This window comes from Sciurus vulgaris, assembly GCF_902686455.1.
Source record: "Sciurus vulgaris genome assembly, chromosome: 3".
Lineage (NCBI taxonomy): Eukaryota > Metazoa > Chordata > Mammalia > Rodentia > Sciuridae > Sciurus > Sciurus vulgaris.
The window spans coordinates 49889709-50121739 of NC_136463.1; the positions used below are offsets into that span (position 1 = coordinate 49889709).

At 37.2% G+C, this 232031-nt stretch overlaps 1 protein-coding gene across 6 annotated transcripts; it reads right to left on the reverse strand.

The window, feature by feature from the left end:
* Positions 1-101801: 101801 nt before the first annotated feature.
* MAP2K4 (mitogen-activated protein kinase kinase 4) lies at positions 101802-227740 on the reverse strand. Of its 6 annotated transcripts, XM_079135309.1 has the most exons (12): positions 227556-227740; positions 214604-214636; positions 195899-196001; positions 168845-169019; positions 153767-153886; positions 148791-148910; positions 146031-146082; positions 144380-144507; positions 116596-116673; positions 114831-114979; positions 105808-105853; positions 101802-104427 (listed from the first exon to the last, which is right to left on the reverse strand). In XM_079135309.1, the coding sequence occupies exons 1-12, from the start codon at positions 227668-227670 to the stop codon at positions 104314-104316; spliced, it is 1233 nt and encodes a 410-aa protein (XP_078991435.1). In that variant the 5' UTR covers positions 227671-227740; the 3' UTR covers positions 101802-104313. The 6 variants fall into 6 exon arrangements, with proteins under 6 accessions (XP_078991435.1, XP_078991436.1, XP_078991440.1 ...); XM_079135310.1 differs by lacking the exon at positions 214604-214636 and having other exon boundaries at positions 227556-227739; XM_079135314.1 differs by lacking the exons at positions 195899-196001; positions 214604-214636 and having other exon boundaries at positions 227556-227738.
* Positions 227741-232031: the final 4291 nt, after the last annotated feature.

Genomic DNA, 232031 nt, shown 5'->3' on the forward strand with positions numbered 1-232031 from the left:
CAAAATAGCAATATACTATTTTCTTATAAATTTCCAAGAAAATGGAATTTCATAATTTCCATTGTTTTCTCCTTAGGGTCAAACAACTTTCAAAACTCTGCTTCAGATGTCATACTTTCTTCTTTTGTTACAATGGAGTTGAAAGATAGACACCACCTTATGCATAAAAAACTCTTTTAATATGTGTAGAAATTATTCCCCCAAATATACAATTTAAGGCTGAAAGCAACTATATGGACCATTTAGTTAATCTGCTTCATTACCCAGATGAACAAACTAAGCCCCAGAAAGAGAAAGAATCTTCCTCAGAATCAGGTTCCTGTGTGAGCTGCCTGCCTTTAGACTCCTCTCCTCAGGAGAAATTGTCCCCATTCTTCTCATATTTTGCCACCATTCTCGCCTTCATCCCCTCCATCATTTTTTCTAGGTTTCCTTGACCTCCCTGCAAAGGCCAAGTGTTCCCATGGACCAAAAGCATCAGTTGGGACCTGGCCATTGGAACACCACCCTCCACACAGCTGTGGAAATTCTTCCTCCCTGGAGCACATTCCTTGGCAGGTCTGCAAGGCGGGGAAGCTTCAAGGTGAAAGTCTCCTTCCCTCTCTTCTAGCAGACACATGAAGGGGGAGTCAAGAAGGGATTTTTCTTGTATTCATGATCCTCTTTCCAGTTAACTGAAACAATGGAAACTGAGGTCTACTGATGTGAGCAAGACACTGCACAAAGTCCACAGTACCTGAAGCCAGGAAAGAGACAGGGATCCAGTCCACCGGGTCACAGAGTGTACATGTGCAAACTGCATGCAGCTGGAAATCTGCAGCAAAGACACACAGGGTTCCCTGATTGGTGGGCAATCCCTCTTGCTCAGGTCCCAGACTTCTATGGTGGAGCTGCAGAACACATTTCCCTGCCTATCCCATCAAAGGCAGATTCCCATTCTCCCCTCTCTGGCCATGTCTTTGCATGCTAACCTCATCTATTTGTTCCTTTCTGTTTATTGTCTGTCTTCTCCCTCCTTTCACTCTCCCACATTCTCACCACAATTCTCTACAATTGGATCATTATTTCATCTCTGCTTATATCAGTTTTGCTTCCCTCAGAATGGTAATGTGACCACCAGAGCAAAAAACTAGATCTTTATCCTTCCTTTTTCACACCTACAAAGAGCCATTTTCCACAAAAGTACTGACTTTCATGCAACCCAAGCACTCTGCACCAATCCCTGGAGCCAGAGGAAAGCTACCAACTGTGTCTTAGTCTGTATAGGCCACTGTAACAAAATACCATAGGCTGGAGAGTTCTTGAACAATGGATATGTATTGATTACACCCTGGAAACTGGGAAATCCTACAAGGTACCAGAAAATTTGATGTATGGTGAGGGCTTGTTTACTGATTCAAAGATGGCGCCTTTTCCCTGTGTACTGACGTGGTGCAAAGGTGAGGGGGTGTCTCAGGCCCCCTTCACAAGGCCACTAATTCCCTTCATGAGGGCTCCTCTCTCTCTGATTGAATCATCTTTCGAAGGCTTCATCTCTTACTACCATCACCATGGGGGTTAGAGTTTCAGCAACTGAATTCGGGGGACACAAACATTCAGACAAATTGTCTGGCTCGTGCAAATGAGGTGAGATTGCCTGCGTCTACCTACCCCAAGCAGAACTCACTGCAGAGCTTCAAACAGGGAAGCAGGAGCTTCCCCAAAGGAACTTCAGCTGCTTTTTGGAAGGGAGAAGAAGGGAAATGAATACCAAATGTGTAACCAATGAACGTTCACAGCTATCAGCCAACTCCCTCTGCTTTCAAACCATCAGTCCATTCTGGGGTCCCAGCCTGGTGACACACATTTCTGGCTAAACAATTAGTCTACATACACATATATTGTTTTTTAAATTATATAATGTTTTTAAAACAAAAAGATGATTTTAAGAGAGACCTCTGTGACATTCTGAAAACATTATTATGAAACTCTAGTTTAAAGGGGTCTATTCATATGGCCTATAGTCACGAAGAAAAGAACTTTTTCTAAACTTTAAACTATGGCCTCATTAGGGTAAATGGGAAGCATAATCTCATGTCTGAGAGCTTTTTTTTTTTTTTCTTTGTAGCATCCAAATGCTTCTTTGACTTCGAATCATTAAAAAGTTGGTCTTGATTTAGAGAACTACTTTATAGGGAGGAAGACGTTTTTGGCTGCACTCCCGCGTGAACAGGATAGTTCAAGTTGTCTCTGGACAATGTGTTCAGTTGAAAAAAATTTTTAGACTGGCTCATGTGTTTAAGGGGAAAAAAAACCTAAAAATGTGAATTTTATATAGTTTAATGGAGGATGTTAAGTTTTCCAGAGTCAGACAGTTTTAATTTTTTATTTTCTGTAGCTAATTTACAGATTTGTTTCTTTCCTAAATTTGGGTAGAGTGAGTATTAATACAGAAAAAGAAAGTTCTGAGATTTTTTTCCCTGATAATAAAAGTGTATAAAGGTATTGGATTGGGATATAGATATTTAACATTTAATGTATTTGATGCACTTTAAAAGATTTTGATCAATACTTATATATGTAATTGGAATGTTAGGACTGGAAGAACTTTGTAAACTCACTCACCCTTCATTTTGCAGATGAGGAAACTAAAATGCAGAAAGTTGAAACACTTCAGTTCCCTAAAGCTCAGTCCCAAACTCTAAACATGGTCCTCCTCTTCTCAGGGGTTTGTATTCTGAAGGAAATCTTAAATAAGCTAAACAGGGTTCCTGGGATAACCTCTGTTACAGGCTTAAGGTATTGTTTTTCTAAAATGCTAGTGAATTTATAGAAACATGAAAGGATTGATTGGGGGAAGAAGTTTGAACTCCAGGCCTCAGTTAAATTGCATACACTCCACATGAATGTCTTCTAATATTAAATATCTCTCCAACAGCTGTGTCTTTCCCCCTTACAAGCACTGATCCCTGTACTTTAGCAAATGTTTAAAATAGTCATACTGGTCCTGAAGGAAAGTTACTGGCAATCTGAATGTCTGACATGAGAACTTTTTCTCACCCCAGGAGATTTCCCTGGGATTCCCAGCTCTGAGACACAGAAGCAGCCCCGAAGTAGGTGGCCAGAGCACAGCGATCCACAGATGCTGAATCCAGGAGGTCATGGAAGACAGAGTGTGCTGGACAAAAAGAGAAAGGGACACACTATGCATCCTGCTGGGGAGTGGAAGAAGGTCAAGCCTATGACCTTGACTGCCTATTCTGCTGAGGTATGAGGTCTGAAAGGGAGGGTGAGCAGGATCCATCATGGAGACCAGGGGCATAAAGTGAGGTGTGAGTAGAGCGCAATTCAGAGATAAGGCACAGATTCAGATAGGAAGTTGGGAGGTTGAGAGCCTTTGAAGCAGGAAGTTTATATCAAAAAAGTTTTTTGAGAAAATAAGGATATAGACCTATTGAGTAAAGCAGAAGCCAGAGTTACAGAAAAGCAGACACAGAGAAAATGGGTTTCTCATTTTTTTTGTGAGGCTCTCACCTTTGCTTTCACTGCCCATATTATTGGTTGAATTATGCCTACAAAAAAGAAATGTTGAAATCTTAACCCCTAATGCCTCAGCAAGTGACCTGAGGTGAAATGAGGGTGTTGCAGAGGTAATTAGTTAAGATAAGGTCATCTTGGTGTAGAGTGGGTCTTAAATATGACTGGTGTCCCTTATAAGAAGAGGGAAGTTGGACACTAATCCAGTCAAAGAGGAAAAAGACATAAAGACACAGACACAGAGGTATGAGGCCATGTGAAGACCACAGTCATGAACCAAGGATTATTTGGGTATGCCAAAAGCTGAAAGGGACAAAAAGAGAAAATCCTCCCTCAACTTTCCATCACTGTTATAAAATGTCTGAGTATGTCAACTTAATGAGGGAAATTGTTTACTTTGGTTCATGGTTCCAAAGATGTCCATCTGGTTCATTACCCTGTTGCCTTTGGTCCTATAGTGAAGTAGTATATCATGGTGTATAGCACCATGATATACTCCCAGTAAGCTCCAGCTCTTAAAAGTTCCACCATCTGTCAGTAGTTCCACAGAATGGGCACCAATACTTCAAGTACATGGGCTTGTGGGGGACATTCAACATCCAAGCTGTAGCACTCCCCCAGAGGATTCTGAGGCAGCATACCTCTGCCAATACCTTGAATTTGAACTTCTGACCTTTAGAACTTTGAGAAAATACATTTTTCTTAGTTTAAAGCACCCAGTTTGTATTAACACAACCAATTTTCAAGATTTTCTAAGTCCCACCCAATCAAATAAAATAGAAATGAAGACATTTTCAACGAGTTTTAAATTAATTAGTCAATGTCTGCCCACATATCAGTTGTCCCCAGGGGCAGGCTCTGCTTTTACCCGCCGCCCCCCAAACACACACCTCTGCCACCAACTTGGGTGTGATTCTTTTTTAAGATAGGGAAAGAACGGAACTTGCAATATAAATTTTCCTAAAGAGATCTTTCTCATTAATGTCTTCTCTCATCCATTCTTATAATCCTTCCATATTCTCAGCATCAAGGAAAATATATAAGCATTGCAGAACAAGTTCTCAGAAATTACTGATGAATATCTGCATATGGTAGATTTAGCAGTTCAGTGTGAAAATTCCTGTCTGATATATTTTGGTGCTTAAGTAAGACTTTATTTTAAACAATGTTGAAAGATTTAAAAAACAGAGACTTGCAAATGTGATCAAGGAATGATAATCTTCTTAAAGAGATTTGAATCAAATACAATTTCCAGAAATGAGATATCTATGAATTAGAATTGAAAATGGAATTGGTCTGTGATAGAGTAAGATTTGATTTCCCCAGGAAAATGCCTAGCAATAATTCCACAGGTTAAATGGCTATTTGGTTTGTGTCTTCTTTAATTCTGAGATCTATTTCCCTGATGGGCACATTGCAGGTTGGCAGGCAGCTCTCTGCTGCAGGTGGTTATTCAGGCCACAGGTTTCTTCCATCTGTTTCTCAGCTGTCCTCTTGTCAGTTGACCACAGACATAGGTAAGAGGACAGTTTTTGATTGTTTGTTTTTTAATCCATTTTGTTTGTTTGTTTTCGAGATGCAGGGATTGAACCCAGGGCCTTGTATATGCTAGGCAAGCACTCTACCATGGAGCCACATCCTCAGCCATGTTTAATTCATTTTGAACCATTATCTTTATAAAATACAATAAAATTAATTACCAAAAAATGATCAGATGCTTGGATATTATGACAATGTTGAACTGATATAACATCACAAACCAGAGACAATACATGAACTTGGTGTGTTCCACAGACAGTTCTTTAGTAGCATTAGTTCAGCTCACAAGGAAAAAAGTACACAAGAGATGTACTCTCACTTCTACTTGCATTAGTCGTGTGGTCACAACTAGCTGCAGAGGTGCCTGAGAAAAGCCACATAGCTGAATAACCATGTCTTCAACTACAAAATGGATTGTGTATACAGGAAGTTGTCGCCATCAAAGATAGGTTACAATGCATCGTGAACAGAATGTTAGTGAATTGAAGGCTGGAAGCAAAGAAATTATCCAGAAGACCCTCTAAAGAAAAATTCAAATAGAAAGAGATGCTATGGGTCCTGAGATAGTCCAGTAGGCAATGTCTTAGTCTATTCGGGATCCTATAACAAAAATACCATAGACTTGGCGGGTCATAAACAACAGAAATTTATTTCTTAGAGTTCTAGAGACTGGGAGTCCAAGAACAAAGTTCACATAGATTTGATTCTGGGTGAGAACCTACATCAAGGGTCAGAAGCTGTTGACATTTTGTGGTGCCCTTGCATGTTAGACATGGCAAGGGAGCTCTCTGGGATTCCTTTCATAGAGGCACTAATCCCATCCTTGCTCATGATCTAATCACGTCCAAAGGCCCCACCTCCAAGTACCATCATGTTCAACATATGAACAGGATGGGAATAGGAATATTCAGTCTATAGTAGACAGAAGCAAAAGGACAATATTCACATCTAGGACAAGAAATTTCTAGAATTTGAGAAATATTGTTGAGAGAGACTGTTACGCTTTGGGTTATACTATTATGGTTTGGATATGAAGTGTCTCACAAAGACTCATGTGTTGAACACTTGGTCCGCCAGTGCAAACATGCTCATAGGTAGAGATTTTAGGACGTGACTGGCTCATGAGGGCTCTGATCTCATCCATGGATTGACTCATTAGGAATTCATAGCTGAACAGCCAATGGGAGGTGGTAGAAACTGTAGAATATGGAACCTAGCTGGAAGGAGCCAGTCCTTGGAGGCATGCCCTTGAGGAGCATGTCTTGTCCCCAGCCTCTTCTTTGCCCTCTCACTGTTTCCTGGCTGCCATGATCTGAGCTTTCTTTCACTCTGCCCTTCCACCATGATGCTCTGCCTCACTTCCGTCCCAAAACAATGGAGCCAGCCAGTAATGAACTAAACCTCCAAAACCGTGAGCTAAAATAAACCTTTCCTCCTCTAAGTTGTTTTTCTCAGGCGTTCTGTCACAGCAACAAAGAGCTTACTAACACAAATACCAATGCTGATATTACTGAAGGGACATACTTGATCTTCATAGCAACCACATACAAAGGTACTATATTATCACCAATTGACAGATAAGGAAATCCAAGGCACAGAGAGGGTAAGTGTCTTTCCCAGTGTCATACAGATTTTCAGGGTCTCTTTCTGCAATGATATACAACCTCTCAAAACAATCTTTATTGTTATAATGAAAATTACAAAGGCATTGTTTAAAAACACTATGGACATTTTAATTTACATCTGTTTATTCACCTAAAAACTTTCTAAAGTTTGATAGGACTAAATATGACTCAGCTCTAAAGTTCAAATTCACACTACTAGAAAATAACGTAGTCTTGGTGCACATTTCCAAAATCCTTCTCCAGAAATCCAACAAAAATAATAATAATAAGCCAAAGAGTAGAGACGAAAATTTTATTTGCAATGAAACTGAAAAGTAGTTCAAACCTGACACCACAAACTGTGGAAGAATCTGTATCAAATATAACATATTTTCATCCAATTGTCAAAGAAGCCAGGGGACCTGGGTCACATCCATGCTGTTGTCCTCTATGACCACAATGGAGATAAAACCTTCTATTGTCCAAGAGGTGTTTCAAGAGACTCTTCTTGCTCTGCATCCCAGAGAGATGGGCATGTAACAGTGCCTTTCTTCCTGTCCACATTATATGTGCTTTAAAAGAACAGTTCCTCATGGAATATTACTCAGCCTTAAAGAAGAGTGAAATTATGGCATTTGCTGGTAAATGAATGATGTTGGAGAATATAAAGCTAAATGAAATATGCCAAACTCAAAAAACCAAAGGCTGAATGTTTTCTCTGATATGTGGATGCTAATTCACAATAGTGGGGGAGGTGCTAGGGAAGAATAGAGTTACTTTATAGTAGGTAGTGAGGACTGAAGGGAGGGAAAGGGGTGTGGGGGGAGGAAACTTCGTAGAGTGAAACAGACATTATCTCCTTATGTGCATATGACTGCATGACCAATGTCATTCTATAATATGTACAATCAGAGAAATGAGAAATTACACTTCATATTTATATGATTTATCAAAATGTATAAATGCATTCTACTATCATGTACAACTAATTAGAACAAATTAAAAATTAAAAAAAAAAAAGAACAGTTTCTTTCTCTACCCAGCATCATGCAACAGGGAAAGGACAGGACTCCTGGTCCCAAATCCCTTGCTGAGAAGCTTCATAACCTTAGGTAACTTTACCTCTATGACTTTCAGTTTTCTCATCTGGGAAAACTCTGATGTACACCAGCAGTTTTCAGACCTTGCCAAGACTCAAATTTTATCTCCTAAGCCAGATGTGGTGACTCACTTCTCTGATGCCACTTCTTAGGAAGTTGAGACAGGAGGATCACAAGTTCTAGGTCAACCTGGGCAACTTAATGAGCTCAAAATAAAAATAAAATAGGTTGGGCATTTAGCTCAGTGATAGAGCACCCCTGAATTCAATACCCAGTACCAAAAGAAAAAATTTAGTTGAAAAAGATTTTTTTCTCTTTCCGAAACTGGAGACAAGGGACCTGGACTATAGCTTAATGGTAGAGCACTTGCTCAGTATGCATGAGGTCCTGGGTGTGTTCACCAGAACTTCAAAAACAAACAAACGAAAACCTAAGACAGAAATTCAGTATGTACAAAAAGAGCATCAAATCACTGTAAGTGAATGGGAGGAAGTACAGAACTATCCCCAGGCCTCCTGGTCTCATCTGTAGACTGGGAATTAAAACCCTTTATACTCCGCAGGGCAATTGGAAAAACACAGTTTTCTGTGATTTCTGACATCTTTTCCAGGTGTTAAGTTGATGAAAGGTCATGAACCAGAATTAAATATTGATCTTTGCCCTATTCTTTGTGGGGGAAGCATTACAGGGAGAAGAGGAGAATTTTAGGAGACAAAGAAGGAAAAAAGAGAGGGAAAGAGAAGGAAAGGAAGAAGCGGGTGGAGGAGAGGAGGACCCAGGCAGAGGGACAAGGGGAAGCAAAGGGAGAAAGAAGAGACAAGCTAAGCATTCATACAAGAGCTGCAAGTTATTTTTCAGACTTGAGCCCAAACAAATCTGACAGCTGTCTTTACTTAGAGATTAATTAACATGAAGTAACTAAAAGGACATTTATTAACAAGAATTATGTAGCCATATCCCTTTTATGTTCCATCCTATTAAAATGTCTTGCAAAGAAAGAACCATTTGTAGGCCACAGATCTCACCTGGGGACCAGACAAAGGGGAGGGCGAGAACCCCATCTTTCCAAGCCCCAGCAGGTGGGCGGTGACAGCCTTAGCTTAAACCAAACAAACATGGCGGCATGTGGTCTCCTCTCCCTGAAAATTTATATCAGCCCTCTCTGTAAGCAAACTGAGAAGTACCAGCAAACTGCAAACATGGAACAAGAACAAAAAACCTCTTTTGTCTCAAGGGTAACCAAATAAAAAGGGCTTTTTTTTTTTTTCAGGCCATAAGAAAAGAGTTACTCACTCTAAACTCTTAAGCTGACATTTTCATGAGAAAACAAATTTGGACAATTTCATTTACTGCTCGCAAATACTGAATGACCTGGAGAGCTAAATAGCCTTTTCACCGACCTCTCTCCTCTCCCCTGCCCACAGATTTTAACTCACCCTTGCCTTTTCCTCTTCCCTATATATCCCTGGGGGTGCCTATAACATTCTTCTATTTATTTATGTGGGGGTAATTTAGAGTAAGTATTGTGTCTACCTGCCATGTGTTTTTGCTCAATGTCAGTAGCAAAGTAATTCTTACACTTGAACCGTACCAAGGGCTATTAAGACGACAGTGCATTGATGTTGCAGAAAATAACCCATTAATTCAATCTTGGAGAAGCACCCTTCCCAGAATGCACTGGGCTGCAATGGCTGCACAACCCTGCCCCCTACTTGCTGCCCCAACCTACCCCCACTTGCTGCCCCACCAACACCAACACCACCACCACCACCATCACTGGCTTGTCCACGTCACCTGACATGGGTTGAGCTTCCCTTATTCAAAATACTTGAGACCAGAAGTAATGTGGATTTGGGATTTTTTTTTATTTAGAAATATCTGCATATACATAAGTGATAGCTTGGAGATGAGACCCCAAGTCTAAAGAAGAAATTCATTGATGTTTCATATACACATCATACACATAACCTGAAAGTAATTTTAGTGCCCCTGCATTTTGATGGCAACACATAACTGAGAACTTTGCCCTTTGTCACTTAATGTCAGTGCTCAAAAAACTTGAGATTTTGGAGTATTGTAGATCTGGGGTTTTCAGATTAGGGATGCCCAACCTATGCTGTTCTCTGAGTTCTTCAAATGAATTTTACTGCACTGCATCAAATTCAACGTCTTGCTGATTCTAAGATGCACCCTCATTTGATAGAACTTTAAGAAATAAAAATCTCTACCAATGAAATTCTGACACTATGCTTTCCTAACATTCAGAATGGCAGTTTTATACTTATTACACTAATTCTTTTAGGTTTCTTTAGACACAAGACTGAATCATTTATGGCTCTTCAGCCTACATAAAAGTGAAAATACATGCTAACTTCATTGATTGTGGTTATTTCCAAACACTCTTCATGTTGAGAGCCCAGCGGTTCTAGATTGCCTTTCAGCACAGAAGTGTCCTTGTTGACATCCTTTCATGTACTTCCATCCTTGAGACTTCCTGTTGGTGACACTTAGTATCTTACACTCTCTTTCACTCACACATTTACAAGTATAGCTATGATCCTTCAGGAGAAGTAATCAGTGAACTGAAGGAACAAGCATGTGAATTTCAAATGGCATTTACATTCAAACTTATAGCCACATTTGCAGTCAATCAAGTTTCATCCAGATATAGGGAATGGACATAATTATTATTCATTCACTCATTCATTCAAAAAACATTTATTGGACACCCTTAAGTAGTGCATATTGGAGTGTAAGAGATAGATAATAAACAAATATTGATACATGTTATAACATGTATAATAATGAGTTATATCAAAGAAGATAAAGCAGAGGAGAGGGGGGATAGGGCTGTAAATAAACTGATATAGATGTGGCTTCCAGTGAGACTTCTCTGAGAAGATCACATTTGAACTCAAGAGAGCGGAAGACCATGAAGATATCTGATGGAAGAAGTTTCCAGGCAAGATAAGAAGGCAAAGACCTGGACAAGGAAGAGTTGGCATGTTCTCAGGACAACCAGGAGCATCAGGAGCAAGGAAGAGGCCACAAATTATGTGAGACAGAGGGTAGACTTGAACTTGTTCCACTGATCCTGGTGGGTACTGAAGAACCCTTCAACTTAGCCTTGCTGACTTCCTCGAGGGTCTTAGGGATTACATCCCAAATAGTAACCAGAGTGAGCGCCGCTCTCCCCTCTCCACACCGTGGTCTTTTATCTCAATCTACCTACTCACTGCTCCTCTGGGTAAGTATGTGCCTTTAGGCATCTCCTCACAATAAATGTTGAACAAAAGGAAGGTATAGGGCACCATTATTGCAAAATACATATTTTTCCACTTTCCCTTTCAATCATGCCCCATGACTCCCATTTCCCTGTCCCTGGATGAAGCTTCAAGAAGATGTTACAGATGTGTACTCACAGATATTGATGGAAAATGTAGAAATGACACATGTAAAAGGGCGTAAGGGATAGGAGGCCAGTTGTCACCTCTGAAACTGATCTGTCATTGAGGAGACCTCTGGAGATGGTGTTACATCTACAAGAAGAATCTATCTCCAGCCCAGACTGCTTCACAGATGTGCTGTGTTACACATGGGGACCTGTCTCACATTCCCAGTGAAAATCGAAATGCAGTGCAGAGTGCAGGGCAGCCCCAGGTGCAGGTATGGAGGGTGACCACCAGAGCTGTACTTCCTACCACCATGCTTGCTTGCATCCTGGCTCATGTGTCTGTTCAGTTTGCAAACCCTTCTAAACAAACCCAAACTTATATTTCTATATTTAGCAGCCCCGGTTTGATCCTGAGTCTGTCTGGACACTACGTGGCCTGATGCCAGTGATTAAATTAGCCTGTGGGATATCTATTACTGTGAGCTAACCAATGGCCATGTGATGTTTTTAGCAAATGGAATATAATGTTGGTAAAATTGTGCATTTTTATGACGTTGGAAAGTCTTCTCTGGAAGAGTTAAAGTCACGTCTCTTCTTAACCCCACAAATGTCACAAACATCTACAATCAGGCTCTTGATCACCGAGACAGGTAAGACCAGAGTACATCATGTAGGAATTTTCACGTAACAGAACACCCTACTCAGGCAGAGTTGGACATATAAACCTTGAAAATGCAAACCATTTCTTTCTTCATGTCTGAAAAAGTAGAGAAAGCAAGTGGGAGTCCTCACTAAAATGCCTGCAAGTCCTGAGCAGGCAATCACTGCCTGGGAAGCTTTCCTGGTTGCTCCCACACACTCAGCCTCCCCCACCCCCGCCCCACACTAATCTCTCCCCGAGCACACCAGCTCATTCCCACTATATCCAGGCTTTACTCACAGAGCCACTTTGACCTGGATTTTCTCGTCCATGTCTGCCTGCCAAGCCATCCTGAAGCCCCAGCTCAGATGCTATATTTTTCAAAAAGTCTTCTCCCATCATCCTGGGCACTGTTCATCTATGTATGTTCTTCATATAATTTCCATAACAGAAAAAAAAAAAAGTTCTCTTTTAAAATTCTGCATGAAGGAAGTCAGTTCTAGAAAACTATCACAGTTCAGAGGAGCTTAAGGTGACATGACAATTTAATGCACTAGGGTATCCTGCATGGGGTCCCAGAACAGAAAAAGGGGGAGAATTAGGTGAAAACTAAGGGCATCCAAATGAAGTGTGGATTTTACTAAAAAATGTATTAATGATGATTCATTAACTATAATAATGTACTACACCAGTGTAGGATATTAATAATGGGGGAACTGGGTATGGGGCATATAGGATCTGTGCTAGCTTCACAATTTTTCTATAAATCTAAAATTGCTCTAAAAGAAAAGACTTTTTTTTTTTTAATTTTAAAACTCTGCCAGCCAGCTATTAAATTGCTACTGAAAAGTAGAAAAGATCTCCACAGTTAAACCTGGCAAAAAATGAGATCTTCAAATTGTCATTGCCAACCACTTCTGCCTCAGGAGAGGTAAAGAAATCCAGAGCCATAGCAAACATGTTGTTCCCTGTGGGCAGAATCTCCTCGTCCATCTCAGTTCCAAGCTCCTTAGGGGACCCAGATCTATTCAAATACGAATGTTCCTTGACTTATGATAGGGTTATGTCCTGAAAATCCATTGTAAATTGAAAATATAGTAAGTCAAAAATGCATTTAATGCACGTGACTTAAGTTAGTTTTCTGTTATTGTAACCAAATACCTGATAATCAACTTATAAAGAGAAAAGTTTTATTTCAACCCACAGTTTTGTAGTTCCAGTCCATGATTGCTTGGTTCTAATGCTTTGAGCAGCACACCATGGCAGGAATTCATGATGAAGCAAAACTGCCAACCTCATGGCCAGGAAGTCAAAGAGTGACCTTGTAGGCTACAACCAGCAAAGTCATAGAGGCAGGGCTGCCTTGGAAGCTCACATCCTGCCATGGTGTGCCCTGGATGCCAGACATAGGGATGTAGGATTTGCCATTCAGTCTTACTCTGAACCTTTGGGCTAGGAATGCTTACCTCATGCCTGTCCCACCATTGTATCTTGGAAATAATGTAACTTTCTTTTTGATTTTAGAGGGAATCCCTGCTAAGAATTTGTCTTCAATCTCAGAGGAGACTTTGATCTTGGACTCATGAGCAATGCTGGAACACTCAAGACTTTGGAGACTCTTGAGGATACATGATGAATTTTGTTGTGAGATGCATATAAATCTGGGGGGTGCCAGGCAGAATGCTATAGTTTGGATGCTGAATATCCCCTAAACGCCATGTGTCAAAGGCTTGGTCCTATGTTGGTGCTACATGGAACCTTTAATGGGAGGTTCCTTGGTTGTTGAGGGCATACCCTTGAAAGATACTATAAGGCTCTCATTCCTTCTTTCCCTGTTTTGCTTCCCATCCATGAAGTAAGCAGTTTGCTCACCATGAGCTACCCACCATGACATCTAGAGACCCACCAGAGACTTAAAAGCATAGAATCTACTTGATCATAGACTAGAACCTTTAAGAGCATGAGACACAATAAACCTTTTCCATTTCTATGTTACTTATTTAGGAATTTTATTACAGTGATAGAAATCTGACCAGCATAACACCTAACCTGTGGAACATTATAACTTAGCCTAGCCTGCCTTAAACAGGCTCAGAACACTTACATTAGCCCACAGTGGGTGATATCATCTAACACCAAGTCCATTTTATAGGAAAGTGTTGACTACCTTATGTAATTTATTGAATACTGTATTGAAAGTAAAAATATATGGTTGTATGGGTACCCTTTCATATTATCATAAACAAAAAATGTTAATTTGGGACCATCTGTGTGTGAAAATAAAGATACCACACAGAGACAGAGCCTGAAAGATGAATGATATGTGACAAACAGAATATAAAACATCATCTGATACCAAAAAACAAAACATGTCATATGAACCCTTTAGAAAAGTAATATTCTTATATCTATTAAATTTAATAAGACAATTCAATTTCACTCTGGGTCTCAACCTTTAAAAACTAATAGCAGCAGAACATGAGAACATGCCAACAGGATCCTCAGAGGAGCCCGGAGAGGGGAAAACTAAGTGTCCATCAACAGGAAAATGATTGACTAACTGGCACAGGCATATCCCAAAATCCTACTACAGCTGTGTAAAATCAAAGGAGCCCTTTAAACTCAGTTCTGGACTTAGTGATGATAGTTACACAACACCATGATTGTGCTGGAAGACTGACTTATGCACTCTGAAATGGCTAAAATGGTGGATTTTGTGTTATGTGTATTTTTCCTTAAAATAATAATATTGTCCTAGTCTGTTTCAACTGCTATAACAAAATACCACAATTTGGGTGACTTTTAAAGAACAGATATTTATTTCTCATAGTCCTGGAGGCTGGGAACTACAAGGTCAAGTTGCTGGCAGATTGAGTGCCCGGCAAGGGCCCATTTCCTGGCCCATAGATGGCGGCTTCTCCCTGCATCTGCACAGTGGAAGAGGTGAGGGAGTCCTCTGAGGTTCCTGAAGGAGGGCAGTAATCTCATTCACAAAGGCTCTGGACTCACCTCCTAATGGTATCATGTGGAGGGTTGGGTCCAACATAAGAACGTGGGGGCACACAAATATTCAGACCATGGCAACTAATAACTTCTATTCATGTAAGTTTTCACAGTGCTTCTCTGCGGACTACTTTGTAGGAGAGCTTCCTGGTAAAGAAGACGCTTGGTATTAAGGACGGGTCCTTGGGAGGAGAGATGAGTCCCACTTGGAACCCAGGATTTCAGTGGAAGGAAATGAATTTGCCAAGGGGAAAGGAAAGTCATGGGGCAGAGCAACATGGGGAGGATACAGGAAGGGCAAGCCTCAGGGCAGGGGCCTGAGATGAGGGAGCAATCTGTGGAACGGGAATGTTATAGGGAAATTCTAAGTGCTAACACCTCCTCCAGGATGTCATGAACTTTCAGCAAAACATCAAAAATGCCCACTGATGCCCAGTGATGCAAGTTTTCTTGTGGAAGCCAAGGAAGGGGATGAACTATAAGTCAAAATCAAGATGGAATCAAAACTGAACAATCCCCTGGAACTCCAAAGGTGACCTTCAACAGGTGGACTTCTTTACAAGTTGTGTTACTCTGTGCCTCCACTAATCATGGGAACAACTGTTCCCTGAGAACCTGGTTTAGGTCTTGACCATCTTTATGGTCCCACGGTAGTTAAAACAGGCTGAACATTCCTAATCTGAAATCCAAAATGCTTCAAAATCTGAAACAGTGTGAATGCTGACATGATTCCATACCTGACCCCGCATGAGGGGTCACAGTCAAAACTCAGGCACACTAAAAAATACTGTCTCAAATTATCTTCAGGCTACCCATGCAAGGTATATATAAAACAAATGAATTTTATTTGGACTTAATTCCCATTCTCTAGGATATCTCCTTATATATATGCAAAGATTCCAAAATCTGAAAAAATGCAAATTCTGAAACTCTTCTTGTGCTAATCATTTTGGATAAGGAATACTCAACCTATACCATGCTAGGCCCATAGTAGGTTTTCAATAAATATTTATAGCATTGAATTAAATACAAACAAATTTTTTAAACATTCTTTCTAATATAGAGAAAAGTCACCAGCATACTGATATTGACCAAGCTAGCATCCCTCTCCTAAATCCAAAGGGCTTTAAAACCTCTGTCCAATCTTTCCTCGAGCCTCTCTTCATCGGGGGCTTCTCTTTGCCCAGCTCTGTTGACTGAAGTACCAGATCCACAGGCACCTAACATCTAGTACTACACCCTGTGGGAATGATATTCACACCCCAAACCAGGAGGGAGAGAAAACACGATGCCTTTAGTCAGCGCATGATCAATGGATGACTTTCCCGGCCAGAGTCCATGTCGACCCTCATGGCTTCTTATGCACCATTGGTACATGTGCTCTCCATCCTCCTTCTGCCCCCAAAAGAGGCCGCAACCACGTTCATGAGCAGATCACACCCTTACCCTCACACCGCACAGAGCAAGCTCGAAGTCAAGATAACAGTCTGACATCTGCCTAGCTCTGTACTAAATTCTTTCATGGACAGCATTATTTTGACCTCATAATAACCTTAAGAGGTATTATGGAGAAAGTTTTATTAGCCCCCACAGTATGGACCATTAAACTGAAGAACAGAAAGATGCAGGAGCAGTAAGTAAGAGGTTTCCCACTCCAGATCTGAATCACAGGGATAGTTTTAAGGTAAGTCAACCCTTTCGAGAACAAAATCCCCCACACTATTTAACAACATAGTAAGCCTCACTAAATATTGGGGTTTTCTCCATGTTTCCATTGGTGCATTACAGTTGTACATAATGCTGGGATTTGTTGTTATATATTCGTACATGCACACAATATAACAATAAAATTTGGCCAATGTCTTTTCCCAGTATTTTCCCTTTCTTCCCGCCCCCCCATCCCTTTTCTCTACTCTACAGATCTCCCTCACTAAATGTTTTACAATTGATAAAGGGGACATTTCCTTTCCTCCAAAGGAGCACACCATCGAGTTATAATGATAATCAGGCAAACAATCATAATACCTACCATGTTATAAGTATGGAATAATTTTATTCATTGATTCAGTTAATATTTGCTGAGCACTTACTATATGCCAGGAACAGGGGAGAGACAGAGAGGCAAGTGTAGTGTAGAATTCACACAGAAAGAACTTGAACAACTGAACCAAATTCCAGTTTTGTTATTTTAGTTTTGGGACTTAGGCAAATTATCAAAAGTTATAGAACTTCAGTTCCCTCCTCTGTAAAATGAGATAACAGAAGAAATTTCACAGAGTAATTGTGAGGATTCTATTAGTTAATATACGTAAAACATTTCATGATGGTGGTAGGTAGATAGATAATCAATACATGCTAGCTTTTACTACTCGTTTATCACTATTAAGATGTAAAAGGCAGAAATCTGCAGCAAGAGGAAAATTCAGATTTTTTTAAGATTAAAAATTTAAATAAAATCTATAATTTAAAAAATAATTATAGCCACGAACATATATATGACCAATAGGTTTTTAATGAAAGGGCAAAGGAATCTGGGAAATGAGACTCTCTTCAACAAATGATGCTGGGAAAAAAAATTCATATGTTAAAAAAAATGATCCTTACCTCACACTATACACAAAAATAAACTTCCAAAGAATCACAGAGCTAAAAGTAAAATATAAAATTACAGAGTTTTATTGCAAAATTTTTCCTCATGCCCCTTTGCAGTCAATTCTCTCCCTCACCCTAAACCCTGGACAACCAATGATCTGCTTGTTTTCTATTACATTAGTTTTACTTGTTTTTTAGAATGTCATGTGAAATAGAATTAGGCTCTATTTAGTCTTTCATTTCTGACTTCTTTCTTTAGCATAATGCCTTTGAAATTTGTCCATGTTCTTGTACATTTTTAAAGTTTGTTCCTTTTCATGGCTGAATTGTATGCCATGCCGTGGATATAACACAGTCATTCACCTGTTCATATGCTGAAGTCCACTGGGATTGCTTGTAGGTTTTGGCTATCCTGAATAACACTGCTGTCATGTGAGCATTTGAGTTTGGGTCCTTAAGTGAATGTCTGTTTTGTTTTCACCTGATGATGGACCTTTTATTTATTTATATGCAGTGCTGAGCATTGAACCTAGTGTCTCAGGCATGCTACGCAAGCGCTCCACCACTAATCCACAACCCCAGTCCCTTCACCTGTTGATGAGATAGGTGAGTGATTAATTTTGCAAGAACCTGCCAATTTGTTTTCCAAAGTGGACATACAATCTTGCATTTACACAGGCTCTAAGTTAAATTGGGAAGCAAAGGAGGACATGAGAGACCTTGAGCTAGCCCCAGACCTTTTGAGGGGACACCCATGTGGTGCCAGATCAAGGAAAAGGGGCCCTCCACTGAGGGGCCGTGTGTTCACAGGGGGTCTGCGGCATCCCAGGCGATGTCACTGTGGGGCAGGATTGGGGTCTGGAGGGCCCCACCTGTGCAGGGTTGTTGTCCTCTGAGGTGTGGCCTTGGAAGAAACTACCAGTGGAGGATAAAGTTAGGACACATGTGATCAATGCTCCACAGACTTAATCTGCCCTTAGGTGGTGCATAAGATCAGGAGGATAAGCTGGAGTAACCGTCTGTACCCCAGATTCTGCTGCCGTAATCTGCTTTTTTACATCACTGTCCGCGCCGGGGGTGTGCAGAGCTTTTGAACATCAACTTCACCACCCCTGAGTACTTGTAGCAGTTCCCGAGTGGTATCTTTCACATGATACACCCAGGACCTGCCAGTTTTCAGCCCTCTGCTCAGTGAGAGAGGGGCCCACATGACTCACCTTTGCCCCATATCACATAAAGGAGCTCCCTTGTCAGGGTACTACCTACACAGGAGACCTGGCTCTATTGTACCCATGGCTGCTGCTTTCCAGAAGGTCAAAATAGACAGGAGCTGCCCAAATTGCCAGCAGAAGAAGGGAGAATATTTTGGGCAGATTAAAAATGACCATAAATCTTTGACCATCCTGTTAACTAGGGTGGATCTACTTCCTCTGCCCTTGAATCAGGACTGGATCATGACTACTTTGACAAAATGACTACACAAAAGGGTCTCCATTCCAGCCTGTAAACTGTATTGGTAGTTTCTGCCTTGGACTCTTGGAACTTTGACCCACCATGTTGAAATCTACCCTGCTGAAGATACCACATGGAGAGGCCCCAGAGAGCAAGCCTTCCAGCTATACTACAGCATGCCAGAGATGTGAATGAAGCCATTTGGGACCAGACAAGCTCGGCTGAATGCCATCAATGGCCCAGTAGTTGTCGCTTGAGGCAGAAGACTGTCCCAGCCAAGTTTCTTGATCCACAAAACCAAGAGAGCTAATAAAATGGTGGTTGTGTTAAGGCATTTAAGTTTTGCAAAACACTATTAGGCAGCAACAGAAGCAGTAATCCCCCTTATTCATGATCTTACTTTCCAGTTTCAGTTACCTACAGCATCTGAAAATATTCAATGGAAAATGCTATAAAGTAAATATTTCTTAATATTTAAACTACTTAATTATAGCATATTGTTAAAATTGTTCCATTTTATGATTAGTTATTATTCTTAATCTCTTCTTATTCCTAATTTATAAATTAAACTTCATCACAGGTACATATGTATAGAAAAAAGCATTATATACAGGGTTTGGTACTATCTTCAGTTTCAGGCATCCACTGGGGTCTTGGAGTGAATCTCCCATGAATAAGAGAAATGTCTATAATGGAAAAACCTCTCTTCCTGTTTCAGTGTTCTGCTATTTCACTCTAGCACCAAACATCAATTTATGTCCTGACTTCTTAAGATTTGGAGTAGCTGAGATTTATCTCACATCCACAACCCACATTAGAAATCCACACCTTAACTGGGTGCCGTGGCACATGTCTATAATCCCAGCGGCTCAGGGGGCTGAGGCAGGAGGATCAAGATTTCAAAGCCAGCATAAGCAAAAGTGAGATGCTAAGCAACTCAGTGAGACTCTAAATAAAATACAAATTAGTGCTGGGGATGTGGCTCAGTGGTCAAGTGCCCCTGAGTTCAGTGGCTGTTATCAAAAAAGAAAAAGAAAAAGAAATCCACACCTTCCCCTCACCCACTCCACCATGAGGAGACTAGGCTACAAAGTAAGTATAAATAAACACACTCTGTCCTCAGAATTACCCCTTCCCTTCAACAACTGGAAGTCTATTAAAGGCAACAACGAATGTGCCTGACACTTGTACTCACTCAGAATCCATTTTCTCGCTGGAAGGTCCTTATACTCTCAAGCTAAGGCCCCCAACAGAGGACACAGATTCACATTAAGCTGCAACTTTTCCATGCATAATTTTCCATCCCTTAGCAAAGGAGAATTTTCCTAACAAAACCCAAGTATTTGTCTAGATACATTTCCCACCCATCTCTCTTGTAAGAGAAGTGAGACAACTCATAGGTCTCTTTCCTCTCAGGATGTGCCTGGATTTCAAGGACTTTAAAAGGTTCTGTTAGCACAATCCAGACCTAGGGTTTTCAACAGGTTTTGGCACATCAGCTGAACACGTTGGAATATTGTCAGCACAGATTCTGGAGCCGCTCAGGGCTGTGCACGGGGGCAGCAACAGGTCAGATAAGATCTGTTTGGCATTTTACATGTTTCATATTGACAACTGTAAGTCAAATTCACTGCACTTAGGGGTTCAGAGACCAAAAATTTATGAAATTAGAACATGCTAACATTTCCATGGGACTTTTAAATGTATGCCGTACTTATCAAATTAGTGCAGGTACTCAGAGGGAGGCCATCCCCACACAGCACCTACAAGAAGATAATGGACACTCAGAAACAGAAGGAATGATGTCCTTTGTACTAATGCCATGTGGATAGTATAGTGAGTTTTTTTTCTTTTTTTACAGCACTTTTTGTTACTGCTCTGGATAACATGGTAAGGTTGGTATTGTTTCCCTCTGTGTTATAGGAAAGACAATGGGAATGGATAGAAATTTTGGTCAGAGTAATAAATAGCTTTTATGAAGCCAGGTCTGTGCTCTTTGTGACTTGTCTGCCTGCAGTGAATTATTTTGTGCCTGCTCATAATTCATGCCCTCTGCTTTTGGCACTAGCCCCCATTTTCTTTGGGGAAGCCACACCTTTTCATTATGAAGTATTCTTGATGAAATTGTCAGTCAAAATCCCCCCACTCCAAGCTCTGACCAAGAATTCCCCTTCTTAGACTCTGACTCCTGCATCTAGAAAATGCTGGGCAACTGGGTGCCAATTGTACAATCTGCCCTTTCAGACACCTAACAGTTGGAATTCCACCATTTAACAGATTCCAGTTTTGTTGAACTCAGCCAGTGGCATGTCATTGTTTGCAACCAAAGAATCTTCACACCAAGCCCCAGTCAACAGCATAGTCCATTTCAGGATCTTTTACATCAATTTCTAATATGAAGGTTATGTAATATATGTAACATGCTTTCCACTGACCACTAGGTAGCAGACTGTTGGGATACTTCCCATTGTTTCAGAAGTGACAACAGAACCCAAAGCTGGAGACAAAGAGGTAAAAAACATTATATATTCTAAAAGGAATCAACAACAACCAGAAACCCACCTCAGAGCTCACTATGAGGCAATCAATCTGACTTAATTAGTCATCTCATCTGTTTCCTATATTTTGATACTTTCATATCTTGAGGCTCCACTGATCCTGAAGAAAATATCTCTTCCAGGATTAGCTAACGTATAGATACAGCAAGTGACTCACCTGATCATATTTCCAAATGCCTACAACCAAGTCTGAGCCCACAACTCCAACCCCCTTCTCTATCTGGCTTTCACACTCCCGGTCACTATTTCCCTGTCCTAATTACCCCATAAGCCACAATTAGGGACAGTTCCTTTGTCCGAGAGCCTGCTGAAGGAATTCAGACTTGCCAGTCCTAAGCCTGCTTACCCCTGCTTGCCTGCGCCTCTTGCCTGCATTTTTCCCTCACTTCCTCTGCCTCTTGACTGACCCTGGCATTTCCCCCATGTGGCCTTATCCTACAGTTTGTACCTGAAATGTCCCCCAAAGGCCATATGCAGCCTATGGCACTATTGGGAGGTGGTAGGAACTTTAGGAGATGGGGTGCAGGGGAAAGAGGTTAGATCAGTAGGATAATGCCCTGGAAGGGATATTGGGATCCTGGCATTCCATCCTTTCTCTCTGTCTCTTCTCTCTCTGCTTCCCAGTCACCATGAGGTAAGCAATTCTGCTCCACTATGTGCTCCCCACCATGATGCTCTGCCTCACCACAGGTACAAAGCAATTAGTTGCCAGGCAACCATTGACTGAAACCATGAGCCAAAATAAACCTTTGTCTTTTAAAGTCGATCTGTCAGGTATTTTTTCACAGCAAAAGAAATCTGACAGATCCCACATGGTAAGACTTCCTTCTTGATTCCAAGGATCTGTGAGTATGAGAACTTCTTCATGGCAGTCATGTCCCTGTCTGAATGTCTTATCAGACCTCAATAAAAACAAATCAGATATCTTAACTTAAAACAGTGGTCAGGCTCCAGATACTCCCTACCATGTCCCCCCTTTATAAAAAGAGAGTGACATGGAGAAAAGGACACGGGCTTCCATCAGCTTCATGATAAGTAATAGCTCTCCCCTTTCCTCCCAAAGTGCAGAGGTGGGGTTCCAAGATAATCTCTTAGAGTAACAACGAGGTTGCCTGCAGGAAAGAGCGACTAGCATTGCATTCTCCAGTTGGAGATTTCTGTCCTTAGCAGACTGCTAACAGGAGGAAAGAGAACTGGAGGGACATGGGAGTTCAGAGGGGGGTTGTGGAGCAGCCTTCAGTCCACCGCTTGGCATGGCCAGAATGCATAAGTTTCCCATGGGTCAAGCGGACACTGTGGAATGTAGCTGGGCTTGAGCCATCTTTCCGGTACCCCACCAAGAGGGCTGCCTGCCAGGAGAACAGACTTTCATAATGGATCTGACAAAGAATGGACATCAGTCCAGAGTCAGGGAATTGGGCAGCAGGGAGACCCCACAGGGTCTTCCAGAGAATTCAAACAGCACCCCCAAGACAGCCGGCATTGGACATTTGCCACATGGCATAAAGCCCATAACTGGTCCTGCAGTATCCGATAGAGAAGCAGCAGCAGCTAGAGAGAGAGTTGTAAATGTACCTAGCTGCAGAATAGGGCTGGTTGGGACGGTGACAGTGGCGGTGATGGTAGTGGCGGTATTGGTGGGGTGATGGTGACAGGGATGGTGGTGGTGTTGGAGATGAGCATGTGATGCCCTGGGACCTGGGAGTTGTTAATTAGGAGGAGAGACACCAAAGAAGCTTCCGGGAGCTCTCTGGTTTTTTATTTAATGTGCACAGTGTGTTAGTGAAAACTCAACGAGCCTGTAATGATTTGTGGCTATTTCTATGTGTATGTTGTACTCCAGTTTAAAGCTGTACTTTTAAAAATGCAATACTCAATATCCATTCTACCCAGAGACAAGCCCTCTACAACCCAGTTTCCTCACCCATGTCCTGTTGCTTCCTGGGGCTCCTGATCTTCCTGTTTCTTCTCCCTTTTCATCTCTAATACCACCCCCCTTCCAATGCAGAACACATAAATTTGTTTCTGCCAAATGTTTAGGATGTTTATTTTCCCGCAGCTTTGGGGACATTTCTTCATATCTGAGAATTGCTCAGCCCTCACTCAAGACTCAAGCAGGACTCTTTAAGGCAGACCTCTGGAGCTTTCTCTCTGTAAGCACTCTCTTTGCTCATAAATGTGCCCTGAAATATACAGTGGCCTTGATGTTTTCACACTCCCAGCTCTGTCTCCTCAGTCTGAGGAGCCCGTCAGCTCTGCCTGGAGTCTCCACCACAGCCTGGAAGCGCTCTCTGGGCAATGCACTCAGTCAAATCACAGTGCTCAGCTCCTTTGTTTCCCCCTCTCATAAACCCTGTTCTCTGATACCTGATGACCAATGTCCAAAAGCCACAGTCTTTTGTATCTTGTCCTACCTTTGGGTTTTTCCTGATAGAAGGATAAGTCTGGAACTTGTTAGTCCATCAAGGCTATAACGGAAGTCCTTGGATTTCATTTTGACAGCCTTAAGTAGCCAGAAAATCAGGATACCTACTTAAGATTCTTTAAAGAACAAAAAAATGAGATTGGGAATGGGAAAGAAGACACTATTAGGAGCACTATTATTTGCATTCGTTGTGGTTTGAATATAAGGTGTTCCCCCAAAAGCTCCTATGTTAATTGAGAAATGTTTGGAGGTAAAATGATTGGGTTGTGAAAGCTGTAACCTAGTTTGAACAGACTAACTGAATGGTAATTGTAGCCAGGTGGGGCATGGCTGGAGACTGTGGTTCCCTGGGGGCGTGCCCTGGAAGGGTGAATCTCCCGGCAGTTCTTCGCCTTCCTTCTCTCTGTTTCCTGGCTGCCGTGAACTGAGCAGAGCTTCTCCACCTTGGTGTTCTGCTTCACCTAGGACCCAGAACAATGTGGAGTCAACTAATCATGAATTGAACCTCTAAAACCATGCATAAAATATTTTCTCTTTCCTAAATTGTTCTTGCCAGGTGTTTTGATCAGTAAAAAAAAAAAAAAAAAAAAAAGGCAGATGAACACAACATTTGAGATCCACTGAGTTCAGGTCAGTGAATAGACCAGTTCTAAACACTTAGATTTTGTCATTATATCAAAATCAATTCCTAGCCAAGTTATAATATAGTGTCTATTTGTTCTTTATCAACTTGTGATCATGTGGAAAGTCTATCTTAAGTTGTGAATAAAGGGGAAAATGAAAAGTAGTTCTCTAAACTGTGTCAAATACATAGCCACTACCCACAGAAACTGATAAGCTTGGGAACCGTGGTGATACATATGGTGAGCTACTGTCTTTACAAATGGACATTTAATATGGCAGAAAGTGTAAAGATTATAAGACAATGAGGTTTTACTAATCAGTTTCACTAAATAATGGGGTCTTCCCTAAAAATGCTCCCTTTTCTGATTCTGCAAGTAATGCATAAGAATGCTTTAAAAAATTATGTGGACCCATTGCAGTACAGACCCATGCAGCCACGTGGAGCCAGCACATTGACACATACTTAGTAGCTCAGCAGCTCTGTAAATTATGTATCCTTAGCAACTTAGAGGAAACTAATATAATTCTTCCTATAACCATCTACATTTTCTGATTTAAGTAATACTTCTTTAGCACCTACTATATGCCAGGTACCATACTAGGCACTTACACAAATATTATCCAATTGAATTTTCACAGCACAACACAATATATTCTCATTTTATAAAAAAGAAAAACCAAGTTTTATAGAGCTTGTGCTAAGAGGTGGCTTTCTTCTGAGATATTGGGAGTAAAACACACAAACAATCCAAGCTCTCTAATTTGATGGATCAGGACTGCTAGTTGATTAAGAGATCAATGATGGGAGAATCAATTTAAAAAATAAAACATTCTTGCCTTAAATCTTTTTATTTTACCTTAGCATACAAATGTACCTGTCAATCACCAGTCCTTTCATTTGCGTTTATATACTTAATACAAAAAAATTACCACATAGAACAGTTACTAAATTGTTTAGAAGAACTTTTAAACCTTGCTGATTTTTAGTTTTATTTAAATATTGTTGAATAAGTAAACTAATACATAAGCTCCCTGAACAGGGGAAATTTCCTACACTTTTAGGGCTGATGAAAGGTTCCAGAGGGCTCAGCGGAAGCTTTGCCTGGGGAGGACTTCATTTCTCTGCCCTTTTCCAGTGTTCCCTATGCCACTCGCTTGATGCATTTCTTCTGGAAGGCACTGTAGTTAGGATGTTATTGGAACATGTTCACAGCACTGCCGGGCAGGGGAAAAGGATAAGATTTGGAGCCAACCAGTTTGGTACAGCTCATCTGAATGACACCAAATGTCCGTCAGGAGAAGCTTGTGGTTAATCGCCTGCCTTTCTCTTCTGCACTCCACTTTGCAGAGTTTGCTGACGAAGTTGCTTTTCTTTATGTGCTGAAGTCTCTGCCTATCTCTTCCATATCTCAGCACAGCAGTGTGCCCCATTAGTCAACCTGTCTCAGCCAGAGCCAGAGGATGAGATGAGGGCATAATCTGAGAATGTCCCCAAAGGATCACTAGGAATGAACAGATTTTATACAGCATAGATACAATCTTAGGAAACAGCACTTTTTTTAGCTTTGTGTCTTCTGGGTATGCATCTGTATATAACTGGGTACTTCCAATCCGAGGTAGGTATTTACCTTATGAACAGAAATTTAAGATGACTCCAGATGGACCAACACAAATCATAAAAGCAATCGGTGCAAAAGGGAAAATTATATCTGATTTGGGATTGTTGCCAGGAACCCAGAAATTGGGGTCTAAAATTTGTCACACTGTAGTTCAATTCCACAGACATAAAATGTAGTAAAAACTAATCAACAAGCCTGGGTCCTAGACATTGAGAAGAGAATAAATGGCCTTCTGTTAATTAAATTGTCATCCTATAATATAAGATCATAGATAACCTTAATTTAATTTTGCATTTCCCATAATAACTCTTCTTGAAAGAACTCCAATGGACATTGAACATACTCATTTTCACATAGGCGGGTTTGTATGTGTTCCACACAAAGTCAGGGGAAGGGACCTTTCCAAACCCTGAGTCAGCCTATCCTGCTCCATCAGTGTCAAAGATAGAGCCAAACAGACTCTCCAAAAGTTGGCTTCTACAAAAGGGTTCCTCAGGAGTGCAGACAGACACAAGCAGTAAGGCTCCCAGGTCCAAGAACTGCCCTTTTCCACCAACGTCAAACACGTTTCACAGCTGACCTGCCAAGAATGTGGATCCTGCTTCAAGATACACAGTCAGAGACAGCACACAGCAGCCAAAAGAGGGAATCTCCATTTAGCCTGAATTCGAGTCTATCCCCTACAGATGGACAGCGTGTATATGGACTGGCAAGGATCCCAGCCCTTGGCGGCGCTCTGAAAGTTCAGGATTACTTCAGAAGTAGATTGAAGAGATAAAGCAATTCCTCCAAATATGTCTTTGCTTTCCCTGGGGATTTGCAAAGTGCAGTTGATGGAGATTTGCAGGTTCAGTCCCTTTATGAGTAATGTGACCCGGTCAGGTTCTGTGGCAACCATGTATCCGCAGTGGGGTGCACAGGCAAGTCATAAAATCTCCCTGGTGTTAGGATGTTTAAACTCCATCATATTGTGTATTGCCCTTTCTTGGACCATCTTTATGGCCTCTGTGTCTACTGGGACAAAGTAAGGATAGTGCAGCCTATGGAGAAAGCTCCACATCAGGAGTAAGAAAATGGAGGTTCCAGTCCCAGTTTCATCATTGGTTTTCCTTGTGGATATTTCATTTTGACTTGCTTAACCCTAGTTTCATGTTCTCAAAGTGTGAAGAGATGGAGATGACTTTGAACTCTGGTCCCACACAAATTTGAAATCCTTTGATGATTTTCCTTTCCCTGAATATCCAAGAGTACCTATTCCACCAGTCTAGTGGTATAAAATGGTTGTTATTCTTAAGATAAGAGAAACTCGTTGTGGATTGCATAACCAAATCTTGTGTGGCAGTTGGCAGAAATAGTTTGGGCCATGGTGGATGGGCGTGGAAAACACAGTCTGCCATTTCTCCTAGAGATTAAGTTTGCCTCTCCATACCTGAACTAGAGTATCTTCCAAAAAGAGCTTCTAAGAGAAGTCAAGATTTAATGGCCCACCATCTGAACCTACTCTAAGTACCAAAGGATCTGCTCCTGGAATCCAGGGTCCTTTGCTCCAATAAAGTCCAAGCTCATGTTTCAAGATATACCTTGTTATGCCCATTTGTGGGTTTTCATGTTGGACTTCACAAATCCTACCACACTCACAATAGCCAAGTTAGGGAGCCAGCCTATGTGTCCACCAACAGACAAATGGAGAAAGAAAATGAGATATGTATACACAATGGAGTTTTACGTTTACAATCTTCCTCCACAGAGAAAACCACATAAACAGCACGCCAACACCAGAAAAGCAGGATTCCTCGTGGCATGATTGTAGCATAATTTGGTAGATTTTGTTCTCCATGCCCTCTTCCCCTAAATTTCCTTCCACCTCTATATTGGTCTCCCTTTATATTTTTGTGAGATCTTCCTTTTTCTTTCTTTGTTTTTAGTTGTAGATGGACACAATATCTTTATTTATTTATTTTTATGTGGTGCTGAGGATCGAACCCAGTGCCTCACACATGCCAGGCAAGCGCTCTACCACTAAGCTACAGTTTCAGCCCAAGATCCTGCTTTTTCTTAATTCCTTCTCCCAAACCTCTCTTTCTCTTCAGCTGCCACATATGACAGAAAACATTCAACCCTTGACTTTCTGAGACTGGCTAATTTCACTTAGCATGATGTTCTCCAGTTCCATCCATTTACCAGAAAATGACATCATTTCATTCTTCTTTATGACTGAGTAAAACTCCATTGTGTATACATATCCCATTTTCTTTCTCCATTTGTCTGTTGGTGGACACATAGGCTGGCTCCATAACTTGGCTATTGTGAGTTGTGCTGCTATGAACTTCAGTATGCATGTATCGCTATAATACGCTGATTTTAGTTATTTGGAATAAATACCTGGAAGTGAGAGAGCTGGGTCATATGTTGATTCCTGTCATAGTTCTTTAAGGAATCTCCACACTGCTTTCCAAAGTGGTTATACTAATTGGTAAAGGTACAAGTGTACTTTCCCCTATATCCTTGCCAGCAGTTGTTATTTGTGTTCTTGATCATTGCCATTCTCACTGGAGCAAGATGAAATCTCAGTGTAGTTTTGGTTTGTATTTCCCTGATTGCTAAGGATGTTGAACATTTTCATTTATTTTTCATCACTGTGACCGAAAGAGCTGACGAGAACAACATAAAGGAAGAAAATTTTATTTTGGCTCATGGTTTCAGTTCATGGTCTCAGCCAATTCCATATCTCCAGGCTCAAATTAAGATAGAATGTCATGGCAGAAGAGCATGATGGAGGAAAGCAGCTCAGGGCATGGCAAACGGAGAGAGGGGAAAACATATATACCCCAAAGGCATACCTCCAGTGACCTACTTCCTCCAGCCACAGCTCGCTACAGTTACCACCCAGCTAATCCATATCAGTGAATTAATCCACTGATTAGGTTAAGGCTACCATAACCCGACCATTTCACCTGTGAATGTTCCTGCATTGCCTCACACACAAGCTTTTGGGGGAACATCTCACATCTAAATCATAACTACCAGTTTAGCATCTATTAGAAAATCTGTATTAGTATTACTGATGTGTGTGTTCTTTGAATTCTCCTTTGAACTGGTTTTGTCATTTTATTGGTTCTTTCATTAACTAATGATTAGCTAAAATCTTTGATACAAATCAATTTTAGGTTTCCATAACAGTTGGAATTTTTAATTTTCCAAAAATTTTTGGTTTTTGGTTTGCTTCATATTGTTGTTGGATTTGTTTATTTGTTTGTTTAATACAGCCAATCATCTCCAGACCAGTGATCGAAAGAGTACATATTGTGGGGTGGGTGCAGGGGATAGAACCCAGGGCCTTGTGCATGCTAGCAAGCTCCCTACCACTGAGCTATTGCCCCAGCCTTTTCATTTTTATTTTGAGACAGGATCTCACTAAGGTTGGCCTGGAACTTGTGATCCTGCTTCCTCAACCTGCCACGTGGCTGGGATCACAGGTGTACACCACCATGCCCAGCATTCCATCAAGGTGTTTGAAGAGAGGTCACCTTGCCATAAATGGCTGAGTCTTACACACTGAGGAACTGAGCCCCACAGACTAAAGTCCCAGTTTCAGCAAAAATTCTCCTAAAAAACATGCAAAGCTATCAAATATCAAGGGACCACTTTAGTTACTTTATCTAGCACTTGTTACTTTCACAGTAACAAGGTTGGACCAAAAACCAGAGACCCTACCAACAAAGTCCTTGGAAGAGTCAGAAAACTGCGTCATGGAGAGTATGAGGAAGGTGAGGGAACCCCAGTTCTATCTGAGATAGAATATTTAACCCCCGCTCCTCCCAGGTGGGGAGGCTCGGCATTCCTGGAATAGTATTCATACCTGCCACGTTGGTCTTGGGAAGCAAATGGAAAAGATTAACACTGGGGTGAATTGCAGATTGAGAACACGTTTCCTGTTGGAAGCTGGGATCTTTTCAGCCTGACTTTAAGTTCTGTCCTTATAACAATACAGATATTCTTTAGACCTTCCTTCCTTCCAATTTTTCCTCCTTAAAAGGTAATAATAGAATTAATGCATAGCTCTGCAGGTGTGGATTTCAGATGACGCTGCTTGTTTGACGAACAAAACTCTTAACAACACTTCATTTTAATAACGCATGCAGCCAGCACAGCAAGCTCAGACCACAGGAACAATGATTCAGGGTCCTTTGACTGGAATGTAACTGGATACACCGGTCCCTCTCTTCTAGGCATGCAGTGTGATACCTCGCCCCTAAAGAAATTCCCCTATGTTCACCCATGGTGAAAAAGAATCTTTCTCCTGTGGTTTACTCTCGTAAAGTTTGCACTACCTGCCTAAAAGACATAATTTCCACATTAGAATGCAATCACTGTACATTTCCTCTTACAGGTGGTGTATCATGACCCTTCATAGGACCTCCTTCGGCAACATTCCCTAAAGCTTTCTGCCTTGAGGTGTCCATCCCTTCTTCCATTACAGTGGGCTCCCTTATCTCTCATCAAACATCCCCTATTGACCCTAAAACTTTCAAAGATTACTTGAATGTCAAATTAGATATTTTTTTGTATCTTTCTGAGATGTGATTTACAGCTATGTACAAAAAGCTTAAGCTACGATTCCAGTCCGACATGCTTTCCTGCTGTTTCAGAAAACTCTACCAAGTGTTGTACGATGTCCCCTTTGGATGAGTGCCCTTCCCTCGATTGTTTGTTTAAGCCGAGGTGATGAGATTCTTCATCATATATTTTGACAGCTTCCAAGAGTGGAAGTCACTCGCACTGGACTCTGACTGCCCCGCAAGCTCCCCAGGTCAACTCTCATCAATAGGACCAGGCTCTCCTTGCACCCTAAGTGGAAATCCAGCACCAGACCAGTAATAGCAGGATGAAGAAGATGGACAACTTTTCCATTAATACTCCACTCTGTTTAACCTCTGGGCAACATCTAGACTTTGGCATGACTGTCATAAACCCTAGGGACTTAGTCATACTCTTAGGCATTTGACTTAAAAAAAAAATGAGAGGTTGTATAGAGTAATGGTCACAATCTCTAGCCTGGTTCCAAATGCTGTCTTCACCATTTAACAGTTGCATAATGCTGAGCACTCTCCCTAGCCTTTTTTTTAAATCCTCTCCCCACCCCCTTGTTTTGCTTTAGCTTCCACACATCAGAGAAACCATTCAATTTTTGACTTTTTGGATCTGGCTTATTTCACTTAGCATGATAGTCTCCAGTTCCATCCATTTACTGCCAAATACCATAAAGTCATTCTTCTTTATGGCTGAGTAATATTCCATTGTGTATATATACATTTTCTGTATCCATTTGTCTGTTGAAGGGCATCTAGGTGGGTTCCAAAGTTTAGCTATTGTGAATTGAACTGCTATAAACATTGATATGGATGCATCACTCTAGTATGCTGATTTTGAATCCTTTGAATATATACCAAGGAGTGGAATATGGTGATTTCATTCCTCATTTTTTGAGGAATCTCCATTCTGCTTTCCAGAGCAGTTGTACTAATTTGCAGTCCCACCAGCAATGTATGAGTGTACCCTTTTCTCCACATCCTCGCCAACATTAATTGTTAGTTGCATTCTTGATCATTGCCTTTCTGAATAGAATGAGTTGAAATCTCAGGATAGTTTTTTTTTTTTTTTGTGGGGGGATGCTGGGGATTGAACCCAGGGCCTTATGCATACAAGGCAAGCACTCTACCGACTGAGCCATCTCCCCAGCCCCCTTATTTTTTTTTCAGACTGCATTTTGATTCTCTGTACACAAATGGGTTACAATTTTCATTTCTATGGTTGTATAAGATGTAGATTCACACCATTCATGTACTCATGCATGTGCACGGGGTAATGGTGTCTGTCTCAGTCCACCATCTTCATACCCCCGCCCCTCCCCACTCTCATTTCCCTCTACATAATCTAAAGTCCCTCCATTCTTCTCTTACCCCCCACCCCACCCATCCCCATTATGGTTTTAATTTGCATTTCTCTAATTGCTAAACATCTTGAACATTTCTTTTGAGAAATGTCTATTGAATTCCTTTGTCCATCTATTTATTGGGTTATTTGGTGTTTGTTTGTTTTGTTTTTTGTATGTGTGTGTGCTTTAGGTTCTTGAGCTCTTTGTATATCCTGGATATTAATGCCCCTGTCTGAGGAGAGGTAGGTGGCAAAGATTTTTCTTCCATTCTGTAGGCTCTCTTCATGCACTTGATTGCATCCTTTGCTGTGAAGAAGTTTTTTAATTTGATGCCATCCCAGTTATTGATTTTTTATTTACTTCTTGTGCTTTAGGAGTCTTGTTAAGGAAGTCAGTTCCTAAGCCAACACGTTGGAGTTTTGGTCTATATTTTCTTCTAGCAGATACAGGGTCTCTGGTCTAATTCCCAGTCTTTGGTCCACCTGAGTTGAGTTTTCTGCAGGGTGGAGAGATAGTGGTTCGATTTCATTCTGCAACATATGAATTTCTAGTTTTCCCCAGCAAGAGGCTATCTTGTCTCCAACATATATTTTTGGGACTTTTGTCCTAGCATGAGATAACTATATTTATATGGGTTTGTCTCTCTGTCTTCTATTCTATTCTATTAGTTTTCATGCCTGTTTTGGTGCCAGTGGCCATGCTGTTTTTGTTTACTATAGCTCTGTAGTATAATTTAAAGTTGGTACTCTGATGTCTTCTGCTTTGTTTTCTTTGCCAAGGAATGCTTTTAGTTATTCTTAGTCTCTTATTTTTCCAAATGAATTTCATGACAGCTTTTTATATTTCTGTGAAGAATGTCATTGGAATTTTGTTGGGAATTGCACTGAATTTGTATAGCACTTTTGGTAGTTTGGCCATTTGACAATATTAATTCTGCCTATCCAAGAATATGGGAGGTCTTTCCATTATTGATAATTTGTTTCTTTAGTGTTCTACAGTTTTCAGTTTAAAGGTCCTTCAACTCTTTTGTTAGATTGATTCCCAAGTTTTGTTTTGGTTTGGTTTTGAAGCTATTGTGAATTCTCCCTAGACTTTTTGAGCCTCATCCCTCCCATCTGTAAGATGGGACCCAAAACAGTACCAACCTCACAGAATTTCTCAGATGATTGAGTTACTATATGTAAAACTCTTAAACCAGTGCCTGATACATAGTAACTCTTAAAAAAATTTAATTCTCATATAAACCACCATCTCTAAGACTTTCATTTGAAATGACGTTCTTTTAAAGAAACAGGTCAATCCAGAAAGATGTCTTCTTATAGGTCACATCTTAAAACATACAAACCAGTTCCTGATGGAGTGATTAAAAAATAAATCGGTGTAGCTAAACATTACCTGATTGAAGTTTTCACTTTTTAAACCATTTATTTTCAGCAAAACCTTGCTGATAAATTCCACTAGCAGGGCTTATGCTGTAGTAGCTTAAGTGTCTGTATTGAACTTTAAGTGGTCAATTATGCATCTGAGACTGGGAAGGGTGGGGGAGAGGATTGAGAGAGGATGGTTCATGGGTGCAGGGGTGCCACTGGATAGGAGAGATGATTTCTAACATTCATAAGCACAGTAGGGTAACTATGGCTGACAATATTTAACTCTATATTTCAAAATAAGCAGTACCAAGGATCTTGAATGCTCCCCAAACAAAGAAACGGTGACCATCTGTGGTGATAGATAAGCTCGCTATCCTAATTGTACACATGTATTAAAATATTGCACCAGACCCCTTAAATATGTTCCATTACTACATGGTGATTAAAAAAATGATTGAAAAGATTTAAATATTTAAAAATGTATGCCTCTGACATTTTTTGGAAGACTCGTGTTTTTCATGATCACAAATTCTTTGAATAATTTCCTTGATTCTTTAGTCAGTAATATTTTAAACTAGCCTACCCCCAGATATCAGAGGAACCTCCCAGGATCACCCATTCTGGCTTCAAGAATCCAGGGGGCTCCCTGCTACGAGGTAGGCCAAGTCTGGACTCCTAGTTAGCAGGCAAGCCCTCGCTCCAGCAACCTCTTCAGCCTCTCCAGATTCACCCCTTGATTCACGCTCCAGATCCTCCCCTATCCTGGTCCCCTCCCCAACCAGCTTCTCTGTTTATCCCTGCATCAAGGAGGCTTTGCGTGATACCCTTGGCCTCTGACTGTTCCTCTTCCCACTAGCAGCCCTTTGTCCTCTGTCTTGTATCCAAATCAAGCGCAGACCAGGAGTTCTACCACCAGCAGCTGTGGGTTGGATGGAGGCAGCAGGAACAGATGGAAAGCAGATGAGCCACACTTGAGTGTAAAGGGAACAAGAATGAAGCAGCAAGATCCAGGCCACACAGTGAGGGCCTGTGTCCCGAGAGCTGACCAAGAGGAGGACAGAGGAAGCTGCTTAGCACTGAGCTGGGGAACACAAATGAGCTGACCAGGCTCTGTCATTGAGCTGGGGGACTCTGTTTGTCCTTCTCTTGCTGAGAACCAGATGATGAGCAACAGGTCATGCATGGAGGTCAAGAAATCTAAAGGGGCAGAGCTGTGTCCTTTTTAATCCATTAAAATACTCCCATCACCTGCTAATGTTCCTGTTCTGTGTACACGTAGCACCATCTACTTAGCTAATTCATTTTGGTGTACTAGAACATGTTGTATTTTTTTTCCCTCTACTTGACTATGATTTCTTTGGGGAAGGAGATTGTCTTTTTGTTTATTTGGTGGTATTGATGAAAAATCCATTTTAGATGCAGGTGATAAAACAAAATACGATTACAGTGGCTTAAAAGATATATGTCAATTTTCATCACTTAATAAGTCTTAGAATTAGACCAGCTAGTGGAGTTATTCAAACACACATCTTAGAGATCTGGGTTCTTTCTCTCTTTCTTTTCACTACATTTAGCACATTGGCCTTTGTCTGTGTGCTGTGGTTGCAGGGTCACAAAATGACTGCTGTACCTCCAGTCTTCATAACCATGTTCCAGGTCAAAAGTCTTCTCTTCCCCCCATGCTGTTTAAATCAGGAAAGCAAAAGATTTTCCAGAAATTCCATTTGTATCTATTTAGTCAGGACTAGGGATCAGGGCCATTCCTAGACCAATGGCTAAGTCAGGAAGAATGAGACAAGTAGTTTGAAGACCCAGGACAAGACTTCAGTCATGACTCACAACCAACTTTGCCAAACAATAACTCAGAATGTTACCTTTGGGGACAGGAGCCTACCTTCTGGAAGATCAAAGCCCCTGCCACAGCCATGTGTCCAACACAATCGCTGACATTTATAAGTACCTACTAAATGTCAGACGTTCTTAAGCAGTGACACAAAACCTCATTTCATCCTCCCAGCAACCTATGAAGTAGGAACTGTTATTAATCCTATTTAACAGATGAACAACACAACGGTGGATACGGAGAGATGAAACTGGCCAAGGTTATACAACCACTAGGTGACGGATCCCAGAATAGCAACAGGCTGGAGACCACAGAGCCTGTTTCCAGCCACTTCATCCCACTGCTCCTCGCTCCTCTCCTGTGCCCCAAAGGGGCCAGCAAATTTGGTTCAATGAATGAATGAATAACCGGATTAATGGGTGCACTCTCCTCCAGAAGCCTGAACAGCTAGGGTCTTCTAGTGCTGTTTGAAATCTTGCTCTCCATCCATCTTCTTAATGGGGTCAGAGTGTTGTAACATGGACAGGATTTATTTCAGTTCATTGTGCTCTTCAGAAGGGGGGGAAGAATCAGATTTTCTTGCTGGATTTTCTGCATAACAGAAACTAAGGAAAGAAGTCTGCAGAGTCTTGAGCTTTATCGGCAGACTGAAGTAAAACAAACTGTACATACATGTGAATCTGGAGCCAAAAAATGAGCAGAATTCAAAGCACGTCCAGACTCCAGCTGAATCCTTGAAATTCTAGTAGCATGTCTGGGGCCCCATTGGAAAAGGAGGGAGAGGGGCTGTGGGGTCATCACGGATCAGAAAACTGGGTTGTAGTTACTGTCCCAGCACAGGAGAACTCCAAGGTTGCAGCTGCAAGATGCCAGACTTCCAAAGACAATTGAGCAGTTCTGCCAAGCATCTCAATATTTTGTCTACCCGGTGCAAACATCTAGACTGGGAATAAGCTATCGAATTGTTCTGGTTTCATATCGAGATTTGGCACTGCTGCAGATATAGCTATAGCCCTCCTAAGAACTCCCAGAAAGTCCTGAGACTTAGCCTCTAAGTGGAGACCCAGGACAGGTCTATGTAACCATAATTTGGTTTGTTACATAGTTCCAATGTGAGCCTTGTCTGTTGCAGAGTTGCCAGCTTTAGCAAATAAAATTGTAAGATGCCCTGTTCAATCTGAATTACAGATAAACTGCAAATAAATTTTTAGCATAAGTATGTCCCGACTTGATTGAACTGAACATCTTACATTTTACCTGACAGCTCTAATCTTTCAGGACACATTAACCCAGTTATGTTTATGTCACTGTGTTCTATCCCAGCAATAAAGATGGGGCCGATTCTCCTTTCCTTGTCTTCTCAGCCATAGACAAGTGAGAGAAGCATTTTGAGTGGTCAACAAGAGACCAGGAGCTTTTTCCTAGCTCTGCCACTAGCCAATTGTGTGAGCTCAAACAAACCGTGTTCATTGCCTCCTTTATAAAATGGAAACTGAAATTCTGAAAACATATGATTCATCTACCACATCCCTCTGAATTTCATTGTGGGCTCACCAAGGGCATGTGCATGGTCACATTATACCCTCACAACAGACCTAGCACAGTTCACCCTGACAGCCTGAAAAGTCAGTACGGTCTTCTGGGCCCAGACACTATAATCTGCGATGTTATTATTTGCTCCTATTTTGGATGATCAGGAAAATCCAGATCCACATGCCTAAGCTGGGATATATTCCATTCCCACATGTAATACTTGTCTACATGACAATAAAAAGATGAAGTTAATTAGGGAATGAAGCCAGTTCCCCTCTGTGTTAATCAGTTTTCCATCACTAAAACAAAATACCAGAGATAATCAATTTATAAAGAGTAAAGGTTTATTTTAGCTGGAAATTTTAGAGGTTCCAATTCATGACTAGTTGGCCTGTTACTTTGGGCCTTTGTCAATGCAGCACACCATGGCAGGAGGGTGAAGCAGAGCACAATAGCTCACCTCATGGTCAGGCAGCCACAATAAAGGAGAAGAAGAAGCTGGAGTCTACAACCTTCTTGAAGGGCACAGTCCCAATAACCTAAGAACCTCCCAGAAGGTCCCACCTCTCAAAGACTCCACCAACTCCCAGTAACACCACCCTAGGGACCAAGCCTTCAGCACATGGGACACTTAGATTCAAACATTGGCATCCTTTTTGAGCCTTCAAGCACCTGGACTTGGGCAGGGGAGAAGCAGCAATTTCCCAAGTGGGTGGAAAGAGGGGCCAAGGAGATGCCAACCTGGCAACGAGGTAGCAGGACCAGACCACATAGCAAGTGCTTTCACCTGGGAAATTTCAGGGAGCTTTTATGCTTGTCCTGACTGTGCTCCTGACAAGCTGTCACCTCCTCCCCATCACCTCTCACAACTCCAGCTTGTGCCTCTTCACATCTCTCCTCTCCTCTGTCTAGCTCCTGGTGGCTGATAGAATGAAGTGTTAGGAATGTTCTCTCTCTGCAAACGCCTGCAAGCTCTGCCACCCCACTGGCAACCAAACACACTCCTGAGCCTTATGAAGACCCTCAGGAACACCTGGTATTCAGAGAGACCTTAGAGTTTGCAAAACTGAGATTTCAATCCTCACAATGCTTACATGAGCTGGATTCCTGCATGAGGATGGTGAGGTCATTTCTCCATTTATAGATGTGGGGAGGGACACAGGTAGAGAGCAGGAAGGCCACAGATCCCCATGAGGTGATCCATCCTAGACTCGACCTTATTTCTGTTCATTTGCTTACATGACAAGGTCTGACTTAAGCATATGACAATATTCAGTGACTGTGATGGTTAATTTTATGAGTCATTTTGACCAGACTAAAAGATAAAGCAGTATTTCTGACTGTGTTTAGGAGGGTGTTTCAGGAAGAGACTGATATTGAGTCAGTAGACCAAGTGAAGATCTGCTCTCACCAACATGAGTTGGCACCATCTAGATTACTGAGGGTCCAATCAGAACAAAAAGTTGCAGCAAGATGAATTCTGCATGTCTCAGCTGGGCTGTGGAACTTCTGCCTTCAGGGTTGTCAGGCCTTTGGACTCAGATCAGGACATACGCCATCTCCCCACAGCCAATTCTCAGACCTTCCAACTTGGACCAAGTTATCCCACTGGCTGTCATTGATTCTCCAGATGCAGATGGCAGATGGTGGAACTTCTTAGCCTCCATAACCAAGTGATCCAATTCCTAAGATAAATCTCCTCTTGATAGATAGGTAAACGTATAGATCTAGATGATATAGTATAGATTTTAATCTATTTTTCCAGACAATCTGGACTAATACAGTGACTGACATCTATGTAAGGCAAATGACCACACACGAGAAATCATCAAACCAGAGTAGTTAATGCAAATCCAGCCATTACCTGGGGCACATCCCCACAACTGAGCTGGGGAGGAGGTTTTATACAAAGATCCAGATGGGAGCAGAGCTGACTGTGGCTTGGCTTGCTTTCACATTCAAGTGCAGTGAGAACTAGCTAAAACAAACTTAGTGGAGACACTGTTCAAATTACACTCACTCTGGGCAACTGTTTTCTAAAAATAATTTTAACTTCTTGCCGTCCAACTGGAGGCAGGAAAAATACTCAATTATTCAAAGTCCACAATTTTTGTTGGGGAAGTAGGGTGTGGTGAGAAGCATGATTAATTCAGGGAAGCAGAGTATAAAATGCCAAACTGGCCTCATTTGTTTATTAAACACCGATGCAAACACAGGCCACGGCAGATCTTCCAGCTAAGGTTGCAATTCCTTCTGTAGGCAAAGGGCCTTCAAGAAATACGCTGTCCCCTGATAAGGACATGGAGAGAGCTGGGCTGCAGGAGGCCCACCTCCAGGGCCTAGAGATTAACTTAAGAGTTTAAGTGAAGAGGAGCCGGCTATTCTGGGAGTCAGATAACAACAGTATTTTCAATCTTCTTTTAGTCCGGGCAGCAGTTGTTCCTCAGGTTTGAAAATAATCCTAGCTACACAGTGCTTTTTTCTCAATTAGATTTCATCAAGATTTATTGCAGCATTATTCACAATCGTCAAAATGTGGAAGCAACCCAAAAGTCCTTTGATAGAAGAATGGATAAAGAAAAGGTGGTCTACACCTATGGTGGATTATTATTCAACCTTAAAAAAGGAAGAAGAAAAAGAAGGATTACTACCATTTGCAATAACATGGACGAACACAGAAGTACGAGGTTAAGTGAAATAAGTTGGGCCTGGGAAGAAATACTGTGCGATCTCACTTATTTATGGAATCTAAAATAGTCACACTTAGACACAGAGAGTGGAATGGTGGTGGCAGGGGGTAGGGGTTGGAGAAATGGAAGATTATAAAGTTTCAGTCATACAAGATAAATGACTTCTGAAGGTCTGATGTACACCAAGGTGATCATAGTTAACAGTATAATATTAAAATTTGCTAAGAGACATGTTAAATATTCCTAACAAAGTAATCATAATCATAATCATAGGGGCAGGAGTAAACTTTGGGAAATCACATTTATGATTATAACCTTGATGGAGAAGTTGGTTTCCCAGTGTATACTTATCCCCAAACTCACCAAGTTGTGTATATTAACTAAGTACACACACACACACACATATATATATATATATATATATATCAGTCATTCCTCCATAAAGTGGTGTTGAAAAAGAATTCAGAGTTCTGTCCATTTCACTCAAAACCACTGGGGATGGCAAGTGTCTTTTTTCCCATTGTTTCCTCTCACCATTTCTTGGAAAGGAATGGAACCAATATTGCTGAGTGTATTCTGTGAGTCTTGTGGTCAGATACTGGAAGGCGGCTTGGTGTGCATCTTACCATTTCATCCTTAGACTTCCTGCTAAAGAAGCGGGTCCAGGAAGGTTGTGCATTAAGTACAGGACACAACCAGATCCACAGTCCAGGCTCCTTTTGAAGGAGAAGATGTTTGTATGTTTCTCTAGGTCCTGGGCAGAGCATCTCAGTGAAGACATGTCCCACCTGTATGGTGATCCCAGCAGATCTCTGAAACAGAGGAACTGTGGAGGGACAACAGAGGAATGCTTCAGGAGGTGAGAATAGGTCAGCCGTCAGTGAGGAGGGTGCTGCCTTGGCCCTTAGCAGATTGTTGTCTTCCAAGCCTGCACCTTAAAGGTCTCACTCTGTTTCTGTTAGTTCTCTAATTTCTCTAACCTCATTTTGTGCAATTTTTTCCTCCTGTCACTGGACTTAGTTCCTGTTCCTGAAGTAACAATACCAAGTGAATCATTATGTGAGAACACATAGACTTTCAGATCTTTTAGCCTTGAACACTCTTCTCCAGATAGTCCATGACAGGTCACCCCTAGTCCTTCAAACTTCAGATCCATTGTGACCACTTTGATGAGTCTTCAGGAAGTATCCGTATTAAGTTAGCGACACCCCCAGTCCCCTACCTTTCCATCACATGTCTCACTTCCATCCATAGTCTGCTTCTCTAACTGATAGCTGATTATCCACTGTATTGCTTTTTGATCATCTGCCCTTACCCCTCAACTGGAATGTAATCTTCTCTGGAACAGGGAACTGGTTCCCTGTTTTGGTTTGTTTGTTCATTTGTTTGTTTTGTTTTGTTTTTATGCATCATATCCCGAGTTTCTAGGACAATGCATTTGCATTAAAATAGTGCTCAATAATCATTAATGAATTAATTAATTAGTAATGATCACCCAAAAATCTTTGACTACCCCTTTTTTTGTGAAATAAGACATCCCCACAGGCAGCCCTGATAACGCTGACCAAACAGATGAGGTAGCTGTCATCATGGAAAGCAAAGAGCAACTTTCTTATCAAACAATAATGATAAAACAGATAAATGGCAACCGACCGTCCAAGAGAGAGGCATGTGTGGAGCATGGAGGGCAGAAAGGCCGGGGCCAGAAGTGGTATTGGAAGAAAAAGGAAGGATGGCAAAACACATCATGACCAATGGCAACAGACATGGGCTTCAGGAGGCACAGACAAAAGGAAAACTGTCTCTTAGGGCTGGAAAGTAGATCATTAAGGGAAAATAAAAAATGAGAAGAGTGCAGGCTTGAAGGGAAAGTGGGTTTCCCCCACACGACTGCCTGAAAATGCATGCCCAAATCTAAATCTGTGCTAGGCCACCCCGACCAAGGGACCTCTTTCTCACTATTCTCTCTAATATGACCTGTTCCTCTGTGCCCTGAAGACACAGGTCAGGTGTCAATAAGTGTTCTCTTCTGTTTTATATAGAGTAGCAACATAGATGCTATCAAAAGGAAAGAAGACCACTGTGACCGGAAGTGCCATCTTGCCACGGAATGTGTCCTGCCCTAGACATCCCTCCCTGAAGTGCTGTGACCAAAACCCAAGTCAACCTCCGTTTACTCCACCCTCTGATTCAAACCCCTGCAGGATGTCAAACTCAAAACACTCCAATAAAGCATTACTTCTCTTGCCTTTTGTTTTCCTTCCAGGGAGTCTTTCTACTACTATTACTAGTCTTGGCATAGCATAAGCACTTGAAATTGTATTGAAAAGGAAAGAAAAGAAAATGTGTGACATTTCAATGAGAAAAAAAATTTTTTTCAAAGCTTCAAAACTACCACATAGTTCTATATATGGAACCAACATAAATGTTCATCAACAGACCCATAGATAAAAAGATGTGGTACATATATACAATGGAATAGTCTTCAGCCATTAAACGTGAAATACTGTCATTTGTGACAACATGGATGGACCTTGAGGACATTAGGTCAAGTGAAATAAGCCAGATGTAGAAAGACAAGCACTGCATAATCTCACTCATTTATGGAGATTTTAAAAATTGATCTCACAGAAGTTGAACATAGAATTGTGGTTATTAGAAGCTGGAGAGAGGAGGGGAAAAGGAAGATGGAAAGCAGTTGTCAGTTGGTATGACCTTACAGTTGGATAGGAGGTATAAATTCTGGGGTTCCATGGAATTATCAGGGTGAATGTAATATCTCAAAATAGCAAAAAGAGAGGAGCATGAATGTACTCACCATCACTAAATGACAAAAGTTTTAAAAAGAACTACCACATGAGCTCTGCTTGGTATTAGTCTGGATAAGTAAGATTATGCTGAAGTAACAAGTTAATCTCAAAATCTCAGTGGTCTTGCCCAGTGAAGATTCATTTATTCCCCATGCTACTTCTCCAAAGTGGGGGCCTTTGAACCCACAGGGATGCAGGTGTCTGAAGGCTCTGTCATATTGTAATCTGAAGTCTCCACAGGGTCACTACAGCAGGGAATGAGAAAACCTGGAGAACTCATTTCCACTCATCCCTGTTTTAACCTGGAAGGGACACATGTCTCTTTGGCCAGAACTAGTCACATGATCTCAACTCAACTGCAAGGGACACTGGAAGTGCAATCTTCCCATATGACCAGCAAGAGGAAAATAAAAAGCAGGTGAATTCATGGCATTGTCTCCACCTCAATAGAATACAAAGTCACAACACAATCTGAAAATCACAATCTGAAATGTCAGAGGCTAGAGCCTAAAACCGCTCCCAGTAGGGCCTGGGAGTGCAGCTACTTCCCAAGAGTCCTGACTTTCATAGGTGAGGCTTTGAGGGGGATCAAAACTTCTCCCATTTGTGGTTCTTATAAGGAAAGTAGTTCATATCCTGCATTTCTACATGGAGTATCCCCTTTTGGTCTCCCTTTTCGCCTTTTCTCTAAATGACCAATAAAATGCATGTAATATTAGCATTTTCCCTATCTACGGATGCTGAGCCCTACCCCTAGTAACCAAAGAGGACATAGAAGCTACTTTAAAAGCCTATATATAAAAAAAAGAGGATACAGAGGGGTCTAAGTAAGATCCCTGCTGGTAGGGAGTGCCCACATTCATCTGGGGATTTTCCTGTGTTCATGGGCATGTGTTAAAAAATTCCAAGAAATCTCTAAAACAAATAAGATTTAAGAAAGACCTTACTCAAACACGGCCCCTGCTCCACCACATACACATGTATCTGAATTGGGAGCAAAATCTCACATCTGTCTTGATAACACCCATTGCTGGTCACGAGTTGTTTAGTGATATGAGTAGGATAAAATTACAAAAATGTCACAATGGTGAGAAGGGATGGGGGCACAAAGGGACCCTAGTGCCTGAATTGGAATCAGGACTGTCCCCTCATGTCAGTGGGCATGCTAAGTCCAATAGCATTCCCTGAAAGTCTGCAGATTGCTCACTGCTCTCCTGTCACATAAGCTCTCCCGGGAGGATTCCTTCAGGAGAAAGTAGAGTAGAAGGAAGCCAGGATTCCAATAGTGGCAACCACACAGTTATAATACTCAGGGCTGGGCACCAGCATGCTGACTGCCACCAAAGTTCATAGAAAAAAAACAAATATTTGGGGACACCTCCTACCTTCTGTGTGAACACATCTTTTTCTTCTGAATTTTTCTCTGCCCCTTCTTAGACTCCTTGTGCATCATGACTCAGCCAGGGTGGACTGTCTCCCAATTGACCTGCTTTCCTCACACAACCCTCAAAAACTCGCAGTGGTTGTGCATTTGATTATTTGGTGAAAATCATTATTACTCAACATGAGTGGAATGCTAAAGGAACAACTAGTTAAGACAAATGAATCTGAGGAGCAGAAGAGTGTATGGATGCTGTGCATGGACCAAAAGCAAGAGCTTCTCCCATTGGGCCCACACGGCTACACACCTGGTCAGGCAGTGTCCACCTCAATGACACAGGCTGGGATCAGCTATCCCTCTTGCCCGGTTTCATCCTCCCTTCCACCTCTCTAAGCCTTTATCTCAGAAGCTGCTTTGAGAGGGATGCAGGCTGGGCCAACTAGGAAGGAGTTGCTGTTCTGTCTGTCCTTAGGCCCATCACTCTCTCCCGCTCCCAGTTCCTCTCTAGTCCTACATTCTGTGGGCTCCCAGGAGACACAGCAGTCCAGGTACACTGCAGCCTCCAACACCTGTCTCCACAACTCTGGCTCTGTTTCTTATTTCCAGTTTGTCTTGTCTCTCCTTGCTCCTTTTCTTTAGGATTTTTTTTTTCCTACATCCATTTATTTTGTCTTCTCTCTATATATTAATTTCCTGTTGCTGCTGTAACAAATGATCACAGTTTTAGTGCCTCAAAACAACAAACCCTTATTATCTTGCAGTGCTGGAGGTTGGAAACCTGAAACAGGTTCACTTGACCAACATCAGCAGGGCCACGATGCCCCCAGGGGCTCTGAAGGACAATCTGTTTCATTGTCTTTTCTAGGTTCTAGAGCATTCCTGAATCCCTCTTCCTGCAATCGCATCCCCCAACTTCTGTTTCCATTGTCTCATATCCTTCTTGATCTTCCTGACTCCCTTGTCCATTCTTTAAGGGTGTTTGTGATTATACAGACCCCACCTGGATAACCCAGAAAAATCACATCTCAAAATCTTTAGTTTGATCACATTGCAAACTCTTTTTCGCCATAGAGGAACATATTCACAGGCTTCTGGAATTGGTACATGGAAATCATTAGCAGTGGAAGGTCCATTATTCTACTATTAACCATATTTTTTAAACTTAGAGCATTATTTTAATAATAATAATAAGTAAAAATTAATGCTCCCAAATATTTTTCTTTGCCTACCTCAGAATTACAAACCTCACTTGCTTAGTTTAGAAACCATCTCCTCTTCACAAGGAATCCACTTAGCTAAAATTTACTACTAACATACATGTTAAAGCAAATTACCCCAGACCTCCATATTAGGGTACAAGAACAATTTTTTTAGACTTTAAGACCTGGTATTTACATTTTAACATATTAACCTCTATTCAATTCGAATTCACATTTTTAGGGAATCCCCCAAAATAGCAATATACTATTTTCTTATAAATTTCCAAGAAAATGGAATTTCATAATTTCCATTGTTTTCTCCTTAGGGTCAAAACAACTTTCAAAACTCTGCTTCAGATGTCATACTTTCTTCTTTTGTTACAATGGAGTTGAAAGATAGACACCACCTTATGCATAAAAAACTCTTTTAATATGTGTAGAAATTATTCCCCCAAATATACAATTTAAGGCTGAAAGCAACTATATGGACCATTTAGTTAATCTGCTTCATTACCCAGATGAACAAACTAAGCCCCAGAAAGAGAAAGAATCTTCCTCAGAATCAGGTTCCTGTGTGAGCTGCCTGCCTTTAGACTCCTCTCCTCAGGAGAAATTGTCCCCATTCTTCTCATATTTTGCCACCATTCTCGCCTTCATCCCCTCCATCATTTTTTCTAGGTTTCCTTGACCTCCCTGCAAAGGCCAAGTGTTCCCATGGACCAAAAGCATCAGTTGGGACCTGGCCATTGGAACACCACCCTCCACACAGCTGTGGAAATTCTTCCTCCCTGGAGCACATTCCTTGGCAGGTCTGCAAGGCGGGGAAGCTTCAAGGTGAAAGTCTCCTTCCCTCTCTTCTAGCAGACACATGAAGGGGGAGTCAAGAAGGGATTTTTCTTGTATTCATGATCCTCTTTCCAGTTAACTGAAACAATGGAAACTGAGGTCTACTGATGTGAGCAAGACACTGCACAAAGTCCACAGTACCTGAAGCCAGGAAAGAGACAGGGATCCAGTCCACCGGGTCACAGAGTGTACATGTGCAAACTGCATGCAGCTGGAAATCTGCAGCAAAGACACACAGGAGGTTCCCTGATTGGTGGGCAATCCCTCTTGCTCAGGTCCCAGACTTCTATGGTGGAGCTGCAGAACACATTTCCCTGCCTATCCCATCAAAGGCAGATTCCCATTCTCCCCTCTCTGGCCATGTCTTTGCATGCTAACCTCATCTATTTGTTCCTTTCTGTTTATTGTCTGTCTTCTCCCTCCTTTCACTCTCCCACATTCTCACCACAATTCTCTACAATTGGATCATTATTTCATCTCTGCTTATATCAGTTTTGCTTCCCTCAGAATGGTAATGTGACCACCAGAGCAAAAAACTAGATCTTTATCCTTCCTTTTTCACACCTACAAAGAGCCATTTTCCACAAAAGTACTGACTTTCATGCAACCCAAGCACTCTGCACCAATCCCTGGAGCCAGAGGAAAGCTACCAACTGTGTCTTAGTCTGTATAGGCCACTGTAACAAAATACCATAGGCTGGAGAGTTCTTGAACAATGGATATGTATTGATTACACCCTGGAAACTGGGAAATCCTACAAGGTACCAGAAAATTTGATGTATGGTGAGGGCTTGTTTACTGATTCAAAGATGGCGCCTTTTCCCTGTGTACTGACGTGGTGCAAAGGTGAGGGGGTGTCTCAGGCCCCCTTCACAAGGCCACTAATTCCCTTCATGAGGGCTCCTCTCTCTCGTGATTGAATCATCTTTCGAAGGCTTCATCTCTTACTACCATCACCATGGGGGTTAGAGTTTCAGCAACTGAATTCGGGGGACACAAACATTCAGACAAATTGTCTGGCTCGTGCAAATGAGGTGAGATTGCCTGCGTCTACCTACCCCAAGCAGAACTCACTGCAGAGCTTCAAACAGGGAAGCAGGAGCTTCCCCAAAGGAACTTCAGCTGCTTTTTGGAAGGGAGAAGAAGGGAAATGAATACCAAATGTGTAACCAATGAACGTTCACAGCTATCAGCCAACTCCCTCTGCTTTCAAACCATCAGTCCATTCTGGGGTCCCAGCCTGGTGACACACATTTCTGGCTAAACAATTAGTCTACATACACATATATTGTTTTTTAAATTATATAATGTTTTTAAAACAAAAAGATGATTTTAAGAGAGACCTCTGTGACATTCTGAAAACATTATTATGAAACTCTAGTTTAAAGGGGTCTATTCATATGGCCTATAGTCACGAAGAAAAGAACTTTTTCTAAACTTTAAACTATGGCCTCATTAGGGTAAATGGGAAGCATAATCTCATGTCTGAGAGCTTTTTTTTTTTTTTCTTTGTAGCATCCAAAATGCTTCTTTGACTTCGAATCATTAAAAAGTTGGTCTTGATTTAGAGAACTACTTTATAGGGAGGAAGACGTTTTTGGCTGCACTCCCGCGTGAACAGGATAGTTCAAGTTGTCTCTGGACAATGTGTTCAGTTGAAAAATAATTTTTAGACTGGCTCATGTGTTTAAGGGGAAAAAAAACCTAAAAATGTGAATTTTATATAGTTTAATGGAGGATGTTAAGTTTTCCAGAGTCAGACAGTTTTAATTTTTTATTTTCTGTAGCTAATTTACAGATTTGTTTCTTTCCTAAATTTGGGTAGAGTGAGTATTAATACAGAAAAAGAAAGTTCTGAGATTTTTTTTCCCTGATAATAAAAGTGTATAAAGGTATTGGATTGGGATATAGATATTTAACATTTAATGTATTTGATGCACTTTAAAAGATTTTGATCAATACTTATATATGTAATTGGAATGTTAGGACTGGAAGAACTTTGTAAACTCACTCACCCTTCATTTTGCAGATGAGGAAACTAAAATGCAGAAAGTTGAAACACTTCAGTTCCCTAAAGCTCAGTCCCAAACTCTAAACATGGTCCTCCTCTTCTCAGGGGTTTGTATTCTGAAGGAAATCTTAAATAAGCTAAACAGGGTTCCTGGGATAACCTCTGTTACAGGCTTAAGGTATTGTTTTTCTAAAATGCTAGTGAATTTATAGAAACATGAAAGGATTGATTGGGGGAAGAAGTTTGAACTCCAGGCCTCAGTTAAATTGCATACACTCCACATGAATGTCTTCTAATATTAAATATCTCTCCAACAGCTGTGTCTTTCCCCCTTACAAGCACTGATCCCTGTACTTTAGCAAATGTTTAAAATAGTCATACTGGTCCTGAAGGAAAGTTACTGGCAATCTGAATGTCTGACATGAGAACTTTTTCTCACCCCAGGAGATTTCCCTGGGATTCCCAGCTCTGAGACACAGAAGCAGCCCCGAAGTAGGTGGCCAGAGCACAGCGATCCACAGATGCTGAATCCAGGAGGTCATGGAAGACAGAGTGTGCTGGACAAAAAGAGAAAGGGACACACTATGCATCCTGCTGGGGAGTGGAAGAAGGTCAAGCCTATGACCTTGACTGCCTATTCTGCTGAGGTATGAGGTCTGAAAGGGAGGGTGAGCAGGATCCATCATGGAGACCAGGGGCATAAAGTGAGGTGTGAGTAGAGCGCAATTCAGAGATAAGGCACAGATTCAGATAGGAAGTTGGGAGGTTGAGAGCCTTTGAAGCAGGAAGTTTATATCAAAAAAGTTTTTTGAGAAAATAAGGATATAGACCTATTGAGTAAAGCAGAAGCCAGAGTTACAGAAAAGCAGACACAGAGAAAATGGGTTTCTCATTTTTTTTGTGAGGCTCTCACCTTTGCTTTCACTGCCCATATTATTGGTTGAATTATGCCTACAAAAAAGAAATGTTGAAATCTTAACCCCTAATGCCTCAGCAAGTGACCTGAGGTGAAATGAGGGTGTTGCAGAGGTAATTAGTTAAGATAAGGTCATCTTGGTGTAGAGTGGGTCTTAAATATGACTGGTGTCCCTTATAAGAAGAGGGAAGTTGGACACTAATCCAGTCAAAGAGGAAAAAGACATAAAGACACAGACACAGAGGTATGAGGCCATGTGAAGACCACAGTCATGAACCAAGGATTATTTGGGTATGCCAAAAGCTGAAAGGGACAAAAAGAGAAAATCCTCCCTCAACTTTCCATCACTGTTATAAAATGTCTGAGTATGTCAACTTAATGAGGGAAATTGTTTACTTTGGTTCATGGTTCCAAAGATGTCCATCTGGTTCATTACCCTGTTGCCTTTGGTCCTATAGTGAAGTAGTATATCATGGTGTATAGCACCATGATATACTCCCAGTAAGCTCCAGCTCTTAAAAGTTCCACCATCTGTCAGTAGTTCCACAGAATGGGCACCAATACTTCAAGTACATGGGCTTGTGGGGGACATTCAACATCCAAGCTGTAGCACTCCCCCAGAGGATTCTGAGGCAGCATACCTCTGCCAATACCTTGAATTTGAACTTCTGACCTTTAGAACTTTGAGAAAATACATTTTTCTTAGTTTAAAGCACCCAGTTTGTATTAACACAACCAATTTTCAAGATTTTCTAAGTCCCACCCAATCAAATAAAATAGAAATGAAGACATTTTCAACGAGTTTTAAATTAATTAGTCAATGTCTGCCCACATATCAGTTGTCCCCAGGGGCAGGCTCTGCTTTTACCCGCCGCCCCCCAAACACACACCTCTGCCACCAACTTGGGTGTGAGATTCTTTTTTAAGATAGGGAAAGAACGGAACTTGCAATATAAATTTTCCTAAAGAGATCTTTCTCATTAATGTCTTCTCTCATCCATTCTTATAATCCTTCCATATTCTCAGCATCAAGGAAAATATATAAGCATTGCAGAACAAGTTCTCAGAAATTACTGATGAATATCTGCATATGGTAGATTTAGCAGTTCAGTGTGAAAATTCCTGTCTGATATATTTTGGTGCTTAAGTAAGACTTTATTTTAAACAATGTTGAAAGATTTAAAAAAACAGAGACTTGCAAATGTGATCAAGGAATGATAATCTTCTTAAAGAGATTTGAATCAAATACAATTTCCAGAAATGAGATATCTATGAATTAGAATTGAAAATGGAATTGGTCTGTGATAGAGTAAGATTTGATTTCCCCAGGAAAATGCCTAGCAATAATTCCACAGGTTAAATGGCTATTTGGTTTGTGTCTTCTTTAATTCTGAGATCTATTTCCCTGATGGGCACATTGCAGGTTGGCAGGCAGCTCTCTGCTGCAGGTGGTTATTCAGGCCACAGGTTTCTTCCATCTGTTTCTCAGCTGTCCTCTTGTCAGTTGACCACAGACATAGGTAAGAGGACAGTTTTTGATTGTTTGTTTGTTTAATCCATTTTGTTTGTTTGTTTTCGAGATGCAGGGATTGAACCCAGGGCCTTGTATATGCTAGGCAAGCACTCTACCATGGAGCCACATCCTCAGCCATGTTTAATTCATTTTGAACCATTATCTTTATAAAATACAATAAAATTAATTACCAAAAAATGATCAGATGCTTGGATATTATGACAATGTTGAACTGATATAACATCACAAACCAGAGACAATACATGAACTTGGTGTGTTCCACAGACAGTTCTTTAGTAGCATTAGTTCAGCTCACAAGGAAAAAAGTACACAAGAGATGTACTCTCACTTCTACTTGCATTAGTCGTGTGGTCACAACTAGCTGCAGAGGTGCCTGAGAAAAGCCACATAGCTGAATAACCATGTCTTCAACTACAAAATGGATTGTGTATACAGGAAGTTGTCGCCATCAAAGATAGGTTACAATGCATCGTGAACAGAATGTTAGTGAATTGAAGGCTGGAAGCAAAGAAATTATCCAGAAGACCCTCTAAAGAAAAAGAAATTCAAATAGAAAGAGATGCTATGGGTCCTGAGATAGTCCAGTAGGCAATGTCTTAGTCTATTCGGGATCCTATAACAAAAATACCATAGACTTGGCGGGTCATAAACAACAGAAATTTATTTCTTAGAGTTCTAGAGACTGGGAGTCCAAGAACAAAGTTCACATAGATTTGATTCTGGGTGAGAACCTACATCAAGGGTCAGAAGCTGTTGACATTTTGTGGTGCCCTTGCATGTTAGACATGGCAAGGGAGCTCTCTGGGATTCCTTTCATAGAGGCACTAATCCCATCCTTGCTCATGATCTAATCACGTCCAAAGGCCCCACCTCCAAGTACCATCATGTTCAACATATGAACAGGATGGGAATAGGAATATTCAGTCTATAGTAGACAGAAGCAAAAGGACAATATTCACATCTAGGACAAGAAATTTCTAGAATTTGAGAAATATTGTTGAGAGAGACTGTTACGCTTTGGGTTATACTATTATGGTTTGGATATGAAGTGTCTCACAAAGACTCATGTGTTGAACACTTGGTCCGCCAGTGCAAACATGCTCATAGGTAGAGATTTTAGGACGTGACTGGCTCATGAGGGCTCTGATCTCATCCATGGATTGACTCATTAGGAATTCATAGCTGAACAGCCAATGGGAGGTGGTAGAAACTGTAGAATATGGAACCTAGCTGGAAGGAGCCAGTCCTTGGAGGCATGCCCTTGAGGAGCATGTCTTGTCCCCAGCCTCTTCTTTGCCCTCTCACTGTTTCCTGGCTGCCATGATCTGAGCTTTCTTTCACTCTGCCCTTCCACCATGATGCTCTGCCTCACTTCCGTCCCAAAACAATGGAGCCAGCCAGTAATGAACTAAACCTCCAAAACCGTGAGCTAAAATAAACCTTTCCTCCTCTAAGTTGTTTTTCTCAGGCGTTCTGTCACAGCAACAAAGAGCTTACTAACACAAATACCAATGCTGATATTACTGAAGGGACATACTTGATCTTCATAGCAACCACATACAAAGGTACTATATTATCACCAATTGACAGATAAGGAAATCCAAGGCACAGAGAGGGTAAGTGTCTTTCCCAGTGTCATACAGATTTTCAGGGTCTCTTTCTGCAATGATATACAACCTCTCAAAACAATCTTTATTGTTATAATGAAAATTACAAAGGCATTGTTTAAAAACACTATGGACATTTTAATTTACATCTGTTTATTCACCTAAAAACTTTCTAAAGTTTGATAGGACTAAATATGACTCAGCTCTAAAGTTCAAATTCACACTACTAGAAAATAACGTAGTCTTGGTGCACATTTCCAAAATCCTTCTCCAGAAATCCAACAAAAATAATAATAATAAGCCAAAGAGTAGAGACGAAAATTTTATTTGCAATGAAACTGAAAAGTAGTTCAAACCTGACACCACAAACTGTGGAAGAATCTGTATCAAATATAACATATTTTCATCCAATTGTCAAAGAAGCCAGGGGACCTGGGTCACATCCATGCTGTTGTCCTCTATGACCACAATGGAGATAAAACCTTCTATTGTCCAAGAGGTGTTTCAAGAGACTCTTCTTGCTCTGCATCCCAGAGAGATGGGCATGTAACAGTGCCTTTCTTCCTGTCCACATTATATGTGCTTTAAAAGAACAGTTCCTCATGGAATATTACTCAGCCTTAAAGAAGAGTGAAATTATGGCATTTGCTGGTAAATGAATGATGTTGGAGAATATAAAGCTAAATGAAATATGCCAAACTCAAAAAACCAAAGGCTGAATGTTTTCTCTGATATGTGGATGCTAATTCACAATAGTGGGGGAGGTGCTAGGGAAGAATAGAGTTACTTTATAGTAGGTAGTGAGGACTGAAGGGAGGGAAAGGGGTGTGGGGGGAGGAAACTTCGTAGAGTGAAACAGACATTATCTCCTTATGTGCATATATGACTGCATGACCAATGTCATTCTATAATATGTACAATCAGAGAAATGAGAAATTACACTTCATATTTATATGATTTATCAAAATGTATAAATGCATTCTACTATCATGTACAACTAATTAGAACAAATTAAAAATTAAAAAAAAAAAAAGAACAGTTTCTTTCTCTACCCAGCATCATGCAACAGGGAAAGGACAGGACTCCTGGTCCCAAATCCCTTGCTGAGAAGCTTCATAACCTTAGGTAACTTTACCTCTATGACTTTCAGTTTTCTCATCTGGGAAAACTCTGATGTACACCAGCAGTTTTCAGACCTTGCCAAGACTCAAATTTTATCTCCTAAGCCAGATGTGGTGACTCACTTCTCTGATGCCACTTCTTAGGAAGTTGAGACAGGAGGATCACAAGTTCTAGGTCAACCTGGGCAACTTAATGAGCTCAAAATAAAAAATAAAATAGGTTGGGCATTTAGCTCAGTGATAGAGCACCCCTGAATTCAATACCCAGTACCAAAAGAAAAAGAATTTAGTTGAAAAAGATTTTTTTCTCTTTCCGAAACTGGAGACAAGGGACCTGGACTATAGCTTAATGGTAGAGCACTTGCTCAGTATGCATGAGGTCCTGGGTGTGTTCACCAGAACTTCAAAAACAAACAAACGAAAACCTAAGACAGAAATTCAGTATGTACAAAAAGAGCATCAAATCACTGTAAGTGAATGGGAGGAAGTACAGAACTATCCCCAGGCCTCCTGGTCTCATCTGTAGACTGGGAATTAAAACCCTTTATACTCCGCAGGGCAATTGGAAAAACACAGTTTTCTGTGATTTCTGACATCTTTTCCAGGTGTTAAGTTGATGAAAGGTCATGAACCAGAATTAAATATTGATCTTTGCCCTATTCTTTGTGGGGGAAGCATTACAGGGAGAAGAGGAGGAATTTTAGGAGACAAAGAAGGAAAAAAGAGAGGGAAAGAGAAGGAAAGGAAGAAGCGGGTGGAGGAGAGGAGGACCCAGGCAGAGGGACAAGGGGAAGCAAAGGGAGAAAGAAGAGACAAGCTAAGCATTCATACAAGAGCTGCAAGTTATTTTTCAGACTTGAGCCCAAACAAATCTGACAGCTGTCTTTACTTAGAGATTAATTAACATGAAGTAACTAAAAGGACATTTATTAACAAGAATTATGTAGCCATATCCCTTTTATGTTCCATCCTATTAAAATGTCTTGCAAAGAAAGAACCATTTGTAGGCCACAGATCTCACCTGGGGACCAGACAAAGGGGAGGGCGAGAACCCCATCTTTCCAAGCCCCAGCAGGTGGGCGGTGACAGCCTTAGCTTAAACCAAACAAACATGGCGGCATGTGGTCTCCTCTCCCTGAAAATTTATATCAGCCCTCTCTGTAAGCAAACTGAGAAGTACCAGCAAACTGCAAACATGGAACAAGAACAAAAAACCTCTTTTGTCTCAAGGGTAACCAAATAAAAAGGGCTTTTTTTTTTTTCAGGCCATAAGAAAAGAGTTACTCACTCTAAACTCTTAAGCTGACATTTTCATGAGAAAACAAATTTGGACAATTTCATTTACTGCTCGCAAATACTGAATGACCTGGAGAGCTAAATAGCCTTTTCACCGACCTCTCTCCTCTCCCCTGCCCACAGATTTTAACTCACCCTTGCCTTTTCCTCTTCCCTATATATCCCTGGGGGTGCCTATAACATTCTTCTATTTATTTATGTGGGGGTAATTTAGAGAGTAAGTATTGTGTCTACCTGCCATGTGTTTTTGCTCAATGTCAGTAGCAAAGTAATTCTTACACTTGAACCGTACCAAGGGCTATTAAGACGACAGTGCATTGATGTTGCAGAAAATAACCCATTAATTCAATCTTGGAGAAGCACCCTTCCCAGAATGCACTGGGCTGCAATGGCTGCACAACCCTGCCCCCTACTTGCTGCCCCAACCTACCCCCACTTGCTGCCCCACCAACACCAACACCACCACCACCACCATCACTGGCTTGTCCACGTCACCTGACATGGGTTGAGCTTCCCTTATTCAAAATACTTGAGACCAGAAGTAATGTGGATTTGGGATTTTTTTTTATTTAGAAATATCTGCATATACATAAGTGATAGCTTGGAGATGAGACCCCAAGTCTAAAGAAGAAATTCATTGATGTTTCATATACACATCATACACATAACCTGAAAGTAATTTTAGTGCCCCTGCATTTTGATGGCAACACATAACTGAGAACTTTGCCCTTTGTCACTTAATGTCAGTGCTCAAAAAACTTGAGATTTTGGAGTATTGTAGATCTGGGGTTTTCAGATTAGGGATGCCCAACCTATGCTGTTCTCTGAGTTCTTCAAATGAATTTTACTGCACTGCATCAAATTCAACGTCTTGCTGATTCTAAGATGCACCCTCATTTGATAGAACTTTAAGAAATAAAAATCTCTACCAATGAAATTCTGACACTATGCTTTCCTAACATTCAGAATGGCAGTTTTATACTTATTACACTAATTCTTTTAGGTTTCTTTAGACACAAGACTGAATCATTTATGGCTCTTCAGCCTACATAAAAGTGAAAATACATGCTAACTTCATTGATTGTGGTTATTTCCAAACACTCTTCATGTTGAGAGCCCAGCGGTTCTAGATTGCCTTTCAGCACAGAAGTGTCCTTGTTGACATCCTTTCATGTACTTCCATCCTTGAGACTTCCTGTTGGTGACACTTAGTATCTTACACTCTCTTTCACTCACACATTTACAAGTATAGCTATGATCCTTCAGGAGAAGTAATCAGTGAACTGAAGGAACAAGCATGTGAATTTCAAATGGCATTTACATTCAAACTTATAGCCACATTTGCAGTCAATCAAGTTTCATCCAGATATAGGGAATGGACATAATTATTATTCATTCACTCATTCATTCAAAAAACATTTATTGGACACCCTTAAGTAGTGCATATTGGAGTGTAAGAGATAGATAATAAACAAATATTGATACATGTTATAACATGTATAATAATGAGTTATATCAAAGAAGATAAAGCAGAGGAGAGGGGGGATAGGGCTGTAAATAAACTGATATAGATGTGGCTTCCAGTGAGACTTCTCTGAGAAGATCACATTTGAACTCAAGAGAGCGGAAGACCATGAAGATATCTGATGGAAGAAGTTTCCAGGCAAGATAAGAAGGCAAAGACCTGGACAAGGAAGAGTTGGCATGTTCTCAGGACAACCAGGAGCATCAGGAGCAAGGAAGAGGCCACAAATTATGTGAGACAGAGGGTAGACTTGAACTTGTTCCACTGATCCTGGTGGGTACTGAAGAACCCTTCAACTTAGCCTTGCTGACTTCCTCGAGGGTCTTAGGGATTACATCCCAAATAGTAACCAGAGTGAGCGCCGCTCTCCCCTCTCCACACCGTGGTCTTTTATCTCAATCTACCTACTCACTGCTCCTCTGGGTAAGTATGTGCCTTTAGGCATCTCCTCACAATAAATGTTGAACAAAAGGAAGGTATAGGGCACCATTATTGCAAAATACATATTTTTCCACTTTCCCTTTCAATCATGCCCCATGACTCCCATTTCCCTGTCCCTGGATGAAGCTTCAAGAAGATGTTACAGATGTGTACTCACAGATATTGATGGAAAATGTAGAAATGACACATGTAAAAGGGCGTAAGGGATAGGAGGCCAGTTGTCACCTCTGAAACTGATCTGTCATTGAGGAGACCTCTGGAGATGGTGTTACATCTACAAGAAGAATCTATCTCCAGCCCAGACTGCTTCACAGATGTGCTGTGTTACACATGGGGACCTGTCTCACATTCCCAGTGAAAATCGAAATGCAGTGCAGAGTGCAGGGCAGCCCCAGGTGCAGGTATGGAGGGTGACCACCAGAGCTGTACTTCCTACCACCATGCTTGCTTGCATCCTGGCTCATGTGTCTGTTCAGTTTGCAAACCCTTCTAAACAAACCCAAACTTATATTTCTATATTTAGCAGCCCCGGTTTGATCCTGAGTCTGTCTGGACACTACGTGGCCTGATGCCAGTGATTAAATTAGCCTGTGGGATATCTATTACTGTGAGCTAACCAATGGCCATGTGATGTTTTTAGCAAATGGAATATAATGTTGGTAAAATTGTGCATTTTTATGACGTTGGAAAGTCTTCTCTGGAAGAGTTAAAGTCACGTCTCTTCTTAACCCCACAAATGTCACAAACATCTACAATCAGGCTCTTGATCACCGAGACAGGTAAGACCAGAGTACATCATGTAGGAATTTTCACGTAACAGAACACCCTACTCAGGCAGAGTTGGACATATAAACCTTGAAAATGCAAACCATTTCTTTCTTCATGTCTGAAAAAGTAGAGAAAGCAAGTGGGAGTCCTCACTAAAATGCCTGCAAGTCCTGAGCAGGCAATCACTGCCTGGGAAGCTTTCCTGGTTGCTCCCACACACTCAGCCTCCCCCACCCCCGCCCCACACTAATCTCTCCCCGAGCACACCAGCTCATTCCCACTATATCCAGGCTTTACTCACAGAGCCACTTTGACCTGGATTTTCTCGTCCATGTCTGCCTGCCAAGCCATCCTGAAGCCCCAGCTCAGATGCTATATTTTTCAAAAAGTCTTCTCCCATCATCCTGGGCACTGTTCATCTATGTATGTTCTTCATATAATTTCCATAACAGAAAAAAAAAAAAGTTCTCTTTTAAAATTCTGCATGAAGGAAGTCAGTTCTAGAAAACTATCACAGTTCAGAGGAGCTTAAGGTGACATGACAATTTAATGCACTAGGGTATCCTGCATGGGGTCCCAGAACAGAAAAAGGGGGAGAATTAGGTGAAAACTAAGGGCATCCAAATGAAGTGTGGATTTTACTAAAAATAATGTATTAATGATGATTCATTAACTATAATAATGTACTACACCAGTGTAGGATATTAATAATGGGGGAACTGGGTATGGGGCATATAGGATCTGTGCTAGCTTCACAATTTTTCTATAAATCTAAAATTGCTCTAAAAGAAAAGACTTTTTTTTTTTTAATTTTAAAACTCTGCCAGCCAGCTATTAAATTGCTACTGAAAAAGTAGAAAAGATCTCCACAGTTAAACCTGGCAAAAAATGAGATCTTCAAATTGTCATTGCCAACCACTTCTGCCTCAGGAGAGGGTAAAGAAAGATCCAGAGCCATAGCAAACATGTTGTTCCCTGTGGGCAGAATCTCCTCGTCCATCTCAGTTCCAAGCTCCTTAGGGGACCCAGATCTATTCAAATACGAATGTTCCTTGACTTATGATAGGGTTATGTCCTGATAAATCCATTGTAAATTGAAAATATAGTAAGTCAAAAATGCATTTAATGCACGTGACTTAAGTTAGTTTTCTGTTATTGTAACCAAATACCTGAGATAATCAACTTATAAAGAGAAAAGTTTTATTTCAACCCACAGTTTTGTAGTTCCAGTCCATGATTGCTTGGTTCTAATGCTTTGAGCAGCACACCATGGCAGGAATTCATGATGAAGCAAAACTGCCAACCTCATGGCCAGGAAGTCAAAGAGTGACCTTGTAGGCTACAACCAGCAAAGTCATAGAGGCAGGGCTGCCTTGGAAGCTCACATCCTGCCATGGTGTGCCCTGGATGCCAGACATAGGGATGTAGGATTTGCCATTCAGTCTTACTCTGAACCTTTGGGCTAGGAATGCTTACCTCATGCCTGTCCCACCATTGTATCTTGGAAATAATGTAACTTTCTTTTTGATTTTTAGAGGGAATCCCTGCTAAGAATTTGTCTTCAATCTCAGAGGAGACTTTGATCTTGGACTCATGAGCAATGCTGGAACACTCAAGACTTTGGAGACTCTTGAGGATACATGATGAATTTTGTTGTGAGATGCATATAAATCTTGGGGGCCAGGTGCAGAATGCTATAGTTTGGATGCTGAATATCCCCTAAACGCCATGTGTCAAAGGCTTGGTCCTATGTTGGTGCTACATGGAACCTTTAATGGGAGGTTCCTTGGTTGTTGAGGGCATACCCTTGAAAGATACTATAAGGCTCTCATTCCTTCTTTCCCTGTTTTGCTTCCCATCCATGAAGTAAGCAGTTTGCTCACCATGAGCTACCCACCATTGACATCTAGAGACCCACCAGAGACTTAAAAGCATAGAATCTACTTGATCATAGACTAGAACCTTTAAGAGCATGAGACACAATAAACCTTTTCCATTTCTATGTTACTTATTTAGGAATTTTATTACAGTGATAGAAATCTGACCAGCATAACACCTAACCTGTGGAACATTATAACTTAGCCTAGCCTGCCTTAAACAGGCTCAGAACACTTACATTAGCCCACAGGTGGGTGATATCATCTAACACCAAGTCCATTTTATAGGAAAGTGTTGACTACCTTATGTAATTTATTGAATACTGTATTGAAAGTAAAAATATAATGGTTGTATGGGTACCCTTTCATATTATCATAAACAAAAAAATGTTAATTTTGGGACCATCTGTGTGTGAAAATAAAGATACCACACAGAGACAGAGCCTGAAAGATGAATGATATGTGACAAACAGAATATAAAACATCATCTGATACCAAAAAACAAAACATGTCATATGAACCCTTTAGAAAAGTAATATTCTTATATCTATTAAATTTAATAAGACAATTCAATTTCACTCTGGGTCTCAACCTTTAAAAACTAATAGCAGCAGAACATGAGAACATGCCAACAGGATCCTCAGAGGAGCCCGGAGAGGGGAAAACTAAGTGTCCATCAACAGGAAAATGATTGACTAACTGGCACAGGCATATCCCAAAATCCTACTACAGCTGTGTAAAATCAAAGGAGCCCTTTAAACTCAGTTCTGGACTTAGTGATGATAGTTACACAACACCATGATTGTGCTGGAAGACTGACTTATGCACTCTGAAATGGCTAAAATGGTGGATTTTGTGTTATGTGTATTTTTCCTTAAAATAATAATATTGTCCTAGTCTGTTTCAACTGCTATAACAAAATACCACAATTTGGGTGACTTTTAAAGAACAGATATTTATTTCTCATAGTCCTGGAGGCTGGGAACTACAAGGTCAAGTTGCTGGCAGATTGAGTGCCCGGCAAGGGCCCATTTCCTGGCCCATAGATGGCGGCTTCTCCCTGCATCTGCACAGTGGAAGAGGTGAGGGAGTCCTCTGAGGTTCCTGAAGGAGGGCAGTAATCTCATTCACAAAGGCTCTGGACTCACCTCCTAATGGTATCATGTGGAGGGTTGGGTCCAACATAAGAACGTGGGGGCACACAAATATTCAGACCATGGCAACTAATAACTTCTATTCATGTAAGTTTTCACAGTGCTTCTCTGCGGACTACTTTGTAGGGAGAGCTTCCTGGTAAAGAAGACGCTTGGTATTAAGGACGGGTCCTTGGGAGGAGAGATGAGTCCCACTTGGAACCCAGGATTTCAGTGGAAGGAAATGAATTTGCCAAGGGGAAAGGAAAGTCATGGGGCAGAGCAACATGGGGAGGATACAGGAAGGGCAAGCCTCAGGGCAGGGGCCTGAGATGAGGGAGCAATCTGTGGAACGGGAATGTTATAGGGAAATTCTAAGTGCTAACACCTCCTCCAGGATGTCATGAACTTTCAGCAAAACATCAAAAATGCCCACTGATGCCCAGTGATGCAAGTTTTCTTGTGGAAGCCAAGGAAGGGGATGAACTATAAGTCAAAATCAAGATGGAATCAAAACTGAACAATCCCCTGGAACTCCAAAGGTGACCTTCAACAGGTGGACTTCTTTACAAGTTGTGTTACTCTGTGCCTCCACTAATCATGGGAACAACTGTTCCCTGAGAACCTGGTTTAGGTCTTGACCATCTTTATGGTCCCACGGTAGTTAAAACAGGCTGAACATTCCTAATCTGAAATCCAAAATGCTTCAAAATCTGAAACAGTGTGAATGCTGACATGATTCCATACCTGACCCCGCATGAGGGGTCACAGTCAAAACTCAGGCACACTAAAAAATACTGTCTCAAATTATCTTCAGGCTACCCATGCAAGGTATATATAAAACAAATGAATTTTATTTGGACTTAATTCCCATTCTCTAGGATATCTCCTTATATATATGCAAAGATTCCAAAATCTGAAAAAATGCAAATTCTGAAACTCTTCTTGTGCTAATCATTTTGGATAAGGAATACTCAACCTATACCATGCTAGGCCCATAGTAGGTTTTCAATAAATATTTATAGCATTGAATTAAATACAAACAAATATTTTTTAAACATTCTTTCTAATATAGAGAAAAGTCACCAGCATACTGATATTGACCAAGCTAGCATCCCTCTCCTAAATCCAAAGGGCTTTAAAACCTCTGTCCAATCTTTCCTCGAGCCTCTCTTCATCGGGGGCTTCTCTTTGCCCAGCTCTGTTGACTGAAGTACCAGATCCACAGGCACCTAACATCTAGTACTACACCCTGTGGGAATGATATTCACACCCCAAACCAGGAGGGAGAGAAAACATCACGATGCCTTTAGTCAGCGCATGATCAATGGATGACTTTCCCGGCCAGAGTCCATGTCGACCCTCATGGCTTCTTATGCACCATTGGTACATGTGCTCTCCATCCTCCTTCTGCCCCCAAAAGAGGCCGCAACCACGTTCATGAGCAGATCACACCCTTACCCTCACACCGCACAGAGCAAGCTCGAAGTCAAGATAACAGTCTGACATCTGCCTAGCTCTGTACTAAATTCTTTCATGGACAGCATTATTTTGACCTCATAATAACCTTAAGAGGTATTATGGAGAAAGTTTTATTAGCCCCCACAGTATGGACCATTAAACTGAAGAACAGAAAGATGCAGGAGCAGTAAGTAAGAGGTTTCCCACTCCAGATCTGAATCACAGGGATAGTTTTAAGGTAAGTCAACCCTTTCGAGAACAAAATCCCCCACACTATTTAACAACATAGTAAGCCTCACTAAATATTGGGGTTTTCTCCATGTTTCCATTGGTGCATTACAGTTGTACATAATGCTGGGATTTGTTGTTATATATTCGTACATGCACACAATATAACAATAAAATTTGGCCAATGTCTTTTCCCAGTATTTTCCCTTTCTTCCCGCCCCCCCATCCCTTTTCTCTACTCTACAGATCTCCCTCACTAAATGTTTTACAATTGATAAAGGGGACATTTCCTTTCCTCCAAAGGAGCACACCATCGAGTTATAATGATAATCAGGCAAACAATCATAATACCTACCATGTTATAAGTATGGAATAATTTTATTCATTGATTCAGTTAATATTTGCTGAGCACTTACTATATGCCAGGAACAGGGGAGAGACAGAGAGGCAAGTGTAGTGTAGAATTCACACAGAAAGAACTTGAACAACTGAACCAAATTCCAGTTTTGTTATTTTAGTTTTGGGACTTAGGCAAATTATCAAAAGTTATAGAACTTCAGTTCCCTCCTCTGTAAAATGAGATAACAGAAGAAATTTCACAGAGTAATTGTGAGGATTCTATTAGTTAATATACGTAAAACATTTCATGATGGTGGTAGGTAGATAGATAATCAATACATGCTAGCTTTTACTACTCGTTTATCACTATTAAGATGTAAAAGGCAGAAATCTGCAGCAAGAGGAAAATTCAGATTTTTTTAAGATTAAAAATTTAAATAAAATCTATAATTTAAAAAATAATTATAGCCACGAACATATATATGACCAATAGGTTTTTAATGAAAGGGCAAAGGAATCTGGGAAATGAGACTCTCTTCAACAAATGATGCTGGGAAAAAAAATTCATATGTTAAAAAAAATGATCCTTACCTCACACTATACACAAAAATAAACTTCCAAAGAATCACAGAGCTAAAAGTAAAATATAAAATTACAGAGTTTTATTGCAAAATTTTTCCTCATGCCCCTTTGCAGTCAATTCTCTCCCTCCACCCTAAACCCTGGACAACCAATGATCTGCTTGTTTTCTATTACATTAGTTTTACTTGTTTTTTAGAATGTCATGTGAAATAGAATTAGGCTCTATTTAGTCTTTCATTTCTGACTTCTTTCTTTAGCATAATGCCTTTGAAATTTGTCCATGTTCTTGTACATTTTTAAAGTTTGTTCCTTTTCATGGCTGAATTGTATGCCATGCCGTGGATATAACACAGTCATTCACCTGTTCATATGCTGAAGTCCACTGGGATTGCTTGTAGGTTTTGGCTATCCTGAATAACACTGCTGTCATGTGAGCATTTGAGTTTGGGTCCTTAAGTGAATGTCTGTTTTGTTTTCACCTGATGATGGACCTTTTATTTATTTATATGCAGTGCTGAGCATTGAACCTAGTGTCTCAGGCATGCTACGCAAGCGCTCCACCACTAATCCACAACCCCAGTCCCTTCACCTGTTGATGAGATAGGTGAGTGATTAATTTTGCAAGAACCTGCCAATTTGTTTTCCAAAGTGGACATACAATCTTGCATTTACACAGGCTCTAAGTTAAATTGGGAAGCAAAGGAGGACATGAGAGACCCTTGAGCTAGCCCCAGACCTTTTGAGGGGACACCCATGTGGTGCCAGATCAAGGAAAAGGGCAATCTGTCCTCATAAATTAGGGGATTAGAAAGAGGCAGAAATAAAATTGAACAGATTTAATACCCACTTCCTAGGCCCAAACCAAAGTAGAGTCTCCTGCTTGTATAATCTCAAAACAAAGTCAAGAGGGGGTGATTTCCTTTCTTTTCAAGATCACATTCTTCATTCATGTGTTCAAATGTTAGCATAGAGAGTTGCAAATATTTAGGAAATGAGAGGTTAGCGACCATTCTATATGCAGACCAACAACCCTCCCCCTGAATCCTTCCCATTTTATGTGAATCAACAAATGATGCTGGGAAAAAAAATTCATATGTTTAAAAAAATGATCCTTACCTCACACCATACACAAAAATAAACTTTCAAAGAATCACAGAGCTAAAAGTAAAATATAAAATTACAGAGTTTTATTGCAAAATTTTTGGTTTATATTTGTATCATTTGTTTAAATTCATCAGACAGGGACTGAAGTCACAGGAAATGTAATAATTTTATGTGATTCTAGAGGAAACACAAACAGCATTGCAGTCTTCTGTAGAAGGGTCTCCAGCAAGTCCTACACTATCCACATCAGGCGGTCACACAGACCCAGGCATGCAGGGATGCATCTCCAATCAGCTGAGAACAGACAGATGTGTGACAAATGGGGCTCTGGGTGGTGTGGGGGACAAAGGCTAGTTTGAAGGTCTAGTGTGCCACTCCCCATGGTAGAACAAGAATCAGCAAGTGGTTCCCAGGGCCTGGAGCAGGGATCTCCAAACTACGTCCCACAGAGCCCCAAGGCCCTGCCCTCTTGGTGGGCACAAGGGGAATGGGGGCTTCAGGCTGCTGTCTCTGACTTCAACCAAAGAAGCTCTGCCTTTGAGGGTTTTTATATACATTCAGTCAACCCTCAATATCTGTGGGTTTCACATCCTTGGATTCAACCAACTGCAGATCAAAAATATTCTGAAAAAATTTTCATCTGCACTGAACATGAAAGATTTTTTTCTTATTATTATTCTCTAAACAATATAGAATAACAGCCATTTACATAGTATTTACATCGAATTGGGTATTATGAGTAAGCTGAAGATGAGTTAAACAGGAAGATATATGCAACTGATATGCAAATACTATGCCATTTATATAAAGGACTTGAGCATCTGCAGAGTTTGATATCATGGAGCTTGGGAGAGTCTGTAATCAGTCTTCTGATGATACCAAAGGATAATTGTATCAGGTTTGGAGATTTGAGGGATTTTTTCTTTTTTACAAAAGGGATTTTTTTTTTACAAAAACTATTTGAAAGTAACTAGTTCAGAGTCAGTGACTCAGTGACAGGAGCTGAAGAAATAGCTCCTATTGGACAGCGCTCGCCTAGCATGCGGAAGGATGGCGGTTCGAATCCCCGGCCGCTCAAATGAGAAGGAAAAAAAAAAAAAACCAGAGTCAGTGACAAAACTCAAACTTCTAGCTGGGCATAGTAGCTATTCGGGAGTCTGAAGCAGGAGGATTGAAAGTTTGAGGCCAGCCTCAGCAACTTTGTAAGAACCTGTCTCAAATTAAAAAATAAAAAGGGTTGGGGATATAGCTCAGTGGTAGAGCACCCCTGGGTTCTATCCCCAGCATCATACACACACACACACACACACACACACACACACACACACAAAAAATTCTATACTGGCAGATAAGTAGCTAAATAGATAAAGGAGGCTGAGAAGCAGGTAATAGGGAGTTGTGAGGACTGTGGCAAACAAGAGAGAGCCTAACTCTACTCAGACAGGTTGTTTCTCTGGAGAAACAAGAACCTATTCTTGCCAGATTAGCTGATTTTCTAGGGACACCAGAAAAAAAAAAAATCTTAAAAACATAAAATCTCTCAATTATAAAGTGTCATCAACCAATTCAGATTATTTTATAATATTGTGTGGGTCCAAAAGAGCACACCAATGACTTGAATTTTACCTCTAGGTCCCCAACTAGCACCAGTCTGAAAAGTTCTAGAAAATATTTCCATTATTTAGGGAAGGCAATCCCAGCTTCCATGAAAGTAGAAGCTATTTCAGTCTTTTGATTTTCCTTTAATCATTATGTCCCCAGTACGAAGCTTGGGTCTGGCATACTTGGTGCCAAATACTTCTTTAATGACTAGCTGGGTCACTTTTGCCTGCCTCTCTCTGATTGCACCAAGGTAAGGTTAGAATCTCAAACAAAACTCCTCTTTTGCTGTGCTATTCCAGGGAGGTGACCCTGATCTTTCAGAGGCACCTGGTGCTTGGAATAGGCAGAATGAGGTTAGAAGCACAGATGTGGGAGGAAGACCCCGCCTCTTGGTGGGGACACCCGCACATCTGCGTTTTTCTGGGCATTGGTGAACAAGCTGCAACTCCACTGGCCAGAGGCACCCCTCTGCACTTTCCTGGCCCTTTTAAGAAACAAATAACTTCTTTTGTTTGTGCCAGGAAACCTCCATCCCCATTACCTCTACTTGAGGATGATGGACACTCCCCTGCTCTAAGGAAGGGACACTCTAGCAAACTCTAGAATGACAGTGTCCAATAGCTGTGTCTATTTCAGCAGATGCCCCACAATAACAGAAACAAGTTTACCCACCCTCCAAAGGAAGGGATTTGACCAACTCTGCAAGTCTTGCAAAGGAGATCACTGAATGATTCTGTAGCCTAAAGCCCACCTTGACTTCCCGAGAAGCTAAAAAATGAGTTAAAGTTGGAAATCGGAGTGAAACTGTCTTTGCAAGTGTATTCAATGAACGGAGAGGCCCCTTGTTGGAAGGGTATTTTTCTCCTTCACCTAACTCTAGTAAGAAGGACATCAAGGAGCCATCTGAGCATGTCCCTTGAATTCCTGGAGTTTGAATGGCAGAGTAGACTGTGCTCAGGAACTTTCAGCCTCCCTATATGGTGTTTCTGTGTAAATAAAAAGAAGGAAGACCTATTCACCCACTTCAGTAGTAAAACTGCATGATATCTCTACTGGATCATAAGTGGAGAGTCATTTGAAAACTGTCTATGATATCTGCCTGCGGAGGCATGATGATCCCAACCTGGAGTGGGCATTAGACCTCAATTCCTAAGAATAGAAACAAAAGTGACCCCTGAGGGTAGAAACGCATTGCGTATGTTACAAGAAGCATAGCTGAATATTACCAGTGCAGACTCCAAAGAACCCACAGATGCATCCCAAGAAATGGAGTCAGTTTTGTTCATCTATGTAATTTGCTTTGATCAGAAGCCTTCAACACATGATTAGATGACCACTAGTCATACCAGATAGCTGTGAGTGTATTGAGGATGAGAAAGGAGCAAGGAGGGACATATTGGCAGAGGGAGTGGAGAAGACAAACAGAGCCGGCTCACAGGGAAGACACAGGAAGGTACTTTGATGTTAGTTCTTATTCTGCCCGAGTGAGGTTTCTGAGGAAGCAAGAAATACACTCTGTTAGAAGCTTTCAGTGTTGGTGAGGACAGAGACTGGAAGCCCTTTGGAAGTCATAACAAAACAGTGCCCCTTTATCCAAAATTTCTCTTTCAAAAGTTTCAATTACCTGCAGTCGATCATGGTTGGAAAATATTAAATGGAAAATTTCAGAAATAAACAATTCATATTTCATTTGAATAAACAATATAAAATTTCAAGCCATTCTGAGTAGTGTGATGAAACTGCATTCTGTCTTACCCTGTTCCCTCTGGATGTGGATCATCCCTTTATCCAGTGTATCCATAGTGTATACACTACCTACCTATAAGATACTAGGTAACTCCCTAGTTTATCAACTCAACTTTTGCAATATCATAATGCTTGTGTTCAAGTAACCCTTATTTTACTTAATAACAGTCCCAAAGTGCAAGAAAAGTTATGCAAAATAGAGATCAGGACATAAAACATGGAAGTACAAGTTAACTCTGGTACTCTTGGCAATACTGTAGGGAACATAGGAAAAAAACACGGTATACACAAGAGCTGGTACTAGCCAAGGTTTCAGGCATCAAGTCTGAATATATTCCCTGCAGGCTTAGTGGGGGTAAATATTGCAATCCAAATGAAAGATGATGATCTGAATCAGGGCAGCTCCAGTTGTAAAAGAGCGAGTATGGGTCTGAGAAACTTTCTGGAGTCAGAATTGACAGGAACTAGTCATTGTGGATGGGAGGAGCAGAATGGGAGAAGTCGACGTGGTGACTTCTTACAGGTTGAGAGGTAATAATAACCTAGACGTGAAATAAAGAAGGATGTAGAATTTGGAAGGAACACCATGAGTTCAGTTTCAAACGTGTTGAGTTTGAGGTGCTATTGGTGGGACATTCTTGGGAATGTCTGAGAAGCAACTGGAAATTCAAGTCTTGGAAAATCTAAAGAGGTCAGGGCTGGTGACTTGGAGGTGTTCTCTCCCAGATCAAGGTCCTCCTAAAGGGGATAGCTCTGGCATAAGGCATTCATCCACACTTGGAAAATTCTCCCAATTATTTTTAGCACATCTGAAAGGTAGAGGAGAAAAATGGATCTCCCTTAACAATTTCATTATGTTCATTCTAAAATTATACTCTCCTGATTTCCAAGGACTTCCAGTGCCTGCTGTTGATATATAACCACATAACTTCACCCTCTGTATATAATGCTGAATTACTTATGCTTCTTCCAGGGCTCACTTCTGACATGAGATGTCAAACAGAAATAGAACATGCATCTCCTACATCTGAGGGCGAAACCTTACAGAGAATTCTATGGGCCACAATAAATAATCCCTGTGGTTCCTGGAAAGGAGCTCTGTGCACAGACAGCATAGGGTCACTGCAGATTTATGACTGCATCTTCAAGGCAGCAGGCCATAGTCCAGGAGCCTGCAGATAAGTGGGAGGTCTAAGGGATCCATGCTGCAGAAGGCAGCTGGTCCCAGGGTTATGACATCTGGGCACCTCATGAGCCAGGGAGCAGATGTTACCATTTTATACCCTTTGTGACCACTGCTACTTTCACTGCCAGAGAAAGAACTTGAGATTATTGAAACTTGAGTGCTTTCTGACAGTGATTCAAGTCTGATACCAATGACACTGAGACAAACTTCTATTATCGAGAACAAATTTTCTTCTGGCAATTGAGCATGCTCAGGACTTGGCCTCACAAGAAGTGTACCTCGTATAAAGAATGCCTCCCCAGCCCCCATCTACCCACTCACTCTTTTTTTTTTTTTTCTCACTTCCTACCTTGTCCACCATCCCTTCCTGCTCTCCCGCCCCCACGTTTCTCTCTCCTACACCTTCTTGTGCAGCTTTAGTTAATTACCTTACTTCTCTGGCTTAGTTTTTCTCAACTACAAAATGAAGGTGGCAGATGAAGTGCTTCTCAAACTTTAATATTCAAATGATTTATCCGAAAATACGAACATACAGATTACAGTTTAATTGTCTGGGGTGGGGCCAAGAGTCTGCATTTCTAGCAATCTCCCAGGTGATTTCAATGTGAACCACACTTTATGTGGGAAAAAAAAAAAATCATGGATGGCAAAGAAACTTCCCCTGTGGGGCTCTGTGTCTCCAACCGTGCTGGGAGTACCAGGGATGCTTCTGACCTTAGTTGGGGGACAAGAGATGTGGAAAATGGGTTCAGAATAAGTATATCAAATATTTGTTGTCAAAGAAATAGATGATCCCTGAGCAGTCTTACAATTCAACATTCCAGGGAACATATTTCAAAAATCCATGAATGCAAGAGTTTAGTGAACTCATTGCCTGGTATTAATAATGGATTATGAGTGAAAACTTAAAAAAATAAAAAAAGGAGAACCAAACTGCTAAAAATAAGGATCAATGAAGTACAAGATCAAAAAACAATCATAGATAATCAAATTAACAAAAAGTTGATTCATAGAAAAGGCTAAAAATATAGAACTTTGTAAAGAGTAGTCAAATGGAAAAAAAGAAAGTACAAATAAATGCTAGAATACAAAGGAGGAAGAAATGACAGATGTAGGTGAAATTTTAGTAATTTTAAAGAACTAATGATCAAGCCAACATTGGCAAACTTGAAAACCCATATGCAAACACATGAATTAGTTTTAAAGCATAAGATGCAAAAAATAATACAAAAGAAGAGACAGTTTATTTAGACTATGAATACATAAGAAATTTAGGAAGTTATAGTCAAGTTAAAAATAATGTTTCTGTTGTTTCTCTTGGGGCTATGGGCTCAGTGGTTAAGTGACTGCCTGGTATGCATGAGGTCCTGGGTCTCACATCATCATCATCATTATAATAATAATAGTAATAATAATAATAGTAATAATTCTTATACAATTTGTGCCCCCCACCAAAAAAAAAGAGAAGAAAAAGAAGGAAGACTATTCAATTATATAAAAAAAGTATAACCTTCATAGAAAACCAAACAGGAACAAAATACAGAAAGTAAATTATAGGTCAATTTCACTTACAAATGTAAATGAATCTGAAATAAAATATAGGATTTTCAACATTTATTTCCAACATATATTTTATTATTTTTTTTTAAAAATTCATCACATCAGATAGTCTTTATCCCAGATATTAGAGGATGATGACTCAACATCAAAACATGTCAACCTAATTCACAAAACTAAATTAACACAGAAAACTCAGGTAATTACCTTGATAGATAATGGAAAGTATTTGTGTAAGTCAACACATTCTTATTAAAGACTCTCATAAACCAGAGATGTAAAAGAGGGTCCTAAATTGATAAATCTAACCCATAAAAAATCTATAGCAAGGAAAGTACATACTGCAGACATTTTATAAGGTAGCAAATAGACTTGCTCTAATCACTACTGTTTTCCATGGTTGGGAAGTCCTTGCCTAATTCAGTGAGATGAAAAGGAGGAGGAGGAGGAGGAGGAGAAATAAAAGTTGCAAAAGTGCCAATGATTTGAGCTCATGTACATAGAAAGCTCAACGCACTCAATCTGAAGAACGCTTATGTAATCAATGAGATGAGTGAGTGAATGAATGAGATAGTGCAGCAAGACTCCCACAAACAAATGAAACCAGTCTTGGAAATCAGGATCAGGCCCCCAATCTCCTCATGTTGAAGATCAAACACCTGAAAAATGCCAAGGCAAGAGCTAAAAGTTTTATTTAAAGGATAGAGAGAGAGAGAGAGAGAGAGAGAGACTCCTCAGGAGAGGAGGGGGTGCAGAGTTGATGCCCAAGGGAGTAGGGGGTGAGTCTTACCACTTCTATAGACTTCAGATTTCCTTTCTTCTCATGTGCCCTCTTCCCACCTTGCCTACATGGTAACCAAAAGGGCAGGAAGAGAGCCGTCCAGAGTGATTGCTTGTGTTGGAAAATGTGATCCCTCTCTTCCCCTGGAAGGTTGCTAGCAACCAGGTGATGGGGAGTGCTGTCTACCCACTTCCTTTTCTTTGATAATCAGCTACCTATCCTTTACCCCAGTCTCACAAGGTCAGCACATAAACTCAGTGACATTTAAGAAGTACTCTATGGAAATTGTTCTAAAGGCATAAAACAAATGAAGAAACATTTCTTGAAACAAAATTAAGTCTCTATAAAATAGTACACACAGTATTTGAACCACAACCCTCTCCTTATGTCATGATCTAGTTATTAGGTGTCCCCCAAAATTCATGTGTGAGACAATGCAAGAACATTCAGAGATGAAATAATTGGGTTATGAGAGCCTTAACCCTATCAGGGAATTAGTTCCCTGATGGGGATTAACTGAGTGGTAATTGAAGATAGGTAGAGTGTGGGTATTGGGGGGATACCTTTACGGTATATGTATTTTGTATGTGGCGAGTGGAGTCTCTCTCTGCTTTCTGATCATGTCCTGAGCTGTTTTCCTCAACCACACGCTCCCACCATGATATTCTACTTCACCTGGAGCCTCAAGGAATGGAGGCAGCTGTCTATGCACTGAGACCTCTAAAACTGTGAGCCCCCAAATAAACTTTTCCTCCTCTAAAATTGTTCTTGTTAGGTATTTTAGTCACAGCTTTTCCAGCTGTGACTAAAACACACCGACATGTCACCTCTCTCCAGCTCAGTATGACAGCAGTTCTACTCTGGGCAGACGCAGCCAGGAACAGTGCTCCTGTCCTCAGTGTGGAGGTGGTCTCCCCTCCGAGGAGCATGTGGTCTGCAGTCCTTATCCCTCCCCACAGCTTTTTATTTCAGAAGTTCTATTGCGGAGAGAATGAAACTCAGAGACTTGGGGCTCCCTTCCTTCAAGCAGTGCACATTCATACTGCAGAAGAGTACCCCAAACACAACAAGTCAAGAATACTTGGTCCAGATTACCCTCATTTGTAGAGAGGAATCTCTGTAGTGAAAACTGCAAACTAAAAAAACCATCGATCACCACCAAACACCACCCACACCCAGAGCTGAGCTTGTATAGCAAGCATCTCATTCCAAAAGAAGCAGACTGTTAGGCTGGCATGATTTGAATATATCCCCCAAAATATGTGTCTGGGAAACTTAATCCCCAATTTAACAGTGTTGGGAGGTGGGGCCTGGTGGGAGGTGTTTGTCATGAGGGCTTCACCTGTCTGAGGAGATTGAAGCCACTGTAACATGGGTTCACAGGATGGGCTCACTTGCTTTCTTTCCCTCTTCCCCTCCTTCTCTGATTGCATATGAATATGCACTTATTGCATCTGAGTGTGCAAGAGATACGTGGCTTTCCTTATGGAAGATGATTTATGGTATTACATTTGACTCATTTATTTACTTATACTTTGAGGGCTAGCTTCATAGGTATGTGACTTGTACAGGAGCAAAGAGCCCTACACGGATAAAGACCCCATGCTTGGTTTAATTCTCAACTGTTACCGTCTGAAAGTACTCATTTTGAAGAGAGGTCCTACATTTTCATTGCGCATGGAACCTCATAAATTATTACCTTCTGATTGTCTGCTAGGTGAGGAACATCATTCGTCCCTTCGGAGGTTGCACTACCTATGGTGCCATCTTGGAAGAAGATCCGGTGTTCTTACCAGACACCAAACTTATTGACGCCTTGATCTTGGGCACCCAAGTCTTCAACTGGAGAACTGTGAGAAATAAATTTATATTTTTTATAAATTGGTATTCTGTTATAACAACACAAATCAAGACAGAACCCAGTCCAGCTCCAGACCAAGAGTGCAGAGGTTTCACCTAGTGGGAGAGGCAGGCCATAAGAACAGAGAGCTGTGCTCCACACCCCCACCTGAGAGGACTGACTTTGTTTTCAGCAGAGCAGGTAAGAGGTCAAGTCTGAGGGCATTTTCATTAACAATAAAGATTTCATTGGTGAGCAATTAGAGGAGGCTCCTAGCTCCAAGACAGCAAAATAATAGATCAGCTAGAAGCTTCATAGAGAGGACCAAGGAAGATGAGGAGGCTGCTAAAGAAGAACCGTCATGGACTTAAACAAGCCTCAGAATCTGGCATGAAAAGCTCATCTATGCTAAATGTCTGCCTTTAATTGGATCAGACTGTGCAGCAGTATATGCCCAAAGGCATAGTGTTTCCAATATGCATTATTGGAAACAATAAAACAGATTGGAATTAGAGAAGACCAATAAGTTTCCCAGACACATATTTTGGGGGACATATTCAGATCATGCCAGCCTAACAGTCTGCTTCTCTTGTAGTGAGATGCTTGCTATATATACAAGCTCAGCTCTGGACGTGGGTGGTGATGGGTGGTGGTCTCTGGTTTTCTTAGTTTGCATTTTTCACTACAGAGTTTCCTCTCTACAAATGAGGTAAGTAAATCAAGTTTTTTTGACTTGTGTTTGGGGTAGCACTTCTACAGTATGAATGTGCACTGCATGAAGGAAGGGAGCCCAGGTCTCTGAGTTTCATCCTCTTGCAAATAGAGCTTCTGAAATATAAAGCTGTGGGAAGGGATGATGTAATGATTAATTTGAATCATTACAATTGATTGGATTAAGAGATGTTAATGATTAAGAGGCCTCTGGGTGTGTTCACGAGGGTGTGTCTAGGAATGGTTGAAATGTGGGATAGGAACTCAAGTGGAGCTCCTCCCTAAGCATGGGCAGCACCGCCCAATAGGATGGAATAAAAGTTGGAAGAACAAGGAAGCAGGTGCAGATGCAAGCTTGGCTCTTCTTGAGCAAGTTCTTGATTGCTACTTCGATCATCTGAGAATATAGATTTTCGCTTCTTCAGTCTTCCAAAGCGGGCTCTGCCAGTGATTCTCCAGGTAATTTCCAGAAACCTTGGTCTCAGACTAGGGTAGCACTGTTGATTTTTCTTGTTCTGGGGCTTCTGTGTCTTGCACTGCACAGCTGCTAGTTCTTCCAGCTCTGCAGACGGCCATTTTGGACTATCTAGCTTCTGGTCATGTAAGCTAATCCAGTAAATCCCCTTCTTATAATCATACTTCCTGATGATTCTGTTCCTCTAGAGAACCCTGACGAATACAGATGACGACTGCTGACTACATGCTCCTCTGAGGGGGAAACTACCTTCAGACTGAGGACGGAGCACTGTTCCTGGCTGCATCTGCCCAGAGTAGACCAAAAAAGGTCCTGGCTAACCTCACTGTCACCCTGGAGTGAGGATGCCCAAGACCCATGGGAGGAAAAACAACAGAGGTTTCACACTGCGTGGGAAATAGACTTCACTAAACTAGCCAACCCACATCACAAAACAAACAAAATAATATGACAATACCATAAAGCTCTTGGGCATGGGGAATCAGTATTCTGTTAATATATTATCTGAAATGCCCAGTTTTCAAACAAACAAACAAAAAAATATTTGAAGGAATAAAGAAGAAGAAAATGTGATCTATATACAGGAATAAAAAGTGACAACAGAAATTGCCTTTAAGAGGTCCAAATATAGACTCAGTAGATAAAGACTTCAGAGTACCTACAGGATGAGCTTTCCCAATATGAGAATCTGAGATCCCAAACGCTCCAAAATCTGAAACCTTGGCAGCCCTGACATGATTCCACAAGTGGAAAATTCCACATCTGGGACACAACGTGCAGGTACACTGAGAGTATTGTATAAAATTACAATTCCGGCTATGTGTATAGGAGGTGTGTGTGTGTGTGTGTGTGTGTGTGTGTGTGTGTGTGTGTGTATACACAAATATTCCCAAACCAGAAAAAATCTTAGACTAGAAGCAATTCTGGCCCCAAGCATTTCAGATAAGTAGTACTCAACCTGTACTATCAATGTTCATATAGCTAAAGAAAACAGTGCTTAAAGGATTAAAGGAAGATACTATAACAATGCCACATCCCATAGAGAATATCAAGAGACAGCAGTGACAAAAAAAATAACTGAGTGGAGGTTTTGGTATAGAAAAAAATATAAATAACTCAAGAGGGGTTCAACTATAGCTTTCACCTGACAGAACAGTCAACGAACGAGAAAGAGAAGACAAGAGAAAATAAAAAGAACTTCAGAGAAAAATGAGACATTATATACACTGATATATGTACAATAACAGTACCAAAAAGACAGAAGAGAGTGAAAGGACCAGACAAAATATTTCAAGAAATAACAACTGGAAACTTCCCAAATACAATTTTTAAACAATTAATACATAAGAAACTCACCAAACTCTAAGTAGGATAAAAATAAAATATTCATGGTCAGTTTCATCATAACCAACATGTCAAAGGACAAAGAAAAATTTTGCAAGCAGCAAGAGGAAAAAAATATTTCCATGCATACAAAGGAATTGCAATAAGATAAATGACTGACTTCTAATTGGAAATAACAGTGACCAAAAGGCAGTGAACTGATCCTATCCAAAGTACTGAATAAAAGAACTGTCAACTGAGGTACTTATTATACCTAAGTAGCTATGCTTCCAAAACAAGGAATAATTCTGCATTTCAAAAAATTAAAAATTTTCAAAATTTTTTAGATTTTTTATTTGTTTTAATTAATTATACATGATAGTGAATTATCACTGATACATCATATATAATGGAGTATAATTTCTTATTCTTCTGTACCATGAAGATTCTTATACATGATATAGAATCCCACCAGTCATATAGTTATATATGTACATATGGTAATAATGTCTGATTCGTTCTCCTATCCTTCCTCCCCCTTCACCCCTTTTCTTCACTCACCTCTACCTAATCTAAAGTAACTCTATCCTTTCCTAGCACCACCCCACATTGTAAATTAGCATCTGTATGTCAGAGAAAACATTCCCCTTTTGGTTTTCAGGAATTGTCTTATTTCACTTAGCATGATATTCTCCAGCTCCATCCATTTACTGGCAAATGCCATAATTTTATTCTTCTTTAAGACTGAGTAATATTCCATCATATATGATTACTGTTTTGTATATGATAAAACCACACATTCCTGCTAAGTGCCAGATGTTGGGCTGAAATGCTTTGCATATATTAGTCTCTCAATCATCTTACTGACATTGTGAGATTGTGGGTTTGCAGAGGGAGATAGATGATGATTGTAATTAAAGTTTTACTTTAGCTATATAAATATTTTCATGAACCTAGAAAACACATTAGATCCACTTATCTTAGGAAGCATGTGTTTTATGCCTGAGGTGGGGCTGGGGAAATCCCTGAGACTTTTCCAGGGACTGTCTAAACCATCTTAGACATCATACTAAAACATTGTTTGCCTTTGTTATTCTCATTCTTCTATGAATGTACAATGGAATTAGAGAGGATACATGACACATAGTATCACAAAAACAGTGCAGAAGCAGATGTGAGGATACTACTAACTTCTATTAAGTCAGACATTAAATATTTTTACTATTTGTTGTATTTAGTTATATATGACAGTAGAATGCATTCCAATTCATTCTACACAAATGGAGCTCAACTTTTCATTTCTCTGGTTGAACACAATGTAGAGTCATGCAATTTGTGCAATCATACATGTATATAGGGTAATGGTGTCTGTCTCATTCCACCATCTTTTTTACCCCATGCCCCTTCCCCTTCCTTCATCCCCTCTGCACAATCCAAAGTTCCTCCATTCTTCCCTTACCACCCTCCCCCATTATGTATCAGCATCTACGTATCAGAGAAAACATTTGGTCTTTGGGTTTTTGAGATTGGCTTATCTCACTTAGCATGATATTCTCCAACTCCATCCATTTACCAGAGAATGCCATAATTTTATTCCTTAGGGCTGAGTAATATTCCATCATGTATATATACCACAGTTTCTTTATCCATTCATCTATTGAAGAGCATCTAGGTTGGTTCCACAATTTAGCTATGGTGAATTGAGCTGTTAAAAACATTGCTGTGACTGAGTCACTGTAGTATGCTGATTTCAAGTCTTTTGCGTATAAACGGAGGAGTGGGATAGCTGGGTCAAATGGTGGTTCCATTCCAACTTTTCTGAGGAATCTCCATACTGCTTTCCATAATAGCTGCACTAATTTGTAGTTCCACCAGCAGTGTATGAGTGTACCTTTTTCCCCACATCCTAAACCAACATTTACTATTGCTTGTATTCTTGATAATTGCCATTCTGATTGGGGTGAGATAAAATCTTAAGAGTAGTTTTGATTTGCATTTCTGTAATTGCTAAAGATATTGAACATTTTTTCATATATTTATTTATTGATTGTATTTCTTCTTCTGTGAAGTGTCTGTTCAGTTCCTTAGCCCATTTATTGATTGGGTTTTTTTTTTTTTTTTTTTTTGGTGTTAAGTTTTTTGAGTTCTTTATATAACCTGGAGGTGCATATGATAAGGATCTTCTTCCATTCTGTAGGCTCTCTCTTCATGTTATTGTTTCCTTTGCTGAGAAAAAGCTTTTTAGTTTGAATTCATCCCATTTATTGATTCTTGATTTTACTTTTCATTTGCTTGAAATAAATCAATAAAGCAAATTATAAATTCAATAGACTAGACCACTTGGAAGAAAAAACCTCAAGCAATGAAGACAAAATACATAATCTTGAAAATAGAGTTGACCATGCAGAGAAGAGTGTAAGAAACCACAAACAGAACATTAATTTCAAAAACTAAATTTTTAAACACTTTTATGTTTAATTTATTTATACATGGTGTTGGGGATCGAACCCAGTGCCTCACATGTGCTAGGTAAGTGCTCTACCTTTGAGCTGCAACTCCAGGCTCCAAAATTAATTTTTTTTAATTAAAATTTTAAACTTTTTAAACGGAGAGATTAAGACACTTCAAGATAAACATTTTTTATTAAAAATCTACCATCCAAGAAAAGCCAGGACCAGACGGATTCTCAGCCGAGTTCTACAAGACCTTCAAAGAAGAATTCATTCCAATACTTCTCAAAGTATTCCAGGAAATAGAAAAGGAGGGTACCCTACCGAACTCATTCTATGAAGCTAATATCACCCTCATACCCAAATCAGGAAAAGACACATCAAGGAAAGAAAATTTTAGACCAATATCCTTGATGAATAGAGATGCAAAGATCCTTAACAAAATATTGGCAAACCATATCGAAAAACATATTAAGAAAATTGTGCACCACGATCAAGTGGGGTTCATTCCTGGAATGCAAGGATGGTTTAACATCCGTAAATCAATAAACGTAATCCATCATGTCAATAGACTTAAGGATAAGAATCATATGGTTATTTCAAATGATGCAGAAAAAGCATTTGACAATATACAACACCCCTTCATGCTGAAAATACTAGAAAAAATAGGGATAGTAGGAACATACCTGAACATTGTAAAGGCTATTTATGCTAAGCCATGGCCAACATCATTCTTAATGGAGAAAAACTGAAACCATTCCCTTTAAAAACGGGAACAAGACAGGGATGTCCTCTTTCACCACTTCTATTCAACATTGTCCTCGAAACTCTAGCCAGAGCAATTAGGCAGACTAAAGAAATTAAAGGAATACGAATAGGAAAAGAGGAACTTAAGCTGTCACTATTTGTGGATGACATGATTCTATATTTAGAGGATCCAAAAACTTCCTCCAGAAAACTTCTAGACCTCATCAATGAATTCAGCAAAATAGCAGGCTTTAAAATCAACACGCATAAATCTAAAGCATTTTTATACGCAAGCGATGAAACAGCTGAAAAGGAAATGAGGAAAACAACTCCATTTGCAATAGCCTCAAAAAAATAAAATACTTGGGTATCAATCTAACCAAAGAGGTAAAAGATCTCTACAATGAAAACTACAAAACACTGAAGAAAGAAATTAAGGAAGACCTTAGAAGATGGAAAGATCTCCCATGTTCTTGGATAGGCAGAATTAATATTATCAAAATGGCCACACTACCAAAAGTGCTATACAGATTCAATGCAATTCCAATTAAAATCCCAATGACGTACCTTACAGAAATAGAGCAAACAATCATGAAATTCATCTGGAAGAATAAGAAACCCAGAATAGCTAAAGCAATCCTTAGCAGAAAGAATGAAACAGGGGGTATTTCAATACCAGAACTTCAACTCTATTACAAAGCAATAGTAACAAAAATGGCATGGTATTGGTACCAAAATGGACAGGTAGATCAATGGTACAGAATAGAGGACATGGACACAAACCCAAATAAATACAATTTTCTCATACTAGACAAAGGGGCCAAAAATATGCAATGGAGAAAAGATAGCCTCTTCAACAAATGGTGCTGAGAAAACTGGAAATCCATATGCAACAGAATGAAACTAAACCCCTATCTCTCACCCTGCACAAAAGTCAACTCACAATGGATCAAGGACCTTGAGATCAGACCAGAGACCCTGCATATTATAGAAGAAAACGTAGGTCCAAATCTTCACCTTGTTGGTCTAGGACCAGACTTCCTTAACAGGACTCCCATAGCACAATAAATAAAAGCAAGAATCAATAACTGGGATAGATTCAAACTAAATAGTTTTCTCTCAGCAAAGGAAACTATCAGCAATGCGAAGAGAGAGCCTACAGAGTGGGAGAATATCTTTGCCTCTCTTACTTCAGATAGAGCACTAATTTCCAGAATATATAAAGAACTCAAAAAACTCTACACCAAGAATACAAATAACCCAATCAACAAATGGGCTAAGGAAATGAACAGACACTTCACAGAAGAAGATGTACAAGCAATCAACAGATATATGAAAAAATGTTCAACATCTTTAGTAATAAGAGAAATGCAAATCAAAACCACCCTAAGATTCCATCTCACCCCAATTAGAATGGCGATTATCAAGAATACGAGCAACAACAGGTGTTGGCGAGGATGTGGGGAGAAAGGTACACTCATACACTGCTGGTGGGGCTGCAAATTAGTGCAGCCACTCTGGAAAGCAGTGTGGAGATTCCTTAGAAAACTTGGAATGGACCCTCCATTTGACCCAGCTATCCCACTCCTTGGCCTATACCCAAAGGACTTAAAATCAGCATACTACAGAGATACAGCAACATCAATGTTCATAGCGGCTCAATTCACAATAGCCAGACTATGGAACCAACCTAGATGTCCTTCAATTGATGATGGATAAAGAAACTGTGGTGTATATATATATATATATATATACACACACACACACACAATGGAATATTACTCAGCTATAAAGAATAATAAAATTATGGCATTTGCAGGCAAATGGATGAAATTGGAGAATATCATGTTAAGTGAGATAAGCCAATCTCAAAAATCCAATATAGGAATGATCTCACTGATAAGCGGATGATGACACTTAATGGGGGGTGGGAGTGGGACAAGAATGGAGGAAGGAGGGACTGTATAGAGGGAAAAGAGAGGTGGGAGGGGTGGGAGGGAAGGAAAAAAATAATGGAATGAATCAAACATCATTACTCTATGTAAATTTATGAATATGCAAATGGTATGCTGTTACTCCATGTACAAACAGAGACAATATGTATCCCATTTGTTTACAATAAAAATAAATTTAAAAAAAAGATAAACAAAAACAAGAAGTCATTGCTAGCATAACCACCTTATAAGAAATTATGAAAAAGACTTTTCAGGATCGGAAAAAAATGACAACAGTTAGTATTTCCAATGACTTATGTAGGCAAGTATAGAAAATAGTATGAGTATACATTTCTTCTCCTTTCTTCCCTTAAGCTGACTTAAAATCAATTGCCAGGGCTATAGGTGTAGGTCAGTGGTACGGCACTAGCCCTGCCTGCCCAGGTCCTGCGTTCCATCCTCAGCATCAGAATAAATGAGAATGAACAAACAAAACACAATTGCACAACATTTTGTGTGGGTGTGAGTATTTTTGAGGCCTGTAACATATAGAAATGCAATATATTTGACATTAACAGCATAAAAGAGATGGTGGTAATGAATCTTCATGGAAGTAAGGAAATGACAATAGATGATAACTGGGATCCTCAGGAAGAAATAAAGAAAACCAGAAGTGGTAAATAACCTAACCAACTCAATAAATTTAGACACACTCTCGCCAGGTCTCTGGACTTCTCTGAAAAATACACATTATAAAAACAATATTTAAAGCAATGTATTGATGGTTTCATAGCATATATGACCATAATAATAGAAAACAATAGCCCAAGAAGCAGTCTGCAGGGAACAGGAATACACAGGTGTACATTTCTATATCCCCCTGGAATTGAGAGTATAAATCTGAGGTAGGTTCTGATAAGCCAATAAACATATGGTAGCCCTAGAGCAACCATTAAGAAAATATCTTTAAAATGTAAATGAAAAATCAGTAAAGGAATTAGAATGTTACAATAGAAAATATGCACTCAATGAAAAAAAAAGCAGTAAAGGAGAAGCAGGAGGGAAAAAGACATGAGACACATAGAAAACAAAGGAGCATTCACACACCTGATTAGCAAGAGCACAACTAGAAAATGAATTAAGTGATCCAATCAAAAGACAGATCATCAGGATAGATTTTTAAAAAATAGGATTCAACTACAAGAAATGTAGTTTACATTCAAAGGTACAAATAGTTTGAAAGTAAAAAAAATGAAAAAGGTCTAGATGTGCCACGCAATAGCAACCACAAGAGAGCTTGGGTGACTAATGACAGATGAAATAGACTCTAAAACAAGAAAATGTTACTAGAAATAAGATAATGTACTTCATAATAATAAAAACATCAATCCAACAGAAAGTACAACTGTTATAAGTATCTGATACACCTAAAAGAGCCCCAAAATACATGAAGCAAAACTTGCAGGAATTGAAGGTAAAAATAGACAATTCAACAATAATTGCTGGCATTTCCCATATCCCACTCCCCACACAGGAAAGAACAATAGGCAGAAGACCCATAAGAATATCGAAGACTTCATTATTACCCTATATACATATATGATGTCACACTATCTGGTGTGACTCTGCACCATGTACAGCCAGAGGAGTGAGAAGTTATGTTTCATTTATGGACAATGTGTCAAAATGCATTCTACTGTTATGTATCAGTAATTAGAACAAAATTTTTAAAATAAATTAATTAATTAAAGTAAGTTTAAAAAAAGAATTAGAAGACTTGAGCAACACTAAAGATCAATAGATGTGATAGACATTGACAGCGCCACTCAGCAACAGCAGAACACGTATTCTTCTCAAGTGCGGGTAGAACATTCTCCAGGATAGACCATATGGTGGGCCATCATGCAAGCTTCATTACGTTTAAAAATATTGAAATCATATCAAGATGTTCTCTAACCACAAATGGAATAAACTAGACACCAATAACATAAGGAAAATTGGAAAATTCACAACTATGTAGAAAATAAACAGCATGCAATTTTAAATGACAAATAAGTCTAAGAAGAAATCCGAACAGAAATTAGAAAATAGTTCAGAATGAATGAAAACAAAAACACAACTTACCACTTATGGGATATAATTAAAGCAGGGTTTAGAGAAAAATTATAACTATCAATGTCTTTATTATCAAAGAAAAAACATCTCAAATCAATAATCTGAATCTCCACCTTAAGAAGTAGAAAAATAAGATCAACCTAAACACACACACACACACACACACACACACACACACAAAAAACAGAAAGAAGAACATAAAAAGGGTTAGAGAAAAGATAAGTAAAATATAAACTAGAAAAGCAATAGACAAAATCGATGAGGCCAAATATTGGTCCCTTCAAAGTTCAACTTTTAACTAGCTTGAGAAAAAAAGGGGAAAGACTTGAATTACTAAAGTCTGAAGTAAAAGAAGTAACATCACTCATGAAATTACCAGAATAAAAAGGATCATAAATTCATCCACATATCAGAGAAAATGGGAGTGAGGGGAGGGAAGGGGGCAGGGGAGTGGGAAAGATGGTGGAATGAGATGAACATCATTACCCTAGGTACTTGTATGTTTGCACGAATGGTATGACTCCACATCATGTACAATCAGAGAAATTAATAGGTGTGCTCCATTCATGTACAATGAACAGAAATGCATTCTGCTGTCATGTAAAACTAATTAGAACAAATTTTAAAACATAAATTAATGCAATAACATATAATCCCCAAATGGGGGGGGGGATTAGAAGTGAATACTATGAATAGCCTACGCCAACAAATTAGATCAATCAGATTGGTATAGGCAAACTCCTGGAACAATACATGCTATAAACTGATACAAGAAGAACTGGTAAATAGGAATAGTGAAGAGATAGAATTAGTGATCATAAAAGGTCCCACAAAAATATCAAGATGCTGTTATTTCACTGGCAAATTCCACCAAATAATTTAAAAAATTAACACCAGTGCTTCACAAGTTCATCCCAAAAATTAAAAAGTAAGCAACACTTCCTAATTTATTCAATAAAATCAGTATTATCCTGATACCAAAACCAGATAAAGGGATAAAAAAAAGTAACAGATCACATCTCTTAATGATTAGCAATGCAAAAATCTTCTAAAAAATACTGTCAAACCAAATCTAGCGACATATAAAAATGATCACATACCATGGTCAAGTAAGACTTGTCCTCATAATGCAGGTTAGTTTAACATCCAATATTCAATTAAGGTAACACAACTTATTAAAAGAATTAACAACACAATTACATGATAGATACTTAAGATACCTGAGATCACCAGTTCCTGGCACAGAGCTCCTAAAATCTCTGGGATTTTTTTGAATGATATAATTGGTGAACATGGTTGTGTATAATATGCTACTTTCAATCATACTTACATTTATGCTAATGAGATGACCCTTGGAGCAAGGCAGTTGGTTGCCAAAGGAAATAACCATTAAAGTAGAATTGAAAGTTTCAGTCTGGAGTCTGACTTTGGGAAGAGAAGAAAAGGAAATTGATTTAATCATCAATGGCCAGTGATTAATCAATGATTCTTAAGTAATGAAGTCTCCATGAAAACCTTCATTGATGGGGTTTGAGAGTTTCCATGTTGGTGGACATATGGAGGTGCTAGGAGGGTGATTTGCCTAGAGAGGACACAGAAGCTCCACATACCTTCTCACAGACCTTCTGGCTTATCTTGAGCTGTACCTTTCACAGTAAACTGGTAAATGTAAGTAAAATATCTTCTTGAGTTGTGTGTGCTCTTCTAGAAAATTACTGAACACTAGGAGAGAGTCACATGGACCCCAATTTATAGCCGGTTGGTCAGGATGATGAGTAACAATCTGGACTGGTAACTGGTATCTAAAGTGTGGGGAAGTTTTGTGGGACTGAATCTTTAATCTGTGAGGTCTCCACTGACTTCAAGTAGTTAGTGTCATAACTGAATTGTAGGACACCCCATTGATGTCAAGGAATTGAAGAATTACTTCATGGGAGAGGGATATCACATTGACTGTAGTTACCTCCAGAAAACTGGCTCTTCAACCAGTTCTGGATTTGGGAGGTCACCTTCTCCTCCTAGCCCTGCAAGGCAGAGGTGTGTTATTGTCTGAGGTCAGACTCAAAAGTTCACACATAGTACCCCAGTTGGGAAACAGACTCCTTACTCCTAATTATATACTTTAGGTTTTGATATACTGCATCAAGACTCGGTTCAAAGTGCTTTCTAATTGCCCTTATGATTTTTTTCTTTGAACTTTGGGTTTTTGAAAGGCATTATCTAATTTCCAAATATTTAAAAAATTCCTGGATATCTTTCTGTTATTGATTGCTAATTGATTATTGGGGTATGGTCAGAGGACATATTCTGTATATTTTAAAGGTATTAACTCTTGCATTGTAGCCCAGCACATGTTCTTTCTTGCTGACTGTTTCATGTCCACTTGAATAAAAACATGTATTTAGTTGTTGCTACAGGAAATACTTCATAAAAGTCAGGGCAAATTTTTGTGTATTTGTCTATGTATTTTTTCATTTCTGTTTTTTTTTTTCATATATTTGAAGTTTTGTTCTTAAGTGTATCAAACTTAGAATTAATGTATTTCTTGAATGAATGTACCTCTCTGCCATTTATAAAATATCCCACTTTAATGAGGGCAATATTCCTAATTATGAGGTCTACTTTGTACATTGTTATACCTTTGCCATCTTTCTGCTTTTAACTTACCTGTGTCCTCCCATTTAAATTAGAGTTCTCTTTTGTAGACATCATATAGTTGTGTCTTGCATCTTTATTCAGTCCAACAGTCTTTGCCTTTATTTATTTATTTTTTCAAAGAACCAACTTTTTGTTTTGTCAATTTTTTGAATTGTTTCTTTTGTTTCAATTTCATTGATTTCAGATCTGATTTTAATGATCTTCTGTCTTCTACCACTTTTGGTGTTGTTCTAGTCTTCTTTCTCTAGGTTTTTGATATGTAATGTTAGGTCATTAAGTTGTAGACTTTTTATTCTTTTCTTGAATGCACTTCATGCAATGAATTTTCCTCCTAGTACTGCTTCATAGTGTCCCAGAGATTTTGATATGTTGTATCATTGTTCTCATTTACCTCTAAGAATTTTTTATCTCCTCCCTGATGTCTTCTGTTATGCATGCTTCATTCAATAGCATATTATTTAGCCTCCAAGGGTTAGAGTAGTTCTGTTTTTTATTTTATTATTGATTTCTAATTTCATTCTGTTATGATCTGATGGAATACCAGATAGTATCTCTATATTTTTGCATTTACTAAGGGCTGCTTCGTGGCATAACATATGGTCTATTTTAGAGAAGGATTCATGTGCTGCTAAGAAGAAAGTGTATTTGCTCATTGATGGATGGAATATTCTATATAGTCTGTTAAGTCTAAGTTATTAATTGTGTTATTGAGTTCTGTGGTTTCTTTGTTCAGTTTTTGTTTGGAAGATCTATCCAGTGGTGATAATGGTGTATTAAAGTCACCCAGAATTATTGTGCTGTGTTGTGTTGTGTTTCCTGGAATTGAGAAAGACTTGTTTAACATACGTGGATGCGCCCTTGTTTGGGGCATAAATATTTACAATCATTATGTCTTGCTGATTTATGGTTCCCTTAGGTAGTATGAAATGTCCTTCTTTATCCCTTCTGACTAACTTTGGCTTGAAGTCCACTCTATCTGATATAAGAATAAAAACCCCCACTTTTTTACTGAGTCTATGTTCATGGTATATTTTCCCCGTCCTTTCACCTTTAGTCTGTGGATGTCTTTTTCAATGAGATAAGCCTCTTGAAGGCAGCATATTGGTGGGTCTTTCTTTTTAATCCAATCTGCCAGTCTGTTTTTTGATCAATGAGTTTAGGCCATTAACATTCAGGGTTATTAATGAGATACGATTTGTATTCCTGGTCATTTTGGCTTATTTTTGGTTTTTAACTTGACTTGGTTTCTTTTTTGATTGACTTTTTCCTTTAGGGTAGTTCCTCTGTTTGCTAACCTACATTGTTATTTTCATTTCCTCCTCATAGAATATTTTACTGAGAATGTTCTGTAGTGCAGGCTTTCTATTTGTAAATTCTTTTAACTTTTGTTTCTCATGGAAGGATTTTATTTCATCATCAAATCTGAAGGTTAGTTTTGCTGGGTAAAACATTCTTGGTTGGCAATCATGTTCTTTCAGACCTTGAAATATGTTGTTCCAAGCCCTTCTTGTTTTTAGGGTCTGGGCTGAGAAATCTACTGATATCCGTATTGGTTTCCCCCTATACATAATAGATTTGCAATGAGGTCTCCAGTTTCTAGTGGAGGACTAAAAGGAGAGGGAGAGGTGTAGGATGTAACTGTTAATGGGATAAGAAAAGAGAATATAGAGGTACTAGATCATAGGAAGAGTGAAAGCAGAATCAAAAGAAGTTGTTTGTTAGCATGTGAAAAAGGAGAAAGAGTCTCCAAGGAGACTGGTAAAAGGAAAATAGAGTGAGAAAAATAAAGAAATAAAAATTACATATTTAAAAAGGAGAAAAAAATTATACTATAACAGTCATATACTATTCAAACCTCCCAATCTTCAGTAGCATGATGCATGAGAGGTACCTGACAATGAGCTTCTAGTATCCAGCAAGCATCTCAGGATGGGATTTGCCCCACCTAAAGATGGCAGTTCTGCTTCCTGGATAATCCATGATGGCTGCACCAGCTTCCAAACGTGTTGGCAAATGGGGAGCTGCAACGTGGGTGGCGAGTGTTGGTTCTGAGGGTGGCGCGTGGTTGAGCTGGAGGTTCTGAAAGTCAGTCTTTGCCTTCTAAATGAGTGTTTAATCTACTTACATTTAATGTAATTATTGATATGGTCAAATTTGAATTTATCATCTAATTGTTTTCTATTTGGCGCACCCAAATGTTGTTGTGGTTCCTTTTTCCATTTTTGACTGCCTTCTTTTGGAATAATTGAGTAATTTTTGGTTTTCTATTTAGTCTCCACCATTTTCTTGTTTTGGTTATTCTATGACTTGTTTATATTATTTATTAACTGGTGGTGCTGGGGACTGAACCCAGAGCTTTGCACATGCTAGTCAAGCATTGTACCACTGAGCTCCACCGCCTCCCCTGCATGCTAGGGTTTATACTATGCATTTTCAACTTATAATTTTAGACCACTTTCCTTATGGTGTGAGAACTTTATCACAATATACTTCAGTTTACCTCCCTTGCCATTATGTGCTAACAGCATCATACAGTTTACTTCCACATATGCTGCAATTCTGAGAATATATTGTCATGATTTTTGTTTTAAATAGTCAATTTTCATTTTCTATTTACTAATAGACTTACTATTTCTGGCACACTTCATTCTGGTGCAGACCCAAATTCCTGTCTATCATCATTTTCCTCTGACTATAAAATTGTCTTTATAAATTAAGTGTCCCTCTGCTAGCGAACACTCGTCTTAGCTTCTAAGAAAGATATTCATTTTACCATTATCTTTGTTTTCTGTTTATAATTTTGAATGATTTAGGGAAATGGCAGCCATTAATTCATCAATTTTTTTTCTCCTGAAGACTTCATTTTGATCCATACATCTCCAAAGGTGTGTGCTTTTTTTTTTTTTTCCTAGTGTACTTCATTTTGGATAATTTGTGTCCCTAAGTCTTCATCTTCAACCCTTTTACCTCTGATATCTAATCTGCTACCTATTCTGTGCAGTGAGATTTTCATTTCAGACGGCATTTTTTTTTTATCTCTGTAAGTTCCATTTTCCATCCTTGAACTTAATGAACGAACATATTTACAATAGTTCAATGCTGCCTTTTTTTTTTTTTTTTTACTATTTTTATCATCTCTGTCACTGCTATTACCTAATTCATTTCCAGATAACAGGTTATATGTTCTTGATTTTTTTCAAGTCTTGTCTGGGATCATTCACCTTATTTCTCTCTAGGACTGATCTTTTCCTAGAAGTTGCTCTTCGTACAGCCTGAAGTAATTTCACCTCTGCCTATGCAGGCTTGTATACATGCACACTCTAGGATACCTTTGTATATATTCTTATCCCCTTGCTTAGCTTCCACCTCCATGCTATTATTCCTCACAAAGTCTGGTCACCACAACCTCTTCAAACTCCACATCTCTCACTTCAATTCAGTAAGACTGCTGAGCTTCGTTTGGGTCCACTCTTCTTGGGTCAGGCTCTGAAAGCTGCTTCCGAGTAGAAAGGCAGGGTGACCCTAGGGTTCACTTTCAAAGCAGCACAGTCCTGTGCTTCTTGTTGTCCAACCCTGGGAAACAGTTGCATTTTGTGGTGGACACTGTTATTTCCTCATGGAAGGAAGTAGAAGTTCCAGAATGTAAATTTTTTGAATCATAAGTGTACATACAGCATTTAAAGTCATGAGATCACCAAGACAGTTAATCTATGTAAAAAACAGAAGACATCCATGAACAGGGCTCAGCCAACATTCCAGTATAGATGAGGAAGCTTCAGCAATGAAGTTAGACAAAAAGACTTATGACTGAAGTAGGAGAAAAATCAAGGGAATATGGTGTCCAGGTGGGCAAGGAGTGTTCATAAAGGAGGGACTGGTCAGCTTGGTGGAGTGGAGCTGAGAAGGGAGCAAGGTGAGGACTATGCAGGAACCTCTAAATTCAGCAATATGGAAGTTGCTGGTCACCTTTACAAGAGAATTTTTGATAGAGTGGTGAAGGGAAAAGTCTGACTAAAGTCAAGAGGAAAAAAGATGATTTAGAGATAGCATGTAGACAACTTTGGAAAATTTTTGCCATAGTAAGAAGAAAATGTTTAACTGAAGGAAAGTGAAACCAAGCATGGACGTTTATCAAGATGAAAGGGTAATGGTATGTTATTTGCAGAAAGGTCTGATGGAGAGAGTAAGCTGATCACAGCAGAGGACCGGGGAATTATCGCTGAAGCAATGTTCTTGAGTAGTCTAGAGGGACATGATCTGGCTCTCAGTGAAGGTGTTGATTCTTGCTCACCATGGGAATAGTTCATCTAGTTACAGGAGAGAAGGGAGCATCTATAGAGACAGAGGCTAACAAATGCATAGACACGATGGTGAGAATGTAGACCTTCTCTCCCGACTGCTCCTATTTTATCAGTAATACAGGAAACAAGGTCATATACTGAAAGTGCAGATGAGGGAAAACATGATGGGCATTAGAATAAAAACAAGGGAAAATGAGATAGCCCCCTGGGAACAGTAGGAGAGTATATTTCTTAGAGCAGCACTGAATATCCACTTTGAGTGAATGATAATGAATTTAAAGGAGACCAGTTAGCAGAGTCGTGGGGAGTATTTTCACCCAACATTTTTATTTAGTATACGTGTGAGCAGACAAAGAATTGAATAACATCAGGGTTGTGGTTTTGTAAAATAAATAAATAAGAACAATCATATAAGGAAGAAGGGTAATACAATGATTAAAATGATGGATGATGCATGAATTTTAAATGGGATGTGAAGGAGTTAAGAAATAAGAATATCGAGGAACAGTGAGAAGATGGGGGGTCAATAGATGGACAGACTCTTGGGATGGAGATGCTGTTGGCACCCAGGTTTCACTGCGTGGCCTGTAATTTCAGTGCAGCCTTCATTCACACATTTGATGCCCCTCACTTCCATTCTAAAAAGGAAGACATGTAAATGAGTATTCAAATAAATGATGAGATATCATATTGTGATAAACGCAAGCACATAAATAAAGCAAGAGAAGTGTGTTGGTCAGGTTTGCATGCCTATGACCAAAATATCTGAATAAGAATGGATTAGAGGAGGAAAATCTGACTTTGGGCTAATCATTTCAGAGGTCTCAGTCCATAATTGGCCAACTCCATTGCTCTGGGCTTGAGGGGAGACAGTACATCATGGCAAAAGGGCATGACAGAGGAAAGCTGCTCAGCTCATGGCAGCCAGGAAGCACACAGAGGGAGGAAGGGGCCAAGGTCAGATATAGTCCCCAAAGGCACCAACCCAGTGATGTCCTTCCGCCACCCACGGCTCCAGCTACCACCTAGTACTCCATTCAAATTATTAATCCATCGAATGGATTAATCCACTGATGAAGTTTCGGCTCTCATAATCATTTCCCCTCCAAACACTTCTGCTTGCCTAACAAATGAGCTCTTTGAAGGACATTAAAGATGTACACCATATCAGGAAGAGAATGAACTCATGTGGAGATGAGGGGATGTTTAAGTCGTGCTGGTCATGGAAGGCTGCTGAGCAAGAGGCACATGCTCTGTAACCACTGTCCTGTGACAAGCTGCTCCTGTTTTCTGGCAAGCCCCAGTTTCTGTCCTGCCTCTGGTCTCACTCTTGCCAGATAACTATGGCTCCTCCCCTGAGAAATACCACCTAGCCAAACTCTCTTGCTTTGCTTTTCCTTATCTCTACCTCGAAATGCTTCCTTCCCCTGTCTGCACATATCCTCTCCAGTCTTGGTAAATGGGACTCTCTCTTTTGAGGGACAACCTCTCCTGCTTATGGTCTGTTCAGCATATTTAGTTGTTTCCTGATTCCACTGGTTCCTTCCCTCTTGCCTTCAAACAATAGAAGATCTTCCCATATGGACAAGAATATTTCTTTGGACATTGATGCTTTTCTTGGGAACACCCAGAAAGAGAGACCTCAACCTGAATCTCATTCCCTATAAAATACAGTCCACGGACCTCTCAATCTCACCCATGACAGCGCTTCTTCTCTTGACTTCCTCTTTCTTCCTCCTTCAGCTACTGCTCTATACATCTAAGTAACTGTTTTCCCTTCACTTTACATACAACCTTTTTTTTTTAGGTGCTGGAGATGGAACCCAGGGCCTCTCACATGCACTCTACCACTGAGTTACATCTCCACTCCCTACCTCCAACTTTCTACAGACACATCATATTCTAATTTTCCCTCATAATCTATCTTAAAAAGAAAAACTGTCCAATTCTAGTGCTACTGTCACCCACACTAGTCTAGGCCTTTATCTTTCAAAGCCTAACATCTTTAACAATCTTCTGACTAGCTCCTGGACCCAGACTCATTTCCCTTTAATCCACATTGTGTAGAGTGATATTTCTGAGCCTCTACCTGGGTCTTGTTCCACTCAAGATGATCTTTGCTTTACCCAGGAAATTCCATACTACAAAGCTTGGACCCTGGCTTATAGACAATTCCTCCAAACATGGCTTCACTCTATCTTTGTAGTTTTCTTTTCCAGCCCACCCTTCACAGACCCTTCTGTCACTGACCGGCCTTCACACCACCCTCAGACATTTCTTGCATGCTAGCTTGCTATCTGCCTTGTCACATCTCACCCCAGCCCCATGGCCAGTGACTTTGCCACCTATACTCACCACCTCCTACCTCAGAACTAGAGGACTTCAGAATCTGAGTGCAGTATATCCAATGTCTAGAAGGTTTTAGCTCATTGCATCAACATTTGAAGCAAAACAGAGACCCTGAACTCCTTGTATATAAAATTGGGGGATGGGCTAGGCTATCACCCTCACCAAGAGGGACTCAGTAACTTGCCCAAAGTCAAACAGGGAGAAGCAGCCCCAAATCAATGGTCTCCTCTTCTAGCAACCCCTTTCCACATCCATCAGCATTTGACGTTTGTAATGTTCATTCCTACAATGTGTTAGATTTCCTTGTAGGCACTGGGGATACACTGGGCTAGGAATAGAAATTTGAGAATTATCTACCAGTAAGTGACATTTCAAATTTGAAACTGAATGTGATCACCAATGAAGTGTGTGTGTTTGGTGTCCTTACTCCTGCATATAAGTAAATTTCTTGAAAGCAATGCCTGTTAGCTTGTGTTTTATAAAGCCTGGATATACATCAAGGCAATGAATTTCATGAACAATATCCGTGAAGCTATTATTTGTTAAGCACAGTTCTCGACAAAATAAAAAATACAATCCAAATTCATCAGCAGAGGATTTGAGAAAGGTAGGGTTATTTAAAACTATACAGAGACACACAACCTGGAGGGTACATTTAGTCATATTTGGAACCTAATGCAACTATATTGATTTTTACCATGTCATTTGATAATGAATTGGGACATAAAGGCTCCAGTCTTCACCATCATTTATTGTATGACTATGAACAAACCATTTCTCCTCTCTGAATCTCTATTTCCCCATATGCAAAATCGAGGAGTAGAATTAGATAACACCTAATTTTCGGTCTTAACAGTGAGTTACTGAAATCTCTTCCTTTCCTGGAAGCTGTTTGTTTTACAGCTATATGGCTCCCCCATGTGGTCAATGGGATGAATGTCACTGGAATGAATGCCTTGAGTTTTTATGTGGTTATTAAGAACTGAATTTACTAATCATTCAACATGTGTCAGACGTTGAGGTAAGTAGTTTGTCATTAAATCCTCACCAAAACACTATATGGTATTTTTAAAATTTGCATCTTACAGGTGAGTAAACACAGGTTTCAAGGTGATAGGGGAAGTGTTGATCCTGGATTCAAACCCAGGCAGTCTGTCCAGAATCTGATCTCTTACAAGTAAACTCTTTAGTGTTTAGTCTCTGTGGAGGGGTAAGACCAGATGAACACCCAAACTGGAAGCACAGGTACGGTGTTGGCACTTGACTTGGAGAGGTTATGAATAACTCTACTTGCCCATGGGAAAGTGACTTGAGACTCGGCTGGGGATCAAAGAACCTGCCTTCTCATTACCTCAGGTTAGAAAGGATTTCAGAAGCCAGTCGAGGTCCCCTTGGAAAACCAGTGCTTCTACCTACATTGTCCAGTCACCTTGGGCTATAGGAAGGAAGGAAGGCTTCTTAAGTCCGTTATCACTGGAAGAAGCATTTTCTACTTCAGGCAACTTCCTCAGATCAGCATCTTTAATAGTGCAATTGGTGCACAGAAATTGATTTGCTTTACTTGTTGACTTCCAGGTAGCCTGAGGAGTATTTTTGTTCTTGAAGTTAAGTGACCAAGAACAGGCAAATAGTAAGTAGGTAAGACCAGTGGAATCCACATCTTTTGAACTTCAATTCTGTCAACTTCCTGCTTTATTTTTTAATTTTAATTTTTAATAAAAGTCACTTTTTGCCATACTTTTCTATGAGATTTGACAAAGTTTAGTCACATCTTAACATGTTGAATTCTATCCCCATCCACCTGCTGTTGTTCACTTCCTAGCATCCTCTAGTACTCAATTCTTGCATTCTTCTGAATTGTTTAGTTGTTTGTGGAGGACACCAGCTGCCATGGGCTTCCTGCATCTTGGCCAGCCCAGAAGCCCTACAAGTAGTTTTGGTATTTTGAAAAGAACAATTGCTTTGATATTAGTTGACCTTAGTGTATAAGGAAAAGAGAACTCATCACCTGGCTCCCACTGCTGTCCTCCACTTGATCATGAAAGGGTTCCAGGGGTGGGAGTGGGGGATAGCAGTGAAAGCCAGGTGGCACTGGGTCTCAGAGATTGAAACTTTGGGGTTCCTTAGGATCCAAGGCTGCTCTAGAGCACTGAGCAAAGAGGATGAAGGAATTCCATGTTAGCCCTCCAGGACTCAGGACTGTAAATGACTCTTCCTACACCAGTTGTCTTTCATTTTGGATATTCTCCGCCCTTGTGAAAACTTGTTTGACCATATATGCAGTAGTTTATATCTGGGCTATTCTATTCCATTAGTCTACATGTCCATCTTTATGGCAGTATGTATGACACTGTTTTGGTTATAAAACAGATTGTTTGGTTTTTCAGAGTCCTTTGAGATACCATATGAGTCTAAAGATGGTTTTTTTTTTTTATTTCTTAAAAAAATGTCATTGGGATTTTGATAGGGATAGCACCGAATCTATAGATCATTTGGGAGTAGTGTTGATATTTTAGTACTATTAAGAGTTCTGATACATGATCATGAGATGTGCCTCCATTTATTATGTATTGTTTAATTTCTTTCAGCAATTATTTGTAGTTTTCTTTATATAAGTCTCTCATCTCCTTGGCTTAGTTAATCCTTAGGTATTTTCTTCTTTTTGGTGCTATATTAAACCAAAATTGTTTTCTTAATTTTCAATGTAGGTGCACAGAAATGCAGCTGATTTTTGTACTCTGCTACTCTGATAAATTCATTTATTAGTTCTAATAACTGTTATGTTAACTCTTTAGGCTTTTCTGCATATAATAATGTATCACCTAACACATAATTTTACTTTACTTCTTTTCAATTCAAATGGCTTTTTTTGCCCCTGCCTAGTTACTCTGACTCTAATTTCAGCACCATATTGAACAGAAGTAGGGAAAGTGGGCATCCTTGACTTCTGATTCTAGAGGGAAAGCTTTCAATCTTTTGCCATTGAGTTTGATGTTCACTGTAGATTTTTTATATGTGGCTTTTCTTATATTGAGTTAATTTTATTCTACAAAGGACAGGGCCACTGGTCCTTTAATTTCCCTGGAAGTCACTTCAGTGGAGGGAAGTGGCTTGCCACAGTGGGGAAGTTCAGCAGTTACCTGCCTCTGCACCTCTGTAATCAGCAGCAGCAATCAGAGCAGAGATCCTGAATATTCAGAGAATAGGGTCTCTTTGATCACCTGGCTCCAGTTATCACACTTTTATTTAATGTGATAGTGAAGACAATAGCCAGTCTAATAAGATAATAAAAAATAAATTGAGGCTTAAGGAAAAAATATTTGCAAATGATAATGGCATAGAAAATTGAAAACAAACTATAGGCCAGTTATTAGAGGGAAAAGGAGAGTTTAGGAAGTGATAAGTTTTAAGATTAAAATATCAACATATTTCAAAAGATTGGTTCTTGTTGTAAAAGTACTGTGATCTCAAATAGGGGATAGAATGTAGTTCTCAGTCAAAATTCAAGATAGCTATTATACAAGCTGAATATATTTTTACTCTTGCTAATTTCATTTTGTAAAACTGTTACCTGTTAATGTTTTACAGAAGTAGCTGCTCCAAGCACACAACCTAGGTAACTTGTGATAATAAGCCATCACCTATAGAATAGATAGTGGTAACTTCCAGTACTAATGCAGACTCCAGTTAGATAAAAGGGTAAATAACTGTAAAGTTATGGACATTAAAGTTAAAGCCCATTACTCTTACTTTATGACTGGTGAGACTGGCTTGCTGGATAATTAAGATCAAACTTAGAGATTGGAGTTAAATACAGAGGTCAAGAAAAGTCCATATTTGGGTCTTGCCCTCAATGTCAGCCTGAACCCAGGGAATAGAGAACTTCTCTAAGGAGCGTTGCAACTCTGGGTCACACAACCTCCTGATCAAGGAGATTGTTGAGACTAGAGGATGAAAAATCACCCAGTGCATCTGCTGCAGAGGAGGGTCATGGAAAAGGGGAAACATCCCTTAATGCTTCTAAAGGAAGTCACCTCATCAAGAGACCCTGCCTAATCAAAGTCACTGGTGGAGCTAAGGAGCTGCTCTTAAGTTCCGTACGAGTGACCCCTGTGGGAACTCAGCTGACTCTTTAACAAGACAGAAACCAGGTCAATTTGACCAGCTTGATCTTAGACACCCAGCAAAACAGTTAAAACCAAAGTATAGCCATTCTTGGGCATTTAAAGGAAATAATAGTTAAATGTAACTTAAGATGTAGCCTGATAACTATCAAGAGAAACTGCCAGAGTCAGAAGTTTTTAGTCAGTTTAAGGCCTGCAGACCTTCCTAAGCTACACAGGTAGACTTAATCTATGTTTGCCAGTATGATTATCTATTTCTAAGTAACAGAAGTATAGAGATCTCTACTAAACACAGGTTATACCAATAAAGGGATATTTTACAAAATCAGATGACATTAAGTAGCTTAACTATATTTTTGGGGGACATCTATGACAATGTTAAAGTCCCCAAATAAAGGCCTTGTCCTCTCCAGCCTTTGCTAGGCCTAGTTATGGGAACAATTTCTCAGTTCTTTCACCTCCTGGTGAGAGATTAACTTCTATCATTTTCGTGATATTCAGTGGCATGTTTCAGATGCTGCAACATTTACTTTGTACTAATCTCATTTCAGTACTCATGTCTTTTTGTTCTATCATAGAAGCAGCCACCCCCAGATGACTTTACAACCTGCTCTTCCCCAACCAGGCTTCTTCCTGGGACCCCTCGATTGACCCGATTTTTTAAAAAAGAAGGAACTCCAAACTGCTTGCCCCTCGCTGCCCCCATTCAGCTTCGAAGCAGCCAGAACGACCCACGTCCCTTTTCATTTCCTTAACAAGCAGTTATGGGTTCCTAAAGCTAAAGGGGGGAATGAAGCCAGAATTGGGAACAGGTAGTTAGTGTAGAAATAGGGGATCGGGTCAAATCGAGGAAATGAAGCCATAAAGTCATCTGCCTCTGCAAATTGGAAACTGCCCCTGGAAGAATGGAATGTCATTCTGGAGGCCATTGATTACCAAATTTACCTGCCTTTATCAAGGACTGTTTATCAAGGACTGCAAACAAGGGGCTGCTAATTGGTGGCCCGCCCCCTGGGCTCTTGCCTGCCTGAAATCGCCTAGTCACCTTCATCAGGGAAAGAGTAAGTGCTGTACAGGTACTAATGCTCAGGCAACAATACCAGTCCCTCCACCAAGGAAACAGCTTTGGAGAAGAGTATATAGAGACAGAAGTTCCATGATTAGAACTTACCAGAAAAGAAAATGGGGAAATGAAAGAATGGACATTTTTTTTAAGCTGTTTTATCTTAACTCCCTAAGGTTACCTTCCCAGTTATCTCAACTCCCTAAGGTCTCCCTCCCATTGTCTCAACTTCCTAAGGTCACCCTTCCAGTAATGGGAACAAAGCCCCTAAAGCTGTTCCAAGAAATTAGCCCCAAACAGGGAGTAAAAGGGTAAATTGAGCCAGATAGCTAGATAGTGCTCAAACAGTAGGATTACCAGAAACTATTGACCAGAATCTACGCCCTGTTGTAAAACATGTTGTATGTTATCAGCAAACCCAGACCCCCTTTGAAATTTCCCGACAGCTTTGTCCCCCTTTTCCCTTTCATGTGCGAACCCTCCCGATGTGTGGTTTCTGCCTTTATAAACCTACAAGATTTTCTGCTAGGGACTCGACTCCTAGACTCCTGCGTGAGTCATGAGTCGGGTCCCAGTGCGCTGGAATAAACACCTCTTGCAGTTTGCATCAAAAAAAAAAAAAAAAAGATTAAAATATCAACATATTTTTGTATAATATAAAAATATATAATTATATATTTATATCTTATAAATATATAATTATATATTTATATTTTATAAATATATAATTATTTTTTATTTAATTATTGCATATAAAATATATATAATAAATATATATTTTATTTTATATTATTTATATTTATATTATTATTATTATAATATATAGTATATGTTTTTATAATATATAATATATAATTATTTTATATATAATTATTTTGTAAATAATTATATAAAAACAATCAATACAGTGATTTCTATACATAAAAAGTATAAAGAGATCATGTTTACACTAATATTAGAGAATATCAAGCACCTCCTAATCTTAAAACAAAAATGTAATAGGCCTCTATAGAAAAAAAATTATAAAATTTTATTGAGATATTAAAGAAGTGAATAGATTATTCCCATGGATAGAACACAGTATTGTAAAATGTGAATTCCTCCCCAATTGATCTGTAGTTATGATTCATAAAGTATGATTCATGCCAGCATCATCAGTATCACCTGGAAACTTGTTAAAAATGCAAATTCTTGGGCCCCATTCAAACCTGCTGAATCAAAAACTCTAAGGATGAGGACAGATTTTTCGTAAATTAAAAAAAAAAAATTAAGTTTGTAATTTAAAAATCCCCCTAGGTAATTCTGATGTATACTTAAGTTTAAAAATCATTGATCATTAAATCCAATACAATGCCAATGAAAATTAAGAGAGTTTTCACAGAACTCAATATAATTGCTCTAAAATTTAAATGAAAAGATCAACCCTCTCATGTGACTTTATGAGGCAATCCACGGACTCACTTTCTGGTCAAACTGATGAAAAGTATTTAAAAAAAAAAAAGCCTCTGGAAATGGTTCTATGAAGAAAGAACTATTTGAGAAAAGCTACAAAATATATGAAAGGTGAGAGTTCATGATATTTGAACCAGAACCCGACTCCATTCAGTGAGGCAGTGGCCATCTGTCACAGTCAAGAACACAGGGCTCCATCTCTTGCCCAGCTCCCAGTTGGAGGCTTTCTTCCCAGGAAGAGCAGGACTTCAGCCTCTTTCCCACCCCCAGTTACCTGCCACTGAGGCCAAGTCCCAGGTGAGTGTGGTCAAGAGATAGGGGCTCCCTTCTTTCACCCACTACTCACTCATGGAATGGATACTTGGCTTTGGGCACAGTGCCTGAAAATATTAGGACTCTGATGACTCTTACCCAACTCACGAGGCAGTGATTCCGTGCCAGGAAAGGCAATTCAAGAGGTACTCGAACTGCTGTTCCCACCTCTACTTAACGTTCAGCTCCCAAGAGGCGGGGGTGGGTTCTCAAACAGAAGTTTGTCATTTTATTCAGCCTCAGCTCCAGAGCCCTGGGTTCTGAGATTTTTTTACCTGGGAGGAAAAGAAGGCTATAAAAGAAATAGTTCCTATCTTTCCCCCCAATAAAGTGACTTAATTTATAACAAAACACAGAAAAGTTCAAGATTAAGGGCATTCTCAAGAACAGGGAAGGTTGCAATGAAAGGCAAATGAGGTAAATTCATTAATTTAATGACCTAACTCTAGACCAGGAAGTTTGCAGGAGCAAACCAGGGGAAAAGCCAGCTGGAAGGACCCTCCTGGAATCAGAATACCAAATATGGACCTCACACAGGATTCCTACAAAGAAGCCACAATTTGATGGAATAGTTTAAGAACGATTTATGTCCCCAGGGCATTGTTGGAAACAATAAAGTGATCATTTGGCAGTTAGCAGAGTTTGACAGTTGGAAGTGGTCAGAGAGAGAATAGACCTACCAATTGCACTGTGCCCCCAAAGTGAGTATGGGTTTGCCCCTAATTAGAGGTGGAATGTTAAAGAGAAAACTTATCAGAAGTTAAGTTTTAAAGCTCTAGGCTTCTTAGGGAACAAACATTGATTGTGACAAGTTCTAATACTTTTTTTTGAACAAAGTTTTTTTTTTTTTTTTTTTTTTTGCATGCTTTGAAAATAGATTTCTTGCCTAGAAATGGACAAAAGTTGAAATAGAATCAAGTCTTATGAACAAAGTAAGAAATTAAGTTGTAAAATACCATTTGGGATCAAAAGTGAGCAGAGATGATTATGTACTATTGCTTCAAATCGTGTGCTGGAAGCATTATTCCAAAGGAATAAAAAAAAAATTCTGACCAATGATTCCACAGACATAAGGCATAAGCAAGCAAGAATCATGAATACCTAATGAACTTTTGCTTTCAGAAAAAAAAAAAAAAAAAAAAAACATTTTACAATCAAACTTTGTAATTCATCACATTTTCAAATAGGAAAGTTTTATGGGAAAAATTCTAACAAAGCATCAAGAGTCCTTCCTGGACTCTATTCTATATACCCTGTTGATGCTGCCACATGCAAGTTACCTAATTAGTACTATTACTTGTGTGTAGAACTGAGGCAACAATACTTGCCTTCCCTGTCTACATCAAAGAGTGTGTTCACATTAAATTTAAGTGTATGAGTACCATGAAAAACTAAAAATCCTACTACCCAATTCTTCAGCAAAATGCATATATGGAAATTTTTAAATGCAGATAAAAATTCGATTTATCATGCATTACAAGTATTCAATTGTCCCTAAATGCTTGATTGATAATTTTAAATAGCAGGACCACATTTTATATTTAAGAAGTACAAATATATTTGGGCATATCACCTAAATGTTATTACAAATGGTGCCTACACCACTGATTCTCATGATTTCCAGATCTAAGATGAGACGTTCTGGATATTCATTTATGCAAAAGGTGAGTAGGAATAAGAAAAACATCACTCAGTCTGTAATAAATTTCCAGAAGATGGGCAAGCTGAAGGTTTCTCATACTAAAGGTCTTCCCTACATGACAGTCTAATGTCAACTTTCTGTTACATGTGTTTCTTACAGAACAACCATAGAGTTATTATTGCTGCTTAGATTTCCCTCCATCACTTAACAGGGTAACTTGTCTTCAGCAAGTTCAAGACCAAAGTTTTAGATTGTCCTTTGCATCCCAAGAAATAGTCATCAAGAAGAGGGTTGTGACTAGAGCCCAAAGCCCTGGCCAAGAGCTGGAGACACAAAATCACTGCTGGGTTTCCATAAGAATAGTTAGCTAGTGTCCCAAAAATACTTTCAAGACATAAGTCTCCTTTCTCTAACCTACAGCTATGACAGTTGGACAGTACCAATAAATGAAAGGGCATGTAATACTCTACGGAAAAGAGCCTAAAGTTCACTAAGACTGCCACGTACAATTATGACTACAGAGACGTGCTGAGTTTTCAGACACAGCACTTAACAATTAGGAACTAGGACCTAGCATTTATCTGGAAACCACACAGCTTGCCCTTATATGAACACTAAGCCCACTGTGACCCACAGAACCTCTGCCTTCAACCCATTTTCAGGACAACAAAGCAGGTCCTACTAAGATTTGGGAACACAGTATCCCCAAACTATATAGTTTACTCTTGTACTTCCCAACTCCACAACACTTCTTTAATGGTAGTGTTTGCACATTAATATACATTTTTATGGCATGTGTTAGTCTCAGATTTGAGTCTCAGTACTATCCCCTACTAAAAAAGGAGCTGGAACTTTGCTTCTTTATCTTGTTTTGTTCTATCTAAAAGGAAATAATACCACCTGATATTGGTAGGTAGTACTTAGGATCAGAAATGAACAATTACAAAATACTGTCCTATAAAACATGGAAGTGCATAATCTGCCTCCAATGCCAGTGTCTTGAACACAGTTGGTGCACAGCTAGGACATGGAAACTCCCTGGGATATCCCTTCCCTTAGCAGTTGAGGTTTAACTAGAAAGGCCAGGATCCCTTCAGACACACCCTTCTAAGGAGAAGTCTGAAGTTTAGGATGCTATGGGAGAATAATAGATACTTACCTCACCTGCTTCTGTATGGTGTTCTCAGATCCAGTCAGAAGTAGGCACAGGGAAAGAGCAAGGTGTTAAACTATTATGCAAGTGAGTCAGCATTAGATTAATGACTGGTGGTAATATAACAAAAACTGAAGTGATGAGGCTGAAAAGTGCTTCCTCCATCACTTATTGTTGATCTCTACTGTCCTATCCACAGAACTCCCAGGTCTGACACCCCTTAGTTCTTTTACCCACAAATCTCCCTCTACTCCTCTTTCAGGTAGTAGCGGGGAATTACAAGCTAATGTTCAACCTGGCATCTGCTGTCTGTGCTTGCATGGCAGCCTCAGGACAAGGAGCAGAGAGCATGACTCACAACATAAATATGGGGCCAAGCCAGCTATCCAGAGTGCACCTATTCCTTTAGTATTAAGAAGCTGGGCAGGTCAGGGCAACCAAGAAACAAACTTGAAGAGACTCTGCTCAAACAGAAAGCAAAGCCATATTTCATGGATACATCTGTGATTTTGAAGATAAGCAAAGAGAGCACAAGGAGGTGAAAGAAAAGGAAGTCATAAACATTTTGGGAAGGAGATATTTTTTCCCAACATAAAATGCACAGAAAATGCAATTTCCTTGATTTATCCCCTCAGGTGGAACTTCAGAAAATCAAATTACAAAGTCATCATCACATCCTAGATTTATTACAACTGACCTGCAGGCAAAAGGATAGAACTATTACATAAACACTTCGATTCCATGTATATATCTTAAATAGAGGAGGAATTCAAACAAGAATACAGGATAAAATATTCCAAAGCTCCAAGAAGCAGTTATGTTACTGAGCTCCATTTTTACAGACAAATAAGGCAATATCCCTGCACATTAGCTTTTTGATAATTTTTATACATTTTTATATGGTACAAGAGAAAAATAACCAGAGCTCACAATGTACAGTTCTTACACTATTTTCACAGTTTGTGAACACTATACACCCTTTTGTTTTAATAAAGATACATTGTAATAAACTCCTTGCCCTTAAGTTTATAGTTTATAATAATCTATGATTAATACACTAAAATTGCCTTTTTATGTGGTCATCCACACAACAGACGGTCAGATTAGCTCCTGGACAGTCAGAATTGCTTTTCTCTCCATTTGCATAATGGCAAAGTGACCCTAGCTGAGCCAGACGGGAAGCTGACAGCAGAGAAACAAATTCCTGTTGAGTCCCCGGGAGCAATGGAGGATGATGGCTTGGTAAGGTTGAAGGAAGACATACAGCAATGAATGCCTTCTTTCAGAACACTGGGAAGTCTGAGGTTTAGGATATCATGGGGGAGAAAACAGGGAAATTAGGCAAATGGACTAAAAAGATAAATCATGTCTGAAGTCTGCAATTTACAGAGATGTAACTTTAAACAGCACCATTCTCCCTTTATTGTTGTATAGTATTTAATGACTGTCACTCTGGGAGGAGACACAGCAAAACCTGCCACAATTTGGTTCTGTAATGGCCTCACCTGCATCTCAGACAATTGCTGTTTAGATTCCAGTGTGCTTGGACCACTCACAGTGCTGCTTAACTGTTATATAAAGCCTAATATTCAGTGCCAGGGAGGCTGGAGCAAAACCTAACCAGAGCGTGGCTAATGGATAAGTGAAAATAAAGAGGTAAAGATAGCAGATTTAGGTGACCTCTTACAACTGTTCAACCATTCTGGGTTTTTCATCTCTCTCTCTTTTTTTTTTTTTTTTTTTTTTTTTTGGTAGAATTCTAATTCTAAGAAATGATGGTGAACTGCTACTCTAGCAGGCAACATGTTTGTTAAAATGACTCCATTTCCATCCTCCTCTGATCAATTGTGTCTCTAGAAAAGATGCCTCTTCATTGCCTACCACATAGGCTGGGCCCCACTTTTCTCAGGCTTCTAAACATTAGAGCATATGAGAGATTTGGGGCTAAAATCCTTGGTAAGGAATATCCCTGGTAATTATAAAGATTTTAATATTAAAAATAAAAAGTGAAATATTGGATTAAGTAAAAGTCACACAGTGGCAACAGACCACAGGGAAACAGAAAGAGGTTCAGAAACTAAAGACTTGGACCAGTGATGGCAAGAAGAAAATGAGTGAGGTTTGGTCTTTTGCTGCCTACAAGAAATTTTTATCTAATCAATCAAGGCACATTGCTACTAGCTACTTCTCCCTGTTAGTGAGTTATGATGGCTAAAGTATCAGGCTTAGAACCAAGGGGAAATATAGAGCTGCTACAAGTTGTTCCAGATAAGATACTAGAATTAAAAACATCTGTAAACTTTGCCCTCTGTACTTTTTTTTTCTTCTTTCAGTCCTGGTGGTTTGTGGCAGGTGGAACATCAAGTTGGCAGCACACTGAATTCTGAGAGTGAAAAATTCTTAGGATCAGCACCTTCTTTGACAAGTGGCAGACTCCTGAGTCTTCCCAATGAAGAGTAGAAGGACTGGTAAAGGAGAAAAGAACACATTCTGTCCTGTCTCAATATTTTAATGTTTACCTCTTTAAACGCAACATGGTTTTTGGTAAAGATATATTCATTCTAATTTAACATGATATTTCAAACAGGAAATTTGGCTGAGCACATCGATTCCCAATCATCGACTGTGACTGTAAAGCAACAGAATATCAACTCAGTAAATCTATTGCACTTGGTGAAGAAAGTAAATTCCTCCTTTGTCTCCCAGCTCCAGAAGGCAATGTGTCTCACTGGCTGTGCAAGATCTTCTCACTCAAGCCCGAGTCTCTAAGTTCAGACATAGTATATCCATCACTGCATCCTTCCAGGATTTGGAAGTCTGATAAAACACCATTCCAGTAGCTGTGTTTCCAGGTTTTGAGTCTAGAAATGAATTTAAGAAGTGATCTAATCACAGTCAACAACTTGATCGTACTGACTTCCAAATGTCATGAATATGTTCTTCACGAAAGAGCAGGATGAGGTCTCTCTGACCAGCACTAACACTGTGTGATCAATCAGGTATTACAGGGATGCATGTTCTAGGTGACAGGAGTATACAGACATGATGGAAACGAACACCAATCTTATTGCACATGGTGTCTGGGCGAGCATTAAAAACACTGTGATACAGGATGAAATTCTTTACGTCTTGCTTCCTCTCAGCCCTTTGTTCTATAGTCTGATATAGCAGCGATATCAATCAACATACATGGGAGAGCTGGGAGTAGCTGGCATTTGATCCAGGATTTTACAAACATAGCATGCGACCTCAACGGTACGTTCTTCATACATCAAAATAAAGGGATGTTTCTGTAAGAAAATTGGAAAAAGAAAAAAAAAAAAAAAATCAAAGCCTGTTTCAGAGTCCAAACTGAACTTTTCTCAATTTCTATACAGCACAGAACCATAGGCTCTGGGCCACATGTGGCTATAGGATATTGTCAGAGAGGCAAGCATAGCCTCTATTTTGTGCAGTTACATAAGAGAGTATGATGTGCCTAAATGTGGTACATGGTGTTATGATTTGGAGATACCACTAGCAGTGAAGTCAGGGAACTTACCTGTATACCAGGGAGTATTTGTTCAGGGAGAGAGTGGAGTTGTTTATTCGTGGGCATAAAACAATCTACTACCTATCTCAGGCCAATAAGAACAACATGAATACCAGACCCAGTCCTTTTATAATACAGGCATAAATCCCATCCTCTGTTTTCCCTATACGCAGCAGAAGGATCTTATACAAAGGTGTTCAATTTCAATCCTTCTGTCATCCATTCCAAAAACAGGTCCAATAAAAACTTGCCCTATGGGCTTCTACCTGGTGCCCTCCAGAGCCTAAGCTCAATACCTGCTTCATTAATTCACTGCTATCAATATTTTTATCTATAGCTTCTCTAAGTACATCATCTGCATAGCTTTATAATCATTGCTGGGTTGACCATGAATTGGACTTAACACCTTTGGAGAGCTGGAAGCTAAATGTGACAACCAAAGGAGTCTTCTTTAAAATATTGCCCAGAGTCAGGTGTGGGGGTACCCACCTGTAGTTCCAAATGGTTCAGGCAAATGAGGCAGGAGGATTGCAAGTTCGATGCCACCTTCAGCAACCTAGCAAGGCCCTAAGCAACTTAGTGAGACCCTGTCTCAAAAAATAAATAGGGCTAGAGATGTAGCTCAGTGGTAAAGTGCCTCTGGGTTCAGTCCCCAGTGGAAATCAATCAAGATGCCTGGTATAATACCACATCCAGTAAACTGCTTAAAACATCTAAGTTCTATGGGATGAAGAGAACTTGTAAAGAAATGTAAATAGGCCATGAGATATAAATCTGCATGTAAGCATTTTTAGAGGTAAAATAAGAATAAACAAACTTTTCACTAACGTTTTCTTTTTATAGATGAGTTACAGCATACATATAAGGAAAATGGTTCCTTAAAATCAAAGTTGGATTCTTTAACGATAATTTATAACATATTAAGACCAAAAAATTTCCATGAGAATTTAGCTAGTGAATATGTAGGAAAATTATAAAGACAAGTTTTTGTCTTTCCAAATATTTTCATTGAAGAACATTTTTTTAAAAAACTTGCTAAGATCAAACTGACAAGTTCAGTCCTGGCTTAATGAACCTCAGCAAGCTAAGAGGATTCTGTGAGAGGATTTATCTAATATTTCCAAAGTCCCATACTCACCAGAAGTTCTTTATACTTTGGCCTTTTGGATTCATCCTTTGTAAGGCTAAAGTAACATAAAAATAACAATATTAAGATGGAGTCATATTTACCCAAGTATCTTTCTTTTCACAAATGCAATTTTACAAAGAATCAAATTGCTTTTTCCTTCAAATCCAAAGTAACAAACAAAGCAGACAACCTGTTAAGCAGAAAAGCACACTCAAAAAGTTATCAGGTTAATCTATAACCTGAGGATTTATCCTTAGGATAGTCAGTGTAGGATGGATCATTAGGATAAAATTAAAAAATGCTAACTGTTGACTAAATCATGGCATAGCTTCATGAAAGACTACTGCATAGCTAAATATATGAATGTACATGTAAGTATAAAATTGGATATGTATATTTTTTTAAATACACACACTTAAAAAATACAGAAACTACTCAAGAGAAATCAGCAATCCAGTAATCCCAAGAAATAAACTAGATCATAAATTTTATCAATTTACCCTTAAAGCTTAAAAAAACTCCTATACTTTGTAACTCATTGCTATGTTCTCTGTTCTCAAAGTATAACACACTATGACAAGTTTACTAAAAACTACTGTCAGTATATAAAAAAACTTGGCCTTGTGGATATTTTCCCTGGAATTCTACACCATCTAATGTTGCCAGAAGTATTTTCATTTTGTTTCTATTTACCTCACCTGTTTTGGCCCTTATCTTAATCATCACTCCAATCTCAAATTCATTTTTTCCTATCAAAAGTTAATTAGTATTGGCAAAACAATTCACCTATTCTAAACTCATAGCTGTTTTTCCTATCCTGCATCTTTTGTACTGGATGCTGTAAGATGCTACCCTAGATACCCTCTTTAACAATGAAGGACTTACTATTCCGTGGTGGAGACTGCTATAGCAGACAACCATCTAATGTTAGCCTCTTCAGGACTACCTTAGCTGAGGAAAGCCACATTCCCTTCCTGAGACAGGCTATATCTAATGATGAATCCACAAAAGGGTATAAAAATCTAGGATCCTCATGGCAAGTTCAGCCAAGCTTAATGCACCATCCTGGCTACAAACCTTCCCATGTAGACAGAGGTCTTTACTGAGACTACAGCGCAGCTCAACTTGTCCTCTACCCAATTCTGCTTCCTTCCTTTCACTACGTGTTGATTCCAATATCACTAACTGATTAGCTGCCCACACCTCATCTCTGTCTCAAAATTCTGCTTTTTTTAGGGTCTCAACCTGTGACACCCTTCTTTTGATTAACTTTTATTCTTGGACAAGCATATCCTTTCAAAACGATCTATAATTTCTTAAGTCTCTCCATTCCCAAAAATGTCTGCATTTTGCTTATTTTGAATGATATTTAAGTGATTTAAACCTTTAGGACTAGGTTTGCAATTATTTTTCCCTAAATATGCTGGAACCAAGACTCCAGTTTTGTTCTAGCAATCATTATTGATGGTAACATGTTTGACGTCAACCCATTTACCAATCTTTTGCAGGTCATCTGTTTTCTCTTCCTGCTATTACTTCATCATTGTTCTACAGTTTTGTTTCATTGCATTTTGGGTATGTTTACCTTTAACTTCCATGATAAAGGTAACCTTCAACCTTCAAAGTTATCCTATATAAATTCTCAAATGTATTTCCACACAATCGCCCCCAGTAAAAACTAAAAACTCCACCCATCACCCTGCCAATTTCCTTAAAGACTGCTTCTTCAACATTGGAGTTGTCTTCTGCGTTTCCATTATAAACATCCTAGAACCCTCACTCTATATTCTGTTCTCTTTGAGTCTTAACTGCCTTTCATGTATTTTATTTAATTTGTGTTACGCTGGGGAAATTCCTCAGCTCCATTTCGATTTACCTAACTCCGATTTCAATTGTTTATAGTCCAGAGTACTTTGTTTTGTCTTTTACATCAATATTTTCTTCATCCCCAAGACTTTTAATTAGTTTTCATATCTGTTCCTCATCTATTTTATTTCTTCCTCAGTTTTATTGGAAGTTATATCTTCATAAGTTTATTATAACTTATAAATAATCCTCAATATACTTATTACATTTTACAATGTATTTCAGATCATTCCACAAATTCATCTCAACTTAAAGGAAATTAATGTTCGATTTTGTTGGATGCTTTTCTTAACATTAGACTTCATGTATTTGGGGGTTTTGGTTTGCAGATTCATCTTGAACGAATGTGTTTATTAACTTTCCACACATATGCAAAAATATGTGAATGCATACTAAGTACTTGAACTGAAATAACAGTTAGTAAGAAATCATATAGTACAGTTTCGAAGACAAGTATACATAACAAGGTCCTTGTTATATATAACAAGTATATATAACAAAGTACCTTTCAAGTTCCAGTCCTATGTTGATAATTAGGACCATGACAGATCCAGCCCTCTGGTCACAAAAAAAAAAACATTATCTATAGTCTTGTCATTCTGTAGTTCTGTTGCTTATTTAGAGCTGTGATACAGACAGTGACTGACATCAATATTTTTTGCATCCAGACCCTGACTTCTGAGGAGTGATTCTAATTTTTGTTGGTCCCCTGTGCAAAATAAGCATTTGTAGAACTCTGATCCTAGCCTCTACTACCTACTTCTGGAGCTGAAAACCAGCAACCTCATGGCTTCAGACCTTCATAGCATTTTAGACTTCATTTCTTTCCTTTTAATTCAGAAATCATGTTTACTACATGAAGACAACATTTCCTGAGTTCATAGTTGATGTCCTTACAAAATTTTCATCAATATTTTCAGTGACAATTTCCCAAAAAAATATTTATTCAAATTTCCCATTCCGGTATGATTCTCTGAACCACTTGGTATTTTCATTTGTCAGAGGACTCAATTTTATTTCTTCATTCCAAAAAGGGTCAAAGGGTTTACAAATTCCACATGTTGATCTCAGGTACAAATCTAGATGACTGTGAGAAATAGGTGAAGAGTCATCTATTCTCACTATTCTATTGCATTTTTCTCTCACAAGTTTACTTCTGTAAAACTGCTATACCTCTTTGGTTTTATGTTTTTCTGTCTCATCTACTAGAGCAGAAAACTGTCAACATACATATACATTATGGTATTTGAGCAGAAATCTTAAACCAAATTATTATTAACATTGACTGTCTTGTTTCTGATTACTGCTGACATCAATCTGATGATCACATTAATCCCACTTAGACTATCCATTAAGGTAGCCACTAGTCAAATTAATTCCAATAGAATAAAAAATTTACTTCCTTACTCACACTAGTTACATTTCAAGTAGCCAACAGGTAATGCATTGGACAAAGCAGATTAGAGAACGTTTCCATCTTCTCAAATAGTTCTGGGAGAGCTTCAGCATTATCTTCCAGTTCTTCATGTTCCCTTCAATTATACCTAAACTGTTCAAAGGCTAGCTATTGAATGCTTTTATTTATGCTTTTTATTTCCAGCAGTTCTATTTGTTTTTTTTTTTTATACATCTGTTCCGTACTTATATTTCCAAGTTGTTCCTTTATTTTTCTTTAAACTTATGATACATTGTTTTATGTTTCTGATCATTCTAATAATATTTGAAGTCATTACAGATCTATTCTTGCTATCAATTGTTTCTACCAGTTTTGATACCTTAATGTTGACAATTTTTTTGGTGGAACCTTCACATTCCATTTAACTTTATCTTTGGGAAATTTATCTATCTATCTATCTATCTATCTATCTATATCAGGGATTTAACCCAAGGGCATTTTACCACTAAGCAATATCTCCAGTCCTTTTTATTTTTGAGACAGGGTCTTGCTAAAAGGCTTAGGGACTCCTTAAGTTGCTTAGGCTGTCCTCAAACTTAACCATCCTCCTACCTCAGCCTCCTGAGTCACTGGGATTACAGGCATGCGCCATCACACCCAGCTCAGAATTCTTTATTCCTAAATTTGAGATTTTGCTTCTGTCTATCAACTAGAGGGAGAGTGTGGGTCTTAAAACTGCTGTTTTTAAAATTAAATTATCTGCTTTAGGTATTTTGTACAACATATTTATAATTATGAATTTAAATAGCAAACTCAGATTAAGGTTCTATTATAATTTTCAAATTTGTTTTGATACTCTCTTGCCTCCCATAATTTGATTTCTTTTAGTTTCAGAGTTTCTTAATCTTGTATCAACTCAATATATTTTAAAAGGCACATTAAAATGCTTATCCAGTTCTGTGAAAGTATTATGCAAGATATTCAATGTATCCAAATAATCTGAAGTGGTCACACACATCCTTCTGGAGCAGTTTCTCTTACTCTTCAAGTACTGCTTTGACTTTGTGTTTTTCTACGTGCGTGTGTGTGTGTGTGTGTGTGTGTGTGTATTTTAACTGAAAGCCTGTCAAGTCTTCATCTTTTCTCATAATATATCTACATAAGACTCCTTTAGTTAACTTGTTCTGGCAATTTAAGTAGTCAAGTTTTTCTTGAAGTAAAGAGAATCTTTATCTTAATCCCTTCTCTGCTTACTAAAGAATATCCTGGATTTTTCTTCTATGTCTCTCACCATTTACAATATTAACCTTTTTATTCCTTTCTTCTGAAAGATTTGGTTGATATGCAATATACAATTTGCTGTACACCATCATTTCTTTTCTTTTAATTCAGAAATCATGTTTACTACATGAAGACAACATTTCCTGAGTTCATAGTTGATGTCCTTACAAAATTTTCATCAATATTTTCAGTGACAATTTCCCAAAAAAATATTTATTCAAATTTCCCATTCTGGTATGATTCTCTGAACCACTTGGTATTTTCATTTGTCAGAGGACTCAATTTTATTTCTTCATTCCAAAAAGGGTCAAAGGGTTTACAAATTCCACATGTTGATCTCAGGTACAGATCTAGATGACTGTGAGAAACAGGTGAAGAGTCATCACTACAGCATCATCACTGTGCCAAGGGGCTTACTTTCTGTATTTGTTTTAACAGCTTTGTACCATGTTCCCACCCTCTAATGAAAACAAATAAGAGTCTTCACTATAAGTTACTCTCAGCAAAGCCTGAACATTTCTTTATAGGTTCTTTCTAACAGGCATAAGGCAGGAGTGAGCACAGGTTGAATATCCCTAATCTGAAAATATAAAATCTAAAATTCTCCAAAATCTGGTATATTTTAGTGCTAATGTTATAAGTGGAAAATTTCACACCATGAAACTGTTTCATGCACAAACCATTAAATATATAATGTAAAACGACCTTCAAGCTATGTGTACACGGTGTATATGAAACATAAATGAATTTCTTGTTCAGACTTGAGTCCTGTTTCCAAGATGTCTCATTTTGTGTATGTAAATATTCCAAAATCTTTAAAAAAAAAAAAAAATCTGAAATCTGAAACATTTCTGGTCCCAAGCACTTTGGATACCAAACCTTTACTGTCACAGAATTTCAGCTGCATGTGGGATCTAGCATAGAAACATTTCTTTAAGACATTTTTAGGATTGAGATTTATTTCCTGTCTGCCCCATAGCTGCCTTTTCTTCCAGGTTTTGCTGCCCCAAGCTAGGGAGTTGTTTACAAGTTTTATATTACAAGTTTCTTTTGACATTTTTCCTCCTTCTGCCTGAGATGGTCAATATCTACCCGTGAATTCAGTTTCATCTACAGAGCTTCACAAAAACTTCTGAAGGACAGAACTTTTGGTTCTTTTCCAGGACAAATACCCACTCCCACTTTTAAAACAGTCCATGGCTGACTTAAAAAAGAAAGTTAATGTAGAGAAGAGTTTAAAATGTGAGCTGAGATCTTCATTTGAACCATATCTTCACTGTTATTTTTCCCTTAAGCAAACTCTTAATTTAAGCAAACATGCAGAGAAGGGCTCGATTTCTAACCATCCAAGTAAAATTAAGGAAACAATATTCTGACCTCCATTACCTTATATTAATCCTGTCTGCTTTTAACTTTCAAATAGAACCATATTGTTTTATGCCTTACTTCTTTCATTCAGCATCACTTGTGAGACTTTTTTCATGTTGCTGACTATAAGCAAAGTTTGATCTTCCCTAATGTTATATACTATGGTCTAAATAATGTAAAATTCATCTCTTCAATTGTTGACATGTATTCTAATTGTAGACAATTACGAATGTGCATTTATGAACATTCTTATATCTTTTAGTATACTGATGTCCACATAATTCAGTTGGGTATATAATTAGGATTTGAATTGGTAGGTATACATCAGCTGTATTTGATATTGCCAGTGTTCCAAAGGGACTATATTAGTTGACACTTATACAAGCTATATATGAAACTTACAGGTGTTTCAGATCCTCACCAACACTTGGAACTGTCAGCCTTTTAAACTGTAGTATTCTATAATTGCATGGTATCTCATTATAATTATGATTTGCTTTCCACTGGTAATGAATAATGCTGAATGAGCACCCTTTAATCTGTTTACTGACCTCTTGAATATCATCTTTTAAAGTGCCTTAAAGTATTTTGCCATTTTGAGTTGTCATTTTCCTATTTAAAAGGGTTTTGTACTTATAAGCATTCTTTATATATTTGGTCCCAAGTCAAATATCTGTATGGAAATCTATCTATTTCAAGGTGCTAAAAATATTCTCTACTATTCTCTGTATGTTTTTAATTTATAAAACACAAGAAATTCAGATTTGCAGGAAAAAAGTACAAGGAGAAGAGTGAGAAATAGGACTCGAGCAATAAACCAAATCCAACTCAGGTGGACTTTGAAAGTCATGTTAACTTAAGACTATTCTAAGAATTTGAAAGTTTCCAAAACAGCATTTCTTAATCTTTTTTACATTATTGCCCCCCCCATTAGGAAATTTAACCACCAGATATACTTCATACCTGTTTTTCTATAGCTCTGGGGAAGTGGGGCTACAAACCAATGATTAATTCAACATTTTCTGTCTTTCCAAAATCAAATTTAGCTTCCCTGGGAACTATATTATCCCATTAGGAATGCTTTATAATTTTGAATAGAGAAGCAACATGCTTAGATATGCATCATAAAAAAATACAGATCTGATAAAAAGGACTGGATTATGAGAAAACTAATTAGAAAACTGGATGATCCAGGTTAGAGATGATAGACAAAGTCCAAGATAAGGATAGTGACAGGACCAATAGACAAAGGTGGAAAGTGACTATAAGCACACCATAGAAATAAATATCCTTCAACTGTAGACCTGAAAGATTTTATCTATAACCATTATCTGTTATGATATCTAGAGAAACTAAGATAAAAACGTAATGCATGTGTGGGCATGGTGGTGCATGCCTATAATCCCAGAGGTTCAGAACACTGAGGCAGGAGAATCATGAGTTCAAAGCCAGTCTCAGCAACTTAGTGAGGTGCTAAACAACTCAGTAAGACCCTGTCTCTAAATAAGGGCTGAGGATATGGCTCAGTGGTTGAGTGTCCCTGAGTTCAATCCCCACCCAACCCCATCCCCCCAAAATAATGCATGCACTACATATATATAAAACAAAACCAAAAAAGAGATCTAGGAATTAAAAAAAAAAAAAACAAAAAACAAAAAAAAAACAAAAAAAACAAATCTGATGCAAGGTTCACAGGTACTCAGATATGACAGGATTTTTAACCACATATTTCATTAAAATAGAATATGTAGAATGAGCACATTTATATAATTATACACTGCATATACCATGTGCAAATTAGTAAAAAAGTAGATTATTTTTAAAAAGAAAAAAAAAAATAGGCCTACAATCCTAGCTACATGGAGGCTAAGGCAGGAAGATCACAAGTTTGAGGCAGGCCTGGGCAATGTAATGAGACCCTATCTCAAAATAAAATTAAAAAGACTGAGGTAAGTATAGCTCAGAGTTAGGGTGCTCTTGGGTTCAATCTCCAGTACTACAAAAATAAAGAATAAAAACCAGACAATCTGATTCATCCTAAGTTACCTTCTACCTAGAAATCTTGAGGTATGTCTTTCCCCTCTAAAATACCAACACAAAAGGAAAATTTGGTTAGAACAGATGAAAGATACTTGAAAACTAGAGTTGGACAATATTTTCTAATAATTCAAAGACAGGACAATGTTAGACTCTGAAATTGAAATCTTAAAACCTAGACAAACTCCCTGGCTGGAAAAAATTAAGGTGGGGAAGAAGGCGTGTTAAGAATAAATAAGAAGATATACTAGACAGTCTATCTGGTTTTTGCTTATAAATCTATCTTTCCATCAGGTTGAATAACACAAGTCATTATCAAAATATTCATATAACAAAAGGGTTCTATTTAAAATGGAGATTATAAGAGTCAGATATTATTGCCATATCTAAATATATTTATTTTCAGGTGTCAAATACACAAATAAAAGAACTGTTTTAAAAAGTAGACAGATGGGCTGGGGATGTAGCTCCGTCTGTAGAACATTTGCCTTGCAAGTACAAAGCTCTGGGTTCAATCCCCAGTACCACAAAAAAGAAAAAAAAAAAAAAAAAGTAGACAGACAATATTAACAAATGTGAGGTCCATTCCGTATTTGGAAAAAAGTTTCAGAGAGCTAATATATACAGGTCTACTAATTAAGTTTTGGGCATGACTTTATTACATATACCCAATGTTCTGTTATATCAGAGTAGACATCCATGGCTAAAAGTCTGATATGGCAAGGTCTTGACTTAGTAAAAGCTTTTCAAGTGATTCTAGTACCATTTCACTGTGAGAACCATATCAGGATAAGACACCACCAGTCGCACCTAGAGGTTGAACCTGGTTGTACAAGGTACTGGAAGTCTGGAGGCAGCAGCTTCACCCACAGTTGTTTCTCTCCCATACCTGAGCAGCAGAATAGGCAAGGGTACTTTCCAGGCTAGCCAAAGCCTTCCACACCATCACAGAGAGCTGGAAATCCAGCCTGGAAGGCAGGGTGATGTGACCAAGGGTCCCTTCTCTTTATACAACGTTGCTAATATGAAGTAACCTTACTATTCTCATCACATGTGTCTGGGCTGTCACAAGTCAGGTACTCACCACAAGTTGACAAAGTTGATGAAACTTGGGGAAAATTCCCTTTCCTCAGAATTACTCAGCTGTGGAGGATCTCCTTTCACAACTTGTGTTAGCTGATCAAATACACTATTCCACTTTGGATAAGGAAATCGGCCTGTGGCCAACTCATACTAAAGAGAACAGAGGAAAAAGTAAAATGTACTAAGCATTACTTATTATTCCCCACAGGAATGACTATGATGATAATCTAAACTCCAAGCAAAACCATGTAAAGCCTTGAATCAACCAAAATCAGGTAGAGGTATTATCTTCAGAATTATGATGGATAAGTACCTTATGTTTGATTTAGAAACGAAAGTCATAGAAAGAACTATGGATCAAATTTGAGGACTTGAACTAAAGGTAAACACCAAACTTAAATCTAAATTATGTTCCCAGAATGCATGCCCTTGTTCAGTCTCTGTTTCTGAATCCTTTGTATAAGAGACTCTGGAAGCTTAGTTTACAACTTTTTTAGTACAATCTTCTACACAATTTGTAGTTACCTGAACAGAAGGTCACGGTCCAGTACAGTGGTCATATTCCTTTGTAAGGTAATATAACGTTCAAAAATAAAAACCTAATCTGGCAGGGTGCAGTGGTGCATACTTATAATCCCATGGTTTGGGAGGCCGAGGCAAGAGGATCAAGTTCAAAGACAGCCCCAGTAACTTACAGAGGCCCTATGCAACTTAACAAGACCCTGTCTCAAAATGAAAATAAAAAAGGACTCAGGATTTGGTTCAATGGTTAAGCATCCCTGGGTTCAATCCTGGTAGGAGAACAAAAAACAAAAGGTAAACACCAAAAATAAACTCATTGCCATGATTCTTTGTATCTCAACTATAGGGTCTTAGGTAGCTCAAACTGAAAATGAAAGGAAAATGGAAGGAAAAGGTTTATGCTATCTAACAGGCCAGCACCATCTTGTGCAGAAAATTCATATACAATGTAGAAAAAGGTATAGAATCTATCCAAAATTAGAAAAATCTCATCAAGTTCTGGCAGAAAAAAAAATTTGGAAAAAAGGAAATAAGCACATAAAGACACTATTACAGACCAAGTGTTTACGTTCCCTTAAAATGTGAATATATGGCCAGGCACAGTGGCACATGCCCATAATCCCAGCTACTCAGGAGGCTGAGGCCAGAGGACACCAAATTCAAGACCAGCTTTGGCAACTTACTGAGACCCTGTCTCAGAATTTAAAAAATAAATAAATAAATAAATAACTAGGGATGAGGATACAGCTCAGTGGTAGAGCACCACTGCATTCACACCCCAGGACATGTGGGAGGGGGATGTCAAATGTATGTTGAAACCTAATTTCCAAGGTGATAGTATTAAGAGATGGGATCTTGGGGAAGTCATTCGATCAGGAAGGTGGAGCCCTCATAAATGGAATTATTGCCCCCACAAGACAGACCCCAGATAAGTCCCTTGGCCCTTCTGCAGTTCACTAGACACCAAATCTGTCAGCATCCTGATACTGAGTTTCAAATTCTCCAGACCTATGAGAAATCAATTTCTGTTCTCGATAAGTCATGCAGTTTATGATATTTCATTAAAGTAACCCAAACTAAGACAGATACTTTTTCTATGTGATCAAAATTTCAATACAGTCTATAGGAAAGAAGAACTTATTTATTTCTGGTTGCTCACTACAAATGAGCATCCTCAATGTGTTTCATTTCTAACTTTCTTATTGTTATACTATTATGACAAGGTTGGGTCAACATAAACATACCAATGTGATTCCCAAACTCCAGACATCAGAGCGGACATCGTATCCTTGTCGTGATGCACTTGGGTCTATTCTTTCAGGCTAGAACACAAAGAGAAGTCAAGGTCACTAACTATGCTTACCCTCAAGGAACAGGCAATAGCTGGGAAGGTAGTTATAATGCTAGCACATTCCTAGAGGAATCTATGTTTAGGACAAGAATGGGAGTAACACGAACCTATTATTATATTTTTTTTATTTATTTTAATTAAAATCATAAATTTACATAGGGCAATGTTGTTTGATTCATTCTGTTATTTTTTCCCCTTCCCCCCCACCCCTCCCACCCCTCTTTTCCCTCTATATAGTCCTTCCTTTCTCCATTCTTACCACCCTCCTTATCCCTAAACCTAAACCTAACCCTAACCCTAACGCTAACCCCTCCTACCCCCCGCTTATATGTCCTCATCCGCTTATCAGCGAGATCATTCATCCTTTAGTTTTTTGAGATTGGCTTATCTCACTTAGCACGATATCCTCCAATTTCATCCATTTGCCTGCAAATGCCATGATTTTATCATTCTTCATGGCAGAGTAATATTCCATTGTATATATATGCCACAGTTTCTTTATCCATTCATCAATTGAAGGGCATCTAGGTTGGTTCCACAATCTGGCCATAGTGAATTGAGCAGCTATGAACATTTATGTGGCTGTATCTCTGTAGTATGCTGATTTTAAGTCCTTTGGGTATAGGCCAAGGAGTGGGATAGCTGGGTCAAATGGTGGTTCCATTCCAAGCTTTCTGAAAAATCTCCATACTGCTTTCCAGAGTGGCTGCACTAATTTGCAACCCCACCAGCAATGTATGAGTGTACCTTTTTCCCCACATCCTTGCCAACACCTATTGTTGCTTGTGTTCTTGATAATCGCCATTCTAATTGGTGTGAGATGAAATCTTAGGGTAGTTTTGATTTGCATTTTTCTTATTACTAGAGATGTTGAACATTTTTTCATATTATTATATTTTTTAAAAACTCAATTCAATGGCTACTTTCATGAAGGCAACACATAGTAACTCTTCCAAAAGAGTAGGACCCAAAGCATTTATAAAGCTGAAGCTGAGCATGGTCAGAAAGAGAAAAAGGAAGAAAAATTGAAAAAATAAGGAATCACAAAGTCAGAATAGTAAAACTTAATTTAGCTGTGAAGTGGGGGAAGCTATCTTCTAATTTTACCAGTCTTTTGTTTCAATGGACAAAACCATACCACAATACATTTGAGATACAAAAGCAAAATTAGCTATATTTATTACAATTATTCCACTCATTCTTCACAATAAATCTAAATTTATCAACTATATATTATCTTTAAAAAGATCTCTATTATTCATTTTTAGCTAAATTAAAGCACTACAGTAGAGTAATGTATTATCTTGTCATTTGAAAAGCACTTTTGGTAATTTCTGTAAAGGGAGTATCTTTACATTTCCGTGAAAGAAGATGCCATCATTTACATTTACATTTACTTTAATGTCAGGAATAGAGAAGAAAAGAAAGTGAGAGTATAAGTAGCACAAAATTGACAATGCTAAAGCTGACAATAACTGTGGTTGAAAGAAATGCCCAGAAAGGCCTAACAGTTGACTGTATTACATTCTGCCTATCAGCAACAACTAATTTGGAGACCTATATATTGAACATGAATACTGCATAAATATTTACTTTGGTTTTTAGCTGTGAATACATTTATTTGCCTTATTACATACATGGTACATAAAACTCCCAGATAACTGATCAAGAGAAAAAATACTCCATCCAACAACAGCAGCATAAATGAGTTTTCCAAAGCTTCCATGAAAAATTCACTAATACAGATCATGTCCTGGGACATATAACACTCCTTATTTTAAAGGCATAGTATCACCCAAAGCATGTTTTCAGATGACAATAATTAAACTAAAAATTAATGAAAGAACAGTAACCAGAAAATCCTCAAATATTTGGAGGTTAAACAACACACTTCTAAATAACCCATGGATGAACAAAACCTCAAGAAATAATCCAATTTGTAGGTAATAATAACAAAATAATGAAAAAAACTCCATTCACACATCATGAATTCCTTAGGAATAAATGTAAAAGGTGCTCAAGAGCTCTACACTGACAACTACAAAACTGCTGAAAAAGCAAGACCAAAATGAATACAGAAACACATCAGGTACTAAATAAAACACTCCCTGAGTATCCACAGGCAAACAGATACATAAATCGTGGTCTGCTGATACAATGACAGTGAAATGTCTCAGTGATAACAAAAGAATGAACTACTAATACACACAGCCACATGGATATATATACCTTTAAAACATGCTGAGAGAAAGAAGGTGGACACAAATAAGTTCATATTGTAAGATTACATTTACACTGGGGGAAAGCAAAACTGATAGTGACAGAAAATGGGATCATTGGTTGTCTTAGGCAGGGGTGGAGTTCCATAGGTAGACAGAATATCTGGGAACAAATACAAGGGATCTTTTCCAGGTGACAGGCATGTTCTGTATCTTGACTGATTGTGATTACATAAGCAACTATATCTGCCAACATTCAAAATGTACATTTAAAAACAGGGACCTTTCTTTTGTGGTTACAGTGGTAATGTTATTCTGAAACTTTTTATGTTTATGTCACAAAAAGTTAAAATTTCTAGTATGTGTATGTTGGAAAAAATTATCCAACTGCTGGAAATAAGGCAAAAAAAGATTCTGTTTCCTTTAAATGTCATAGGGGAGCATTATCTATCAAGCCTACAGTAGGGTTACTTAAGTATACATTTATCTCACTTCATTATTTACTACTCACCACAGTCCATATGCTTAGATTTTTGTTCAGTAGGGATGCAAATGGTTTCTGTCCAAAAATCCCAAAACTTACCATTTTACTGACAAGGAAATTATTAATGTTTATCTAATGGCTAAGATAGTTAATTTAAACTTCTCATTCCAACATTCTTCCTTCAGTAACCATAAATATGAAATTAATCAAATATTCTTTGAGCTAGCGTTGTAAGATACTGATGATCCAATTTTCTCATTAATGAGCTAAATACATTTTTGGCACATTTATTTATTTATGTGTGCAATGATCTTAACATTTTGAAAATTATAGATCCAAGGTTGATAAAATTAATTATAAAGGCTATGTTCATTTAGAAATCAGAAATACAGGTCTGAAAAACAAAAAGATTTTAAAAAATATAACACAAAAATACTAACCTGGAGAATAAAAACAACAAAAAAACAGATGAAATCAATTCATAATCTATATATATGATTTAAAATAAATACACAAGATTATATTGAAATATATTAAACAAAAGCCAGGAAATGAGAAATTTTGAACATGTCCTTCTGGATTAAAGAGGCAAAAGAAGGTTGAATAAATGTACTAATAAGAGACCTTCTCCAATATTTTATTTTGTTTTAATTATTTATTTATTTTTGGTGCTGGGGGATTTGAACTCAGAGCCTCATGCATGCTAGGCAAGTGCTTTACCACTGAGCCACATCCCTAGCCCCTATTTTATTTTTTAATTGATTATCAAGCCACAAATGAGTATGAACCAAAAGGTTGAATATACAGGCTACATTTTGAAAGCAAGCAATAAGCCAAAAATATTAACAAAAAATCAATGAAACATTTTGTATTAATTAGTATGTTGTATAACAAATTAGGCCAACACTTCAGTAGCTTAAAACAATAAATATTCATTATCTCATTGTTTCTGTGAGTAGGCATTCAAAGAAGCATTTTAGTTGGGTGCCTCTGACTCGGGGTCTCTTATAAAACTACAATCAAAGTGTGAGCTAAAGTGGTAGGCTTTACTGGGGTTGGAGGATTTGTCACCAAGCTTATTCATGAGGTCATATTCATGAAGTTGCTAAGCAGGAAACCTATATTCCTCATTACATGAGGCTCTTCATAAAGTACCTCACAACATGTTTTCTGCTGCATGTTATTAATCAGAAACAAGTCACTAAATTCAATCTACACTCATGTACTTAGTCTGTACTTTCTGAAGGGAGGTGTATCAAGGTAACTGTGGACACATTTTCAAACTACTACACAGCCAGGTGTGGTGGTCTACACTGGTGATCCTAGTTACCTGATAGGCTGAGGGAGGAAGATCAAAAGTTTGAGGTCAGCCTCAGCAACTCAGCAAGACCCTGTCTCAAAATTTTACAAAATGAAAGACTGAAGATGTAACTCAGTGGTAAATAAAGAACCACAGGGTTCAATTCCTTGTACCACAAAAAATAAATAAAACAAAACTAAGTTTCTACCATACTTATGGATACTATAAATACTACAATAAATAGGTTTTACATTTAATGCTTAAAATAACTAAAAAAGTTAAAATGTGTACATGTTATATGCACACACTTGCATAAACACGCGCGCGTGCACGCACACACACGCACACACACACACACACACACTGATGCGAAGAAAAAAACAAACTTCATAGTTTTCAAGGAATCATCTATCCCCGCCTCCCCAACTGAAATGAATTTCAATCTCAAGGAGCAAAAAATAGTGCTAATTCAACTATCTATCCTGAAGCTTGGAAAGATTTTTGAGCTCAATAAGGCCAAAGACATGTTTTTGCCTAAACACAATCAATAATTTATTACAGTATGATTAGAATAAAAACAGAAATTTTCTCAATTTAACTTTCAAAGTTAGCATAACCTATATAAAACTTTTACAAAGATGATAAGCCAATGTCCCTTAAACATTTTATGCATAAATTTTAAGTACTAACATATCAAATGTAAGAACATATTATGCAGATAAAGCATAGGACATGTAGGAATTATTTCTAGAGTGGTTCAACTACAAGAAATATATGTAATTATGACTCATCATATTAAAAACTAAACAGAGAAAAACATTTCATCATGTACTGAATGATGCCAAAGAGACAGTTAATAAAATTTAGTACACATTCCTGATTTATTCTCCCTCTCTCACATACACATTCACATATAGACATACAAATACACTTGGCAAACCAGAAACAGAAAAATTCTTCAAGAATAGGGAAGCATTTGCTTTCAAGTCAGAAACGGGAATCTCACCATCAATATCACAAGAATCTTAATATCATCCAACACTGATCTAAAAGTTCTAGGTAAAGCTATAAAAGTATATTTGAGAAAAGTTTAAAACATATGAGAAAGATCAATATCAGAATGACCAAGGCAAAAATTATTTGCAGCATAGTACCTTAGGTATCATCTGAAAGTTATTTTCAAAAAAGAGTATAACAGTTTACATAAAGAACCAATCAAATACAAATTAATAGACAAGTGAAAGGAAGTCTAGTCAAGTAAGAGACGGTAGGAGAGGACAAGAAGGGAAAAGGGGAGTAAAAAGGAATGATTATGAACTGAAATCAATTTTCATACCTCTCTGAGTTGCCTTGGGATGAACCCAACTATTATGTATAAACACAAAGATCTAATTTTTAAAAAGTATCTCAGTAAGTTGTCTGACCATAAAATAAATACATCAAATGGTTTTATTTTATAATAGCAATTATTAGTCAGAAAAAAATCCCATTCAAAATAATAAAAACCTGTCTTAGCACCCACATATCCAACATTGAACAAAACAAAGAGCACACGCTTGATCTCAAAGAGCACATAATCTACTAGTACAAAACCAAGAGGTGGTGATACAGACAAGGAATCAAAATAGGATCAAAAAGAGAGTGATATGGAGCACTACCATTGGATTCGGCAGTTCAGGAAGGATTTGCTAAGGATGTTATGCTTGCTCAGAGACACCATAAAAGTGAAAGGGTAGCACATTAAGAATATTCATAAAGGAGAGAGTAAGGAAAAGACCCTGAGATGGGAATATTCTCCATATATTTGTGGAAAAGCAAGGAGGTAAATGGCTGGAGGTGAGCAGAAGGGAAAAAGTACAATTAGAATACTCAGAAAGATGACCTTGGGCTATGCTGGATAGAACTTTATGGGTTCATGTAAGGGATCCAATGAATTATAAGTAGAGGACTAACATTATCTGACTTGATTTTTTGATTTGTTTGCTTTTTTTAAGAGACAGGATCTTATTCTGTTGCCCAGGCTGACCCCAACCTCTGGACTCCAGAGATCCTCCTCCTTCAGCCTCCAAATACCTAGGATGACTACATGTACACATCATTGCATGGCTTTTTTGATTTGATGCCTTAAAAGTCCTGCTCTGGCTGCTCTGCTAAGAGCAGACTATAGAGAACAAGGGTACAAACAGGGCAAGAGAACAGACTGACAACTATAGTGACAGGCAGGTGAGAAATGCTAGTAGCTGGACCAATGAGCACTGGTAGTTTTAAAAAACTAGCTTTTAGATACACCTTCAGAGTAAAACAGACAATATTTGCTAATGAACTCACTGTACAGAAAATAGGAAGAAAGGATAACTCCAAAGTTTGTATCTTGAGCCACTGGCAAGAGGGAGTTGCTATTTGCTGAAATATAAAACTGAAGAGCAGTAGATTTTATGGGGAGTAAAAAGGTGTTAGGAAATCAAGAGTTCTGTACTGGACATGCTGTATATGTTATTTCTAAGAGAATCTGAGAGGATTCAAATATAGGACATTATAATAAAGATCTAATACAGGACATTAGATATATGACCTGGGGATTTAGAGTTGAGGAGTAGGTAAAAAGAAAAACAGCCATCAGTATGTATCATTTTCCAGAGCATCTACTAAGAGGCAGGTATGGCACTTCAGTGAACAAAAGAGATAAATAGTATTTTAAATCCTTAACAGTAGATGAACTCAAAAGAGAAATGTGGGTTGTAGAGAAAAGAAAAGGGATTAAACATTCATTTCTGGGGCACACCAACATCTACAGCTCAGGAAGAGGTACCAGTCAGTTAGGCAGCCAAGAAAGAGAAACGTTCTAGAAATCAACTGACAAAAATGTTTCAAGAATATAGTGCTTCAAGTATTTCAAGTAGATTAAGGAAGACATGAGTTGGAACTAACCACTGGCTTTAGCAACATGGAAGTAATGTTTATTCTGATGACTGTAGTTACAGTGGGGTGATGGATATAAAAGAATCTATTAGAATGTACCTAGGAAAATGAAAGCAGAAAAAGTAGAGGCAGTAAGTATAACAGGCACTTGAAGTTGACAATAACTGTGATGGAAAAAAGACAAATATGTACACTTTATAAGAAAGGAAAATAAACATTAAGGCAGCTTAAATGAATTCAGAGAAATACATTTTTTCATTGAGAGGACTCAATATTATAAAATGGCAATGATCAAGTTAATTTACAAAGTTTAATAAAATTCCAGCTTGTTTTTATAAATATACCAATATTCCTCTGAAAAATATAGAAAACTATAAAAAAAGTCCAGAAACAGTCCTAAATCCAAGAGTACAGTATGAGTATTAATTCTAAATAATGGAATTTGAAAAACAGATAATTTTTTAAAATATTCAAACTGGTTAATTGTAGGGAGAAAATGTGTACTCCTTTCCTTTCCTTTGATAATCACTAGTATCAACAGCAGCAAAATTTTAAAACGACATATAAAAAACAAAAGCTTGGGCTGGAGTTATAGCTCAGTGGGAGAGAGCTGGTTCAGTCTGTGTGAGACACTGGGTTCAATTCCCAGCACTGGGAAGAAAAAAAAAAGAAGATGACTTAATCTTAGAGCTAGGTGTAATTCCAACTAAGGAGGCTGAGTTGAGGCAGGAGGATAGAAAATTCCAGGCCAGCCTGAATAGTTACTTAGCAAGATCCAGTCACAAAAAAATAAATTAATAAATAAAAGGGCAGGGAATATACCTCAATGGAAGAGCACCCCTGGGTTTAATCCCTGGTATCACATTTTAAAAAAATTAAACTTGGGCACTAAAATAAAATTTACAGAATTTACAGCTACTTCTAATCTTGATGAGGAAGATTTTTTCAAGATATGACAACAGCCAGAAAGAAACTTGTTAAAAAAAAAGGAAAAACATATATACCAGAGTTTCTTTATCCATTCATCTTTTGAAGGGCATCTAGGTTGGTTTCACAATCTAGCTATTGTGAAATGAGCTGCTATAAACATTGATGTGGCTATAACTGTAGTTTGCTGATTTTAGGTCCTCTGGGTATAAACCGAGGAGTGGGATAACTGGGTCAAAAGGTGGGTCCATTCCAAGTTTTCTTAGGATTCTCCATACTGTTTTCCAGAGTGGCTGCACCAATTTGCAACTCCACCAGCAAGGTGAAAGTGTGCCTTTTTCCCCACATTCACACCGACATCTATTATTGTTTGTGCTCTTGATAAAAGTCATTCTAATTGGAGTAAGATGAAATCTTAGAGTTGTTTTAATTTGCATTTCTCTAATTACTAGAGACAATGAACACTTTTTCATATATTTATTAATTGCCTGTGTGTCTTCTTCTGTAAAGTGTCTGTCCAGTTCCTTGGCCCATTTATTGATTGGGTTCTTTGTATTTTTGTTGTAAACTTTAAGTTCTTTACAAATTTTGGAGACAAGTGCTCTATCTGAAGTGCATGTGGAAAATATTTTCTCCCACTCTGTAGGCTCTCTCTTCACATTCTTGATTGTATCCTTTGCTGAGAAAAAGCTTTTTAGTGTGAGTCCATCCCATTTATTGATTCTTGCTTTGATTTCTTGTGCTTTGGGAGTCTTATTGAGGAAGTCTGATCCTAAGCCAACATGATGAAGATTCGGGCCTACTTTGTCTTCTATTAGGTGCAGGGTCTCTGGTCTAATTCCTATGTCTTTGATCCATTTTGAGTTGAGTTTTGTGCAGGGTGAGAGATAAAGGTTTAATTTCATTTTACTACATATGGCTTTCCAGTTTTGCCAGCACCATTTGTTCAACAGGCTATCTTTTCTCCATTGTATGTTTTTGGCTCCTTTGTCTAGTATGAGGAGACTGTATTTATGTGGTTTTGTCTCTGTGTCTTCTATTCTGTACCGTTGGTCTGCCTGTCTATTTCAGTGCCAAAACCATGCTGTTTTTGTTACTATTGCTCTGTAGTATAGTTTAATGTCTGGTATTGTGATACCTCCTGTTTCACTTTTTCTATTCAGGACTGTTTTGGCTATTCGAGGTTTCTTGTTCTTCCAGATGAAGTTTATGATTGCTTTCTCTGTTTCTATGAGGAATGTCATTGGGATTTTAATTGGAATTGCACTGAATCTGTATAGTGCCTTTGGTAGAATGGCCATTTTGACAATGTTAATTCTGCTATCCAAGAACATGGGATACACACCTGTAATCCCTGTGACTCAGGAGGACTGCAAGTTTGAGGACAACCGCAGCAACTGAGAGAGATTCTAAGCAACTTGGCAAGACCTTGTCTCAAAATTTAAAAATTAAACAAGGGCTAGGGATGTAGCTCAGCAGTAAAGCATCCCTAGATTGAAGTCATAATACAAACAAAAGAAAACAAACAAAAAACATCAATAGGCTCCCCCATTAGAATTCTCTATTTTTATAATCCAACACAAAAATGTAAAATGTAAAGACAGATGACAAAGTCTGAGAACACACACATATATTATAAAGGATTAAAATTATTTTATATTAATATGAGAGATTACTAATAGAAAAACAGGTAAAAATAATATATAGAAGACCCAAATATAAGAAAAAGAATAAAAATACTTAATTTTATTAACTAATTTAAAAATATATAACCCAAACACTACTACATTAAAATGAGATTCCACTCTGGCTTATCCATTTAACAAATTATAACTGTAAATATTTGACACAGATTGCCAGTTGTTTAGAAAACATACTCTTCTGATGATACTTTTCCCAAAGGTGTCAGAATATGTACCACTGTACATACAAGATATTACAATAAAGCAAGTCACAAATACAAAGCATATAAGTTATGTTTACATTATACTGTAGTCTGTGAAATGACTGAAAAATTGCTAGTGACCACCCTAGCCTCCATGAGTGAAAGACTGGTAGAGAGGTCTTGCCTCTATGTTGATGGCTGCTGAATTATCAGGATGGCTAGTGGTAAAGGCTGGATTAGCAGTAGCAATTTCTTAAAGACAACAACAATGATACTTACAGTATCATATTCCTTTTGCCAAAAATTTCTCTGTAGCATGTGATGCTATTTAATAGCATTTTCCTCCAGGAGAACTTTAAAAATTGAAGTCAATCCTCCCAAACCCTGCCACTCCTTTACCAATTAAATTTAGGGAACATTCTAAATTCTTTGTCATCTCAACAATGTTGAAGATGAATCCATCTTCACCAGTGGATTTCATCTCATGCAACCACTTTCTTTTGCTCATCGTTAAGAAGCAACTCCTTCTCTGTTAAAGTTTCATCATATGATTACAGTTATTCAGTCACACTTTCAGGGTATACTTTCAATTCTCCTCTTCCCACAAGTTCTACAAGATCTGCCAACAACTTCTTCCAAACTTCTATTAATGTCAATATTTTGGTCTCTTCCCATGAGTCTCAACTATTTCTAATGGCACTTACAATTCTTTCCAGAAGGTTTACAATTGATATTTTGCCTAGATCTATTAGAGGAATCACTATCCTTGGCAGCAATAGCCTTATGACATGTATTCTTAAATAATAAAAAAATGAAAGTTAAAATTACTTCTTCTTTTGGGGACTGCAGAATGGATGTTGTTAGCAGACATGAAAACAACTTTAATCTTGATACATATATTGCCATCAGAGCTCTTGGGTAAACCAGGTGCATTGTCAATAAGCAATAATATTGAAAAGAATCATTGTTTTTTTCTGAGCAGTATGTCTTAACAGTGGGTTTAAAGTACTCAGTAAACCATGTTGTAATCAGATATGCTGTCATCCAAGCTTTACTGTTTCATTTACAGTACTCAGGTGGAGGAGATTTAGCATAATTCTTAAAGGCCCCATGGTTTTTAGAATGGAAAATAAGGATTGGCTTCAACTTCAAGTCACCAGCTTCATTAGCCTCTAACAGGGGAGTCAACTTGTCCTATAAAGCCAGGTAATAGAAGGTTATTTGGCACGGGGGGAGTCATCTAACATTTTTTAAATTTATTTTTTGTTTTTTTATTTAAATTTTTATTTTTACAGACTGCATTTTGATACATTGTACACAAATGGGGTACAACTTTTCATTTCTATGGTTGTACACAATGTAGATTCACACCATTCATGTAATCATACATATACATAGGGTAATACTGTCTGTCTCATTCTACTATCTTTCCTTCCCCCACCCTGTCCCACCCTATCTTCCTCTACACTATCCAAAGTTCCTTCATTCTTCTCTCGCCACCCCTCTCAGTGTATCGTCATCTACTTATCAGAGAAAACATTCAGCCTTTGGTTTTTGGGGGCTTGGCCTATTTCACTTAGCATGATATTCTCCAACTCCATTCATTTACCAGAAAATGCCATAATTTTATTCTGCTTTATAGCTGAGTAATATTCCATTGTGTATATATACCACAGTTTCTTTATTCATTCATCAATTGAAGGGCATCTCGGTTAGTTCCACAATCTAGCTATTATGAATTGAGCAGCTATGAACACTGATGTGACTGCATCACTGTAGTATGCAGATTTTAAGACCTTTGGGTATAAACTGAGGAATGGGATAGTTGGGACAAGTGGGGTTCATTCCAAGTTTTCTGAAGCATTTCCATACTGCTTTCCAGCGTGGCTGCACCAATTTGGAACTCTACCAGCAATGTATGAGTGTACCTTTTTCCCCACATCCACGCCAACACTTATTATTGCTTGTGTTCTTGATAATAGCCATTCTAATTGGAGTTAGATGAAATTTTAGGGTGGTTTTAATTAGCACTTCTTTAATTACTAGAGACGATAAGCACTTTTTCATAAAGTGTCTGCCCATTTATTCCCTAGCCCATTTATTGATTGGGTTCTTTGTATTTTTGGTGTAAAGTTTTTTAAGTTCTTTATAAATTTTGGAGATTAGTGCTCTGTCTAAAGTGTGTGTGGAAAAAGATTTTCTCCCACTCTGTATGCTCTCTTTTTACATTATTTATTGTTTCCTTTGCTGAGAAAAAGCTTTTTAGTTTTAATCTGTCCCATTTATTGACTCATGCTTTTATTTCTTGGGCCATGGAGGTCTTGTTAAGGAAGTCTGGTCCTAAGTCAATGTGATGGAGATTCAGGCCTACTTTTTCTTACAAAACCCTTTCATGTTCAAAATACTAGAAAAATAGGGATAGCAGGAACATACTGCAACACTGTAAAGGCTATTTATTCTAAGTCCATGGCCAACATCATTTTTAATAGAGAAAAACTGAAAGCATTCCCTCTAAAAACTGGAACAAGACAGGGATGCCCTCTTTCACCACTTCTATTCAACATCGTCCTTGAAATACGAGCCAGAGCAATTAGACAAACCAAAGAAATTAAAGGGATATGAATATGAAAAAAAGAACTCAAGCTATCGCTATTTGCTGATGACATGATTCTATATTTAGAGGATCCAAAAAACTCCACCAGAAAACTTCTAGACCTCATAAATGAATTCAGCAAAACAGCAGGTTATAAAATCAACACTCATAAATCGAAAGCATTTTTATTCATAAGCAATGAATCGTCTGAAAGGGAAATGAGAAAACAACTCCATTCACAATAGCCTCAAAAAAAATGGAATACTTGGGAATCAATCGAACCAAAGAGGTGAAAGATCTCTACATGAAAACTAGAGAACATTAAAGAAAGAAATTGAAGAAAACCTTAGAAGATGGAACAATCTCCCAAGTTCTTGGATAGGCAGAATTAATATTATCAAACTGGCCATACTTCCAAATGTGCTATACAGATTTAACACAATTCCAATTAAAAGGAAACAACATTTCTCATAGAAACAGAGAAAGCAATCATGAAATTCATCTGGAATAACAAAAGACCCAGAATAGCCAAAGCAATCCTGGGCAGGAAGAATGATGCAGGAGGTATCATAATACCAGACCTTAAACTCTACTATAGAGCAATAGTAACAAAAATGGCATGGTTCTGGCACCAAAATAGACAGGTAGACCAACGGTACACAATAGAGGACACAGAGACAAAACCACATAAATACAATTATTTCATATTAGACAAAGGTGCCAAAAACATACAATGGAGAAAAGATAGCCTTTTCAACAAAGGGTGCTGGCAAAACTAGAAATCCATATGCAGTAAAATGAAATCAAACCCCTATCTCTCACCCTGTGCAAAAAAACAACTCAAAATGGATCAAGAATCCAGGAATTAGTCCTGAGACCTTTCACCAAATAGAAGGCTATTTTGTCTACAATGAAAATCTATTGTTTAGTGTGGTCACTTTCATCAAATATCTTAGCTAGATCTTCTGGACAACTTGTTATAGCTTCTACATTAACAAATGAACTTTTACGTTACTGCTATGACTTCATTTCTGGGGAGAGTAGGGGGACTACTGAGGTAGAACTCAGGGGCACTCGACCACTGGGCCATTTCCTCAGCCCTATTTTATATTTTATTTAGAGACAGGGATTCACTGAGTTGCTTAGCACTTCACTTTTGCTGAGGCTAGTTAAGAACTCTTGATCCACCTGCCTCAATCTCCCGAGCAGCTGACATTACAGGCATGCGCCACTGTGCCTGGTGAGATGACTTCTTAATACCTCATGAACCATCCTCTGCCAGTTTCAAACTTTTCTTTGCAGTTTCCTCACCTCTCTAAGCCTTCACAGAATTGAAGAGACTTAGGGCCTTTCTCTGGATAAACTTTGGAACAGTGTAGCTGGTTTAACTTATACCCAAACCACTTTGTCTATATCAGCAATTAGGCTATTTCACTATTTTGTTCTTTTATGTGTTCACTGGAGTAGCACTTTTAATTTACTTCAAGAACTTTTCCTTTCTATTTATAACTTGACTAACAGGTTCAAGAGGCCTAGCTTTTGGCATCTAGATTTTTCCACTAAATTTAAAATAAGTGCCTTCGTAAGTTTAATCATTTCTCATTTTTTGATTTAAAGGGAGAGACCGGAGACAACTCCTTTCACTTGAATAGAGGTCACTATAGGATAATTAATTGGCTTAATTCCAATACTGATATATAGTCATGTCTCAGGCTGGGGATGTATTATTCAAAGGTAATAGATAAAAACAGTGGCACCTGAGTTTTACTTGGGAATATGAATATATATACATGCTTTGATGGGGGGAATAATCAGATCTGGAATCCCTTCCTGAATACTCCAATATGCTTTACTATGCAATAAGTCTTGGGAATCCTTACGAAATTCAAAATGGAAGTAAAAAGTCCTTCTTAGAAGAAATCCAACACCAACTTCACTCAATATGAGAGGCAGTCATCTTATATTCAAAAGTAAACAATTCAACTACTAAAGAGAGAAATGGTACTGGTTAACTCAACTGCAAATCCACATTTCCAAAGATACTTGGATATTTGTTCACTGGTCTTGACTTTTTTAGGTCAAAACTCTCTATAATACATACATTCAGGGGTTTCAGTACTGAATCATAAAATTAGTACTGGTATTCATATTTATTTTTTAAGATTTATTAAGATATAATCTACATACCTATATAACTCACCCATTTAAAGTGTACAATTCAATGACTTTCAGTGTTTTCACAGATAATATGAAACCAAGACCACAGTCAACTTTAGAATATTTTTACCACTTTAGAAAAAAAAAAAAACCAACCAACTTTGGACACTTTGGCAATCACCTCCTACCAAATCCCCCATCCTTCTTATACCACTAGCTCTAAACAACCACTAATCTTTTTGTCACTAAAAAAATTCTAGACTTTCATATTAACGGAATCATGTAATGCTTGGTTTTCTGTATTTGGCTTTTTCCCTTTAGCATAATGTTCAAAGTTAAACCAGGCTGGAGGATGCAGCTATACTTCCTTTCTTTATATGAGTAGTCATACGTTGTATGGATTACCCACATTTTATTTACCAATTCTTAGGTTGTTTCCACCTTTTAGCTATCATAAAAAGTTGCTATCAACATCTATGTATTCGTTTTTGTATGGATATATGTTTTCAGGTCTCTTGGAACTCTAACTTCTGGGTCCTATAATACCTCTATTTTAAATGAGGAACTGCCAGAATTTTCCAAGGTGGCTATACCATTTTATATTCCTACCAGCAGTATATGGAAGTTCCAATTTTTTCACACTCTCTCCAACACTTGTTATTATTTGACTTAATTCTAGTCATCCTATCAAATATGAAGTGCTATCTTATTGTAGTTTTAAGCCTTTAATTTTTTTTAAGCCATAAAAATCCTGATAGTTAATTGATGACCAAAAGCTTCAAAAACAATTATGGCAAAGTCTTATGTGACTATAATACAGAAATTTTTTTCAGTTGAAAATCCTAGTTTAGAGACTCACATCACATTCAGATATGTTAAATGAATTATTTTCCACAGAACAGAAATTCTTTTAGCTACTAACAGGTATGCTGCAAAATAAAGGAGGTTCCATTGACAAACATCTGGGATTTTAAAAATATTTAAATTGTGGCTTTCCATACTACTCTTAAATGCCTACAATGATTCCCAAACTTATTTGGCCAAAGAAATGTTTTTTCACAAAATATGTATCTTACTTAGAAATAAAATTTTGAAAAGGTCACTTTGAATACTATTCTTAAATTCTTTTAAAAGGATAATAGTAAAACGACCTGTCTTCATTAAAAATGTTAGGGCGACATCAATGAAAATGGCAGAGTGGATACACTCCAAGGGATCATACTTTCAGAGAAACACTGACTTTGTCAAATGAGGCACACTGGTGCACACCTTAATCCCTGGAGTTCAGGAGGTTGAGGCAGAAGGATCCTATGTTCAAAGCTAGCCTCATCAATTTAGAGATTTAGAGAGGCCCTGAGCAACTCAGTGAGACCCTGTCAAAAGATAAAAAAAAAAAAGATAAAAATAAAAAGGGCTGGGGATGTAGCTCAGTGGTCAAGGGCCCTTGGGTTCAATCTCTGGTACCAAAAAAAAAAAAAAAAACTCTATTTTTTGTCAGAATTTGGGGGCTTAAGGTGTAAAATCATAGGTCTACGGCAACCAAATACTAAATCAAGAAAAAGGCAACCTAAAAGTGGTAAGAGCTGTCATTAGTACAAAAGATTTAATGACTCCTTACTGTATACCAGGCACTGTGAAAAGTGTTGGGACATCAACACTCCAGCCAAAAACAAGATCTTTAAAAGTGTTCTTGTCTCTACCAAATTGTAGTCATGGCCTTGAACACAAAGCAGCTCAGACACAGATCCTTTAGTCTGTCCACTAAGAAGAGTCTTGATATTTCCCCAGGGACACATTCATTGAAGACTTCCATGGCAAGCAAGAGAGGTTGATTCTGCTATCTTCTGGGGGTATAAAAAGAAAAGAGGGTATTTACTGACAAAATGGAGTAGTTTACAGAATTGAAAGAAATGGACAAAACCAGGTCTTTAGAGGACAGAAACCCAGGAAGGTTTGGGCAAATCTAAGAAGGAAGTAACAGTCCTGCTGTAAGAATGCAAGGACTTTGGCTTTAATTTTTTCCCCTTCTTTCACTCAGACAGAAGCAGAGAATCAAGTTAAGTCCACTCCTCAGTTCATGGCAACCTGCGCTCAAGGGTCTGTAGAAGGCCACTGTAGTGTTTTATTTTATATATATTTCTCACTTGATCCCTGAGTCCTACTCCTCTCCTCTCCTTAGACAATCACTTTAAGTGCACTTGATTCCTAATCCAACAAAACTGTTCTCCAAAACTGAAGAAGAAATTAAAATTGCTCAGAGAAATAAAAACAAGAGAGCCTGAAATGACAGTGGACTGTACCTCAGAGCCATATGAAGAAGAAAAAAGTTGGCAAAATAACCACATAGGTAAATATAAAGGCCATTATAATTATATTCTTGGCTTATAAATCTTTTTTGCTTCTTAAATATTTCAAAGATGAATGCACTGATTAATAATTACAGATTTTTATCAGATACACATAATGGACACACATATGATTACTGAAAGTAACAACATGGGGGACTATGTATGAACAGTCTGTATACTTTTTTTTTTTTGCGGTGTTGGGGATTAGAACCCAGGGCCCTGTGTGTGTGAGGCAAGCACTCTACCAAATAAGCTCTACCCCAGACCCCAGTCTATGTACTTTTGAAACTAAGGTAGTATTAACTCAAACTAAATTATCGGAAATTTAAGATGCTAACTGTAATGAACATGATAATCATTAATAAAATATCTAAAAATGTAACAACAAATGAGAAGAGAATCAAAAAAAGTAAATGAGAGGGAGGGGGGTATAAAAAATGGTGGAATGAGAGACATCATTACCCTACGTACATGTATGATTACACGAATGGTATGAATCTACATCATGTACAACCACAGAAACGAAATGATGTACCCCATTTGTGTACAATGAATCAAAATGCAGTCTGTAAAAAATTAAAAAATAAATAATCAAAAAAAGTATAACACAAAAATTTAAACAACAGAAAAAAGGACAGAAATAGAGAAAATATTTTTAAAAATGTACAAAACATAGAAAATAAAGTAATGAAAGTAATTAAATTCTCCAATTAAAAAAGTAGAGATTAGTAAAATGTACAAAAACATGATTTTTCTGTATGCTATCTATAAGAGCCTAACTTTAGATCCAAAGGCACAAATAAGTTGAAAGTAAGAGAATGGAAAAAGATACTTAATTTAATAGTAACCAAAAGTAAGCAAGGAGAGTTATATTAATGTAATATAAAACAGTTTCTAGCTCAAAAAATTGTGATAAGAGATAAAAGGTCATTAGATACCCATAAAAGGGTCAATCCTTAAAGATATAAAAAATATAAACAGGCCTTTTTAGGCTAGCTTCTCAGAGCAGACCGCCCAGTGACAGCCTTCCTACACAGACACAAGTCCCCAAACCAGCGGAGACCTCCGACCAGCAAGCAGCCTCTGGGACCAGAGCAGGGCAGCCAGAGACTTCTCCAGGCGGCCCTGCCGCCCTCCAGCCCGCAGGCATTTTCAATGGGGTGATCCAAGATGGTGGACTAGAGGGTGACTGCATCTCCACTCGCTCCAGAACCCAGGATTCAAGAAGGGGAGGCATTGAGAGACTCGGACTAAAATAGAACCATGGGGTGAGACTCCCACCCAGTGAAGCTTGGCCCGGGCTGCAGGCCCGGATTTGGGCAGCTTATCAGAGTAGGGCAGGGCAGCTAGAGTCTTCTCCAGGCAGCCCCGGACACTCCAGCAGTGGGTTCCTCCCACACGGCCACCTTCACAGAAAAGGCCCTCCAGTGAGAGCCTTTCCACACAGAACCAGCTCCAAGCCCTGGAACCAGTAGCAGGCTTAGGGACAGCTTTCTTTGGAACTACTGCATTATCAAGTTACTCCAAGACTTCATGCTACTGAAGGCTGAGAGGTAATACACTGGAAATCTTCAGGGACACTATAAGCAAATAGAAGAAATCTGCAATATCACAGAGTCCCACTGACATCTGACCAATATGAGAAAACAAGGGAAGAAAATGACCCAAACAAACCTAGATACTATATCAATAAAACTCAATGACAGCACAGAAGATACGTCAGAAAGGGAATTCAGAATGTACATAATTAAAACAATCAGGGAAGCAAATGAGGAGATGAAAGAGCAAATGCAGGCATTGAAGGAGGAAATGAAAGAGCAAATGCAGGAATTAAATGATCGCACCAATAAACAGTTAAAAGAGCAAATACGGGAAGCAGGAGATCATTTCAATAAAGAGTTAGAGATACTGAACAAAACCAAACAGAAATCCTTGAAATGAAGGAAACAATAAACCAAGTTAAAAACTCCATAGAAAGCATAACCAATAGGATAGAACACCTGGAAGACAGAACCTCAGACATTGAGGACAAAATATTTAATCTTGAAAACAAAGTAGACCAAACAGAAAAGATGGTAAGAAATCATGAACACAATCTACAAGAATTATGGGACATCATGAAAAGGTCAAATTTAAGAATTATTGAAATTGAGGAAGGCTTAGAGAAACAAACCAAAGGAATGAACAATCTATTCAATGAAATAATATCAGAAAATTTCCCAAATCTGAAGAATGAAATGGAAAACCAAGTACAAGAGGCTTATAGGACTCCAAATATACAAAATTACAACAGACCCACACCAAGACACATTATAATGAAAATACCTAACATACAAAATGAAGACAGAATTTTAAAGGCCACGAGAGAAAAGAATCAAATTACATTCAAGGGGAAACCAATAAGAATATCAGCAGATTTTTCAATCCAGACCCTAAAAGCTAGAAGGGCCTGGAACAACATTTTTCAAGCCCTGAAAGAAAACGGACGCCAACCAAGAATCTTATACCAAGCAAAACTTACTTTCAGATTTGACGATGAAATAAGATCCTTCCATGATAAACAAAAGCTAAAGGAATTTACAAAAAGAAAGCCGGCATTACAGAACATTCTCAGCAAAATATTCCATGAGGAAAATATGAAAAACAACAATGCAAATCAGCAACGGGAGGAACTAGCCTAAAGGAATAGCCAAATAAAGGAGAAAACAAATCATGTCAAAAAAAACCAAAAATGAGTCAAATGACTGGGAATACAAATCATATCACAATAATAACCCTGAATGTTAATGGCCTGAACTCATCAATCAACAGACATAGACTGGCAGATTGGATTAAAAAGAAAAATCCAACAATATGCTGCCTACAAGAGACTCATCTCATAGAAAGAGATTCCAATAGACTAAAGGTTAAAGGATGGGAAAAAAACATACCATGCACACAGACACAGCAAAAAAGTACCCATCCTAATTTCAGATAATGTGGACTTCAAGCCAAAACTAGTCAGAAGGGATAAAGAAGGACATTACGTACTGCTTAAGGGAAGCATAAATCAGCAAGACATAACAATCATAAATATCTATGCCCCGAACATTGGCTCATCCATATACGTCAAACAAATCCTTCTCAATTCCAGAAATCAAATAGACCACAACACAATAATACTAGGCGATTTTAACACACCTCTCTCACTGCTGCATAGATCGTCCAAACAAAAATTGAATAAAGAAACCACAGATCTCAATAACAAAATCAACAATTTACACTTAACCAACTTATATAGAATATACCATCCAACAAAGAATGAATACACTTTCTTCTCAGCAGCACATGGATTCTTCTCTAAAATAGACCATGTTTTATGCCACAAAGCTCCTGTTAGCAAATACAAGAAGATAGAGATACTACCTTGTATTCTATCATATCATAATGGATTAAAATTAGAAATAAATGACAGAATAAAAAACAGAAACTTCTCCAATACCTGTAGATTAAATAATACACTATTATATAATGAATGGATAACAGAAGACATCAGGAAGGAAATTAAAAAATTCTTACAAGTAAACTAGAACAAAGACACATTATATCAAAACCTCTGGGACACTATGAAAGCAGTACTTAGAGGAAGATTTATTTCATGGGGTGCATTCAACAAAAGAAGCAGAAATCAACAAATAAACGACTTAACACTACAGCTCAAAGCCCTAGAAAAAGAAGAGCAGACCAACACCAAAAGTAGTAGAAGACAGGAAATAGTTAAAATCAGAGCCGAAATCAACGAAATTAAAACAAAAGAAACAATCAAAAAATTAACAAAATAAATAGTTGGTTCTTTGAAAAAACAAACAAAATTGATAAATCCTTAGCCACACTAACAAAGAGAAAGAGGGAGAAAACTCAAATTACTAAAATTCGGAATGAACAAGGAAATATCACAAGAGACACGAGTGAAATACAAAACATACATAGAAGCTATTTTGAAAATCTATACTCCAACAAAACAGAAAACGTCAAAGACATCAACAGGTTTCTAGAGACATATGAATTACCTAAACTGAACGAGAGGACATACACAACTTAAATAAATCAATTTCAAGCAATGAAACAGAAGAGGTCATCAAAAGCCTACCAACAAAGAAAAGTCAGGGACCAGATGGGTTCTCAGCCGAGTTCTACAAAACCTTTAAAGAAGAGCTCATTCCAATACTTCTCAAAGTATTCCATGAAATAGAAGAGGAGGGAACCCTCCCAAACTCATTCTATGAAGACAATATCACCCTGATACCTAAACCAGACAGAGACATATTGAGGAAAGAAAATTTCAGACCAATATCCTTAATGAACACTGACGCAAAAATTCTCAACAAAATTTTAGCAAATGGCATACAAAAGTATATTAAAAAGATAGTGCACCATGATCAAGTGGGTTTTATCCCAGGGATGCAAGGTTGGTTCAACAACCGGAAATCAATAAATGTCATTCACCATATCAACAGACTAAAAGTTAAGAATCACATGATTATTTCAATAGATGCAGAAAAAGCATTCGATAAAATACAGCATCCCTTCATGCTCAAAACACTAGAAAAAATCGGGGTAGTGGGTACATTCCTTAACATTGTAAAGGCCATCTATGCTAAGCCCATGGCTAATATCATTTTAAATGGTGAAAAACTGAAAGCATTCCCCCTAAAAACTGGAACAAGGCAGGGATGCCCTCTTTCACCACTTCTATTCAACATCGTTCTTGAGACTCTGGCCAGAACAATAAGACAAACCAAAGAAATTAAAGGGATACGAATTAGAAAAGAGGAACTCAAACTATCCCTGTTCGCTGATGACATGATTATATATTTAGAGGAACCTGGAAATCCCACCAGAAAACTCTTAGAACTCATAAGTGAATTCAGTAAAGTAGCAGGTTACAAGATCAATGCTCATAAATCCAATGCATTTTTATACATAAGTGATGAATCTTCAGAAAGAGAAATTAGGAAAACTACCCCATTCACAATAGCATCGAAAAAAATAAAATACTTGGGAATCAATCTCACAAAACAGGTGAAAGACCTCTACAATGAGAACTACAGAACAATAAAGAAAGAAATTAAAGAAAACCTTAGAAGATGGAAAGATCTCCCATGTTCTTGGATAGGCAGAATTAATATTGTCAAAATGGCCCATACTACCAAAAGTGCTACACAGATTCAATGCAATTCCAATTAAAATCCCAATGATGTACCTTACAGAAATAGAGCAAGCAAGTATGAAATTCATCTGGAAGAATAAGAAACCCAGAATAGCTAAAGCAATCCTCAGTAGAAAGAGCGAAGCAGGGGGTATCGCAATACCAGATCTTCAACTCTATTACAAAGCAATAGTAACAAAAATGGCATGGTATTGGTACCAAAATAGACAGGTAGATCAATGGTACAGAATAGAGGACATGGACACAAACAGAAATAAATACAATTTTCTCATACGAGACAAAGGTGCCAAAAATATGCAATGGAGAAAAGATAGCCTCTTCAACAAATGGTGCTGGGAAAACTGGAAAACCATATGCAACAGAATGAAATTAAATCCCTGTCTCTCACCCTGCACAAAACTCAACTCAAAATGGATCAAGGACCTCAGAATCAGACCAGGGACCCTGCATATTATAGAAGAAAAAGTAGGTTCAAATCTTCAACATGTTAGCTTAGGATCAGACTTCCTTAACAGGACTCCCATAGCACAAGAAATAAAAGCAAGAATCAACAACTGGGATAGATTCAAACTAAAAAGCTTTCTCTCAGCAAAGGAAACTATCAGTAATGTGAAGAGAGAGCCTACGGAGTGGGAGAATATCTTTGCCACTCATACTTCAGATAGAGTGCTAATTTCCAGAATCTATAAAGAACTCAAAAAACTCTACACCAAGAATACAAATAATCCAATCAACAAATGGGCTAAGGAAATAAACAGACACTTCACAGAAGAAGACGTACAAGCAATCAACAGATATATGAAAAAATGTTCAACATCTCTAGTAATAAGAGAAATGCAAATCAAAACTATCCTAAGATTTCATCTCACCCCAATTAGAATGGCGATTATCAAGAACACAAGCAACAATAGGTGTTGGCGAGGATGTGGGGAAAAAGGTACACTCATACATTGCTGGTGGGGTTGCAAATGAGTGCAGCCACTCTGGAAAGCAGTATGTAGATTCCTCAGAAAGCTTGGAATGGAAACACCATTTGACCCAGCTATCCCACTCCTTGGCCTATACCCAAAGGACTTAAAATCAGCATACTACAGAGATACAGCCACATAAATGTTCATAGCTGCTCAATTCACCATAGCCAGATTGTGGAACCAACCTAGATGCCCTTCAGTTGATGAATGGATAAAGAAACTGTGGCATATATATACAATGGAATATTACTCTGCCATGAAGAATGATAAAATCATGGCATTTGCAGGCAAATGGATGAAATTGGAGGATATCGTGCTAAGTGAGATAAGCCAATCTCAAAAAACTAAAGGACGAATGATCTTGCTGATAAGTGGATGAGGACATATAATGGGGGGTAGGAGGGGTTAGCGTTAGGGTTAGGGTTAGGTTTAGGGTTAGGGATAAAGAAGGTGGTAAGAATGGAGAAAGGAAGGACTGTATAGAGGGAAAAGAGGAGTGGGTGGGGTGGGGGGGAAGTGAAAAAAAATAACAGAATGAATCAAACAACACTGCCCTATGTAAATTTATGATTTTTAATAAAAAAAAGAACATTATAGAAAAAAATATATGAACATACACCAACATAACCACAAAATACAGAAAGCAAACAATGACAGAATCGAAGGGAGAAATAATTAATAATTTATAATGATAATAAATAATTACAGACTTAAATATTCCCCTTCACAGAGAGAATATTTAGACAATACTTCATTAAGGGCATAGAGGACTTAAGCAACACTATAAAAAATAATGTAAGATCTGTTCGTCTTAAACACAAACAGGACAGACTATAAACTACCTGAAACAAATAAAACAGAAAACTCCACTCAACATTAGAATACTCATTTTCTACTCAAGTGCACATGGAATATTCTCTAGAACAGACCACACGTTATTCCACAAAATGTGTCAATAAATTTAGAAATACTGAATCACACAGTTATTTTCTCTGAACAAAATGGAATGACAGTAGAAACTAATAAAAATAGGACAAAGAAATTTCAAAAATGTAAACTGCATAGTTAATGGCTCAAAAAATTAAAACGCCCTAAAAAAAATTAGAAAATACTGTGAGATGAATGAAATGAAACAGAGAATAAAGAACTTAAAATGATTCAGAAACAGCAGTGTCCAGAGGAAAATTTATAGCCATAAACACATTAAAAACAACAAATAACATAATACCTTAAGAACTAGAAACAGAAGAGTTAACACAAAGATAACAGAAGGAAGGAAATATCAGAGTAGATGTCAAGAGAAGATTATACCAGGGTTTGAGAAATACCCACAATACATAAATGGACATATTTTTAAAAATACTGCTATGAAATGAGTTGTCTTTCACCAATGATCATAGACCATATTACAAACAAATATGAAATGACTTCTATAACAGGAAAAGTTCTAAAAGACAAAGAGATACTGAAATGATATTTAGAAGTCTCTTTGTGTTGGAGGGTAGCAGAAGGTTAAGAGAACCTTTGAAAATGGAAGATTATCACTCACTTGAAAAAGGGGAACAAAGAAAAAAAAATGAGGGCAAATATTTCCATGTTGTAGCTATTTCAACTGCTAAAGAAAAAAAGGCATATCTGTAAGCATTACAAATACATATATTATGTACTTAGGTGATGCAGTACAAAGTAAACATCATCTAAAATAGCTATACTAAAAATATGTATAGTCTTTATCTAATCATAAGGGAACAATCAGACAAACTTAGAATGTGAGATATTCTAAAAACACTTCCAAAAAAAGTCAGGTCATCAGAAAATAAAGAAAGAATGGTTCAGACAAGTTTAAATTAAAATAAAGACTGTTACAACTGAAATCAATGTATATTCTTAATGTGACCTTTTTGTTACAGTTGGGGAACAGAGGCATTAGGGAAATCTGAGTGTGAATTATGTATTAGTATTATGAAATTTTTAACTTTTTTAAGTGTGGTACTGACACTGTGATCATGCAATAAAATGTCCGTTGTCTTGGGAGATGTGCACTCATGTTTTTAGAATGATATTGCAACTAATTTTTGTTCAATAGTTCAGTATGCTGCACACACACAAACACAAACATACATACAACTTTACGGGAGGAAGAGCTGTGACAAAAATGCCACATTAGCTTATGAAAAAATTTATATGTATACTCTACATTTTGTGTGCTTTTTATGTTAAGTGATCTAATGAGTGCTTCCAATTTCTGCAGACTAAAGAAAAACTGTAAGTCTTAAAACAAAAGGACACATTCCTACTATGTTCTGTCAAAAAACATCAAAAAGGAATGAGAAGAGGTTTTTTAAATTAATGTTGACCCCATCTCATTCATTTATATAGGCTGCAGAAAAGCAGAATGGACACAAATTCATTTCATTTTATCTAGTAAAGATTAGAAGCAGAAAGTTTATTGTCGGCCTTCAAACTCCAAAGCCAAAGAAGGTCAACAGGAAAAGAGAAGCTCCATACCTTCTTGGGCCTGTGAATCACATTTCTACACAAGAACAAAAAGTCTTACTTTAAAAGTTACCTGAATTCAAAAACCTGTATAAATCAAATATAATTCTTAGCCAACATTACAGGGGGCTATGGTTTGAATGTAATTTGTCTCCCTAGGGTATGCATGCTGGAGGTTTGGTCCCCGAGGTAGTAAGGGATGGTGAAATATTTAGAGGTAAGGCCTACCAGGAGGTACTTATGTCACTGGAGGCATCACCCTTGGAAAGGATTAATGATGGTCTCACAAGTTAGGTCTCATGGGAGCAAGCTGTTAACAAAGCAAGACCAACTGACACACTTAGCCACTTCTGCAAACAGCCAGTTCTCTTTCCATTTCTCCACAATGTGATATAGCAAGAAGGCTCTTACCAAAAACCTAAAAGATGGTTTCACTCAATTTTGGACTTATAGCCTCCAAAACTGTGAGCTAAATAAATCTTTTAACAAGTACCCAGCTTTAGGCATTCTGTTACAATAACAAAGCAGACTAATACAGTAAAAACACTTAGCCAACCTTAGTATTAAGATAAGCCCTGCTGGATGCAGGGGCGCATTCCTGTAATCCCAGTGACTAAGGAGGCTAAGGCAGAGGATCACAAGTTCAAAGCCGGCTTCAACAACTTATTGAAGTCCTAACTATAAAAAAGGGGGAGATAGGGGACTGATGATGTGGCACAGTGGTAAAGTGCCCCTGGGTTCACTCCCAGATACCAAAAAAAAAAAAAAAAGATAAGACAAAGGCTTCATTATTATTAAATGTGTAAATTATGCCACTTCCCAAATGCTCCCATACCTATTTTTATTTCTTGCCTTTGATCTGTTGTGCCATTTCCCCCTAATGATCATGAGAAATACATGATTTTCTGAATTGTCCCAAGAATATGCCGGGGCAGTTAACACCCACAAATCTCAGACTTTAAGTGAAGGCCTATTTTGACTTAAAATATACACACAACTAACTTTGATAATGAAATGTGCAACAATTCTAAAACATTGTCAACAATAAAAATTTTCAAATAACAATGTTTTTCAAACACAAAACCAGAGTATTAATAGGCAACTGTTTGAATATATACAAAGAAATATAATACCATTTTTTACACTATTTACATATTGAGAGGTAAATAAGAGAAAGAATGCATGATGGGAAATTTACTCACAAATGACACAGAAATAAAATATATTCAAGTTTTTTAAAATAAACTTGAAATACTAATACTCAGCTCATTCATTTATAAACAAGTCGGAAAACTGATAATATTTGGCCTTTCATTCTTTTGACATTTCTATTTTTTATAATTTGGAAACATAAATCATAGGGTTAACAACAGACTGGCTGACGGTCTCAATAAATGATGGCAAAACCTTATGAATCACCATTATATAGTGTGCTACTCTCCAAAGAACCACAGGCACACCAAAGGAAGACACTAACCCCTAGGGAAAAACTTTATAACACTAATCCTAAATTCCAATTCAAATATTCATCAAAATTCAGGTTATAGAAACAGTATATGCAAATACACTGGGGTAAGAGGAGGGTGATCTCTGAAAGGACAGTATACCCGGAGGTTAGAGAGACTTCAGGTTGCAAAATACCAAGTGTCTAGACTGCATCTGTCTGTGTGCTTCATTCACTCCTAAGGAAACTGACAATATTCACAACACAAATTCGGAGTGAAAGACATAATACATTCTGCTAGGAACTTAAGTCTCTAACTGGAAACAGCATCCCTTAGTAGCCCAGGACATACTCTCAACATGTATTGATGATTTACTATAGTTAAAAGAGCATAGGAATGCTACAAACATCAAGACATTTTTGAGAATTGACCATCTGATTGATTATTTGAGTTGCATATAATGACAAAATAATAATTGGAAAAGACCGTATCTGCTAGATGCCAAATAACAGGAAGTGAGTAGAAGAATGAATATAGAAGTTCACTGAAAAAATGTAGCAGTTGCACAGAAAAGCTAGAACCTGAGCTCAAGCTTAGGGGAGAGGAAAATATTCTAGAATGATGAAGCTGAGGACAAATGGTAGATTCTAGAGGTATAACAAGAAAGGGCACAGGCTCTCTGTGCAATGACTACCAGGCAAGAAGGCTTGGACTGCACACTTACTGCCATGTATGGCCGACACCCAGCATCTCTTGTCTTGGCAATGGAGTCCACAAGCTGTCCACTGATGCCAAAGTCACAGAGTTTAATATTTCCACTTCTGTCCAGAAGAATATTGGAAGGTTTGATATCTACAAGACACAGATATGATTTGGTATAAAAGTAATCAAATGAGCTCTAAAGTACTTTAAGCAAAAGTATCAAAAAACCTTAGACAATACAAGTAGCTAAGTCCTTAAATTCAGACATGTAAGAAGCAAAATTATTCCTTCATTTAGCATATGCAATCATTATTCATGTTTTTTTAACATATAACTATATTGACTAGAATTATATAAATGCATGCTAGCCAAACCAATTTCACTACTGTTGTCTTAGTCCAAAAAGATATGAATAGAAATTATTTTTTCTCTTTATATGGTCACATTTATAAAACATACACATTAACTATGTGTTTTCTCTACTGGAAATGGGAGAAATCATTTTCTAAACACTGATCCTTAATAATGATCAAAATTGCTTCAGAATAAATGTAGGCATTTTAAAATGTTTTGTTTTCATCAAGAAGCTTATATTCATTTACTTGGTTCAAATTCATTATTTAACAGACAAAATAGTAGGAAAGAACTTAATCTTTCAAACAAAGTTTGGGTATCTAACCTACATGATTTTAAGCCGAAAGAGAAGAAGGCTATTTAATAATTTTTAACAAGCATTAAGTCAGGTATAATTTAACAAAATATTCTGATATTCACAGTTAACTAGTATCTTTGGTCTCAACCCTAAATGACAAGTCCTTCCATAAATTCCCCCAATTACTAATTTCTTTAACCACTAGTAACTATTTCCTAGAACTCAAGTTTTTTCAATTCCATGAATTTTTACTTTTCATTCTAATAACCATCAGGATGAAATACATAGTGCTATGTATTAAGTTTGTTTATTAGAAATCTACTAAGGGTAGAGACCCTAGAAGCTTTTTGCTCTGAGTCTAGCAAACATTTAATATATTTGCTGAAATATCCCCCATGGGTTACTGCTTTTCTAAGTTTGGTGTTCAACTCTACCAAATATTTAAATTTGAAATCTGTACCTAACAAGTCAAGATCAACATTTTGACAAATACATCATGCCTTAAAGGAATTTCAATTTATATTACTAATTAAAAGATCCCTCTTAAGAATTATCATCTAAAATGAAGAAGAAATACTTGACAGGGATTAGTAGCATGGTTTTAAAATGCTTGAGAGTAGGGGATGAGGGTGTGGCTCAGTTGCTACAGTATTTGCTTAACATTAGCATGCTCTGGGTTCAATCTCCATTATTAACAACAATAAAAAATGCTTGAGGGTACTATCTCCTAATTCTTCTCTGAATGTCCACAGGACCACCTTGATGCCTTTATAGAACAACTTGCAACAAAATTTAATTTTTAAGCCCAACATACTAAAGAGCCTGCAATTTATAGAATCCCATAGGAGGGGAAAAAAATACACATAACTAAGTAAGTTTTAGAACACACAGAATGTATTTTGCTAAACATATAAATGTTTCTGGAAAGCTTACACAGTAATGTTGGTTTTTTTACTAATTTTTTTAACCAATTAAGGGGAAAAGGTTAATTTCCATTCTATAAAAAGCAATCTATACCCACCTCTGTGAATAATTTTCAAGTTTTCTTTTAAGTGGTTTAGTGCTTTCACAGTCTGGGGAGAAAAAGATGAGATGGGATAAAGAAATTGTTTCCTTCTAATAAAACAGTGCAATAGTTTATCATAATATTCCATGTAGCCCTTTGAATACTTTTTAGCGTACTATTTCAATATTCTTTTTATGTTAACTAAAGATACTAAATAATGATTTTGAATCTGCAAACTTTACATGGCATGACAGCTTAAAAATAAGTTGCATAATTTAAAAATTCATTAAAAAGTTGTATCATTTTTCTTGTACCTTGAACCTTTTCAGGAATAAAAATAATAGATTGTAAATAGTAACAGTTGTCCCAAATTCTCAGTTCCTTACATTCATCCTCACTGAGGCTGAGCCTTCAACAAAGTCAGATTATCTGCTAAACCTACATGGCAATTTATCCACACTTTATCCTATTGCTGGATCACTGCTCACAATCAGAAAATCATAGCTTTCTTCAGAAAGAAAGGGAATAGAGACTTGTTTGTGTTAAAACTTCTACAACTTCAAACCAAAAGAGAAACAACAGCCTACTCTTCATTTACTGTAAAAAAAAAAAAAAAAAAAAAAAAAAGTCAAGTGTCTATTGTCATGAAGTTGTTGGGCATAAGCAATGTAGAATACACAAACCTATAGTGTTTAAATAGCTATTCTTCTGTGTTCATTGACTTATGAATTAGCAAAATACTTAAGACAAAGTAACGTTAAATGTTATGCTTAATATGTAAAGATCATCAAATCTGGAAACAGGCAAATATGGATTATTAGTGTATGTATTACCGAAATATACAACAAAATAATTTTATCTTTGTTTTTCAATTTCATGACCATCCTGTTATATATACAGTGGTGAAGAGTAGAGTTCTGGGATTAGGTTGCCTGGGCTTTAACCAACTACTACTTATGCATCAAAACAAATTAATTACTTAAACTTTCCATGCTTCAGATTTATTATATGTAAAGATGAGGTTACACTATTTACCACAGAGAGTTACAATGAAAATTAAATGTCATAATAGGATCTTGGCTTGACTTAAATAAACATTCATTAAACATTTAACTATTATCATTTCTCACTATCATTATAATATGACAAGTGGTGGCATAATAATTGGTATACTGGAGAGAGATGGATAATTAATGTACTATTTCGTATGCTCATCTGAATGAGTAAATTTTAATCTCAGTTTCTTTTTATAAAATTATGAAAATATATATCTTAAAATTTAGTTAACTCATAAAACATTTAAATGTAATCATTAATTTGACAAAGTGACTAAATTTTAACATAAGATCTAGCAATCTTAAGCTTATAATGACTACAGTTTAATTGAATTTTTAGAATTCATTTACATACATACATCTCTTACAACTAAAATACAGCTCAGAAATCATTTATATTTTTAAACCATTTTATTAATCCTTAGTGATTAACCAAGATAAATTGGTAACTGATAAGTGGACTATATTGAAAGGAAAAGGTACGTGTAAAAAAGACAAAATCACATGCAACCATACTATCTTACAACTTCCTATATAGTTTAGTGTATATTATCAACTAACCCAGGATATGTCATTAGCCTAGACTCTCAGAAATTTCTAAGAATCTTATTAATTTTACTTTATTAAATAAAATGACTTCTCCCTTGGGAAAAAATTTATAAACATTTGTCAACTAAGATTCAGAGCAAGAAACAAAGTGATCATGAATTCACTTTAAGAAGCATAAACACATAATCAAAAGAGTGCATTTTCTCTTTTGATACTCTGATAAAACTAAATTGACCAAATGAGTACTAATGCTGGCTCCTGGAATTGCTATTTTGAGACACGGTCTCACTAAGTTGTTGAGGCTGACTTTGAATTTGCAATCCTTCTACCTTAACCTCCTGAGTCATGGAGATTACAGGCTTGCATCATCACTCCCAGCTCACAAGAAACACACTTTTTTTGTTTGGGCGGGGGAGGGTACTGGCGCTGAACCCAGGAGTGCTTAACCACTGAACCACAAATCCAGCCCTAAGTATTTTATTTAGAAACAGGGTCTTGCTGAGATGCTCAGGGCTTTGCTAAGTTGTTGAGGCTGACCTTGAACTCAGGATTCTCCTGTCTCAGACTCTCTAGCCAATACCTTCAATTAAGAGACCTCAAAAAGACGTCTGTTGCTGGGCATGTGGTGCACACTTGTGATCCTAGCAACTCCAGAGGCTGAGGCAGAACAATACCAAGTTTACGGCCAGCCTGGGTGAGGACATAACACCCTGTCTTAAAATAATATAAAAAAGGACTGCGGATGTAGTTCAGTGGTCCAGTGCCCCTTGGTGGGGGACCAAGGGGTAGGGGGAGCCCATCCAAAAGACTTCCACAATTTGATTAATGTATGGACAATGTATGGTAATATAACCTGTCTGAAAATAATTAAAGCAACAAAGGAAAATGTACAGAAAATAGCCTTTTCTCATTATTTATACCACAATCTGTGTGGTTCTCTGAGATGTGAATAAAAACAGCACTGACAGTATTTTTCAGGTCCACAGTTCAAAGTGTTCTTATGGCCTGTTGTATTGCTTATCACACAGAAATAACTGTCTCTAAATCCACTAAAAATGATTTGACTGGAAGGTAATAACATTCTGTAGAGGGCATTCAAATATGTGCATTCACCAGCAACTTCTTTATATGATTCTATATACAACAAACAATTTAAAAACCAGGTACTTACTGCTAAAGTGATTTTGCCTAAAATTTCTTCTGGAATAACATCATCTAATACACTATATACATATTTGTAAAACTTATCAAACGAGGTAGACATGAGTTCCATACAGATCCAACAGTCACCCTGTAAAATATAAATATCTGTTATTCTTATATGTCTTAACATTAACAACCACCTTGCCCCTACTAAAAACAGATACAGAATTAGAAAAGAAGAAATCTTGTTTTTTTTTTACTATATCAGTTCTCAAACTAGTGATAACTTTTGGTTCCATATGAAAACCCTGAGCAGAAAATGCTACTCAGGTTTAAATACAAACTATGTGGTTAAAATCAGTTTTACCCATTCTTAATTATATGGACAGGGTCAATCTTACATCGAAAACTTTTGTCCTTTTATAAAAATATCAAACTTTGCCATAATTGAACACAAAATTACAAAATGTGTAGAAAACCTTTCTCACTAACAGATTAATTTTTACATTAGCAAAAAAAAAAAAAAAAAGAAAGCAAATCAAAAAACAAATACATAAAACAACCCTACTCAAATACCACCTTCTCAGTGAGACCTACTCTAACTGATGTAATATACAAGTCATTCCACTCAGCATTCTTTTACCCTGGTCTCAATTCTATGTAGTTCTTATTATCTTCTAATCTGGAATATAATTATTATGTTTGCCATATGCCTTTCCCACTAGATGTAACCTCTACCAGGACAGAAACTCAGTAGATGTTTCTTAAATGAGTAAAAACTGACTACAATTAAACTGAATCATTCAAATGCTGCTGGCAGTATTACAAAGTGTTTAGAACCAATTTAAAAGCAATTTTACAATTAAACAAGTAGTAATTCCCACTTAACCAAGATTTCACTTTCCATGGTTTTAGTTACTTGTGGTCAACCATGATCTGGTAATATTTAATGGAAAATTTCAGAAAGAAACAATTCATAAGTTTTAAATTGTGCACTGTTCTAAGTAGCATAATGAAATCTCATGCTGTCCTGCTCCCCATCCCACCCAGGAAGTGAATCATCCCTTTTTCCAGCATATTCACACTGTATATACTACCTGCCTGGTTAGTCAGTCAATTGGTAGCCATTTAACTTATCAAATCAACTGCTGAAGTACTGTAGTGCTTATGTTCCCATAACCCTTGAGGTACAATAATTGTTCTATTAATATTAGCTATTATTATCAATCTCTGTGCCAAATTTATAAATTAAATTTTATCACAGGTTTACAGAAGCAAGAAAAAACAGTATATGAAACAGTATAGACAAGGTTTTGGTAATATCTGAGGTTTCAGGCATGTACTCCATGTTTTGGAATCTATTTTCTGCAGATAAGCGGAAACCACTGTAAATGTGTTGATATTTCACAAACCCATCCCATGACTGGGAATGTAACTTAAATACTCCATAAATTACAAAAAGAAAACAAAAAACTAGAAACCACTAAACAATCTCACAAATGGGAATGTACAATAATAAAGGGGTTATCTGAAATTAAATTTCTTGACAACTATACAGTTCATGAGAGGTAGACATGAAAAAATAAAGACTACAAAACAGAAAACATAATTACTCCATAAAGTTTGCATGCATATGAACAAGGACTATTAAGTACCTATGGAAGTAAAAATACTACCAGGATGGTGAACAAAATTCTTGTAAACCAATTCTTGTAAACCAATCCTGTTGTTACCAATTTATGGATCCAATTTATGGATCAAAGATTTTCTATCCACTAATCTCTTACCCCTAAATCTAACCTAGATAGATTATGTAAGAGATTAATGTCCATTAAGGTAAAGCAGCTTGACTAATTAGTGATAGACCCATAAACATAACAGTTTTCTGAGGTCTTTTTTTACCATCAACATATACATATTTAAACAAATTTAACATATTTAAATTACATGTAGGAAAAGCACAGATTGTGATGGCTATTGAAATGAACAGTACTCTGACAAGAGGACCATCTGCTAGAACACTGATGTAGCTAAACAGCTACACAGAATAGCATTTTGTAAAGCCTATTTCATACAGTGAATTTTTATGTATTTTCTAAGTCTCTAGACTTAAAAATACCATCTCAATAAATTTATTACAATTTTTAATTAGAAAACTATAGAAAAACACTTAGGAAAAACAGTAGGGAGGAACCTAATTTCAACAGTGGAAAGATTATATTAAGGGTGAAAGACCTGAAGAGGCAGAGAGTGTTGGGAGAACTGGGTTTAAGGTTCACCTGAGAACATGGTTTATCTTGGCCCCTGCTTTCTGCATGTTGTTGGGGTAATAGCAGTTTGATCAATGTCTGAAACTAGAGGCAGCCCAATGTTGTGGAGAAGACTCTGGACTTTGTTCCAGAGGACCTAGAATCAAGTGTGACCTGTATGCACTTTGGCGCTATGTTCAATAAATGTGTCAAAAATGGATGGAAGAAATATATCTATGTCAATAAATGACACTGTGAAACCTGGCATGAGAAGAATTATTGGATATGGGCTACCATTTCCAAAAACTCCTGACCAATGTTGTGACCTTCTAATAGAATTTAAACAAATAAGTTCTTAGGAAACATCTTCCTGCCTCATAGAATGAAGAACTTTGTTACCCATATTTTGATAAAACACTGAAAATATAAAAGGACTGGCAGTTTACTGATGTAGACATGAGTTCTGTATAAAAATGTATACATTCCAAGGGCTCATTAAATTGTATGAATAGAGATGGGTCAAATACATAGGCAAAAGGGATTTTTACAGGTAGAGATAAAGACAAACTACTCACTATATTTTATTTCTCCCAAATAAGTAATTTTATTATTTTGCTTTTGTATAAAAGTTGGGTTTGTGAAATCAGCTGACATATTTCTAATAAAGGAGTAACAATGCAAGTACTTTATTTCTTACATCTTTAGATAAACAGGCTCCCATTTACAGTGAAATTTTAATTCTTAACTATACATATAATATGTATTTCTAGAAAGGACAGAAGCCAAAGTTGTTTGGAAATGTAGTTATTAGATTTAAATCACCTTCTGAAATGCTGATTGTGGGCTAATACCAACGAGTACAAGAATATACTGGTGAAGATGTTTCACCATTTTGATTTTTGAAGTATATGGTAACATTTCTTAATAACATACTTATAAAGTTCTTGAAAGCAGATCTTTTCTTCATAAAAATAAAATGAATAGCAATTTATCTCCTGTGGAAACCCCAATTGCCTAAATTACTGATATTTTAGAAATAAGACGTTTTAAATGTCAGGAGTAATTTTATGCAAGTTAACCATATATCTTGAGCTTAATAAATTACAGGTTCATCTTGCTGTCCACTAGTTTAAAATAATTTATAATAAATGTGTCTTTAGAGAAAGCACTTAGAATCAATTTTTCAATTATACGGTCCTCTTATAACTTACTCATAATATGCTACATATAACTTATATAATTTTCTTAAAAAGAATAAACTACCACTATGGTATTAAACCAAAATAAACACTAACTACTTCATGTTACAGAAACTTCATGTTACAGAAGAATCTATCTCCTTCTTCCTTCATTTCCAACCTATGTACTTACTCTTCACCAATATTAAATACTCTGATCACTTGACTTTTTTTAAGTCATTAAAAAGTACAGGAAGAAAATACATGATTACAGAATTAAAAACTAGCAATTCAACAAAGAAATGGGCTCTATCACAAATCAGAGTTATTCCTGTTACTACAGTTACCTATTAAGATCACAAAAAAATAAATATATAAAAACTTCAGAGTTGGGCTAAGGAACAACTAAATTTAAAGGTCTTTAATGTCACAACATTTCACATATTTCTATTCAGTGCTACATTCAGTCTTTTTTTTTTTTTTTTTTAATGGAATTTTTAGGCCAATAACTACAAAAACACTGAAGTAAACATTGAAGTAACACTTCAGTGAAGTGATCAGTTCCCAAAAAGACGAGAAGAGCCAGATGTGGTGGCATGTGCCTATAATTCCAGCTACCTGGAAGGCTGAGGCAAGAGAATCGCAAGTTCCAAGGTCAGTACAGGAAACTTAACAAAACCTTGTCTCAAGATAAAAAGGTAAAAAGGGTTGGAGGTGTAGCTCAATAGCAGAGAGGAACACTTGGATTCCATCCCTAGTATCAGAAAGAGTGGGAAAAATTTCCCAATTCCAGTTCATAATAACCCCATGAGCTAATTTTAACATTTTCAAGATGAGAATGGTATTAATAGTACATGAAATAGTTCAGTTCGAGTTCTACTCAACTAATTAAATATTGCAACTAATGACAGTCCAGAATACCATGAAATACTTCATTCACTTTTAGTTCCATGTTTACTCCTGGCCCTAAATCATTTCATGGTTTTAAGACAGTTGGATGACTTAGAGTATGTAGGCTGACAATTAGAGGCAGTATTGGGAGAAAGAATAACTGGAGGCCAAAAGAAGAAGCATGATCATGAGATCAATAAATCAGAGTACTAGTTTCTACACAAAACCAGGAAACAGAATTAGAAAAGAGAATTTATACTGTAATTGTTAATTATTTATGTCCAATGGGTATAAGTGAGGATTCTGAGTGGGGGGGAAAATTTACACATTAAATGCAGAGGGAATTAATAGTAAAAATGAGTAAGAAGTACTGATGCTGAGATATGTCTGGTTCTTAACCAAAAGAAAATATTTGTAAATGAAGAAAGAAATTACAGGACTTAAGAATGACAGTCACAAGTAAATATAAATATACTTATGCATTTGTATGTAGGTATAAATGAGTCACTCCTTAATCAAAGGAACAATGAGTGATAGAAGTTAATATATAGGTTAACAAGGCTACATACTAAAATATTGAGATAATTAGCTTATTACTAACATATGGCATTTAGATTAGTTAATGCTGCCATCCTCTTACTTTTTCCAACTAGATATTTATCAGCTAAAACCCAGTTTATTCCTACCTCTCTGAAGAGTGCACCATAAAACTGAACAATGTATGGGCAATCACTACTCCGCATTACTACATCCAAATCCATAAGAAGTTGTTTTTGTTCTTTTTCATCCACTGTTGACCGTATTCTCTGGAAAAAAAAAAAATGACAACAGATGTCATAAAAACATAAAACAGTTTAAGAAACTTGAGTACTAAAAATTACCAAATTCACAAATACTAACCAGACATGGACATTATCATCTTTTTATCACAAAAAAATTAACAAAATAGTACTTAGAATTTCTTAAAAGGGTATAGGACTCTTGAACCACAGCACCGACTAATGCTATTGAAAACTATACAACAAAAGTCTTAGGCAGTGAAAATTAATACCCACATGCAAATATAAAGAAAATCATGAGTTACAACAGTTTCACATAAATAATCATATGTATTTTAAATTGCCATTTTAGAACTATATGGGATCTAAACATCCCATGCAATAACGCCCCTCTTCACTCCCTAGCATCCTCACACCAAAAGCATCCTCATTGATGGAAAATAATTCAAAACACAAAAAGTGTACAGTGCAGAGGCAATACTCAGGCAAAAGAATCCAAGCCTCTCAAATCCTAGACTGGGATCCTTCACTGCAATTTCTATACATTAAAAACAAGAAATTCTACCTGACTTTCCAACTCATGAGCCAGCATAAACATGTAAAAGAAAACCTAAAAATGAAGAAACAGAGGACTCTTCTGGTCTATTCCTAAGATGATGCAGTACTCTTCCATACACTGCAGACCTGAGACATATCCCCAACCAAGCTGTACAAGACTTCTCTGCACATTTCTGAGAGACTGCCAAAAAAAAATTAATGCCTCCACCTCCCACCAACCAGGAACAGTGTAAAATATGTAGTTCCTACTGCATTACAGAAAGAACAGAATCAAGTCCAGAAAATGTGAAACATTAGTAATGGAACTATAGTTTAACATGAAAGCATGCAAACAACTTCTGTTCTCATTAAAAAAAAAAAAAAGTTCACAACATCACACCGCGCCACTGGGTACAATACATAGCACATACTTACAGAGAAAGTTAGAATCAAAAAATAGACAAGGTAGCAATTGTCTTCAAAGACTTGAAGGTATCTGTTCTCAATGTTCTTGAAAGGGATGAAGGCAGTCATTTAAATTCTTGAGCCCATTTTACAGAAGACAAGCCAGAGGCACAGAGAGATACAAAAGATGTATTCCATGTGACATGAGAATAAGCAGTTGTTTAAAGAATAGAAATAGGTTCTCCCAGTTTCATTTTTTGACACTGAATGAGGAATTCCATATACTCCAAATACAAATTAATTTTGCTGCTTTTAAGCAAAATTATACCTTGCTAGCTACTGTATTTCATATCAAATAGATTTATTAACTGACATCTACCTTATATGCACTGACTTCTTTAAAACTTCTGCATTCAATATCAGTGTCAAAATAAAGATAAAAATAAGAGTGAAAAAGAAAATAATGTTAGTTCTGATAAAGTTAAGAAATTTTTCCTTTTCTCTCTCTCCCTCATTTCTTTTTACAGTTTGGGAATTATTAACTTTGTTTTAAATTCACATCGGTATAATGTTTGCCCAAAAAGGACATTTTTTAGAAGTCAAAATGGCTCAGAGACATGATTTATGTTTGTTCAAAACATGACACTGATAATTTTTGTAATCATTTTAATTACCATTATTTCTGTTTTTAAAATATAATTTTGGAAGAATGGCTGAGAAAATACTTATTTAAGAAGATGATTATAAAATGATATTAAAATACCATTTCAAGATTTAAAATAAGGAGTTGGTAATTGAGACAAGCAGGGAAGAAAATTAAAGTGACCCTTTAAATGGGAAAAGATTGCTACTTATTAAAGAATTCTGACTATTAAAAGGTTTTAAAAAGTATTATGTTTTCTATTTTTTACTTGTATGAATATATTGGCAAATGTAAATATACAAACATGCACTTAAAAAACACTATTTTAAAAGATGTCCTCTTTACTAGTTTAGTTTTTCTAAACTGGTTGTATAGCTTTCTAAATTTACATTTGTACAAATCCTTATATTGCAACCCTTGAAAAGCACATGATAGTCAAGACTACTTCAGTTAACATCAATATTCGACTTTTGTAAGCCATTTTTCAAAACTCTGCTATAGTTACAGAAAGGATACAAGCTACTATATGAATTGGAAAACTAACTAATTGAAATCCCTGCATTTGATTGATACCTAATAATAAGACAATCTCCAACAGAATTGTTATTAGCCAACGAAAATATGGAGAGTTTCTGGCACAGTTAACCTATGAGATCATTACATGACAGGAAAACCATCTATAACATATTTTTCAATGCCACTTTTAGTAAAAAACAGAACATGGAGCAGCTGAATGGCCCATAGGTCTAACATGAAACTGATGGCACTACTGGATACTTTTCAAAAGATTAACATCTCCTCAAGAGATCCCCATTCTGTCCAAGTGATTAAGCAAGTACAGCTAAATAAAATTTTAGAGTTGAGTTTTAACATTTATCACATGTGAGCACTTAATGAACTAATTCAAAAGACCTAGAGAACCCCCAAAAGGGGATTAATTATAAGCATATACCTACAATAACTTCAAATCAAGATTTTAATTCAACAACTCAATAAATCATTCAAGGTGGAGAATACTTAATGATAATCTATGATAAAAATCAGGGAATACTGAGTAAAGAAAGTCACTACCAGGAAAAAATTTTCTAATGAAAAATGAGAACAGTATCTATGAGAAAGATTTCTACCATCTCAAACAAATGAAGTAAAGCTCTAATGTTAAGGGAACATAACCATGTAAAAACTGGATACAAAATTGAGAATAACGTCCCTTCTTTTGTAAGTCTGTCCTTAATCAGAGACACAGGAAAATGGAAACATAAAGGTGAACCCATCTCTGTTACTCAAAATTCTCTTATAATCACAATGCTCAGAAATCAAATCTATTAATAAATGCTTTGAATTATAGACAATGTTTGCTCATTTATATCAAATTTAGGTTAGGAAAGGCTGATGTTTGAGTTCAATCTTTGTCTTTTTCTCCTTTCTTTTTTCTCTTTTAGAAAGAAAGGAATGAAAAGCTCCTACAAGACCATAAAAATATTTTTAAAACATCTAAAGAATCTTAAGTTTTAAATGTTTCATTTTCATTCAAATATTAGAGCTCATCAAAATCCATTATGGGGTTGAGTTCTTACACTTGTCAATACTTTATTAACCTAGCTTAAGTTATCACACGCCCTTGGGACAAGTTAAAACTTCTTCTTGAAAAGCACTATACATCTCTTTTCCAATAATGCAAAGTATTTTCAGATTATTTCTAGTTTTAATTTTTGAAAAACAGGGAAAACATTTAAAATCAAAATAAGTACTAATATATATAAACTACCATATATATACACACACACACATATATATATGTGTGTGTGTATATATGTGTGTGCATGTGTATATTTTCTAGTGAACAAATTTATATACTTGAAGCTAACAAAATATTTTTTCATTGTTCCCCACATTTTTTATTGGTGCTAATATTATATATAAAATACTTTAAAATTGTCCAAATTTGTATTAAGGTTTTTAAAAGGAAGTAAATGCCAATAAAAACAAGTAGGAGCAAATCAGGAATGCCAAAATGACTTCAACTAGAATCAGAGGTAAAAAGGATAAATTAAATGTAGTCATCTGGTTTTAAGGCTACTAGTATTATATATGGTTCTTACATATGAACAACAACAAAGTTTCATTTTTATAAAATTCCCAATCCAACACATGCCATGGTTGGAATAGCTGCAAATTCAGTTTCTGGGACAACTGTAAGTACGAGGCTGCCATAATGAAAAATTAACAAGTCCTACAAATAAGGTAAAAAATCTCCATTAGAAATTATCCCCTTGCCCTTTCTTACCATCCTACCTCATTATAAAACACAGGAATATTCACTCTGAAAACAGTTCCACTCACATAGAAATGGCCCAAATCATTCAAATCACATGGTATAAAAAGTCATTACTAAATTAAATGTTGACATCTTATGCTTAGCCTTATGTGGAATACCTCAAGTTTTACTAACTTGAATTTAAAGTATATACTTCACTGATACTGAACATGCATATAATGTGGTACAGTTTTAGATGTCACCTAATTTAACATTGCAAACTCCAGGGCAGCTCTCTCTTTGTGCTGACATGATTTTCTAAACTTCTGTCTAAACCCTTTCAACTTCACCTTGAACACACAATTTACTGGTACTCATCAGGGAAGAAAACTAGTGGCAAAACTAACATCAGTAAGTATGAAGAACTTTCAAGTAGATTAAGACACACTGTTATAAGGGATAATTATTATTATTTTGGAGAAAATAATAAAACAATTCACTGAAGGACCTGGTGGTGGGAAGGCCAAAGAGAAAGAAGAAAACAGGAAAATAGTAATAAGCAGTGTATACTCTGAAGAAAAACTAATTGGACCCATTCTTACTGAGATAATATGACTTATTCCAGTTATAATGGTGACTCTGCCCCACTTCCTCTGCTAAATCTATTTTCAGGGGTGGAGAGAAATAGGGAGAGGGAATATAGGGAAAGAATATGATGATAAACTAATCACTATTAGGGGGTAGAGTTAGAAGATTCAAATGTGTCAAAGAGAGAAGGAAGGAATGCTGACCATATAATGGCTAAGGATGGAACTGCAGAAGAAACAAAATAACAGTCACTCAGTGATAGAGTACTTGGATAGCATGTGGGAAGTGCTGGGTTTGACTCCCAGCACAGCAAAGAGAATAAGACTCTCAGGATAAGTTCTAAAAAGGAGGACCCATTTGTTTTAGGTACTAAATAAACACCTAGTTGATTCTGATAGTGGTCCTTGCCACACACACTCATTCACAATTAACCCTTATATCTCAGGGTTCTTAAAAATCTCTCAGTTGCTAGAGAGGTCATGCATGCCCCACATAACAAAGCACAAGGGCCTGCTTGAAATGATCATTGTGTAACTACTGTGTCCTGATGTGACGACTACTGACTATCATCAGGTCAACCCAGAGTTTTTCTTTCTACCAAGTCAACCTATGAGAAAAGGTGAGATAGATGACAAGCTCTATCTCCATTCTGTGTGAGGAGGCATTCAGGATTACCTGATCCCATTCCTGTTGGAGAAAGAGAAAAGAGGTCATTTTATATTCAAAACAGAGTTAAGAAAATCGATGACAAGTCACACATGCTCTTAATTAAAAACAGTAGTTCCACAGTGTGTATGATGGATATCAGTTCCTAGAATATGAATATTCCATGCAAAAAGGATATGAGTCATCAGTAAACATACCAGGAATCAAGACATGACTTGAGAAAGCAGTGATGTATGAGACAGACTTGAAAATAGCAACAAACTTACAAAATGACTATTAGTTCTGATACTATATTTGCTTTAAAATGGAAAAAAAAAAATGTATGGAAGTAATAAGGCCTGGAGAGCAGAAGAAATGGGAAAACTAATGTGGAAGACCATGAGTATAATTCTGGCAAATAAGATCTCTAAATCCTAACGTGATCAATTCTTGTCAGGTTTCTGTATGGATGAGGGCAATCTTTCAAGGCTTAAGGGTAAAGTAGAAGACTCCTATCCCTGATGCCCAAGTACATCCTCAGGGTGCTCAGAATATGGTAGGAATATGGTAGGAGTACTCCAAAGCAAAAGAGAGGAGAGTTTCTTTGATTGGAAATTAGGGCATGAACACAATGAAACTCAGCAAGGTGATGGATTCAGTACTTATAGAAAAAAATCAGTATAGGACTTTAGAGAGTACTCAAGGCACTAATTGAAACACAGTGAAAGGAATAAAAAAAATGCAAGGCACTAGAAATTAGTCCATTATCAAGGAAAAGTATCATTTTAAGTTTATCACCAACCAAACTCAGAACACCAGCAAAGTTATATGGATTCTTCTATCACCATTGGCTAAATCTCATATATTTTTTTTTTCTTAATGACAGATATCCTTTAATATCCTACATATGACAAAAATACTATTTCTTGACCTATTCCAATTCCAATGAAGGTGCTCAGAGAAAGTCTGAAGAAAAACATTAAGGTCAGCAGATCCCAAAATATGATTTATCTTTATAATGTTGCATACTCAACTGTATTTTATTCTCAAATTATCTAAATGTTTCCTTTTAAACAAAAACGTAATCCTGAAAGGTAAAAGATATTGACTATGTTATGCATGCTTCTCTTTCTATATAACTTCATACAACCATAGAATTCTCATTTTATCAGCAAAATAACATCCAAAAGCAAATTTTACCCAATTATAGTGAAACCTCATTGTACTTTCTTTTCAGAGGATAGAAAACAATCTAAGAAGAAAACAGGCAATCCAGCATATACTACACCCACAATAGTTTTATACTGAAGAGTAAAGCTCATATTTCAATGCATGTGGCTCATTCCTCTCCATAAGTTTTTACTGTCATCTAAGGGTATATGTATCCCATATTTCAAAGCAACTCTCAAATGTTTTGCCAATTATTATGATAGCTAGAACAACCACTCCATGACAAAACCAAAAGATCCCTGTAATGATAACTGTCTCCCTCTGTATTAAGAGGGCATTGGTAAATATCATCCACATAGAAATCCTAGTACTGGTACATGAGCAAACATATTACATTGGACCTTAGGTAGAACTCTTCACCACAGAAAATAAAGAATGATATAGTTGAGTTTTAACAGTATTACATTTAAAATCAAAAGGTGAAAATAACAATATTATCTTAATATCATTATTATGATATTTTGAAAATGCATCCAAGAGGTTACAGGTGTAGCTCAGGAGACAGAGTGTGTGTTCGGCATGTGCAAAAGCCCTGGGGTCAATCCCTAGCACCAGAAAAAGAAAAAAGAAAATGTGTCTAGTTCCTGTGATCAACAAGCACCAATACTGCTATGTCATAAATATTCCCTTATTCATTAAACATTGTCAAAAACCCTTCCTAAAGCTAGTGTCTGTGAATAAAATACAAAAGGGGGTACAACTTATATCCCAAAGTGTCCCCACTACTCTGATCCTTACAAACAAACATGCGGCTTTCCCAGCAGAAATTCCCAGAATTTAGTTTTAATACAAAGATGGAAAATTCCAGAAACTACTGCAGTATGGATATACTAATACTTTCCTCTGGGCTACAGGAAATCTTAGAATTCTAATTTTCCTAATCTGCAAAACAAAGATTCTACATTCCACAGATACAGTAAGACTCACAACCCTGCTGTGGAAGCTGTCCTTGTAATAGTCTTCCACATAGGTAACACACAAAAAAATCCATGACATCTCACATTGCCATCATTAATCAGATCAAAGCATATGGCAATATTAGCCAAAACAAATAGTTAAAAAAGCAAGGTATCAGGAATGCCGATCACATGCAACATTTGCTTTCTTGTTAAAAAGTAAAGTTGTCTGTGAAGTCAATTTTTTTTAAATTATGAAGGCATATGTTTTTACTAAGACCAGAAGAAAGGATGCTGATTCTTAACTGCAAAATCATCCAAGTCTTTGAAATCAATTTAATGAACTCCCAGTTGTATCTTAGCCAAATTAATTAATTAACAGTAGTACCTCCCATTCTTTTCACTGGGGATACTGAGGCCCAATTAATTCCTTTTACATATTCTCTGTTATGCACTATAAGAGAACTTGGGAGATCAGCTCCAAAACCATGTTTCACTACGTAAAGGGAAAAGCTGCCCTAATGACAAAGTTTATTAAGGAACAAGCTTGATAAGTCTTGATAAGGGTGGTATCTACTTCCTCTTTACTAAGTATATCGTACATATTTAAAGAACACAATGTTAATCTTAGCACTGAAAATTTTAAGGACCTAAATAAAGAAAACAAATGTAGATCCCTCAGGACTCACGACAATAAAGTAAAAATGACAATACGAATCTGATGTATAACCAATTACAGAGGTATGGCTGTAAGACAACAAATTTAGTTCATATGTCTCCCATTTAGAGTGGGGTGTGAAAGCCAGGTTTTTCTCCAAACAATTAAATAAGCTAGGATATAGTTCAATGTCATAATTCAGTTAGGTCAGTGAAGTGACAGTAGAAAGTTTCAGAAACTACATATTCAATATATTCAGAAACACCCAATGGATGATTAAAATTCCCCTAAAGCAACCATTTCCAAACTGTTCCTAATGTTCCTATGTTTTCTCTAAGCTGATGCCCTGATGACTTCCAATGTGTAGGTTCGATCTCTACTTCCTATCTTTTATTTTATCAATGTATATGTGCAAAGGATTGGATCCAGAGCATCACACAGGCTAAGCTACATCCCCAGTCCCTCCTACCTCTATCTATATCAACCAGAATAACACTGATGTTAACTATTTTATTTACTGGGTTCGTTATACTTTAGATATGAAATGTCCCTGAAAGATTCATGTGTTGAAGGCTTGGCTCCCCAATGCAGCAAAGCTCACAAGTGGGTTTTTTGAGAAGTGAATGGATCATGAAAGCTCTAACCACATCAGTGGGTTGATCCACTAATGGATTAATAATTTGATGGTAGTATGGGAGGTGGTGGAAATTTTAGGAAGTGGAACCTAGTTTGAAGGAAGTCAGTTAGTGAGGGCATGTCCTGGAAGGATATTTCTCACACCTGGTCCCTTTATTTTTCTTTCTCTCTCCATTTCCCTGCTGCATGAGCTGAGCAGTTTCCTTCCACCATGATCTTCCACTGTGATGTTCAGCAATGGAGCTAGGCAACCACGGACTGAAACTTCTGAAACTATAAGCCAAAATAAACCTTTCCTTCTCCAAGTTGTTTGTGTCACAGTGATAAAAAGCTACCTAAGGATTTCACATACAGTTCTTTTTAGAAAGAACCCCATCTGAAAAACACTGCTTTGGAGCAACAGCAAAGGAAGCACACATTTAGTTCAAAATCAAGGCTAACCGTAAGGCAACTGTGCCACATCCCTGGAATTGGCCCACTTTCAGATGCATTTCACTTACACCTTTTATATGAAAAACCACACCTAATAAGCAACATTAAGAAGAATGAAAACAAATGGTTTGGTCAATTACAGATTAATTCATTCCTTCTTTCTTTCCTTCCACAGCTCTTTTTATTTTTGAGACCATCTTGCTAAATTGCCCAGGCTGGTTTTAAACTTGCTATCCTCCTGCCTCAGCCTTCAGAGTAGCTGGGATTACAGGCCTGCACCACCATGCCCAGCTATTGGTTTTAATCAAGTCACATGATATGCCCAATTAAAAAAGTATAAGATAATAGATCCATTCTCTATTCAAAACAACATAGTCATTATTTCTTCACTCCACAAATGGTACTTGAACATCATCACTATGGTCTTTCAACTGCCTAACAAATCACTACACATTATCAAAAAGAAGCTTTCCAATTTAAGGTCACCCCTTTCAAATATCATTCTAGTGCTTTTATGACATTATGCAAGACCAACATTTAAACACTAAAATGAAACTCCTTCAATCACTACTGACCATCAAAGTTTCCCCCAAAATCACACAGCAATGGAACCTCTGACAGCAATGGAACCTTTGGCATGGACCCCCCCACTGTGGTGGAAAAATAAGCTAAGCTGTATTTTCCTGATCCCTGGCTTCTCATACTTGCCACATCATCTGCAACAAGAAGGCCTACCTAATCAGCAGATGAAAGTGCCATTTTGTTTAGGGAGAGTCTGCACTTGGGCTGCTGATACTGTCAGTAGAGGGACCTAGTCCTTCCCACCAAGCAATGGAGTAAAGTTAGATCTCAAGGATGCTGAAGTCAAAATCAAACATCAAAGATCAACTAACCATGTAAGATATAACATTTAAATCAATGAAGAAAAGGAAAGGTTAAAGAGTAGAGTTGAACACAGAAGGAACAAGACAAATTAGGCATATCAACAACAGGGGGGGAAAATACTACCTGAAGCCCTTACATATATGATCTCATCACCATCTCAGTCTGGTCTAAGCACCTAACCTCGAACAACAGATCTGTTTTTCTGATAAGTGCCCAGGTAAATTTTCGAGTGAAAACCTGAAAGTCATCCTAATGATCAACAAGTAACAGCCTTAGCATCTTCCCATTCCTACCTACTTACCCAATACCAGTTTCATTCTCCGAAGAGATTACAGCTTTACTCTAGCATTAACCCTTTAGATAAAAATTCAGGTTTTGTTGCCTGACATCTTTAGCCACAGAGACTTTATTATCTTTTATTCCCTCTCATATTTATTTTTACATTTCCACTCTCCACTGGTTTTTCTTTCATAGCCTAAAAACATGAAAAGGGCATGCATAACTTCCAATAATTCAATCGGGACATCAGTCTGTTAGAAAACAGCAGGGAAGACTGGGCCTGCACACGCCTGTGATCCCCAGCCTCAGCAAAAGCGAGGCACTAAGCAACTCAGTGAGACTCTGTCTCTAAATAAAACTACAAAATAGGGCAGGGATGTGGCTCAGTGGTCAAATGCCCCTAAGTTGAATCCCCAGTGTGTGTGTGTGTGTGTAGAAGGAGGGAGGGAGGGAGGGAGGAAGGAAGAAAGGGAGGAAGGAAGAAAGGGAGGGAGGGAGGGAGGGAGGAAGGAAGGAAGGAAGGAGGGAGGGAGGGAAGGAGGGAGGGAGGGAGGGAGGGAGGAGGGAGGGAGGGAGGAAGGAAGGAAGGAAGGAAGGAAGGAAGGAAGGAAGGAAGGAAAAGAAACAAAGAAAGAGAAAAAACAGCAGGGAGGTTGGTACTCTAGACATGTAAGATTCACTGCCCACAGACTGAGGCAGAGGACACTGTCAGGCAGTCATTCTTTTTTCTATTTAGCAATCTGTGTTTATAATCCCACTTAATTTCAGCCCATGGGTCTGAATGGCAACAATTCATTTATTCTAAGTTCATTTTCTTCTATCCTGGAATTTGCTTTGACATCTTAATTGTGATCACTTATACCATAAAGCTGCTGTGAGATGCTGTGTGTTTCTACCAGACCTAAATTTCTATAAACCTAGTTTAGAATTCTAGTCTTGACTGTTTCTTCAAACACTGGATCTACTCACTGGGTTTTATCATACTACAATTAAACTTTATAGATAGCTACACAGAGATATCTACTTTACCCTGAGAAGACAGTGGTTGTTCAGTCTCATTTTTTCATTCAGTATTCATCCCACCATCATGTAAAATGGGGCATTAACCCGTACTTTCACAGCATATCCACAATAACCAAAAAATGGAAACACCCTAAGTATATCAATTGATGAAAAAAGAAAATTAGGTATATTTACACTACATAATACAATTCAAGCATAAAAAGGAATGAAATCCTAACAGCCACAAAAACATGGATGGAACTAGAGATCAATATATAAAGCGAAATAACCCAGGCACATAAAGACTATTACCTCATGATCTCACTCATGTGAAATATAAAAATGTTGCTCTCATAAAAGCTGACAGTACAATGGCAGTTACCAAAGGCTAGAAAGAGCAGGAGAAAGGGACAGATGGGGAACAAATGACCAATGAATACTAAGATATACTTAAGAGTCAGAAGCTATGGTGTGCTATTATACATACAACAGGAAGACTATAAGTGATTATAATATACTATATATTTCAAAAGTTAGGATTTTGAATGTTTTCAACATAAATGATAAATGTTTGAGTAAAGAGATATGTTTAACCTGATTTAAAACATTATACAATGTATATATATTTTGAAACGCATTACCCCCATTAACGTGTTCAACTTTCATGCTTTATGAATTAGTTTAAAACATTTTAAATAAAAAAAGAGTCATTAAATAAAATTTATAGAGGATGATGATTAAAGCCATGAGTAAATAACTAGTCAGAGCAGACAGCTGCCCTCCCTAAGCTTTACAAGACCCAGTGACAATGATATTTTTGTCCTAGGCAACCCTGGGGCTTAGTCATGTAAGTAGACAAGCTAGCAGTATTTCTCCCACTCATCAACAAGCAAGACCTCTCTCCCCAGGTATGTGCAATTTAAACTAAGGGATTAAAAACATCTACATCTAAAAAAAAAAATCTACATCTTAGGCCCTAAAACAGAATGTCACTGGCAGCCTAGGAAACTGTCCTTAGAAGACACAAGAAGAAATCTTTTACATATACTATTTGTTACCTCACTGAACCTGATTTATTATGTCTTAATTGATTTTTAGATTAAGTCTAAGATTTTTGGCAACTAAGAGGTCTTCTTTTTCAAATGTTTTTATATATGGCAAAGTATATTTGGGGAAGGGTTTCCTCAAAACTTAAAAAAAAAGCCAAAAAAACAAGGCTAATTCCATGGTTTACTTTGTACAGCTATTATAAGTAAATTTTTTTTTTCTTTTCTTTGTTTTGTTTTGTTTTGTTGGTACTATGGAATGAACCCAGGGATAGTCTACCATTGAGCTACAACCCCAACCTTTTCTATATTTTTATTTTGAGACAGGGTCTAAGTTGCTGAGGATAGCCTTGAACTTGGAATTCTCCTGCCTCAGTCTTCTGAGTTCCTGGAATTACAGGTCTGGACTGCTGCACCCAGGCTACTACAAGTAAATCTTAAGGATAATTTCCAGAATAAGGTTAACATCTAAGAAAGGAATCTAAATTCTCAAAATATATGTTAACACACTAACATGAAACTACTTCAAGTATGTTTCTTATTTCACTAAATAGTACAACAAAGTTTTCAGTGGTGCAAACTATTGTCCAACAGTTTTATATGTAATATGTCAAATCTAACTCCTCCTTAAGCATACATTGTTTCTGCACAATTATGCTTGTCAATCTAGTCTGTATGCCTAAAGGTTAAAGGAACAAACTATCAGGTATGATGAAAGACTATGCTTCTCTGAAGAAATCAACAATAAATACATTTTAAAATTCAAAAATGCAAATTAATGCAAAAAGACTTATCCTTCCACTATTAAGTTAAGAAATCCAATGATACACCCCCATCTCTACACTAACTGATATATCATACTGCCACTCTCTCTCATCCCTATTGTGTTTGCTAAAGTTTAAGTAATACCTAAAGGACACAGATTTACCAGTGACCAGTCTATAGACTACCTTTGCAGCACTTCTTATGAGTTGGGATTTACATTAGCATTCAACTAGGAATCTAACGTAGTCACTAATAAAATTGGATTATGAATTTTGGACGATTTCATTTTTTCATTCTCAAATTTCTTCAACTCCAAATATGGTCAAATTAATCACTGAAAAGAACTTTTAAATGTGAAAATGAAGTATCTTCTAGACTTTTAAACCTTTTAACCACACTTAAATTCCATTCATATCACTAAAACAACTTATAATGCTGATCAACATAGTTGAAGCACACCCAGCACAATCTGAAAAAAAAAAAACAGTAAATAGTTTTTTTTTTTTTTTAAGGACTTTCCCTTATACCTGGAAGAAAAGTTTAGAACTTTACATACAAAAGTTTTCCCTAAAGACCCCATCAACTGAAACTGGATGCATAGCACATAAGGACATGCATGCATAAGTATGTAAGTACGCAAGAACAATGCAGAAGAGTCCACATGACTCTTACCACTAACACTGCAGTTACACAAAGTAAGAATAGAGAAATCATTTTACATTTCAAGAAAAGCAACATGTTATCTCAAAGGATATTTGAGCAGAGGTCTTACTTAGCTTGTGTACCTTTAAAGGTCCACAGGTTATATGCAGAGCTTTGTGTACATATATACCTTCTAAAAAAAAAAAAAAATCTATAGTTCTCTCCACATTGTAAAATTATGGTCAAAGACAAGAACCTATACAAAGAATCAAAATTTTCCCACCACTAATTTAACATTACTTGTAGTGACCCAGAAGCAGAGAGAAATGATTAACAATGAAAGAGACTAACAGTTTCAGTTAAGATTTTGTTCACAATTGACCTCTATACAGAAAGCATTTTATATTAGTAAGATACAAAAGCCCACTCTCAAATGTCAAAATAAAACCAGGGACCCTCATCTCAGCAAGTCACTTTGACAAACTCTAAAATAGGGATTAATAGGATGATGATTAGCTTAGGTTGCCCACATTATCAACTGACGTAAACTAGGATGTTATTTGTTCCCACAAGAATTTCGGTTCACAGGAAAAGTCAGTGAGGGTATTGCCACATCTTGCTTTTATTCACTTTTCTTTTTAAACGACCCCCATATTATTGATTTTTCTGAAATATCTTACGCAGAGCAAATGCTTGTTAAATACCTGAACAAATAAATAAATACAATTAAACAAACCCAACTGGAGCAGATGTTCATTTATGAGTATCAACATAAGCCTGCCAAGTACAGTCTATAGGTCAAATCTCCTTCTGGTCTCCCCTTTTTCTTTTTTTAATGAACATATTAAGTGGCATGGCACTCACAATAAGGATAGAAGTGACAGCATTATCACAAAGTATGCATTTCAATACAACTTTAAAACCAGGGAACAGGGCAGTACTGAGTAGAGACGAAATAAACAAACAGAAGCCGAGCCGGTCAGGACAGAGTAAGGTTGAGGTTAGTGGCAACAGCATGTTGTGTGGTTTCCAGGAAACCTTCAGTAAGACTGCTGTTAGCCCTAGCCCCGCACCTTGCCCAGCCCAATGTGCTGTCTCTTCCTCCAGCTCCCTCCTGGCTCAGAGCAGCACTGCCCTGCTCCCAGGGGTGCAGCCGCCCAGCCTGAACTCACCTTGACAGTGGAAGGGCCGGAAGTTTAAAACCTGTTAATGCATCATGCCAAAAGTGCAATGAACACATACAATCGTGTTTCCGGAGAGAGAAAATATGCCACCAATAATAAAACCTCAGTACAAAATAACCTCAAAGAAGTCAGAGAAACAATTTTTTAACACCCATTTTTACCAGAAATACAAGAACAAAACAATAGTGGTATCACTGCACCATAAAATTTCACCTAATGGATTAAAGTACCAAAAATAATCATGGCATCACCTACTTTAACTGCCATTATTTGCCCACTTGGTTTGTGGACCATTTTGTTGACAGAACCATAAGCTCCTCGTCCAATTTCTCCAAGGTCTTTCAAGTCCTCTGCAGTGAAATCCCAGTGCTGTTCAGGGGAGATCTTCAGCTTTCCTGATGACTCAATGCTGTGTGTTCTCAGTCTCTCTCTGTTAAAATATTGGGAAGCAATTTTTCCACATTTTAAATAGGTTTTAACTTTTTTCTTTAGCTAGCAGCACTGATTAATATGTGGGGAAATCTGTTTTCTTATAAATTACTTCAACAGTCTGACCTCCAGGTTTTTGGAGTGTTTGCATGTCTTGTTTTTTTTTTTTTACATAACAAATTAAGAAAAGTCCAAATTTAAGCAGCTTATAGATATAGTTTCAATGACATTTATAAAATCAAATTTCCATTTACTGATCAAACTAATGCTATCAGTTTTCATTTCCAAATATTAGATTTTTTTCACACTTTGCAAAACTATATTATCAAGTAAGCATCCCAGGAGCTGTAAACTTCATTTCCAAAAGTGCTTACTCTATCTTAGTCAAAGTTAATTATTCCAGGACCTCAATTTTTATTTAATAAAACTGTTCCCAAAATTTGCTGTGATTAGAATCACCTGAAGAGATTTTTTTTTTTTTTTTAAATTCCAAAGCCCAGGTGTTATCCTATGGTAATCAAATTCAAATTAGAATATGTAGGGGTATGAGTCAGACAGCAGTATTTTTAAACACCCCCAGGTGATTCTGGCAATGTTTGGGAAGTAGTGCCTTAATATGTTGTCCTATTTTTAATACCATGCTAAAGTAGGGGAAATGAACAGCAAGATGGCTCTAAGAGAAAATCTGTCATTTGTTATTCAAAATTAAACTTTTCAGCCTTTGTTCAATAGGTAGAGCAATGAGCTGAAAAAATGTGTTACTCGGGGGAAAAAAGAGCTCATTCGTTACAGATTTGCGTTAAATCACCTACAAAATTCCAACCTGGAGATCAAAATATTTACTTTTAACCAAACTTTGTAAAAAAAAATAAATCCAAAGAAAAATGTAAAATCAGTTTGTCTCTCTCCCTCTTCCTGTTTCACATGTGCACACACACACATGCTTAAGAACAAATTATACCAACCTAGCAAACGCAACAGAGTCCATTAAATATCAACCATATTTTTCAATTTAATACTAAATGATCAGAATCTTTTAAACTCTGATCTTATGATATAAAACAAAGACAGGTTTTTATGCTTGAGGGTTTTTTTAATTCCAAAATTTTGGAATATCTTCTCCAATTAGTATAATTCTTTTCTGCAGCCACTTCTAATGTTCTCAAAAATTTTAGAATGTTAAAATCTCTCCTCCCGAAGACATATATACTAATATTAATAATAACCAAGATTCAAGATTATAATTGAAAAATTAGTACATACCATTTAAATAACTTAGTGAAGCAGAGTTCCAAATAACATAGTCTCAAATCACAGTATTAGTCATAATACCAGTTTCTATTCACAGGAGTACTTTCCAGTTCAGAAAACTTTCATCCACATTACTGGATACTCTAGTACCCAGAGCTAAAAGAGTCCAGTGATTAGTGGCATAAATGACCATATAGGTCAAGGTTGAGGCCAGAACTGATCTTTCAAGATGAAAATCAGATCTAGGCAAGAATAGAGGAATTTTCTCAGTAATTTTTTCATAAAGCAGTCAGCCAGCCAGGAATATCCTAACAGAAAAGAATTCCACATATAATAATTATTGTATTACAATCTCTGGCAAGTAAAAACCATCTCCATGGCTCACTTTAATCACTGGTGAAACATGCAACACCAGCCTACAGCTGATGGTAACTGAGAAAAGCTAATTAAAATTACTTGTGAATTGGAAGCAACATTTTGTAAGTACTAACTAGTGCAACAGCTATGGCAGACAGGCTTTAGGTGATTCCTAATATCCCCACCTTCCTGGTTTCACACTTTTTTATCAGTTCCTCTCTTTGAGTGTGAATGGGACCTGTTACTTACTTCTAACCAACAGAATATGGTAAAGGTGATAAAATATCACTCTTATCATTTTATTAGCTATATAATGCTTCTTGCTAAACATTTCATTACTATACGAAATCATGGAATGACAGTATTTATAATATTCTATCATTTTAAGATCAAAATTTAGTATTATGGAGTATCTCTGCTAATAGTTTAGCTTACTTTAGTCTGTTGTACAGTTTCTGGATACAGACCTTATTTTATTTTTGAAAGTGAACAGGTTGACAATTAAAAAATATATGGTATCTTCTTGGGCTAATGAAAATATTTAAAAATTGAAGGAGGTGTTAGATACACTATATGGACACGTTAATTGTGTGAATCATATTGGAATGTGAATTCTAACTCAGTAAAGCTGACAATAAAACAGGTGAATGGGAGAACATAATAACTACCCAGAGTTCCATGTTTTTCATTTAGATAGGAAAAGAGTTATGAAAACCACAAAAACAGATCATGATTATCACACCACAATATATTCATACAGTCTCTGTTCATAATGGGCTGTCAAGTTTTCCAGGAAAACTTAATCAACTGCACAGCTATGGCTTCAACAATCCAACCCTGATGGTGTCAAAGGACTACAAGCAGATAAAACTCTGGACTACCTAATCGGAAAGCCTGACTTGAACCTTATCATCAATCAATATCTGTCCAAAACTACATTATTGGATTATAAAAGAAAGAATATGAACAGAAAACACCTTCACTGAGACAACTAGTAAAAGGTAAAAAACAGTAGAGATGTAAAGTTTACATTATTTTACAATGACATTCCCCACCTCTCCAATACTGGGGATCAAACTCAGGGCCCAGAGTATGCTAGGGAAGCAGTCTATCATTGAGTTGTACTCAGCACTATAGTTTCATTCTTAAAGAGAAAAAACTTCCTGACTTCTCTTTGGGATAGTATTTTTCTTGAGAAAAGGACTATTTTATTTATAAAATAATAATTCCTAAGTATCCTTCATCTTTAACTTAAGTTTCTCTATCATGGTTTTATACAGATTGTCCTTAGCTGCCTTCAATGAATACGGCATAGGATTCCAACTCCAATCTCCTCTATCAACCTGGGAAATCAGTCAAAAGCACCTGTGGCATAACCACCAGTTGCCAACCAATATCCATTCTCCTCTTTATTCTTCTTAATGAGAATCTCTTTTATTTGGGGTAGTAATGCACTCAGCCAAAAGATTTTACTTCCTAACTGCTAAAGACTGAATTGTGTGCCCTCCCAAAAATTCACGATGAAGCACTAACCCCTCGTGTGACTGTATTATAGATAGGGTCTACAGAGAAGTAATTAAGATTAGTGAAGGTGAGGCCATAATCCAACAGAATTAGTGCTCTCGTAAAAGTAGACACCAGAAGCCTGCTCCCCTCTCACATGCACAAAGAAGAGGTCATATGAGTACCTCATGAGATTATGATCACCTATAAGCCAAGAAACCTACCTTGCTAAAATCTTGATCTTGGACTATACAGCCTCCATAACCGTAACAAAAAAAAAAAAAAAATTTTCTACTGTGTAAGCCACCCAGTTTGTTTTTTGTTTTTAACAGCAGGCCAAGCTAAGACATCAACCATCCCTGCAGTTAGAGGTAGCAAATATGAACAGTGGTTTAAAAAAAAAATGGAGCTGACTCAGCTAGAAATAAGGTCCTTCTTCTCTTCCCCCATCCTTCTTATTTCCTGGAATGTCAGTAACAACTAGAGCTCCATCCACCGTCAATGCCCTTGGGAATGGAAAGATATCCTGAGAATGATGAAAGTAAAAGCACTCTAGACTCTGATGACAATGAAGCCCGTACACCAACTCTAACCTGCCTACACCTATCTCCAGACTTACCTCTGGAAAGAGGAAATAAACTATCTGGTTAAGTCTTATTCATTTTCGCTTTTTTTTTTTTGGTGTTTTGTTTTGTTCTTCTTCATGTTTATATGCAAACTTACTTTTAATTAACATGGCACCTGAAGCTATTTTACTTCCCAGTAGTTCTCCTAGAAGGAGCTAGTGCCCCACACTCCCAGCAACTGTGGAAGCAGTTTGGTCACCACAATGACTGGGAAATAAGTTTTGAATTTAGTGGCTGGTGATCAATGATACTAACCCTCTTCAAATTCATAAAAGAGTGGAAGAGGAAGTTCGTCCTTCAGTAGAATACTTAACTCTTGGTGTCCCTAATTTTTTAAGAGCCTTACTAAATTCCATATTTAATAAATAAGTTTGGTATCCAGATACTTGGCAGTTTTATATTCTAGAGAAAACGCACACATTCAGAGCAAAACAACTGACACAGATGCTAAGAGCATTCAACAGAAGTGAAATATACGTGTTTATAAATAAAACTTTTGTTAAACAGGCAAGATTACAGGTAGAATATTTAAATAGGGCTTGAATCTATACAATATAGGCCTTATTAAAGTACAATAATGCATGGATTATTATATTTTGAAATCAGAGATGTATCTTATTATGTGAAAACCTGAAATCACCATCTTTGAGCCTACTGTTCGTGCTGGTCCTTTCTGATTATTTACCTTCTGAATAGAAATGACCAATTTGTCCACCGACTATTCAAGACTGCAACTATGTTAGCTGTCACCCTTTCACTGAACCAGACAAATATGTAAATTTATGAACTCCTACAGATTAAAAAAAAAAAAAAAAAAATATATATATATATATATATATAACATTCAGGAACATTAATTAAACTTGAGCACTGAGAAAACCTGTATCTAAAAAAGCTACCTGAGTGGGGCTCAGTGTATAGGTGGTGGATTTGTTTAAAAAAATAGTGACATAGCCAAGGAGATTACTTGGGTCAACTCCTGTCATACCCTATAGCTCCACCCCTACCATCTGCTAAATGCAGTTGTATCTCCTTTAAAACTCAGCAACAAGGCAAATATGCAAACCTCTTTTTCCAATCAGATTAAACAATCTGAAATTCTCCTAAAGTTACACATGTAGCAAATATATAAAAAGGAAAAGGTGAGGAGGTTAATCATAATCCAGAAAAAAAAACAAAAAATTATTTTTTTCCATACTATGTGTATAGAAAATGGCAAAAATACCCATTGTTTAACAGATTCCACTTAAAATATTTTAGTCATTAAACTATATCATTACTGTAATGGCTGCACAGCTCATTTGTACTGATTTTTATAGCACCAAAAGCCAGAGTGCCCACTGTCAACAGCGCCTTTATTCCTCATTTCATTTTGAAAGGTGATTAGAATTGGATGACTTTTTTCAATTGCATTTTGATTCATTATTCTTAGAGCTAAACACAATTATCCTATTTGGTGAACAAGTATTTCCTACCTATTAACTGCCTGAGATAGCACCCTTCAACCCTCCTGGTCCTGATGGTTACTTGGTTTTTGCTGCCTTTGCTTACAAGTCCTTTATCTATAAAGATATTTTTCCAGTTAGTGGTTTATCTTTTTAATGTACTTATAAATTTGCATAAGTAAAATATTCACTAATTTTTATGCTTTCAAATCAATTATTTACAGTCTTTAAATTCTTCTGTTTCACTGTCATGCAGTATCATTTTTTTTAAAACTGCAGAATAGCTTGTAGGCCTACCTTTCCTGGCAGGCTTGCAGTATCATTTATATTCATAACTGTATATAATAGGGATTTCACTCTACCACTGCATTTTCAGGTTCCTAGCAGTACTTTTTTCCTCATTTGTCACCTTTTTCAATAATATCACTGCCTATTTAGCCAAACCTGTTCCCACCTCAAGATTTTCCAATCCCTTTTTATAAATGCAATGATGTTTTCCACACTATTAAGAATGCAGTCATTATTTTTAAAAAACAATTATTTTGAATCCTGCAAAATATCTTATTTAAAAATGTTATTCCTCAAAGTCATCAAGATATTGTTCCCTACTTCCTCAATTCCTACTCCCATATCAATGTCCACACTGGTACCTCCACATGGTCCCTACAGAGAATCAGGAGCCAGACTTACCCTCACAAATGAAATAATTGAAAAAACAACGCACATGAGACAATCTTGAAGACACTGATCATCAGGCAATAAAGAGTAGTGGGCTCAGGCACAATGGTACAGGCCTATAATCCCAGCTACTCAGGAGATTGAAGCAGGAGGATCCCAAGTTCTAGGCTAGCCTCTGTAATTTAGAGCCTGTTTCTAATTTTTAAAAAATACAAAGGGTTGGGGATATAGCTCAGTGGTAGAGTATCCATAGATTCAATCCTCAGTACTACCAAACAATAAAAATAAAGAGTAGTAGGACCTAAGAGACTGGAAACACACTGAGTTCTACAACTGTCCCCAGCTTACTGCCTAGAGAGTTCAGACTATGACATAGGTAAAGGGGATTCAGAAAGATCCCAGCAGTATTCTTATATTACATAGATCTGGAAGTCTGGAGAAATCAAGGCAACTAGAATTAATAAGGTAGAGTACTTGCTAAGGAAGAACTACACAGAAAGGCAGAGACTTTCCTTGATTAGGGCATGCTTCTGAGGAACCTATACAAGCTGGAGGAAGAAACCATCCAAAAAGATACTATCACCCAGGCAAATAAAAGAAAGTTCCTGTTCCTACCCACTAGGATTTTGCCTTAACTAATGGGATAAAATTAGTTCTAAACTAGTCTCATCCACAAGAGCTGAAAAACAATACCAGAAAGGATAAAGTTATTTTCAAGTAACTTAATCAAAGAACAAACACCTAGTACCCAATAATATCTGGCATGCAATCCAAAATCACTAATGTAAAGCAGGAAAACATGACCAATAATAAAGAGAAAAAAATCAATCATTTGAAACTGACCCCAAAATTACAGAATCAACAGATAAGGATAATGCAACTACATTCCACATGTTTAAGAAACTAAAGGATGGATACAATTTGTTAAATAGGAAATACAGAAGACTTTTAAAGAACCAAATAAAATGTCTAGATATAAAAACTCTAAAAGCAGGAGGAAATTTTGGAAATAATGGATATCACTGTAACTTAACTATGTTGAGAGCTTCAAAGGTATGTACAAGTCAGAACTTAGCAAAGTATACACTTTAAATATGCATAGTTTATTATAGGTCAATCAATTATACCTCAATAAAATTGTTGAGAGAGACAAAAAGAGAGATCCTTAGCCCCCACTCTACTTCTGTGAAAGGGATTTGTCTATTACTTAACTATAATGGATTTAAGATATTCAAGTCCCAGTTAAGTATCACTCAGAGTCCTCACTGCTTCAGTGGCAAATTCTTCAATCCTCTTTCTTTGTTCTCTACCACTGTAACATTGAACTGACAGGTGCAGATAGAAAACTACAATTCTCAAGCCAGGCCCAGTGGCACACACCTATAGTCCCAGTTACTCAGGAGAAAGTGGAAGGAGGATCACGATCACTAGAGCCTAAGAGCTTGAGACCAACCTGGGCAACACAGTAAGACTCCACCTCAAAATTAAAAACAAAACAAAAAAATAGAATTCTCAGTCTATAGTGCTACTGTATTCCCTACTTCTACCTGTAACACTTTATTCACAGATAAAATGTGTTTTTCTCCTCCCTGGAGAACAGGACAGTTATTGGGGTGAAGGACATGAAAGCAGTCTTTTGAGACTAGTGGCTCACAGGAGATCAACTTTCTCAGGCAGTCTCTGCTGTAAGAAAAACTCTGGGTAAAATTTTTCTTTATTATGGGTATGCTATAATAGTAGAGATCCTATAGGAAATTTTTCACTAAGTTGCCTTAATTTTCAGTGTTTTGAATTTTACCTTTGTTTATTAATATATATTTTAGCAGACAATGCTGTTCATACATCATTTTGTACTACTAACCTGAAATTGCTTATACTACGCACTTTTAGTTTTTGAAACAACTAAGGACCAACAGTCTCAAGCTACTTTTCATTAATAATATGTTGCTGATTTTACAATGTGAATGTCTTTTTAACACATAACTATGAAACAACTACATTCTCAGGTCTACTTATATACAATATCCAGAATACATACTTCATAGCAATAAATTTTATTTAGAAACACATTATTTTACATTAGACACAAATCTCGAAATCTAGGGATTTTTTATTTTTGTTTTGCTTTGTTTTTGTTTTTTGCTTGTTTTATTGTTTGGTGTTAAGGACTGACCCCCAACAGTACTCTATCACTGAGCTACATCACCAGCCCTTTAATTTTTTTATTTTGAGACAGGATCTCACTAAGTTGCCCAGGCTGGTCTTAAACTTGGGATCCTACTGTCCCACTCTTCTGAGTAGCTGGGATTACAGGTTTCCATCACCAAAGTCGGAGAAATCTAGGATATTTCTGAGCACCATATACTGCTTGAATTTTAGTGCATATATGAACTATGGCCAGCCACCTTAATTTAGTCCCAAATGATGCTTTAATATTATTTAATTTTATTTCCTTACAACTTTTATCACATACTCATGATTCTAAGAGAAAAATTAAAATTTAAAGTATAATTATAGTGGGATTCAAGGGAATCTGAATTTTTCTATGAAGCTATTTAGGCTTAATTAAAAAGTTCAACATCATGTACAAATGTTTTGTTAAAGAAGAAAATTCATTCCCATGGCTTTCTAACTGTCTCAATCTGGGGTTCGGGATATACATGTCATAGGCTAATAAAATTTAATTGGAAAGAAAATGTACTTTATTTAATCTTTTCTTTCTAGGAAACTCTCCTCAAAAACCAAGGATTGGGCTTCATATATTCATGTATGTTGACAGCAAAACATTATGTAGAAGGAAATGAGAGGGAGGGGGGATATTAAAAATGGTGGAATGAGACAGACATCATTACCCTAAGTACATATATGATTACATGAATGGTATGACTCTATATCGTGTACAACCATAGAAAAGAAATGATGTAGCCCATTTGTGTACAATGAATCAAAATGCAGCCTGTAAAAAATAAAAAAATAAATAATTTAAAAAAAAAAGAAAGAAAGCAAGCAAAACATACCCAGTCCATGGCAAATTCCTCATCCTTCTACAATCCCAGTAACGTTTTCAAAAACGTATGTTAGGTTAGTTTGGTACTGCTTATTCTTAGTGATCCCTAATTTTGATTTTCTTTTAATGATTTTTGCTTAATTCTTATGGTTATCTCCATAAAGTTGGTATCAGAGGTTTCATTTTAAGTATACAGGTGAGGATACAGACAGTTGGTTAGCAAATTACAGAATGAGAAAGGTTTTCTCGGTAGCTCCAGCATCCACACTGGACTCCCTTGCTTATTATTTGACTCTTTACCATATTCATGTATAACTATTTAAACATTTCAATATATACCAAAATAGACTACATAAGACTTTCAGGGAATGCAAACATAGATACATCTATTATCATAACTATGCCTTACAAATGTGCCCATATAAGAGGAAATAGGTGGAGAGAGGCCTTCTTTCCGGCCTAAGTTAATAATTTGTATACTGCCACAATAATACAAAGACCAACAAGAACCTGTTCTCAGGCTCACTCATCTATACACTGGCACGTACATTCTACTCTACCATTCCAGCACTTATTTACTGTGTACTTCTTTTGAATAATATTTTTTCCCAGTGCCTAATTTAACTGTGAATCTCATCCCTCAAAACTGATTTTTATTTTGGTGTTAAACACTCTTCATTAAAATTCCAAATTCATTGGTTTTTCTTAGGGGTGAGAGTTGGGAAAAAACATGAAGATACAAGAAGAAAACAATATGAAGTTGCAGGTGCTAGTTTTCATTATTTCCCTTTAAACAGTTTACTAGTTTTTCTCCTGTGAATATTCTAATATGATCTCTATTCTATTGCTTATGTTTGTATAACAGAGGTTGTGTTCTATAGTTTTAATTATGCCTATATTGTCCTATTCTTGAAAAGTGAGTTTAATTAATCTTCTCTGGAAGTTAACAAATCTCCTGCAGAGTAAATTGTGACAGCAATTTGTTATAGTAACCCTATGAAGCCAATATATTATTGAAACCATTAAGTCCCAAACTACTTCTATAAAGAACCAGATAGTAAGCCAGGCACAGTGGCACACACCTATAATCCCAGCAGCATGGGAGGCTGAGACAGGAGGATCACAAGAAGTTCAAAGCCAGTCTCAGCAAAAGCAAGGCACTAAGCAACTCAGTGACCCTGTTTCTAAATAAAATAACAAAAAGGGGCGGGGGGGGGGGGCTAGGAATGTGGCTCAGTGGTCAAGTACACCCAAGTTCAATCTCAGTAACACCCCACCCCCACAAAAAAAGACCCAGAGGGTAAATATTTCAGGTTTCATAGAAAATACAGACTCTGTTGCAAATATACAACCAGATAGGCATGGTTATGTTCGAATAAAACTTTAATTACAAAAATAAGCAGAACAGATTTAGCTCTTCAGCTGCAGTTTCCTGACATGATATAACATACTTAAATGTTACTTATACATCTAGATCATATCAATCATTTCAACAATCTAAATCCTATCTATTTATTTCCATACACTTCTTCAGAGAAAGAGAAACCCTACCTACTCAAATCCTAAAGTTTTATTTCCAGAATTTTATCTCAAAATACATTTCAGCCTTTTTCTTTAAAATTCCCCTAAATCAACAAGGAGTACAATCAGAGGTCTGGTAGCCCTCCCCAGACTGTTCCATCACTTAGGTAAGGACATTAAGAAGGCAGCAGGTCTCCTTTAACACGCTGACCATCTCATATATTTATGTATCCTTCAGCAGTTAACAGCTAATTACCTCCACAGATCTCTTCATCCTGGATATGAGAACTTGATTTCTCAAACATACCAATACCTATGACTTTTCCACATATATATATATATATATACACATATATATATGTTTATTTATTTATATATATATATATATATATATTATTTTCTTATGTCCAGAACCACCGTTCATAAGGACCTTTTATTATCCAATGAATTTGAAGTGTGCTTTCTTTTCTTGGTTCATTATCACTTTCTTCTACCCCACTTACATTGATTTCCTCCCAATGCTATCAAGCACATCTTCCTTTCCAAATCATTTCTTCCTTCTTTTTCCCTAAGCAACCTTAATTTTATCAAGCCAGCAAGTGCCTCAAACTGTTTTACTCTGCCTTCAGCATATACATATATAAAACTGCTTATCTTCCTTATATAGGAAAAAAAAACATAACACATACCCTGCATACCACTGCAACTGTTCTTCTGTGTCCACACTGTTAAGATCTCTGGATGAATACTGCTTTTTGCATCCTTCTGCAATGCAGCTCTGTTAATTCCGGAAATTTCCACAGTAAACTCAGTCTGTCAGTTACCATGGAAACTGCCTGCTTCCTGGCACTACTAACAAAATGAGTATCTTTGCCTAAATCTAAAATGAGGCAAAAGAAAAAACTGAAAAAAGATGTTCAGAAGAATTGCTTAAACACTGCAAAAAGAAATTTCCACATTCTAATATATTCAGAGCATATTAGACAAATTAGATAAACCTGCAGTATTTTGAAGCAATACTGATTTAAGAAGAAAAAATAAATATTTTATCAAGGGTAATATTAAAGAGGACAAGGAGAACATTCATAATTGTATCTTGCTGCCACAGACTGCATATTCCCTAGGAGCTAATCTTATGTCAGCTGTACTCAAAGCTTATCAATAAAATAGTTTTTATGGGCTGTGCTTCATATAGAAAATGTTAGGAAAGCTGCCATAAATCAACAGGCTAAATGTTTTCTTTGGATCATTTCCTAGTTTGGGCCCCAAACTCCAATGATGGTTTAAAAAGCCCCTTCCCCCTTCCCCAAGTATATAAGAAATCAAGAGTAGTTAAAAGTATATCTCAGGGCACTGGGGGTGTACCTCAGTGGTAGACTGCTTGCCTAGCATGCCCAAGACCCTGAGTTTGATCCCCAGCACTCCAAAAAATTTAATGTTGCATTCAATTTCAATATGGCTAGTGAGGCCTAACTAGGCCAGTCCTAAATTCATTTTTTTAAAAATGTGTATCTCAGGATTGTCTACTGACAAAGTAGTCTAACTAGTCTTTCCTGAACGTTAGACATAGTTGACCATGCTCTTAGAAAACAGTGCTGGATTTCCATAAAAACAAACACAACTGGCTTCTTTCCTCTCAAACATCTTTCTTACTTTTTCCCAGTCCCTCCAAACTCTACAAGTTACATTTTCTTGGTGCTCAGTCCTGGATCCAATTTTTTCATCAAAATGTATAATTCCTCTGTTCCCAGGCAACCTTATAATCTGTATGCTGACAACTCTTAACTTTGTACCTCCAATCTACACTCCTTCCTCTGGCACCAGACTTAATTTCAACACCAAAGTATATTAAGGTATGTATGTATGTATGTATGTAAGTATGTATGTATGTATGTATATGTACATGTGTGTATGTGTATGTATATATTTCTCCCCTTCACATCTCTAATAGTATATTTTACAGGCATTTCACACTAAACATAACTAAAATTGAACTCTTGTTCTTTTATTTATGTCCCTTCATCCACGAATGTTCCGTATCAGTAGTCTTCACATTAGTAATGGCAAATAAATTATTAAATTCATTAAAGCCAGTGTTCTATCAGTCACTACAGACACCTTCCCCTCTTCACCACCCACATTCAAATTATTACCAATATTTGCTAATTGTCTCTTTGTGGAGATTTCCCATTTCTATCTCCACTATCATTAATCTAATTTCATCCTCACCTATCAAGTTTCAGTCATATGACCATAGCCTTATTAGGGTTCCCTAATTCCATGCTTGCCTCCTTCTTACATGATTTCCATACAGCAGCCAGAATAATCACCTTGGAATGTGTATCATATGGTGCCACTCACCAGCTTATAACCTATCTATAGGTTCCCTTTGCACTTTGGATTTTATCCCATTTTTTTTTTAATGAAGCACTACATTATGGGGCTCATCTCTCCATCCCTGACTATCTCTTCACCTTTCTATCACATCTACTTTTCCCTCCTTATTCAATCACTTTTAAAACTGGCATTCCTTCCATTCTATGAAAAACCAGATCTTTCCCATACTGAGAATTTCAAATACACCTATCACCTCCATTTGGAACACTCACTCCCTTCAATGAATCTAGTAAAAACCCACTGAGGTTTAAAGGCCTTTGGTGTGTCTCTACTCAAAAAAGTAGGCCCTTCTTTTAGTCTTTGTATGTGTGTTGGAGGGGGACAAGGGTGGAGGTACTTGGGACTGAATCCAGGGGAGCTGTACCACTGAGCTACATCCCCAGCCCTTTTTATTAAGACAAGGTCTCATTAAGTTGCCAAGGCTAGCCTCTAATGTGTGATTCTTCTGTCTTAGTCTCCTGATTAGTTGGGACTCTGGGCACACATCACCATACCCAGTTTGTATCTACCTCTCAACCTTAAGCTATCTTGATGTTTGTATCTACCTCTAACCTTAAGCTTCACTAAAAAGTAATGACATCTCTTATTTCAACAAGAAATACTCCAGTCCACACCACAGTAACTTGCAGATGGTGGGCATTCAACAAACATTTGTTGAATTTATGAGAAAACATATGCTGGACTACTTTGGTTTCTTACACCATCAGTTGCTCCCAAATCTTCACACGTTCTCCCTAGATTCTGTATCTCTATATCCATTTCCCAAACTCTCCTGTTTCTGCATCCATTCAAGCTCCAAGACAAGGGAAAAGCATACCTCTTATGACTCTGGCAGCTCCTCTGTCAGTAAAGAGGTAATGGTAACCATGTATCTTTGTGAACCCACAAAGACACAACATCTCTACATCAGTGATGTTGCTTGATGAGGGATAATTTTGTACCCCAGAGGTCATTTGGCAATGTCTGAAGACATTTTGTTACAACTCGGGAGGCAGGTGCTACTGACATCTAGTGGGCAGAGTCCAGAGATAGTGCTACACTTCCTACACAGAAGAGCCACCACAACACTCTTCCAGGCTACAATGTCCATAATGCCAAGAGAAGACAAGGCTACTTCAAGTTTCTCCTAAGATAGAAGAGTCAAAAAACTACCAATCTATAAAGGACAAAACTGTTTTAATTAAACACACACACTACACCAGCACAAAACTGTTCTTTAAAACATTGTTTGTAATTAAAAAATGAAAAAATACAGGTATTGCTAAGGAAATAGTTTAATACATAATACACCTATACAATTTAATGAATGTGTTGTGAAGAAGGGATATGCTAATTTTAGAAATCTTGGAGATGTACTAAGGAAAAAAAAAAATCAAGCTACAAAGCAGCTGCTTTTTGTGAAGATTTTTAAATAATTTAAAAAATCTTTTAACTTTTACTTATTGATTCAGTGAAATCTTAGCAAACTTTTAAAAATATAATTTGACTTTTTTATTATATATTCTAATATTTAATAAGTTTTATATGTTGATATCTAGTAAGTTTTTCTGCAAGGACACAATTAAAAAGTTTATCTTTGGAGAGAAATATTAAGGGCATGAAGCTTTTACTTGATAATTTTCTGTACCAATTGAATATTTTTACCAGAAGTGTACATTATTCATTTTTTTAAACACAGCATAAACTATCTCTATAGATGATAAGATTATGGGCCATTCTAGGTATCTTCATTACACTTTTCTTTATTAAAAAAGGACGGAAACACTAGTGGACTTTTTTCCTCTTTTTTTGAGATGGGGTCTTGCTATGATGCTAAGGTGGGCCTGAAATGTCAAGGCTCAAATGATCCTCCTACCTTACCTCCCAAGTAGCTGAGACTACAGGATCGAGCCACCACACCCAGCTCATAAATATTCTTTCTAAAGCACAATAAAGAGAATTTGCCTCCACATGTCATCTAGGGAAATCCAACTGCTTAGCAGTGGTCTATACTTGATGTGATACAGCAGACACTCTAGAATTAATCTTCAAAAGATATTCAAAATACTTCTTAAAGATTTTACTTTACATTTCTAATACCATGAAAACAAATGGGCAGAAAATTTGTTACAATAGGCATAAGAGTCAAATTCAATAAAACCTTGTGTAAATATGTTTATCATCAAGTATCAAGAATGCTAAAACACACAGGTCCTTTGAGAACAAGGACAGAAAACCACAATTACTGTTCAGTAAGAATAAACAAACTATTCAAGTAACTTTGTCACTGTTCTGGCTTTTCTAAAAAAAATTGAAGTACCACTTACATATAGTGAAATTCCAAACTCATAAGCGTAACAGTTCAATGACTGAGTTCTGACAAAGGCATGTACCCTTATCAACATAAGATGTAACACTCTACCACCACAGAAAGTTCCCTTGTGCCATCCTTGTCAATCTCCCCAAGGCCAAGTATTGATTGTTCTGATTTCAATCACCAAAAATCAATTTTGCCTGTTCTGAAATTTCACACAGACAGAACTAAACAGTGGGTTCCCTTTTGTGTGTGGCTGTTGCTTCTCAGCATTTTTGGAGATGCACCAATATGGCTGCGAACATAGGTGTATTGTCCATTTTATTAGTGAAGAGTAATTTATTGAATAATATGCCACAGTTATCCATTATGAACATTTGGGTTCTTTCTAGTTTGGGGCTCTTATGAATATCTGCATAGGAGTTTTTTAGAAGACATTTTTAACTTGTATAAATAACAAGTGGAACTGCTAAATCAAGGGGTAGGCTAAGATATTGTACAGTCTTTTAATTTTAGCCATTTTGGGGAAAATGTAGAACTAACTTATTTTGCCAACATTGTTAAGCATGTTTTTCATGTACTTATTATCCATTCCTACACCTTCTTTGTAAAGTGTCTATTCAAGTCTTTAATCCAGTTTTGAAATTTGAACTTGCAGTAGTTCATTCCATACGCAAAAGTCCTTTGTCAGGTATATGTGCTCAATATCTTCTCTCCTTATATGACTTGCACATATATGTTTTCTTTGAAATTTTTGATAAGCAGTAAGATTTTGTTCTGGTAAAAATCCTGTCAAGTAACTGTATATGTGTTTGTCTACTGGACTTTCTATTCTATTTCACTGACCTATTTCTCTATTCCTTATCCTTCCATAAAGCCTTAATTACTACAGTCTTACAGTAAACAATGAAATCAACTTATTCTTTTACAATTCTTTTGGGTGTGTTTGTGATGTTGAGGATTAACTGCAAGGCTGCTTACCACTGCGCTACATTCCCAGTCCCTTTTATTATCAGAGAATCTTGCTAAGTTGCTAAGGTTATCCTTAACCTTATTATTTGTGATCCTTGCCTAGGTCTGCTGAAAAAATTTGACTATTCTATGTCCTTTGCTTTTTCATATAAATTACAGAATCAAAATATCAAATTACATGTATTTTTTAAAAGTGTGCTAAAATTTCATTGAATCAATTAAGTCAAAGTGATAAGAACAGACATACTAGTAATGTTAACTTCCAATACATGAAAATGGCATCTTTTTTTGTTGTTTTCTGGAATCAAATCCAGGGCCATCCACATGTTAGGCAAGCACTCTACCTAAGTTATACTTCCAGATCCAGAATGTACAATATTGACCCATTATTCAAGTCTTTAATTTCTCTCAGAAATGTGTTACAGTTTTCAGTACATAAATCTTAAGGCATTTTTCTTAAATGTATCCCTATTTCAAGCTTTTTCAGGATAATACGTTTATTTCAAAACTTTGCTTTCCATGAGTTTGTTTTTTTTTAAACTAATAAACCTTTTTTTAAGATTTGATTTTGGTATGATCTTCAGATATCCTGTAATCTTGCTAAGGCCACTGAATAAGTCTGGTAATTTTGGTAGACTAAGAGTTCTTATATGTGCAATCATATCACCTGTTCAAAAACATACTGGCTTGAATCTTTCATTCCAATCTTTAGGACTTTTAATTCTTTTACTTGCTTTACTACACTGGCTAGGAACTTTAGTAAAATGAAAAAAGAATTGATAAGTATAAACTTTCTTGCCTTGCTATCAATCATGGAAAAGGCATCAAATCTTTCATCACTAATATGATATTAACTGTAGATTTTTATCATAGATGCACATTAACAGATTGAGAAAGTACATCCTTCTAGTCCTAGTTTAATCAGAAATTTTTATTGGTGAATACTGAGTGTTATCCAATATTTTTTGTGTCTACTAAAATGTTTACAAGTTTTTTCTCTCTATATTAAGAAATATATTAATGAATTACACTGATCATTTTCAAATGCCCAATTAAAATGAATTCTATTTGGTTGTAATGTGTTATACTTTCTATACACTGCTGAGGATTTTCAAGTGTATGTTCATTAAGCATAGTGGTCTACAGTTTTCCTGTTTTATATAATGTCCTCGTATTGTTTCAATATCAGGATTATGTTGATTTTATAAAAACAAGTTGGGAAATGTTCCCTACCACAATTTTTGAAAAGTTTTGTAGATTAGACTTTTTTTTCTTTTTCTTTTTTTCAGTGCCAGGGATGGAAGCCAGGCTTTCATGTATACTTAGCAAGCACCTTTTACCCAAGCCATTTATTTCTTCTTTTAATATTTGATAAAGTTCACCAGGAAAACCTCATAGTCCCCACATTTCCTTTGTGGGAATGATTTTAATTATAAATTCAATTGTTTTACAGATGTATAGATTTAAATTTTTCATGAGTCAGGTTTAAGTATATCAATAACTTTGACTAATACAGGTTGCCTAATTTATTGGCACAAAGTTGTTCATTTGATTTCCATAATATGCTCTTGCGTTTGTAAGATCTGTAGTGATATGCCCTCTTTCATTTCTGACAATGATAATTTAGATTTCCTCTTTTCTTTGCTATGTCTTGTTAGAGGTATATCACTTTTATTGACCTTTCCAAGAAACAACTTTTGAAATGGTACATATTCTCTATTCTTCATCCATTCTCTATTTCATTGATTTCGATTCTTACCTTTGTTTTCTTCCACTTACTCATGTTTTTAATTCATTCTTCTTTTCTTTGCTCCTTAAAGTTATTTATTACTCTTTTAATGATACTCTGTTCAATGTTGTACATGGCCTAGGCATTTAAATATTTAGCAACAACATCACATTCTTTTTCTCATTCATTCAGAACTGTAATCATTTCCTCAACTGGGCTTAATTTATGTCCTCTCCATTAAAAACGTAATTCCTGGATTAAGAAATATTTGTGTTTGGGCATATAACTCAGTGACAGAGCACCTGACTAGCAAGCACAAGGCCCTGGGTTCAATCCTCAGAACCAAAACAAAACAAATGTGTGTGTGTGTGTGTGTGTGTGTGTGTGTGTGTATTATCGGTTATAAAACAGTATAATTCCTTTAATCAACAACTTAATTTTAAAAGTCCACTTAATGAAGAGTTTTCTAGATAAATATGCATTTAGTCTTCCCTTGCTTCTGAAACGGATTTTCATGGGATTCAAACGTACAATGTAAAAGAGAAAAGGAGATAAGACAACACTAGAGAAGAAACAGCAACAAATATTTACAAAAGCAAAAGAAATGAACAAGTAGTAATTAAATCAGCAAGGCAGAGAAAGCTGAAGCTAAAACCTGCCCATAACAAAGGATATCCCCAAAAGTAAATTACAAAAACTACAAAGTATAAGAAGCATCAATGAGGATGGGAGTAAGAGCTCAATTTAATGACATTTAAAAGTCTATGTAAGAAGCAATTAGATCCTTAGATGGCCTCAACCAGGGGATGGTCCCTCTTTTGCCTCAGTAAGTGACCCAAGGTTGTTAATTCTGGAGAAACTGTACTGAAAAGACACCAGAATATTATGATTTGGTTATGAGGTCTCACCCAAAAAGTTTGTGTCAGGCCATGCAGGAATGTTCAGAGCTGAAATGATTTAGATTATGTGAGCTATAAAATCATCAGTGTATTCATTTGATAGATCAATAATTTGCATGGACTACTAGGTGGAACCACAGACAGGCAGGTATGGCTGGTGGAAGTAGGTCACTGGGGGTATGCCCATGGATGTATATTTTGTCCCTGGCTCCAGGCTCTCTCTCTCTCTGCCTGTTGGGTGCCATGAGCTGAGCAGCATTCCTCCATCACACCCTTCCACCGTGATGTTTTGCCTCATCTCAGGCTTAGAGCAACAAAGTCAGTATACCATGGACTGAACCTCTGAAACCTTGAACCGAAACATAATTTTCCTCCTCTAAGTTGTTTTTCTCAGATATTTTAGTCACAGCAATGACCAAACAGGCACAGGGAAGAAATATAATAAGGTGGATTGTATTAAAACTTACATAAAGGAAATATACCTCACCTTCTTTGCCTAGCAGGAGTCCCAGAATTGTAGCTGTAAGATACATACACACTAGGTTCAGTAACCTAGCCCAATCCCTATCCAACTCTTACGTACCCTTAAACACAAACAAGACAAAAAGAGAAAGATTAGTCCAAGAGAAAAAGGGAAAAGACCCTCCAGATGCTAACACTTGGGAGTCCTCCAAAGGAAAAACTCAGGTGCTTTTCTTTCACTTCATTGTAAAGTTCCATCAGTCAAATTTCAAAGCTTCCAATCAACTTCTTGTTGTCTTATTGTGTGTGTGTATGAAAGACAGAGAGAGAGAGAAAAACACACCAATGAACAGCCAAAGAAAAGAACAAAAAGAGAGAGAACACATATAAAGTAAAAGGGGAAACAAGTTAAAAAAAAAAAAAAAAAGAATTAAAACTAAGAGATCCAAACCCTGAAGTGAAATTCCAGCAGGAAGGTTCATACAAAAGAGAAAAATAAATTGATTTTCCTACTATGAAAGAATGTCACTTCTAAATGGAAAGAGTTCAGTAAGAGTAAGGTGCAGGAAAGAAGAAAAGGAGGAAGAGAATGGAAAAGTATTCCAGAAATAACATCCAGTACCTCAGCTATAAAAATCAAGTTAGAGAATTATATTCCTGAATTTTAAGGAGTAAGGGCTCACAGAATCAGTTCAACCACTCTTATTACCTCTGCCACCTTGTTGAGAATTACTTCCCCAATAAATAGCTGATTTATGAAAGTGTACCACAACTATCCAGGAAGCTAAAGTACAATATGGAGTTGAGGACAAGACTGGGCACCACTAAACTATAACTTTCAAAAATACAATAATACAAGCTTTAAAATATTATTCACAAAGCAGTATTATTATCTACAGCCAAAAGGTGGAAACAACTCAAATGTCCAACAAAAGATGAATAGCTAAACAAAATGTTACGCATATTTACAAAAAATATTTATTCTTTAAAAAGGAGGGAAATCCTGATACATAGCACATGAATGAACCTTGAAGACATTGTGTTGAATGAAATAAGCCAAGCAGAAAAGAACTAATACTGCTATGATTCCAATTATATGAGAATAGAAAGTTCAGTGGTCCATTTTCAGGACATAGTATTTAGCCTTAATTGCAATGTAAGATCCAATTGTAGCCATTTTAACTACAGTCTCTTCCTTTACTTGCCCCAATTTTAAAATTAGCTCATCTCAGACTGTAATCCCAAATTCCTCCTATCAGAGCAAGGCACAGCACTGCGTTAGGGATAAAAGCAGGTGGAATGTCCGCCCAGATGTGCTTGCTAGCCAGATAGCACACCATTCTGGTAGAAGTGTGCCTTACCCACCCACTTCCAAGAATGCTTGATTTCTTGTAGCACCTCAGTATTTCTAACAGTTAAGTAACTGAGTAGTCAAATTCATGGAAATAAAAAGTAGAATGATGGTTAGCAGGTTCCAGTGAAAAAAGACAAAAGATTATATAAATTAGAGTTTCAGTCTAATATGGAAAAGTTCTGGAAATGAATAATGGTGATGGGATGCACAATGTTGAAGTACTTAATGTCACTGAACTACAGCCTTAAAAATGGTTAACAATAAAAATATGTTATATGTATTTTATCACAACAAGAAAGGAGGGGAAAAGGTTTCTAGCATTAAGGCCAACAAGCCTTCCTTCCCAAAAGAACACTCCACAGGTTCAATAAATCTGGGTTTTAAAACATCAACCTACAAATATTTCTATCATTACTGCTACTTTGTGTTTAAGTGCCCCACCTCAGAAACATAGAAATTCCACAGTGTCACAATTGTTTCAAAAAACTTGAGAGATGAAAAAAAATTTCAAGTTTATATACACTAGTTGTGTTTTTATACTTAGAAATTTACCAGAGATGTCCTGAGGACTATTTGGGAAAATAAAAGTAGACAAGGTTACAAAGTCCTCTCCTGGCTCAGAGTCACAGCAATTCTTCCATAGTTCTTCCCTGAGACTTTATATGAAGAAAAGTACTACAAAAATAAATTTCATATTCTCTCTCTCTCTCTCTCTCTCTCTCTCTCATCCCCCTCTCACCTTCCCTAATTGACTATATAAAGTAGGGACTATTCCTACTCTAATTTAGTTATTAACCTGAGATCAGAGTTACGTGACAGCCAAGATAACAGAGATAGTGACAATGCTGGGACACAAACAAGGACGCTAACATTTTTAAAGTTTTCACAATTTAAACAACAGTGTCTAGACAATTCATAATTACTACTCTACCTTTTAAGATAAAGTTTTACCAGGCAGTTTATCATGGAATTTAGAATACTAGTGATTAACTTGGGACTTTAAAACTACACCTAGACGTTCTATAGCACAGCTTGAGTCTTTGTTCAAATGTAATAAATATGAGATTCTAATAATCCTCTTGCTCTCAACAGACAGCCCCTTAAACTTAAAACATGTGGTTCCAAAACACTTAAACCCCAAAATGTATCTGTACTCATCATTATTTATTTCCACTGTTAACTTTTAAACTAGTGTTTCTTCTTAACAATTCTGATATGTCATGAAGATAAAAGGGCTATTCATTCAGAATAACAATAATACTAAGTACATTTTAAAGGATTTAGTACACTGACAGCATTCCACCATTATTCATCATGATAAAAATAGAATTTAACAGAAGATTTATTTCTGTGTGTCAAATTTATATACTGAACATGATTTTAGCATAAGTCTGCCACATTTATAACATCATCCCTGGGTTTCAGAAAAGATTTATAATACTAATACAATCAAATATGGTAGAAATTTAAAAGGTAGCCATACTTTTTTTCCTTTGATCTTCCTTTGTACTCCTTGGTTATACATCTTGACCTTTCATTTTAAGAGCCAAAAGATAAAATATTAACATCTATTAATTCAAGGTAGTGGATACAAGAGTCTCTTTTAAAATACTAATTTTCTATGTTAGAAATATTTATAATTTTAACCAATGATGATTAAAATAAAAATTTTTAGCTGGGCTTGGTGGTACAGGCCTGTAATCCCAGTGCTCAGGAGGCTGAGGCAGGAGAATCACAAGTTAAGAGGCCAGCGTCAGCAACTTAGCAAGGCCCTGAGCAACTTAGTGAGACCCTGTCTCAAAAAATTACTAAGGTCTTGGGGGAAAGCTCAGTGGTAAAGTACTCCTGGGTGTAATCACCAGTTACCCCCCCACCCCCGCCGAAAAAATAAGTCTAGTTAGGTTATCCTCTTACCCTCCAAGAACTCAAATGAAAACAATTTTAAAAAGGAAGAAAAGAAAAAAAATAAAATAAAGAAATTAAGAGACTTAAACAAATTTATAAAAGTCTGAAAACTGATAAAACTATAGACAAAGAAAAACTAACTCCTAGAGAAGAAGCTCTAGAAGACTAAACAACCAACTGTATATAGTTAGTAGAGAATCTTGTTTACGAAAACATTAAAGAAACAACAACAACAAAAACTAATGACGGTGTGGGATGTGGCTCAGTGATAGAGTGCTTACCAAGTACACATGAGGTTCTGAGTTCAATCAAAGGTAGGAATAAAAGAAATGAATTAATAAGGTAATCTGTTATCTGATATTAAAGAATAATTTATTCTACTAGATGTAATAATAGTACTATGGTTATGTTTTCTAAAAGGAGTCCTTGTAGAAGAAATAATATCTGAGGTTCAGGTAAAACTAAAGGGGATGCAAGAATAGATTAAAAACAACATTGGTCACACCATTAACTACTAAAGCTGTTAATGCTAATTGATAAATATTAGGAGATTCCTATGACTCTAGCTTTAGATATGATTACAATTTTCCATAACGAACAGTTTTAAAGAGTAACAGAGAAAACTACAATCCATTATACTTGGTGGAAGGTGAGCATGAAAGCAAATATGAAAGACAAATCATAATCCCAATTTGCTGAGGCCATCTATGAGCCCGTGTAAACTGAGCTATGTTCCAGCCATTAGGCAGGGAATCTGTCTTGGGATCTCCCAGGCAGAAACCCCCTGGTGGGAGAATGCCCACTTCATGCTGGTACCATGACCTGCTTATAGCTCAAATTCAAATACAGCCTCTGGAAGATGGATGTGGCCTGCCAAACGCCAATCAATCTGTTTATTGCAATACTCCTGCCACACTGAGAAACAAGGACCAAAATAAAACTCCTCCACTGAAACCTTATCCCTGCCTTTGATGTACTTCACCTTAAATAAAGAATTGAGGAGCTCTGCTTTTTAATCTAATCTTTGGCTTTGTCTTATTTCTTACTGATTATTTCAGACCTTTTTTTTCCCCCCAGGTGGCTCATACCTCCTGAATAGGAACCTGCTCTGGCCACCCCGTCATACCAATTGAACTTTTTCTTTGGTGGTGGTACTAGGGATTGAACCCAGGGCCTCATACATACAAGGCAAGTGCGCTACCCCTGAGCTACATCCCCAGCTGACCCAAATGAACTCTAAATCAGAGAGGATCCAAAGTTAAAAGAAATGAAGGCTTAGAATCTAAGGAGTTTATTAAAATTATTTCTAAAGAAAGGTCTAGTCTATGCCACATTTTTCTCTTCACCTTCCCTCCAAAGTGAAAAGGGAGCACATTTCTAAAGAAAACAAACGTGGGCTGGGGAGATAGCTCAGTTGGTAGAGTGCTCGCCTCGCAAGCACAAGGCCCTGGGTTCGATTCCCAGCACCGCAAAAAAAGAAAACAAACGTGTGGGGAAACAACTGGTCTTACTTAAATCTGGTATTTTGATTTTGAATATTCCAGTTCTAACAGCCATTTCTCAACTATTCACAGAAAAGTCAAGTCAAGTCTACCAAGTGAAGATGTATAATCAGAGCTTCCAATCAACAAATAAGCAAGACTTACAAGGCATAGGGGTACATGAAGATGCAAGAAAACCAAACCCTTAAGGAAACAGATACAGAAAATAATGTTAAAATTCCTTATTTTGCATCCATAAATTAATAAGATACTAAGAAAAAGCTACAATCAATCCCTGGAATTTAAGAGATTGACAGAAGAGAATATTCCATACAGAGGTCAAAAAATAAAAGACATCTCCCAGGATACAGAACAAGAAAACAAAGAGATAGAAAAATATAAAAGAAAAAAAAAAAAAAAAAAAAACCACAAGGAATTCAGGCAGCCCAACATTCAAGTCAAGTTTCAGGAAGAGATCATAGGAAAAACAAAGGAATATATCAAAAGGAAATCAACAAAAATTTTCTAAGAAACACAGATACATAAATCATTAAAAAGTGTTCATCTGATACACAGGTGACCCATACCTAAGCATATCCTCTTATAATTTTAGAATACCAGTTATAAAGAAACAATGCTAAAAGCACCAATGAGAGATAGAAATAGGTCATCTGTAACTAACATTACTACAATTAAGTACAGCTACATGATTCCCAAAACTTATATTGTACTTACACTCAGCAGAATGCCATTCTCTATTCTTTCCAGCTATCCTTTCCTGTCTTTCAAAATTTCATTCAAATCTTGCTCCTCTATGAAAACTTTTCACCATGTAACTTATTTAAAGTGATCTTACCCCCCTTACACCTTTCATTTGACATTCAATCTGCATTTCGTTATGCCTTAATTCTTGAATTGCTATAACCTCTTGCATTTTCACTTAAACTGTTGGTTTTCAGACACTAAGGATGCCGTCTTCATTTTTTTTTTTTTTTTTTTTTTTTTTTTAATTTGAATCTTTCCTTGCAAAGGATCCTGCACCCAGAAGAAATCAATGCTAAGTGGATATGAAATTGTTCCTGGACACAGCTTAACATCATTAGTTCTTTCTTTTTCCTAAAGTCATGAACAAGTTTACATTTAGCTCCATAACAAAAAGTTCACAGAAACTCTAAGGGGAAAAAATACATAAATAAGCAAGCGATATCTTACTTCAATGCTCCTACAAACTGCAAGTTAGGATTTCGATTTGTGAAGAACTGTTTTACAGCAATCAAAAAGAAGAAGAAAAGGACACCTTATGGAAGGTGCTGGGAAAGTGGCATCTCCTATGTATATACCTCCTATGTAATAAAATAATTATAATTGACCAGTATCAATGCTAGTATTCACCTACTCCTGATCCAGATCCATAGACCTATGTAATAATACAATTCCAACATCAAAAAGAAGAAAAGGACACCTTATGGAAGGTGCTGGGAAAGTGGCATCTCCTATGTATGTACCTCCTATGTAATAAAGTAATTATAATTGACCAGTATCAATGCTAGTATTCACCTACTCCTGATCCAGATCCATAGACCTATGTAATAATACAATTCCAACAAAGTCTAGGTCTAAATTTTTACATACCAGCATCAAGTTCTAAAGATTCTGTCATAATGTAAAAATACCTATTACCATGTCCTCCCAGATTTTTAATGTTTTTGCTGATAAAAGATGGAAAACCAGGATTATTATAAATATAAGAAATATAGGATTATTATAAAGCACTAGTTTAGATAAATAAAACCCAATCAACTCTATTTTTAGAAAAGAACATTTTTTCATCCTATGTTTACTTGCTTAAAAACAAACTAAAAGGAGATTCTGTCCACAAATTCTCCATAAATCCAGAAACGTCATAGGGAACAGTACAAATATGTAAATGTCTCCCTAATTCTAAATCCAAATCAGGTTGTCTCTCTCCTGTTCAAAGGACTTAAAAAGAGAGAGAAAGATTTATTAAGTGGTACTTCAAGTACGTGGTTTAGTTAGTAACTAAGGAGAGAGAAAATGGACTATATTTAAGAATTAGTTCTGTACTAGCTTTAACTAGAAATTCTAGGAAATGAAGAAGGAGGTTCTTTTAAAAGCACTTCCTTACTACTGGAGCTCTTAATAAATAAAAAATACTATGTTTCCTTACTCAATATAGATCCCCATCTGATGTTACAAAGAAGGTAAGAAGACTGGGGCTTTAGCTGAGCTCCGAAAGAAATCTAATTATGAAAACTAGCCTAAAAAAATTGATAGTATTCTTAGTCAAATAATTTGTTACATGCAGCTTGCATTTAATCAATCCTCTATTTTAAGACTACAGGTGGAAGCATGAGTATATACAAACACATATACATCCCTCCCTTCTAGACACTGCTATTCTAAATATAGTTCTGAAGGTAAATTAACTGATAGGTTTCTAATATTTTCAGTGAGACGTTACAATATTGTTTCCTTTTTTAATTAAAAATATTCAGTGAATAAACTGCTAAAAAATCACTGACATCTATATAAGTATACAGTTCTTTTAATGTGCTATGACATGGAAAATCTTAGAGGAATTTGGCTTATTAAGAATGGGAATCTATTTTATCACCAGCTGAGTGGTAGGATTTACACAGAGGACAAATTTCTTAAAATATATATTGTCATTTAACTGGAAATCCAAAAGGAAAAAGATAAATAATATTCTCAGAGAGTTTAGTAAGGAGTATTAAAAAGCTACAAATGAATCTAGATCTTTGGCTCTTTTTTCCCCAAGTAAACTTAAAAAAGGAAAATTGTGTTTACCAACTTAAGACAACAGAATCAAAAACTTTATATATAAGTTGAAAGAGTAACATTTCAAATGGTCCATTAATATAATGGAAATATCAACCCCTCAGCTTGGAAAAATTCATAAAATCCAATAAGTTTAAAACCTTAAGTTGAGCTCTTTATTTGATTACCGAGAATACTCACATGTGTGGGTTTTGGACTCCTGTAGTATTGGGATTCAGAGTAAACCTTGCTGTGGATTTGACAGGTGGATTTGCAAAATTCAACTTCAGTGCTTTGCGTTTACCTAAGAAATAACAAATAAAAAGTGAAAGTTTCAAGTACCATAAAACAGGTACTATTTGAGGGTATAAGAAACTTATACTAAAAAGGCAGAAATACTTGCTTTAAAAAATAATCAATGCAGGATAATAAGACTGAAAGGCAACAAAGAATTTCTCAAAATTAAGAAAAAGCAAATAAAATTATCTAAAGGTATTACTAAACACAAATCACTCACTATGCTACAAGTATCAGAAAATGATGCTCAGTGCTTCAAGTTTACATTGTTCAGAGGTGTTAACACTTTTGCAAAGGAAAATAATAGTTGCTGTAAGAATCATTTATTTCAGCAGAAAAACTAAAATATTACCACCTCTCAGTGTTATAATTTAATACCTTCAGTTTAATAAAAATCATTTTCCCTTAAGTTTAATATAAACAACTAAGTGAAGAATATTAAGAACTCTGCAACCAAAATGAGCTAAAAAGATCACGGTATAGTCATCTTTAAGTTAATAACACAAGTATTCCAAATACTTATTTTCTTAAAGCAGTTATTTGGGGTTGGAAGGGGGTAGATATCAATATTTTTTATTGCACAAGTAAAACACATCTACTATAGAAAAGCCAGAAAATAAATATATTTAAAAAATTATAAATACCCAGCTATACATTATATAGGGTCTTTCAAAATTTTTTTATTTATTTATTTTTTGGTAGTACTGGGGACTGAACCCACAGGTGCAACTGCCACGGAGTTACATTCCTAGCCCTTTTTATTTTTTTTAATTTTGAGACATGCCTAGTTTGTTCTAGAACTTTACAATCCTCTTGCCTCAACCTCCTGAATAGCTGGTATTACAGGCATGTACCATCGCACCTACATCTGGTTTCTTAAAAAATTCATATACGTTTATCAATCCAATTATCCCAAAATAATCACTTTATTTCAAAATAATTTACTTTCTATTGCAGACTTTTTTTCTACGCATAGATACAGTTGTATTTTCCCCTGCAATTTAAATCAGATCACATTGTTTTTAACATATTTTACTCATAACACATTCTTTCTGTATCAAATAAATATTACCAAAACGTTTCTTTAGGATTTATAAGGCTACTTTTTAACAGGATTTTTTTTAAAGTACTTGCAGTAAATCTGGGTTTCTTTTTCTTTTTTTAAATCTGGGTTTCATGTTCATATCAAGGATGCTTTTGTCTGCACTCACTCTCTACAGTTTATTACATATACACCTACTTATTTTTTTAAAAAATCTTCAAAATTCAAACATTTCCCACTTCAGTAGATTTACCAAAGGGTTCAAATTATAGCATAAGATTTGAAAGCTGGAGTGAGCTGCACTAATTAGAGGGAACTGCAAGGGTGAGAGCACAGTGCTCACTGCAATGGCTCATACATAAGCCATCAAGGATGGGCCTTTCTACAGGAAAGCCCTCCAAAGACCACCACATACATCCATTTTCAGAAATAAGAAGAGTACAGCATAAATTTTCTACATAATTTGTCCTTTCAGGTATGAAATACTTATTTTAAAATCATTTTTGTCTGACAGCAAGTAGAGGAGGGCATTGTTGACCAGCAAGCACAAGGCCCTTGGTTCAATCCTCAGCTCTTAAAAAAAAAAAAAATCAGGTACTCAATGAAAAATGGCAGATTTCATTGTAATTAAAACAAAACAAACAAACAAAAAAACACCAAACTCAAAGTCAGGTACCCACCTGTAATCCCAACACTCAGAATGCTGAGGTGGGAGGATCATTTGAGCTCAGCAGTTTGAGAACAGCCTAAACAACACAAGACCCCCATCTCAAAAAAGATTAATAAATGAAATAATATACATATGTATACATGTGTGTATAGACATCATACAAATCAAGAAACAGAAAATTAGACAAGGATATGAACATAAACTGGAAAAAAGTATATGAAAAGGCACAATTATCAAAACATTACAACTTTTGCTCATGTTAAGATTGGCAAGTCTAAAGGTCTTCAGTTATAGACATGGTTATAAATATGAATATACATGTGGACCAACATGACTAGATAAAAGAATTGGTAATATAATAAACTGCTGGTAGAAAAAATAAATAGAACTTTCTGGTAAGAGCTCAGCCATATACAAAAAAAAAAAAAATTCTTTCAATGAATATGCCCCTTATTTCTTGAAAATTTCTTTGTAATACTTAGGACTATTTTCAGGCCTTAAACCCTAGTAGAATTTCCTGTACAGGATTCTGAAATCGCTTCAGACTGATGGCTGCTTCCTTCCATTTTCTCCCTTCTTGAATGGGAATATCTGTGTTACTCAATAGCTGTCCCACTACTGTATTTTGGAAGTAGATAACTTCTATCCTAGTTTCTAGGTCCACAACTGGGGGAAGATGCTTGTATCAGAAGGAATAATACTCTGAGTTTCCCTCTTACCTGAGGTATAGTTCTGATGATGAGATATGGAACTTCTTTACTAATGATATTTAGGTGAGTTTTAGACTGATACTGTAAAGAGGTAAAACTTTGGGGATATTGGGGTCATGTGAACATATTTTGCACATGGGATGCATGTGACTATTTATGTTCTAAATGGCGGCTCCCAAAGATACCATACCTAATCCCTGGAAACTATAAATATTACCTTATATGGCTAAGTGCAGAAAAGTTAAAAAAAAAAAAAAAAAAAAAAACTTTGCTATCATAAATCTGAATGACTCAAACCCAACAATTCCCCAAATCAAAAGCTATTGCCACCTTTCATGTGGAATGTGTTTGAAATTATGTAGTATATCATTCATGATCTCCATGTGGAGAAAAACTGATAAAACACTAAGATGAAATGCAGGGCAAAGAGAGAACAAAGAACCACTGAACACATCCAAAGAAAAACACCAAAATCAGTCTTTTCTTTGAAAGCCCAATTTGGGGATATAGTAGGTAACTTGTGCAGACAAAGGCAAATAATAAAATTAACATATTTTATTATTCAAACTGTTTTTAGAAAATAAGTATACTTAAATCAGAGAGAGAATGAACTCTTTTTTAGCACTGAACATGCATTTAAACAAAAAACGAATTAGGAATTTTAAAGGCCATTTACTTCATAAACAGAAGTAACACATTAACAGAATGTGGCTTAACTTACATAAATTTTTTTTTAACTTACATAAATTTAAACATACTCCTTTTCAGAAACATATGTAATTGTCTTGAAAACATCCAAATACATATTCCAATCACTAACAAAACATGCTAAGTAATTTTAAAAGTTCAAAGTCCCTCCAAGTAAAGAATCAGAATTAAAATCAGTGCCAACAGGTACAGATCAAGCTACACTGCCTGTTCTACACTGCCTGTTCTATGCATGCACCCCAACTCTCCATATGATGATTAGTTTAAGATGAACACATATGGTAGAGTCTTGAGGGAAAGGAAGGCTCCAGTCAGCTGAAGGTAAGAATGTGAGATTCAGGGATGGTAGAAAGAGGTACCTTTTACAATACATAAGGCTTTTTCAGGTTATCTACAAAATTGTGTGTGTGTGTGTGTGTGTGTGTGTGTGTGTGTGTGTGTTTTAACCATCTTCCCTTCTCCCATTCACTTCCTCTACTAGAACCTCTATCACTCTGGTCTTTTGTTTTATTTCTCCTCTTTCTCAAGGGCCCCAAAAGAGCAAACTCAATCAAATCTTGCCACCATGTATGTATTCAAGTTGTCGATGGTGGTTGCTTTGATGCTGGGGGTTGAACCCAAAGCCTACCACTGAGTTACATCTGCAGCCCAGTATTCAGATATTTCTAATCACAAAAAGTTCAAACATGGGACATATCCATTTATTTATTTATTTTTTTCCCAAAGCCTGAAACAACTTTCACTGGGAGAAAAGGAAGGAAGTGACTCTATCAATAGTATTTGGAAAGTTTCAAACGGCAGAAGAGATTAAAATGTTTGTATGACACAGTTTAAAATAACTGATCAAAAAGATTATAATTTGTCACAATAACCCTTTGGGAGGACTAACCAGTCAACAGAAATAAACGTCCTCCTCTTAAATACAGCAGAGAGAAAATAGGCATGATCAAACATCCTATATTAGTTACATGAAAGGGGTTTCCTGTGAAAGAAGATTCTTTGTAGACCTAAAACCTAAGATCAGTGCCTGATATAGAAAATGCTCACAAATAGTTATTGATCTGGGAATAAATCTGACATACACAGCCTAAGATAACTTCACTCCAGCTGGTTAAATAACTAAAGATAATGTAAATGTATTTCAAATTCTATTTCTGTTGTTTTGCAACGAAGAATCTGACTAATAAGGAAAACAAGGTCTGCCTTGATCACCTTTCCCAAGCACTGCTCCACCTGTTGGGTAACAATGACTAACTTTTTTCTCCTCATACATTATAGGAAATTGAGAACATTTGTTCAACACTGGGGTGGGGGGATAAAAATTAGAATTACACCTGACCCTGAGGTGGGCCTGGGTTGTACAGCAGCTCCAGGTCCCACTCTGCCACTTCCAGGGACTGAGGGCAGCAATCTTCTGGCATTACCTTTAAAATTCTGGTGTCTAAGTTCTCCCTTAAAAGAACTAGCTTTTCACATCATCTCTGTACAATGTCCTCTCAAAGTCCTCATGGAAAAGCACTGCTAAACATGGGATCATCGAGTATATTAAGAACCATGATTCTGAAAATCAGGGACTTGATAAACTACTTGATAAAGCCTAGGAATATCCTTTGCTCAAATTCTGAGCAACTCACAGACTATTGAAATTGGAAGGCTTATCTCTAAAATTTATTTAGCTTTAAATAAGAAGACAAACAACTCTTATAATTTCCTCTACTAACTTCTCAATCAATACTACCCTTAACATCACTTTTCACAATCAACAAAGATGACCCTATACTTTGGCTCAATGCTGGCCAAAGACCCCAAAGTTAGCAATTGAGAGTCAACCATTCATATATGGCATCTATGGAAATTTCTGCAATCTAGGTTACCAAAAGCATCTTTTATTCACCTTTTACAGATGAAGGAAATGGTATCATTTTCTCATTATTCATTAATAACTGGTATTATTTATAGTTTCCAAAAATCAAGTCTGTTGTCAGAGATTCTATGTTTACAATGGGTCTACCCAGTCAATCTCTTTCACACTCAATAGTCTATTCAGAATTTCACATAGTAAATAATTTTCTGTTCTGAATTTTTTTGGCTTTATCTTTGAATTCTACAAATCACCTGTAACATAAAAGGTACCTAGAAGAAAACCATACAACTTTATATTCAACTTCAGATGTGAATAAAGTAATAAAACTCAACTTACTTTCATTCCCATTTCTCCCCTAAATTACTACAGTGATGAAGAATCTAACATTTCTAGCTTTTGCTACATGCTAAATGATCAGCATTAAAATACCAGTAAACATAAAAATAGATATTTCTTTGGTCTAGAAATCTACACATCTATAAAGCTGGGATAAAAATAGTCCTTTACTTCTTGACAGCATATTGTGACAAGGCTTAATACATCTTCAACATGCAATGGTTGGCAAATAGTAGGAATGAGAAAGTGGTTAACTACTGTGATATTAGTTGCATTAAAACCTAAGTGAAAAATTACTAAACTCTCCAGAGCAGAAAACTTGGGGGGGCGGGGGGGGGGGGAAGCATGCCTAATAGTTTTTAAGCCAACAAAACCTTAGCAGCGAGAAAGGAATTACACTTGCTTTGCAGATTTGTTTAAACTACTATCCCATGAAAATCCCTATTCCTATCCAAACCCAGTATCCCAAAGGTACTCATTTAGAAACTAGAAAAAGCAATACAGTACAGTAGAACCAGTCTGCCTAGTTTGGAAACTCTATTTACTAACTATGTAGTTACAAACTACATAGTCCTTGGGGAAAATGACCTCACCTCTCGGCTTTGATTCCAAACCTGCCAAATGGAATTAAAATTCTCTTCCTCACAGAGGCATTGTAAGATGTAACGGTGTTGCTCTGCGTGTCAGTTACATAGTCACTCATTTTCCCCAGGTTTATTATCAATTAGGATATTAATATATTAATAACATTATCAATTATGTGTAGGTATATATGATGGCAAACTCCTGAACTAAAGTGTCATTATATCACTAACAGCTATGCTTCCTAAATATTAAATATTTCCTTTTCTGGCAAGCTTGATCCTCAGAGGCTCCACTGCCAAGGAAAGAACCAAAATAATTCACCCTCAGTATTCTCAACCTCTGGCAGGTGATTCAGAGTCCTTTCCTTCAGTAAAAAAACATTTCATAATCTGGAATATCAGGGATTCTGTTATTCCTCTTGCAGTTCTCAAAAAGGTACTCCTTTTGATAGACAAGTCTTAACATTAACAGTTCCTGGCAGATTCTTATGGTCTCTAGACAAAAGTGAAAGCAGCATTCAACTTGTAAACTACTATGCAGTCCTTGTTTGGTTACCAGAAATCTTCAGAAAGTGTTTAAAGGCTTAAAAACCCCAAACTCCCTCCCAAGTTGTTCACCCAAAAAAGAAAAACAAACAAAAAACCAAAAAAACGAATTCAAACTCATTTTCAGTCACAGTAAAAATAGGGATTTTCATAAAATGAAGTTCATAATACACCCTAAAAATTCTTTCAAATCTATTAATAGAAATACATTCTTCATTTTCTGATTTAGCTAATCATCAATAATCAGACACTGATTATGTGTGCCCCCATGATCACCAGTTATTTTATTTCAACTATGCACAGTACCATTATGAGATTCTACAGGTTGACACACCTACCTGTATCAATTAATTAATATCAATAACAGCATTTCTATCTGATTCTGAAATGACTCCTTTGTATATCAACAAGCAAATACATAATTCTTAAATTGTAAATCCCTCTGGCCAAGCCCTGAATAGTCTAACCCCCTAAAAAATACTCAGGTTGAGGCTAATCCAGGAATGCCCTACTGTGGTTATCAAAATAGAAAAAAATGTTAAGGACTAGAGATGCCTGTCCACAATAGCAGTACAACTGCTCAAACAGATTCTATTTAGCAGACTCTTTCTTTTGGATCTCTACAATCCCGTTCTCCTGTGAGGTCTCCAGATTCGTTAAAGGGCAAAACAAATACAGGTTTGTCTCAGCTACAGAGTCCAAACTGAAAGGGTTGTGAGGATTATTACTTACAAATGAAAAAGTAATTAACAAAAATACAAATAAACCATTAACATGAAAAATCATCAAATTTTTCTAGTTTGACAAAAAATTAAAATACAAATGTTGCCTTTAATAACACATATAAATAGAAAGAATCCTAATATCAAAGTCAACAAAGGTATCTACAATCAATTAGTCTGTAACTTATCACAGGTACACTTTTATTTGTGGTATTTGATTAATGCCTACCTTCCTGACCATACCTTTGTCATCTGCCAGAGGGCAGAAATTCTATTTTTTTCAAACATGCCTCAGGGCCTAGAATTATGCCAGATACATAAATCTTTAACATTTACTCAGTAAACAAATGAACAAAGACAAAAGAATGAACATATTACTACTATGAGTATAAACTGGTCCAATTTCTAAAAAGCAATATCTAATAAACATCTCAAAATATCTTTATGACTAACCAATAATTCAGTTTCTATGAATTTATTCTCAGGAGCCAGAACAGTGGTGCACTACTGAAATCCCAGGAGGTTGAGGTAGGAGGGCTCAATCTCAAGATCAGCCTCAGCAACTTGATGAGAACTTGTTTCAAACTAAAATTAAAAAGGTTGGGATGTAGCTAATGCTGAGTTCACTCCCCAATACTTCAAAAAAAAAAAAAAAAAAGTGATCCTAAGGAAGCAAAAAAGTTCCCCAAATCAGTGATATCTACGCTATATTACTTTAAAAATTATGGTATATCCATAACTAGAATACTACAGTTACTAAGGGAACGATGATTAAAAACAGCACTAGAAAACATTAATATGTAACAAGAACTTTTTAAACTAGGCAGTAAATAATTGGGTTAATAAATTATATTTTTAGGAAAACATGTTCAGGTATGGTAATTTATCTATGCACCCATGAGTCATTCTCCAAAATGTCACTTGTGATTAATTCAAGGTGCTAGAATTATAAGAAAGTTAGATTTTCTTTTTAAAATTTTTTGTTTTTCAACAAAAAAGAAATCAGTTTTTTGTTCTTATTAAAATCACCTTGCCACTTATTGCAGACATTTCTAAAAGGGGACACCCTGTTCTCTAAACTCAATTTAGGCCTAGAAAACAGGATTTTTTAAAAATGGCCTAAAAATAAACATAGGCAGTTTTATATACTTGCTGAAGCAATTTAGACACTTCCACATTCCTTTCATCTTTTAATACTTCATAAATTATTTGTTATTTTTGAAGCATATATGCCACCTAAATTTCACAGTATCTTAATCACTAATAAAATAGGAAACCTTATTCAACACGACCCTAACTCCATGCACCAATGATTCTACAAGCAGACTCCATGGAAATCAAAGAGTTGGAATTCCACAGTTACACAATCAGAAGTTCCAAATGGATATATAAAAGGTGACAGCTGTTACTATTAACATATTTCCACCTTAAATTTAGGGGAAAGGAGAAAGAATATGTTAGTTCTTTTCATCCTTAATTTATTCCAGCTCATTTAAAGAGTTATTATTTCCCTTCATCTTTCATAAGTCTCAATTAGAAAGGCCTAATCTGCTGCACACATGCATTAATTCCACTCAAAGAAGCACTATTGCTATACATGGTACTGAGAGTTTTAGCCAGGAAGAAGGAAGGAATATTTACAGCTTAACAAGTGTCAGTAAAGGTGCATAGTTCTTTAGATGCTCAGACCACATTAAATCCATGTAATGCCTAAAATTCTGCCTCGTCTATAGGACAATTTGTTTATAAGCCTCAAATTTTTTATCATATCAACAGAAGCCACATGAAGTCAAGTGAGCACAAACCCTACCTTGAGCATCCCCTATAAAATTTTCTCTGTAGAACTGCCAACAGTGGTCTCTTCCTCTGTAATGCACCAGCCATTGTGGTACATCATGGTGACCTCTGCCTCTCAGACTCAACATTCTCATTAAGCTCCCATGAGCATCCCAAAGTTTTAAGTAATAAATTAGGTTCCTAGAAAATCATCCACGTAACTGACTCTTATTTTGTGGTAGCCATCTTTCTAGTGGAACAAGAAACATAACATTCATGCAAACTTAGGAAAGCTATATCAAGATAAGTCCCAAGGCTTGTTCTGATTTCCATCCCCTGAGCCTACAGAGCCCTCACTGTGGAAACAGAAATAGTCTCAGAAGAATGGCTTCCTTAAACTCTAGTAAGGAACCCACGTGTTCACTGGTCTTAGGTTCACATTTATTTTTCCTGTCTGGTAACACCCACAACACCTTATATTTCTACACTTTTTTTTTTTTTTAATTCTCCACCACCCATAAATGAAATGAGGACCTTAACCACATTTTCTAATTATACTATCACTAGTTTCTCAATCCAAACTGTTGAACCTTTTTTATATGTGTCATGATGTGAGGAAAAGATTTGTTTGACATAATGAAGAAAAAACACCAACCTGAAGCTCTACTGAGTGGTCCCAGGATTACAGAGATTTATATTGGAGATTTATATTTCAACTGACAGGTAAAGTATTCACAGCAACACACAAACTATCCAAAAAGCAAATAAGACTTCTCCTCCTTGGAAGTTTACCTAAAATAATATTAACCATAAAAGAAAGCCAGATTTTTGCCAAAGGTAAATTTGATCCATATTCCCTTATCTGCCCAAATACGAATAAGGATTCACTCCAATCATAAGTAATTAACTATTCTGGACTTCAGTTCTGTAAGAACTACTTTAACAAGCAGATTAGGATAAAGAAAACTATAAGATACAATTTCATAGTCTAAGTACCATTTGCTCAAGGAAACAAAGCACAGTCAAATTTAAATGAAAATCCAACTATGTTATTATCAAGGCAAATAAGACAGGTGGAAAATGAATAGCTTCTATACAAAGCTAGTATTGTATATGCATAAACAGTAACTACAGCACTATTATACTCCTCTACCCCAACTGAATAGCTTCTTTTGACCCTCATTAAATACCTCCCAATTTCAAAAACATTAAGATGTGAATAAGACTTTTGCTTCTTAGTGGATATAATTAAGAACTGTTGATCATAAATGTATTCTATAAATAGAGGGTTTTTTAAGGTTAGACTAAATTAAGACTAATCAAGAGTGAATGGCTCTCAAGAGAATATGTGGCATCCTATCTACTTCAAGTGTACGTAGTACTGCAGAATATCCTGACTGAAATGTTCTAATTTGTTATTTACAATTGTCCATTCTTGTGATCCAAGACAGAAAATCAAAGGATCAAATCAGTTTTAGAACATCATGAGGGAAAAACCTTAATAATTTAAACTTGGATGCTGGATAAGAATAGTGAAAAAGGAGAATCAGTTAGTTAATGCTGAAGGGGGAATGTCCCGTTGGACAAAACGTACTGGATGCTAAAACAAGTAACTGCTAGTTGGAACACAAGAAGTTCATCAGGTTTTCTGTTTGTTTTTGTTGTTGTTGTTTTGTTCTGCTTTAACATATGTTGGATGAGCACTCTTGACTTCCGTCCTCACGGAAATGCCTTTTGATTCTTATTCCCAAGTACTGGAAAGGTATTTGAAGGACCTGAGCATTCTAAGCATTGAATTTAAATTTAAAAAGCTAGGTTCTATTTGGGATTGGCAGATAGATTCTTCATTTGGAATAAATCAGTCTTGCATATTCACTATGCTTCAACTTCACCAGAGAATGGCATACTTAATGCAGCTTTTGATTAACTTCAGAGCTTAAGAGATTTTTTTTAATTGGGTAGGAAAAAAATCCTTTGATTGATGAGATCAATTCATGTTTCAGGTTACAAAGGACAGATGTCCAGTTTTTATTCTCTCATAACACAGAAAGCCCCAATAGATTTTTGTGCATAATGTGTGCACATAGACACACACTTTCATAACCTTCAGTGCTGTCACAGTTATGTCAGAGTCAATCAATGCTTAATTCTAGAATTTGCTTTCAATGCTATGTCCCAGACATAAACTGTTTTTTGGCTAGATATAGTGACCATTTGCAGAGCCCATATTGTTAAGATATAAGAGTTATCTAACTTTAATGAAATAATTTAGACAAAATTAACTGGCCAAATCATCAAGTAGGAAGGTTGATGAGGAATTTATTATTTAAGGATCACACTGGTAACACATAACTCTAATGATCAATCTTAACAAGAGCTACAATAAAGTAATATTCTCTCTGATGTGATACAATAGGAAGTACACAGTTATCCCTTGTGAAGTGTTCTTGCCTGAAAGTTAAATCTCTGATTAAGTTTCTCTAGTTATCAGTTAATGGGAAATGCAGCCATACAGAAACATGTTAAATACCATGAAAGGATGTATGAAATACTACAAAATGTGATTTTTTTTTCCAACAAATGACAAGAAAAACAAGAGAAGAGAGAACTACCAAAGATTTGAAGAACTTAAAAGATATTAACCAAACAAAAGTGTTCCTAGACCTTGTTGAAATTTTGACTTGAACAAATTAACTGTAGAGCTGGGAGTGTGGTACAATGGTAGAGCACTCACCTAGCATGTATGAGGCCCTGGGTTAGATCCTCAGCACCATGTAAAAATAAAATAAAGGTATTATGTCCACCTACCACAAAAACAAAATATTTGGAAAAAAAATTAACTGTAAATAAGGTAATAAAGCTTTTGGGGTAATGTGAACATTGGGTTGCTATAACTTTGTCTTGTTATTTAATGCTATGATAATAGAATTGGAGGCTAAGTATTTAAGGGTCCTTATCATTTGTAAGATGTGACTGACATTTAGGTGGATGGAAATAATAATAATCAGAATTTACTTTAAAATATTTCAGTAGATGGCATGGGGTGCAACTCAGTGGTAAAGCATGTGCTTATTAACACGTGCAAGGTTCTGGGTTCAATCCTCAGCAGCCCCCTCAATATTTAATTTAAAAAATACTTCAGTATACATTGGTGGAGGGAGGAGAAACAAAATAACATTGGTCATGCACTGATAACTGTTGATACTATGTAATAGGTACATAGGGGGATATCACTATATCATGTTTTGTGTATGTCTGAAAAATTCTATATTCTTTATTCTATCCTGCCAAAAAGGAAGTTGGCATAGGAGGCAAATATCCTTTGCTAAAACAATCAACTTAATTATTCAGTTACATAAACAGTTGGTCTTCATGCAGCGCAGGTTATGCCACTTGTCCACTAACTATACATCTAACCTTCTTATCTTATTTGACTGTTCCCCCTAGCACACAGGTCATTTGAGAGGTCTGGAGCTATTCATTCCCTGCATCTGTCTAGGCCAAAAGAGTTTTGGTTTGATATTAAACTTTTTTTTTCCCTCTACTGGTAGATTCTCCAATTTGTAATGTTTAGTAAGATTTAGAACTGTCTGGTGCCAAAAAATCAGGAAAAGAAAAAAATACAAATGGCAGGTCCAGACCTCATAAGCATTTGACGATGAAGACTCCTCAAAAGCCATTTAGATTAGAAAACCATTCCTATGATTTCTTTCTGCTTTCTCCACCCCCAAGAATCAGTAAAACACTGTTTTTTACAACATGTAACCAGTGACCAGAGCAAGGCCACTTAGGTCTGCCACAAATTAGCTATATGTGGAAATTTTACTTAAATTCAGTGCTTCAGTTTCCCCATCAATAATAACTGCATACCCACTTCATAAAGTTGTTAGTAGAATGAAGTTAACATAAAGTGCTTAGAACCAGGTGTTGCACACAATGTTATTTATTATTTCTACCACATGACCTCTCTACACATATTTAACCTCTCCAAGTCATATTCTTCTTCAAAATAGTCTCTAGATTTACTCCATCTATAAAAACCCAGGGTTCTTATTATTGATGATACTTATGTAACTATATAGATACAGAGAGTATATACAAATATAGAGGTGTTAATTGTTACATTTGTGCCTCTGTTACTTATCCTTATAAGAGCTTCTCTGAAGGAAGTAAATAGACTTGTATACATTTGATCTTTTCTTCTGATTAATGTTCAGTTGGCAGAACTAATGAGAAGATGAACACCAAAACAGGATTACAAGTTTCTTTTAGAATATCCTTCTTATCTGGATATTTCTGTCTAGATTTGAAAACTCATAAAACCATGTAGTAAGAATTCAAAAAAATTACCCAACCTTACTTGAAAACCATCACCCTAAATTTGTAAGCTAACCACTTTAATTAACTGGAGAGTCAATGCAGTTGCGAATAGTCTCTGGAAATTTTCCACATCATTTCTACTTTGAATCTCTTCAACCACAAAAGTATTGTCAAACATCCCTTTGTTACTGGTAATAAAGTTCAACTGGCATTTGAAAGGAAACAAAATGGAAGCATTCGCTTCAATTGGAAGAATTCACTACTTTTTTTTTTTTTTAGTACCACACATTTCTCCAACTGTTTTTTTAATACCACACATTTCTCCAACTGTTTTTTTTTTTTTTTTTTTGAGGAGTGGTGGGGGGGGGTGGTACAGGGGATTGAACTCAGGGGTATCTGGCCACTGAGCCACATCTCCAGTCCTACTCTGTATTTTATTTAGAGACAGGTTCTCACTGAGTTGCTTAGTGCCTCAGCCTCTTGCTGAGGCTGGCTTTGAACTCAAGGTCCTCCTGCCTCAGCCTCGGGAGCGGAGCCTGGGATTATAGTCATGCACTAAATTATTAAAGGGGTATGTGCCAAACTGAGCCCAGCACTCCAACTGATTTTTAAGGTGCAGAAGCTGTTAGAAATCTTCCTTCTTTTAGGAACAAAAATCATTTTCAGGAAGAATTCATGTTCCAACCAACTTCCAAGATCAAAGATAATTAGGCAACACCCCCCTTGGAATGGTATAAGGTATAAAGCGAAAAAGTGAATCTGTATTCTGCCAAAATGACACTACTACAATCCTTGAGCTTTAACTAGTATAAAAGTTGTTTATCCAAGCAGATAGACTTTGTTTTGGCCACTTATCAAGGTTTCTTCAGATAGTGATGAACATACTGGATGTCAGCATGGCTTATAATTAATCCTACAAAAATCTAATTTTTCGACTAACTTTATCATCTATAAAACTTCATATTAACTGTACTAACATCCAACAGTAGCGAATGTGGTCATTTTATTTCCTGACTGCTAAAAAGCTCAACTGCATTTAATAATTTCAAAATAAGATTTGTCATTAATTACAGACTACTGCTGCAAAACACACACACATATACCAGTGATTTAGAAATTTAGCTGATTTTCTAGCTTAGTTTTAAGTGCAAAATTTGATCCTCTTTTCACTTCCACTCCTTACTTTTCCTGGCCTCCTATAATCCACTTTACTAGAAGTCAAAACATCATCTTTTATACTTTATATTAAGTCAGTAAACTTATTAACATACCCCAAATTTCTGGAAAGAATTCCAAAACATCCTTTCTCCTCTTTTTGTTGTTTTGTTATCATCAATTTTAAAACAATTAGGGATATTTATTGTAAGAATAGTTTCACAATTAAATAAGTCATTAAGATGTCTCCCTTTTTCCTCCAAATACGCCAAGGTGGAGTGTCACTTACAATAATCATCACCTATAGCCTAATTTCAATTAACGCCATCAAGGATAAAAGCTCCCAAGTATCTAATTTTTTAAATAAAGATTCTGTTGTTATGCAAATATTCCCAAGTAGAACAATTCTTACAAGACACAAAAGGAGGGGGGCACTGGGAAATACAGTTTAGGGGCATTTTTAAGACTGCCTAGCATTTTTTAGAAGGCCCAGGGTTGGATCCCCAATTGAGGCGGGAGGTGCAGAGGAGGCGCAAAAAGTTTTTAAAGCCACCAAAAATATAAAAAGCAAAGGCAGTACTACCCAATATTTTCTTTAGAGCCTAAGAAGTCTTAAGCTATAGGCCAATAATAATACTGCAGTATGTGGGGGGAATGGGATGACAACTAAAAGTGCACTTGTATAAAAACTAAATTATTAAAGGGGTATGTGCCAAACTTCTAACTACTCTCATTCACATTAGCATAGATATACTCTGAGAAAAAAACACCCTATGCCTAAGGATCCTTAATGGGTCAAAGTACTCATCCAAAAAATAAAAATAAAAATCAGAATGCTGACAACACTAGGGTAAAGTTGATGTTTATAAAAAATTATTACTCAAATACTATGTTTACAGGTAAACTCTCACCTCAAATAACTGGTTTTATAAAGCAAGTAAATCATATTCTAAAGAACTATAAGTAATTTCATTAAAGCCAATGAGATATAATTCAAATTTGATCATAAATTACATAAATATCTTTTCATATGCAAAAGCATTATCCTCCAGTGATTAACCTATGAATCTTCCAAATGATTATCAACCTTCTATAGATAAGAACATCTACATTTAGAATTCTGTATTTACAAATGGCAAGGTTTTTTTTTCTTCCCCCTCTACAGTACTTTTATATTCAGTCTTCAGAATACCCAATGATTCATCAGGATTTTATATAGATAGATAGATAGATTGATTGATTGATATCTCGTCTTAATAAGTCTAACTTGTTTTCTTAAAAAACATATATTTAGAATATCAAATATCAGATAAACTGACAAATTTTAATTTATAAAAAGGAAGACCATGAGGCCTACAGTGGGTTTATTAAACTTCTACACAAATCTGGATGCCAAATTAAATATATAATCATACTATTTGTGCATTCCAGTAACTTGTAACAGGCAATTATAATAAACTGATTGGAATAGAGTGATAGAACAATCTAAAGAGCAAAAATTATGTGAAAGTCAAACAATGAAAAAAATTAATCCTTCAGAGCTTCCATTAGTCATCAGAATCATCTAATAAATCTTTTCAATTTGTGATGAATTAAGCATTTGAAACAGTATTCAAACTCATAAGACTTCAACACTATCTAATTTTGTGCTCAATGCCCCATCCTACTATTAATTTATGATTTGTAATTATTCTTAAAAAATTTAATGTAAGTTTCTCTGCTAAACTGGAGTATGTAAGGGAGAAATCACTTCTCTGATAATTCAAGTCTTTAATTTTTAAGAAATGAGTAACCATTTACAACTAAGTTAATGTCTGTATTCTAGAATAAACCGGAAAACTGTATGCAAACATTATAAAATTTGTACTTTTAATTAAGACATGAAATCAGACCAGGATTGTTAAAAAAAAAAGTATTAATACATGTAAGTAACTGAAAACTTATCCTAAAGTACAGATAATGATAGCTACACTGATAGTATAGCTAGCTATCAACTAACTTCATGCTGGCCATCCCTATCAGCTCCCCAGTTCCTCCTCTCCCTGATGTGTGTGCTCTTTGTCCTGAGCTTTCCACTGTGCTCTGAGCCAGAACAGACAGCTGGGTGGGTAGGCCCTTTGCTGGATCTGAGTCAGTCTCTAAGAAAGCAGTGATTGCACTGGATACAGGGGCACATGCCTGTAGTACCAGCTATTCAGAACACTGAGGCAGAATGACTACTTTAGGCATAGGACTTCAAGCCCAGCATGAGCAACACAGCAAGAGCCCTACTCAAATAAATAAAAATTAAAAAGGCAGTAATCACGAGGCTTACAGCACTCCTTACGCTCATTCTCTCATGGAACAGCAAAAGCAAAGGTGCCCAGGACACATTATCTCCTGCACCACCCTGGCTTCAGCTCCTAATCAATTTTTATGTAGCATCAGTAGTTGGATGCTTATAATCAAGAAGATCAACTGTACTCCACTATGCTATAATCTGCTAATACCTTTGGCATTCACCTTTGTTCAAGAATCTCACTTGCTTGATGGTTCTTAGGTGTCTCAAATGTGCTTCATAAATGAATGGATAGAATTGCTGAATACCAAAAGGTGGAAAATAAAAAAAGTTAGGAGCCTCATAAAGGAAAGGGGAAGAAACAAAAAGGAAAATGTGAAAACCAGGAAAACGCAGCCACAGTGTGAATAAAGAGCTGAGCATCAAAATGGGGATTGTACATGCCCCTCCCACATGATTATGTTCCAATAGGTTCCAGTAGGTTATGTCCCAAGCCTCCTTGTTAGATAGATTCTTCCAAGTTTATCAAAGTAAGCAGCACTGCAAATCTATCATTCCTATAACAAAGGGGAAAGAGAGAAACAGCTGGAAGGTATTTTTAATCCATTTACAGTTACCTGCTGATATTGTACACATTTTTAAATTTAACATAATCATTGTTTCTCTTGTTTTATATATAAAATACAACTAAGAGAAAAGAAATGTGAATAGAATGTTAAATTTTAGAAAAGTCAAACCTTTTTCTTGAATTAGAATTTATGTCAACAAAAGATAAACTGGCATATTATACATAAATATTTTGTTAAATGTAAATAAAAAAATTATCAAATTGTATTAAAGTTAAAATAGCATAAATAGAAAATGCAACTTCATTACACATGTATAAATATCATATTCATAGGCCACTATGGGCAGGAAATCATGTTATTTTTAGTTTATTATTTAAGGAAGAGAAAGGTGGTAAGAATGGACCAATTAAAATCTTTTTAACCTAGGACATAGCTGCCTTATTCCTCATTTATTATATATTCACATCATGGGTGTGAACCATTCAAGAAATAAATTTTTGCGCACTATATTTCAAAGAAGTCACAAGACTCAACCAATAAAACTAAGCATCTTGATTCCATCAAAATTCTTAAACAGAAATACTTTTTCTCCAGATTAAACTTTTTCCCCTATGAACAAATTTACTAAAAAATGATACATATCAAAGACTGGTCATCATTCTTTCCTAGACCATAAATAAGCAGAGGATGAAACTACATATACTATACTTTGGAACATTTTTATGTTAACTGGAGAGTAGTCTCCTTGAGATGAGATTTTGTTTTAAACTGTACTTTATACAAATTAGTTTAAGGTTCAAAATGCATTTGCTTTAACTGTATTAACATTGCTTTTTTATAGAAAATCTATTCTGTAGTCTGTCAAGACTAATGTCCTAATTCAGAATGATAGAAAAAGGAAAGAAAGAAGAGGGAAGAAAAACGTTTTAAAGAAAACAATTAAAATACATTAAATGTGTTTTAAAATAAGCCAATTTTAAAGCACAATACTCTGAATACAGTTATACAATTTTTGCATCAGAATCTTAAAAGTGAACTTTCTTCCACTTATGACTTAAATTATAAAGCCTGAATACTGATTATATTTTTCTATATCTATAAACATCTGAACATTGATATACATCTTTTTCCTACTTCAAGTAAAAATAGAAACAATTTATAGTCAGAAATGTAACAACACAGGGTGGAGGGACAAAATGAAAAATGGAAGCTCTTTTCAAGTAAATTTGCTGTGGTTGGTTAGTTAAAACAATAGTGGACATTTCCAATACCAGGATGCATATGAAAAAAAAAAAAAAAAGTAGCATAATATCAAAATTTGTAGCTTACTTTGTGCCTTTTCACAGAAGTTTATCTGAAAGCCTAAAGTAAAAGAGATAAGTTCCAGTTCATTTACTGTAAATCAAACAAACCAAAATTAGAAATTGACATTTTCAAAATGATATTACATTTTGAATAAAACTAATTCAAGAACAGTTCAAATGACATTACCCCCATATTCCAGAGACAATGATTAACAACACTAGGGCAATCATGAAAACTTAGCTCTTTTGAACAGATGTATCATATGGTTCTGAAATCAAGTTTAAATTGTGTCACAATGTCTAATCATTATCTTCACCTCTATTCAATAAAGAGTAGTCTATTAGTCCTTTGAAGTTTAAGATAATTCCATCAATTTCTGCAATGCTTTCATCCCATCTTAATATATTGTTATTTTTACTAACTCAAATTATTAATTTAGAAGCACCTATGATTCAAGTTCTAGTAGTTTATAAACTACAAAATTTTTAACACACAAAGCAACATTATTTCTAATCAATCAGCTGACTTCAAATGATAAGACAAAGAATTACTGAAGAGAAGCTGAAATAATTCTAAAGGCCAAAAAAAAAAAACCTGTCCCTGGAGATAATAAGGGAGAATAAGTTAAGGGGTGGGGGGGACTATGAATTTTCACTTAGAAACATGCACAAATTTTCCAAATCCAATAGGATCTGGTTAAAACATATACAATAATATATATATATAATATATATGATATATATATATAATTATAATTATAATATATAATTATTGTAAAATGGACCCAGTACAATAAACCATTAAAAACAGAAGCCTTCACAAAATATTCTTTCATCCCCTCATTTATTGAAATGTGGTTTCTTAAGCCATCTACCTATGCTTGTGTTTATTAATGGCTTTGAGGAACAAGATGAGAAAAATCAATTAGTTTGTGTTTATACAAATTCAATGAAAACTCATAGGAATAAGAGCCAAGGCTGAAGGAAGAATATCATTAATGATGTACAAAAACTGGAAAATGCTAATATAGCTACTTTGATATAAAGGTTCCTTTAGTACACTACAAAAATAACTCATTGCTGAATATCTAATCAAACAAATAACAATGCAGGAGGAAATGAGAATGGAAAGACTTCATGGGAAAGAAGTCCTGTTGGCAAACCTGAAAGGTAGTGCACAGGCCCATCTTTCTATTGTGAAGGTCATTATGCTTCCCCACAGAACGTGTAGCAAAAAAATTCAGGAAGAAAAATAAGAAAACCATGGGTCTTAACACTAGTCAACCAGCCTCCTACTGGGCAAAATGAGTTAGGTACAAGTCAAAAGGAAAGGGCTCTCTGGAAGAATCAGTGGGAGAGAGAGCAAAGGAGAGTCTCCACTAGACTCAGAAACAAGACACTCTTCCTATTCCATTAGAAAAAGAAAGGGAAGACTCACCTCCCACAACTGTAGGAGGCTAGAGAAACAATGAAACAATCTTAAGACAATTCTCCTCTTTGTAGCCCTAAATATGGTGAATAGTTACTTGCTGCTCAGTAGAAAAAAGAAAAGGTAAGAAAGTAAGAGAAATAAATAAAATAGCAATATAACTGGCAAATGGAGCAAGAAAAATAAACTTGAAAAAGTAGGAGTTGGAAGTACATGGAAGGTTGTATAAAGAGAGTTACAGAAAAAAGTGTACAATAAATACAAAACAGGCTGGGAATGTGGCTCAGTAGTAAATCTGCTTGCCTAGCAGGTATTAGGGCCTGGGTTCAATCCCCGGCACTGCAAATAAAATGTTTTAAATATATATGTGACTGAAAATGGTAAGACTGTCACCAATTATCACTCTTAACACATAAGAAGAAGCTAAGCCCAGTAAATGCTAAAAACTTGAAGTTCTGTCATTAGTACAAAATCAATCCAAATAGCTAAAAGGGGAAAAGGGTTGAAATTCTTAATGCATAACTACTGACTTACTCTTTTTACCTAATTATGGATGAAGTTACCAACTGAGTGGATTCTGAGGCCTCATACAGTCACCTCTCTACATTATTCCTCATTCAGCAAAGACTTGGTAAGCACTGGCCAGACAAGAGCTAATTACCCAGATCATGATGGTTCACCATTTCTTTGGTAATTCCATGATTTTTTAAAAATGCAACTAATTAAATAAGGTAGAAAGAGCTATTTCAGGCAGATCATTTTATACCTCTAAAAGACTGATTGATTTACATAAAAAAGTCAGAAAGGTAGTGCTTTCAATACAAATTTGAGAAAGTGCCAAATAGCTCTACTAGACCTTGTGGAAGATGGTGGGAAGAAATGATAAGGAAACTTTTCAATATCCTCAACTTTACAACTTTACAAATTCAAGTTTGTGGCTATGCTACAATGGCTGCTAATACTCATTCACATATGGTTTCAATTTTTAGCTTTCCCTTATCTCCTAAATTCTCTCTTCCCATTCTACATCTCCGGAGTGCTAAACATCAGCTGAATCTTGTTGATAATAACTGATTAAATTTTCAAAGTTTTGCGTATCTAACACTGTCATATGCTGGCAAGTTGTCTGTACACTGGGACTTAATTTTATATTATCTTCTACTTCAACTTCCCTACTACAAATGAAGGGAAATCTGAGTTTTGTTCATTTTTCCTGGTCCCAGTCAAGTTTCAGTAAATCTTAGATCATTCCAAGCATAAATATCAAGACATATAGGACAAAATGCTAATAAGCCTTCAAAAAAAAAATAAATAAATAAAGTTATATCTATGGAGGCTTTCCCTTCTCCTTTTTCTCTCCAGGTCTCTCACACCCTCTTTCTTGTCCTCCTCACACTTTTCCTTCATTCTCACTCCTCTTACATATTTCTGAGTTCCCTTAACTGGTCATAACCTGAAACTTAAAATTTACCCTATTTATCAAATAAAGTGAGGTAGTCCATAGAAGTTTAAAAGACTAACAGCTAAGTTTATAGTTGGGTACCTGGCATAAGCCGATAATCTCAGCAACTTAGAAGGCTGAAGCAGGAGGATCACAAGTTCAAGGCCAGCCTCAGCAACTTAGCTCTCAAAATAAAATAAAATAAAAATAGCTAAGGGTGTAGCCCAATGGTAGAGCAGCCCAAGGTTCAATCCCCAGTACTGAAAAAAGGGAAAAAAGATTTAAGTGTATATGTAAGTATAAGGCAAACAATGTTTAATAAGGTAGAAAATAAAAAGTGTCAGACCAGAATTCTATTTTCCAACTATAATAACTTAAAATTCATTTCACTGGAAACTAAAGTTCATTTAATTTGAGCCCTAGTTTTCTCATTTATACATAAAATTATTCTCAGACAATCTTAAGAGTTTGAAAACAGTGTGTCTAAACCTGATTTTGCTTTCATTATGGCCCTTTTGGAATTCTGCAGTTATGTCTGTTCTCCTTCCTCTCTGGTTGTATTATTACCTAGCACATGGCAGGAGCATTAAGTGGTTTCCCACCATCTCCATAATTCTTTCTGATTCTCTGGAACTTCTGGATTTTTGTGCTAAATATGCATTAGAAACTACACTATGAGCCCACTCATGTAAAAGAAAGCAGCTGCTTACTGGGTCATGCCCATAGACTATACTACATAATCTTCCTTCTGTCACAATGGTGAAAAGTCTAGTTGTTTGTCACTTTCCAAATTCAACCTCAAAATACTGCCATGTGCCTTTCACTGCAGCTACCCATAGAATACCACTACAGCTCTAACATCTAGAGAGTTATATAAACTTGTCCTGAATTAGTATTTTCATTATACTTAAAGTGAATTCCACAAATTTATTTCCTGCTGGGTTATTGCTTTTAGATTTCCGTGCTTCAATTTTCAAAAACTTAATCAAAAAGGAGCCTCCCTAATTTAGTAATTTCAGGTTGTTTATCATCCAGAACCAGTTGTGATTTTATAAAATCGAATCCTTTCCACATTTTTTAAACTCAGGATTTTATTGCCCTTATATGCCAACTCTTTTTCTCCCTGTGGCTATTCTTTGGCTATGCTAACTAAACACCATATTGTCATCTCATACCTGTTCCATGAAGCACAGTATATGCCCAGGGAGAGTAAAAATTATGGGACTTTGGGTAAGGATCTACACTTTATCAGACTCAATTTCCTCATCTGTAAAATGGAATAACATCCAAGTGCTTTCTATGATTAAATAAGAAAATATATCTAAAATGTTCAATGAGGAGCCTAAAACAGAGCAATTATTTTACAATAGAATTATTTCTGATCTCTCCCTCAGGTAAGCAATTATTATTGCATCTTTCCCACCTTTCTAGTCATTTACCAGACCAGCTCATCCTACACAAAACCAGTCCTTCTCCCCTCGTTCCCAGTCACCTTGACAGAGTTAAAAGGAAAGGACTCCAGATGACCCTAGGGATGGTCACCCCACTCTATATCTGTGATATTATGATATCTGTAATATTCCCTGGTTTTCATCCATGGTTTCTGGCTCACAACTATCTCCCAAAGCAGGTCACAGAAATGAATTTCTCTTTCCCAAGGGAACTCTCAGAAACTCTGATCAGCCCTCACCTTTCTGTCCTGGAGCTAGCCACAAAGAAATTCTCTGACCTAAGCTGGGAATGTAGCATAATGATGGAGCACCCAATGAGCACATTTGAAGCCCTGGGTTCAATCACTGGGAGGAAGAAATTAATTCTCTGACCTACTCTTAACCTACATTAGGTCATAAAACCCTCCTTATTCCAGAGGGGTCCTGTCCCATAACCTGGAGGAAGGAGTGTTGCAGGGAGAGGCCAAGATCAATGCTAAAGCAACAGGCACTGCAAGATTACCCCATCCGGTCTATTAGCACTGATGCTAATAAAGCCTCCATAAAAACACAAAAGGACAGGAGTTTCTGGATAGCTGAACACATGGAGGTTCCTGAAAAGTGACCTGGAAGCTCCAAGTTTCTTCCCTTATGTCTTACCCTATACATCTTTTCATATCCTTTTAAACATGAGTCCCTAAATTCTGTTCAGATGCTCAAGCAAATTAACAAAATGAAGGGACTGTGGGAGCTCCCATTTTATAGCCAGTGGGTCAGAAGCACAGGGAAAAACCACCTGGGTTTTTGATTAGCATCTAAAGGGAAGTGGGGAAGTCCTCAACCTGTGGGATCTGACATTATCTCCAGGTAAAAAGTATTAGAATTGAACTGGAGGACACCCAACTAGTATCTGCTGCTGAATTACTTGCTTGCTGGTGAGGAGAAGTCCTAGTATCTTTTTAGGTCACAGAAGTCATCTGTACTGATTGCTATAATATGAGAACAAAGTAATAAAGATGATTTATTTTTTTGACAGAAGACTTCAACCACAACTATTCCTAGGCACAGCCTGGTGTCTTAAAGATGCTAACAATCTGAAAAAGCCAATGCTTCTCCGTGACAGGCACCTAACCCAGATCCTAAGGAAATTGCCAAAAGCATCAGAGGAGTCACTTATTTTTTAGTAAAGTCAGCAATAAATAGACACAGGCATATCGGATATACATATTGGAGGGGAGGAAAGGAAGGAAAAGTAATATATGTATGTGTATATATATGTATATTTCACATATATTTGCTGAAATATGTCTGGCAACACTTCTTTTTTTAAAAATTGTTTGAGAGATTGTGAATAAGATGAAACACAATACAGCTTGAAAAATCTCCTGTGGTATCCACTTCAACACTCTTTCCTATGGTGGGAAATGATGTTTTGTTCTTGAAGAGTCAAGCTGTGTATGATGGAACTGTTTTCTTCTTTCAAAAAGCCCATCTTTAGTGGTGTTCACTACTGGCCAATATTTCCTTTCACTGTGTAGCCAGTTAAGCAAATCTTATGACTCCTTGCCCTTGAATCCTTTCTGCAAGTACACATTAAACTCTCAATCTCGCTAAAAGTGTGAAGAGACACCTGAGGACCTTGTGGAGCGAGACCCACCCATTAACAGAGATAGTGATCTACCCAGATGACAAATTTAGTCAGAAGAGCAACATATGTTGTTAAGCTTTATGCTAAATGGGTTCGTTTTGTACATTATATAGTATTAAAAGAATTTTATTACCTTTCAAATCTCTGACATTTTGGACTAATACCTAAATCAAGGCTTCTATTTACTTGCAGATTCTTAATTAAAATGCCTCTGGATTCAAAATGTCACTATAAATATTTCATCAAGTTTAGAACTCTAACATAAAGGAGCATCAACAAGTACCAAGGCTTCAAAATCAACTCAAACCATGACTAGTTCCCTAAAGCTTCTACTTCCTGACTGAAATTTCAAATAATCTCTCTCATCTATTACTGAATATGCACCACTCTGGCAAAGATTCTTCAGACTTGACTGGTTGAAATGATTTAGAGTTCAGTTGGTGTGAACCCACATAAGAGTAGGAAGAACAAAGGGTACCAGTCATTCAGGCAAGTTAAAACCCACCTCCACTAGAGCATGTTATTTAATATAAGCGTTGGTTGCCTAACCTATGAAAGGGACTGTGTTCAACTACTCTTAAAGTGTGGTTGTGAGCATCAAATCAGGTAAAGACAGAAAAAGAGCTATGTCAATTGTTAGTTTCACATTCATTTCTTTTTTTTTTTTTTTAACTCTGAATTAAAGTTTCTCAGTTTGTATAATGTAAGCCATCTCTATCTCCTAGATTACAAAGAAGACTGATCTGGATTATATAGGATGGAACTGATTATTATATTCAGACTCCTTAAAATAAGGAAAGCTCTCTGGGCCCAAATCAATCCAGCTCTCAATTTAGAAAGAAATCAAGTAAAAGAAATGTAGTATAAAAGATAATGACTCAAAATAATAGGTTAATATCCCTTCCTAAACAAATTCCAGCCTGCATTCACTCTGACAAGATACATTACAGAAAAATGTAAGGGAACATGTATTCTAAGAGTAAGATGCTTTCCTTACTTGCTCCCATTAAAATTAAAAGTCTCATTTTAAGGGGACACAAGAGAAATGCAATATGTGCTTTGAAAAAGGACTAATTTGCTAACCCGAACTAGTATCAGGTTATGCTAAATAAACAGCAAAAAAAAGTATGCAACACACTGGGAAAAGCAAGCAATTCCAGGGTCTGAAACACTTCACTGTCTGTACAATTTAGTTCTTTGACCAGACAGTATAAAAATAGATAAACATATCCAAAGAGATAGGTATCATATACACATACTTTTTTTTTTTTTTTTTTTTGGAGACAGGGTCTCATTATGTTGCCCAGGCTGGTCTTAAACTCCAGATCCTTCTCCCACAACCTACAAGCACAAGCCACCATGCCCAGCTTACATTTTATATATTACTGGGAGAAAAAGTACATTGATTTTTAAATATTCACTTTTTCTTAACAGATGCACTTCAATCTAGTTTTAGGTGTGTGTTATAGGTATAATCAAGTTACTATTCTTTTACTTAAGTTAATATACATAAAATGCTCAGTTGAGGGTAAATAGGTAAGGAAAGAATTGGACAAAAGTTATACACCTATGTTTAATACCTGACAAAAGACAGAAATAAAAATTGCCTAGATCAGCACATTAAGGGATCCAGAGGCACCCACAACACATACTTTGTTCCTATTTACTGTAACAGGTACTTTAAATAAACGTTTCCATGTTTTTCAGAATTAATTACAGATGCTAACTCTTGTAATAACTTGAAGAAAACTGATATTTCTCAGTCAATTGAATAAAATTTAGGAAAAAGTGCTTTTTTTTTTTCCCCCTGCTTCAAGTCATATATGTATATAGCACAAACACACCCACACATTTTTTTTTTCCTTTTTTTCCCCCTCCTGGGCAGGGGGGATTTAATCCAGGAGCACTTTAAGGCTGGTCTTGAGTTTGGCAATCCTCCAGGTCTCAGCCTCCCAACCCACTGGGATTACAAGTATGCGCCATCACATTCAGCACTTAAGTCTTTATGAAAACTTTGCTTTAATGTTTAAATTTTATAAATTTACTTTTATATTTACTTTATAATAAACTTTACTTCTTATGTTTAAAAGTCCTTTTAAAGCCATTACATTTTAAATGTCTGGCAACTAAAGGAGATAAATATATGTCTAGTAATCCTTATGCATTTATAACTACTTTATAATTTTCAAAGTAATTTTACATACATTAATTTAATAATGCAATTCTCAAAACAGTCTATAAGCTAGGTACTATCTGTTTTAATAGATAAGTTAATTTTTCAGTTCAGAAAAGTTAGATAATTTTCCCAAAAGTACAGCTTGTACACAGCAGAGCAGCTACTTGCACCGATTTTCTGGGTCCAGATCCACTATTCTCCCCACTTCAACATCCTTTTATTTCTTAGACACTACTACCTGCAAGGTAAAGCCAGCTACTGGTGGACAATAAATCATCCAGAAGCTGTTAACTATCAACGAACTGGTAAACTCTATTAACTAGAACATGCTATTTTCCAAAATGTCAACAATGATATTAATATCGTATTCTACAGATAAGCTCTGCTCACCTGAGTTTAACTGCCTGGTATAGTGAATCTGCTTCTCTTCATAAGCTTCACACTAAATGGCTAAATTCACTAGACTTTTGAATTGCCACAATAGAAAATTCAAGTCATAGCTAGAAAGGTCCTCAAATTAACAAGTCTATCCCATGCTTTAAATTTACCAAAATTTTTTGGATTAAAGAATCACACTAGCTGGGCAAGGTGGCACATACCTATAATCCCAGTGGCTCAGGATGCTGAGGCAAGAGGATCACAAGTTCAAAGCCAGCCTCAGCAACTTAGCAAGACCCCCCAACTCAAAATAAAATATAAAAAGGGCTGGGGAGTATAGCTCAGTGGTTATGAGCCCTTGGTTCAATCCCCAGTAACAAAGAGTAAAAAACAGAAAAAATAATCATACTATTACAGAGTAATCTAATATTTAAAAAAAAAAAAAACTCCCAATTACATTCACCTAATGACAAACTATTAATGAAATGTTAAGAATGAAAGCATAGCCAGGCATAATGTTGCACACCTGTAATCCCAGAAGGTTGAGGCAGGAGGATCACAAATTCAAGGCCAGCCTGGGCAACTTAGTGAGACTTTGTCTCAATAAAATAATAAAAATAAAAAATGAAAAGAACTAGGGATGTAACTTAGTGGCAAAGCAACATGCCCTGAGTTCAATCCCCAATACCAATAATAATAAGTATATCTCAAAGTTCATTTGAGTATTTTTTCTTAAATGCAAACTTATCCTAAGGTCAAATACATTTTTATAAAATCTAATTTTTATAATTTTTATAAAACCTATAAATTTACCTAATTTGGTAGTTTTTGTCATCAAAGAACCAAAGTATACAAACTACTCAACTTGTAAAGGACAGATGTGTTTGTGAATAGGTATGAGAGGGAAAAAAAGTTAGGATGAATGAAAATATTCAAATATATCGGTGATAACAAAATCAACAACTCCTACTCTTCATCATCTGAGGGACAATGGGAAGACTGATAAAAGAAAAAAAAAAAGAAAGAAAAACAGATTACAAGTCACAACTGTTAGCACAAAAATGTAACCAAATGATGTTATAAAACCAAATTCACTATAATTCCCCTTCCATCTATACATTAAAAAAAATAATAGCACAGCAAATTTGTAGTTAGACTTCTAATTCATATCATTATAATTATTTCAGAATCCTCAGATATGGAAAAGATAGATCTGGAGTTTGCAGTAGAATAAAGTCTCCTCTAGAATATTCTAAAAAAAGGAATTGCTCAATACTGAAAAATAATGACATCAACAGGTTAAAGAGAAAGGCAGCAACCACTAAAAATGAAGTTTAAAAAACTTCTCAAAGTACCTGTGAGGTAAGAATTATTCTTGCTTTCCAGTTGAGACCCAGGCTTGGAGAGGTTAAGAATCTTGCCTATACTAACAAAAAAGCTTAAATTCTGGCAAAAAGATACAAACCAAAGACTTCAGAGCTCTGGTTCTTCAGCATTATGATGTAAATAAAACAATGTTTCCCAACTTGGACCACTCTTGGGCTACAAAATGTCAAGTCATGAAAAACTATGTAGAGATATCCAATGCCCAGCATGGCACCTATCCCACAGAAAAATGTCCAATATCTTTTGAATGAAATGTATTCGAAACAACCTACACCCTGCTGGTTGGACCAGCATGGTCATGAACTCCCAGAAAGGCAGCTTTTTGGATAGCAAGTAGAAGTAGGAGGGGCAGAAGGAAGTGGCAGTACACCCAACATCTTTCAAGGACCACTCTGAGAAGTTTGATCTAAAGTCAGAGGAGGCACCAGAAGCACTGATGCCTGTAGTTCCAGCTACTTGGGAGGCTGAGGCAGGAGGATCCATTTAGCCCAAGTATGCTTCCAGCCTGGGAAGCATAACAAGACCAGGTCTCAAAAACAGATAAATAAATATATAAAATAAAGCCAAAGGAGGTCATTGGTATATACAGTAAGGGAAGTTTGATTCCAATGTAGAAAAACAAGAAAGAGATCCTCGTTGGTGCTGAAGTTCAAGTTTCATAACTTGGGATTGAGCTAGGCAACATCCTGAGAATTTCAAGCGATTCTCATTTTAAGCAATCAAAAGAGGTTCAAGAACAAGCTACAGCTAGCATGTTCCTGCACCAAAGATAGACACAACACTGATTAAAGAAAATTCAGGGTCTGGGAATGTTACTCAGTGGTAGAGAGCACCTGCCCAGTATATGTGAGGTCCTGGGTTCAATTCCCCAGAACTTTAAAAAGAAAAAAAAGAGGGCTGGGGAGATAGTTCAGCTGGTAGAGTGCTTGCCTCACAAGTACAAGGCCCTGAGTTCGATCCCCAGTACTGGGAAAAAAAAAAAAAAAAAAAAGAAAAGAATGAAAGAAGAAAATTCAAAGAGAGGTCCAGGGCCTTCTCTTCCTTTTAAAATGGGTTCAGCTTATTAGATAGTTGAATTTACTGGATTATCAAAAAGAGGTAAGGGAGGCAAATGAAGAACATTAGAATTAACTTCTAACCACAGGACTTATTTTCAGTTCCTAGAACATTTCAAATTCTTCCCTGTTTTGGAAACTTCGAACTCACTGATCTCTCTGCCTAGAACCCTCTTCTATTCTCTCCAGACAGACCTTCTCTTACCATTTTAGCAAGTCAACTGCTCTCCCCTATTATCTTCCATCACAAAACCCAGCTTATTACCTTCATAACATTTTCCTCAATTAGCAATTTTTCTTATTTACCCACATATTGTCTCCTCTCCTCCATCCTCACAGGAGGGTAAGCACAATCAGAGGTGGGACAGTCAGATTCACTCCTTACTATATATTCAGGACTCAGCACTAGAGTACTACAATTAGTTCTCAGCAGATGCTCAATAATTTTTTTCGAATAACAAAAATGTATACAGCTTTTTCAAACTATCAGCCTCCTTCTCCCCTCAAAACACCAAAATTTTACATATTTTACCAGTTTTATAAGTCACCCATTTCAAACAAGCCATACAATCCTAAACTATCATTTTGCTGTTTCATTTCCCCTACCATCAACCAGACAGTAAAGTTGTGAGATCAGGAAAGCAATCCTGTACTGTCTGCATATTTTGCTATGCAACATAGTGACTATCTAATAACTAATTCAATTTGAATTAATTAGCTTAGGGCCTGCACAGAAAGGGTCCTGATTTCTGACATCATTCTACTATATACCTACTATTTTTTTTTATGCATATGGGGAGGCAGTAAAGATGAATTAAAATACTGTCCCTGATTCCTGAATCACAACAAGCTTTCATAAACACAAAAGATTCAATAAATGTCTATTTGAACTCTAGACACAGTAGTTATTTAGGAAGAATTTGATCAAAAAGTAACCAAGTTCATACTGACTACCAAACATAACCCCACCGATTCTGCTAATAATTCCACATAAGTAATTTGCTTAAGTTGTCAAAAGATACCTGAGTTCCTGTTTTAAAAATAGCATTACTACTCAAAATTTCCCAGTAAACTTAAGAAAATTGTCCCTAATGGGCTCAGGCCTGGTATTTTCATAATTCCCCGTCAAAAGCCACACAGAGCAAATAAGCCTTCCCAATGGGAAAAGCCTTTAATTAGAAGAATTGCCTCAGATGTCCAGATACTATCATTTTGACCCCTGTCTTTCTACTTCCTGTTATCTCTCCATTTAAACCGAATTCGGTCTTCTATTTTTATCTTATTTTCAGCATGCAATGCTAACACAGAAATCTCTAGCCTGGAACAAAATGCTCCCCCTCAGGCCAATGGCTGGGTACCTACCTTACAGGTGGCACAGGCCTGAGCACCCCCGCCCCGCTCCTCCTAGAACACAGACACCCTGCAAAAGTTTGGAAACGTAGGTTCCAACAGCCCGGTGAACCCCAGAGGTCAGTTAGGTGGTCTGGTTGCAGCTGTGCCCTGGAGAGAACCAAGATGGCCTTGAGTGGGCCCCACTGCGGCGATGGGTAGCTGCGCTGGGGCCGCGGGGCCGAGAGACGCCGGGCTGGGACGACGCCGCCTACCTGCGCGGCCGCAGGGACCCGGAGCGAGGCCCGGCAGCACCTCCCACCCGCCTTAAGCCCCAGCCGGATGTTCCCGGAAACCCGGGCCGGCGGGCGCCAGGTAAGCTGCGGCTGCTACCGGGGCGACCGCGGGGGCGGTCCCGGGCCAGGTGGGCCCCGCCAGCCGGTGGGGAAGCGGAGCAGGGCCAAGGGGCCGAGCGCGGGCAGAGGCCGCGGCCGGGCCTTCGCGGGTCGCAGCCCGGATACAGGCCCGGCCCGAGGTGGCCGGCAGCGAGGCGGGAAGCCGGCGAAGAGGCAGCCTAGGAGGCGCGGGAGGCTCGAGAGGCTTCCTCAGCCGGGTCCGGGGGCGTTCGCGGCCGCTAAGGCAGGCCGCGACGACGCCGACGGCCGCGCGAGGGGGCCCGGGTCTCGGCGCGGTAGCGTTCCTTACCCTGCATGCTGCTGACGGCCGGGTGGCCTGGCGCCGGGGACCCTACGGGGCCCGGGGTGCTGCTGCCACTGCCGCCCCCGGAGCCGCCGCCGCCGCTCGGGCTCGGAGCCGCCATTGTTGGGAGTGAGGAGCCGAGCGGCGCCGCGGCGGCTGCAATGCAGCAAGCTCGGCCTCTCGCACCGCCGAGGGCGCGGCGTGCGCGGCCTTGGCACCGCCCCCGACACGCCTTGACCACGCCCCCATGGTCACGCCCCCGCCGGAGCCAGAAGCAAAGTCCACCACAGATGCTAAGGTGCAGGACTTCATAGGTCCGAACTGCCAGTGGCCAGAAAGACGAGCAAAGGTACTGAAATCGGACTGCGAACCAGCGAAGCCTAAAGTGGTTTGCAGAATCAGATGTATGTGCGCATTTCGGGAAAAAGTGTTCATAGCATTCCCACAGTCCCAAAAGTTTAAAAACCGCTTTCTTGGAATCTGAGAACCCAAAATCAGAATATTAAAACTGAAAAGGAATCTCACAGTTCAAACTCCTTGTCTAGTCTCTGCTACATCACATCCAGGGAGTTAATCTAACTATAATTCCAGTCTGGTTCTGCCTGATATCCCAACCTTTTTGCTGGAGGAGGCGAGGATTGATAACCAAAGTGCTGTTCATAGATCCATCCCAGAACTGCTGAATCAGAGACTACATTTTAATATACCCAGGGAATTTGTAGACACATTAAATTCACTAAGCATTATCATAAACACCCAAATTCCATGACCCCGCCCAAATGTACCCTCAATGTCACCTTCTCCTCAAAACCGAATTTCTACCCCAAATCCTCTAAACCTCATAGTTGTTAGTATAAATTATATAAAATGATTGTCCTCCAAAAAAATGTTAGGTTTCTTCCAATGCTTTGCACAGAAACTAACTTTGGGAATTCAGTCGCCAAAAATAGAAAAATAGTTCTCTATGAAGCTAGGGATTTATGGGCCCACCAAAATGTAATTGGATGGTAAAGACATGGTTTGCTTGAGAGAGGTGTCTTGCTTATAATATAATGATTAGCTATCCTACATCCCATGGAGTCTGAATCATGGAGCTGGATGGTTTCTGCCCTTTGGAAGCATTGTGCAATGTATACCAGGACCTCCTCAAAACTCCCCCATCCAGACCTCAACCAACACTAGAATTTCCTCAGAGTATGTTGGAAATATACTAGGACAAAATAGCCCTGCCTACTTGCTTCAAACCCAATCCCAACCCATCACCTTGTTTATTTGGATCCTAACAGTGGCTACTCAGACTTAAGGAAGTCAACTGGGGACAAAGACAAATGGAAGATGAGAACAGTTAAGTGTACTTAATGGAGAGTCCACCAGAACGCTCCTCTCAAGGGCCAGGCTGAACAATATCTCCAAGTTCAGATTTTTCTAAACTTTTGGCCAAATCTCTATCTGAGAATCAGTAGCCCAACTTGTGCTTATTGGTCCTAAGGCATCATAACTATGAAGTACTCAGAGGGTAAATCTTATCAGAACCCAAAAGGAAAAGTTCCCATCCAATTTGTTCAGCCTAAAGTCCAGGTTAAATATTCTACCTACCTCTTTGGCATAATGCTGTTGGAAAAAGAGACAACAAATGACAAAGAAAAGGAACTGTGATGCATCCCTAACACTGTCTTTTCTTAAAGTGCACATTAAAAGGTGACTCTCTCTCTCTCTCTCTCTCTCTCTTTTTTTTTTAAATGCGGGTTATATTTTAGTGCTGAGAGTAGTAAGTATAAAAAACTGAATGAAACGCTTCTTTCAAAACATCAATACAACTGGACAATGATTAGAAAAGATGGATGCAGAAATATAAGGTAATTGTTCCTCCCAATACAGTAGTTTTGCATTTCCTTCGACTTGGCCACTTTGACACACACAGAAAAGCACCAACAGCCCCACAATTTGCTGCCAATGTCCCATATTCTGTCATCACCAGACTCCCGATGCAGGATGATCAGGTACCACACAGTTTTATTGAGTAATCTTCGGATATTTTATTCTAATACCTCTTTAGACTGTTGTCTAAACATCACTGTGGTGTAGCTGGCGTCTCATTTCTCATTTCTGTTCCCTTGGGTCTGGAGTAATGCTAAAATATGGCTTGAAGGAGTTTTAGTCTTCCCATTCCCATAAGAACCAGAGCATCCCACACCATTGTTTGATATGGATAATTGACGTATTCACAGTCTTTAAGTAAAGTACCTATGTAAAGCCCTCTTTTCCAATTTATTTATTTATTTTGCAGTGCGAAGTCTCAAGCATATTAGTCAAGCCCTCTACCACCAAACCGATTAAAATTACTTCTTTAACAGAAATTTAATATTATACTTATCTAAGATAAATTCCCTTAAGACAATACCAGAGGTTAGGCAACTACTAGAAAATACACACATATATAATGGTTTTCCAATATTGTTTTAGATTAAGTATAAGTCATTCAAAAGGAATTTGATCAAAAAAGAAAAATATTGATCTGATACACTTCAATGAATATAAACAAGAAAATCATGTTAGTAGCTGGGCCTGGTAGCACATGCCTGTAACCCAGTGGCCTGAAAGGCTTAAACAGGAAGATCATGAGTTCAAAGCTAGCCTTAGCAACATAGTAAGGACTTAAGAAACATAGTGAGACCTTGTCTCTAAATAAAATATTTTTAAAAGGGCTGGGGATGTAACTCTGGGTTCAATCCCTGGTACCAAAAAAAAAAAAAAAAAAAAAAAAAATGTGAGTGACAAAGAAATCTCAGGGAAAACATCCAATCTAGCATATTCATTAAGAGAAGTTGAATTAAAAGAACAATATAGAATTATTATCTGCTAATACCTAACGTTGGGTTTGCAATAAAACTGACAGACTTTGTATTGCTTTTGTTATTATGAACTAGTAGATAAGAACCAGAAATAAGAAGCACTGGTTAAGACTGCATATGGGCAAAGCCAAGAAAGGACTTTGATTTGTTTGAATTCATAAAATCTTTAAAAGTAGGATCTTTTAAATCTTATATTCACATTTTCTTATATGTTTGTTATAAATTTTCACACACCGCCAAAAAAAACCTGAATTCCTAACCCAATATTTCAGAATGTAACTGCATTTGAAGATAGGGTCTTAGAAGAGGTACTTAAGATGAAATGAGATTATATGAGTAGGCCCTAATCCACCCTGACTGATGTTCTTATAAGGAGATTAGGATACAGACACACCCAGAGAGAAATCTGTGTGAAGAAACTAAGGACAGATGACCACCTACAAGCCAAGAATAGAGATTGGAATAGAAACCAACCCTATCAATGCTTTGATCTCAGACTTCCAGGCTCCAGAGCTATGATCAAATAAATTTCTGTTGTCTAAGCCACACAATTTGCAGTACTATGTTATGGTAGCCCTTGCCAACTAATTCTGCACATAGTTAAAAACAAATGAACTATTTAGAATAAGTTCAGTCTTTTTAACAATAATCACACATTGGAGAGGGGAAGGCAGTTAAGCAATATGTATCAATAGCCTGGAATATCACTTTTATAATAAATTCTTGAGGAAATCCCTAAATGAGCCTGAAAGCCTAAGCTTTGCCAAGTAATGATTTTTATTTCCACTAGAGAGGAATGGAATAACAGATTAACATCATTGCTAAAAGCAAGACATGTCAAAATCAAACTGTCCTGTCCTAAAAGAGGCTGCAGATCAAGAATAATGTTTGCATACTACTTGCTTAGAGGTCCTTTGTTGAGAATGATAGTTTGCTTGTTCTTTTTGATTCATGTCTCAATGGTTAGATTGGGTATATTTTTCACTTCCCATTCCAACTAAAGCAAAAGCAATTTATAAATAGTCTTCACCTTAGGACCCCAAATTTCAGCCTTTGAGTAAGTAATAAGAGCCAGATACCGGGCTGGGAATATAGCTCAGTTGGTAGAGTGCTTGCCTTGCAAGCACAAGGCCCTGGTTTCAATCCCCAACACTGCAAAAACAGTCAGATACCGCTCCATGACTGAAACATCACCAGATATTCCCTGTAGGGGTTCAGCAGTTAACTTTGAGCACTGTCCCCCAAATCACCAAGCCATCCAACAACTGAGGTTGCAGCTTCAGGCAAAGGGCTATAAGCAATACAGGTTTCTGAATATTGTTTGAAAATTCCACTTAAGTGGAAATACAGGGCAGGTGAGAAGCTTTGACCCATTTTCTGCCATCAAAAGAACCAGTTCCAACTGGAAACAGATAAAAGGAGATATTATTAATTTTGAGTACTAGTAGTCATGCATGCATATAAAAATTTATAGGCATATGTTTATCACAACATTATTTATAAGAATTAAAAAATGGGCTGGGTGTTGTGGTGCATGCCTGTAAAACTGCTTGGGAGGCTGAGGCAAGAGGATCACAAGTTCAAAGTCAGCCCCAGCAACTTATCAATGCCTTAAGCAACTTAGTGAGAT

What these genes read in the sequence shown, in the direction of transcription:
- MAP2K4 (XM_079135309.1), bottom strand. Translation starts at nt 227,670, where the DNA reads ATGGCGGCTCCGAGCCCGAGCGGCGGCGGCGGCTCCGGGGGCGGCAGT. An exon ending in CTTCTGTGAAAAGGCACAAA is followed by an intron (nt 196,002 to 214,603) that starts GTAAGCTACAAA and finishes GTTATTTCTTAG; the next exon opens with GTAAACGCAAAGCACTGAAG. An exon ending in GGTGTCGGCCATACATGGCA is followed by an intron (nt 116,674 to 144,379) that starts GTAAGTGTGCAG and finishes TTTGTGTTCTAG; the next exon opens with CCTGAAAGAATAGACCCAAG.